Raw genomic sequence first — 280,085 nt, forward strand, 5'->3', positions numbered from 1 at the left:
GATGGTCATACTCTAGAGTCTGGACCATCTTCTTTGTGCTTTCTTGCACTTCCTTCTTCCCCGTGTGGAATATATACTTGGGAAGTTATTCTAGGGGGTGGAGGAGGTCAAGTTAGTGCTTGATCTGCTATCTTGGACTACTCTAGGTTTGTAATTCTATTGCTCATCTCATTTAGCCGCACAAGGATTTGTTGCAGTTGCCCTATTTCTGGATTGTCCATGGTGACGTGAAATTCTTAGAAGTTGTTGGAACCAATGGCTTTGATACCACTGATGCAAACCCAGGTTTAGGGCTAGCTTCTAGGATCTTCAAATAGAGTTATAGCAACTTACTAGGGTTTCTTGAGGTTTCAGCTAAGGTTTTTAAAGGGGCTATCCTGCTGGTTCTGAAGGTTATAGGTACTGTTGAAGGTAATTTGTAGTCCATAACAGAATGAGAAAGTAGACATGATGTTTGGGAAGTTTTGAGAAAATTTTGGAAAATTTTCTAAATTCTGCAACTTCTCAACGAAGGAGAAGTGCAGAAAATTTTAAACTCTAGAAACATGGCAGCTTTGGGGAATTAGAGACTAGGACTTTAGTCTAGGGTTAAGGGAGACCCAAAGGGTGTGAAAAGGAAGAGGAAAGGGGCTGGAGTTTTGAGTTCTGTAGGGTGGGGTAACCTGTTGTATCGTAGGGAGGCATGGGATGAGGGGGAAATGCCACAACAACTTAGGGTGTTCTAGGTTTGGGCTGTAATTGAAGGGGGAAGGCAGGGGAAGGATTTGCAATGGGGTTAGGGCTGTCTTTAGGCCTAAGGGTGAGGGGAGGGGACATTGAAGGTTGAAGATAGAGATGGGGAGGGTTCGGGTTTGGGTGGGGGTATTACATTTACTTGAAGTTGAAGAACTGCAAAAAACTCTGTGGACGAATGCTTGAAGCAGTGAGGGAAGTGTTCAAGTTGAAGAAACAATGCACAATACCCAGCTGCAGGGTGTCCCTTAGGATCCAACGACTTCTACAAGCCAAATTCTTGAATCTAGTTTATTTAATCAAAATTGTGTAACCCTTGAGATGTTCGACGGAGACCTCCTTGAGATCAAGACTTACAAGATTGGAACTCCAAAGGGGTTTTGGATTCAAGTGCAACTAAGCGTATAATCACAAGCAAAAAGTAGGCCAACAAATGTTTTCACAATTTGTTATTGAGTATCATTAAGACCCCTATTTATAGCTAAACGTTCGGTCCCAACAGATAGAAAACGGACATATCTTCAAGTCGTTGGTTGACCGGTACATCTTGTCCATTCACTAGTAGAAACTAGCCGTTGTAAATATAATCATTGGAGTTTATGTGTCCTGATAGTTGTTTGACGGTCAATTAGTACTTCAATTGTCAGTCTGTCGATTGATAGTAGCCTAGATGGACGAAACCCTGAGGCTACTATGATCTGGTGGCCGCTCAGGCTTACTTTTTCGACAGTTAATTAACACTTTGACTGTCAACTTTTTAGGTATTACCAAAAGAAAACATGTTAGTGTACTTGTCTATGTGTTTGTGATCATCAAAACTGATGAGTGGCAAAAGGGTCATTTCCCAAACAGGGAAACAACAATTCAAAGGTGCAAATGGATCCTTAATGATGTGTATATCAAAGAAGATGAATGCTCTTCTGCCCAGTAAATTTTTGGGTCTTGCCCTTTAATGTTCATGTGTGTTTCCTGCTGCTGCTAGTCATTTCATTTGAAAAGGTTAAAAGCACTAGTTTAGAAGTTCTAGCAAGTCACAAGACTCGTTCATGCCATGCAAACTTCATTAAACTTTCAAGTATCATTTATTACAACTAGAAACATTCAAACATTTCATTTATTATACCAAGAACTGCGTATCAACGTGTTAGTCTCCCCCACCCACATTCAAATTTCTATGTTGGTGATGGGACCTTTGAACCAATGCCTAGCACTAATGATCCAAGCAGAAACTGTGAGAATAAGGAGACCTCCAACCGCAACAGGAGTGTAGTTGAGAGTGTCCTTCGTAATGGGATATTCTACAGGCAAAGAGAAGAGAACGCTGATAGTTGATACCCATAGAACTGCAACCCAGCCCACAAGGATCCCATATCGACCCAAGTTGAAAGGTCCTGGAACAAAAGTTTTACGGGCCAATGTCACTCTAAAGAAGATTGGTAGTGCATAGGCTATATAGAGTCCGATTGTCGCAATTGAGACCATGGCTTGAAATGCCACAGTGCTTCCGAGAGACTGCAAGAGATGTACACAGCGCAAATAAGTTAATGTAGAGGGAGAGTTGCTTAGCGACTGTTTCGCAGAGGAAGCAATCGAAGTGGAGAAAATTTTAGTGGAAGCACTCCAGCATGCATCAGAATTATGACTCTGGTTCTAAGCATGAAAGGTCATACCGTCAGTGCCATGCAAAATGAGACAAATGCAGAGAGCCACACTGCATTTATTGGGACTTCATGCTTGTTCACTTTGTGCCACAATGATGAAAATGGCATAGCTCCATCTCTTGAGAATGCATATGCCATCCTGGGATTTTAACAACAGTGCTTACTGGCTCATAAAGAAATTAGAGATTGGAACTACAAATATAAGCACATTTTAGAGCATATAAAACTTTTAGAAGGGGGGTTTTTACCTGGAATTACTTGTCATAGAACTCATGCCACAGAAAAATACAGCAACAGAAACCATTCCCAAACATATAATTCCCCCAACTCCATTGCCATATCTGCTCTTGAAAGCTAGGTAGAACACTTCTGCTATGGCATAACCACCAGCATCATTGTCACTGCTCAAAAGGTAAGAAATGTCTGTTACTGCAAATGAGATTCCGAGTATGAAACCCCATCCAACAATAATAGATATGCCTATCGAGCTTATTATTCCCTTTGGTCCATTGATATCTGCATTTTTTGTCTCCTCTGTCTGTAGATAGATGAAAAGTGAAAAGCACATTCCGTTTCAGCAATGATGTTTGATTAGTCATAACTGGACTATAAGTCTTGGACTGGTCTTAAGCAATTTAAGGTACTTCTGACTGAACCAATGCCTTTGTACTGAGAGAAAGTTCTTTATATTGCATTAAAAACAAAAATTGGGCGCATGTCATGGTTTCAAACACTGATTCATACACTCTAGGGAAACGCAATGTGTCTTTGTAGCTCCTAATTTCAACTAGAACACTCATCATAATCTACCAAAAAGAACAAGAAGGTTCTAACGTCAAGTTTGGGGGAGTAACTTCATATTCTAAAGATGGTGAATTTATTCAAGAGCATGCCATAATCAGATAACTTACCATGTGTGCAGATGCGTCATACCCAGTTAAGGTATACTGGCTCATCAGGAGCCCAAGAACAAATATATAAGGCTTGCTGTGGATTCCAACTTCATTATCCATGTTGAAGTGAGTGAAAACAAATTTGGCACTTGCCTTCTCAGTTGCAACAGTTGGAATAAGAATCATAAGGACAAAAACACCTGGAAATGCAGGTTTAGAAGAAGGTTAGCATCCACTTACATCAACCAGAAATTAAGAGAGATAAATTTCCAGGAATTTCTTCCTACCTATGACATTCCATGCAGCAGCAAGTTGACTAAAAAAGGATAAAATAGTTATAGGAAGGCTATTTATGATGGCATGGATGAGTAGAATTCCACCGTGGAAGCAAATAACTACATACTTTGATGCCTCATATCCACCACCATTTCCTCCCCCTGTGCTAAGCAGAATGATAACTTGAATTAGTTGTGCCAGTGAGAAATCCACACTTGTTGTGACAGCCCACTGCAAAACAACGAGTTTGTTAAAAGATTATTGACCCGACTGTACTTGCCTTGGTAGCAAAAACTTCAGAACAAGCATTGCCACCATGAAGTATTGGAGATTCTGAAAATATATGCATTTTCAGAAGTACCTGACCAACAATGTTGAACCTGCATTAAGAAAAAAATGAGGAAAATGAAGATTACTTCAGAAGAGCATTAGCAAAGCTGAATGCGAAGCTGCAAAATTGGCATAATGAGAAATGCATCCCTTTACCACAAGAACCATAAAGAAAGTAAAATTCAAAGAGGGCTTCAGGTTTACATACGTATCTCATACATTAAAAGCCAAGAAGTTAACTACTTACAAGCTAATGTATGGAAAGACTTGAATGCAAGAAAAGTAAAAACTAGTGCAGAATCTATGGCGCGGTGATAGATTCTACATGGTGTCAACTGAAATTGGTTACCATATATGGTAGTTGCAACATGGTATCTGAAACATTATCCTTCTAATGAAAGTAGGCTGGAAAGGACAAAACTCCCTTTTTGCTAACTTGGGTCATGAGGCCTGAATAATTTCCCAGGTCCATCTGAGCCTCCAAAAAGTGTGGTCCAGGTCATGCAAGGATTTAACGGTAAGCCACTAAATCCAAGGTGAGTTGGCTTAAGTGGCTAACAGGGTTCAAATGCAGGCCGTCAGTCAGATTTAGACCAGGGTAACTCCTCTAACCCTATGAAGTTCCAACACAATTCGTAGGGACAATGTTCATGCAATAAATTGCGAGCAGGCTGAAGCAACATCTACATTCCATCACTCTGTAAGGAGCAGAACATTCTAATGCACATCCAATTTCATGATTGAAATGTCCAGCTTTCTGAGCCGACTGGCAATGGAACAGGAACCTAAAGCGAAGTATTTTACAATGAAAATAGGTATATCAGTATCTCAGGGATACATTACAATGACAACTTCAAGACATTACTTTAAACTTTTACTTTGATTTTATTCTACATGGATTCTGACAAATGAAATATCATTACAATCAGCTGCACAGGGAAAACAAATACTGTGGCACACCACTCCCCCTCCTGTCGCAGGGCAAAACCACAGACACGCACACAGAGGAAACCTCTCTAGAAAGCCCTATTCTCTTCAAAGAACCAGTTTGACATTCATCTCCACCTTATCATGGTTCAAGTACAGGAAGACTACAAGCTCCTTCTAGACACCCTTTTACAAGTGCATGAATCATGGAAGATTACATGCATGAGTCAACACTACCACTAAATTTTTACTTTAATACTCTCAGAAAGTAGAGCATAAGTCAAATTTTATTGTTAAGAGAACGGCTTTTATGGTTTTCTTTCCAGAAAGTAGAGCATAAGTCATATTAGAAACGTCAGTTCAACTTTTGCTTTCTGTGAAGAGAGAAGGTAGAAAGAAAAGGAAATACCAGCCCATGAGCCACGAGGCAAAGGGCGCCCAGTCCCTGCCAGCAAGCTTGGCGCTCCAGTAGTAGAGACCACCAGAGATTGGGTAAGAAGAGCATATCTCAGCCATCAACAGCCCAACAAACATGGTGAAGAAACAACGAAAAGCCACCCATAAATCATACAATGGTTTTGTTGAAATAAACGATTGTAGTAGAATGGCTTATTGATCCATGATCTCAAGCCCTCTATTTATAATTAAGTGGAAAGTAGACTATTACAAGGAATATAAGTTTACATGAATGCAAACTCTAATTTAACTCCTATACAAACTCTTATTAGACTACTAATAGAATCCAACACTCCCCTTCAAGTTGAGGCATGGATATCACACATGCCCAACTTGACCAAAAAAGTATAAAACATCTGTCCAGGTAAACATCTGCAATTTGATCTTCAAACTTATAGATTACGTCTGCCTTATAGACTTCCATTTGCTTTGTCTTCATCTTTATTGTAACTTTATGTCTCCAAGGAAGAACGCCCAAGAAAAAAGGTAGAATCTTCAAATGTTGAGAAGACTAAATTTCTGCGCAAATTTGAGGGAAAATATATTTTTGGGGTAACAATTGCTAGGGTAAAACAACCAAAGTGAAACTTTTGATTTGTAGCAATGTTAGATCTTTAAAGGGAAAGTTTGCCAAGGGACAAGCTCCAAAGGTAGGGACAAACTTTCAAAGGTAACAAAGATCAAATTCTACATAAAGAAGTCTACATGAAAGGCATTGAATTGTAGACATAGTCAATCTCCCCCTCACGTGGTAGCTTTACACGTGGGAAAACAATAACAAAGGAAATCCCAATGGGAAAACTTGGAAAGGAAGAAATTGTAATGGTAAGATGAAAGTATAATGAAAATAAATCTAGAGAAAATGACAAAATTTGAAAGGTGGATGATCGAGCCTACGGTGCCACTGATGAAGGTTTGATATTACCGAATGGACCGGATTAGAAAATGTAGTCAAAGCAGAAGTAGATCCTCCAATTGGCTCGAGCAAATAAAGTCCATTTACCACGACCAATCTCCTTCCCCGTGACCAGATCCGGAAGTAGCAAGGTAGGAGTTGGTAGGGGTAGTAGAGGAAGCAGTGGTTGAGGCTGTACCGGCAGTAGAAGACTGCAGAATATGTCGCAGAGTAGCGAACTCCTCCTGTGGAAAACCAACGTCTCTAGAGGGTGTGGTGGAAACTGTCTCAAAAAGATTAGCCTTTGGTTTTCCCTGTCTTTGTGCTCGTTTTTGCTCAAAATCAGCAGGCTTCCCATGCAGTTTCCAACAATTTTCCTTGGTATGATATGGTTTGTGACAGTGCTCACACTTGACAATCTCCTTAGCCGGATCAGATTTAGTGTGAACAGATTGTAAAGCTAATTTCTCCATAATAGGAGTATGAAGCATGACTAATCGACGACTTTCCTCACACTGAACAAGAGCATAAGACTGTTTTAGTGTAGGAAAGGGAGAACAACTTAAGACTTGCACTTTGATTTGATCGTACTCCATGTTCAAACCTACCAAGAAGCCATATACTCGAATCTCATCAATGTACTTACATGTGGCCACATCATCTGGATTAGTGGGGTGATAATCCCCATAATGATCCAACTCTTGCCAAAGAGATCGCAACTCAGCATAATAGTGGGCCACAGTTAGATCCTTTTGGGTAGTCTTATGAAGCTTCTTTCGTAGCTCATAAACTTGTGCATCATTCCCCAACTGTCCATATGTTTCAGTAGTAGCCTTCTAGATTTGGGTTGCAATATCAAGTAGTAGGTAACCCCGGGAAATATTTGGATGCATGGAATTCAAAAGGAATGACATAATAAGAGAGTCATTTGATATCCATTTATCCTGTAAAACACCTGCGGTAGTGGGTTTGATAGTGGTACCCGTAATGTATCCAACTAGTCCTCTTCCAGCAATAGTCAGGTAAGCAGTTCGAGACCAGATCAAGTAATTTGTGCCATCAAATCTTACCGAAAGAGAATGAAGAGTGGGAAAATATTCGGATCCAGTGGGAGCAATAGTATCATTTGTGGCTGCCATGTTGAAAGAATTGTCTTGCAATTCTTCAGTCTTCACCCCTTGAAAAAAAAACTAAAACGTCACAGAATGCAATAGCCAAACAATAATATGATCAAATCTCCTTTTTCCCTTCTTCTTTTCTTTCTTTTTTTTTTTTTTTTTTTCCTAACAGAATCGTAGATTAGAAGAAGAAGAGAAAGAAAAAAATAATAATATGGTTCGGTCAAAGAGAACCAAAATATGGTCTAAATTTGGTTTGGGAATTTGAAAAAGAGAAAAATCTGGTTTGGCCAAAGGACTGGTCTGGTTTATTGAAGCGATGGGCTTAAAGGGAATTCATCATCGTCCCTGGCTTAAAACAGATCGCAAATCAAAGAGAGGCAGAGGCGACGGTGAAAGCAAATTATGGAAAACAACTCACAGTCCCTGGAAGCTAGAAGCAGATCGATTATTTCTCTTCCTTTCTTTTTCCTTTTTTTTTTTTTTTCTTTGGTCAATGGCGGAAGCAGCGATGAGAGCAGCACCAATAGCAGCGATGGTAGCAGCAGGGTTCTTGACGATAGCAGCGGCTGTAGCAGCGGTGGTATCAGCAAGGTTCCTCTTCTCTTCTTCTTTCCTTTCCCTCCTTTTGGTTTTGGAAATCGATAAGTGCAGAAAATTTCAGAATTTGAGTTTCTGCGATAGTTGCAGAAAAAAACTTGCGATGGTTGTAGAAAAAATTCTGCAATTGTTGCAGAAGAAAGAACTCTACGACGGTATTACAATTGCAGAAAATTCCTGCGATGGGTTTTGATCCTTTTCTACGACAAAGACAGCAAGAGAGGCGAGGAGGTAAGTTCGACACTCTTCTCTCTTTTTTTTTTTCTTAATTCCCTAATCGAGATTAGGCTCTGATACCATGTTGAAATAAACGATTGTAGTAGAATGGCTTATTGATCCATGATCTCAAGCCCTCTATTTATAATTAAGTGGAAAGTAGACTATTACAAGGAATATAAGTTTACATGAATGCAAACTCTAATTTAACTCCTATACAAACTCTTATTAGACTCCTAATAGAATCCAACAAGTTCCCCCAAAAGTAATCCCAGTATTGAAAAGGGTGTTTAACCCCGTAATCACTGATACAACAGAAAAAGAGAACTCAAAATTTGGAAGGGCCCTGCAATTCCATATTCATCGTTTTAGAATGAGTTGGGTATCAAAACAGAAGCAGCAAGAGAAATGGTTATGAGAGATCGCGCTTTAGCTCCTGCTTGTAACCAAGCTGTTGCAGATGTATAGTGCCTGTATCAGAATAACCATTCCAATCCATTTCTGGAAACCAATATTAATGTCTTCCTTCTTCACTTTCTTCAGATATTTCAAGTATTTCCCTCCTCTCCTAAAACTCCCTGAATTCTTATATAAGGGTGGCATGTTACTGGTCGAACAAGGTTGCTGTATGAAACTAAAAATTCACAGAATTCATAGCAATATACAGAGTGAGGAGACCTGGAACAGTGAAGGTAGTTTTGCAAAATCCAGTTAGAACCATAAACTTAGAAAAGATTGTTATAACGGCCTATATGCCGATGTGTTATCATTGGACAGTTCAATAAAAAATAAAAAAAAGGGTAATGATCAATACCTCTTAGTGAAGAGGTCACAGATTTTGAATTTAGTATACGAGGTTCCATTTATATGGTGCTAGGGATTTTTTTGATTTAACCCTGTTCTACATTACCTGTATTTTTTTTTATGGTTTTTGTTTTCTTTTAATATTTTAACATACATGATCCTTTACCCGAAAGAAATCTTGATTTGGATGAGTCAATTAAAACCAAGTTAATGCATACTACTTTGCAAGAAACCTGATGTCTTAATCGTCAACAAAAGAAAGTCCTTTCTCGCAGTCCAGTTTGGCAATGTAAGTTGAATGATCTGATACATTATTAGAAGTATAATGAATGAACCAAAATCACAATTAGATACGTATAACAGATTTCTGAAATTAGGTAATGAGAGTGGAAAAGCATTTCAGTAGCTTTGTTCCATAGAAAGCATTAAAGTAGGTAGGGTTTTGTCTGTTTTAATGAGTGCGACATCATTTATTTAAACATGATGTAATGCTCACACTCAGATTGATTTTCAAGATGCCTAAAATTTGGAAACAGTCATTGGTCATGTGATAGAACTTCCGAAATTTCATCATGGCTTTAGACTTTTTCCCCATAATTTGTGTGAGCTATATTTTGCAATACAATACATACATTATCAAATTGGATCGGATTCAATAATCAGAATTGGAAAAGCTTGATCATATTCTGACCAAGATCAGTCCCAATTTCATGGCATTACAGTGAAGTATAGAGCATCATGACTACAACTCCCTCATACTTGGATTTTGCTAGTCACATTTATCCAAAAGCAAACTCATCTACTGGGCACAAAGTTATTTTCCCCCCTTCGCATGAACGTTGATCGTAGGTATATCTGCATGAGTGTTGTGGATCAAAGACTCTTAACAGTGCACCAACTAGTTTAATCACCAAACCTACTTAAATCTCCAGTCTCTAATCTTCTTGATTTCATAACTTTGCTTCAACAGTCCCATAACCCTCCAAACAAATAGACAAGGCAAAACCTTTCCTATACCCTTGGTGTAGAAAACAAGGTGTGATTGCCGAGCTAATAGAATTTGCAACGTACACTACAATGGCATATCTCATCATTATGCTTATTTTTTCCCTAGATTCTAAAGCTCTGATCCATAGACCTTTGTTAATCAATCATGTGTTGTTCACCCACCAATCTGGATTTGTGTTTACCCCAAACAAGTATATAAATAAACAAAACTCAGATCACCTAATAGTTATTCATCTAGCTATTCTGAAAGTGACTGAAATGCAATTTTATCATGAACATTGGCTGATTCTTATGGTAAGTAGGATCTGACATCTCCTTAACACGTATAGACTCATGAAAAAAGGAGTTCCCTGTGTTCAACGATTCTTTTACATGGATCTCAAACAGACAGGCTCTTAATGATTAACTCCCACAATCAAACATAATGTTATTTAACTATTTGTTGACTATATAAAACCATTTAAATGATATGGTATGGTAAACATAGTAATGTAATTAGAACCCAACAAAAAAAAACTTGCACCAACCAAATTGGATACAAAGCCACCAGATGAACATGCACTCAACACAACCTAATCGTAGTATCACATTCATTGACAAGTCCAATAACTGGTAAAGAATTTTTTACATAATTATTCTAACATTTTTTAACTTTTAATTGAGCAACCATGTTTGACTTAGATAAAGAAATTTAGGATACTAGACTTTGAATTGGTTGGTTGAAGACAGGGTGGGGAGAGGGGGGAAGAGAAGAATTTTTTTGGGTGTATTGTGGAAATGGAATATGAAGTGTAAGGATAGGAATAGTTTGACGCTGGAATCCACCCTTCAATTTTAAAATCTGAGAAGCTTAAATTTGATTCTAATCATTGAGATCTCTCTCATAGAGGAAATTTGTGGTTGGCATATTGTTTGCCTTCAAATATCCTGTAGGAAAGAAAATACACTAAGGAAGACAGATTAAAGGAATGAATTTGAATCTCCCTTAATTTGGAGTTAGTAGTGTGTATTTATAATGACTTTTAGAATTTGTCACCACAGAAAGGAATTGAGAACAAACAGCTTGGGTTTCTTGTCCAAGAGAGCCTAGCTTTATCATATGTAGGAGATAGAGATAACACTACAACTGGTGTATTCATGTGACAAGGTTGTTGAGAAAACCTGAGAATTGAACTTACCCTTGATACACCCCCTAAAATCATTTGGCCACCTGTGGACAGTAAGGCTGTCTCACAGTACAGTGGGGAGGGAAATCACATATTTGAACACATTTGACTTGAGGAGGTTTTGAGCCACCTGCTCTCACATGAAATGAAAATCACTGGTAGTGTTCTTTGATTATGCGTGGAAAACAACATTTGCAGCGAGAAAGTTGGCACTAATGTCATCAGAACAAAGAATTAGCATCTGGCCCAAGACACCAAGTTTGGTTAATAATCAGCAAAGCCAAGGTAATTCAGTAACAGAAGTTGGAATACTTTTCTTACAAGACTCAGCAGATGATCTGTTCTTGGAACTTCACAGGATGAGGTTTGGCCCAGAAAAACACAACATTGACCTGTTGAGCTGCAATAGTAAAGGCACCCAGCCAATTGGCATTGGTATAGGCACATAGCTATGTATTTGAAGAGGAAATATATAACCCAAGCTGAATACTATGTTTGAAATACAACAAAATGCATTTTACAGCCACCCAATCATCATTAACTAGTATATGCAACCAACGGAGAATGCAATGTCAGGCAGTGTCAGTGTGTGCTGAAGCACTACAAGGGTAGAGAGAGATTGTACAGGGTCATCATTTGCTTCGCAGCTTCTTGAATGCAATGTAAAAGGTCTAATGCATACTTGGTTTCAGTGAGGTAAAGGCCATGAGAGGTGCTTGTAGGCTTGAAGCCTCAACGCTAAGGAAAAAATAATGAGTTCCCAAGTTCTTAATAGCCAACCTGGAGGCGAAGTACTTTGAGGGTTTGATCTGCGATTGAATGGTTGCCTGTGATGATGATATCATCAACATTGGCCGAGACATAAAGGATAATACCCGAGGGTCTTGTAGGAGACTGTACAATGCCTTCCTAAGGGAACACATGGTGAGACTTGAGAGAACCAAAAGTCAGTAAAACTTTGAAATTGGGACATCAATACTTGGTCTGTGAGAACACCATGACCATGTAGGAACAAATTCAGAACATCTGATTCATCCAAAAAAATTAATAATTCAGAACATCTGGTTGAAAGATAATCCAATGAGAAGAGACAGAAATTGATAAAACAGTCTCAATTGTTGTCAGTTTGACAACAAGGCTGAATGTATCCAAATAGTCAACACTCTTTTTGTAGATTGATGTGTTTAGCTACTACTCTGCTTCTTAGTGTTCAATGGTGCCAACACAGCTGTTTTCGAACGGCCACCAAAAGAAGATGCAGATGAATCCAACGGTCGTGAAGGAAAGGTAAAAACTACATAAACAAGGCACCTACACACAGTGGAAGTATCTGAATCTTTTCCCCCCATTATTTTACTCAATTCAAGCTCTGCAACTGGTTAGAGCATTGTGATCAGCTCCATTACTAACTTAGCCTTCGGAGGTGGCCTCCTAACCCCACGGTCGGGCCACATCTAACATTGTTTTGCAGGTCATTCATCAAGGATCTAAAGGCTGATCAGATTTTGGACGCATCATTTGGCGCCGTCTGTGGGAAACGATTCAAAAAGTCATGGTTGACACAAGATCTGCCACATTGAGGAATCAAGGAGTTCCTCCTCCTCGAGGAGAAAACCCTCCTGAAACAAGTTGTGCTCATAACGAGGAATTTCATCAAGACGATGGATTGGTTGGAGGCGAACGCCAGAACAATTCGAATAACCTTCAAGAACAAATGAATCAGCTGTAGATTCAATTTCTGGAGATGCAGCAAATGCTTCGGACTGTGGCAAGACGTTTGGGAGCTCCCAAGAGATCCTAGTCATCATGATCGGGAGGAGGAACATAATTGAACGCGGAGAGCAGCGATACGACTTTCCCCAGTCCGAGGACATTCTCCTCGGAGAAATAGACAACAAACTGAAGGCCAAAACTTCAGACAGAATCCCCGAGGAGATCAGGAAGGACGACCAGGAGCAAGAACTGGAGGATTGTCCGAAAGAAACAAACATTATGATCGAGATCGGGCACAGCAGAGCTGGACTAGAACTCTCACCAGATTGGAGCGAGGGGTGCGCACGCATACGCCAACATCCCAGCGTTCGGGTAGAGATAGCGTTCGTTCAGATGGTACTCGGGCAGTACACATCGATCGAGAACTAGCAGACATAAATTAGAAATTGGGGAAACTTATGAGAGGAAGGAGGACTGATGACATATACTCTGTCATCAGAAAGACTCCACTTGTGAACCACATTGCCAGGTATGAGTTTCCCCATAATTTCAGACTCCCCACGTTTTCCCCATTTGATGGATCGGGAGATCCAATCGCACATATAGTTATACCAGCAGACCATGGTTGTTGCTAGTAATTCAGACAAAATAATGTGGAGTATTCGGATCATCACTCACCGAAGCAGCACAAAAGTGGTTCTCGAATCTACCATTGGGAAGAATTGGTGATTTTGAAGAATTGGCTCGAAAGTTCATCGGTCATTTCCAAAGTGGAATACAGACCAAGAAAACTAGGGAGACATTGTTCACCGTAAAGCAGGGAAAGAATGAGTCTATTCGGGACTAGTTGCAGAGGTTCAACAAAGCTACAATGGAGATCGAGAACTTGGATGAACAAGTAACCAAGACTGCTCTCTTCACAGGCCTCACCAACATAAAACTCCTAGAACTATTGCTTCAAGATATGCCTACCACCTACCCCGAACAAAGGTGTCAAAAGCAGGCTGAAGTGACTAAGATCCTTGACGCTCGGTAAGGAGAAATCAAGGCTTCTAACAAAGATCAGAAGATACTTGAAAAAGGCCAAGGATTGAAGGTGCCGAACAACGATCGAGGCAGGAAACAACTCTCAGGATGGAGGCAGAGATCACCCGATCATGCGGAGTATACACCATTGAATGCTCCACAGTCGGAAATCTTGATGCAAATCAAAGATCGAGATATACCTGAAATGACCACCAAAGATGATTCCCAAACTTCAAGAGAGAAATATGGAAAAATATTGTCGTTTCCACAAGGATTATGGACATTATACGAATGAATGTCATCATCTGAAAGCAAACATTGGAAGGCTAATATCTTAAGGGCATTTGTCAAATTTCGTGAAGGGCCAAGGTGACGATCGGGAAAGAAGAGCAACTGGAGAAAAAAGAAGGGAGCGTTCGGAAAGCGGGGATCGTCGAGTCGAAGCTCCTTAGTAAAAAAAGGGAAAGGAAATTATAGGAGTAGCTCGATCTCCAATCCTTACCATATTCGGGGGTTCGGAACCCAAATCTCTTAGAAAATTGAAAGCCAAATCCAAGTTTGTGGGTTCGGGATAAGCACAGAAGAAAAAAAGACCGAATGTGGAGGAGAGCATCACTTTTAGTGAAGAAGATGAAAGAGGTGTGTGTACACCTCATGACGACGCGATCATGATCAAGGTTGAGATCGGTCTTCAAGAGGTACACAGAGTATTGGTAGACACAGGGTCATCAGCAGATCTCTTGTCATATGAAGCATACCAGAAGCTGAGGATGGAGGAAGATTTGTTGAAGCCATCCTTAAACTCATTTATATGGGTTTACTGGATCATCAACAATTGTGGAAGGATTGGTACAACTGGACCTCACAGTGGGAAATTTCCTAAGGAAGTCACTATTTAGGTAAATTTCTTGGTCGTTCGGGAGGTTGCCATCATACAAAATCATACTCGGGAGGCCCTCCCTAACAAAGCTAGGAGCAGTGGTGTCGACTAAACACATGAAGATCAAGTTCCCGACTGATCAAGGGATTGGGGAGGTAACTTCTGATAAGAAAAACTCCAGATAGTGCTATGTTTCATACCTAAAGGATAAGGCTGGCCCCGGAAAGGCCACAACTCTATCAATAGAAGTTCGTGACGATCGGGACGAAGATGAAATGCAAAGGCTTGAACCCATAGAGAAGCTGGAACGAATCCAATTGGATTATGAGGACAAACGAAGGACAACATTCATCGGGTCCGAACAGACAGGAGACTTCAAAGAGGAATTGAAGAATTTTTTTCAAGAAAACATTGACCTGTTTGCATGGTCGGATGAGGATATGTCTAGCATTGACCGATCAGTTGCAGAACATAAACTTTGGATAGACCCGAAGGCCAAGCCTGTAATACAAAGAAGAAATTTTTTTTCGATCGAGAAGCATGAAGCTATCAGGGGAGAGGTCAAGAAGCTGAAGAGTTCGGGTTTCATCGAACCAGGTAAAAAGCCTTCAGCGCTTGAGACATATAACAGACTCAACAGAAGTATTTTCAATCTTAAGAAAATACCAGATGAAGTTAAACCCAAAAAAATGTGTGTTTGGGGTATCCTCAGGAAATTTCTAGGATTCATGGTCTCTCGAAGGGGAACATAAGCGAATCCAGTCAAGATATAGGCATTGATTGAAATGGAGTCTCCAAAGACCGTTCGGGACGTACAATGTTTAACGGATAGAGTTCCAGCCTTGAACTAGTTTATAGCACAATCAAGAGAAAAATGTCAACCATTCTTCAAAGCTTTGAAAGATTTAAAAGGAAGCAAGGAGGCACGATAGAAAGAGGAATGCCAGAAAGCTTTCGAGAATCTGAAAACCATGCTCAGGAAACCGCCTCTTCTATCCCGACTAGAGAAAGGTGAGACTTTACAAGTTTACTTAGCAACTTCCCTTTCAGCCGTTGGTGCAGTTCTTGTTCGGGAAAAGGAGAAAAAGCAGTGGCCAATCTACTATGCCAGCCATGTACTCTTAGATGCCGAAACCAGATATTCGAAGATCAAGAAGCAAGCATTAGCCCTAATGATTGCAGCTAGAAAGCTAAGGCCTTATTTTCAAGCACACCCGATCAATTGACCACTTTTCCTTTGAAAAAAGTCCTTTACAAGCCTGATTGGGAAAGATGGCCGCATGGTCGGTAGAACTTGGAGAGTTTCAGGTAGATTTCAAACCACGAACAACCATAAAGGCCCAAGCCTTGGTAGACTTTCTAGTGGAAACTACGACTCCAATGGAAGAAATTACCGAACCCAACATTTGGGACATCTATATAGATGGTTTGAGCAACAAACTAGGGGCTGGAGCTAGAGTTCTATTAAAAAGTCCAGATTGCTTTATCATATGGTATGCTCTAAGGTTCGGGTTCAAAGCCAGTAATAATAAAGTTAAATATGAAGCTTTCTTAGCTAGGCTTCGGTTAGCAAAGACTCTCAATTTCAAAAATGATTGTTTATAGTGATTCTCAGCTTACTAATAATCAAGTACAAGGAGAGTTCGGAACGAAGGAACCTCGGTTGCAAAAGTATTAGGAGATGGTGCAAGTTCTAAGAAAAGAATTTAAAGACGTCAAGGTTCTCCAAATCCCAAGTAAGGAAAATACTATGGCAGATGAGCTTTTGAGATTGGCCAATGCAAAGGAAAAGACTCTTGAGCCTTTGGTGTATATTGAAGAATTGAGTTCTCCGAGCACCAAGGTGGAAGAAATATTCTATGTAGAAGATGAACGATGCTGGATGGACCCGATCGTAGAATATATTCGAGACAACAAATTGCCTAAAGATAAAAGAGAGGCTAGACTCACCTGAGTTCAAGCGGAAAGGATCACCATGCAGAATGGAAGATTGTACCGAAGATCTTATGCTGGACCACTTCTCAAGTGTTTGGGACCCGAAGGATCGAAAAGTGCCCTAGGGAAATACATGAAGGAATCTGTGGAGCACATATGGTGGTTGGGCTTTGACACATAAAATCCTGAGGCTTGGGTTATACTAGCCGAAGATTCAAGGAGATGCTATGGAGTATGTACGTCATTGCAAAAATTGTCAAATCCATTTGACCATATCTAAGAAACCAGTAGTAACCCTAACGTCAATTCTTGACCTGATCCCGTTCACGATGTGGGGGATTGACATCATGGGAAAATTCACCAAAGCGTCTGGCGGTCGGGAGTACCTGATTGTGGCAATCGATTACTTCACCAAATGGGTCGAAGCAATTCCATTGGCAGCGATTACCGAAAAGAGGGTGGAGAAGTTCGTGCTTGAATGAATTATCTATAGATTCGGAATCCCAAAGATTCTTGTCACCAATCATGGAACACAATGCAACAACCCCCAATTCGGACTTTTCTGTAACACTTACATGATCAAGCATCGGATGTCCTTAGTAGCAAACCGTCAAAGCAATGGTCAAGTAGAGGTAACCAACCAAACTTTGCTAAAAGGAATGAAGAAGAGACTTGAATCAAACAAAGCTTTATGGTCAAGGAACTCTCGAATGTGCTTTGGGCTTACCAAACTACAGTTCGAACAACCACAGGAGAAACTCCATTCAAGTTAGCTTACAAGTCAGAAGCCTTAGCCCTAGTAGAAGTGTTGGCAAGAACTCTCAGAGATCGAGAATTTGAAGAGAAAGCGAATGAACAAGGGCTGTTAGACAGTCTAGATCTGTTGGACGAAGTCCGAACAAGATCCATCGCCTGAATACAACACTACCAAAGAAGCGTAGCCTTTCACTACAATGCCAGAGTAAAGCATCAACAATACTGGTCGGGAGACTTAGTCCTCAGAAGTACTCTGATCCATGTCACCAAAGGAAGTTGGATCCTTCCTGAGAAGGACCATACATGATCGTGAAACCAATTGGTTCGGGAGCTTATAAGTTAAATCCAGCAACTGATCGAGAGCTAGATCGATCGTGGAATCCAAGGCATCTTAAGAAGTTTTATCCTTAGAAGTTATTTCAGTTTTTGAAGATGTAATACACATCAAACTTCTAAATTCGCAATACGATTCATATTTTCGATCACCAAGTCTCTTTCGAATGGGGGAGTATGGAATTATAGCAGCTCTATTGAAGTTCTAATTCAAAAGGCTTCGATTTAGGAATTCTCAGGAATTCTCCAAGTAAGAGCCTTCGGTTTAAAACCCGAATGAGACCTCCAAAAGCTTAGGAGTTCTTAGGAATTCACTAAGTAAGAGGCTTCGGTTTAAAACCTGAATGAGACCTCCAAAAGCTTAGGAGTTCTCAGGAATTCACTAAGTAAAAAGCTTCGGTTTAAAACCCGAATGAGACCTCCAAAAACTTAGGAATTCTCGAGAATTCACTAAGTAAGAGACTTTGGTTTAAAACCCAAATGAGACCTCCAAAAGACTAGTACTCAAATCATGTTCGGTATTAAAAGCTAACGGACAATACGAACAAAAATATGTACAATTGAAGAAAGAAATATGATTCATTGATGTACAGGCCGAAAAGGGGGCAACCCTTACACCAAAAAAAAAAAAAGAGAAAGAAGTACAAAAGAACCAAACAAGGTCAAGTAAAAAAAAAAAAAAAAAAAAAGGAGATAATGTTTACTGATCTACGGGAAGATCTTGGTTCACTGGAATTTGTTTAGCATTCTCTGCAGGGGCAACATTTTCTTCTACGGTCTCACGCTCGGGAGTCAATGGGGGCTCATCGCTTAAGTAACCCTCTACATTTGGGTTCACCGGAGGATGATCGTCCTTTGTAAGAACCCATTCCGGGACCTCCATCTTCAAATCCAAGAATATCAATATTGATGAGATCTTCATACTGTTCGATCGAGAATGTGGGATCCTTTCTCAGAGTGGACTTCCAGACGTCATTAAGGCCATCTCGGTAAGCCATCGAATTGTAGCGGGCCAGCAATAGATCAAAAGGATTGTTGTCCAGGTACTTAGTGACGCAAGCTTTCCTAACTAGAGGTGCCAAGTCTTCAGGACCCGAAGGAGAGGCAGATATCAACTTTCTTTCCAGCTCCTATTTCTCCCGAGCTAAGCCCTCGATCCTTGTATCAGCAGAAGAAATGGAAGTCTTCATTTGACCCATCTCTTTTTCCATCTCCTCTATCTTGGCCTTCGCCACCATCAACTCCCCTGCAGCCTTATGAAGTCTGGAGTTTTCTTCTTTCAGTTTGGAGACTTCTTGTTGCTTGGTCTCCGCTATGTCATCACTGCACTTGGCCCGAGCGGTGAGACGACCCACCCTCATGAGAGCTTCCATATGGAAATTCTCAGTAAGAGCTGAATAAAAAAAATTAAAAAAAGAAGGTATCAAGAATGAAACAAACTTGATGGAAGAGTTCACTAGCTCTTCATCAGGCATGGAATCCAAGACCTCCCAATCGGCTGGCATTCGGGCATTGATGGCCCAATCAGTCGCCAAGTCTGAGTTTCGAGAGACAAGACCCCGAGTCCTTAACTTCCAAGGGGGCATGTAAACTCCTCCCTATTCGACCTTGCCTTTCTTCGAAGTAGCGTCATCGGCTAATTCTCGCTTCCTCTTAACTAGGTTAACGTTGTCCTGGGTAGATTCGGCGACGTCAACGGTTTATTTTCCTTTGGCAGTGGGGTCCTGCCTGATCTTTAAAAGCCCCTTAGGGGCAGTAGGGGAACCGACCCTCGGGCACTTTGTCTTTTCCTTTGGTTCGAGCTACCCGATCCTCAACAACCTTGAACCACTGTTTGGCCAATGCCTTAACAGCCTTGGGATTGTATTGGGGAGGCACTACAAAACAAAAGAAAAATCAGAATCATTACAAGGAAATAAAATAAAAGATACAGTGTTCAGTAGCTCACCAAGGGCTAGACCCCATAGACGAAGAACCGCCTCATATTCAATGGCATATCAATGGATCTCTTGATGCGATTGGATGGCTTTGATACTCGGAACAGCCTTGTCTTCAAAAAGGAGTGGGGGGTAAAGGGCAATTCACCCGAGTATAAGAGTTCGGGCGGCTCCAAGTGATCGGGAAGTTAAGTTTGAAAGGAGGCGCACAACAGAATAGATACCGATGACGCCATCCCTTATCATTTGATGGACAAGTGCCTTCGGCAAGAATTCCACCTGACCAACCTAACTCACTCTTGGAGCGCTTGGAAAGAAACACCCACCCAGGGGGGTTGGACTTGCTCAGGAAGTAAAATTGAGAAAACAAAGCGAGGGAAGGGGTTATTTGAAGATTGAGACAGAGCCCTATGAAGCTAATGATATGTCTCCAACTATTCGGGAGGAGCATACCAAGACAGATTTCCCAGTGGTTAAGGACTTCGGCAAAAAGAGGAGAATAAAAAGGAAACCGAACCCCACTCCTAACCAGTCAACGTAGATAAAGAATTCCTCGGGGAGACTGGAATTCACTCTCTTGTCAGGGTTCGGGACCCAAAGAAGGTAAGAAAAGAGAAGAGAAAAATTGAAGAATATCTCCTCGACCTAATTATGAAGGATATGAGAAACATAAAAGGAGGGACCAGTTGAAGGCCCTTTTCGACAGTCGGGAGCTCCCAGCAACTGTTTGTTGAGGAGCTTTTTGTTTCTTGGAGATTCCTTTATGGACCCTAGCTACATTCCCTGAAGGTTCCCTAGGGTTTACTTGAACTGAAGACAGCCAGCGGTCAGTGATTCTTTTGTCACGATCACCAAACAGCTCTATAGAGACTAAGGGGCTTTCTTGGCTAGCAGAATCCTCTCTGTCAATCAAACGATCAACGGAGTCATCATTAGAAGTCCTATCACTACCCATTGAAAAGGCAAAAAACAACTAGGGTTTGGACAAAGGGTTTCTAAGCGAAGAAGAAGACATACATGATTGACCTAGGAACCCGAAAAGAAAAGAAAAGGATTCGAAGAAAACAACAAAGGAAAAGTGCAGGAACTTACTTGTATGCTTTGTGGAAGAAGAAATTGACGCTTGAAGAACGAAGAACTTGGATTGCAAGACGGAAGCTGAAAATCTTCAAAGCAAGAGCAGGTTTGCAAAGCAGAGAAGTAGAAAATGAAAATGAAAGACGAGAGGTCTTTTATAGATTGGCTGACAAGGATGGACGAATGAGATTGAACTCGATCAACGAACAATAATGGGAGATGGTTCGAGTGGGATTAATCAACGGACTAGATCAATAACCATCAATGGCTGACGATCGCTGACTGTTCGAGCATGAAGGTAATGATGGTAACTCTTTCCAACAACCACGTGGCGTACGTTGCATGAATAACGAAGAGTCCAGGCGGCTCGAGAGCACACCATTGTGCAGAGGTGCAGGCAACAATAAATGCAATGTTTCAAGAATGAAAAGACGTTTCACCTTTATTCTCACAATCGAGATCGAAAAAAGCAAGCCAAGCATTTGGTCTGGGGGCTTCTCCCGATCACTCGGCTTGGGGGGCTCATGGTATGGAAAAGATAACACTGAACCCGGCTTAACCATGGCCGGGTCATAAAGCCCAGTCAGTAACGGTCCAAGTGTAGTCGGGCCCGGTTCGGGACTTGAACCCATCAATTACCTTAGGATGAACGATTCTATCGTTATATATATAAATGTGATCCCGAAGCTTTCGAGATACAAGGTCAAGTTATAACAGGTAACTTCCACTCATTCAAAATGGAAATCGTGCCAAGATTGGTAACTACCCTTAACTCTGAAAGGAGGGGTAAAACCCTAAGATCGAACGGCCACCAAAAGAAGATGCAAATGAATCCAACGGTCGGGAATGAAAGGTAAAACTATATAAATGAGGCACCTATACACAGTGGAGGTATCTAAATGTTTTCCCCCCATTATTTTACTCAATTCAAGCTCTACAACAAGTTAGAGCATTGTGATCAGCTCCATTACTAACTTAGCCTTCGGAGGTGGCCTCCCGACCCCACGGTCGGGCCACATCTAGCACTGTTTTGCAGGTCATTCATCAAGGATCTTGTTGAAGTATACGCACTTTGAGATATTTTACTATTCATGGTATTGTTCATATGAACAGTAAAATCTGTTTGTAATATTCACGTGAACAATATAATGTTAGTGATGCTACTGTACTTTCTATTTCTAATGTAGGAGTCTTGCTACAAAAGTTTGGGAGTTTTTAGAAAGCATAGTTTCTATTTTGGTGATAGTTTCTATTTTTAGAAATTTCCATTTTAGGAGCTAGGAAGTTACTAAAGCTGTAATTTTTTGTTTCCTTTTTCTAGAGGACAATTACTTGTCTCTTAAGTTGTATTAGATTCATTAGAAGCTATAAATAAAAGGGCTTTGTGGTTCTAGACACTAAAGCAAGAATCATAGGCCTCTTCTACTGGTTCTTCATCTCTCCTCTTCTTCTCTTCTTCTTCTTCTCTCTTTTCTTTGTTCTAGTTCAGTTGTTTTTTTGATTATTTAATGCTTGTTTTCTAACATGGTATTAGAGCAAGTTTAATCAACCTAGGGATTGTTTTCTCTCTCTTGGCTGCCCAGTTTTTTTTTCCTTTTTCTTATCTAAGGTAGCCCCAACCTTCGCTGCAGTAATTATGAATAGCTATACTTCTTCTTTGACTTTTGAAGCACCAAGTCTCTATGTATTAATACTACAAAAAGGCCCCAAGCTTTCTGGGGATATGTCTACCTATTTGATTCAACTGAGGCTACTACTACCCTGTTTTTTTGTGCAAATCTGAAGTTCAATCTGCACTATACTGATGTCTTGGGATTCCTCTTGATTCTTGTGAAGATATGCCCATAATTCGGATTGCAAGACCTAAGTATTGTCTTCCATTGTTTGCGCTATAACTTCTGCTGCAAGTCATATACTAGTACCCCTGTTTCATTGAATTTCTCTGTTCTGAAAAATTCTGCTGCTACCGTCTTGCTTTACTACTACTTCTGTTGTTTATTTCAGAATCAAGTTTAGCCTTCTTTTTATCTAATACTTCTACAAAGACCTAGAGGACTACTTTTCCGTCATATCAAGATCTGTTAGAGTTTCAAATCTAGCACAAGTTTGCTGCTATGGTCCGAGATCTGATATTATCTGCTACTGCAACAATTGTTATTGCACTTCTTCTGAGTGGATTGCTGCAGCGACTACTGCAATTCTGAGATTCCTAGTTGGTTCAGTAATTTTCTCCTGATCTAATTTGCTCCTACCCTATTTGAGGGCTAATGGTGGTCCAGAATTTGTTTTCTTCCCCTGGTGAACAAGACTTTGTGCTATGAAATGATTTACTACTACTTGATCAGCTTTATTGATAAATAATACATTGCTCTATGGCTGCTACTTTTCCTTTTTGGGTTTCTTTTGTGCTCATACTTTAGATGCTTGTCACTGGTCATCATTAATTGTCACGTGTAATGCTACACGTGAGGGGGAGAATGGTACCTTATTCTATATCTACTCAAGATGTGCTGATGGATATTATTTGTGAAAATCTTTGTCCTCATCTTATGGCATTCTACAACAATATCATTACCTATCTTTACCTATATTGTCCTTTACCTGACTACTTAGTCCGCAGTAACCCATACTACCTTACCTGCTTGGTCCGCAGTAACCTATATTGTCTTTTACCTTACCTACTTGGTCCGCAGTAACCCATACTGTCTTTTACCTTACCTACTTGGTCTGCATAACCCATACTGTCTTTTACCTTACCTACTTGGTCCATCGTAACTCATACTGTCTTTTACCTACCTACTTGGTCCATAGTAACCCATACTACCTTACCTACTTGGTCCGCAGTAACCTATATTGTCTTTTACCTACCTACTTGATCCACAGTAATCAATATTGCCTTTTACCTACCCATGCTTTACCTATTACTTGCCTTCTTGTGAAGCATTTATATGGACTATGAAGTTAAAATTTTGAAGATTTTAGTGTGGATATTTCTCCCTACTACCGGCGTTATGTGGATAGTGTCTTTGATCCTGCTATACTTATGGACTTTGTTCGTCTTCAACATCGTCGATTGTTCTCATTATTGGATGGTTCTTTCGACATGAAGAATTAAAGTTTTTTTAAGTTGATATTGATTATCTCCCGGGTGAAGTTTTCTCAGTGTTTATCGATGTCTACTATTGCTACACAACTCAAAATTGGTGCTACCTTTCAAGTTTATTCTTATTGTACAAGCTGAAGTTTTCTTTGTATACACTCCAGTTTGAGGGGGAGTGTTGAAGTATACGCACTTTGAGATATTTTACTGTTCATGGTACTATTCACGTGAATAGTAAAATATGGTTTTTACTGTACACATGAACAGTAAAATCTGTTTGTACTGTTCACGTGAACAGTAAATTATGTTTGTACTGTTCACGTGAACAGTATAATGCTAGTGATGCTATTGTACTTTCTATATCTAATGTAGGAGTCTTGCTACAAACGTTTGGGAGTTTTTATAAAGCATAGTTTCTATTTTTAGAATTTTCTATTTTAGGAGCTAGGAAGTTACTAAAGCTGTAATTTTTTGTTTCCTTTTTCTAGAGGACAATTACTTGTCTCTCAAGTTGTATTAGATTCATTAGAAACTATAAACAAAAGGACTTTGTGGTTTTAGACGCTTAAGCAAGAATCATAGGCCTCTTCTACTGGTTCTTCATCTCTCATCTTCTTCTCTCTTTTCTTTGTTCTAGTTCAGCTATTGTTTTGATTATTTAATGCTTGTTTTCTAACAGATCTAAAGGCTGATCAGATTTTGGACGCATCAGTATGCCATAAGTCTCAAGCCGTGAACTAAAACCATGGTTCCCAAAAGATCAAGGAAAAGTTAATTGTCAATTAAGTTGTCTACATTTAATATGAATCCCTCTATGCCCCTATCATTTTAAGTATCGACCAATCCTTATTAGTGTCATCACTGAGCAATTTTATATTACAATCCTAACATGTATCAATATATTGGGTATCAAGCAAAATGTGCCGTCTTTTTTCCCCTAATTTGCCGCCAATTCCAATCGATACAATCCAATACTCTAGTATAGGTGTCACAGTGGATCCCAAGCCTTTTAAAAAAAACATGCCAAGAGATACAAAAACTTTCATAATCTATTTTAATCAAATAAACAAGGGAAAATGAGAACAACATGAATGTAGATGGCACATAACGCTACCCTCTATCCTCCTCCACACCACATGAAAGTGGGGTAGATCCCACCTCAATAATCGCCTACTGCAGTTGGTAGTTAGTATGTGGGACTTTTTTTCTTCTGTAAGAATTACGTAGGACTGAAATCCACCAAACTAGGAGGTGACACAAATCACCGAAAAATCAATTAATCAATCCAGCCAGAAATATGGCCAAGCACAAACAAAACTGGGGCACCATGAGCTGTCAGTTACGCCATGGTAATGGACATTGTAAGCGCTTTTATAGACTGTACCGTGACACATCCGACATCAACGTCAATGCCTGGATTACCAGAAATACCCTTCAACGCAACGTAAGTCTCTTTGACGTGATCCCAAAGGGGCCCCAACGCCCAAAAAAAAAGGGGGGCCCCCGCAAAAAAAAAACCTGGAAAATACAAAAATAAAAAATGGCCCCACGTTTTGTGGGGCGGGGGGCGGGGGGGGGGGGCCGGGGGGGCCCGCGGGGGGGGGGAACACCGATTATTCTGGATATTGGTAAAGGAATAACGAACTTGAAAAGCTACAGAGATTTCTAGCATGAAGGCTGAAGGGTTGGTTTGGGATCTTTTGTAACAACAATATTATCGCGAAACGTTAAGATGTGAAAAGTGGAAAACGAAAGGCGTGTAGGGGTGGAATCAGTAAAATTGCGTACCAGCCAGTGAGCCAGGAAGCGAGAGGGCCCCATTCGTTGCCGCTGAGCTTTGCGCTCCAGTAGTAAAGGCCACCGGAAGTCGGGAAGGAAGAGCAGATCTCGGCCATGGAGAGACCTACAACAAGGGTGAAGAAGCCTGCAATTGGCCATCCATAGACCATTGTCACAGTTCCTCCGAACGTCAAGCCCGTGCTGAATGTAGTCGTCAGACCCGTGAGCACCGAAATTATGGAAAATGTCACACAAAAATTCGAAAGCGCGCTGTGGAGAGAAAGAACCTCCGATCAACCTCCATTTATTTTTAATTAAACAGAAAGAACACCTAAAATGAAACACTAGATTCTCCATCAAAAACGGAAACTTGAAAGAAAGAAAAGAAAAATGCAGAATCAGAAGAAGATAGCAAAAAGATGTACCTGAGTCGTCGACTGAGCTCTTGCTTGTATCCGAGCTGCTTCAACCGAGAATCGTCGTAGTCTATGATATCATCGTCTTGGAGAGGAAGATACGGAGATCCCTCAAGCACTTCTTCTGAAGCCCTAATTCCAGATTCCATCTTCTCCTCTGCAATAGCCTCTGCCTTTGCTTCCCGTTCCTTTTAAGTTTTTAAACACATTTCTAGTAACCAATAAGCGCCAAAGCACTTCAGAGTTTTGACCTGAAGGTCAAAATGTTGTTACATTGTCAATTCGAACGCCAGAGAAGGCAAAAGGTGAATTAATGGAGATTTGAACAGTAGGTGATGAGATATTGAAGGCAGTGACCGTGCAAACCTGTACATTTTGGGGTCCCCTATCGAGACATTGTCGTTTCCATTTCTGAGCTAATCCTTAAGGCTGCAGACCAGCCATTGTTGGTGAACGCCGGTGAGTTTTGAGTAACGCTATGACCGTCAGGTCGGCGCATGGAGAGTATTGACCGTTCAGTCGAAAGTCGTCAACCCTCTTGAATCGTCACACATCGCATCTTTGAAGAGCTCCCCCAATTTCCCTGGCAAAAATCCTTTTCTCATTTTCTTCTAAGAGAAAAATCTATTCATGAAAAAAAGTTGAAAGTCAGGGATTAACCATGACTGACTTACCGTAATAATGGAGAAGTATGGATAATATATTATGTGATGTAATGACTTTTCTTGGAAGATAGATGCAATGACAATTAATAATTATTATTACGTTCAAAATTGACTCTCAAGGTAGATTAGGGATTGCTCCAAATAATTAATTCTGTTTATGACCAAGAAGGGAAAAAAAATGAGAATAGGTCGACCGTATTGATAAGGTACCTATTATGATGATCAAATCCTTATGTGGAGTTGTGTAAAAAAATCGATTCACTATGCCGAAAGTTCTGGCTAGGAAATTCGACCAAGGAAAAACAGTTAACACTCATCTCGTAGGATCAATGCTACCAACCTAAAGAAAATGGAAGTCTAGGGTTTAAGAATCCAGAAACTTTATAGGTATAGATTTTGAAGGCAAAATACTTCCCAAACAGTTCTGTATTTAATCCAAAAGTCATGAAACAAAATGGATCATGGACATGGAAAAGCATTTGCGGAGCGTTACCAGAGCTTGAAAAAATGGTGTGGAGAAAGGTAGGAAACGGGAGGAACACATTCTTCTGGTTTGATTCGTGGATTAAAAATTCAGCTCACCGGGTTTATCAAGTTCCGGAAACTGACACGTGGGCAAGTAACTCAACAGTGGCTCAAGTGACAAGCTCACTTGATCCTATCAACAGGGAGTCACATCTACCTCATACTTTTCAATTGTTTTATCTTTCAAACATAAATCTCAATGATGAAAGTGATGCATGAATATCTCTTATATCAAGCAATGGAGATTTCACTGTCAAATTGGCAAGAAAATCTCTATCACAAATAAGAACGACATCTCAAACCAATTCACTCACCACATGGTGGAAGTTTTTTTGAAAACTACCCCTACACCCGAAATTCAAGACGTTCTTCTGGCGTCTTATAAATGCAGGACTTCCTGTCAAGGAAACACTTGCCCAATGGACATTAATGTCTCCAATGTGTGAGCTCTGTGGAAATTGTGTCGAAACCCTTTAACATGTTTTTGTATCTTGTGATTGGATAAAAAGAATTTGGGCGGTAGGCCCCTTAGGCCTCAGAACATAAAGATTGATACATACATCAATTAGTGAGCTGTGCAAATCTTTTATTTCTGAGCCTGGGCAGGATAAATCAATTAAAAAAAATAAGTAGTGTCTGTTTTTATTATCACTTGCTATTTTATTTGGAATGAACGAAACAACAAAGTCTTTCAGAAGCTTAACCCCAATCCCGAAAGGGTCTTGTTTAACATTTCAAGTTGGATCCAAGATTTAAAACTCAACACACATGAGCCTTCAGGGATCACACATACAGAAACAAATATAATGATTTTTAAACCAAACATTTGTTTATGCAAAACTATGAGTAACTTAAGTCAATTATCAATGTTGATGCAGGGGTACATAATGCAGCACTAGATAATATTGGATGGAGTGTGGGACTATTTTTGAAAGGATAGCTAAAGTATCTTAGTGCAGGAGGACTGAAGAAGGGAAAGATCGTTGAGGCTCTCCTAAGTGGATGGATGGAATATAAAAAGCACAAGCGTATAATATACAAGTAGAAGATATATGGTGCAATGAAAAGGAATTGATTGATATACTTTCATCACAAAACCACAACAAATGGTCAATAGATTATGTCTCAATTTTTGGTACATATAATTTGTAATAGTAAGGACCTTAATCTAAAACAATTTACTCAGACCACATTCTAGCAATGGCTCACATATATAGCATATATATCCTCCGTAGAGCATTAGGAAAAAGTAGATGTAATAGATGCTACTAATCTTTGTACTTGTTATATTAAGTAATACTAAGTTCTCTTTCAGTATTAAAAAAAAAAAACAAAAAGAGTCATTATGTGGAGCAACATTTTTCCCCAGCAATAAGATACTTATGGGCTTTGAACCAAAAGTTGCATAACCAAAGAAGAAGATAAACAATGTGTGAATGGAATGAAAGGAAATCAATTACCTTTGGTTGGTACTAACAGATGGTATATATAGATTAACCTATGAAGGGTTGTCTGTTGGATCTCTTTGTGGTTCATTCTTTGCTTGACACAGTTGGGTAAGGTTTGGCTTGATATTTGGTTCCCTCATATGATGTGTACTACCTTCAAATTCGTCATCCATACTGGCTTTATGTTCAGTTTCCCAATTGAATCATAATTCTCCTTAGTAGGTGCACGACCATTTGAATCTTATCCTGAAGATCTCAATCCATGGGGCCCGAAACGCGATCCTCGCCCATGTCCTTCTTATTATAGTGTTAATCAGTGGCGGAGCCACGTTGGGACCGGAGGGGGCCATGGCCCCCCTCCGGATTTTTTGAAATTGTATATATCCTTTTTTTTCCCCTTATTTCTCTATCTAAATGTGAAATACCAATGGCCCCCCAAAAAAAAATAAAAATGATAAAGAGATGGGACAAAGTCACATAATCTCATCTAATGGTTGTCAAAACCCAGTTAAGGAATAAAGGTTAAATAATAAAACATAAAACAACACGACCAATTCCAATATCTCCCATTTCATATACGCCCAGAACCCTTTATTCCTATTTTCCTTTTTTTCCACACACCCAAAAATTAAAAAGTAGCAAACTGAAATTTCCAAACCCACGATCATCTCTTTCAAATTATTCCTTTCACACTCACGAATTTTCTATTAATTTACCTAATTTAAGAGACTCTACATTAAAAATATAAAACGATCGATGGAACCTACAGTGGATCCCGCATTAGCCTAGATACATTCGGCCCCCCTCCATGTTCAGTCCTGGCTCCGCCCCTGGTGTTAATGCTTTGGGGTTTAGGGTATCGATCCATTAGGTTCTTACCTCTCTTCTCTTTCACTCTCTCTCTGCTCTCGTTCTCTGGTGTGCGAGTGTGGCTCTGGTTATGCCCTAGTGTGATTTCACTTCTTCTTCTTGGAATGTGCTCTCATGGTGGTGAATAGCTGTTGCTATTGGTGCGTTGAAGACACTACGGTGTTGTTGGTGTTCTTGGCTTGCGCAGGAAGGGAGTGATTGGTTCAATCTTAGTCTCAAGTATAGTCGTTTTTATACTTGATGTGTTTTACTCTCTTGGTCCATATATAGAGTTCTTATCTCAAGAAGCTTAGGACTGTAACATGGTTCTTGCTATTGGATTATTACATGACTTGATGAATTCACTACTCATCCTTGGATGTAGGTCTTAAGGACCGAACCAAGTGTATGTTGTATCTTGTCCTTTCTTTCATTTTTGTATCAATTCCACTGCATTTAGGTTATGTTTCTTAACATACATAAAACAATTCTTTTCCCACAGCGGACAAACAGCAAATGAGAAATCAAAAAGGGCACACGAATTAGTTTTAAAAAAAAGAAACCCCAAAACCAAAGAACTTGTCCAAGGATAGAGAGAACAACTCATGGAAGTTACAAAGCAAAGAAGAGAGGGAAAAAGTCAAACACTATACAACCATACTTTTTTTCTCCGTTTACTATCATTTTACAATTATCTGACACCAAACTATTTTCCATTTCATAATTTATTTGATAAATTCACCAAACCATTCATTGACCAAAATGAATTTGTACTTATTTATTTTAAATAGGCATAATAGAGAATGAGAATTGATACCAAAAAGAGCCTTAATCTATAGAAAGCGACTTTTTCTCCATTTTTCTATTAATGGGTCTCAAACCAACATTTTCTACTCTTTCCTCTCACGTTATCATGCTCTTACAGGAATTTGTTTTCCACCGGCGCTCTCTCTCTCCTTTTTTGCTTTTTCTTCTACATCTTGTTCTTCACTCATGTCAATCATCTATTAGGATTTTTCTCCCTACCTTTATTGTGTCATTCTTTGTCTTTGCTCTTATCTTTGGTCATTTATTATTCTTGATTTACTTAGCTTGAAATTTTGTTGAATGTCAAAGATAATAGATTACTCATCTTTCATGGCTTCCCTCCTTCATAATTAGATTGTTCAAAGTGATTCACTAAAATCTCCATTGATGTCTTTAGGTCTTTTTCACCAACTTGACTTCCCTCTTGTATCATTAGATGGTTCAAAGTGATTCACTAAATCTCTACTGATGTCTTTAGGGTTCTTCTTGAAGTTATAACTCACTAAAAAAAATATGAAAAATGTTTGGAAAATCAAAAAATCAAATATGGTGAAATTAAATCAAGTGTAAAACCTTGCGTCCAAATTTGGGAATAGAGGGTACTATAGTGTTGGTGACCAAAAGTGCTCCCACAAATTACAAAGGCTTATCACGTGTGACGCTTGTCATGGTCCTTAGTTGTATGTACTTTGTTACAAAATTGCTTCTATCGCGTGCATTAAATGCGAATGATGATCAAGCGAAATTTCGCACTGTCGGATCTGAAATTTCAATAAGATCTCGATCCGATGGATCAAGATATATAACTTAACCATTCTGCACAATTAATGTGCAAAGGCTGAAGTAAGGTCGCACTCAGGGGCGGACCCACTAAGGGGCCAGGGGCCCATGCCCCCCTCCGGATTTAAAATTTTCTTTTTATAATTCCTTTAGTTTTTCACTTTTTATATTAATTTTCTTCATTTTCTCAATGTTTTTCTCTTCTCACATGTGAAATATGGTAGAATGGTAGAGATCATGAGAATAGGTCATGGGTTTGATCATTGTGTCTCCCCCCTAATTTTTGAAAAAAAAATCTTATTAGATATTCAAAATGTCATTCCTAATTAGAAACTAACTCCTCAATACCTATTAATTCTTGGGTAATTTTTATCTGGACCCTGAAGTTTGGTTTAGGTCACTTTTAGTCTAATTTAAGTTTCATTTTGCATGTAGCTCCCCTATGGTTTCAAAAATGATTAAATAAGGACAAGCTTAACAAAAGATGTTAGGTGAATAAATTTTGTGATGGAAATACCCTTGTGTTCTTTGGATTTTTTTTTTTAAATTTAGTTTTAATCTATAGATATTATAAAATAAATAAATAAATAATAAATAGTCATTTGATTTGCCGTCAACGAGAAAGATCTGAGAGTGAGCCACCGTCTCCAGAACAACCACCGGGGCTGCCGCCACCTTAGCTTCCCTGACCGGTGATCAAACCCAAAACATGTAATGATGGTGGAATATATAAGGATAAAAGAAGGGAGAACTGTACTTTTGCTTTCTATTAACTTTTTAATGTAATTATCAACTCTGTGACTATGGCTTTCCTAAACGTGTGTTCCCATTTCTGCTCTAAATACGTCAATGACATGTTTTTGAACAATCTAAACAAATCAATAGTTGATAGATTATACTGAGTTGTGACCACAAGAGCGACACTCATAGATGCCGATGTTCAATACTGTGAACCGTTCTGCTAGATGACGCTTATTCGAATTTCTCCGTTTTTGGAAATGGAGTATCATCGGGGGTTACTGTTAAATCCGGTTCTCCATAAATGGGATTGTCTTCTTCAGAACATGGATGAAATGGGTTTGTCTTCTTTGGAGTCATCGACAGATCTTGGAGTGCATTGCAGCCTTGGGGACAGTGACAGTGAAGCAAAGAGTTTCTGTGAGTGGAGAGTGGGAATATTGATGAGGGTTTTTGGACTCCTGCGCGACGATTTAGTATGTGTAGAGTGGAGGTGGAACAAGAAAGCCAGTCTTATGCTCCTCCGATGCAACTTCTTCTGAGTTTGATCACCCGTGAGGGAGGCGGAGGTGGTGGTGGCGGCGCCGATGGATGTGCTGGAGATGGTGGCTTATTCTCAGATCTTCCTCGTTGATGGCGAATCCAATGACTATTTATTATTTATTTATTTTATAATATCTATTTTAGTAGATTAAAACTAAAATAATAAAAAAAAAATCCAAAGGACACAAGGGTATTTTTGTCACAAAATTTATTCACCTAACAATTTCTGTTAGTTTGTCTTTATTTAATCATTTCTTAAAACCACAGGAGCCATATGCAAAAAAAATTCTTAAATTGGACTAAAAGTGACTTGGACCAAACGTCAGGGGATCTAGATGAAAATTAACTTTTATTCTTTCATATCTCCTCTCTACTCTCTCCTCTTTTCTTCTTATTTATTCTCTTCTATTTCTTTCTTCCTATTTATTCTTCTTCCCTTTCTATATAAACGTGAATTAAGGAAAATTAGGGGGAAAATCTTCTCCACAATTAGGTATTCTTTCTCTTTCTCAATTTATTTATTGTTTATCCTTTTTTTCATTTTTCTTTGTTATTGTTTATTTGATTTTATATTATTTGTTTCTTTATTTCTTCTACAATTTTTGTTATTTGATTTTATATTATAAATAAAATGTCTATAGTTAATAAGATAACTAACTACCATTGATTTGCATTTCTTACCTAAAAAAAAGAATTTAGTTTGCAATGACTTTTTAGGGTTGAAGTCATGTATATATATATATATATATATATATATATATATTTTAACTGATCTTGAAAAAAAAATATCATTATTAATAATTTACCTATTTTTGTTAAATATGTATGGGTACCACAAAATATATGTGGACATATTCTTCAATATAACAAAATAATTCATAGGTGAACATTCAATGGTCTTATAAGGGCCCACACAATACATGTGGCGAAAAAGCATTGGTACTTTTTCAATCTAGACTTTCATTCTTCTCGCCCCGCCAATATTGAATCCTAGATCCGCCCCGATCATACTTTGTTGCAGCCTCCAAGGTCAGAGTCAAACTTTATTCATTTAGAGTCACAATAAGGATTGGACCAAGAATGCATAAAAATAACCCGATTTGAGCATAGAGCACTACATTGCTTTTTTTTTTTTTTTTTTTTTTTTTTTTTGTTTAATTTAATTTAAGATAAGTGATTAGGTTATAATAATAAGAAGATAATAGCATTTTAACCTCGAGGGATTGATTCAATTTCAATTGATACATACGAAGCCTCCTAAACGTGAAGTCAAAAGAAAGATATTTTGTTACAATGGGATTTTGTCAGTAATACACATTCCTTTATTTAAATTCAAAATTGAACTTAAAGTTCGAACCTAACCAGACCTTAAAAATCATCTCCCACCTCAATTACACTAACCTTGTTTTCACCGAAAAATATAAAAATAATTCTTACCTTGCTTTAACTCCACCACTTCTCTGCTAATTATAGTGATTTTCATCAAAAAAGATTTGGAGAATCTCTCCCTCTTGTGGTCCACAATACAAGTCAACCAAAACAGTGTTTTACATTTAAACCTATGAATCCGGATCATCACCCCCGATGGGGAGCACAGAGTGCTCCCCGACGGGTTTTCCACCACAAAAAAGGTGGGCCCCACCACTGAAAATGTAAAAAAAAAAAAGAGAAAACCCTCCCATCACCACCCTGGCCCCCCCTGTTTTTTGTGGTTTTAAGCCGTCGGGGGAGCACAAGCGGGTCGCAGATCTGGACTCTAAACCTACCACTAAAATTCATAATTCGATGTGATCAACTCAAAACCACACAATTCTTGGTTTTTTTTCTTCTTCAATTTCAATTAAAGGACTCTAATCAAAGCAGATGGTGACATTTTGTTGGAATATCTCCCTCCATAGGAGCAAATTTGTACTTTTTCCTAGGGGCGAAATCATAATTTAACATTAAGAAGGTCAAAGAATGAAAGTCCATTTAACTGCACTAATATTTTTTGCCACACATATTGTGTGGGTTCTTATAAGATTCATTAGAGGTCTCACTTCTAAATTATTTTATTATATTAAAAAATAGGTCCACACATATATTTGAAAGAAGAAAAAAAAGGAAACAAAACAAATTATTGATAATGATTTTTGTTAGGACAAAATATAGGTACATTAAAGCAACAATACAAAAAAAAAATAACATATGACTTCAACCCTAAAAAGTTAGATTGCAAACCAAAATTTTCTTTGGTAGGAGATGCAAACCAAATTTTCTTTTTTGTAAGAAAAAAAAAAAAAAAAAAAAAAAAAAAAAGAGAATAAATAAATTAAGAAAGAGAAAGAGTACCTTGGAGAAGATTTTTTATCCAAATTTTCCTTAATCCAAGTTTTAGAAATCTGACTTTTTAGTGGAGAGGTCATGGGTTCAACTCCTACCAACGGCATATGTAATATCCCTATCTCTATATATAAAAAGCGCCTTTGTAGTTTGTACCAAATAATAAAAAAAAAGTTTCAGAAAGGGAAGAGAATAGATAGGGAGAAAAGATGAGAGAGAAGAGAATAAATAAGGATTGAGGAGTTGGTTTCTAAGGATGACATTTTCAATACAAAATTTTCTTTTTCAAAAGTTTATTTGACCCACGTTTATAGAAAGCGAAGAGAGTGGAGAATCAATAGGGATTGAGAAATTAATTATTAATTAAGAGTGACATTTATACCCATTATTTTACCTTTAAAATTTCTTTTCAATATTGGGGGGGTCAAATAGTGATACTTTACATGTGAGAAGAGAAAAAAACTGAAAAAAATTAAAGAAATAAATCAAATTTTTCAAAAAATGGGGGGCATGGCCCCCTCCTGTTAAGGGTGTCAATTGTGTACTGAAACCGTTTAACTGTATCGAACCGCGCCGTCTAAAACCATACTATACCGAAACCGAAACTTTAGTATGATTCCGATTTCAGGTACTCATACCGTCGGTATGTACCGAATTTGTAGCGTATCAAATTAAATGATATAAAATGTAATTTTTACAATTAAAACACTTTACCTTTACCTTATCCCTAATTCCCTATTTCAATTTTTTGTTTGGCCCTTCGCTCCTTTTCTTAGATTTACCTGTTTTTTCTCTGTTAATATTAGATTCTATTGATTGTTTGATCACAATTTCATTAGGATCTTAATGAACTAATAACAAAAATGGCATGATTTTTTCTCTGTTAATATTAGATTCTATTGATAGCGTGTTTTAAACAGTTTTTCTGCACCGATTTAATACAAAAAACGTACCCAAACCGTTTTACAAATACAAAAACCGTACCGTACTATGTAAATTCAATACTGTACAATTATGATTTTCAGTATTCAAAGTTGGTACCGTACCGAATTACCGAAACCGTACCGATTGATACCCTTGCCTTCAGCCCCAACTCCCCCTTTCTCCTTTTATGAGGTTTACTAGTAATTTCTTGTAGTTTAGAGGGGCATTTCAGTCATTTCTATGTTGAATATTTAAAATTTTTTGAGATGTTGTAATTGATACTTGAGAGTTCATTTGCATCAACTTTACATTGATTTAGTTACGCATATCATTTTCCAAAATCATCCTTAGATGTAGGTGCATATTGTTTTCTTGACTCATCCTTAGATGTAGTCATTTGACTGAACAAGTAATTCGCTATCAGTTCATTTGACCGAGCTAAGTAAATCCTTGCTACTAATCTTTGATTTTATACTTGGTCGGTTCGGTTGGACTTTGAGGGTTTATTCCTAACACTTATCCAAACGTGGCTTGAGTATATGAACACAAAAGCCTAACATTACGGTTCAAAACCATGAAAAATAGGAAGATCGATGACCCTTCTCCATCGTCCCATTACATAAGAAGAACTGATCAAATCAAAACCACACAATTCATGATTTCCTTTCTCTTCCATTTCAACAAAAAAAGGAATCTAATCAAACTGACTTTTCCAAACATGGCTTGAGTATATGAACGGAAGAGCTTAGCATTACGGTTAAAAACTATGAGATCGATGAAACTTCTCCATCGTCCAGTACATAAGAACAACCAGAAACAACACAGAAATGATAAAACTTAACCAAACTCGTTTTTCAAGTCGGGGAAAAGATGAAAAAGCTAAAAAGTATAAAAATCTACTCGAAGTTAAAGATTTAAGCAGGAGTAACCAATTCACCAGAAGCAAGCAGTGAGTTGTAGATGTGAAAAAACAATCTACTCTCAAATTCTTTGGAACGATATTTGGAAATCTGCGAGATGGGTTTGCTTCTGGGAATCCTCTTTCCACCGAAAACACTGCTTTCTGAGAAGCCACCAACGTTGCCTGCAAAACCAAGCATCATATTTACGTACCCATCTCTAAACTTCTTCCAGAGATTCATGGGATTCTTTATCTTCAGCTGCAGCTTTGGAATAACTCTAATCTTCCATGAACGTTTTCTGCAACTACCGTTCCCTCCCAACCTCAACACCTTTGTGTTCTTCTTGCCATAATCAAGTCGATGATATTTTCTCATTCTCCAGTATCTCTTCAAGTTTCCATAAACTGGAATGGATGACATATCCATCATCATCATCTTCTTCTTCTTCACTTTATTCTCAGATTTTAAAGAGAGAGAACGATGGCTGAAGCAGCAGAAGAAGGAGTTTATATAGGAAAGGAGGGGGCGGATTTAATAATGCAATCGAGTCCCTAAGTCAACAAAGCCGGTCTTTCTAAGTGTGATATTTAATAATGGTATGATGAAATAATGCGCAATTTTTAATATTACCTAAATTTTGAGACTAATAAAAGATGCCAACATGTAATTTTGATTGAAAAAAAAATAAAAATGATACAATGACTAAGTTTCATCTATAATATTTATATCATTTGATTTCAAATTAGGATATGGTTTCTAGAATGCATATGCAGTCAAAGGGTATGGAATTAAATTAAGAATTAAGGTTTAAATTTAAATTTAAATATTAATATCATTCATCAGTGGAGGTTATTTAATGATGTTTGGTACGCTATCTTTGCTCGCTGAAGAATAGTCAATATATCTAAATTATAAACAATCAGAATCTCTAAATTAAATTATTAAATATATTTCTCCATGGCATTTTGTTAAAAAAATAAATAAACAAGGCCAAACATTTGTTACTTAGAATCCTATGAACACCCATAAGAGGCACATCACACATGGAGACAATTCTTAAGTTAACTCTTAACAATGTAAATGCTCTCACGTTACTTTTGAATTCTCACTCCCAATTTTTGACTTTGATTTGTATACTATATGATATTAATGTGAGGTGGTTCAATATTTCAATTTGCAACATTTTGATTAGTAATCCTTGAGAATAGCGTGAACTTTAAAATTCTCATTTTTAAGTTAATTAGTATGATGGTTAAGCTACTTTTTTCTATTATTTATTCAGGCCTTCAACCTCATTATTCCTTCAAATCAATTTGTTCTTTAATCTTTGGTAAGAATAAATCGAATTGCTGATTATCAATGAAGTACGTTTAGATTGATTGATATATAAACTCTATATGTGTTGATAATCCAACTCTTTAAGCCCTTACAAAGTCAAAATCCTAAGAGTTTGTAAGGTGAAGCATCTATCTCAATTTCATTATAAAAAATTGATGCTCTCCACTCTAAAGGTGAAATAGAATAGTTTTTGTTATAAAGGAGAAAATATTTTGTGTTGATAATTTTATAAAGGGAGAGACTTTAGCATGAAGATTATACTATCAAGTATATAACTAAAGATATCATTGCTCACATGGGATTAGGTGTGAGAATTAATTTAAGATGTATGTAGTATCTTGTATTTCTTTTTCTCTTGAGAATTAATTTTCATAAATTTAGACAGACACTGCAAAAGAAAAAGGACCCATGAGGCCACTTTGATTAGCTTAGTGAGGCAATAGTTGTTGTGAGTAACTGATATGGGAAAATTATCATCGAACTGGGTTTACTCTTGGCTCGATCCTTGACTCCGGTTGAAAAAACTACTTCGACTGCGGTCAAGTTTGAACGTCCAGTCAAATCACTATAGCGTGATGGAGAAGGAACCTTGCGACAAGCACGATCCCACGAAGTTCGAGATACAAAACTGAATTATAAACGGATTGCTACCACCATCAGGAGTGGGCAATCGTGCAAGATATGGCAACTACCACAATTACGGAATAAAGGATCGTGTGCTTAAAGGAAATTGCCCACAACTCCGAAAAAGGGGCTTAACCGCAATATCTGACGGTCACCAAGAAGAGGCACTAACGCATCTGACAATTGAGAACAGTAGGTAAACCCTATATAAACTAAAGGGTCGCATAAAGAAGAGGTCTCTGAATCATTTCCCTTACAATCATATTCAATTTTGTTCTGCAACTAGCTAGAGCCTTGTCATTAGTTTCTTAAATAACTTAATCTTCGGAGGTGGCCTTCCGACCTCACGGTCGGACCACGTCTAACATTGTTTTGTAAGTCATTCTTCAAGTATCTCAAGGCTAAACAGATTTTAGATACATTAATAACTTATTTAAGCAACTTGGAGCCACATAGAGTTTGGACTCCATGAACTTGGTAATAAAGAATTATGCAAGACTAGATCTTCTTGAATGGTTGAATGTTGATTGGTTCGGTTTTTCATTTGTTAAATCCCATGAATTATGAAATATTATTGTTAAGTGTATCTATCTATCTCTTGACGTACTGTAATTATCCTTTCATCTAGGCATCTAAATTTTGTAGATATTTAAGTAATTTCATTTCGTTTTCATTAAAGACAATTCCTCAAAGAGACTACCTTTAGTGGACTTACGTGTTTCTTTCTTATAAAATTGATAGTAAATACCTATTCTTATGAGATAAGGAACAGATATAGCTTACTTTATTTTTTTTTTAAAATAGATAGTGTGTATTTGCATAAGCGACTGGAAGTTCTACATTCTGTGTGCACTGACCAATGACTTTCATCCCTTTCAGACTTACCCAACTACTAAAATTTAAAATTCGGGGGTTCAGATGTAGTATTCAACCCTCTGAATGAGGTTTTTGACTTCAGTGCTGTGCATTAACTGTGCAATTAATGCGCAGCACTGAACTGTCAATGGTGAGAATCAATTTTGGCTGTCAATCTCGACCACCCGTTTTGGTTTTTCGTTTTCTTTTTCTTTTCTTTCTTTCTTTCTTGTTTTCTTTTTTAACTACACCGCTAAAACAAAAAAAGGGTGGTCGAGATCAAATTTCGACCGTAGGCAACTCAGTGCTACCCATTAATTGTACAGCACTGAAGCACAACCCTTGTATGAGGAAGCCATCCCTACTCTCGGGGGTTGGGACCAACTCAATATACCCATATCCAATCCAACTCAATCACTAGAATCATAGAGTACTGAAACTCTCTGACATGTTAGGAAATAACAATGATTTTTTTTTTGCAGGTAATTCTTGTTCAATTTTTGCTCTTTGAATTGTGAGACATGATATTTTTGAAATCGGATAACTATAGTCATTCCTACATTTAAAATCACAATCGTTGAATTTTTTAAATACCACATATCACAATCTAAGGACCATACAAGAAATGCAGGCACACAACTAAGATTCCATACCTAATGTATATGTTACAGTGGGTTCCCTTAGACTGGGCATAAATTTAATATCTAAGCTAACAGGAACCTTAAAGCCCACCAATAAACAAAATTTTAAGTTCCAGCGAAACAATTCCTCTTTCTTGTGGACTGTCAACAAGATATCCACCCAAATTTACCCTGTATATAATACTATAGTTTTGGTTCACAAGACAATGACAATCATTTTATTCTCTTAGAGAGCACATGATGAATTCTTCTTCTTCTTTCTTTCTTTCTTTCTTTCCTTTCTTTTCTTTTCTTTTCTTTTCTTTTCTTTTCTTTTCTTTCTTTCTTCTTTTTTTTTTTCTTTTTTTTTTTTTTTTTTTCATTCTTTTTTCTTTTTTTTTTTTTCTTTTTTTCCCCTGTAACCAAGCATGTCATTAATTCCGAGCAAAGGATGTGGCTGAGCAAAGCTCTAATAACCATTCATTGCCACATGACCATTCTTTCGAGCTCCCAATTGAAGGGCCTCCTGAGCTAGGATGTTTGCTAATACATTAGCTTTCTTAAGTACATAAGAAATCATAAAACCCAAAAACCTTTCCGCCAACTTACAAATGTCATCCCCCAAAGGCTTCACCATACGAGGGGGCAACTTGTTCTATGGTTCTTAATTAGATTGACTAGCAGTTGGTTGGCGGATTCCGCATGCCCATAGTCAATACCGTCCACCAAAGTGAAGAATAGTGCTTCACGAAGTGCTAAAGCATCTCCTTCCAAGACTAAAGAAAAATGTGATGGAATGGACCATGCAATCTTTGGCCTCTCGTCCCAACTTCGCCCCACAAATCCAAGACCACCTTTCCTCTCATTTTCCTTCCATGAAGCATCAACATAACCCAATTAGAGTTGTTACTTTTATGAGAACTTCTTGTCCTTGTTTCTTTAATATGAGTCCTCACATTCTCCCAAAACTCTTTATGGGCTCTCAATGCTCCATGTATGATCTTCATAAGTTATCCATATTTTGTCCCCTTTCACACGATCATTTCTTGCCCTCCAAAAAGTCCAAGCTATGAAGGAGCTAAAGCTATAAGATTCTTCACTTACCTTTCTTACCTCTCTCCATCATTTTATCCATTCGGCCATGCTTTCCAAATTTGTTGATGTACTTCTCCAAGATAGAGGGCTGCCAAACCATACTTGCTTAGCAAAGTTACATTGGTAAAGGATATATGAAATGTTCTCCTCTTGCTCCCCACACTCTCAACAAATAGTGTCTCCCTTAATACCCTTACTTTATAACCCTTCCAATGTTGTAAGGCTTTCATCACATATTCTCCATAAGAAAGATTTTATCTTGGGCAAGGTGGGCCACTTCCATACATAATTCCATTCCTCGGTTTGTAATTCCTCCCACCCATGTGATTTAGATGAAGATGGTCTACCTACCTCCTCCTCTTGATGTATTTTTTCTTGTAATTTATAAGCAATTTTCACCGAGAATTTACCATCATTGCTTCCACTCCATATTGGTTCATCCTCTTTTGGAAATAAAGATAAATGGATGGATAAGATTGCCTCGGCCTCTTCCCCCTTGAACCATTTTTTGACTTCCCTTTCATTCCATGTTCTACTCTCTTTATCAATAAGATCCTCAACCATTTTGATATTACATCCATTGGGTCTATATGAAGCAATTTTGAAGTCCTTCAAGTTAGGTACCCAAGGGTCCTTCCAAACATCTATCTTATTGCCTTTGCAAATACTCCAAATCCACCTAAGTTTAATAACTTCTCTCCCCTCCAATATGCTCCTCCATGCCTATGATTGTGTGAAACCCCTCGGATTTTTGACCCTTTAACCCTTTAGTTCCAGGACTGCGAACCCGGAGTACAACTAAGCAACAACTTTGGACCCTTTTTTTTTTTTTTGATAATAATAAGTACTTTATTGATTGAAAAGAAAACCTCGAGGAATCTTACACATAAGGGAAACAAATAGTAGGATCCAAGTTAAGAAAGGGGGTGGGGAATGTCGATACACAAACCAATCATGGGTTAATGCTGCAAATTTGGCAAGCTCGTCTATGGCAAAGTTCACCTCTTAGGGTACATGAGAGAAGGTGCATGTAGTGAGCGATTCAGCTAACTTGAAAATATCATTGACTAAGTGGTAGATTTTCCAATTGCGTCGGGATGTTGGATTGAGAATAGAGAGCACTAGCACCTAGTTATCGCTTTCCACATGGACATTCGAGAGCTAATAATCACGTGTAAGGGAGAGTCCTCGCTAAATGGCTTGTGCTTTTGAAATAAGAGAGTCTTGACATTTTGTTCCTTAGCCAAAAGCAAAAACTCTTGACCATATGAGTTGAGCCCAAGTGCTCGGAAATCGAACCAATGGAGGTGGATGACCATGATGAAGACCCGATCACTTTAATGGATTTCAAAAGAAGAGAGAAAATCAATCATGAAGGCATAAAAAGGAGGTTTTGGCATGTTCGTAAACCCATGCTAGAGGATTTGAAATTTAAGGTAAACTATACCAATGATCAGCCCTTGAAAGAACCTTTTTACCCTCCGAAGCCAGTCACAAATGGTCTTCTCATGAAGGAGATTTAGGACTAGTTGGTCGGAGACGGTTGATCGACTGGACCAACCGCCCCTGACCAATTTTGGGGCGGATTCGGGATTTTGGGTTTTTAAACCCTATTTTATAATTCTCTAACCCCACAAACGCATTCTTTATGCAAAAAGGAGGCTAAGAACGTGGGAGAAAAAAGGAGCTCGTGATCTTGAAGTTTCTTCACTCATTGGGTGGTGCCAAAGAGCGAGAAAAAAAAGCAATTGCGCAACAAGGTAAGGATTCCCAATAACCTTCGCAATCTCTCTTCGATAATGCAATTAGGATAGGATCTCTTGCACGATTGTGATGTTTTCATTGTTGGGATTCATTGAATGCTTCCTATTGTTCCTTTAATGCATCCCATTCTTTGTGAGAATTGGTTCATGCAATCCTTTACATTTGAAACCAATTTGAACCTCTCTAAGATGCCCACAGACATTCGCAAGAGCCAATTTTGGGGGTTTTCGTTTGAAAATCAATTGGGTCCTTTGAAAGGTAGTTTGGGGACCCTAATACCTGTCAAATTGAAGACCCCAAAGTTTTGTTTCAAGCTAAGATTGAATTGGAAATGAAATTAGGGTTTTTGGTCGGAGCCCTATACTAGGCGGTCAACCAGGGCCGGTCGATTGGCCTTGTATGGCCCAACCCCTCTACACATTGTTTGGGTGTGTGTTTTAGCCCATTTAATTCATAATGATTCTCAATTATTACTCATTAAGTTTCTATTGTTTCTAGGGTTATTTTATGTCAATTGGACTTTCTTTTTTGTGGATTACTTTTGGAATTTGGAGAGAGTTATAAGCTTAAAAGGTGAATAATATACTCAACCATCTCTTGTATGAATGATATGTTATTTAAATCTTCATTATTTTGATATCTTATAATCTCTTATAAAATTGTGTGTGATTTTGTGCGAATGGAAGGTAATGCTTGTTTGTACTTGTTTCTATTTCAAATATTGTAAATTATTGTATCTGAATGATGATATGAGAATGTGTGGGTTTGATTTTAGGACTATGTTCTCTTATACTTAAATGACAATTTGGGTTGTGGGGTACTCCCATTACCCTAGTGACTTTATATATATAAGCACTTAGACCTGAGCTCATGAATGTTAGGTATCTAGAAGCGTTTGGCTAATAACCTTGTGACTACTACTACCCTTTTAGTATGGCTATTGAAGCCGGTTAACCCGTGATATCAGTGGCTGGGTTCTATGAGCATCAAGCAGGCTCATTGCCATCATGAAATGGTAGGGTTGTATATAATAGATAATGGTTTATGGGCACTCAAGACCGGTAATCAACATGAGAGGACATGGAGAAAATCATGTCAATTATATGTGGATGACCATAGGGTTGAGAAATGGAGTCCAACAAATGCCTCCCGTTGAGAATCTCATTCCTAGGTGGATAAAGATATCGAACCAACAAATGCCTCCCATTGAGGAATAATATCCAGACCATATGTAGTATGAAGACTGTATGACTATGCATTGGGCCTAAATTAGTAATTGACATGCACCAATTTCTCATGCCAAACAATGATGTGAGAGAGTTGTGACTTATATTCCTAGCCACGGATTGATGTGACTTTACCCAATAGTCGCGGATAACCCAATAGACTTTTCTTGTTGATGGAGAGTGAATGAAACCGCCTAGAGAATATTGGTGTCTAACTTAATGCGTGTCTACCATAGAGACTTTATGATAGAATTAGGAGCATAACATCATATTCACTCATTAATTGTATTATCATCATTAATCATAGATGTGTGATGTGAGAATTTGTGGATGAATGTATGATATGTTGTTAAGTTTACCTCACTGAGTTTTGTTGAACTCATTCCTTTTATATGCATATGTCTTTTAAATTATACTACAACTTATAAAAAATTCATTTAATTGGAGGATCCGTCGCCAATAGATTATTATGAAGAAGCGACTAGAGAGGAAGTGGATTCGCATGAAGCTTCATGCCCATACAAAGACTATTCTTATGGAGCCGGTTTCTAGTAGAACACTAGTTTGGTTTAGTTCCGCTGCAAAACTATTCCTTTCCTTTAATATTTATTTTGATCAACATTAGTTAAATGGATGGTTGTAACCACTTGACAATTTAGATTTTATAATTTTCATAATTGAATTTATTCTTTTCTTGTTATTTGATTTACTAAATTATATCATTGTATGGATTTGTCATTCAACCAAGATATTGTAGTATATCACCTCCTGGGTATTAAGGTATGACCGGATCCAACTGGGTGGGGAGTGACCGATGGATTATTTCCCAATCTAGCCTCCAAGAAATCACATGAGGGGAAGTAGATTGCCTTTGTGAAATTGGCCCAACCTGAATCCAACTCTAACATCAATCTCCATATCACTTTACTTAGGAGTGCTTGATTGTGCAACCATAAGTCTCTTAATCCTAATCCTCCTTTAGATTTTTTTTTCTATGCTAATTTCTTCCAAGACATCCAATGTGTAGTGGATTTTTCCTCATTACCTCCCCCAAAAAAAGTTGACGCCATTGCTTGTACTCTCTTATGAATAGTCCTTTGAAATCTTGAAGTGTGAAGCAATATAGTTAAAGGAAAAAAGGGCCACCAACTTGAATAAGAGCAAATTAAACAATAGAGAATGGGCTGATTTTCTAAGAGCAAATTAAACAATATAAAAACATGCATTACTAGGTGAGGGACCCTATGATAAAATTGCTATTTCTTGTGTTCTTTATTTGCATTTTTGGAACCGAAAATATTCTAAATGTATAGACTCATTTTTCCTTTCATCAATCTCCTATGTACCGATTACCGAAAGAAAGAAAAAAATCCTATGTAATTGTAGCTGGACAGAACTTAAGGAGCAGGTCAAAAACCCCCCATGGTGCTTGAAAATGCCATTGCATCTAATAATAATGGTTCTTATAGTCATATTATATATATGACCTCATCACGGCGTCCAGTTGTGAGGAGAAATAATTTTGACCTATTCCCATCGAGGAAGGAAAAATCAGCGAAAATCAGGGAAACTTCACAAAACCTGACTTATTCCTCTCTTCAGTTCGAAATCTCAAGTTTTGGTTGGGTCGAAATTCGAATGCTCATCATCAAACTTCGAGAGCCATTCGAACATGGACGAATCCCGATACCAAATCTCATCTTCTCTGCATGGAACAACCACCGTAGGCCCTAAGGAGAAATTTATCAACATGCTTCTGCTTCTTCTAGGCGTTTCAGAACTTCTTCAGATCTCAATCGAGTAATACTTGCCTAAATCTTGACACACTAGCTTTTGTGTTCCCATCGGATTGCTACGGGCCCCATATCCGGGGGCCCAGGAAAAAAAAAAAAAAAAAAACACCCCCCCCCCCCCCCCCCCCCCTTTTTTTATTTTAGTAAAAACCCCCCGCAAAAAAAAAAAAGGAGGGCCTCTCATCACTGCTAAGCTGACAGAGTGATGTGATCACCAAAACTGCACCCAAAATGCTGCCAATGAGTGGGGGTTTCACTAGTCGCTGAAATAGGCTGTCCCGGCTATACGTCGTTCCTTGATTCCCATTAGCCTAGATAGAGCACCTCGGCAAATTTAACTAAAACAAACTATTTAGCTACATTTAAGTTTACAAAACCAGCCGTTCAATGTTTCCCTTAACAAGATTAACTAAAATCAACCTTGTGTTGATAAAACTAACCAAACTAATAATTATTCCTCCCCTTTAAATTTTTTTTCCTCCTAAGATTAATCATACCAACATTTGGCAATCAACATTTTTTCCAGCAATCCAAACCCACAAGCCCACCATTTCCCCTCCACATCAAAGGTGCCACCGGAATACGTTTAATTAATTTAAAATGAAAAAGAAAAGCAACCAAATCATGTAATTTTGCAGCCGTGACAACCAATTTTAAACATGAGCACACAATCACACACCCCTTAGCCGTGGCCAAACGGAACAGAGCATGAGAGATGAGTGAAAGACACTGCAAACGTAAAATAGAAAAGAAATCAGAAAAACAAGAGGAAAGAGGTTCGACCCATCCTTCCAGAATATCAACCAAATGCAGTCTACTACTACAGTCTTACCCTCCAGTAGGTTCTGTTTGAGGCCATACTTAGCAACCCATCTTCGTTCCTTCCTTACAGACAACATTTAGCCTCTTTCTCAACGGTGGATCCCAACTACTATCACTTCACTTTTCTATTAAAATATTAAACTTCAATTGGTAAGTAGAAGCACAAATGATCCTTTCACTAACAAACACAAACATCCTGTGCCTTCCTCATTTGAAGATTCTACCAACATAACAAATGCCAACACTTCTACCTAATCCAACCTCGAGATTTCTATGATCAAAGCATAAAGGGCAAACTTTTTTTTAAAGAAAATGATAACACTACACCAAAAATTCACAGCCTTCAATATTGATTAATTATAATAACTATAATATACATGGAATCATTCCTCAGACAGAGATAAGAAGTTGCAATATACTGATTTTTCCTAATAGATAATATATTACTTAAAAGACAAATATCTAGCCCTATTTATCAAGTGACATAAGCTATATGGCATTCGATCATTTCTAGAAATACAGTGAACACAATCCAGGTTGAGTACCATCATAGATTCATAGTCTATGACACAGACAGAAATCCTATATGATTGCAAGTATGCTCACAATAAATATACAGCCAACATCAGAACAGGACGATCAGGGTTCTCCACATGGCCCTGCATACACCAAGTCTGCATGACAAAGAATGGAGTGGAAACTAAGAAAGTCACCTACTAACAGTAACTAACAAACTCCCATCATGGAATCAAAAAGATTTCCCAAGATAAATTATCATTAGTGACATAGATATCTTACAAATAAAAAAGCTCAAATGAACCATATACCAACAGAAATCAACTCCTCAAAACATCATTAGCTTCTGCACATGAATTCTCTTGGAAGAGCAAGTTGAGATCAGAGGCAAATTCAAATTAATAATCAAGGATTTATGCAAGCCCCAGTCAGATGTGTGTACCTATGGTAGAACATGCATGTGAATGTAATAGGTACACATCTAATCAACCCAATCTAAGAGTCTTGAAGATTGAAGATCAAACAGGAAGGTGCTCACAAGAAAAATCTTAGAATATAATATTTCTGGCTCCTATAAGGTGTGCTCTTCAATCTACACTAGTCCATTTTCTAAGCTTACGTACAACAGCAGTAATAACAAGAAGCCTTATCCCAAGAAACCTAGTCCAATTTATAAGGTTTCATAACAGATGGAAATAGATGATTTCTCATGCCAGCCTAGGAACAATATATAATATAATACAATGTCCTTGTGGAACGTGGGAGGAAACATTCAAACCATACAATAGGGGTTTTCTAATGAACAGCCACACGCAGAGACACCTAAAAAATGATTTGTAAGGGGGATGCGGAGACGCGCACAGAGCATGATTCATAAGGAGCATGCAAAAGAATCACCATGGTATTTTGGTGCTTCTTTTCCCTGAATAGATTTAATGATCTGAAGCATAAACCCTAAAATTATGGCAGCATTTCCAGACGATCAGCCACAGATCTAATCTTACAAATATAATCAGGTTCTCTATCCAACTACGACAGAATCATTATAACTAATTGAAAAATACATTAGGCAAATGATACGTTCTAACTAAGTCAATAATACAAAACACCAAACCATTTCACATTAGTTACATTCACAGAACTTCTAATTGATAGGCCACAGAAGTATAGCATTCAATCCTTTAGTTCATGTTAAAAAATTCTGACCTCTACTGCCGCCTTGTAACATTTCCAAGACATGGTCTTGTAGCTTCACTACAATAAATTAAAACCACAAAAATGGAGTTACCCATGTCATTTATAAGCAAAAGAAACAAACATATGCAAAAGTTAAGACTTAGTGAATAGTTTAGTTAAAATGCTAATGAAAAATGTTATCCAGTACTTGACATGAACACAATGAAACCATTCCATTCTCGCAAGTAGTAAAAACGCAATAAGATATTAATAATCATCAAAATCCGAATTATGGTGAACTATAAGCATTCGTGCTCCCAAAATTGAAAAGATCAAAACCATTACACTATTTCCTAGACCACAGATCACTAAAAGCGTTCTTTTCAACAAAAATCTTAAAAAACGATGAGAAAAGTAAACCACGAGTCGGAGCAATCTAATCGATCTCTTGGAGAGAAGGTGCAGCGCCGGCGGCAACATCTTCAGCGGTGAACTTCCCCTTGGCTTTGTCGGCGGCGCGGCCCTTGGCCTTGCGATCGAGAAGAGCCTTGCGATCCTTATCAAGCTTGAGCTTGGTGACGATCACCTTAGAAGGGTTAATTCCAACATTAACGGTGGATCCGTTAACTTTCTCCCTAGTGATACGCTCTACATGAATGACCCATTTGCGACGGTAGACCTGAACCACCTTACCTTCTCTGCCTCTGTAGGTTCCCCTCACAACCTGCACCTCGTCGTCCTTTCTCACCGGAACGGACCTCACGTTATACTTGTTCCTCAGGTCCGATGAGAGAGGAGCGCTCATCAGCACCCGGCGGACGCTAGAAGGGGCGGTGAAGTGTGCCTTTCGGCACTTGCGCCTGGAGCTAGAGACTCTCGGATTGTACTTCATGGCTGATTTCCTTCTCTTCTCTACGGCAAACGGAGGAACACACCAAGACGCAGCGACGAGGCTCTCTCTCACACTCTCTCTCGAAACCCTAGTTGATCGAGAACATATATTGAGGCGTGGATATTCACCCAAAAAACTATAAAAAAAAAAATAAAAAATCACTGAGCATGATGCGAGTTAGGGTTTTGGGAGTTTTGTCCAAAATACCCCTTTAGTATTTCAATATTGCTATTTGCTACTTTCTTTTCAAACGGCTGATGCTTGAACCAGTTAAACCTGGTCTAGTCCAAGGCCCAACAGGCCGGTACTCAGTGAGCTTGAAACTGAAATATTTTTTTAGCAAGTGGTAGATTTTTTTTTTCTTTTTCCTTTTCTTTCCTTCTATTTTAGGGGTAACAATTCCATATATGGGACTTCACTGGTTTCAAATAAATTCAAACTCTTGCCCTCATGTTATGTAAATGAATTTTTAAAAGGTGAATAATCAAGTGCAGTCATAATATCTTCATTAATATGAGTGCATCTCTAATGGCTTCAAGCTCAATACTGTGTTCAAAGAACTCGTACACACAACTAACCGTGCCGCTGAATTTGATCACAAAAGATAAATCCTCTAGCTCCAAGATGAGAAGACTTATCCCATGACGCATCTACATACACGCAATGATGATTAGGTCATGAAGATAAATGATTCATATTATTTGTTGTACTCGCCACATTTGAAACCGTGAAGAAACATGCACCATAATCTCTCAGCAAGTAAGGGTGTCAAACTAAGTAACGGTAGCAAGTACTTTGGTATGGTATTTGGGACTCCCCTTGTAAATTTCAAAACCTCATACAGAAACATACTATACCAACTTTATGCAGTACAGTATAAAAATAGTATTTTTAAAAATTGTTCAATACAGTTTCGGTATAAAATCAATACGAGAAAAACCAACAATTTGTTCGTACCTTTATATTGCAAACGATATTATTTCGAGATGAAAAAACCCATTCTTCTAATCTTATAATTTGTAATATTACCACAATAAGTTAACGTATTGACATCCCTTTTCTTTCACCTTCTTGCCATTTCCCTAAAACTTTTTTTCATTCCCAAGAACCAACAACTACAAAATCTAGTAAGAGACCAAAGTGGTGGCCGGAAACATTCTTTCTTTTTGTTGGTAAGAAATAAAATTTTGTAGTTGAAATACAGTTTTCAGCTCATCTACACTAGATTTGTATTTTCAAGAATAATGTCAAGATGGATTGAGTTGTAAATTGGGACCAACCCAACCTAGATTAAGGGTGTCATTCGGTACAGTAATTTGGTATATGATACGGTTTCTATATATGGTAATTCAATACATATTGAAACTAAAGAAACTGTCACAACAGCAAGTAAGGTTGCAATTCCAATAAACATTTTCGGTACATAATGTACCAAATTTGAAACGAACCGAAACATATTAACATACTATGCGGTAAAACGGTATACGATAGCACAATTGACAATGGCTTAACGGCAAGGACTAAATTCCATGAAATAGTCTTGAGAAGTAGGACATAATGCCATACGCGGTCGGGGGCACTTCTTGACAGTCTCTAGAGTACTTGAGGACGCAAACTTTGATTCAATGAAACCAATCCATTCCTTAATTGAACTCCCATGGATTTCTGGTGTATCAACCAAAGTGCAGAAGCTTTCCAAAATGAAATGCAAAAGAGCAATGAAATAATGTATGGATAACTAATGCTCTTTTTTGTATCAATTATCATTCTCAATTATGAGATTTTTTTCATTACTTTAGATAGTTTGGCATCTATTATCAGTTTTATTTTTATTTAAAATAATAATAAATAAACAAAATCTTCCAAAATCCACAATAGACTTTTTGTCGATTATGGATTATGCTGAAAATTTCATTCTCTTCATTAGACAAGCTACTTAAAAACTAAAAAAAAGAGGAGGGAAAAAAAAAAAAAAAAAATTTTAAAAAAAAAACTCTTTTTCATTTGCATACTAGCAAGTTCTAACTTTTTTAAAAGACATCAAACTTATTTTTCATTTCATAATTTATTTTCAATAAAATTCACCAAACCATTTTTCATTCTTGACCAATAATGAATTCTTGTACTTATTTCTTTTAAATAGACATAATAGAGAATGAGAATTGATACCAAAAAGCCTAAGTCACTCGAGGATAAACACACGAGACACAAAGGGCTTAAAGGCTCCATTTCACCACAAACCCCCCGGGGGGGGGGGGGGGCCCCCCCCCCCACAACCCCCTTTTTTGGGGGGGGGGTGGGGCCCCAACAACCTCCCCCACCCCCCCGGGGGCCCCCCCCCCCCCCCCCCCCCGCGGGGGGGGGGGGGGGGGGGGGGGGGCGGCCCCCGGGGGGGGGGGGGGGGGGGGGGGGGGGGGGGGGGGGGGGGGGGGGGGCGGGCGGGGGGGGGGGGGGGGGGGGCCCCCCCCCCCCCCCCCCAAAATGGTTTACTAACCGGTTTACTTTAAATTTTATGGTTCGACCAAGTCATATACATTGGTTGAGATTTTGAGGGATTGATGTCTGATCGCTCTGTATTATGAGATACGCATCAATTTTGCTAGCGGTCAATCCCAATACCAAGTCAATAACATATGAGAGGTAAAACTTGGTCCATCAAGACTTAGATTCTTAAAGGATTCGTCAGCTCCTACTACCCCTGATTAGTTTTTGGGGTTTGTGAGAAATCTATTTCTTAGAAGTAATTCTTACTCTGTAAATGTATCAATGTATCATAGTGAGATGCGAAGGCAATACAATCTCTACCATGTGATAACGAATCCAGACTTCCAGAAAATTTTCTCTCTCAATTTGGAGCCTAATAACCCAGAAAAGTATTTCCCTGTTAAAAGTGTTGGGTCTAGGGCGACTAGAACCTATCATTAATTTAAGCTCTGGATACCATTCATTCTACAGTTTTCTCTCCCTTTCTGGTTTAGTTGTTTCATCCACTCGATTCCCCATATCACCGTCTAGATGAATTCATACCTCAGAAGAAAGAAAGAAAGAAAGAAAAACAAATATAGATGAATTTCTGGTATACCCACTACAAATTTACCATCTACTCATTAGTCAAATGAATAAATCCTCATCCCTACAAATCTTCTGGACACGTTTGAAACTAGTTAACATCTGAAACAGATTACCCAAATAAAATGTCTGCAGAAGCACTAGTAGAGCCACAGTACTACACATTCGATGTTTACAAAGATGCAAGTGTGAGATTCGAACTTTCTACAAAATGGAAGGGTACACAGCATCACGTTACCAAATCAAGATTAAAGTCTTCTTCCAGATTCCAAGCTGTCCAGCATTGGATTTGTACTATCAGATTGCATGTAAACAGTCTCCATCTCAGACTGTCGTACTCCAAGACAGTTAACACCAAGACAATTGTTTCTGTTGGATGAAGAATCATCATTCGGGGCAGAATTAGCCAACATATCAAAATATGCAAAAGGTCCCCATCCTGCAAGTTCGATAGAGCAGTAAGAAATTTATTTTCATAAACTGCACTAAAAATAGTAGGACTATTTACTATTAGTTTCAAACTTTCTCAGTTCAACAGGGAGCAAAGCTACCGTTAGCAGCTCACATCCGAAAACACCCCTCAACAAATGGACCAGAAGCAAAATAACACCAAAAGCAATCTTTTGTTTAGGAACGATCATGAATTCTAATGTGTGTGGACCCAACAAAAAATCTAGTTTGATCACAAGGAAAAATGAACCCCCAAGCATGTAAATAAAAACGAACTAGGGATAAGCAAGACGACTTTCTGGCATGTCAATGAAAGACCAATGACACTAATTTGGCCCATCTCAAGTCAAAGAACATAAAAAAGAGTAGAAGACTACCTCCACAGGACTCATTCTAAGTTTCTATAAGTAGTTCACCAGTGGAACCCACCAATTTAAACATGCCACCTCACAGGAGCAAAAAATGGAAAATCTCAATTATAAAAAAGCATGTCCCAATTAGCCGCAACCAGTGAACCTAGGTTCTGCTCAATCACCAGAGTAGCTATAAGGGCCTGCAGCACATTACTCAAAAAACCAGCCATCTGATAAAAACCATGTTTTTCATCTTCAAACAGTCAAATGCTTCACTGTAAATTGAATGGAACCAAGCATGCTAATTCTTCTGTTACTTAAAACAAGGTAGAAAAGCCAGGTTTATACTTTATACTCAAGTGAGTCACCCGAGTCGAGTCAAGTCAAAAACTTGCAAAACCTAGTCATCAGTTATGTAAACTAAGTCAGTATAAAAAATGACCAAACTTGGTCCGAGTAATTATAGAGTCAGTGATGTAACCATGACTCTAGGGTTAGGGTTTTGTGCTGGTTTCCCTAGAATAAGGGTTTGCTCAGAATCTTCATCTTGTGAACCAGCAAAGTAATTAACAAATCTGGGAATGGGAGATTTTAACAAACTTAGACCAGATGGTTAAGGATGGGAAAATTAAGGTTTTGAGTAAAGATTGGGGTTAACAAAATTTTATGGGCTGTAGAATTTGGTTAACAGGTGAATGTGCAATGGGTTTAAGGTTTTGTTGAGAGGTATGGGATGACCTAAGGTTGGAAGGAAAAGGAATAGGGTGAATTAGGGTCTATATGGATAATAGTTCGGGATGGGCAAATTTGGTATGGGTTGGGTTTGGGATATTTTGGGTTTTAACAAACCCCTATTGGATGGTTAAGGGATGGATAAAGAGATGGGCTGTTAGAGTGTTCTTGGGAAGGTTTCTTGGGATCTTGGTGAATTCTTGGGCACTCTCTTGATCCTTTCTTTCTTCTTTCTTTTCTTTTCTTTTCTTTTCTTTTCTTTTCTTTCTTCTCTCTTTGCTTTCTTTTTCTTTTACTTTTCTGGTTTTCAGATCTGCTGCAAGAAGTAGGAGGGGGAAGGGCGGGCCGATAATGTAACACTAGGTTTTGGGTTAGATTTCAGGATCTTCTAACTAGGTTCCAGCACTTAACTGAGGACTCTGGAGTCTTTGGATGATGGGTTTAGGGGTCTAAGAACCTGCTGGAATAGGTAAACAGATCTGGATTTTGTTGGATTTCAAGTTTAAATTTTGAAATTTGAGTTTTCAGGTTTCGGCTAAGGGTTGGGGAGGGGGATAAGGTTGCTGTTCCTGCAATTCAGAATCAGTAGTACTATTAATCTGAAAGTCAGAAACTGTTTCAGAGAAAGAAGGGTTAAGGTTGGAAAGGTTTAGGGTTTTCTGGAATTTAAAACTTCTGCAACTTTCCTCAAGGAAGCAGATGAAGTGCATAGATTCTGAGTTCTACAGGCTTAGGGCTGCTTTGGAAATTTTAAGATTTGGACTGGGTTCTACAGGCTTAGGCAATTCTAGAAAGGGTAGAATGATAGGTTTTGGGGCTGGGATTGAGGGAATCCTAGTGAGGCTAGGAGCTGGTATTGCTGGGAAGGAGACGGGGAAGAAGGCTTCGGTGGCTAGGGGTGGGGAAGGGGAACGGCTGCAACTGTAGGAGATGGGGTGGGGTGTCTTGACTTACTTGAATTTGTGGTAAGCTTGCTGCTCAAGTGAAAAGACTGGGAACTGCTGGCCATTCGCTACTCACAGCAAGGAAACTTGGAAGTGATGATTAAGTGGAAAAGACTTACCTCCTTGCAAACACACTTGGGAGACCTTTGCTGAAGTGCATCATCAGTTTCCTGAATTTCACCTTGAGAACAAGGTGAAACTGTTGGGGGGAAGTATTGATAAGCCCCTAGTTTCGAAGCTGTATACATGTACCAAACTGCACATGAACATGGAGAGGGCTGAATCATCTAGGCCTATGTGGAAAGGAGCAACAATATGGCCTACGTGTAAAGTGCAAGTTAGTTAGGTTTTCATTTGGAGTAAGAATTGGAGTGGGGAGGGGGGGGTGGAAGGAAAGGAATTGGTGACTAAAGGAAGAGAGAGCTTAGCTCTGGGGATAGGGAAACAGAAGGGAAGAATGTAGGTTTCTACTGCTGCAAATTCAGGGGAGAGCTACTGAAATTGAAGGCAACAGGTAAATTCTCCTAATCTGATCTTTCGATCTTCTATTAAGTGTGTTGTTTTGGTTCCCTGATACCAATTTGATAAGATCCCTCAACTCACTATGGAATTCACTAACAAAACAGAGAAATTACACAAGATTTTCTGATATTAATGGTGCCAGTCACCCCCCACACCCAATGGTGTCCTCAGCTTGAGGCTGCCCTAACTCACACTAAAAAAATGCCAACCCCTCCACTCAACTTCCCCCAATTTATACCCCCAGTTGTCGCCTATCTCTCTTTCTCTCTCCCCTGCACATGGCCTTATTCCAGGTCCTATCATATTCAATTCAATATCCCTTTACAATAAGGTAGGGTGGGGTATATATAGCCTTACAATCGGTGGGAAAAGACTTAGACTAAAATAAGGAAACCGATCTTGACTCAACTAGGGATCATTTATAGACTAGGATCCCCTTTACAACTCAATAAATAACAACCAAAAATAGAAGAAAAAAAATCATGTTAGAAAATAAAAACTAATTATCCAAAAAGAATCTTAATTTAAAATATATTTCAATTGGGACTCCAACTCCAACTAGGCCTCTCAATTCTAACTCAATCAAAGAAATAAAGTTAGATATGGACTTACAAAAATTAAACTAAATTTACTGGACTAAAATAAGAATCAAAGAAAAATAAGAAAATGACCAAAATACCCCTGGTAAGGTTTGGCCAGTCTGGTTTCGATGGTACCAGTCACCCCCACAGCATACAATGCTGCCCCTCAGCCAAAGGCTGCCCAAACACTTGGCATAAAACATTCCATGCCTTTCCTCAGATCTTTCCCCCCTTTTATAACCCACCAATCAGCAGTCGGTTCACTCTCTCTCCTTTATGCAGCATGATCCCAGCGCCCTAACAGTTTTCACACGGGGAAGTGTATAAATCAATCTTCCATAAATATGTAGTAACATTACATATTTTGATACTGTCTCCTATGCAAAGGTCCAAACGTATTCCCATTTTCCGGGGACCAAATTGTATATTAATGCATGTATTTCGATATTAATATACTAAGCTTTGATTATTTAGGGAAATGGTATTTTTAATGCCACTCAAACTATCTTACTTAGTTATGAAAAAATTCAAAGGTCTTGCCCGTTCTTAGTATTATCTATATCATAGTTATCAAGGCGACAAGGCAACCATGGCACTTAAAGGTCTGCCAAAATGCCTCAGCAGTAGACAGCTGTCAGGCATTGTCATGATGAATAAAGCATTCTGGTACTCATTTTTTAATATAACCATTTTATTTGGCGCAAATAGCATGGTAGAAACTATACAATTCTCTAATTATACACTAAATAAATATTAACGCATTATATTAATGCAAGATATTCATTAAAAAAAAAACTACACTTGTCATACTCTAGCATATAGCATATAAATATGTTCATCTCTAAGAAATTTGACTGGTCAAATTATTTTAAATCTTCGTGAAACTTTTATATATTAGATAGATAGAGCCCGAAAAAAGCTTCCCAACAAGTAAATTATTGCTGAACTCTGATTTACAATTAGAGAGCTTATGTTCCACTAAGAACTTGCTTGGTGTACGTGAATGGTGTCAACATTGCCCTAAATTAAAATAATATTTTAGATAAATGACAGTTACCCCCTCTTAGTTGGCTGAATAACACTTGGACCCCCTCTTAACATGCCAACAACACACTCACCATTGCAGTTAGAAACATCACAGTAAGGACCTCACTGTCAATTTTCCCAGTTAAGTAGTACATTTTCTGTTGAGATCTTTTTAAAACCCCAAAATGCCCTTAACTGACCCCATGTTTTAAAAACCAGACTTCGTGCGAGACAGGTCAAGATCTCAACCTATCTCGCATTCTCACCAACAACATACAAACCTCATTTTCTACCAGATTTTTATTGGATTGCTGCCAGATCTTGACCTGTAGCAAGGTTTAGCACATCAAGAAAGAAAGATCAAAGTCTCAAACAAGGCCATTTGAAGAAGTTCTTCAACCAAGGCCACAACAACTATTCATGAGCCTAAGCCCAAACTACAAAGGAAATCCTGAGGCCCAAAATGATATAAGGTCTCTACAGAATGTCAAGGAGAAGGTCACCGTCAACAGAATGTCACGCATAAGGCATACCCCACACTTTTGTTATGAATTTATGATTTATATTGAAATTATGACGGTCACATTATTGTATTATCTAGAGTCGACAATGTAATGTTCTATTGTACTTATATGGATGGAATTCTACTGGTACTTAAGTTCTTTGATTTGATGGATCTCATCACTTGCTTATCATTTATATGTCTTAATGGTTTTATATTTCATATTTTATAACCTTGCAAGACATGCTAGTTCTTTCTTCTAAAAAGTTTTTTTTTGTATAAAATATTATGAAATTGACTCATTCTTTTTCGTCTCTTTGCTCTTTAGATCGTTTTCTGTTAGAAATAGCGTTCATTCTGCAACACTTCAATTTCAAACTTACGGTTAGGTTAAAACTCATACTTAGGGTTGTCTTCTCACAAATCTAAGGCCAGCAGTGTGTTTAGAAGGCTGAAAATAGGCTAAATACCAACTTTGAGCCCAACATGACCCTTAAAACCCCACGAGATGGGCCTCGAATTACTTGATTTGGCCCAAGAAAAATACCAGATCTCAAACGAGATCTCAAGCGAGATCTCCCTTTTTCTCAAGGAGGAGATTGCCTTCGAGAGCGAAATCTTGAACCTTGGCAGAGATGTTGAGCAAGATTGGCATAAGTTATGGCTTATGGGCAACAATTTTCATTACCACCTCGATTTATAAAGCTCATCAAGAAACTGAAAGCAATCAAGAAAACAAAAACAAGAAAAGTTAAGCTCTGAATACTAGAACTTAAAGTCCTCGAACTCTAAGATCAATGTTGAAGTAGCTATTATGGTTACTAACCAAATAATCTCCAACATCTCATCAAATTGAAACCATGCAAACAAATGGGCCAAAACCAATCTTGTCCCTTGCAATCCAAAAACCAACACTAGAAGCCTCTTTGGCAGCAACGTAATCTTCAAGTAGACCATGAAAAGAAAACTTGGTTTGATCTCTATTGAGTAAAAAAAAATTATTTGTGGTGGGGGGGGGGGGTGTCAAAATACTTCAAGTAGAAAGGCTAAAGAAAACAATGACCCAAGAACAGCATAGGGCTATTAACTCATTTCTGGCTTTCTAAGGGTTGTACAAACTATGATTTCCATCTTAACTCATATCTTGCATTTTATCTCAAAGAAGGGTTGTGAGATGACAATAAGGTTTCAGAAGAATAAAGCAAGGGATGGCAATAGGATGGGCCAATTCTATTATTCAAATTGTCTCATTTCAATTCTTGTCTTTTGGTATCCTATAAATGGAGACGATGACCCAAGAACAGAGATGTTATTGATTTCTAATGCATATGGGGTAACTAAGGGTCTCAGACTCAGAATGGGATGAAATTCGTCATGTTGATCCGAAATGAGCTAGTGTAAAGGATTCACAGCTTTGCAGGGATGGACGTTGTTTTTTTTAGTTTCAGGACTGTTTAGAAGGCGTTTTGGGCATTTTACTGTTTTCAGTGGTATTTTCGGGAAAAAAAATTCATTTTAGGGTTTTTTGGCACTATAAAGTCGTGTTTTCTACGTCTTTTGAAAGCAACCGAATATTGTTGTTTCTAAAGAAACTTTTGAGAGACAAAGTTCTCCATTTTCAATCATTCTTCTGTTTGGCCTTGATTATTTGTCGTTTTGGCATCAATTTATGAGCACAACCTCTTTCTCTTCTTCATCCTCAGATGATGACCCAATTCCCATCAATGTTGAGAGATTTGGGGATAAGTGTTCAAAATATTACAATTTTAGCAAAGATCCCTTTGAAGAAGATGGGCATGACATTTGGTAACACTTAACAGAGAAAATTGATAGAAGGGAGGTTATTGCCAGTTTTTCCAGGTCAGAGGAGGTGTAAGTGTCATTAGCATATAAAGAGGGGCTCTAAGTGTCATTCAGCCAAATAAGAGGGGAGGTAACTATTGTGTACCCTAATATTTTAATATCAAAACAAATAAACATTTTAGCATACATTTGGTTTTCCAAGTCAGAGGAGGTGCAAGTGTCATTAGCATATTAAGAGGGGGTTTAAGTGTCATTGAGCCAACTAAGAGGGGAGGTAGCTATCATTTACCGTAATATTTAGATATACCAAAACAAATGAAAATTTTAGTCCACATTTGGTTTACTAGGTCAAAGGAGGTGCAAGTGTCATAAGCATACAAAGAGGGGATCTAAGTTTCATCCACAATTAAGAGGGGAGGTAACACTATCATCTACCCTAGTATTTTAGATATCGAAACAAATGAAAAATTTACCACATATCTGGTTTTTAGCAATGTATAACCAAAATAAAATTTATGAAGGCCTTAGCCCAATGGTCGACGGACCACAATTGTAGCCTGATGTCAAGTCATTGAAAGTTTAAACAGCTTCTAGCAAGAATTGTTGGGGCAAGGATGTGTATGAAAGTTGCCCCCCCCCCTCCCCAACCCTAGTGGACTCTGCTTGAGCGGAAGCCTTTGGCACCAGGTTTGCTCTTTTATCTTTAGGTAAATGATATAGATAATTTTCCAACAATGCTTCATACTTTGAGTTTACCACATAGTTCTCAGAGGCTCAGAGCCAAGGTGTTGGTTAGGAGTCCAGGCAAGGGTTCACTAGTCCAAGCATGAATTAACAAGAGTTTGGTTTAAGAACTTTTAGATTAGCTTAACCAAAGTTCAAAATCTCAGTTTCAAAGGACAGTTCCAACCAGCCAGGAAACCAAGATTTCCCAAGTTTCAGCTAAAACCAGATCGAAACCTGGTACTTTTCCAATCAAAACTTGATATGTCAAGTGGTGTCAAAATTGATCGAAACTGGTCGTAAAATACCAAAAATGAGTGAAATATGATTGAAACCAGACTAATACCAAGTTTCTTTAAGAAACCAATGTACCCCTGTGAAGTAGTTTTGGCCCATGGTTTACAACCGTGACATTGAGTTTCACTAGGCAAACCCTCGTTGGCTCTGAAAGTCAAGTTACACAGATCCTAAAAACTACAAAAGAAGAATTAACTAGTTTGTTACTTCAATTCTAATTATTAGAGGCAACAGGATCATTTATTTTCAATAGTTTTGATGTAACCAAACCATGGTTGTCAAGGCGACAAGGTGGGATAGAGGGCAATGAAAACCAACGCGACACTAGGACGCCTTGACCTTCCGCCTTGACCTTCCGCCTAGGCACCTAGGCAGACGCTTTGACAACCATGAACCAAACAGGCCCATAATTTGAGGTTCCTGCTTAGACAGTTTTCACTTCTTATTGTCAAAGAGTTCCCATGCTAGTGGGGTTCTATCTAGTTAGTTGCAAAGTGGTTTGAAGCCCCACAAAGAAAACTCTAGTTAGCTGATTAAGTGGTTCTCTAGTTGGTTAAATGGTTGGGTAACTAATTTCTTATTGAGCTTAGTAGTTAGTAGGCTGTAAAGTCTCATTACGACTCCCAAAGTCCTCTAATAAATTGTGGGCTTTGCTGCTTGTTTGAAGCTCCCTCAGGGGATGAATTAAGGGCAAAGCTTATTTGATATATTTTGTTGCAACTGCTCTGGTTTCTGTTCCTACAGAGAGAGCCCCCAGGTTCAAAGTCGATGCTTCTAGGTGGTTTAATCCCTCGACAAGCTAAGGTGCAGCCAAGCTTCTCCTCCTACTTAAGTGGAACCAATCTACATTTCTCCCAACCCTTTCCTTTCTCACCTTCATCTGTCCCCTTCTCTTGGCCTCCATTACACTACCATTAAAGCTGAAACTGCAACTACCCTTAAATCCTCATCTAATCTCAAGATTTAGATCCAGTTCTATCAAAAATAGCACTAAACCTTCCTCTCCATTCCCTTCAAGTTTCTGGCCCTAATTCAATTTCAAACCCCCTCGACCTCCTCTCCTTAGAAACCCTCAAATACCCCCTACTTTTTAGGAATGTTATCTTTCACTCCAAAGTTAGCAGTCTTAGTATTTCTGTGATCTAGTCCAGCCTGAAGTCCTAGTTTTATTTAACCACCACAGCCTTCCTAAGAACTTCTTCAACCTTGAGGTTCAAATCCTACCTTTCCTGACCCTGTTCAGGTCAGAATTTAGTGCTTTCGCCTTTTGATTGGATTCCCAATTCCAAGGCTACTTTATCATGTCAGCTACAGTGGCTAGAAATATAGATGTAATTGCTCAGTTGAGTCCAAGATTTAATGAATAAAATAGATATTTCGAGTATTGCTTTGTTTAAGAGACATTATTCCCCAACCAACCCTGCTGCCCATGCCCCCCCCCGGGGGGGGGCTCAGCCAAAGGTATTCAAACTCTTCAACTGTCCCATGCTGCGAGGTTTGATCTCCATTTTAGTCTATTCATAGTTGCTGGAATTTCCTGGAAATTCAAGGATATCGACCTTAAACTTGTTGTTCTTCGATTAGTAAGTTGAATTATTCATAATCCCTCTCTTCTTCTAATCATCTATAGTCACAACTCTAGCCTTCCCCTTTGTCAGTTTGTCTTCAATTTTCCCCATACCAAAAATCCCACACACCAACTCCTCATCAAAACAGATCAGGTTAAAAAAATTCCTTTCCGTCCCCCTTGATATTATATGCAAAGCTTGCCCAATTCTCTCCAATAAAATCCTATAATTCTAATTCCATTGCTTACCTTTGAATTCTGTGAATCCAACAGAACTTTGCATCCAGCCATCCATAAAATCTAAAACTTTGACCACAGCACCCCCTGCTCATGAGGAGAAATGATACCCCTTGCAGCTCACATCAAAACCCTAAAACTCACCTTCCAATTCGAACTTCAAATTTGGCGAATATCTAGATGAATTGTCCCATTCTACAGGTGGAAACTCAATTCAGTTTTTGAGTAGAAACTCTAGATTCTGGCCATCTTACCTTTAAATTGGCTGTATAAAGGGACTTATGTAAGATGATTAATCAACTCACTCATAAATTGAAATCCATATTTGCTTTTGCAAGTGATTTTTCTCACTAGGAAAAACCTTGTGTCTGATCAAGATAGGTGAGTGTTTGATCCAATTGATCTACCTTGCAGTGTGAAGTTTGAGTGCTACTTTATAGTTCTTATTGTTTTCTCATTTCCCTCGTCCATTAATACGTCAATTTTAGAGATCTTTTTTTTTTTGGAAGTTGTGAATTAGGTCTGGCCATCTGTTTGAGATCATAATTTCAAGGTATCTTGCTCACCTATTTGCAGATCTTCCCTTCAGCCTAATACAAATCTGATCTACAGTTTTGCCCCTACTGTGAATTTAAAAATCTGCCCCATTGTCATAATTTTATACTAAAGTTACCATTAAGATATCTCTTTAGGTCTTAGTTCTATTTCCCATCTCATTTTGTGCTATACATAACTTTCAAACACGGCTGTCAAAGTGTCCGCCTAGGTCCATCTTAGGGTCAAGGCGACCTAATGTCGCCTTGGTTTTCATCATAGTTGTCAAAGCATCCGCCTAGGCATGCCTTTGCGACCACCCATGCGCCTAGGCCCATTTTTGGGTCAAGGCAACCTGATGTCACCTTGTCACCTTGGTTGGTGTTGCCTTGGTTTTCATTGCCCTCTATCGCCTTGTCACCTTGACAACCATGGTTTTCATTGCCCTCTATCACCTTGCCCCGCCTTATTGCCTTAACAACCATGCTTTCAAATCTGGAATTCATTCTCAATGAAAATATCTTGTTTGACTAATGTTTTGATTACTCAAATACGTTAATACTTTACTACATTAAAAGTAGTGAATTTAAAAAAATAAAAATTGAGCTTTACTATGTGAGAGTATTATTGTGTGATCCCCTTCCTCTTCCCCAACAAAATTTCCCTTCACCCATCCAGCCCTCCAACCTTGGCAAATACGGTTCCAACCATGGAAGAAAATTCGATCGAAATGGTCGAAATTTCGACCGAAATGCCTACAAAAATCCAAATCGAAACGAAATGTAGTAGTAGGCACGAAATGTATCCATATCGTTTCATATCGACCATTTCGACCAAAATTTCGACATATCAGCATTCCAACTTGTTTTTCCTTAGCTTTTGTTGATTTCTATCCCATTTTCACCTAATTTTCAATACTCCTTTGCCTTCAAACACCACTTTTGCTCATTTTTTGCCTCCAAACACCTCCTAAGCCACAACAGCTACAAAGGAAACTCCAGCAACAATAGAATATGAAGCATGAGCCACACCCAACAGTTCCAAACTTCCCCTTTTTTTATTTTTGTTTTGTTCATGCCTTAAATGATCTTGTATTGCCTTGAAATTAATATATGTTTAGCCTAGGATTATGATCTATAATTGTGTTTTGTTAAACTTATCTTTTTATTATTTGCTACCATTTTTTCATTTTTTTATTTTAATAATTATTTTCTAAAATTATGTATTTTTATTTTATGTATATATGATATATAGGCTTTAGCTTAATATATTTGAAACACCATCACTTGATCTAGTCGGTCATTTTATTTTGTTGACTTGTTGTATATATAACCATTCTACCAAACAATCCATGTATGTTGTTGATTCTATGCATGTATGCAATACAGTTTGCACTTGTCGGAACCAGTCATTTGTTAGTATACTTGAATGATAAATTTTCAATAGTTTTGGTTTTTACAAAATACTAGTTCCATTGTATGTATTATGCTTGAAATAGGTAGTATACAAGAGTCCAAATCATTTTGAGTCCATATGAGGCCCGAAATTGAAGTTCCAATTTTCAGAAAAAGTGTCCAGTTTCGATCGAATTTCGACCGAAACATAGAAATTCGGCCTTTTGCAAGGTCAAAATTCCTGTTTCGGTCGAATTTTCTTCCTTGGTTCCAACAATATTTTGGAAATGTAAAAAGTCTTGACTGAATATTACCAAGTTTTGATCAATTTCAACCAACCCAATATGGTGCTCTGCACGAGTTTTGACCAGCTCATCGAATTTAGTGTTTCAACCCAAAAATACCAGGTTTCAACCAGCTTAGACCAAATTTCATTTTCTGTCTCATTATAAACTAGGTCAAAGCTGAAATGTTTCATCTTTGGCCACTAGAACTTATCTAAGCCAACCAACTATATTAGCAAATTATTGAGCATAAGCACCATGGTAACAAATGATTTTGCAATGCAAAACAAGTTATGCTTTCTATAGCCAAATGAAAAGCAAGTACGCACCTTCTGGATGATATGGGGGAGGAAAAAATTGCAGATAGCAAAAAGAAGACACAACCAGACCTGCTTACATGATACAAAATGAAAAAAAGAAAAGAAAAACAGAAGGTTATTGCTGGCATTTTACAACAAGCCTGCGCTAATAAGAAATAAATGATTGATCAGAAAAGAAACTACAACCATGACAATTCTCAAGATGCTTACCTAGAAGACCTCCTGCAAACACATCTTGCCAGTGATGCCAATAATCATCAACTCGAGATATTCCTACTAGTGCAGCCAGAAGCAAGGGAAGGAAAAGAAGGCAAAGTTTTGCAACATGTCCCTTACGATCAAACACCCTAATTTTCCCCGACAAATACCATGCAAGAAAACCAAGACCAGCAAAAGACCCTGCAAATTTTTGTATAATAGCTCTGAAAATATATTTTTATACAGAAAACAAATTCAAGAAGACTGATTCGAAATAAAATGAGCAATGAAATACAACTTGAAAAAGCCTCCAAAATAACACCTAAGCAGCCAAGTCCATGCTGTAATCTAGGTTGCTCAAGATAATAACATAATAAACCCCAAGAAATGTTAAAATCATTAAGGCTCATTTAATTGCACCACTTACGCATACAGTAATCTAGGTTGCTCAAGATAATAACATAATAAACCCCAAGAAATGTTAAAATCATTAAGGCTCATTTGATTGCACCACTTACACGAAGTATGCCCACTTGGAAAACTTTTGTAGCCTTCCTTTAGGACACTGGGAACTCCATGACACACAACACCCATTGTAACATTATCAATTTTCTGGACATGCAGAACGAAAGGAATATGTCATCAAATATAAGATAATGCACGACTTTGATAAACAAACACCAAATCAGGAGGGAAATCAGAAAACTATTAGCATCAGGAAAACATGGACAGACCTTCACTCCATCAGGGAAACAGCGCCAAAAGAAATCAGGCCGTGGCCGACCAACAGCATCTTTAATTGCATCCGTTAAAACTCCAGTCAATAATACAGAAAATAGAAGGCCTGGAATTCCATAATATAGTTATCTAAGTAGAGTAGATTAATATGGTAAGACGCCTATTTTAAGTGAAGTCCGAAAAGAGACAACAGTTACCCAATAATGCATGGTGCAAATCATACACATCCCTTCGCCAAAAGTAGTAAGCCAAGATGATAACAAACGGTAAAATTATTGCAAGCATCTGTAATGAAACAATAAGAAAGTTACTTTTCGTTCTTTACAATGATATAATTTATGTAATTTCTTGACAAATCAATTTTCAAAGTTTATAGCATATTGTTAAACATGGGAATTTGTCAGGATCGGTTACATACTGGAACAGCCCAAAAGGGTACAGTGTTGCTTTTCATTGGGTAGCTCAGGTCAGTCAACATGCCCTCCCCAACAAAGCGGTGAAACGGTTCTATAATGTTCAAAACTCCATCTATGACCGCAAGAAGTATAAGCATAATCCAATCATGCATATGCAACCTTGCCACTTTAATCCCATGGGATTTTACCGTGTGAGCCCCCAACTGAACCTCTGGCATTTTCACCAACTAGAAGACAAATGAAAGATATAGTTGTTAAATAGTCCAAGCAACTTCAAAGGTCAGGGAGAAAGTTGTAAAAGCAAACAGAAAATTACTAAAATAAAACAAAAATCATGACAGGATACACTTATCAAGATGACCATGACTATGCACATTCAACGTTAAACTAAATATTACTAAAAGGGACATAATTTTTTCATGGGAAACAGTGCTAGGAGACAGCTCATTTTATTTTCTTCTACAATCCTAGTTCTTTAAGTGGAGTATAGAAATGTAGGAACATCTATGCTACCAGTCTTAAGATGATGCAGGCCAGAGATAATGTTCAGCCAAGTGCATATAATTTTCAGCATGCTGGGCTAGCAGGTACTATACTTTGCTTCTTGTAATGCTTCTTTTATTGAGTCTCATTTAAGTGATTTAAGAATTCCTAGTTTGATTAAATTTAAAATTATTTTTGGTTATGTTTGCCCTAGTAAAAAATTGGAGTTAGTTAGACGCATGGGTATCAAGTCAGTGGCCTTGTTTTCCAAACCTGCTCCAACGTCTGGTCGCCTTGCTGCCTAGATTACCATGGTTAAAAATCAAAATAAGATCAGTCGTTCGGTTTGTCAATTAGATGTTTGATTCCTTGTGGAACTAAGAAAAAAGGGTTAGATTAAGAATGAATGCATTCAGTCTGGCATGGAACTATTAAACAGACTAGTAATCCTATATTCAGAGTATTACATGGTAAGGGCTATGCTTTTGTTAAGCCGTTAGAGATTGGATATGGTGGTTTATGGTTAAACCTTACCACTAGTTTCATAATTCTCAATAAAATTTACAATTGATAATTAAGGTACAGCCGAACCTTTTACAACAAATGGTTCCATTATATAAAAGAACTTTAAAATAAATCCCAGTGTCGGTTTTGTTGATAGTCTACCTTTGCTCCCTTTTCTTTATTTTTATTAATAATATTTTATAGGATAAATTCTTGGATTTAGGTAAATAGAAATAAAGCACAAATCAAAATAAAAGACGAGTCCTCGCACCAAGCAAGATTCATCAACAGCAATCTCAGCCATTCTATGTAATGACACCTACAACCAAGGAATAACTAGGTCATAACACCATTCTTCTTCGGCTAAACTGTAGCAAGTCAAAATGCATAATCCCTCCTCAGACAATCGAAAACATCAGGAAATCAAGAAAATATGCATCTGTTAGCAACAACCATCAGACGAAAAGCTTTTGCAGCCACTTGCCATGACCAAGATTATAAGCTAATGCTGATAAGAAGAAACAAACCAGATTCAAGTAGAACTCGATGCTTCTTAGCGAAAAAGAAGAATCCATCATTTAAAAATTAAAAAGATACATCTTGGTACCAGTACCAGGAATAAGAACCAGACTAATTACAGAGAACGGACTTACCTGCTGTGAAGATTCGGCAACGTAAAACAGAGATAAGGCGAAGAGATTGTTTCCTGTGTACCACTTCTTTCACCCTAAGAAATCAGACAAAATGAAGCAACAAATCGAGCAGAAGAAGAAGAACAAGAAAATAGATCTTTGAAGATTTATTATAACGAGACTTAGAGTGAGGGACTCGTTATCTTGATCTTCTTCTTAAGAAAATGAAGAAACTAAGAGAAAAACTTGAATTTGTTGGCAACCAACTCAGCTTCGACGATTTTGTGAACAAGAATCTGGCACATTGCGTCTGCAGATGGCGAGGGTCTTACCGGTCAACAGAAGGGGGTGGGAACAACCAACAAGGAAGAAAAACGACCTCGAAATTGCTTGGAGACTATCGAAGCGCCATTTTCCAGCAACGACGCTTCAGAATTCAATGATCAACCACACCAGATATGAAAATCTTTCTACTGGGAGAGTAAAGGTCAGACAGTTTCAACTTTTAACTTTTTGTTTTGGTCGGTTTTGAATTCCGTCTTGTTTGATCTGATTCTGTTGGTATTATCGGCTGATAATTGGGTTACCATCCAAGTTCAGACTTCAGATGTGCCCATTTTTGTAATTACCAACATTTGAAAGGGTGTCTTACCAAAAAAATTTCGAAGACATGTAGGGCAGTGATCAAAAGTAACAGTAGATATGAATGGATTAATTTGATCACCATGGAGCACCATTTATCTTCACAAAGGGTGATTTTTTTTTTTTTTTTTTTCTTTTTGATGCCAGTAAATAAGGATGGTCTAAAGTTGGGATTTTGCTTGCGTCTTGCATAATTAATGTCAGGATCCTCAAGCCAACCGTCGGATCGAAATTTCAATCAAAATTTCGATCTCGACCGATATTCAATTTCTACCGAGATTTTGGAATTGACGGTCCGAAATCTCAACTTGACGATCACGATCCTGCACATTTAATGTGCATGACCCAAGCAAAATTATAGGAGTTGCAGCTCTTTTCTTTTCTTTTTTTGAGCCAATGTATGCCAGTCATAGTAAGTGGGCCCCCACAAGCTAGTGGAGGGGCAACGGGGAGATTTTGAATACAGGACCCTTAGACTTAATGTCTCTATAAAGAGGTTGCGATCCATTATGCTAAAAGCACCCGCCTGGAGCTTCTTATTTAAGTATTTGACAGCTTGGAGATTTGATAAGCAAAAGTCAATAATGATGACTCTTAAGATCGAATCTATGAAAGATGAATTTTTCAAGGGCCCCACTTATGTGGATGATATGCATTAAAACAATGGTTAATTGCTAATGTCCCTTTCTATCAAAAAATAGAATAAAGTTACCAATGTCTCCTTTATACTATAGTTTAATTATCATCTAATCTTCATATATTTTGAAATTACAAACTTAACCTTTGCCTGCAACTATTAATACTCAAGGTTGCATCTTTGTTTGTTATACCCAAAAAAAATCTCAAAAGAAATTTACTATTTCTTATTCTTGTCATTATGATCCAACTCATTAAAATCCAAAATAACAATAATATAAGGGCAAAATTGGCATTCTATATGGTTTTTTGAATAAATATAATTTCTACTTTTGGCTTCTTTCATTCTAATAAAGAATAAAATGTACATTATACATTAAATCTTATAAACTTTTTTTACTTTTTGACAAAAGATCTTGAGTGTCTCTTAGAACCAAAGAAACCACGTCACGGACACGTCGAGTGAGCTTAACAATCATTTTAACAAGTTGAATCATAGACTTAAGCTTTTTTATGTCTTTGAATTGAATCATAACACTTTTAGAAGTTGGGGGGTTAATAATAATTTCATAATAGTAAGGGTTTAGTAGTTAATCTCTATATAAAGGGGAGTAGTTATTATTATTTAAAATAAACTTGCGGGGATTACCAGGGCCCGAGCGGAGATCAAAACAGACATTTCAAACATGGAGTCATAATTTTAAAATAAATGTTTGGTTGTGGAATGAAATTGAGATTCATCCCAAAAAACATTGATCGACGTGATTTTGTGAATGTGTAAATGATAGCTTTTGAAATCCGGTTTCCCCTAACCCATAATCTCGTTCACGTTTTAGTGTAAAAGTGAATTCAGATTTCATGAATCCGTAGACTTTTATAACCAAACGGATATAATTCTCAGATTCATGAATCCAGAGATTTCAAATCTCTAGATTCAAGTAACCAAACAGGCCTTTAATTAATTTTTTAAGTTTTTTCCTTTTGGAGGTAAATAACAAACTTTCTAAAGCTGTGGGATAGCCTGTTTTAAATTGCCGAACATGCTTCACTTTTTCAACACTTTATTTTTTTTATTATTATCATCGCAACAAAGAGTTATTTATTTCCAAAAAAAATTGATATTTTAACAAATATTTATTTATGTTATTATATTATAATTTTGATGTGTGAAAGGATAGATATTCTGAATATTATTAATATTTAATTGAGTAATCAAATTTATGAAGACTATTAGTAATATCCTATTTAGGGCTTATAATGCTGTTTTTGACATGTTGCTCAAGCATTAGTCATTCAACATTCAATCATGCATAAAGTTATGAAGATATGACTTTTTTATTTTTTGTGAAGCGACTTGATAAGGAAAGAATAAATAAGATTAAACCAATCCGGTTTGAGCCCAATCCGACCACATCGAAATCAAATCAGTTCGGTTTGAGCCTAATCCGACTAGCTCGGATCAAGTTAGACCGACCAAGTCAAGGTCGGTCGAATAAGTACAAATGCTGGATAGAACTATCACTATTTGAATTCTTATTGTTCATTATTTTCTTGCATTCCTTAGTCGGATCCCTAACTAGATCGTCGGAGGTGAAAACTCGACCTCCACGGTCGATCTCATTCTTGCAGGTTCAACCGGCTGAAGGAACGAACAGGATTGTGCAGTAACATGACTCTTTTTAGATATTCATAAGTATGGAAACCTTTAGCGTTGGGTGTGATAAACTTCATAAGCCATATAATATAGATTTAAACTTGTCGGAAATTCTGGAAGTCTAGGAGTGCCTTCATTTTTTATCAGGTTGTATCAAATATCCAAACTACTTTAAGTAGGATCTACTCAAATGTTACAGAATGTCAAGCATGACTTTTCACTCCATCAATGGTAACAGATACATGATCAAGTTATTAGGAGCCTAAAGTTGAGTGGTTCACTGCCTTTTAGGTTTATGTTGATGGGGCTTGGTGCCCAAACACCTTAATGTGAGGAAGCTATCTATACCTGAGTTTAATTAATGAAATTAAGTTCATTCCTTCTATAAAAAATCTTGTTCTTTTAGGGCCTCTTCGATTATTTGAATCTAGGGATTTCAAGATTCATAAATTGGGTTTTGACATCCATTTGGTTTCAAAACTTCCCTAGATTCATGAACTCTAGAGATCTCATTTTTTTGCCTAAAAGATGAGAATCAAGAGATTCTTGGAGATTGCGTGGATTCTTTGAATTCCACCCTAAGTATAAATATGACGAAATTTGCACTATTCACATGAACTCACTCGACAAAAATCTATGATTCAAAAAATTCAGGTTAACAACATAGTTAATTTTATAAACAATAACTTCATAGATTTGAAATTCATGAATTTTTCAACTAGATTCAGGTAACAACATAGGTCTATTTCATATTAGACCGATGTAGCCAAAACTAGTTAGATAAACTAATAAAGAATTCCATCTAAAATGATTTAAAAAAATTTCCAATATAAAATCTGCAATATCCGGTCTTTGAATATAAATAACTAATAATGAATGTATCCCTAAAATAATAATAATAATAATAATAATAATAATAATAATAATAATAATAATAATAATAATAATAATAATAATAATAATAATAATAATAATAATAATAATAATAATAATAATAATAATAATAATAATAATAATAATAATAATAATAATAATAATAATAATAATAATAATAATAATAATAATAATAATAATAATAATAATAATAATAATAATAATAATAATAATAATAATAATAATAATAATAATAATAATAATAATAATAATAATAATAATAATAATAATAAGGGTAAATATCACTTACCTCCCCTCTTAACTGGACAAATAGCACTTATACCCCCTCTTAGCTGGATAATATCACTTACCTCCCCTCTTACTTAGCAAATATATCAAACACCTCCCCTCTGTTTACTTTCTTGGTTAAATTTAAGTTTTACCGTTAATTATTTACTATCCTTGGCTAAAAATATTTTTTACTTTAAACCCTAAATTATCATAATCACCCTAACAGTTAAAATATTAAATTACCCTCAATTAAAATAATTATTAAAAACAAAACACCATAGTTGAAACCTAAACTATCTTTAATTATTAAAAGCCCAACATGCCTTTTTTTTTTTAATTATCAAACAATTAAAAAAACACATACTACTATCAAGTAAAATTAAAAATAAAATTAAAAAAAAAAGGGAACGTTGATAAAATTAAGCACGTACTACTATTTTGGGTTTTTTATTTTTTATCAACATACCTTTTTTTTTTAATTGGATTTTTAATTTTACTTGATAGTAGTATGTGTTTTTTTTTAATTGTTTGATAAATTAAAAAAAAAGGTATGTTGGGTTTTAAATAATTAAAGATAATTTAGGTTTTAACTATGATGTTTTAGTTTTTAACAATTATTTTAATTGATTAGTATGTTAACTAGTAGGGTGATTACGGTAATTTAAGGTTTAAAATAAAAAAGCTCATACTAACCACGTAAAAAGAATTGATAATTTGATGGATTCACATCCTCTGTAATTCCTTTCCCTACAATTCCCTGCAATTCCCTCATAGGATTGTGCCATGTGGCATTCAAGTGGAGTTTATGGGTGGGTTTAGAGCCTGTTTGGTTACATGAGTCTGGAGATTTCAAATATCTAGAAATTTCAAATCTATAGATTTCAAATCTTTGGAGTTATAATTTATAAAATTAGATGTTTGGTTGTGGAATGAAATCTGTGGATTCATCATAAAAAACTATTTGATCGACATGAGTTTTGTGAATGGCAAACGATAGCTTTTTTGAAATCTCGGATTTCACCCTTACCCATAAATCTCGATTCACGCTTAGTGTAAAAGGTGAATCTCAGATTTCATGAATCTAGAGATTTTTACAACCAAACGGGTATAATTCTCAGATTCATGAATCCAGAGATTTGAAATCTCTGGATTCATGTAACCAAACAGGCCCTTAAATAAAATTCAAAATTATTTTAAATTAGATAACCGTTGGATTACTTGAATGCCACATGGCACAATCCTATGAGGGAATTGCAGGGAATTGGAGGGAAGGGAATTACAGAGGATGTGAATCCCATTTAAGTAATCCAAAGGTCCAATTACCAAAAATATATATAAAAAAACAGAGGCAGGATTAACTATTCCTAGAAGGATATGCAAAGTATTACTCTAAAACAAATTCATGTTGGTATCTGTATCGCCTGAATTAGTTTGATCGTTTAAGAGATAGCTTTGAGACTGAGTTGCATGATAGTGCTCTTCAGGAATTGTGTGCGATATAGGGTGGGTTGTAATTTGTAAACCATGGCGATTCCAGAGTTCAATTCTATTTTTGGGTCAAAAGGAAAACAGCAATGTGTTTGTCATGCATAAGAATCAGTTACTGGAACTCCAATTACCAGGCATTGGGCACGGAAGCATTGCCCAGAATGTCATTGGCAGCATAGAATGGCTGGCCGATTAACAATAATTTTAATCACCTGTGACAGCTGATTGCCAGATCTATTATTATAATCGATTGAATCTAGCTATGATGGTTTGAATCTAGATCTCTCAGGATTTAGTGGATGTTTAAAAAAATATAAAACTCATCAGACATGAAGAGATGAACAGATGAAGTTCCATGATTCTTTTTCTGAACTTTTTCCTCTATTGTTTTGTTGATGTCCAAGCAGCAAAGAAAATTAGACTTTTCTATTGATTTGTAGATGTTTTCTACTAAAAATGCTATAAAAAATAATGACTAAAGACGTGTTAGGCTTCTAATGGTTTGCTTTTAATAAAAGAAAATTTTCTCAAATTGGATTGAGAAAGGTTGACGTGCGTCTCCAAGTAGTGCTGTTGTTTATTCTTTCACTATTCTTTCAGATTAGTTTTTTAATAAAAGAAAGGAAAGGGGAGAAAAGAGAAGCAATAATGGCAGAAAAAAGTGATGATATGTTTCATATGTCTCTCTCATTAAAGAGGGAGTGATGTCTTTGTGATGAAGTCCATTAAAGAGGGACTGATGTCTCTCTGATGATGTTCATATGTTACTGTTATATTTCATATTTTTCCATTACTGTTTTTTCTGCTAACTGCTCACACACACACATATATATATATATATTTGGACCAAACACAAAGAAATAAATGCATTAAGAAATAAGTCTGGGGAAATCCTCCCAGCAGGAATAGAGTACAACGGATTAAGTCTTCGAGGTGGTTGCATCCACCAAACTTTAGACAAACCCAAACATCGAGGCCCCCTAGCTAGAAGATCTGCTGCAGTATTTTCAGCTCTAGAAATATGAAATACAATATAGTTATCAAACCCCAACAAAGAGTGCTTAATAAATTGAAGTAAGTTGAAACAGTGCCAATCTAGAGCATTAGAATGATCATGTAAACTGGAGACCACTGCCTTACAATCAGAAAAGAGCTTGATATTCTTGATCCCTAAATTAGAAGCCACTAGAAAGATGCCATACATCGCTTCAGCTCCACTTGCTGGGCAAACAAAGCCCAACCTGCTTTCTTGCGAGCAACTATAAAAGACCCAGAGGATGTCTTGATAAGCCCTCCACGACCACTACAAGAAGTTATTAAATCCCAAGAACCATCTGAGAAAATATGAAAGAAAGTGGTGTCAGTAATATCGATAGTTTGCGTATGCAAAGGATTAAATAAAATATTTGAAGCATGCAACATATGAGAGTCAATCACTTCAGTTGTGGCCGATGTTGAAGTTGTCTCGAAAAAACGACTATGAATATCCTGCAACAAACTATTTAGGGACCATAGAAACGCACTTAAACTAGGTGCAAGCCCTTCAAACCAACAAGCGTTCTTTGCTTTCCAAATTAACCAAGCTACTACACTCCAAATAGTATGCACCCAATCTAAATTACCAGTAGTCCGATAGAAAGATTCAATGAAGTTCCACCAGTCCACAATGTCATGGCCTTGAAAAATATCTGTATTCAACCGAAGGGGAGAGACTTTCCAACAAAGTTTTGCAAAAGGACAGTGAAATAAAAGATGAACAAGCGATTCATGAGCACATTTGCAATAAAAACATAAAGGAGTATAGCAACCACCTCTTTGAAACAAATTTAAATTTGTAGGAAGGGCATTATGACCTAATTTCTAAATAAACATCTTAATCTTAGGCAGCGTATGAACTTTCCAAAAGGTAGTCCAAAAAGATAAAAAGTCAGAGGTGGTTCCTTTGGAAGATAAGCCCAAAAAATTTTGTAACTCCACAAAATAAGCAGATCTAACAGTAAAATTCCCTGATCGAGTATGTTTCCACACCCATCTATCCGGCAAAGTCTCAGATAAAATAGGAAGCTTAAGAGATGCACTAATCTCATGAGCGGAAAACCAGGAATGCCAGGAGATGGATCTCTCTAAATACGGTTCAAAGGGAAATCAAGAATCCAAGGGTCAGAGAATACCTTTGTTTGACGACCATTACTTATACTTCGAATCAAACCCTTTTAAGAACTTCTTTCCCCTTATGTAAACCCCACCATCCCTAACAGCACCCCCACGAACACCTGGCATCAAGAAAATCATCATTAGGAAAGTATTTGGATTTAATAACTCGGGCCCACAAAGAACCGGGATTATGTAGTAATCGCCAAGCTTGTTTGCCTAATAAGGCTTTGTTGAAAACGTAGAGATAATGAAACCCTAAACCACCATGCTTTTTTGATGTACATAACTTCTCCCATGAAACCCACGAAATACCCTTTTGAGATCCCCTTCCCCACCAAAAACTTTGAATTTGTTGAGATAACCCATCTGTTACTTGTTTCGGTAACAAAAAGATAGACATAGCATAGGTTGGGAGAGCTTGAGCAACTGCTTTAATTAAGATTTCTTTTCCAGCACTTGATAACAACTTAACCTTCCAACAAACCAACTTGTTAGCCATTCTATCACGAAAAGAAGCAAACACTTGACTTTTAGTTTTACCAAAAGTAGATGGTAAACCTAGATATGTCCCATGGGAACTTACCTCATCAATTTGAAGAATAGAAGTGATAGCTCTTCGAACAATCGAAATTGTACCTTTACTAAACACCAAAGATGATTTAGCAAAATTAATATGTTGCCCAGAAACATGCATATATTCCTGAAGAATAAAATTGATATGATGAGCATTTGATTCACTTGCAGGACAAAAAATCATACAATCATCAGTGAAAAAAAGAGGGTTAATAGTAGGACTATGTTGAGACATTCGCAATCCTGGCAACCTAAGGATACCCAGATTTGAACTTAATCTTCTAGACAGAGCCTCATGACAGAGAATGAAAATATATGGACTAAGTGGGCAGCCCTATCTAATACCCCTAGTGGGAACCACCTTCTCTAATAATTGACCATTCACTTTAATTTGAAAAGTAACAGTGGTAATACATTGCATGATCCACCTCACCCATTTTTCCCTGAAACCCCAAAAAATTTAAACATTCCTCAATAAAACCCCATTCTAACTTGTCATATTACACAGGTAGAGTTTCAAAGCAAAATAACTAGGCTTGGATGTAGATTTCTTCATGAAATGAACTGTAGGGATGTCAACAGTGCAGTTTGGAGCGGTTTCGGGTTGGGCTTAAAGGTTTCGGGCTCAAATACACCCAACCCAAACATGGCCCGTTAGCGAAATAACAGTTTCGGGCCGGTTTCGGTTTGGTGCGGTTTGGGTTCGGGCTAACTATCGGTTTAGGCTAACGGTCTATACTCGGGTTGACTAACGGTTTGGGCTAACAATTTATGATATGCAAGAAAAAGAACAAAAAGAAATTGTTGAGCATCTTGCAAAAAGAGCCAAAATTCTATGGAAAGCAAAATTATTATTGATCAATTCCCATTAAAAAAATGAAAAGTCATTCCACATTACTTAATTTAACTTGATATGCAAAGATACCTCTAGATTAGATAAATATTTGCTTAATTTAAACAAACTTGGTACATTCAATTGGGCACTCATACTTATCCCAGGCGGGGGCGCCCGGCGACCGGCGCCGGGAACGCCAAAAGCGGGCGACTGGAGGGGTGAGAAAACGAACCCGTGATGGGTTTTGGTCATTGACCGAAATTGATGTGTAGCCTAATTTGAGGCTAATAAACACATTGGTAGTGTTATTTTGATCTAAAACATACCTAAACAATGCTAACGACCCATGCTACTATACGCGGACGAAAGCCCCGAAACTAAAACCAAAACCAAAACCAAACATATAAAGTCTACAATCATTGACAAAAGAATACATAAAGTCACCAACCATATAAAAGAAACTCCGGCGACCAAGACCGTGCCAGGTGGATCGAATTCCTCGACTCGACGCTCCATTGATGCCCCCCAACAAATTCACATACTCATCCCACTCAACGATATTGAAAATTGTCTAAGTAATCATTCACGCGCTATAGCGGCATCTTCCGCCGGAGAACCCAATGAGGGAAGTGAGAATAGGGCCAAGGAACGACGCAGCCATCGGATGCCCTTGTTGGACGAATGACCGATGTGAAGAGAGAGAGGGACACAAGCTCCCATGATACGAAGAACGGAGGGGACACCATAGCTCCCATGATACGAAGAATTGAGGGGTTACTAATTCCCATATCATACTATCCACCGAAGGAGGGAGAGGGACACCATAATTACCCGTAGGCCAATAACCGGGTGGAGCCCAGACTCATCCAAGCTCATGGACCCCATTGACGCAACGCCGCATCCCAAGGATTAACATAGTCAGGCCGCCCCCCGATGGTGGCTCGGCCTCGACGGGATATTGACGACCACGCGATACTCACCACCATGATCATAACCCGAGTGGCATGATCAAATGACTCTCCCGGTGTATCCGGGTGGGGGCTCTGTCTCCGGTAGTGGAACATGTATACGCTCTCCAATTCCTCCACCACCACCACCACCACCACCACCACCACCACCACCACCACCACCACCACCACCACCACCACCACACCACCACCACCACCACACATCTCCACCGGCGACTAGGCGAGAGGGCATCGGGAGTGTTGTCCGCGGCTCCTCGTGCGGTGCCATCATCCAACCCACCAGCGGGGGCGCATGTGCCGACCCTCTTCGGGGCCATATACTCACCCACATTAACCCCGCAGCGAGCTGGGGTCGGGCCTCCCTCAGGTTGGTCCAATACCGGCTCACCCCTGTCCAACATCCACGAGTGAGGGGATCTTGGTCATCTTCGGCAACATCAAATATATCATCGAGATTGATGTATTGCCTTTCATCGAGCCGCCCGGCATATTGCAGCTTCAACCTCATATTATAGTGAATAAATACGAGGTCATTTAGAGCGGCTCCCAACCGGTTCCTCCTCCGGGAGTGGATCATGCTGAATGTACTCCAATCCTCTCACATCCAGAGGCGAGCAAGTCGAGACAGGATCCGACCGCCAATCTTCGTAAGTTTGATGAACTATTGCCATAGAGATACCACCATTCAGTGCATTATCACAAAAACATTAAGTTAGAAACTCAAAAGTCAAAAGACTCAAAACATTTATGCATCTAAGCCCTAAGGATCTAACTATATAAGTATCTAACCTGGATCCATGGTTTCTCCCGCCCGTCTGACACAGACTCCACTAAAAGACCCAAATGCATCTCTAAACAATTTGATCGCAATAATACAATCATTAGTATTGATTGGTTATCTAAATTATTTAAACAATTAATACAACTCACTAATCGTTGAAATTCCCAATGTCTCACCTCATTGTGGCAAAATGATTGGACCATCTCATCCGGCTCCAACCGTATCACCGTATCGGGGCATCCAATAGGTTTGTGTCCAACCCTAAATGTTGACTATATTGATACTTAGGGTTTAGAAAATATCTGCATAATTAAAAAAGCTTAAAATTAGTACCAACTACCAAAGTACCAATACCTACAATTCTACAAGCCCACAAGTCTACAACTACAAATCAACAACCCGAATATTTACTTACCGGCCCTATGAAGAGGATGCATCGGATGAGTGTCCATGTGCATCGACAATATCTAAGAAAGCCCGATGTCCTCTAGGGTTTGGCCTTTATAGCATCCTTCATACGCTCAAGGGATGCATACAAGTGTGGCATAGTGGGTCCCCTCAAGGAAGAGTCCACCATACGCAAAACCTTTACTATAGGATCTATGGTCGCAACACTACGAGAACACATCTCCGAAATCATCGGATGATATTGTGTCTTGTGCGGCGGCCCATTGGTCGTGTGAATTATCACAAACTCATTAAGTCAATAGACAATAAATATCATACAAGATAATCATAAACTCATAATATAAATATAATAATTTATAAGATGAAATAGTAGATAGTTATCTTACTTGGATCACCCAATCAAACCACCGCGATGCAAACATGGATGAGGCCGACTCTTATCTTGCATCCCGCTCAAGGCGACGAAATTTGTCGCAAATCTTGTCGGACCAGGTCGCACCAACTCACCTCCACATGATCTCCGCATCATTGCCAAAGCAACGTATGATTGTAGATGAAGTTGGTTACCGTCTTGCACTCTCAACGGTGTTGTGGACAATGCTGATTTTTCCAATGTCCTTCAGATTAGGTCAATTGAATGTGCAGCACAAGGTGTCCACATAAGGTTATAATCGGTGAAGCCATCAACACTTCACCGGCCTTCTTATAGTTGGAGCCATTGTCGGTGACAATTTGCACCACATTCTTCCTACCAACCGGTCGATCACATCCTGCGGAGACCCATGATATATCGTGGTCTTTCGTATGACCGTAGCATCCACCGATTTCAAGAAGACAGTTCTCCAATCACAGATACCATGAAGTTGATGATGGACTTTCTCGTCGGGCGGTCCATCCATCGGACATGATGGTGCATCCATAAGTATCCCAAAAGGGTTTCATACTATCAATATACTCCGCAGCTCTGCTTCTCCTCTTGAAGGAGGGTGGTCATCAACAGGGGGGACCACAACAGGGCCAAAGAAACAACGATAGAGGACCGGGGAGGAGAAAAACACGACAGACCAACCCCACACAACGGGGCCCCGAAGAGGACGCCCAGCGGCCGGACGGAAACGAGCGGGAGGAAACCGAACGAGAGAGGGGCCCGGACGATCCAAAAGCCAAAACACCACCCCCCCCACGAAGGCAGCCCCACCAGAGACACAGCAGCAAGGAGGGAAGCAGGAACGAGCCACACAAGACAACACCACAACAACACCACAAGAGAGCCCGACAACAGGAGACAACCCGAAACCCGAGAACGAAACGGAGGGAAGCAAAACAGAGACCAAAGAACGAGAAGACAAAAACACAGCCCAAAACAAAACAGGACGAGCGACAAAGACCCGACCCAAAGAAAGAACAAATAACAAACAAAAAAAAAAAAGATACAAACAATAAAAACAAAAAAAGAAAGAGAGAAAAATAAAAAAGCAACAAAACAAAGCACACAAACAACAAAAAAAAAAAAAACCAAACAAAAACCCATCCATCAAAATAGAATTATAAATCGGATATAAAAAAAAAAAAAAAAAAAACCAAACAAAAAACAAAAACCAAACAAAAAACAACAAAAAAAAAACAACCCACAAAAAAAAAATAAAACAAAAAAAAAAAAAAAAAAAAACACAACAAAAGAGATAAAAAACGGAAAAAACGAAAAAACAAAGACAAAAGATACAAAAGAACAAGAACCCAGAGAAAACAAAAAAGAAAACAAAAAGAGAGAGAAGCCGGAGAGAGAGAGAGAGAGAAAATAAAAAAGAAAAAAGCAAAGAAGGGATGAGACGGGGGGGGCGAGGAAATGGTGGGGATATGTGCGAATTGACATGCTTAATCCTTCTAATTGTCCTTTACAAATGGTAGAAGACTATTTGATCTTTGAATTCATACTTGATTTTTTTGATAGTCTATACCAACTACCTAGTGCCTAGTGGTAACACGATGATTCAAACAATATTTAATGTAAAACTATAAAACGGGTTGCGATTTGGGTTCGGATTGGTGCGGGCTCTACCACCCTCAGCCCAAACATAGCCCATTAAGGTTCGGTCCGGGCCGGTGCGGTTTGGTTTTAATAGTTCGGGCTGCAATTTGACACCCCTAAGTGAAGATATTCATGTGCCAAGTGCACATTACCAGAAATGGACCGACCAGCAACAAAAGCACTCTGGGTTTCACTAATAATAATAGGCAAAATGACTTTCAAACGGTTTGTTAAGCATTTAGCAATAACCCGATAAGGAACAGTACAAAGACTAATTGGCCTTAGATGGCCAACTTCTTGAGGGTGTTTCTTCTTGGGAATAAGAGAAATGATGGTGTTGTTTAAACTTCTTAATAGAAAACCCCTATCAAAAAGTGTTGAATGCCCTTAACTAAGTCCTCCCCTATAATATCCTAGTTTTTCTGATAAAACCGAGCTGGAAACCCATCCATCCGTGGAGACTTTTTCTCTTTCATTTGAAACAAAGCATATTTATTCTCTTCCCTAGAAAAGTCTCAACATAATCTAACATTTTCATCATAAGACACACAATGTGCAAAGCTTGATAAGAAATATAGAGGGGATTGGGGCTGAGAAGTGGTGAAGAGGTTACTGAAATAAGTCCATATCTCTGACATAATATCGGACTCCGCAGACAGCCATTGCCCAGTACTCGATTTCAGCTTGGAGATATGATTTCTTTGTCGTTTTTGTGAGGTAACTTGATGGAAAAAGAAGTATTGTGATCTCATGCCTTCAACCACTACACCCTCGCCCGTTGCTGCCAAAATCTCTCTTCTTCTCGTATCAAGGAAGCTATTCTTCGACAACTCAGCCTCTTGAACGGCTATATCTTTGGCTGAATTGGAAACTTGTAAATCAGCCAATTGTTGTTGAACTTTAAGAATTTCTCTGAAAGCCACTTTTGTATTTTCCTTGCTCCATAACCGTAAAGTCTTCGCACAATTATAGATCTTATATTGAAGTCTGTAAGCATTTGAACCCTGCTTTGGTGTGGTCCAACCCTTTAAAATGTTATCCCTGAGCTCCGCATATTCTTCCCATTGAACTTCATAATAAAACCTTTGTGGTTTCTTAACCCCTTTGAGCAGCTCTACATCCAGTGGAGTGTGGTTGGAGCCTAGTCTTACATGTTTGAAAGCATGAAGATTAGGAAAAAGATGTAACAAGTTAGAATTATAGAATACCAAGTCAATATCCTCCTGAATGTGAGCATTCCCTTTCTGTTTATTGGATCACGAAAAACGACTACCAGAACTAGGCAAAGCTACCAAACCACAACTTGTAATTGCAGAATTCAAAGCATCTAGATGAGATTGAGGTTTCCTTCTGCCACCCCTTTTATCCTGATGAGTGAGAATTTCATTAAAATCCCCTAAGACCAACCAAGAACCATGAACAGAGTAAGCTTGAGTTGATCCCTAATGATGGAGAAAGGAAACTCACCTTCAGCAGAAGAAAGAAGGGGATAATGAAGAAACTGCATGAACTTCGCACACTTTGTGATGTGCAAGTATGTGCTGTGGTTGACGATCCCTGGAAAGATGTGCCTGCGGTAGTCTAGCCTTCATTAGCAGAAGTGGGAAATATGATTAATATGTTCAAGAGCCTTCCTGAGATGCAACAGCGAAAGAAGAAGCTGACCCATGAGGAGTATCTCAAGTATAGGATTGGTAAGATGCAGGAGAAATTGAGGAAGGTTGAGGAAGGTTCGAAAGGAAAATCGAAGGCTTGAGATGACAAAGCTTATGAACGAATGCTTGAGAAACAAGGATTTCCATGATCAAAGCATGCTCAATTTAGAAGATTTACAGGATCTGTCAGCACTGGTTGATGAGAAAATGAAGCTCATAGACGACAAGATAGAAACTCTTATGCGTCGAAGGGCATTGCCACAGAGCGGAAGGTCTCCCTGAAGAATGCGACAAATATGTTGGTGTTCTTAGGACTATGTTCTTCGTTATAAATAAATCAGTCTGAACTAGTAATGTTTTTCAATTTTGTCATTCATTTTGTGCAAGTGTCAATTGCTATGGATCCAGTTTTGTTCCAAGCAATGGAAGTGAGATCCAAATCCATACCATGTCCTGGAGTGATTTTGAAATAAAAACTAAATCCGATCCTAGTCAAACCAGTTAAGATCCGGTTGCTCTTTTAACAGTTTTCGTATTCGGTTCTAATGTGGTTACTTCATTGGTTGTTGTATATATCCAATTTAAAGTTGATCATGCTATATACTTGTTCGTTTTTTTTAGATGAAATTGGTTATGAAAAGATCAAAATATGTAGTCTTTATTCACATTGGATGGAGGTTGATTCTTGAGTCCACAAGCATCGCTTGCCTTCTTAGTCTCTTCTCGGGCTTCTCAACACCTGCTGCTACTTTCAATGGCTTTCTGATGCATTTTTTGGAGTCTGAATCACCTCCCCGTCAGGGGAAAACAAAATGCTCTTCTTGAGTTTTTTCACCATACATATTGTGTAAGACCGACGTCTAAATATAATAAAATAATTCAGAGGTAAAAATTGCCTAGTAAGTCCCACATGGGCCTAACACAATATGTTTGATGATTCTAATGAAAAAGCATCTTATTGTAGCTCCCCAATGGGGAGGTGACCCCAACTTCATTTTTGCCTCTATTGCCACCTCCATCGGCCTCTTAGAACATTTCAAGCACCCTGATTTGCCGCTAGAGTTTGTGCCTAGATCCCCTCCCTGACGGATTTTGACCACAAAAATAAGAGTAAAGCACACTGATTTTCATTTTTTATTATTTTTTAATATTTACTCATTGAATGCTACTCTTTTTTTTTTTTTTTTTGGGTCAAAACCTATCAAGGGAGATAATCCTGACTCAGAATCCCCATCATCGCTCCAATAGCGTCCCTCATTTCCACCCCCCCCCCCCTTTTTTTCTCTAAGGGCTCTATTTCCACTTATGCTACTACCCAGGGCCCTAAGCCCTCTGATGCCCACCCCCTCCTCTCACCTTGTAGCCCTGTTTTTGCTGTTGTTTGGTCAACAGTTTCTCAGACATATCATCACTCAGCAAAAATTAAAAGAAAACATGAAAAACACCACTAATCAATCATCAATGAGAATAGACCATAGGGACTCGAAACTCCCTCGAAAGATCTCAACTGAGTCCAACTTCATTCATACACGAATAAATAAATAATTCACAAGAAGCTTCAGCAGCTTCTCGATGCATGCATTTTCAGCCACTACAGCCACCTTTGTGTACCCCTTCGGGCGTTTCAAACGCCCTTGATTTCCTGCCTAGGGTCCCCAGCCCCGTCATCAACAACGCTTGTTCATCGTTAGTCCCATTTGAGAAGTGGTAAGTATAGTTAGTTTATGTCTAGTGTATTTTTATGATTTTTATTATCAAATTCACATATGCTTAGGTTCGCAGAAAAGCACACTTCCACGAACACACAAATTTTCTCAAACTTTTCTCGGAACAGAATACCTAACTGCAAAATTTAAACAAGCATGGAACACTGATCCTGCCTGATCGATTGTCAATGGAGGGAGACTAAGCTAAGAGCAGAATAACTTATGAGTGCATAGAGTTTAATAACTTCAGCGCCAGCGCTTCTTGCTCTGCCAGAGATATGGAGGAGTCTTCACTGAATCCTACATTCTTTCTCTTCTTTTCATCATCATCACTCTCGCTCTCAAAGTATATCTTATTTCTCTTCCTAGCTTTGTTATCAATTCTTTCATCTGACCCAAAAATATCTTCTTCTTGCTCGCTAACATCCTCTTCTTCAGGCCTAATTTTTGCCAACTTCCTCTTCTCCTTGGTTCGTTTCTCTCGGAGACGCTGCCGGAGTAACTGTTTGTCCTCTTTGTCCCGCTGCTTCATCTCTTCCTTCAACTTTTCATATCTTTCTTTAACTGAAGTAGAACCAGAGGCCAGAAGACAACAGGGGCTCAGAAATTAATTATTAGACAATACAACAAAAAAAACAAGAGGCGAAGTATATGAGGTAGCTGGAACTACAGAACCCCATTGGGATGAGTGAGAACACTACATATCAATTTTGCAGTGTGTGTGTGGTGTGTATCAGATGAATCATTCATTATAAGAAAAAATCCAAAAACTCCACCCCCCCCCTCCTTCGTGTTTTGAATAAATCAACTCTTATACGCATCTGTCAAAATTTCAACAGTGGAACTCACCTTTGTCAAGCTGGAGCAAGCCATCTCCACTTGTTGTCTCAGCTAATGCTGCAAGAGGTGGAAGCGTATTGCCTTCCTCATCAAAAACAACTCTAGTACCTGCAGGTCTGTGGACGTTGATTTTCAGTTTCTTCTTCTTCAAAATCCTGGTGGCTAGGCTGTAAACAAAATAATGTTTGAAACCAATCAATCTCACATTGACAACCGACAAAGATACTAAGGGTAATAGAAATAGGTATGTTAGAGCTGGCAAAGCTTTCACAATCATCTGTCGATACTAGGTTTGTTAACTCCAGGTGTTCAGGAAGTATTAAGAATTCTTAAGAATATTAGACCTCTAAACCTTCAGTAGCTTCAGAGAGCAGAATTGCCATAGGGATCTGGCATAAGATCTAGAGCATCCAACATTCTTCTTGACCAAAATGCCTATAGAATAGGGAGTATGATGACCCATTTTGGGTCAATCTTAAAGTGGAGGATGAATCAATTCACCACAAACCAAAAATGTGGTTCACCTATACAAACCCCCACCCTCTTTTCCAGTCGTAGAATTTCTTAAAGATTTTAAGTTACGGAAATTACATAGGATCTTCATTTGCTTCTTCCGCAACTGCAGCCTCCTTTGCCGAAAGGAAATCATGTTCGACTTCTTCCTCTAGCTCACTAGCATGCGGTTGTTCTTTTCGTTTTTTCACCACCTTGACTATTGAAACAGCTCCATTTTGAAGAGGTGGGCCTTCTTTCTCTAACTTTTTACCCTTGATTTTCTGATTCAAGAAACGGACTTTGGGGGTCATGGGAAGCCCCAGGGATTCGGAGAAATCTTCCAGTGGCAGTTTCATCACGTCAAAGACTTCTTTATCCTGCTGCTTATATATAGACCTCAAGTATATTGCAAAAGCCCTTTGAGCCAGATATTGCATATCTTGATGCTTGACTAACAAGTCTGCCAATGCCTTAGAAACAGATAGTAGTCTTTTTGAGTTCGCCTGAAACATTCAAATTACGGCTGCTAGTATTAGAAAGAACGGGCAAGTATTGCATTGCAAAACATAGTTTAGACACAAAACTAGAAAACATTTAGGATCAACTCATGGTGTAGCTAGCTACACCTAAACTGATTATGATCAATAATGCAGAAAGGTCAAAGAAATATAAAATGTAGAAGAAACAATTAATTTTACCTTTATGGTCTTAATTGGAATCTTTGACTCTTCTAATTTTTTCAGCATTTCTGTTTCTGAAGGCAACAGAAACAAAACTGACTTTCCCCCAGAATGATAACGAGCAGTGCGACCAACCCTATGAATGTATGAAGCAACATTCTCTGGGCAGTCCACCTAGACAAACAAGATTTCAATTCTTAGAGAACATCTGCCTAGATGTATAATTTACTTAAAATCCTTATGTCAGTTCAAAATGAATACAAACCTGGACAACCCAGTCAACTGCATTATTGAAATTCAGTCCTCTTGATCCAACATCAGTTGTGAAGAGAACTGATCGTGTCTCACAGAACTGAGAATATATTCCCATTCTTCTATCCTGTTTCATCCGTCCGTGCAGGCACTTCAAAGGGATTCCTGGTCGCAACTTCTTGAATGCTTCAAAGACAAATTTCACCTGTTTGATGGAGCAATTCATTAATTAGAACAATATCTAACAAATCACAAATGGTCGAAGAGAGTAGATATAAAGAATATCATTACTATAATTACTAGTTCAGAAATTTAACTAACATACACAACCATGTTGGATATAAGACTTCTAAATAATGTCTAAAATGTCAGTTACCAATGCTTTCCTTTCCTTCCCTTCCCTTCTCTTCAATGTCATCTGAAAACCAAATAGCACCTTTTGTTTTTGTTCCATCCATTCAACAAAAAGTAATATTTGAGGGATAAACCTTTCCTCCGACCAGCTATTGAATATGGATTTCTTAACTTTTAGCAAACCTTCAATTCATTATTTCATTTCATTTTAGTCAACCTAGTCATGTGTGTTAGGTGTAGATGCTAATTCAAGTTGGTTATTTATATAGAAAGTTTTTTTTTTATTCTACTTACATTTTTTCTTCTACATTTATTTATTCAATTTTCTATTCAACAAATTCAGTTGATTGATACGACATATGTCCCATGGACATGGAAAGGGAAAAAGTTAAAACGGTAAGAACAAAACATTATTTTAGCATTTACCATAGTTTCAAATGAAAAAGTCAAATGAAAATGTAATATTATATAGCTTACTTATGTTTTACTTTTTTTTTTTTTGGATGAATGAATAATATATTAAAAACAGACGCAATTACAACAAGCCCGAAAATTCGCAAGCTAAAAGGCAAAAACAAAGCTAAAACAGAGGACCCAACGAAAAAGGGCCAAACAAAGGCCAACAAAAACTATTTTGCAGAATTTTTCTTTTTCTTCTTTTTCTTGGAAGAATTGACACCAATCAGGAAGTCATCACCGAAAGGGTTGTGGCCTTTGGAAGGACGATTACTCCTCCTACACTCAACACAATCAACATCATGCGTAGGAGAGGAGAGCGGAGAGTCAGGAGCGGGCTCAATAGGGGTTAGTTCACAAATCGAAAGTTTGGAAACGTGAGAGATGTCTAAAGAGGCGAAGGTTTGGGCTTCAGAAGTGAGAAAAGAGGGGTTGAGAGTTGGGCTAAGGGGAGAGCCACGATCAAAGGAGGACGATGGGTCAAGCAAGATGGAATTGGAGTGAGAAATAGGAGGGGGGCCCAAAATAGAAGATGGGCCAAGAGATATGGGCTTGGGGAGAGAATTAAGATGGGCCGTCATAGAGGGAGAGGGGGAGGGTTTGACGGGAGCGAGATCAACACAGTTCAACACCCCAATACCATCTTTAGAAGGGTCAGGCGTCTCTCGATCAGAGTGAAGCACAGTGATGGAAATGGGAGTAGGCGGGGCTCGATCCGAGTGTAGCAGCTCATCGGAGCAAGAATCGGGCAAATCGGCAGGGCCAAGCGATGCAATGTGAATCTTTAGAGGATCAGGGCGGTGTCGATCAGAGTGAAGCAGATCGATTGGGATGGAAGTAGGCAGAGCTCGATCCGAGAGCAGCAGCTCATTGGAACTAGAATCAGGCAAAACCGAGTGTAGTAGAGCGATGGAAATGGGAGCAGGCAAGGCTCGATCCGAGTGTAGCAGCTCATCGGAGCATGAATAAGGCAATTTGGCAGGGCCAAGAGCTGCATTTGGAATCTTTAGCGTGGCTACAGGGTCACCAGAGACCTATGGCAAGAATGGCTCAGGACCTCGGGAGAAGAGTCGGGCACCACCGGCAGCAGAGATTTGGTCTGTCTTCTTCTTCTATTGTAGGTGTTTGCAATCACAGGAGGAGAAGTAGTCGCCGGAGAAGAGACGGAATGCCTTGCAGCATCAACAACAGGGTCCTCAACAGAGTTTTTTTCCAGGGAGAAGACATCCATCGTATAGGGGTGACTCTATTGTTGAGGAGGAACAGCGACGAACGGATCAGCAGAAAGAAAACGATCGTTGGGCAGACCACCATCATCGGTCAAAAGGTCTTCCAGATTAGGCAGTGAAGGGGTTAAGCAGGGATAAACGGAAGCATTTGGGGAGCATGATTTATCTTCATGGCCGAAGGAGGAGCACTGAGTGCAGCGATGAGGAACCCACTCGTACACGATAAGCTGTTCATACCTCAGACCATGATCATCAATGATGGTGATAGTTGGCGGGAGGGGATTTGCAGCAGAAAATTCCACACACAGGCGTGCGTAGGAGAGCCTTTCCATCGTGAGAGTTTTGGCATCGGCTCTTAAAGGTTTGCCGATAGCAGAGCCAATAAGGCTCAAACATTCACTGTTCTAAAATTCGAGTGGAAGTCCGGGGAGGCAGATCCACAGGGGCAAGGTATTGAAGTCAACCCTGCGGAGAGGCAACGAGGGAGACCAAGGTTTAGTGAAGACTTGAGACCTTCCAACAGGCCAAGGCGATCCTTCTAAGGCGTGAGTTTGACATTCCAGAGAAGAAAAGTTGAAGAGAAAAGTTCCAGAGTCTATCAGGTAAGTCTCCAAGAGACCAGTGGCTTTCCATTGTTTAGCTAGAGAAGTTTTTAGGATACTAGGGGAGGGACAGTGCCAAGGAATTGGCCAATAATGGCCGATTGCCAGCGGAGGATACTAGAGGCAAGAGCAGAGGATGGGCAGTGAGCAAGCAGAGAAGAGTTTGAGATTTTAGGAGGGATGAAAGAGAGGTTTAGATTTTCAGCAGTGGAGGAGTGGGTAGAGAAGAGGGAGTTCCAAGGCCGAGGGGGATCATTAGAGGAAGGTGGGGGGGAGCAGAGGGCTTGAGGCGGGGAAGGAGAAGAAGAAGAAGACATTCGGCCATCCGACAGGTGGGAACAAGTTATGTTTTACTTATTGCTATTCATCATTAGTTAGATGTTAGGACTGCTTTTCTACATGGTGGAATTCAAGGAAGTTCATATGAAGCAACCTCCTCAGTTTGTCTTTCAAGGGAAGTACAAGCTTAAGATGAGAAGATGGATCTCTAAATCCCAATCCCGAGATTTGATTTGGAATGTCATCTATTTTTGTCTCTTCTAGGGTAACATCTTTCCCCCATCCCCCAGTTATTGACTCTCCAAGGAATAGGATGATTGTTAGTTCCTGGAGTCTAGCCACCTCTTTCCAGTCACCCTCTTGACTGGTTGCTGCCCCCCCCCTTTCTCTCTCTCCCCCCTGTTGTTTCTCCTTGTTTCTTGTTGGCTCCATTTTTAATATAATTATTTATTCATCCAACAAAAAAAAGGCTTAAGAAGTCTTCAAATGCGCTGAAACACTCTAGTCATGCATGATTTGGTTGGTTCCATAAGGTTATACTACATTTTAGGCTGACACAGTGATCTGGTGATCATTCAAGTGTGACCATACTAAAATGTTGATATCATGGTAAACAAGCGATGACACTTTGGGCATTGAGAATTTGAAGATGCATTCACACCAGAAATTTTGGACCAAGGACTTCTCAAGTATTAGAGTTGGCTCAGTCAAGAAAAGGGATTTCTCTTCCATACTGAAAATATGTGATTGATCTTATTTCCAAGAGAGGGTGTCAGACTCTAAACCTCTAGATGCACCAATGGTTCCCAGTGCAAAGTTACAGCAGATGACAGGATGATGTTCTAAATGATTCTTAGAAGAATCAACGACTTGTTAGGAAATTGAATCATTTAACTGTGACCAGACTTCATGCAGCCTTTCCAGTTTGTTGTCAGTTCCATCTGCTCCTTCGACATCTCACTAGGAGGCTGTCATGCATATATTGCACTACCTCAAGCAAGCCCTTGGACATAGTCTCCTTCATAGTGCTCATGGCCATAGGGGATTAGATGGTGTTAATAATGTTGGTTGGGCTAGATTGCCAATTGATAAGAGATCTCGCACACGGTCTTCTTTATAGAGATCGTGGCCGAGGGCAGTTAGATGGAGTTCATGATCTCTCTCTTTGCCTCTCCAACCCTTCCTCTCTCCCTCACTTATTACACCATTCATTGTCCACTATCCCCAGTCACTAAATTGAGCATGAAACCTGCTCACCATTATACTTCCCTCAAGGCCACACTGAGTCAACTCAATTTGAGATCACCATGCCACTGGGGAGATGGAATGGACTAAGATAAATTGTAAGTCAATGTTATTGGCTTTTAGCAGGTGAAAAGTTACCTATCAGCTCATAAATTTTCTAGAACCGGCTTGGCTATTAAAAAGTTGTGAGCAGCTTGGTTATTCTGGACCTAACACTATATACACCTTTGCCTACTATATGAATTCAAAAAATGAAAATCATTTCTCTCAGGATTTGCTGTGTGGATGCATATGTGACACTGTAATGACGGCATTGGTGGCCCTGACAAACCATGCCAATAACAAGCTTGACCCATTTTCAAGTCATGCTGAAACTCAAGATGCCAGCCCATGGCAAGTCTTCCGTGAAGCTAAAAATAAGGGTAATGGATTACATAATTAATTTAAAATTTAAAAAAAAAATACATATAATAACTGAAATAGTATAATTATATGGAAGGCAAAGTAAAAAAGGGAGAAGCAACAGTGTTGCCAGTCAAAACTAGCATTACGAAGTCCAAGCAACAGATATTTGGTATGTCAAGTCCATGTATGAAACCAAAAGTAACAGCATCAGATCCAAAAAAAGCCTACAGTAGGACCGATATAGGCATTCTAGGTGAGTAGGCCCTAGCCCAGATTGACTATTGGGACTGCTAAAGCAACTGCATAAATCTTACGTCACCCACTGGATATTTAAAATAGAAACCTGACCATAGAAGTGGCATGGGTTACCTGCTTGCAGCAAGAAAGAAAAACAAGGATCTTAGAATTAAGATGTGTCTTTATGAAACTCCACAGCATGTTTATCTTCTGATCAAGAGGAACAATCATTGCAGTCTGCTGCAAAAGACTAGGAGTAGCCGTTACAGACTCCTCATGCACACTGATATATTCTGGATCCTTCAAACTTAACCTTGCTAGATCCTGAACAGATTTTGTTTGAGTTGCTGAAAACAGCATAGTTTGCCGCTGTTTTGGAAACTGTGAAAGAATTGAATCTAATGCCTTTTTAAATCCCAAATCTAGTATCCGGTCTGCCTCATCAAGCACCAACACCTGTTTCCTCACAAGGAAAACACACCCAGCTCAGTAGCAGAGTAAAATAACACTGAGAGAAAGAGAAAGAGAAAGAATAAGAAGCAGCTATATCCTACCTGCGCACTTGCATCTATCATATATTTGACACATCCAGACCAACTCCCGAAATTGCCAATGAAGCTTGTCAATTCCGACTTTATTAAGTAGCAACAGTCTATGAACTCCTTTTCTGTAGCAATATACATATCTATTACAACCATTTATGGAAACATATGATCACCTGTCTCCATTAATCTGTATGATTGTCCTAGGTGAAACAGTCAAAATTATATGTTCTGGATGTGTGCCAAAAGTATGACAGAAACAAGTAGGATAACTGCCTCCCATCCTTTAAAATAATAATAATTAAAAAAAGGAGTAGAAATGAAGAAAATAATATTTTGACCTGGAGCTGTGAACAATCAAAATTCGGAGTCTCATCCATGTGCTGAAGAAGCCGACCAGGAGTGCAAACTATGATGTTAAGACTGTTGACACATTCTTTCTCTGTGCCGACATCTTTGCGACCACCAATTAGAAGGCCTGCACTAAAACTATGGTTCCTGCCTACATTTCTGAACACACCAAAAAGTTCAGCTGCTAATTCCCTTGTCGGGGAAATAATGATGCTGCCTACCCCATCCTCTGGACCCCACCTTGCTCTATACAATTTCTCTAACACCTGAAAAAACTAACATGATTAATTTCTCATTTTTCAAAAGAGATTTCTTTTGGCATCTAATAAAGCAATCATCATTTGATATAAGCACACACATCTTAGAAATTGAGAATGCAAGCAATGCCAATAAATAAACATATAAAGGCAGATAGCAAATAAAAAAATGACACGTGACTAGACAAATTTGTCAGTTATTCCCTCACTAAGATCCAGTTCGACAGTTTAGGTGTATTATAAATTTATAATTACCTAATTACTTGTTAAAAAAACTGATATTTCTTACCAGAGAGGGACAAAGATGTAATTTCAGGCTAATGAAATCCCGGATCATCTAGCTGCAGAGGGATCTTGGATCTTGGATCTTGAGGAAGTAGCAATTCCATAACTGGACTAGGTTGACCCAGACTAGAGACAAAGAAGAGAAGCACTGGATCCAAAGTTTTGGTCTCATAGGAATATCTTGCATATTTATTATTATTTATGTAAATTTGGTTTTGATGTAATTCAAAATTACAAGTGCAATATGAAACTGACAATGGACTAATATGTTTAATTTTGAGAGTCAAATGATTTATATGTGCCTTTGGCCAAATCAATAAGACTGTAAACTAGAGATTTCTACAGGATTAGTGTTTCTATTAGTAAGTTGCACTTTTTATTTTAGTAGTGTTTCTAGAAGGATTGACGACAGGGACCCTACCTTTCAATTCCTAGTTCTAACTTGCTAAATTTTAAGAATAGTTTTAGTTTGAAGAAGCTGCAGGTAGTTGGGGATTTTATATGGGAAACAGAGAGATTTCCTACTTTGCTAGCATAATTGAAGTTATTTATAGTAGGGGGTCACATTTGTTATTAAGAAGTGTGGTCATTGCCTCTTCGTGGAGTAGTGATGCCATTCATCAGATTGTCAATAACCAGCCCACACCAAACTGTAGTGACTCAACAGGTTGGGATTGGTCATGAACCCATTCCTGCAGGCCTCTGGTGACTCCAAGGTCATAGTCTCCCATCTCTTTCCATCTATTCTGGTTTTTTATTTTATTTTCCTACAAGTTAGTATAATCTTCTGTACATAATTAAGTTTTCCTGATGTACTCTGAGACTGAAACTTCAATTAAACTATTGTAGACCATCCAAAAAGCAACCTTTATTCTGGTTTGACTTTTCCCTGATAAGCCAAGCCTGCAATGAATATTTCTTTGATTTCTTTCAGTAAATCTCTGTCATAACAGCTATCCAACTACTTGATTGGGCAAATTTAGATGCTGAGTTCTCCTTCAAAGTATCCATGCTCAAGCAGAAATTGAGGCAGATCAACCATGCTGACCTTGAGATATTGTTCCATTTTAACTAGCTACTATGGGGATTTTCTAGGTTCTAAGTTGTTAACACTTTGTTCAGGCACCTAGACCAGTTTCCCCTTCTGGAATGTTTCAAGTTGACTCTTTCCAAATATTCTGGTCCTACATACTATTTCTTTACAGTCACTAATTCTGCTTTACAGAAGCTTCTATTCTGTACATTGAATGCATGAGCATTGTGCAATGGATACAGTGCTCTTCTATGGAGGTTTATGTTTTTTGATCACTGTTGCATTGCCTGATCAATCAGGTGGATCTTGGCCAAATTTTGGAGCATTATTCCTGTCCATAGCAGTGTTATTCAAGCTTTTCTAGGCCATCAGATTAGTCAAACTCAAATTATTAAAAATCTCAGTATACGCCATTATGTATTTTGTGATCCTTATCTATGGTTCGCATCTGAACCTGATTTTAGGTTAATAAAACTGCATTTTATTTTGACAATAAAATAGGAGTTGGATAACAATGGAATTATAGGAGGTAGGCGATAACAGTTACTTTCAGTCATGGAGATTAATTAGGAGCTGCCCCCGTCCTCTTAGGGCGCGTTTGGTAACGTTATTAGAAAACGTTTTTTGTGTTCTTCTGTTCTTTCGGAACGGAAGAACAGGTTAAAAGGCGTTTGTTAAAACGGTTTGTTCTTCTATTCTTTAAGAAAGGACCGGTCTAAAAGTGGTCTAAAAAATGTCTTTTGCAGAACATCAAAAAGATGTTTTTACCAAAGAACAAAAAAGGAGGTGATAAAATTGGTCCCAATTGAAACCTTAGAACGAGTTTATCAAACACCAACTTATTCTAATTGCATTTTGGAAATATTTTCAGAACGGATTTATCAAACACCCATTTCCTAGCAAAAAACGATCTTTTAGCACATAAACATTAAAAATCGTTTTGCATAAGAACTGGTCTCGCAGAATAGAAACGTTACCAAACGCCTACTTAGGGTTTTTTGTTAAGAGGGGGGATGTTGGGGGTGGTTGGGGTTCAGTTGATATCAATTTATATGAATGCAGCTGTAATACCAATTTTCAGATTGAAATAAACTAAAAAGAATGTTGAGTACCTTTACAGCTTTACTGCATGCACTGAGGTAAAGTGATTGTTTTTTCTCCTACACATCTCACTTGAACACCTACCGAAAGCATTCTTCTCACCATCCACCTTTCCCAAAGTATTTTAGATTCAAGTAAACTTGAAGCTAAATGCCATCAAAAGTGGGGATTAAACTCAGATGTAAACTGTCCAAGACCAACTAACATATCCACCCATACTTATGAAATTTTCGAATATCAAAATTCGAAAATTTCTCACTGAACACCAATCAAGTTGTCACTAGACTCAAATCCAGACCATCCAATATCAACAATTATCAGATTAGGATCAGACATTTTCTCTCATATTTTACCACCTCCCTAAGTGAAGAGCACATAATATTGGAACTGGGACAAAATCTACAGGTGGCAGTAAAAGCTTATCACTCACAACTGGTGAGCTACCACAAGAGACACAACACGCAAACAGATAATGAACTGGGACTAAGCAAAATCAAAGAACAATTAGTCAAGAAGATTTCATGTGCTTCCATCTATATACTTTTAGATCACCAATTAGATCCCTAACAGGAAAGCAAAATGCATTCTCTATTCACCATCCAGTTTTCAAAGAGTTCATTGTAAGAATGGTTCAACCACTTAAACTTAAAATAAAGAACCCACTCAGCACCCAGTCACCTCCTCACCAACCCAACCCCCCCCAAAAAAAAAAAAAAAAAAAGGAACACCCAGAAATAAATACATAATTAAAAAACTAACAGGACACATAAACTAAAACTCACCGGAATGAGAAATGCAAGCGTCTTGCCCGACCCTGTTTTGGCAGCACCAAGAATATCACGCCCACACAAAGAATGAGGCAGTGAAGCCCTCTGGATCTCAGTCATTTCAGTGTAATTTGAATCATTCAATCCATCTTTGGTCTTCTTAGACAGAGGCACCTGATAGAACCTTGCGCATTCAGCATACTTAGAGAAGGAGCCCTCGCTGAGCTGACCAATCGGGCAGTCTTTTGGCAATGGTGATAACGACAAAGGGTTCAAACCAGAATCAGGTTTCCCTGATTCAATCCATGACTCTAGGAGATTGATTTCCTGCACCTCACACAACCGTTGTTGGTTCCGGAAAATTTTCGGTCTGTGTTTCTTCATGGTGAGTTCTGATGAAAGTTAACAAATTCAGATTAGGGGATGGAAAAGATGTGCGATTCACAATAACATATCATCTCAATTAAGGATGCAATGGAAAACTAAGTCAAACAAGCATACAATAAAAGATTCAGATTCAAGTTCAACAAGGAGTCATTTTCATTTTAAAATACTTGGGCCAAAAGTTCTAACTTCTATAATGCATGCTGCAACTATTCTCACCTTTATCAACCAACTACATCATCTTTGAGTTGTTAGACATCATATATGCGGGAAATTTTTTTTGAGAAGAGACGTATCAGACTGATAAATATCCATTAAAAAAAAACTAATGGAACTTATTATTAAGGGTGCATTTGATAGTGTTTCTATGCCAGAAGCATTGTTTTTTGCCAAAAAAGATATATTTTTTGGCGTTTCTATGCTTAAAAAAATGTTTTTTGGAGCAATTTTGAGTGTTTGATAAAATGTACCAAAAATGTTCTCTAAACATTTTCAAAACAAAAACATGTTTGATAAAGACATTCTTAAAACTCTGCTCAAAACAACCCCAGATTTAGAACCTTCAAACTATATTTGCTAAAATAAATCAATTGCTCTACCCATTTTGAACAGAACCTGACATCATAGCATCCAAGTAATGTTGTTCTTCTTACAGATTTCTTTGAACAACTGAGCTGATAGCCCCAACTCACCGCACTTGGGGTGTAAAATTATCAGAGAAGTTTGTAAAACTACATCAATTAAACCAGATTTCAATGCATAACCACGTACTCTCTTTTTTTTCCACCCAGAGTGAGATTAGCCGACTTGGCTAAGGCTGAGGTAACCAAAGTAAAGGTTTCAAGGCCAGGGACAGCTTCATAATGCAGTCTGTCAAAGTTCTCAGCATAGAATTTCCTATCAAGAGATAACCAGAAATCATGACATTCCATCAGATAGCATCCCTTTATCATGACATTCCATCAGATAGCATCCCTTTTGCCCATCTTATCAAAAAGAATATCTGCATCTTTAAGGTTCCCTATGTAACCATGAAGGTGTGACTGGATTATTTTCAAACCTTCCTTTGAAAATAACCATGAAGGTGTGACTGAATTATTTTCATATATATACAGATTATTTTCAAACCTTCCATTGATTAGATAACCATGAAGGTGTGACTGGATTTCCATATGCAGAACATGCTTGTTTCATGATCAACACTGTCATTGAATTCCTATGTTTACATGTCATCAAATAACCCAAAAGCAACAGAATAATTTCTACTCCAAACATGTCCAGAAACCATAGATGTTCAAGAAACCAAACCTCTATGAGGCATTTCATAAAACACTTGACAAGCATGTCCAATACAACATTCCTCGGGTACAACCCAATCATTGTGTAACAGGCTCTCTCGCCATCATAGTTGTCACGGCGACGAGGCGATGCGAGGCAGTTTTAGCTAGTTGGTCGAGGCGTTTTAAGTGAAATTTTTACCTCTTAGGTACATCTCATACACTAATTCATTATAAACATATCTTATATATAATAAAAACTAATATCAGCCAAAAAAAATTGTTGTACATGGTGATGAAGCCGATCAATCGATGCAGATGTTAATAGAAGGATCCATCACAAGCAAATCAGAAATTCAGAATGCAAGATATTGAGTGAATCAGGGGAGCCTGTTGCAGAGGTTAGTTTCTATTGTGATCATCAAATTATATATGTTTAGAAACGTTGGTATGAATTAATTTGGAAGTTAATTTGTGTTTTTGTTTTGGGTTTCAGGTAAAGCCGAAGCAATCATGCAAGGGTGTCTCACTGGGAAATGATGTATTAACTCTGGTGGTAGAACCTCACGTAGATCACTCCCTGGTAATGGGTATTGTTACTGTTTGTGGCATAATCAGTCATAAACTGTGATTTTTGAATCCATGAGAAGATCTCACAGAAGAAGTTTTACTGATCGAAGCAAAGCTGATGGAAACAAAGCATCAATCTCAACTGTTTGATGCTGAAAACAAATGGTTTGGTGCATCAACCAAGCTTCTGAAAAATTCATGCTTGGGAGCAAATCGCAGGAAAAAAAAAAGAAGGAACATTCAGTGATAATACAGTCATACACCAAGCAGTATGCAACAACCAAACCAAAAAAAAAAAAAAAAAAAAAGAAGAAGAAGCAAGTTGTAACAATCGCAGGGAAAAAAAACAAATCCGGCAAAATACCGTCGCCTGAGATGGTGACCGACGCCCGCTGCAACTTGATCGCTGCAACTACGGTGGCCTTCGTATGAGCCTATGAGGGGGGAAAAAGCAGAAGTAAGAGAGTAGAGTGACCAGAAGTAAGAAAAAAAAAGTATTCTGGCAACTTACCGTCGCCTGAGATGGAGACCAGAGTGACCGGAAGTGACTCGCTGCAAGCCTGCAACCGCCGGAGGAGTTGCAGAAGAAAGAAGAAGGCAGAGATACGGTGGAGTTGCAGAATAATAAAGCCACGCACTAGACAAAAACAAGAAAAGAAGGGCAAAACATAGCTAAGAAAAAAACCTAAAGAAGCTACCACAATAACCAAGCAACCAGACAAGGGAAGAAAATATATGAAACAAGAGTAGCCATACGAGCATACTAGTAAGCAATTGCAGACGCAAAAACAGTAAAAGTGTAAATAAAATACACTCACTGGCTATAGCAAACAAACCAAGAGCGAAGTCTTACGAAACATACCGCGGCACTCGGCGACCAATAACTGTAAGAGAATGCCTCCAACAGAAAAAAGAGCAGAATGCAAGAAGAAAAAGAAAAAAGGAAACCCAAAGCGCAGGGAACAGTCGGAACCCCTTTCCGATGATAAACAAACCATACACATGAGATATGACACAGTTTAGTGGGAAATTACGTGATTAGGCATTATTAGTTTTTTTTTTTTTTTGAAATAATCACTCAATATTTCACTTAATAAAACTAACTTAAACAAAACTAGCCAAAATAGTAATTTTTCATTCCTTTGACATTTTTAGCCCCTAAAACTAATCACATTAAAAAGGAAAAATCACTAATTTTTCATTCCCTTTGGACATTTTTACCCTCATATAGTATGTTTAATTTTAGGGGTAAAAATGTCCAAATTGATGAAAAATCACAATTTTAGTTAGTTTTGAAAACCCAAACTTAATTTTAGCTAGTTTTGTTATGTGAAAATTTGAGTGGTTACTTTTATAAATAAAAACTTAAAACTAGCTAATTAAGTAATTTTCCCTAATTTAGTTGATGTCTCGGTCAATATCAAATTAGCAGGGTTCATGAAGGAGATTTCAAATATCAGAGATTTCATCTTGGAGTCATAAAAAATAAAGGGGGGAGAAGGGCACCAAAAACGAGGGCAAGCAAGCCCCACCGATCATTTAGGGGATCGAAGGAGTTTTATAACCGCGGTCCGACTGAATCGAGAGATTTGAAATCGATCCCAAAAAAAAAAAAAAAGAAACAAAAACCGGGTCCATTCAGTTGAATACAAATAAGAAAGATAAGATGAGTTCAATCAGAACGGGTCCATTCAGTTGAGTGCATTACATATTTATAGTAGAAGGAACATCTATTCTGATATGGAAATATCAGAGTCTACAAAGAAATACAATATATGATTCTTACACACAATAAGATGTTATTGATTTTGAAAGATAGATTGCCACCCAAGATAGAAGGTGCATAGAATGAAAATATTGATTGCCAACATTGTGTGTTGAGATCACTATAATATTCAATTAAGATGGAAATATGAATCACCAAGATTGTATGTGGAGGTGGTTGAGATCTTCAATTGGAATTACAATCTTTTTTGGGTAATAAACATTCATAATAAATATTATTTATAACAAAATTCAAATTTTTTAAAGAAAATCAGAGGTAAAACTTTTAATAGAGAAGACAAGTAACGCTATTTCGCCCCCAATTTCGGGGGTATTTTTTGTTAATAATTTTGGTAAATTTGATGTTTATCCTAATTTGATGCAAATATGTGATAAATTTGAATTATTTCCTATAAATTATTCTATTTAAATTCTCCTACCTAATGATATTTAACATGTTACCTTCTGCATCATTCCAACATAATTGGAATGATTATCCATTCACTCTGAATATTCTATTACAAAATTCATTCAAAATTTAAATTGTTTGCATAAATTATTTCATCTATATACTCTTTCCTAACCACATTTGGCATGATAACTTTTGAAGACTAAATCACTAAAATATAATTAGTAGAATTGCTCGTTAATTTTGAAGATTTTATATAAAATGTATTCCTAATTTGAATTATTTCAAAAAATTATTCTATGTAGATTCTCTCCCTAATTACATTTAGCACATTACCTTTTTGAGTCTTAAATCATGGGATAGAATTGATAAGATTGTCCATTGATTCTAAAGATTTTGCTATAGAATCGCAAGAGAAATCGCATATAAATTGCAAGAATAGCATAAAAATTGAAAATATAAAAATAAAATATTGATATATATGACAATATATGGCAAAATATGACAATATATCGCTGATTTCTCGGTAATATCTTCGCATATTTTGTTTCAAGAGGGGGTTTCGTTTGCCCCCTCCCGATATCACCGAATTTCGACGATATTTCCTTCCTTGAGAGAAGAACAACTTGAGACAAGTGAAGGAAAATTTTCCGTAAATTTTATTATTCTTTTCCTTGCTACCTTTTTCAGAAAAAATCTACAAAGCGATCAGCTTCTTCCTTCGAATTCTATTAAATGCATCGTGTTTTCAAACATGGATAACTTCAATATCAAATCATATCAACTAATTCCATAAATTACAAACTTAAAAGTGTTTCCTTCGTCGTCACCCATTACGAAAACCTTTTCCCCCACTTTTCCTTTGGCTGAAAGCGTAAATGGAAATCCATATCCATCCACAAGGATTTAATTAAACAAATAATATTCTTAATTTTAGATTTAACTGAATATTGATAAAGAAATGATAACACACATAAATAGGTGATTTTGTAGAACAATGTGAAAAACAACAAACTAAGACCTACATTTATAACTTTTTCACAAAATATTTTTTTTTCTTTTTCCCCCAACCCATTCATTACATGTAGATCCCACATATTTATTTTTTTCACCCATTTTGTTCCATCCCACCTTTACAACCAAAGGGTGCTTAAGTTAATAACTAAACTATAAAAAAATTCAAAGTATACATAATTATATGGAATTACAAATATCTCAATTAAGCTGATATATTCCCTCAATGATGCTAATAAAGACAAAAAGCTAAAATTATATGGAATTACAAATATCTTTTTTTTTAATCCTTTAAGCAAGCAAGGGATTTGAATCCTTTATTAGTCACACTCTCACACACACACTTTGATTTTGACTTTAATTATTTTTTATTCATGTTAAAAATAAGATATATCAACGGAGTTGGTCCAAGTGATAAGCAGTTTGGTCCATTTAAGCAAGGTTCCAGTATTGAAACCTTGTGGATGTAAAAAATCCCCGCTGGGAGACTCACCCACCACAATCAAGTGCGCGACCCGGTCGAACACCGTATTAGTTAGGGCAAAGCCTTGAAAACCAGGGTTGGCAACCAAAAAAAACAAAAATCTATTTAAATCGAATTAAACTCAAATTACCCACCCAGGATGATTGAAGATGAACCCTTCTTTGAATTTTCATATAACTTATTTATCTTCTTTGCTTGCAGAGGAAAAAGATCTCTCTCATGCTGTGCTAGTAAGTAGTAACTACTGTTACTTCTTTACACGGGGAAGGTCAAAAAGTAAGAGGTGGACAAGAGTATAAAAATTTTCCTTCCTTTTCCTTTCATTCCCCTTGAAATCAAACAAACAAAGCCTACATAAATAAGTTCTTGCCCAACTCCCAAGTACAGATGAAACAAATCGAGTACACATGGCTGATTGGTAGGTGAAATTTTCATATTTACATAATAACAAGTCATGTATTCTGAGAATGAAAAGCAGAATCTCAGGCTCAAACAAATTGCAATACATGAAAGATTACCTGTTACCAGATTCCATTTCATCTAATGTCCTTGATTCCATTACAACTGACCGAGGCCTAGAATCATGTATAACAGATGATCTTGGTGTTCCCTCTTGGTGAACATCCTCTACCTCCATACCCAGCAGCACATTGGATGCATTTGCAACATTATTCGGTTGTGGACTGGAACATGATTCTTCCAACACCAGAACATATTTATGTGGCTCCCAACCTGCAACCCAGAAAATCAAGTGATTAACAACCCAATTAAGAAGAAACACGAAATATAGGCTACCAGGATTATTGTTAAGACTTCAAAATAACAAACCAGACAAGGCAAACGTGCTAAGGAGGGCCTTAGAGCAATGCTCCTTTGTTTTGTTTTTTTTAAAAGGAGATTGTAGTATCTCACAATGCATTTTCTGGCACTAGGGAAATGTATCATTTTTCCCATTAAAAAGAAACAGAAGAGGTAGAGGAGGCCTTATCAATGCACACAAAGGAGAAGACAGTAGTATTCTAAACGAATATATAGAATAAACTGATAAAAATAATGTCAAAACTGTATTTATGGAGGAGCAGGGGACTTCCTCCTACCCCTCATCAAAAATTTTGTTACTCACATTTGAAGTTTAAGAGGGTTGGTTAGCCCACCCCAGCCACCTACCACAACTCAACTAAAATAAGAAATAGAGAAGATAGACAATGATTATCTCAATCTATTGCTCGGTAATGAGCATGTATTAAAAAGAAGAATAACACATATCATATCATACTATCATACTACTATATAAAAGTAAAACCTCAATTCAGTTATGGTATGTTTTTTCACTAAAACAAAATACCCTTTCCTAACCAAAGACACCCCTTCCCAAAGTATACATACTGTTCCAAACATCACATATTGCTTCTCAAAAGTTACACTATTACAAATAAATATTATCATTCCAATAGCATGATGAGAAATTCAAAAGAAGAATTTGAACCATTTGATTTATGGTTGATGTCATGAAATCAAATTCCCATAAATACCCCTACTTATTACTCTTAAGAGGCATAACCCTTTAGAATACTCCCCCTTCAACCAATACATCTCCCCTCCACTATAAAATCATCTTGTGGGAGGTAGTGGTTCACAATTGTATCATGTGTTATGAGGCAAGTTTACCTTTCCTAATTAAATAAATACAATTCACTCGACATGCCTAAGCCCCTACTTGCTCTCAAACGTCACAGCTTTAAATTACCTACCAAGATAGATAATATCGCTTTTCAAAAGTTACACTACTACAAATAAATATTATCATTCCAATAGCATGACAAAAGAAATTCAAAAAGAATTTGAACTATTTGATTTACAGTCCATGTCATGAAATCAAATTCCCATAAATACCCCTACTTATTACTCTTAAGAGGCACAACCCTTCAACGTACTCCCCCTTCAACGATACATCTCCCCTCCACTATAAAATCATCACATAGGAGGCAGTGGTTGGCGATTGTATCAAGTGCTATAAGGCATTTTTACCTTTCCTTATTAAATAAATACAATTCACTCGACACCCGTATGTTGACCATATATATATATATCTAGAGCTGCTAAACACACAAAAGTATGTGCTCTTTGAATTTTCTTAACATAGAAGCCCATAGCTGGTGTCTCTTACCGAGCAGACCCAGCCACAACAACTGTTGGTATGCTTTGGTTAATCTCCAAAATCTGGTGACTTCTCTACGAAATTTTGTCTTGCTGATTTCTCATGTTATAGATTTATGTTCAACTCATTGTTTCCTTCAAGTTTTATGCTGCTTCACCCCCCTACTTCCATTTTGCCAAATGGAGTGGTTTATTTGCTTATGTACACTAATGATGTTTCATTGTGCACCTCATCATTGAATTTGACACCATAAATTATTGAGCAAATTGCATTGACACCCCTTTTTAGAGGCTTTAAAGCACTGACACCCCTTTTTAGAGGCTTTAAAGCACTGACACCCCATTCATTAAACACACTAGTCTATTCTGTTAGTAAAACCATTAATCCATAGTTTATTTTTTTTAATTCCAAAAATGCCCTAAGCAACACTTAAAACCCTAATCCCAATTTGTTCTCTCTCCTCAACGTCTCCAGCTCTGGTCCGATATCTGGTAGCGGAACTCGTGAAGTTATTCTTTGTTAATTCTCGTTAGCTTTCGTCCTTCTCCTTGTTTAACTTCTCCAAGACCAAAGAAGTCTCTACAACTTTGGATTCCAATTCTTCTATTACTTTCTGGAGCTGAAGAATTCTTGCATCTTTTCCCCAGATGGTAGATCCTAACTCCTGTTCACGCTTGCTTCCCTCATCGATCCTTTCCAACAGAGAAGCCTTCTCCTTCTCAAGCTCTTCGACCTTTGCCTCCTTCTTGAGATTGCTCTGTTTAAGCTCTTCAAGTGCATCGTTCAACTTCTGCAACTCTCCCATCCTTTCGTCGTTCTCCGTCATCGTGGACACCAAATCGTGTTGTAAGCGAGAAATATCAGTGCTGAAATGCGTTTCTGAACTCTAAAGTTGGTAACGGAGGGGGGAATATGGGATTAGAGCTCTCTCAATTATCATCCATGTCTCCTTGTACAAAGAAAAAATGGAATTGAAATGAAAAAGAAACATAACAAAAAAAGATCTGAGAAATTTAATGTGCAGAAAAAGATCTGCTATTCAAAATTGAATTCATAGTTGTGCGCATGGAGGAAGAGAAGAGAAATCAGAAGTTTAGAGATGAAATCGGGGCTTACTTGCGACAAGGGAAGGCCATCGAGCTCGAGATGCCGGTGTGCACAGAGAAGCTGCCAGGTATAGTCCACCGCACGGGTGATAACTCCTGCCTGGAGCGACACCGGAATGAGGTGGACATTTGCCAGGTCGAATTTGGCGCTACTAACGGCGAGTTTGAGGCGTACGAATGGATATTTGTAGAGGACGGGGAAAAAGCAGCCGAATGTGACGGTGGCCACATGCCGATAACTCCTGCCTGGAGCGACACCGGAATGAGGTGGACATTTGCCAGGTCGAATTTGGCGCTACTAACGGCAAGTTTGAGGCGTACGAATGGCCGTTTGTAGAGGACGGGGAAAAGCAGCCGAATGTGACGGTGGCCACATGCCGATAATGATGGTGGTGGCGTTGCTGCCGGAGCCGAAGGTGGAGAGCCGAGTGAAGAGAGAGAACATATTTGGTCATTTTTTTGTTCATAAGGGCATTTTTGGAATTTAAGAAAATAAACAGTGGACTAATGGTTACGATAACAGACTGGACTACCATGTTTAATGAATTGGGTGTCTGTGTTTTTCAAACATAAAGTGGGGTGTCAGTGCTTTAAAGCCTTCATTTTGGGGTGTCAATGCAATTTGCTCTAAATTATTTTACAATGAACTCTTAAACGGATCTTAAATTATTTCTAGAAAATAAAAAAAAAAAAAAAAACAAAATTTGTTAGAAAACAAGTTTTAAACAATCAAAATAACAGTTGAACTTGAACAAAGAAAAGAGAGAAGAAGAAGAAGAGAAGAGAGATGAAGAACCAATAGAAAAGACCTGTGATTCTTAGCTAAAGAGTCTAGAATCACAGAACACTTTTATTTATAGTTTCTAATGAATCTAATACAACTTGAGAGACAAGTAATTGTTTTCTAGAAGAAGGAAACAAAATATTACAGCTTTAGTAACTTCCTAACTCCTAAAATAGAAAGTTCTGAAAATAGAAACTACCACAAAAATAGAAACTATGCTTTCTAAAAAACTCCCAAAACTTATGTAGCAAGATTCCCACATTAGAAATAGAAAATATAATCAAAACAACAGCAAAATACTGTTCACGTGAACAGTAACGTGAACAGTAAACTCCAAATTTACGTATACTTTAACACTCCCCCTCAAGCTAGAGCATACAAATCTCCCATGCCCAAACTTGCAAACAGATAGACCGAAACTTGGGTCGAACAGAGCTTTAGTGAACAAATCAGCTAGTTGGTCAGTAGAGCTCACAAAAGGAGTTGTTATAAGCTTCTTCTTCACTGCATCATGCACAAAATGACAATCTACCTCTATATGCTTCGTTCTCTCATGAACACTGGATTACTAGCAATGTAAGTGGCTGCCTGATTATCACAAAACATTTTCATAGGGGCAAAAACTGGAAATCCTATTTCCTTTAACAATGAACGAAGCCACATCAATTCAGCAGCGGTGTGGGCCATAGCCCTATACTCCGCTTTAGCACTAGATCGAGCAATGGTGGATTGTTTCTTACTCTTCCAAGTCACAAGATTTCCACCAAGAAAAGTACAATAACCTGTGGTTGATCGGCGATCAATGACGGATCCAGCCCAATCTACATCAAAAAAGGCAACCAAGTCCATACTCCGATTTGGTCGATAGATGAGCCCTTTTCTAGGCGCACTCTTGAGGTACCCAAGCACTCTTATCGCGGCATCCCAATGAGCCTTCCTAGGAGACTGCATAAACTGACTCAACACACCAACAGAATAAGAAATATCAGGACGAGTAACAGTAAGATAAATAAGTTTCCCAATAAGACTCCTGTAACGATGGACATCATCTAACAAGTCACCATCATCACATCCTAACTTCAACTAAGGATCCATGGGAATGTCAATAGGTTTAGAAGCAAGCATGCCAGTCTCAGTCAAAAGATCTAACACATACTTTCTTTGTGACAAACTTACTCCTTTTTTATTGCGGATCACTTCAATCCCCAAGAAATATTGTAGATCACCTAAATCTTTGGTTTGGAAAGATTTTTGTAAGTGTGCCTTAACTGTATGGATTGCATCAACATCATTGCCTGAAAGGACAATATCATCAACATAAACTGCCATAATGACAACACAATTACCCTGCCGTCTAACAAACATAGAGTGATCAGAATAACACTGTACAAAACCAAAAGACTCCACAGTCTTGCTAAATTTCTCAAACCAAGCCCGTGGAGACTGTTTGAGTCCATAAATCGCTTTATGAAGCCTGCAAACACGAACATTGTCCTCCCCCTGAGCAACCTACCATGGAGGTTGCTCCATGTAAACTTCTTCATGAAGATCACCATATAAGAATGCATTTTCTATATCAAGCTGAAAAAGAGGCCAATCATAATTCACAGCCAAAGATATCAAGACACGGACATAATTAAGACTTGCCACAGGAGAAAAAGTCTCAAACTAATCTACACTATATGTTTGTGTATAGCCCTTAGCCACCAAGCGGGCCTTAAGCCTTTCAACCGTACCATCAGAATGGTACTTAATTGTATACACCCACCGACAACGCACCACATCTTTCCTAAGAGGTAAGTTGACTAAAGACCATGTATGACGAGAATGTAAAGCATCCATTTCCACATCCATAGCAGCTTTCCAGCCAGGAATTTTAAGAGCTTCGTTATGATGGGTAGGAATATGAACGGCAGACATAGACAAAGCAAGGCAACGAAAGCTAGGAGGGAGATGAGAGGTAGAAACAAAATTGGAAACAGGATAAACAATGTTAGAGTGCAAAGTGCAAGTACGAGTACCTTTCCTTAAAGCAATTGGTAAGTCATCTGAAGGCAGAGTGGGATCTCCACTAGAAGAATCCGCCGGTGGAGAGGATGAAGAAGGAACATCCGTAGGGCCAGCTTCAGGCTCCACTAAAGGAGAGCCGCTATTATTGTTAGGAGGAACTCTACTATCCACAATATGTTCTGGCAACTTATGTCTTCGCTGATAAACCTGTAGAGGAACATTGCTAGTGGAAGGAACTAAAGAAGGAATAGGAGGAATATCATCCAAAACATTTTCAAATGCATACGATTGACTTAGATAATAAGGAGTGTCTTCAAAAAAGGTCACATCCGCACTTGTAAATTGTTTGCGAAGAACCGGATCATAACAACGAAAACCTTTTTGAGTGCGTGAGTACCCAAGAAAAATACACTTAATAGAACGGGGGGAAAGTTTATCCAAAGGATGTGGTATGTGAACAAAACACACAACCAAAAATTTTGGGTGGAACTGAAAACGGTTCTCTATTGGGAAAAACAATTGAAAAAGGAGATTTTTCGTAAAGCAAAGGCATAGGCATGCGGTTAATTAAATAACCAAAGTCATCAAAATTGCATCACACCAAGAACTCTTTGGAACATTCATCTCGAATCAAAATAGCGCGTGCAACCTCCAAGAGGTGACGATTTTTGCGTTCAGCCACTCCATTTTGTTGGGGAGTGAATGAACAACTGGTTTGATGAATCATTCCTAGAGAATCACACAAGTTAGATATATCATGTTGCACATATTCTAAAGCATTATCAGACCGAAAATTTTTAATAGGAAGAGAAAATTGAGTCCGAATTTCATGAATAAAACTTTTAAATGTAGTTAAGAACTCTGTCCGATCCTTTAAAAGATACAACCGGGTAAGACAGGAGAAATCGTCCACAAAAGTAACAAAATATCGAAAACCATGCCTATTACTAATTCTACAAGGGCCCCAAATATCGGAATGAACAAGAGAAAATAAGGACTCACTATGAGAGATAGAACGTGGAGGATAGGTGGCACGGTGATGCTTCCCTAACTCACATGTTTCACAATTTAATCTGGACACTGATTTAAAAGAAGGAAATAAATTTTTTAATCTAAGTAAAGACAGATGGCCTAAACGACAGTGCCATTGGAGAGCATCTACACAATCATCAGAAAGAGCCGCAATAGGGGTAGCATAGTCCAGATAGTAGAGTCCGTTCTTTTCACACCCTCCACCAATCGTCTTCCTCGTGTGAAGGTCCTGGAAAACACAATAAGTGTGAGTAAAAGTCACAGAAGAGCGTTTAGTGCTTTAGTTAATTGACTAACGAGATAATAAGTTAAAAGGAAAGTTAGCAACATGAAGTACGGATGATAAAGTAAGAGAAGGTGTAGGAGAAACACTTCCAGAGCCTAGAATAGGTGTGGAAGTCCCATTAGCTATGACAACAGAATTTTTAATGGTAGATTTAAAAAAAGATCTAAAAAGTGATGACTTACCACCATATAGGAAGAGGCCCCCTGAATCGATGATCCAAGGGGTGGGAGTAGAAGTGAGAAGTGCTATGTTACCTACATGAGAAAGTGTGGCAGCAGAAGTACTAGTGGATGTGGAAGCGCCAGTTTCAATATTTTGCAATCGGCGAAGGATTTGGCTTACATCATCTCTTAGAGTCTTAGACAAGTCCCCTGAAGAAGATCCAGAACCACTATCGTTGTTTGCTACAGTATCGCACCACCATCGAAACGGCATGATTGGCAAGGTGCTTGGCCCACTCTGGTTTTCCATGTTTGGCCCAACAAGCTTCCACTAAGTGCCCTGTTTTACCGCAATGAATACAAAGTCGAGATGTCTGATCAAACAGTTGAACACCACGACCTCCAAAAGACCTACTAACTCCCCTTGAACCACAACCACGTCCCCTTCCATAAGAGGTAATGAAGGCTGAATTTTCTCCTTTAGAACTTTTGTTTGGAGAACTCCCTTCAGACAAGGCAATACGTTGAAGTCTAGAATATGCTTCACTAAGATTAGGGACATGCTCACCCAAGAAGAAGATGTCCTTTGACAGATTTCAGTTCAGGGTTCAATCCTGCAAGAAACTTAGACACAAAAAATCCATTCCGTTGGGCCTTTAGCTTCTCTATATCAGTGGTGAGAGGTTGAAAGACATTCAACTCCTCCATCATGCCTTTAAAGGAGTTGTAATAATCCTCAGAGACTTGTCAGCTTGCTGAAATTGAAATAGCTTTTCATAAATACTAAAAATCCGAGTCATATTTTTAGCTTGGGAATAAGTCTCTTGCAAATCATCCCATATTCCCTTTGCAGTCTTATGGAACATAACATTCGCTGCAATATCAGGTGCCATACTATTCCACATCCAAATTTTGATAATTGCATCATCTTGGATCCAACTAAAATAGGATTTGTCAGTCTCAGCAGGAGGTTCATCCTCAATGAACTTAAGCTTACCTTTTGCAAGTATATACACCCGAACCGCTTGTGACCACAACAAGTAATTAGAACTACCTTTGAGCTTGATAGATGTAATTTGAACGTTTACATGATCTCCTTGAGATCTTTTTGATTCAGCTCTACTCATGATTGAGTCACGTGTAAATGAAGACATTAAACTGAGGTAGATGGCACTCAAATCAGTTTTCCAAAACTTGAAGTAGAATGAGCAGAAAAAAAAATTTCTACAACCTTAGGACAAAGTAGGAGAAAAAAAAAGAGAGAGGTAACAAAGGTATCCAAGTTCTGGAACGTGTAAGAGTAAGGTAATAGGTAGAGAAGATCAGTTCACATGAATATCTGATCTAACAGTCTATAATATACAGCATTAGGTGGCTGCTCACCAAGGAAACTAAAGAAAAAAAAAAAAAAAAAAAAAAATTTTAGAAGAGAATATTGAGAACAACACTATTTTGATTCAAAAAAGCTCTGATGCAATGTTAGAAAACAAGCTTTAAACAATCAAAATAGCAGTTGAACTTGAACAAAGAAAAGAGAGAAGAAGAAGAAGAGAAGAGAGATGAAGAACTAGTAGAAGAGACCTGTGATTCTTAGCTAAAGAGTCTAGAATCACAGAACACTTTTATTTATAGCTTCTAATGAATCTAATACAACTTGAGAGAAAAGTAATTGTCCTCTAGAAGAAGGAAACAAAATATTACAGCTTTAGTAATTTCCTAACTCCTAAAATAGAAAGTTCTGAAAATAGAAACTACCACAAAAATAGAAACTATGCTTTCTAAAAAACTCCCAAAACTTATGTAGCAAGATTCCCACATTAGAAATAGAAAATATAATCTAAACAACAGCAAAATACTGTTCACGTGAACAGTAAAAACACTGTTCACGTGAACAGTAACGTGAACAATAAACTCCAAATTTACGTATACTTTAACACCATGCTTATGGTATAGTTTAAATTTGTGTGATTGTTGTTTGGCTGCACAATACCTTGAGTTTGTTAAGGAGCATGCAAATTTGGCCCAAGGAGTCTCTAAATTGGGCAATGATCCATATTCCAATACCTACAACCCATGATGGCGAAACCACCCCAATTTTTCATGGCGAAACTCAATGCCCAATCCCTCTAATCAAATACCTTATAGGCCACCTCCATTTAATATGCACCAAAATGCTTATAGGAATGAGCAACCATCATCTTCATAACCCTCACATAATTCATCATTTGAGGATAAGGTACTAAAAGCACTTAGTGGATTAGAGCAAAACACTCAATTGTTGCATTCCCATTCTCAGTCCATTAACAAATTGAAAACTCAACTTGGTCAACTAGCTGATGCCATCAGTAGGAGGGAGGTTGGTCAGTTACCTAGTCAACCAATAGGTAACCCTAATCATCAAATTGGGTTTAGGAAAGAACAAGTCCAAGCAGTCTCGGTTGTGATACGTAGTGGGAAGGAATATTATACACCTTTGCCTACTCCCAAGCCATTGCCCATTGATCTTGAGAGTCGAGAGGAGGTTGATTTAACCCATGAGACTGGCGATGATGCACACAAGCCTAGTAAAGAAACACCACTTGTGAGTATTCCCCATCAATTTCCTTGTAATGGGTTGCACATTCCGATTGTAGAGGGTCCTACTCCTAAATCTTACACTCCCAAAGCCCCCTTCCCTGAAGCTTTTGAGTCCTCAATTCCATATTTCTAGAAAGAATGCTAAGATGCTGGAGATGATTGATTTATTCCAACAAGTTCGTATCAATCTCCCACTATTAGATGCTATCAAGCAAGTCTCAGCTTATGCTAAGTTTCTAAAAGATTTGTGCAACCAAAAGCGTAAGTTGAAGACTCAAACACCTAAAACGTGCACCTAATCGAATCGTCACTCGGTAATTTCCAACCAACTGCCTCATAAACTTAAAGATCCAGGTACACCTTTAATTTCACGTGTCATTGGAGATTTATACATAAATAAAGCATTGCTTGATTTGGGAGCCAGTGTGAATATTTTACCCGGTTCAGTTTATGATAGGTTTGGTCTAGGAGATTTGAAATCTACTGATGTGATTCTACAATTGGCAGACCGTTCAATCAAACAACCCCATAGGCTACTTGAAAACGTTTTGGTAAAGGTTGAGGATCTATATTTTCCTGTTGATTTTTTAATCCTAGATATGGACAATACAACTACCAATAAGTTACCACCAGTCATTCTTGGACGACCCTTTTTAGCCACTGCAAATGCTTGCATCAATTGTAGATCGGGTGTCATGGACATATCATTTGGCAATAAGAAACTTAGAGTCAACATCTTCAATGCATCCTTAAGCTCAAATAAGGATGAAGAGTGCTTTGCGATTAACCTTATTGATGAGGTAGTGGCTGATTATACTCCAAACATGTTTATTGATGATCCCCTACAGTATTACTTGCCATTTGGGGAATCTAAACTAAATATTGAGGAAGTCAACACATTGCTGGACTCTTCCACTTCTTTGGAGCAGTCACCATTCACATTTAGATTTGAGCCTCCACCTCCATTGGCTGCATCTCACTGAGTCTGGCTGAAGACACTAAACTTAGCGCTTAATGGGAGGCAACCCATTTGTATAGATGTTATTTCTTGTTATTTTTCTTCTGTTTTCTTTGTTTGTTGTTAGGTTTTACTGTTGCGTGCTCTATCATGATTTCAAACATCGGGTAAACTCTTTCCTCTATTTGCTTCTATCATTTTTTTTATATATCTTGCATGCACTGAGGTCATTGCATAATTTAAGTGTGTGGGGGGGGGGTGTCAACTCGAGTAAGACTTGTTGATAGTTGGTAGAGCATTGTCACAAAGATAAAAGTGCCCAATTTTTTTCTGGCTTTGGTAAGATAAATGTTTTAATTCCTTGCTTAGATACAAAATGAGAGTTTAAGTGTTTTAGAAATCCCATCTGATGTAATGAACACCCTCTTGAGAGAATAGTAATGGGTTTTACATTTTGAGACCGAGGTTGAATCGGAAAATAGGAATTCCAGGTAGTCCAAAAGTTTTGACCATCTAGTTATCTTGTATTGCCTTGTGCTTATGGTGACAAGTTGAGACCGATTTTAGACTATTTAAATATGAAGTGAATTGAAGTAAAATGTGAAAAGAAAAAAAAAATGCTGAAGTTTAAAGGTTAGACCTCCTTCTTAGTAAACGGGTCTCGGTGTCACCAACATCGTGCCTCGCGTCAAACAGTTGGGGTGTCTTTGGTCCAGTCTTGGCATGTAGCCTAGTTGGCTTGAGTAAGTAAGTTCGAGGGGTATTCTACACCTAGTCCCTTAAGGCCATCCGGGCTTCGAGAGCGGCCGACCCAACACTCGTTACATAGGCCATTTAGAAAGCTTAAGAGGCAAGACATTGCACGGACTAGAACTGTGACCATTAAAGAAAGAAGTGAATTAATGTGCTTATAAAGGTGAAATGTCTAAGAAGGTCAATATTGCTTAGATCTTGAGTTCTTGGTATTATTTGGTATCTAGTTTAGTCTTATCTGAGGGTGAACTGGTAGACTGAAGATAAGAAGAGACTTATCGATTGAATTGTTTGCCTAGAGCTAGACTCAAGAAAGGGTGTAAAGAGCTTAAGTGTGGGGGTGCCTATATTCCCTTCAATCTTTAATGGAGTGTCTTTGTCTTGGAATCTGTCTTTTTAATCTTACTATTGCCAGAATAATTAGAAGAGCACTTATGAATTTTGTGTGTATATTCTCTGCAAACACTCATGAGACACAACTCGTCCACTAGGGTAACCTAGGGGTTTAAAGGCTTGTTGCACATGCTAAGTGCAACCGTGATTCCTACGAAAGTGAGTTAGGTTTTTCTTTCTTTATTTTCTGTATTACTTTTATTGTTTTGTTTTGCTCGAGGACTAGCAAACACTCAAGTGTGGGGGTATTTGATAAGCATGCATTTACCATTATTTATTTGATTTAATTCCCCATACTTATTTAATTAAAGAGAGCTAATTGAGTATTTTAGTGTATTTTTCAGGAATAAGGTGATTTTGGTTATTAGAGATAATATGGAGTAAAGTTGGCAAATATTTTAGATATTGGTGGATTTTAAATCATGGCATTCAATCTTGCTGCTTAAGAAATCATGAAAAGTCAGATCTTAGCCAAATTGGAAATAGGTGGAGGTCTAAGGAACCAAATTGGTAATAAATCTGAAAATCGGGTAAACAGACCTACCTTCAGTATTTTGGGCATATCTCAATCGTATGAGCTTGGATTTCGATGATTCAAGATGCTATGGAACGATATTGAAAATATTTACAACTTTCCAGTTTTGAGTTTTTCCAAATTCCGAAAGAATAAAGGTCGAATCGACGGGTAAAGAGAGGGGATTCATTGTGTGCGGGAGACATAAAAGAGAAGCCAGCCACAAAGAAGAAAAGAAGACGGCGAATGCGGCTCTCATCTCTCATTGCTGAAGAAGAAGACCACATCTTTATTTTTCTTATCAACTTTGTGATAATGAGTAGCTAGTTCCTTTTCTTTGGGATGTAGATGAACCATGCTTATTTCATTAATTTGATTGTTCTATCTCTTCTAATTGATTGTGTTTGAGTTTGACCAAAGATGTTTTATAGCTCAGCGAACTAAGCGTGCCAAGCTTCCGCGAAGGATGATAGTCTTGCGAAGATAGGGCATATCTAGGAAAGACCATCCCTAATTTACTTTGAAGTGTAGAGTTATATTAGTTAAGAAAAGCATTGGGGATTCGAAACCCCAAAGATCTTCACATATTCATAGTTTAAGTTTTTGCATTGATTAATAGATTTAGTTTAAATTTAGTTTTGTTGAATTCAATCTTAGTAACTTAGCCTTTCAGTTCCCCATAGTTCGACCCCGTACTTTCTGCTTGCTAGATTAGTATAGGATTTTATTTTTGATTGATTAGAGACACGATCAAATTTTGGCGCCGTTGCCGGGGATCGAACCCGGGTCACCCGCGTGACAGGAAGGAATACTTACCACTATACTACAAGCATGGTGGATTTGTTAAGGAGCATGTAACTCAAATAAAGTGCAACTCAAACTCTTAACTCTTCTGCCGAAAAAAAAGAGAAAGAAACTGTTAACTCTATTCCTTCATAGGTAACCCAAATAAAATGTAAGACTAAATAAATAAAACTAAGTTTTTTACACAGCACCCACTATTATTAGGGTGAAACTAATGACCACCCACTATTATGCTTTAAATTACACGGCACCCATTATCAAAATTACAAGTTACCCACAATTAAGATTTTCTATTAAGTGATGGATAAAATGAACTAAATGCCCTTACCCTCCTTTAACTCATTTAAATACATTACCCAAATGCCTTTTGGGCAGTAAAATGACATCATTGCCCCCAATTTGACTCACTAAATGACTTAAAGGCCCTTACCCCCATTTTACTCATTCAGTGGGTGAAGCGATTCTCCCTTCCCCAAATTTCTCTAGTTCACTCATCGTCTCCTTCGTCGTTTTTCCCATCTTTTTTATCAGTTTTAAAACCATTTTGTTGATTGAAATGTACGAATTTGTAGAATTAGGAAAAATGACTTACCTTTACTAGTGACCGAGATTTATAGAATAGACTACAGAGCGAGAGAGAGGGAGGGAGGGAAATGGAGATGAAACAAGTTTTGGACATGGGCTTCCCATCTAGAGCTGGCAACTCAAGCTTTAGCAGCTACCAGAGGCAAATCCACTGTTAGAGCCATGTAATGGATCCTCAGCCATAAACCTACTTCTTCTAACCCTGATCTTAATCCCACATCAAAACCCTAACCTTAATCCTAGTCCTTCCTCTTCCCAATCCCCTTCTCCTTCCCCTTTCCAACCCAAACTTGATCGTTTCTTACAGCTTAAAACTTCATCCCCTCAAATCCAACACAATGAAGCCATGGAAAAGGAAACTGAGTGCGAAGAAAGTAGGATTGTTATTCGACTTGTTCGATCTTGCTGTTTGAACACATATCCTTCACTATTTGGGCTATACCTAGTTTGTAGAATTTTATAACTGTCTTAGAAAGAGGAATGATTTGCAGGGTTCCTTCTATGGTTAATTAGGATTTTTATCACCATGTGCTTTGTAGACAAACAGATATTAGTAGCCCTCATGGGTACCTGTTGATTTGTTTGGCCGTTTGATTATTGTATGAACGAAAAAATGTGGACCTTCTGACATGATACAGGTTCACATTATATAATTCTTCATCTGTGATTCTGTATACATGGAACTTATTTGCAAATTTGGAAGATGGGAAGAACTGAAGAAGAAGAAGATGATTGAACTGCCCACTAAATGAGTTAAATGAGTAAAATTGGGGGCAATAATGTCATTTTACTGCCCAAAGGGCATTTGCGTAATTTGCATTTAAAATTCTAAATGATTTAAATGAGGGTAAGGGCATTTAGGTCATTTTACCCATCACTTAATGGGAAATCTTAACTGTGGATAACTTGTAATTTTGACAATGGGTGCCATGTAAAAAACTCTAAAACTAATTATTTCCCACCCTTGTTGGACCAGAAAACATTGAGCCCATTCTTTTTGAAGGTCTGTTCTGTCAATAAATTTGAAGAATCAATCCTAGGAAGGTTGTAAGTGAAGGCCAACTTAGATCCTTAATAGTGGTTGTAGGAGACAGCCTTTGACCACCATCAACAGCAGCATTCTAGCTTCATCTAGGCCCATTCCAAGGTCCACAATCCCCTTCCCTTTTCACATATTTTCTATTTTTTCTTGATTTTTCGGACTTCTCTAGAGAGTCAGAGACCCCAAAATTAAAGGATAGATCTATACAATTCTAACCATTAGATCTGTCCCAAACTATAGGAACATCATCCCCCCCAACACTAGCAACCTTCGAACCCAATTCAGCCCTAATGGACCAACCACACCCTGTATTTGTCCATCCTTGTTAGTATCACCCAATTTTCCCTCCGAAATCAAGAAACCAATTTCCAATCCACCCATTCAAAATGACTGACACTTAAAGAAATTATCCTAAGGAAAAAATTCAAATTTCCTTTCAAGTTTCAACCCTTTTTGATACCTATAGACCAACACTTTCCCATCTTAAGGAATTTATCAACCTCCCATGGGATGAGATAATATATCCTTGATACCCTAAATATCATTTAAATATGTATGATCTTTAACCACGGAACTCTAACTTAACCCTTTTCCCTAAAAACCAAAAAAACCAAATCCATCCTAACTAGCAAAATCATCCCACACAGCCCATATCACAAATAATCCCCCATATCCCATAACCAACATTTCAAAACCCTTTCGTGGTCCCTTATGAGTTAGCTGATGCAACCTAGGTCCTGGGCCAGCCTTCAGGGTCCCTGTTAAGTAGAACCAGCTATCAATTTAGGGTTTTATCTATATCCAAGATGGGATGGTTTTGGTGAAGAAAATGGGGAAATTTTAGGTTAATAAAATTTGGATGTGCCAGGGAAAATTGTATCTTGGTTATGGGAGGATTAGGAAGCTAAGGTTTTAACAAAACCTATTTGTGGAAGGGTTTTGGGAAACTTTGGGTGTTAACCCAATAGGATGGGAACACTTAAGCAGATTAGGGTTTCACCCAACTAAGATGGAATAGCTTTGGAAAGGTTAGGGTGTTAACTAACTCCAAAGTGGGAAGGTGGATTGTGGTGGAAAGGATTTTGGAATATCCTGTCACACCCCAAGTAGGATGGGACGGGAGTGGGAAGCCTGTGGTTAGAGGAAAGGACAATCTTGGGAATTCTTGATTTTTCATTCTTCTTCTTGATCTTTTCTCTTCTTCCTTTCTTTCTTTCTTTCTTTCTTTCTTTTCTTCTTTTCTTCTCTCTTTTTTTTTTTTTCCCTTTTCCCAAGCTGCCGCAAGATCAAGAAAGAAGGTAGGATGAGGGGGAGGGCTGGGAAAGGGCTTCCGCAAGGGTTAGAAGAAGAGCAGGGGCTTGCACAAAGGTTATGGGAGGGGCTGGGATTGGTCTTACTTGATGGAGGTGGACTCATACACACTCTTAGCTGCTGTAGGTTCTTGAGGTTGAAGAAGCTTTAGAACACGATGCAAAAAGTTTACACTCAGCTGTTGGGATCCTTCTGGGAACTCATGATTCCAATTCCTTCAATGCTCTTCAATTTTTATTAATCCAGTCTAAATTGTAATGTGGGGTATGGGGCCTTTAAGTAGCCAATCACAAAGAAGGAAAGACACTTGGACTCAAAACTACTTGACTAACAAACTTGGAACTCTAATTGGGAATCGAATTTGGATTGGAAGTCCCCTAACAACTCACAACTAGTTAACAACTTAATAACTAACCAATGACTTTAAAAAGGGGGTCTCTTAAGGCCCACAAAAATTAAAAAATAAAAGATTAATTATTTAGAAGAAAAATAATTTCCAAATAGGATTCCCACTTGGACTAAAACTCTTTAATAACTTAACCATGACTTAAGCAACTAAAAAAAGAAAAGTAGATCTTGACTCCTGACAGGATACAAAATTTAAGTGTACTCATGAGACCCTAGGACGGGTGTAAAAATGACCAAAATACCCCTGGTTAGATTCTGCCATCCCTAGGTGCCACATGATTTGTGGGCAGTTTTGGGCTTAAAATATGAAGTGCCCAATGCTTATTGATTCTGGTTGCATCATTGGTTTTCTCAAAGGAAGTGGTCCTCATTAAATTGAGGTTGCCTCAAACTAGGGCTTATTTACTCGTTACTAATTTTATATTGTTAGAAAACAAGCATTAAATAATCAAAACAGCAGCTGAACTTGAACAAAGAAAAGAGAGAAAAAGAAGAAGAGAAGAGAGATGAAGAACTAGTAGAAGAGGCTTGTGATTCTTGCTTAAGAGTCTAGAATCACAGAGCCCTTTTACTTATAGCTTCTAATGAATCTAATACAACTTGAGAGACAAGTAATTGTCCTCTAGAAAAAGGAAACAAAAAATTACAACTTTAGTAACTTCCTAGCTCCTAAAATAGAAAATTCTGAAAATAAAAACTACCACCAAAATAGAAACTATGCTTTCTAAAAACTCCCAAAACTTATGTAGCAAGACTCCTACATTAGAAATAGAAACTATGCAGTTTTTACTGTTCACGTGAATAGTAACACAATTTTTACTGTTCACGTGAACAGTAACATGAACAGTAAAATAGTCCAGACTTGCATATACTTCAACATATATCATGTTTAGTCTGCACATTTATTGGCCTATGTGCTGCTGCCCACCTTATTTCATAGACTTTCCTTAGGACACTACCCCAAATAGAACATACCTAACCAGGCTTGTAGGACCCGTAGTCCCTAGGGTTCCCCTTGTGTTTATTCAATTCTTGACTTCTGCATTAAGAAACTCTCCCTAGACAACCAAGGGGAGGAGATCTGAAGAGACTACTTCTCTTTTTCCACCAGGGGACATTGTGAATGTCAGATTAGAGCCTTGTTCAAATGTTAGAAAGCTTGTTTCTACAATCGAAAACCAGAGATATTCCCATTTCCTAGAAAGGTTCATGACTTCAACATCCCAAAGCTTCCTGGAATAAGAGGGGGTGGGGGTGGGGGGTGGACAGGCCTAGTCTGGGCATGAAGACAGACGGGAAAAAGAAACTTGAGCCAACCAGTAAAACAGATGACAATTTTCGGTGTTAATAATCACTTATCTAGGCTCTAGCAAAAGGAAGTGGAATGCATATACACCTTACGATAAAATAGACTCAGCAAATTTTAAAGTAAGAATAAGGAGCACAAAAAAATGACTGCAAAAATTATTGAGTTTTTCATAAAATATGAATGACATCTAGAACCTTCATTGTTGATCAGAAAAAAGGAAAACAGTAATAATGTTACCATCAATGTGATATGGGGGTGGAAAGAACTGTAAGTAGCAAAATGTAGCCACTATGAAGCCTGCAAAATTGCAATCCAGACAAGATTAATTAAGCACCAAAAAGAATTCCAACCAGTTTCATTGACAAAACATACTAAGACAAACCTAAGAGGCCTCCGGCAAAAACATCCTCCCAATGGTGTCGATAGTCATCCACTCGAGATATGCCAACAAGACATGCCACAAGTAGAGGAACAAAAAGAATGCATAGTTTTGCCACATGACCCCTACGATCAAAGGCTTTTATCTTTCCAGATAAGTATAATGACAAAAACCCCAAACCTGCAAATGACCCTGCATTGGACATAAGAGGATTTCAGAAGTTGTATCCCAACAATTGAAAGCAATGCAATATGGATACGTAGGAAAAATGTTGCACATCATATTAATTATACTTTTTTTTTTGGGGTAAAGGAACTAATTATACTTCATGGAAACATATTTCAATGGGGATAATAATTGTCTCATTTTCACCGTTAGGACAAACTATTAGCCTCTATGAATTTCTCTATCATTACATTCACAGTGAATCGAAGAGCAAATCATCCTCTAACATTATATTCACAGTGAAATGAAGAGCAAATTATCTAGGATTAAAGTGAAGATATCTGCGGAAGATTGAATGAATGCACCCAGTAATTTCATTCCTTCTTAAGATAGTTTTTAATACTTAGACAAAAGGATACTTGATCAAAGAAATATTCGATCTCTGCTATGCTTCACTAGTAAAGCTATAATCAAGAATTAGTAGATCTAATGTCGTTGGGTGACTGCCATTAACATATCCAAATTTTCCAAGGATCTAGATGGCCAAAGCCAATGCAGTCAAACAACAGGGAAGGGAGAGCAGATTAACAACAACAAACTAAAGGTGAGTTCCTCCAAAGGAATGCAACACATGGAGATGAAGCCTGCAATTTTATATTGTACTATGCAATAATTAAGTTTCAGTCTTAGCCTTTTATAATAAAGCTAACAATGATTATTACAATCTAGTAGTGTGTTTTCATTGGGTTTTCTTCCCCCCATCCCTAAGCCCACCAGAAACACACAAACACAACCAACATTCATAATGGACAATGCGAGCCTAGAATAGAATAGCAGCCATGAACCATAATCCATTGTACATTATTACTGGGGCATCATGACAGGTGACTAGACCCAAAAAAGATATGGAACCGCTTTTCAAATAATACTAGATTAATATAATAATAATATCCTGTTTTGCAAACACTTAAAAGAACACATGCCAAGCTTCGGATTTTGACTAGTCACTGTTATAGTGTTATATGAGTTAGTCACCTGGGTGTTCTATCTATAAGGCTAGTTGTAACCATGGAACAGATTTCAATCAAAACAATCAAAATTTCGACCAAAATCACTGCATTTTCGGAAATCAAAACGAAACATGCCATTTTTCGTCAAAATTGTAGGAATCGACTAAAACAGTACCAAACTTCAATCAATATGACACAAAATTTCATACAGATCCAAAATGTTACATTCTCAAGTGATTAAATGACCCATTTAAAGTGGAACTTGTGAAATCATTTATTCCGCCAGGTTTTGCCCCTCTTGGTTTCGACCCTAAATCAATTTTTTTCTCATTTCTTTTGGATTCTACCCCCATTTCACCTCATTTTAGCAACTGCTTTGCATTCGTACTCCACTCTTGCTCCTTCATTGTTAGGTTTTTGAGAATCAAACAAGGTGAGTTAACAAAGTTCTCCATTCTTTATTTTTGTTTTGTTTATGCCTTAAATCAACTTAGATTGCTTTCAAATCAAAGTATGTTTAGTCCAGAGTGTTGATTTATGATTATGTGAAGTTAAAATTATTTTTTGAATATCACTACTATTTTTTTATTTTTTTGTATCTAAAAACTATTTTCTAAAATATGTATATTCTTAATATATACATGTATACACTCATGTCTAAGCTTCAAATTGATGAATGTGAGACAACATCACTTCATCTATGTTTTGATGGTATTGAATCATATTTTTTTGTTGCTAATGTTGGGTTTGGGTGTCTTGTATTCTGTGGGCAGAGAGACATCATCAACGGTTTTCTTCAAGGTGGTTTGTAGAATTCAAGCCAAGGTGGAGATTGTTGGGTTCGGGCGTCTTGTATCTGTGGGTCCATGTAAATATGGTTTTGGTTGTATTTGTAATTGAAACAGAGTTTGGGTTAATTACTAGTACTGGGATAAAACTGTAATTACACTAGGATTAGGATTTTAGGTTTCCCTATAAATAGTCTCTGTGGGATAACCTATAGGCATCAATCCCTATAGGGGATTGGGGAACCCATCCTGAGTATAAGGATTGGGGGCAAGCAAAGCGTAATACTTTGTGGGTGTGAGAGTGGTATGTTGTTTCCTGGAAATAGTGGAACTCCTTTTCTCTTTGGTGGACATAGGCAGGGTTTTGCCGAACTACATTAAATCCCTCTTGCGTGCTTTGCTTGTGTTCTTCTCTATTTGTGGTTGTGCATCCATTATCCCTATAAATAGTCTCTGTGGGATAACCTATAGGCATCAATCCTTGTAGGGGATTGGGGAACCCATCCTGAGTATAAGGATTGGGGGCAAGCAAAGCGTAATACTTTGTGGGTGTGAGAGTGGTATGTTGTTTCCTGGAAATAGTGGAACTCCTTTTCTCTTTGGTGGACATAGGCAGGGTTTTGCCAAACCACGTTAAATCCCTCTTGCGTGCTTTGCTTGTGTTCTTCTCTGTTCGTGATTGTGCATCCATTATCCCTAACATCTAATTATTTTTTTTAATTGTTTGAAAAATAATAAAAAATATTTTCAAAAATTATTTAAATATTTTAAAAATGCTAATTAATTTATGTTATACATGAGAAGGGCAATGATGATGAACAGGGAGTAGGTGATGATTGATGACATAAGGAGGCAGCAGAGGGCTAGGTTGTGGGTCCTCTAGAGAGCCAGCGGGTATGGGAGGCAAACGCAGCTCCTTAGTCCCTATGAGGAGTTAGAGTGTGAGGGAGGAGATTCCTATTCTACAGGCCCCAACACAGGGTCGAGCTTAATTAGCACATGCTACAGATCCGAATATTAAGATTTTTTGTAATGATCCGGCCCTATTTAAGAGGCCAAAGCAAAAGCATAGAAAGTTGAAGCACTTGTGGGGAAGTGTGAAGGAGAAAGTGGGGAAGCCTTTCTCCAAATAGGCTATGTACCATAGTATTCCAGCACACATAGCCTAAGGGCCCTACTACAAGGATATAATTGAGGAGATAGCCAGGGTTGAGAATTGTGTACAGGGGCCCACCCCACATAAGATATATAATTTGTATTTGCCTAGGTATAAAGAGAACTTGAATGAGTAAATTAATGGAATGAAGCCTATGTGGGCTAATTATGGAGTGACTGTGATGGCTGATGGTTGGACTTGTCCCACTAGACAGTCCATCATCGATTTCATATTGAATTGTGATAGGACGACACTGTTCCTTAAGTTAGTAGATGTATCTAGTGAAAAAAAAGATGCAAAATATATCTACAAATTATTGAAGCAAGTGGTGAAGGAGGTTGGAGTGGAGAATGTAATCCAAATTGTGATTGATAATGGCTCCAACTACAAGAAAGCCGGGTTGAAGATGATGGAAAACTTTAGGTATCAAAAGTCAAAACATGCTTCTACTTCTAATACTAATTTTAACTTTTGAATATATACTACTTTACATATACACTTATATGAATTTATTTTGATGCCTCGATGGTTCAGTAAATCATTTATTGGACATTTTTATCGGACAAATATAGGTTTTTTTTGGACTCTATGTGATGCTCACTGCATTGACCTAATGCTAAAGGACATGGTGAAGGTCAAGATTGTAAAAAAGACCGTGAAGCAAGCCCGACAAGTTAACACCTTCATCTATAACCACACCTATGCACTAAAAATGATGAGGGACAAGTGTTAAGGTGACTTAGTGATGCCAAGCATAGCCATATTTGCTACCAATTAGATAGCATTGCAGAGATTTGAGAGTAGGAAAACTGGCCTTAAGAGCATGTTTGAATCAGAGCAGTGGTTAAACTGGGAGGGTTTTTCATCCGTAGGAAGAAGGAGAGTACAATTGACCATACTCGATGAGACATTCTGGAATAATGTGAGGATAGTGGTGAAAATGCTTGAGCTTATCGTACCTGTGTTAAGGATGGTATATCAACAAAGAAGACCTACTATACCACACATATGGTTGTAATAGATAGGATAAAGCAGCAAGTTGCCCAGGTCTACCCACAAGGCAACAAGAAAATCTTCGACATCATTCAACATAGATGGGAGAAGCAGCTGCAACATCCCCTACATAAGGCTGGTGAGTTGTTAAGTCTAATAATCAATTTAATTTTCATTATATTATCACACTATTGACTATTCCTTCTTATTTTTCTTTTTCTTACACAACATACTATTTAAATCCCAAGTACCATTACAAAGATATGCTTGGGATGAGGCAGGATTTGATAGATGCCATCCAAGTTGTAGTGGAGAGGTTGGAACTGGATCCATCATCCATCTAAACAAACAATCAATCCTTATGAAGGTGAGATTGTGATTTGATATTCACAATTCATAGTTTTATACTAAGTTATTAAGTATTAACTTAGTTATTGTTTTTTTCTTTATACATTAGATGAATACATTTAGGGATGCCACTGGGAGTTTCGGTCGTTCCGTGGCCATATCAGACAGGAATCTGCCCTTAGGGGTAAGTTAATTTATTATATATTTAATTACTTATATTCTATCTTTCAGTTAGTTACTTAAGTATTGAAATGACTTGGAGTCTATGTTTGTTGCAGCTGAATGGTGGTTACAATTTGACCGTGACTCACCCCCACTTGAGTATGTTTGCATGCAAAGTGCTCTCCAAGACATGTTCTACCATTGATTGTGAGCAAAATTTGAGCACCTTCAGCCTCATCCACTCAAAGACACGCAATCGATTAGGTGTGAAGCGTCTAAAGGAACTTGTTTACTTACACTATAATATGAGACTGAGGGATGATCATATTAGACAAATGATGGATAGATAGAGTAACATAATCGAGTTGGCCAACATATTTGAGATGGATGATGATGATACCCAGCAATTGAGTGGATCAACAATAGTGGAAAGCCCTTGCTGGATGAGGAGGGATGTCGTCCCAGTAGACAAATTGCAAAGCAAATGGGGGCTGATGTGGATGACTTCTTGGCTCAGGATGGGAGTGCACATGCAGCGTCGGCCCATCCCTTCTTGCCACACCTTAATGCGTCCACCCAAAGTGAGGATTTGATTGCCTGATCCAACACCAAGGATGATGCGACTCAGGCATCCCCTGATGACAAACAACGATAATGATGATGGAGTGGACGATGAGGATGTTGGACCACATGATCAGGAATCAGCTGATCTTAGGGACAGACCACCACCAACAACAACAATAGTAAGTGAAAGTCAAGGAGGGGGTGGACGATCACAAAGATTCACAGATGAGAGTCAGTTCACCCATGTGACACAGAATTCAGACTATGGTGGAGCTGCATCTTGAGGCAAAAATATTTCATCGACATATTTGAGGAAGGGGAAGGAGAAACAACATAGATATGGCACGGAGGACAAGCCATCATATGGGTCTTACCGTTCAGCGATGCAGAGAGCTTGGTGGGCCATATGAGATTGATGAGCATAGATGATTCCAGAGACTTCAACTCTAGAAGATCCAGATGGCATAGGCCCATAGAGTCCCAGTCATATAATAGTGCTATGGAGAGTGTTGGTTCTACTAGGTCTACTTATGAACCCTATGGTGTCCCTCCTAGCTATCAAATTCCGAGTCAGCCACCAATGGAACCTTATGGTCATGGAGCTTATGGTGTCCTTGCCCCTGCCAACAACCAGGGTGGTTCTTTGTTTGTTGAGCAGGTCTTCCACTCTATACCATAGCCACCACCAGCCCTTCCATTAGTAGTTGAATTAGTATATTATCCGAAGATTCCCAACTTCCCACCATCAAGATATCTTAAGCATGTGGATGAGGCCACCTATAGAGTAGCACTTGTCAACGACTATATGGAGCATACATCATGGTACATGTATTGTACATGGTATGGGGTGCAAAGGGAAGAGGGAGACATGTATTAGGCAGACTTATATTTGGTAACATTCTAAGTTCTTCTGATATATATTATACACTTGAATGTTAACTTTTCAATGGTTTTTTTGGTAAATTAGCAATTCCATTGTGTTTATTATACTTGAATTAGGTAGAAGGCACGAATCCAGATCATTTAGAGCCATATACAGCTGGAAACTAAAGTTCAAAACTTCAAAACAACAATCCTATGTTTCAACCAAAATTTCTGTCGAAACTTGAAAATTTCAGCCTTTTCTTGGGTCAAAATCCAGGTTTTGACCGAAATTTGTTCCTTGGTTGTAACCATATTAAGTGTCACCACATTCACATTCATACCCTACATGCCAAGTGGTCCAAAATTTAGTTATCTTGTTGGTGGACATCAACCATTGACACAATACAAAAAACCCCCTCATAATGCAACAGTAAGTGCCTCTCAAGTAAAGGATGAAAATAACTACTAGAGATTCTTGTGTCCGAATACAGTTGATGCCTTGATGGTGAACAATCCAGGAATCTTGATGAATCAGTGACCAACAAATATACCCACATTTATATTTCCATGCCAATCACCACCAGGAAGTTATATGCGTGGCAACCTTAGACCAAAGTGCCAAATATGTTCATAGTTGTGGGACAACAAATGGTAACTTTTGGGCTGTTGCACCAAGATGATAATCCATGACAAGCATATAACGAGAAGTGGGTTTGAGGGAGACACATCAGATGCTACTAAATCAAACATAAAGTTCTTACACACTATAGATCCTAATTCGAAAGTTTCTTTCATTGGACATTTGATAATCTTTTTCTTATCTTCATGATAAACTAAAAGCCAAGTAATGCAGATGAACATCAGAACCCATTGCTACTTACATGAAGTATGACCACTAGGGAAACTCTTGTATCCATTATTTATGATATTGGCCTTTCCATGACAAATTACATTACCCAAATTATCATAAACCTAGCAATCAAATACCAAAAAAAGTTATCAAATATTAAAAGTATGATGCATAATTAAAATTTCTATGGATTTAAATTGACAAGATTTAATGAATTATCTTAGGAGACTTTGAAGAATCAGTAGAAAATACTTCCTTCCCATCGGGGAAACAACGCCAAAAGAAATCAGGTCGAGGCCAACCAAGTGCATTTTTTGTTACATCTGTGATGACCATCGTTAGCAGTAGGGAGAACAAAATGCCTGGTTTCACATATAGATTAACATCATCAGATGAGTCTTGAAAAGTAGTTCTGGTGTAAATAAATTAATAAAACACTTAACAGGGCTTAATTCCTGAGTTATATTTGTGTCAGGGCATTGGTCGAATGGGTATTCATTGTATATGGACCACCTTATGGCGCCTAAAATGTGGTAGGAGGTTGCATACAGGATAGACTTCATCAGTTTAATTAGTCCCTATTTTGGTTAATTTTAATTAGTCCCTATTTTGGTTAATTCCCTTTATTATTTCGATTTCCTACTCTGGTTACGTTACATTATCAGTTAAAGGTTGGTTTAGGCCTAAACTTTTTAAGTCTGTTTCTGAATCTTTCAAGATCATAGCCCTTGCAACAATTGTGATGAATAGTATATGGTTTTTACCTCATCTTTCTGTGAGACTCAGAAAATGCTGTGAGAGGCAACAAATATTGGAGTGGCAACAGTTGCTGATAGGATTCCAACCGAGGACTAGATGGGATGCTTAGTTCATATATTTCTTGATACAGATCAAGCTCCAGTTTCAGAAAAATAAGCCTAGGGTGGACATTTATAGGTTATGCGCCTTTAATCCACAGGTCCAAATGTTAACAGGCCTCATCCCACAGTCCAGAACAGGGGATCAAATTTGAGTATGAAAATAACTTAGTGCATAGTTTAAATTTTATTCCAACTGAATGTAGTTCTGCCCAACTAAAGTTATAAAGGCATGACAGTCTTTTCTTGTGTTTCTATTTCAATTTTAGGTGTCCAATTCATAGGTCTGTCAGGAGTCCAGAGTCTTATTTGATTTTCAAGATCTATTTCTTTTAGGAACTTCTTTTATATCTTTTTTTTATGAGTAATAAGGCTGATTTGCCATCTACATATACCCATCAAGGGAAGAATAGTGGATAGGATTTTAGCAGAGGATTGATTTGTTCTGTGTGATTAGATGTAGGTCAGGGACCTCTTCTTCTTTTTTGAGACTTCTCACTTCTGGGCCGTGCTCGTCATTGACTACCAACCAAGTCAGGGACCTAGGTAGGAGTCCACACTAGGTCTGGGACTTAGCCACCGCTGCAAGTAGCTGCTGGGCAGTGTTCTACAGATTTACCAAGCAAGTCAAAAACCTAGGCAGGGAATCCCCAGCCCCCATCCCTCCCAGTCAGGGACCTTTCCTCTACCACTTCTTTAAGCTCTATTTCAGATTCAGAAGAACTTCATGAAACCTACAAATTTTCCTTTTAAATATAAGCAAGTTGTTTTCTGAGAGTTTTTTTGCCCATCCCCATCTAACTCTTAGATCACTTTGATCTTTTACTGTATCACCCCTCCATTACTACAGCATCCCGTCACGTCAGATTTACTAAAACCCTAGATTCATCCCTGTTTATTTAAATTTTTAGATTCCAAGAGATCCAAAAGTCAAATTTAGATTTGCACCCCATCTAGCCATCAGATTATGTCCAAAACTTGGCGGATCAGCCCTAGATACCATTTGCTACATTTTTTTCCAAGTTGCAGCTCATTATCTCACCCAAAACCCTGTTGACCATAGAGTCCTACTTGAACTCAAATACCTCCTGAATTTTAGGAGTACTCCAAATCAGCTGAAACTTACATCAGTCCTTTTGCCCATATCAGTCCTTCCATTGTTCACACATCCACTGGGGCCCTAGAGCTAGAAGATCCTAAACAGCCACCCTCAGCCTTGCTTGAACATCTGCTGTTATGGTTCTGTTTTATAATGTTTCTGGCAGCAACAGTCCTTATTTGAACCCATAATTCAAGGGTACATCATTCCTCCTCCTATGGTTCACTAATCCTTACATCAATTCTAAGTGACAGAACAATTCTTTTATTAATATATTCTACTTTCTGAATCTCTTATTGGTTAAGATCTGAAATTGCTATCCTCTTGTTTAAATTTCAATTCATGTTTTTGGCTTTGATCTACCCAGGTTTTCTTTAAGAATCTTGAATTCCTATTCCAACAAGGAATTCCATGAAGCTCAATTTTAACCATTGGAATTCAAATACAATTTCACAGTGCTTATAATTCTGGTCTAAATTACTTGACAGTTTCAAATTCTCATCTTTGAATGAATTTTAAGCATAGCATGAAATTTCGCAAAAAAATTCCCATCTCGGTAAGTACCGAAACAAAATAGACCCCAAAATGAAAAAGTTCAATATCTTGGTGTAACTTTGAAAATTCCAAAGGGTTGTATGCTGTAGGGTTTATGGCTATGGATATGACAATAGTGGAGCATATGGTTGTTCATCTGCTAATTCCAATAGCATATTTGCATATGGGTATGGAGATGGATCAGGTGTAGCATTCGTGGACCCCATCTTTGGATATCCATTAGGACTAGCACAGACAATTATGCCAGTTCCGCAGCCGGGTTATTGTCCATGGCCGTACAACACATTCCTAGGATAGGATATCAACTTAATGTTATGATGCTACCTATAGAAGGCCAGTGACAGACTATGGATAATTTTATCTGCACCATGTCATGGCCTGCTTATATCCAGTATTCAGAGTGCTCCTCCATGACCCACGGGATGAATCTAGCCTGACACATGTATATTGAATCCTAGTTGTTGTATTTGTAGTTGCATTTTAACAAAAAATTTAGTGTTGTCTAGTAAAATATCCATATTTGCATCTATGAAAATGCATGTTCCAAACTTTGAGTTTTGTTTGCATACAGCCAGGCATGTGCCAGTCAAGAATACGACTTTGGGTTAAGTTTTAGGCAAAAATAACACTTCCATTGAGTTTATTGGCCTCAAATAAGGTTGGACACCAAAAACTCACTGAAATATTGAATCAGCATAAAACTAATAAAAAATAAAAAAATTTCAGTCATCTCGCCAAAGGGCTAGATGGCGAGATGGACCAAAATTTCAAAGCTTGCTTTTAAGAATCCTATTCGATTTTTACCCAAAAAATAATCCCATTTGATGTAAGCTTCCACTCATCTAGTTTCTTAACCCTCTTTTACAGGTATCATTTGTTGTCGTTCATGTATCAAACTAGTTTTGTTAATTCTGCCTGAGATATCCTGAAGATACAGGTTTCTGTCACTTTTTTGTACTTTGTTTCTAGAATCCTACTCCTTGTAAGATCAATCTAAAGCTTCAGATCTGTCTATCAGCTTTATACCAACTTTGGGAGACTATTCTTCTCTACAGCCAGCTTGTGAATTAAATCAGTACTTACATTATGTATTATTATAAATTTTTTTGAATTCTGGTTCCTTAAACCTTTCATTGTGATTCTGGTTTCAGGCTTATAGGAACACAGTGAGTTCCTGTAGCTGATTGTGCACAAAAAGGGTTCCTCAGTTATCCCAACTCCCAAGTCATAATAATAAAAATAAAATATAGTACACGTACCTAGTACACCATGATGGAGATCATAGACATCTCTCCTATGAAAATAGAAAGCAAGGAAAATGGCAATGGGCAGCAAACCTGCATAAATCTGGTTATAATAAAACAGAAGGTTCATCAATTGAGGTAGCTTACAACAAGAAGACATAGGTATGGTATTGCAAAATTTCTACTCAAAAAGGAAATATCAGCACCATATAAGACATATACTTACAGGCACAGCCCACACAGGCACTGTATTATTATCTTTCAGGGGATATTTGAGGCCAGTCATCATACCCTTCTCCACAAAATGGTGAAATGGATGAATGCTAGATAGACCAATCTTTATCGCTAGAAGCAGCATCAGTGTAAGCCAATCATACTTGTGTGAGTTAGCAACCATAAATCCATGGGATCTTACAGTGTGTGTACCACGTTGGACCTTCCTCATTTTCTTCCTGGTAGAACTAAAGGTCAGAAACATAACATCTTGTGAAAGTCATGTTGGCAACACCATAATTTTATCAAAAACAAACTGCCACCCAGACAGCAAATAAAACTGCACCTGTAGTTTTAGGTACCAGAAACATAAAGTGCCTTCCATTGTTAACTATTAATGGCAGTGATGAAACCCTTATAATACCTTGGAAAATTATTACAAAGTTGCAAGAATTAACAAGATAACACTGGCTTTTATAGTGCCAGTCACCCCCACACGCCCACACCCCAAAGGTGTCCCGCCCAAAATCTCTCATAAAACATTCCCCCCCTCTCTTCACTCTTTCCCTCTATTTATTATCTCAAATAACCCTAACTAACCCTCATTCTCTCTCTCTCTCCTCCACCTGGCCTCATCCTAGGGTCCTAACAACTACCGGCCCCTCGAAAATCACCTTGTCCTCAAGGTGATGGAAAATTTGAGGATGAGTCTCGACATGTGTGTCAACCAACTTGGACGAACCTCCTCTTCGGATCTACAAATCAAGTCGCTCATCCGCCATATCTGCAGAGTTCCACCCCCACCAGTACTCGCACAATTATTGGACACACGAACAATAGTCCACGGATCACAAGCATTCCCATGAAAGTCAACAACTTTATCCCTGTGCCCAGCATGTTGGAAGAATAGGCCTAGAGAAGAATTTGGCATTCTTGTTCCAACACGTTCCTTCCTTTCACCAACCTTCTCATGATCCCAAATGTGTAAGAAACCATCCTCCATAGAGCTGCCAAAAACAGATGACTTGTCCTTTCCTCCCGAAAGCACACAAGGCTCAATTGGACACATCGCAAGTGTGAATTCAGTATGATTGTGGTGTCCAGTCCATATCAGATCTAGTCTCGAGTTTGAAGCTCCCAGGACAACATGACGAGTAGGTTGAGCCTCAACATCCCAACTGAGAACATCAGGACTCTCAATATGAGTTGCCACGATCCTACTATATGGAGGCAATTCCCCGATTCGGTTCACCGGTGTCGACCGCCGCGTCTCTGCCTTGGGGTTTTGCATCGGATGCAAAGTCTTTCTCAAGAGGGAGGTAAAAATCAATGTTTTCCCCTGTTGGTGATGTCGTACCTCAATCGCCGCAGTCCCGATGTCACCATCTCCCTCTCCGTCGTGATTTGCAGGGGTTGGAGCCGCCTCCCTTGTCGTTTTGATTTCCTGAGGTTGAAGACGATGAGTTCTTGGATTGGTTCGGTAAGTGCTTGGTTCGGGTTGGTTTGGGTTTGGTTTGTTGGTTGTAATAGTCATGAGAGGCAATGGGTTGTGGTGTAACGAATTGGGCCAGGCCCATATTTGATTTTTGACATGGGTGGGGTCCAAATATTTAAATCCACGGGTTGAAAGAGTTTGGCTCGGTATGGAATAAAATAAATGGGTTGGGCCTGAGATTAATGGAATGGACCATGTCCATAGTGGTGCTTTAAAATCGATGAATCCTAACCATTTAAATCATGGGCTAAAGATGTTGGGGTAATGCAATAGGATAGGCTTGGGTTTAATGAGATAGGTAGGGCCCAAGGAGAGTCTTTTAAATGGGTTAGACCTAAGCACTTAAAAGTGTGGATGAAGGGGTGTGGGTTGGGTATTGGGCCATCGGAATTATTTGGGTTTAATTTAAGGCTGTGGAAGCTTGGGTTATGGGTAAACAAAATGGGCTAGGCCCAAGATATGTGTGTGATTGAGCTAATGAGGTAGACTAGGCTTGGGGTTAACGAAATGGGCTTGACCCAAGGGGGTTTCTTTGGAGATCTAGCAGCCCAGTTTTTGTAATCGGTCCACCTGGGCTTAAGAGGTTCTAGGTTTTTTGAGTTCAAACCGAACCAGAACTGGTTGAGATGCCGTTCGAATGAAAGAGCCTCCTTCGACAATTTGCTGCAACCCTAGCTGCCGCCTAAGGTTTTCTGCCGGCAGCGACTGAGCTCTTCTTTTTCTATTCAGCGGCAAGAGTCCTCGCTGCCCCGACGTTAATCCGGTAGGCATCGACACCCGAAACTCTCATTCGCTTCTTCTCTCTCCTCCCAGGTTGACATGGAAGCACCGTGGTAATCAACCGATTGTTTCCAGCGATTTCACTTGGCGATCTTCCAATCGTTTTTACCTGGTCTCCCATTTCCACCACTGTATTAGCACCGATATCCCTTTCCTGGTTGTTTTTCAAAGTTATACTCACTTCCGCGGCGTGGCCATCGCCGAACGCAGTCTGCAAGGCATCTCTGAAACTTACCCAATCCAACTTCTGCCAAAACCTTGCGTATACCCAATCCAATGGGACCCCTTTCAAATGCTGGAGAGCTATACCCAATCGTTGGTCATCATCGATGTGGTGTTCCCAGCAAAACAAGAAGATCTGCAATAGCCAACTTTGCACATCCTCTTCGCCTGAAAACATGGGCAATACCATCGCTTCTTTCCCTGGAATCGAACTGCTCTGATGCCAATTGATGAAACCCTTATAATACCTTGGAAAATTATTACAAAGTTGCAAGAACTAACAAGATAACACTAGCTTCTATGGTGCCAGTCACCCCCACACGCCCACACCCCAAAGGTGTCCTGCCCAAAATCTCTTATAAAACATTCCCCCCTCTCTTCACTCTTTCCCTCTATTTATTATCTCAAATAACCCTAACTAACCCTCATTCTCTCTCTCTCTCCTCCCCACCTGGCCTCATCCTACGGTCCTAACAGGCAGCCACTCTAATATTAAAATTATAAATAAATTAAAAAATAAAAAGAAATAAAAAAAAAAAAAAAGAAACCCATCATTTTCCTCTGCTGCTTAAAGACTGCTTGTTTGGGTATTTTAATTGTTCCAAATGTTGGTCCATCTAAAGAATTTAATGCAAGAACTCTATTCCTTTCCATTTAAACCCTCATTGCAATAGCTATCAAGGGGGCAAGGTGACAATGACATTGAAGAGGTCAGAGAAGCAAGGTAATACCAATCAGCCAGCATTACCCACCTAAGCATTCAAGGCAACCAAGGATCTTTGATGCCTATGCTGCTACGCATCACTATGCTCGTCATACTAATGAAAATTAAAGATAATAAAACTACCAACTTAGTTTTACAATCTTCAAACAAATACATAATCAAGTTCAATAATCCATGAATCAAATATGTCATGTTGAAGACAACCACTTGTTCAGTTGGTTGATGACTTGCATAACAGGAAAATCACCAATTACGAGAACCATGTAAACAAGTTGTATGTTCTGATTGTTTGAAAACTTCCAACAGCTTTCCACTTCAAGTTCTACTATCTTACAAGTTTTTCTTTATTTTTGATGACTTGATGTGGTTCAATACTGATTTTGATGACCTGAGGACTTGATGTTGACTCTTTGATGTAACCAGCCCCCAGGCAGCCCCAAAAGAGCCTAGAAGGGGCCAAGCCCATCACTAATTGGGCCCAAACTGGGTGGCCGAGTCTGACCTTGGATCGACTCTATGTCAGGAGGGTTGACTCCAGAATAATTTCTGATTTTTAGTTCTGTTTTTATTTTTCAGTTTGGAGTCTTAGATGTTGAGTTATGTTGGTATTTAGTTATTAGTCGGAGTTGTTAGTAGGTGAAGATATGGTTCCTAGTTTTCAGGAGTTTTATCTTAAAAGGAGTTTTATTTTAGTTAAGTTTGATTTAAGTGGGTAGTTGGATCCCAATTTAGGAAGGATTCATTAGTTGAGTTTAGGAAGGTCAGTGGAGGCTGTAAATAGCCTAGTTATTCATGTAATTTTAGAGTTTTGAGTTAATAAATTATGAATTGAAGAAAGACTTGAGATAAGTCATGGGATCCCTGGAAGGGTGACCTATGGCTGGGTTTTGCGCTATTGTTTCTGCAACTTTCAAGTTGTTTCTTCTTCTTCTAGCACTTGGGCAACAATCACAGCCATCCTTCTCAACATACAAGTACCGCCGCTTTCCCCCATCATTCCAGCCCCTTTCCCAAACCCTAGAAGCTATCCCCATCTCCTTCTTCTTTCCACGTTTCAGATCCTACCCCAACTAGGACTTCCTCATTCCAGCCCCAAAACATCCCATTATAACACCTAGAGTCACGAAAGCCTGCTGAACAAGGATCTAATCTTATTTTCTGCAAACCTGCCTTGGTTAGAGACCCCTAAAAATTCTGCATTTCATCTTCAACCTTGGGAATTGCAGAAATTTCAGTATTGCAGAATTTGGAATTTCTGAGTTCTTAACCCTATAAACTGGTTCAGGTTGTTGAAGTATCATTAGGAAACAGGCTGAAGCTTAATTGCAACCACTCCATTCCATCCCCAACCGAATTTAAAATTTGAATTCTGAATTTTGAATTCCTTTAAGTTTCAGACCTATTTCAGCACTCCAGCAGCCTTGTAGACCTCTTCAAATCCTAGCCAAAACACCAAGAAACCCTAGTTGAGTGCTAGTTCTACTTTAGAAGATCCTGGAAGCCAACCCTAAATCCTGAGTTACATCGTTCTTAATGACTTGATGCGACTAAATGTTGAGTCTTAATGACTTGATATAAATAAGTGTTGATTTTTTATGATATAAGGTACATACTGTAGCATGGTAAATAATGCTAGAAAAGAAGGGAAATAAAAAACAATATTTGGACGGCGTAGGTTCCTACATGGCTCAAAATGTCATTTCGTTTCACTGTTTCAACAAAAATTTTGGAATTTTGGGGAAACATGGTGAAGGATTGTACCATGTTTCCATGCCCTATTTTGACGGGTTTTAGGTGTTTCTTTGGCCTGATTTTCAATGTATAGCCTAATTTGAGGCCGATAAACACAATGGAAATGTTATTTTTGCCTAAAACTTTAAACCAAAGTGATGTTCTTGCTTTGCACATGCCCAACTAAATGCAGACGAAACTAGAAGTCTAGAACATGCGGTTTCACAAATGTAAATATGGATATTATGCAAGAGATACTAAACTTTTTATTAAAATGCAACAACGAATACAAGAACAATTAGAATTCAATATACAAGTAGAAGTGTAGAACTCAATACTCGGTTTGAAAATTACAATGAATAAACTACATAACGGTAACCCACGGTGTTCAAAATATACTATTTTCATGCCCATTGAACAATGATCTAACATGCATTTTCAAAAAATTTAGTTTAGAGAGAAGAATGGTATACCTCAAGGATGAAAAACTCCTAAATCAACTGAAATGAGGCTCAAGCTAGGCACACATTTGCCGGCAAAACAATTCAAGACAACCAACATGGAGCCAAAACCAGGTGAACCAACAATGGACCAGGCTAGCTTCAGCCAACCCATTCAATTTAAAGGGTCTTTTAGAAGGCCAAAAATATGCCCAAAACACTGTTCATGTGAACAGTATCACAGCTCATTATTTGTCCTATTAGGAAAGTTCCATAGAGGATTTGTGGGCCCAAAATCATATTGCCTGAAAATTTTATTCTTGGGAGATTTAGGACCTTATCTTAGTTTCGATTTGGTAATTTATAATTTTAATTAGTTTATATTTTCATAAGATTCTATTATCATAGTTACTATGATATTAGTTTCTATTTTTAGTCAAGAAGTTTCTATTTCTTGAAAAGCTATAACTAGGCTCTCACATTGCAATAAAAAGGAGATCCTGAAGAAAGAAGACGACAACTTGAAGCTTTAGCATTGGGTGTTTGTAGCCCCCCTTCCTCTCTCTCTCCTATGAGTGTTCATCTCTTTCTTCCCTTCTTCAGATCTAATTCTTCTCAGATTTTCCTTTCTTTCCCTTATCTTCTTTATCCTTCTTTCTTCTCTATTCCATCCTTCATTACAAGATCCACACAAGAATAATAAGATCCATCCAAGAAAGCAAGAGATTTGAGGTAAAAATGATTAGAATCCAAATTTGAGGTCAAATTCCGCCCTTCCCCTCTCTCGTCCAAAATAATTTCATCGAAATGTACTTTTTAAAAGCAAATTTATAGAGCCTGCCCCCAAGATTTTCAATTTATCTTCGCAAAATGTTGTTCATTTCAATTTCTCTTTGGAATTTCATATCACCAAGGTCAAGATTTCTGAAATTTGGTGAAATTTCGCAAGATTCTGTACCATGGTTGCCTGTAGGAAAGCCCTTGGCCATTACCGACCGCTTTAGGCTGTCATGCCATGGAGCTGCTATATGTATCATCGCCTTCCAATCGGCTCTATCCAAGGGCATACTTGATACAAGACCTAGTTATGCATGTCTTTCCACACCACTTTCCCTAGGTTCATTTTAGGTCTACCCATGGCTCTATTAGTACCTTTAATCTAAATCAAATCAATCATTGGATCATCCAAAGGTATCCATTGAACATGACCATGCCACCTCAAACACTTTTTCATATATTGTCATGTATTAGAGCTATTCCCAAATCAGCAACAATGCAATCATTCCTTACTTTTTCCTCGATAGTTTTGTCACACTTAAATCCTCTTCTATTCTACATTCTGTTTATATGTATGATGCTCCTTATTTCCCAACGTTCTGTACCATACATGTTGAAGTTAAAATAAACTGTGCAACAAATCCAAAAATATTATATTAAATCCACATCAATCCTAATCGTAATTATCATGGCATCAAAGTGACCTAAGGGGTTGGAACTTGGAAGGACTGACCCCAAATGCAATGCAGCCGAAGCAACTTAAGTTATCAAGGAGCCTGGACATCAGATGGGTCAACAATTGTGACCCTAACCTACAAATTAAGAATCATATCCTTTCAGGGGTTTTACCCTAAGCAGAAAAATATAACATATGAGACATGTGAAGAAACTCTACCAAGAAATTCTAGCCACCAAATACTCACGCCTTTGACCCTTCACATTTCATAGATCATAAGTGAATATGAGAACACTAATTAGGCAGCGTATTCATTGCCAAATTACATTAGCAAACGTCTGAAGGGCTAAATAAATATAAAAATTGGAAGATTTTGAAGTTGAAGAAAAGTAGTAGTAGTGAGTGCAAAATAGGTAAATTACCAACTTAAATGCAGAGCCACTTGAGAATTCAGTGTCCCAAGATCAGTCAAATACAAACAAGCAGCCGAATAGTGACATGCAGCCAGAACCATAAGCAAAGAACATATTAAAAGGGCAGAGAGGGTTGTAGCTATTTTTCAGAACAAAGCAGAATAGCGTGAGAGAAACACTGAAAATTAAATGGAAGGCACAAGGACCCAGCAATTGAGAAGAAGCTCATGTACAATAAAGAAAGAAAAATCCATACCCTTCTGGAGTAAACCCCGGAAATTGAAGTCTACTAAAGAAAGAACAGAAAACTCGAAACGGTCAACAAGGGAATCAAGAAAGAAAAGGCAAAGTGCAAACGTCCTATTACCTAAAATGTTTTCTCAGGGGAGATGGAAATGCAACAGTCAGAGCTCGATTCAGAGCCAAAGCTGATGGAATGTCAAGAGGGCAACGAGCAAGCCACTAAGACTGAGGGGATCGACACATTAGAGACCAGATAGACGCTTTGGACCGAACGCAGTCGGTTTCTTAAAATTGGCGCCAGGCTTTGTTCCTCGATAATGAGTAAATGAAATCCCGGATTTGTTTCTTGCCTGCCCGGATTTGGACTCATAGGTACGGATTCTGTACTCCCCTGGCCCACTACCATCATAATAAGCCCCCAATTTAGAGTCCCAGACCACTCTTGACCGCGAAGAATTACAGGGTCTATAGGGTTAGTGTGAAGAATCCGGATCATCTCCCCGTCGGGAGAGCACAAGACCACAAAAACCAGTTGGTGAAATTTTTTTTTTTCTTTTTTCCAAAAAGTGTTTTTCACCGTGAGCCCCACTGATCTTTGTGGTCAGGAAGCATCAGGGGATGATCTTTGTGGCATGACAAAGTGCTCTCCGTCAGGGTCATTGATCCAGATTCAGTGTGATGAAGTTTTTATTTTATATATTTTATTACTTTTAACTTATAGGCCCCATATAATTTATGGTTGTAATGCCATCAGACCGTTAGGGGAAATAATCCACACTCTCACCAATTCGCTCTACCTGGAATTGTTTGAAAGTCATAGGAGGGCAACCAAGTGTAAACATTGCACCCACAAACCATCACAAGATTCTTTATTGGCATAACCAACATCTCCTACACATGGAGCTAAATGCAATATCATGTAGGCTACAAAGGGCAACATATCATGGGTACCCACAAATACATGTCCAATTTGATTCACATCTTGCAATTCAAATCATCATTGGGAGCATGCAATGCCCATGGCAGCAAGAGGTATTGTTGAAGATATTTTTGATATCAAACTAGGATTTCATCCGTTTATATTTATACATCATGTAAGAAAATCCAACTCACTTGTGCCTTACCAATCTTCCCCTAGATCTAGCTCGACTTGTTCACCAGGATGCTAGTTGGAAACGCTAACAACGCTTGTAATTTTTTTTTCTATTTTTTCCCAGTTTAATATAAAGCACCTTTCACAAAAAAAAAAAAAAAAAAAAAAAAAAAACAACAACAACAACAACTCCTAATAGAGAGGTTATGGCACATGTGAAACCCGCAAAAAAAAATTATAATAATAATAATAATAATTTGAGTCTGCCTTCCGAATCATCACTATTGTCACCCTTCCATGCCTGTGTGTGGGAAGAGATCGTGTTAGGCTAAAGGATCAAAGCCATTTGGTTGGAATTCCTTGGGTCAGTGGCCATACCGCGAGTTGTCTCATGCCATAAATAAACCCGGCCAAGAATTACTGGGACACATCCCCCCACAACCGCGGGGGACCGCCCAGGTCACACAGGCGCACAGGCCCAACATGTACATAACGGGACATGGGTCTATAAATTTTCGCAAATTGACAGTAAAAATAAACTAGAAACTAAATAAACTAAAGTAGTAAATGTTATAGATACCGACGAATCAAGATTTAAATTTTTTAATACACTACCGGATCTGTGATGAGAGGGCCAAGATACTTGGATTTCTTACCTTTTAGCAAACCTTCTATTCATTGTATGGAATTTTATCTAGTCCATTTCATTGTCAAAAATGGACCATCCATTTCTTTGTAGATATATGGACATGTGTCTCAACATTACATCAAATGGTTGAAATCTATTATAAATTACATCAAAGAGTTGTGATTAAATTAAAAAAAAAAAAAAATGATGTGACTTGTAAATGAACCTCAACCTTTTGATGTGAAGTTGAGACACATCACACATCTACAAGGAAATAACGATTATTAATCCGCAATTGTAGATTCATGAGCTGAGAATACACATCCACTACAATATATTCATGAGCTGAGAATACAACCGTTGAATCTATCTTTTGTCATAGCGTCTTCTGAAAATAACCACGTAAATATCTGCATGACAACAAACAAAAATATTCTTTATATTACCATACAAAAAAAAATAATGACTCACATTTAATCATGGAAAGAAATTTCGGCAATTCACCGAAATTTCGGCGAAATTCGCCAGTTTCGCCCCTGGCGAAACGAAACCAGGGGGCGAAACGAGATATGTAGAATATCTGCGATATTTCAGAAACTTTATTTTTTTTAATTTTTTTATTTGTGATTTTATGTTATTTCTTGCACTTTTTAGGCGATTTCTCTCGCGATTCTATCACAATCTTACCAATTCTATCCCAATGATTCAATACTCAAAATTTAATGTGCTAATAATTAGGAGGACAATCTACATACAATAATTTATAAATAGGAAGACATTCTATAGCAAAATCTTCAAGATTAATGAGCAATCTTACCAACTATATTCAATTAATCTAGTCCTCAAAAGTCAACATGCCAAATGTGGTTAGGAAATAGTATATACATGAAATAATTTATGGAAACAATTTAAATTATGAAGGGATTTTGTAATAGAATCGTCGGTTAATCATTCCAACAATCCAACTATATCCGAATGATTCAGGCCTTAGAAGGTAACACGTTAAATGTGGTTAGGCAGGAGATTTAAATGAAAATATTTATAGAAAATAATTTAAATTTACCACATATTTGCATCAAATTTGGGTTCAAAATGATCAAAAATACCCTTGAAACTCGTGGGCAAAAATTACCGAAAGTAAACATGCCAAATGTGATTAGGGAAGAATGTATTCATGAAATAATTTATGGAAACAATTTAAATTATTAATGAATTGTAATATAATCTTCAGAGTGAATGGATAATCATTCCAATTATGTCTGAATGATATAGGCCTCAAAAAGTAACATGTTAAATGTGGCTAGGTAGGAGAATTTAAATAGAATAATTTTTAGGAAATAATTCAAATTTACCACATATTTGCATTAGATTAGGATAAGCATCAAATTTACCAAAATTATTGAATAAAAATACCCAAAAATAATAGGTGAAATTTTCTATATGGGGGTGAAAAATCTCGACGAGATTTCGTCAGTTCGCCCGGTTAGCCGGGTAGTGAACCGGGCGATATTTCCGAACTTCCGTTCCCTGCTTTTAATCTCATGATGGGAACCGATTGGAAACATGTTCACTAGTTGAAAGCGTAAGACCATGATGACTTTTCGTACCATCTTATATCCATACCCAACAACCATGCTCTTTAAACATTTTTTTGTCTCTTACACATATAGTTGATTATATAAGTGAGAGAAAACGTTGCTTGCTCGCGCGGAGCAGACTTCAGAATCAAAATTTCCCCTATGTGATTATATGGAAAAAGAAATTTTTTGGGTGTAAACCTACAAATCATGACTGCTCAAAGTCTCTCCTCAAGGCTGTGGGCCTACATCTCCATCCCCTCTGCCATGCCTGTATCTCCCCATCCTCACTGTGTGAACAAATAGAATTGACAGAGAATGCATCCTTTGTATGGGAAGTTGTGATCTCATATTTACATAAGAAAAAGGTAGGTAAGAGCATGAGAAACAGAAGTTAAGGCTGAAACAAGTTAGTAAGTTACAACATATATAAGGTTTACCTCCTACCAGATTCCATTTCATCTAATGTCCTTGATTCCAACACAGCCGATGGTGAGCAAGAATCATGTACACCAAGTGATGCTGGTAATTCATTGTTTCTTTGATTTCCCTGTTGATGAGCAGCCTCTCCCTCCATTCCCTGCACATGGTCTGCATTTGCAACATTATAACAGGAATCTGATTGCTCCAACCTCTGAAAATGTTCACATGGCCCCCAGCCTGCAACCCAGAAGATGAACAACCAAGTCAAGATAAGCAGAATTTAGAGACAGATTGTTGTCAAGACTTAGGATGAGCAAGACAGACAAGCCACATCTTCATGGAGGGCTTCTCCCCGATGCTGCTAATTCTATTTGTTATTGTTCAAGTCATCTAGAATCAGCACTACATTACAACCATTTTCACTTCGACAGAACCAGCAGTGTGATCATTGGATGGAAAAGAGTGCGGTTGCCTGACAGGAAGACACATTGCAGGAATGGAGAGAGAGACAGGTATAGAAATTTTTTTATTTTTTATTTTTATTTTTGTAGGGGGGGGGGGTGTATAATAAAGAGAAGGCTTTGTGATGCCAAAGGGAAGTGATTTTCTTTAACATTGGTAATCTAATAGGAAAGAATACTAAAACAAAGTATGGTAAAAGAGTAGGTTAAATTTTGGTACCTGAAAACATCCAAAAGTAAGTGAGTGTCTGTGTGTATGTGCGTCTCTGTGTTAAGTAAAAGCTTGTAAATCTTTTTTTATTTATTTATTTTTTATTTTTCCCTTCAAAGATAAAACCTTTGTTTCCAGTTAGGAGAATCCTACCATTCCACATAAATGCTGCATTGAATATTGCACTAACTGTCAACTTTTTGGAAATCCTTTTAAACCTACAATAACTTTTAAGAATAAAACAACCGGACACACCCAAAATGACATTAGAAGAAGTGGTGAGAAAGGATATGCAAAGCTAGGCCTCGTATCTAGCATGGTCTCAAAATAAAACTGATTGGAAGGCAAGAGTCCATGTAACCAACCCCATTTAATTGAGATAAGGCTTCTTCTTGTTGTTGAATTAGACAATAGGGAATTAAAAAAGTTTACAACTTCTTAGTCCAACAATTTGGTGACAAGAAGATGCACCTTATAATTACTTTATTTTATCTTAATTAGCCTGTCAAACTGGATGGCAAGACCATTAAACAACGACATGCAAGGCTAGGAGGCTAGGACAACCAGAACACCAATCTGTTCTAAAAGTATCGCTTCTATTAAAGCAGAGGGGTAAAAGATCCAACTTCAGCAGTAGTGGGCATTCTCCAAAAAGCAACTAAGGTGATGCTATTTATAAATATTAAAGTTGAAGAAGTGGATAAACAATCTAATGGTTTTTTTTTTTTCCTTTTCCTTTTTGGCAAAGTATCATCAGAACTACTAATTAACTCACTTCCCTACGTTCTAGAAGATTAATTGCAAGAAATTCTTTAAACTACAAGCTCGTTTGTGGACTGAAGGCACTTATAACAGTGGCCATCTACGATTAGAATGGCATGAAAAGAATGGCATGAAAAATGTGTAAACTGTGACTTGGATTTTTTTTTAATGCTTCTTAAGACAGATAGAATGGATATAATAATAATTATCTATGGATTTGGGACGATATGAAATGCTTCTACATTCTAGAAATAAGTGAATAGACCCCCCCCCCACCCCCAAAGAAAAAAAATTTACAGTGAAAATAAATACTATAGGAAAACTAAACATAAAACTAGTGAATTCTTTTTAAAATATGGATAGAACTCTAGAACATAAACTACTGACAGGAAAACAGAAACACAGCAAGAATGTTACCTTCATTACGAGATGGTGGTGGGAAGAGCTGTAGGTAGCAAACTGTTGCCACTATGAGGCCTGTAGGAATAAAGTACACAAGATGATAAGTCAAGTTCAAAGATAGTCTAGCCAGCTTCAGCAACAACCAAGTGATAAACCCTACTAGGACAAACCTAAAAGGGCTCCAGCAAAAACATCCTGCCACCTGTGCTGATAATCATTCATTAGAGAAATACCCACAAGAGATGCCACAAGTAGAGGAAGAAAAACAATGCATATTTTTGCCACCTGACCCAAACAATCAAAATTCTTTATCTTTCCTGATAGGTACAATGACAAAAACCCTAAACCTGCAAAAGACCCTGCATTAGACATTAGAGGTATTCATGAGTCATTATATCCTGGAAATTGAATAGGCCAAAAACAATGATGGATTTTAGAAAAAGTAGTATATCCCAGTCCAATTATACTCCATAAGCTTCTCTTTCTCTTTTTCTTTTTCTTCTTTTTTTTTTTCTTTCTTTCTTTCTTTTTTTTGGTGTGTTGGGGGGTTTAGGATTTGGGATGGGGATGGGGGGGTGGGGTAACTGAGGAGCAATATTAGTCACCTATTTAATGCTTAGTAAATCCCATTAACCTAATATGAATTTCTCTAAACATTATATGCATGACGAACAATGTGAATGAAGAAAGAATCAGCAAGTACTAAACTTCCTTATATGCTTGCTCCCACTCAAAAGTTCCCTTCAGTGCACAATTTATTATGTTCATCCCAAACCAAAAAAAAAAACAAGAACAGATACAACTAAATGCTACTTACATGAAGTATGGCCACTAGGGAAACTCTTGTGTCCTTCCCTTACATCTTTGGTCTTCCCATGACAAACTACAGCACCCAAACTATCATAAACCTAGCAATCAAATACCAAAACATTTGTTCAACAAGTATAAGAGTGAGAACTAAAATGAAAAACTACCATGAAGTTAAAACAATGATAGCTTGAAGAACTTGAAGAATCAGCTGAGCATACTTCCTTCCCATCAGGAAAGCAACGCCAAAAGAAATCAGGTCGTGGCCAACCAACTGCATTTTTTATTGCCTCGGTGATAACTGCCACCAACAATATGGAGAATAGAAGTCCTGGTCTTGCACAAAACATTACACAATCAGATCAATCTTAAAGTGTATTTTCTTTAGATTATAATATGTAAAAATAAAAGTATACATACCTAGTATGCCATGATGGAGATCATACACATCTCTCCTATAAAAGTAGAAGACGAGGAAAATGGCTATGGGCAAAAAAACTGCGTAAATCTGGTTATAATGAAACAAAAGGCTCATCAACTTAGGTAGCTTACATATCAGAAGGCATAGTTATACTACATTCTTCTACTTAGAAGGACATACAGCACCATATAGAATATGTAACTTACAGGCACAACCCATACAGGCACAGTAACATCTTTCAGTGGATATTTGAGGCCAGAAATCATATCCTTGCCCACGAAACGGTTAAATGGATGAATGATATAGAGAACAATCTCTATCACTCCAAGAAGTATCAGTATAAGCCAATCACATTTGTGTGACTTGGCAACCAGAACTCCATGGGGTCTGACAGAGTGACCACCAGCTTGGACCTCCATTTTTTTTCTGCCAAGACAAAAATAACATCGTGGAAAAATTTGATTGGCCAGAATTAAAATAATAAGCACAAACTGCTACCCTCATACCAAGTAAAACTGCACCAATAATATTGGGCACTAAAAAATATAAGATATGTATTAGTTGTATTCCAAATTAGAGCTTAATTGAAATCAATTTGATTATAAAATACCAAATATCTGAGAACTAAAACTGGCTGAAGCCCACCTACCTTAAAATTCAAGCTACAAGCATGAATTGAGAAAGCTTTGCAGGGTTTGGTGGTTGGATCTAAGGAACAGACCTGGACCAATCCAATATATTACGGAAATTTGTATTTGCAGGTTTGCAGCGGCAAGCCAAAAAAAGGAGATGACAATCATAATGGCAATAGCACAATTGTCACCTAGGGGCACCAAAACACACTTTGCCAGTTTGGGACATTGCATTCAGCTAAATTTCTCTTACAAGGTTGTAGTGTTTCCTCAGAAACAGATTGGCAGCATTATTCTATGTTCTGAGCAAGGCTGCTCAGGAGCAGCTTGACCATTTTATGCTTGCAAATCATTTAGCTGTGACCCATTGCCAGCAATATCACGTCATGGTCCAACTTCAACAGCACACCTTTCGGAATTCTCTGTGATAATTGGTCTTGAACTTCAAGACCAAAAAACAGCTTTGTAGCCACCTGGTTCCAAGATGACTGAGCCAGTCAGAGCTCGTGAATACCCAAGCAACTGCTTGTTGGAGATGTTCCTAACAGACAACATGAATATTATCTTTGTCCTTAGGATACAAATGACGTAGGGATATTATCTATCTCTTTCCAGGAAGTTAATTAGCTCAAATCAGTCAAGCATTATTCCAACTAATTGGTGTCAACAATTAGAATCCTGTTGTTCAATTCAATCCAGGAAGAAGCCATATTTGTTGATAATCCTAATGTGTCCTGTGTCCATCTTTCTTTTCTCCAGTTCTGCAGAAGTTGCGTAACAAAATTCACAAGATATTCCAATTGTAGATAACAGAGCAGAACAGGGGAAAGCCAAACTCAAAATACTTAAAAATGAGACGGTTTATAACACATAAAGAAGGATCATATCCCTTAAGGATTAAAACCCAGAAACAGAAATTATGAAGAAGGAACAGAAAAGTAAAAGAGCATATGAAAACAACGAATAACAGGAAAAAAAAGCAAGTAAAACACGGATCCTGTTACCTGAAGCTTTCCGAGGGAGATTGGGAATCGCTGCTTTCAAAGTTCAAATCCAAGAGAGTACAGTAGCTCAAATGGGCCCAATAGCAAGGTGTCAAGAACTGCAATGCAACAAACAACCCAGAGAGACGAGGTGAGGGAACAGGTGGGGAAGACGGGCCGCGGGAGAGGGCGACACGACTTCCACATTTGAAAGCCAAATACGGTTGTCAGTTCAAATTTGGCGCCAGGTGGTACCTGGATCTTCGGTCAACTTCAACTCCAGGTCCCAAGGGGCCAAGAGCCCAAGACCCACCATCTGAGTGCTGATGGTGAGAGAATATGAATGAAAGGTGAGGCACCGAGACCCATCGGGCATGGGGTAGGATTCTATACTTTTTCCCATTTGATGCAGTCGGTGGGCTTTCTGTTAATCAAATACTTCAATGCTTTGCGTCGTTATCCAGTAATGAAAGCTACAGAGACTTGCCCTAGAAATTAAAAAGGAAAAGAATTAGCTACAGAGGATATCGTCTTTGTCTTTAGTGAAAATATGAATGAAAGGGGACGCACGCCCATGGCCCATGAGGCAGGAATCTACCTTTGCCCATGTAAATGCAGTCGTTGGGCTTTTGTAAATCAAATGATTCAAATGCCTTGCGCCGATATACATTTTAATGAAAGCTACAGAAACTTGCCCCGAAGGAAAAAATAAAAAGGGTAAGGAGAAAATCTATACTGGATAATTGGAGACCTGTAAACAGATCAGGTTTGGCTCGAATTTACTAGTATTCGAATTCAAATGTAATTAGCAAAACAACTATTCGAATCCCATGCAAATTTAGAAAGGGCATCTAAATTTGAATTCAAAACTTTATCAGATGTTTGATAATAATCTAATCCAATTATTGATTTGTGATTGTCATTTTTTTATTTTTTATTTTCAATTTCGAATTTCCATTTACTGACTGGTTTCCGAATCCAATTATCAGTCTTTTTTTAGAGAAAATAATGTTTAATAATTCGCTCCAACCGGATAATTTTCAAATCCGATTATAATCCTCTTCAAGGGGAAAAAAATGCTGAATATTTTGCTCTATCCATAAATTATCCGATAAGCAATTATCTAAATTTGAATCGGTTGGTCACCCGACAAATATGGATATTTTTTTGTAGAAAAATTTTGGATACGGACGTCCTTAAACGAATACGAATGCAAATTTTAAGGCTAATTTCGGCTATCTATTTACAGGTCTAGATAATCGTCTTCATCAATCTTTCTCAATGTCAGATATAAAAGAAAATATGTGGTCCACCAGAACCGCATGAAAGGTATTTTTAGTATTCCATCCATTCTAGTTGTAGGTTTCTATGATCAGGGCTACAACAGGGTGGATTGGGTCAAACTTCTTGAAACCCTTAACTTGAATACTTTAGTCTAGCCTTGATCATGATCTTCATCTTGTAGGATCAGGCTAGGTTGGGCCAAATTAGACATTTAACATTGACCTTGTTATTAAATGGTATCCCTCATTTTGATCCTCATCTTCATCCAATCTTGATCCTAATTTGGGTTTACGAAATAAAAGGGTTTAGAGTCGGGTGGAACTGTGGAAGCAAGTGCTTTATTTGTAAATTTATAAAATCTTAAACCTTTGAATATAAATATAAAAATATATAAAATTATAAAATTTTTTTTTTTTAAACTACAAGTTTTTGTTCAACTTGTCCTTATTAAATCATTTTTTGAAATCACAGGGAGTCATATGCAAGAGAAAACTTACTTAAATCCGATTAAAAGTGACATGAACCAAACTTCAAGGATAAATGAAAATTACCCTTTATTATAAAACTACTCCTCTTGAAAAGATAGAAGTGCTAGAAGGAACATAGGGTTGTGGTTGTGTTTGTGTTTGTGTTTGTTCTATTCATCTTCTTTATTGTGAAAACCATATAACATTAACAGTATCCACCTTGAGTGTGTTTAGCTATAAGTATCAGGCAAGCTTACCTCCACCACATATGGTGCTAGTGATTCCAGGCTTAAAAAGAAAATTCCTTAAACGAGTCTCTCAAACACTTGTTGTGGAGACATAAAAAATATTCGAAATATAACCATTTATTTTTTATTATCCTTTTCGGATAGAGATAAGAAAGCATTATGCTTGTCAATACATTAGATGACGTATCCAACTCATGTTTTGTACCTGGTCGATGAAGCCAAACAACTTGTGAGTAAGAGCAGGGCAAGCATTTGGTTTGGTCAGGAGAGCTCAAATCAATGTTCGCAGTAAATTTCTTTTAAGTTTTTGATATATTTTTATACATTTTTGGTGTGCCAAATAAATTTATAATTTTTTTTCCCTTTAACTTTCACTTTGTAGGAGAAAAAAAATTTATATTTAGATTTCAATTGAATTGTAAATTTGATAAAGCTTATAGGGTAGGGATACGGGAGGTTTTATACCCAACCAACGTTAGACCCGAGTGGGGTTAAACGCGATAATCAGTTGGGACCTTCACCGACTAACTTAGGAAGAGCGTCACTTATGCTGGTAGATAGAAAATCAACTACAAGGATGATTAAGCGGGATAGACAACAAGGGAGCGTAGTCAAGGGAGATATGACGGCTTTCATCGGAAAAATCTGTCCAACACTGAAAAGGTAACACATACACTATTTAAACAATGACTCACTCCTCCGGTAAGCAACCAATACACTCTGAATATAATCTTGTGTAACTATTGCACAAGATCTTAAGTTGTTCACTATCGGACTTAGCCATTGGAGGAGGCTGCTCGGCATACTAGCCGGCCCGCGTCTAACCTTTCTTGCATGACTCATCATCTCTGGAACTCGAAGGAGCTTAGTCGGCATTTGAATAATAACTAAGACGCATCCAGGTTGATTCGGACTAAGAATAAAGAATCGTATAATGAGATCAATAGGCCAATGTCCCATAATTATGAGGTTAAGAGTTCGAATTTCCTAGTGAGTTAGTGGTAAAGCGCTGTATATATGATATATATCATTTTGTATACTTAGGCTCTATTTACTAAAACTCTCGACTCAAACTTTCAAATCTAATACCCAAAAATTCCAAACTTTCACCATTGCTTCTCCCTCGATAGTTTTAAATTTCAAGATATCCCTTGATTTTTTTCAGCCCAACTGATTTATTTCTTTCGGGTTGAGCCGGTTCAACCTTTATTCCAACTTTGTCAAAGATGATAGAACATAAACTTTAAAGGGTTTGTTTTTTTACATGAATCCAGAGATTTCAAATCTCTAGATTCATGAACGTGTCTTCTTGATTTAAAAGAGTTAATTCAACCATCATCTTCATTTAAAGCACGTGAATCTGTAGATTTATGGGTGGGAATTCGAAAATGGGGTTCTTTTGAAATCTAATGGTAGATTTGGGGTGGGAAAGGGGAAGCTAATATACATTTACACATTCCCACCCCAGCATTTTAAAATCACGTTGATCAAATAGTTGGGTTTAGGTTGAATCCATGATTTCACTTCCACAACCAAACATCCTCCCCCCCCCCCCCCTTACCCACCGCAACAAATAAATTTTATAAATTATGACTCAATAGATTTGAAGTCTATAAATTTGAAATCTTTAGATATTTGAAATCTCCAGACTCATGTAACCAAACAGGCCCTTAAACAGTTTGAATTTTTTTATTGATCAGTCCAAGCTCATCTACTCGCTGAATTGTGTCTTCTTGTTTTAAAAGAGTTAATTTAACCATCATCTTCATTTAAATTGCACCAAGTCTGCTCTATCAAGTTTGGTAATCCCCTGTACAAAAACTAAGGTTAGGTCTAATTGGGATCTTCACTGAGATGTCTAACTTGGTCTCGACCGATCTACATAATGGTAGCCAGCATTCCTATATGATGTATACACCCTCGTAATTTTTCAAGAGAAAAAACAATTCGAACTTAAAGCAAAATAAAATCAAGAACATTTAACTTTGAATGGCGAAGGATAGAACTTTAATTTAAATCCAATTTGCCAACAAGATATAAGACCTCTCAAGCATGAAAGAAGGCTAGATAGTCAGAGAGAGTATTATTTTATTTTATTTTCTGTGGTAGAGAAATAGACGCGTATTTGAGAAAATACGGTGGTTCAACTAAATAATTTGAACCAATTGATATTAACCGTCTTAACTCAAAAGAAATAAACCAGTTCCATTAACAATTAAGAAATAGCTTAGGAGTTTAAAAATACCAAAAAATAAGGAGAGATGAAAATTAAGATTACTATGAGAATTAGACGTGAAAGTTTGAATAAGAAAATTTTAATACATACTGCTTATGTATATGATAGGAAATTTGAACATATAATAATTATACAGAGGTTGGTATCAATACCTTTTTTTTCTTTCAAAATTGGTATCAATTACATCACCTACATAGAAACAAACAAATGCCTGTGGAAATTTGAGGGTATGGTATGATTTTAAGTGGGGAATATGTGGATCAAGTAATAGATTAGAATATATTCTATTATATTTTTTTGAGTATAAATTCTTAAAACATAAATTATAAACAAGAAGGAGGATACAAAGAGGGGTACCTAATTGGTCACTGCTTATATTCTCAATTCCCATGGAATATTTATGAACTAAATAATCATTGATTTTCTTAAAAAATTATAAGCAATCGGTTCACATGAATTATTTACTTTTTAAGCAAGTGGATACAAAAGAATGAGTCCGGATCCTCTACTCATATGGAGAAGAATTAATTATAATCCATAAATGTGAATGTTTGACAAGTGTCTTATTTAAAAAACATGATATTGATTTTTAGAAAATTAACAGAAATATAAAGTACATCTAATAACAAAAATGCATGTTTAACAATGGTAGTGAAATGGAATCATATTTTTGAAAGAAAAATTAATGTGGAGCATTCACTCATGTAAATTAAAATTAATTCATTTCTATATGAATGGAAGATTCAAAGTCCAAAAAAATTTACTAAGAAAATGTGAAAAGCAATATGATTCTTTTTTTATTTTTATTTTTTGTAAAATATGATTCCATCTCAGAAGAGAAGAGACGAAGTATCTTACACTCGTAGCCTATGACTTCAAAAAGATTCTTGATGCTATCACTGTAGGGAACAATCTAACATGTCATAATTCAATTTTTTTTTTGGTTAGGTTCTTAAAAAAGAATTCATGAAAATAATGATTTTGTATATTTTCTTCTTGTTTAGCACAATGGATTAAAAAATGAAGCGAAGATGTCAAATGATCTTTTGTAGACCCTATGATATCTTTGTGTCCTTTGTAGATTTGCTTCAGGGACAAGTGATATGATTTGAAAATTTTGTCAAAACCAAAAAAAAAAAAAAAAAAACTTAAAATTTCAAAGTGTAAATTCTTTTTTTCTTTTTCAAGAATTAAAAAATAATTCCATTAAACAAAGTAGTTTAAGCCAGAGATTCGGACCAATAAGGAAACATCAACCATAAATAAAAATGAGACATTCCACTATGATTTAGAAAAAGAAAAATGGCGAGTTTTCAGTGTTAGGAATAAAATTAAAATAAACATAAGTGAAGTCCAAAAACTAAACTTTGACTCATCCAATCAAGCGATAAGTAATATCCCTGTGGTGCTTAGGCAATCCGAATGTATTTGGTTGTTTGAAACACCAAAAGATTTGCTAAGATGAAGACCATCCCTAATTGCAAAAAACTCCATGATTGTAATTGAACTCCCTAACCCTAAGCCATCATTGCATTAGGCAACAACAAAGCCTCCTACAACATCCCATAATATGCCAAAGCTCCCGGGGGCCGGGAGGTTTTCGGCTCCTACCCTTGTGCAGAGTGTTCGCGACCTCCAGTGCACATTGGGAGCTCCACCATTGCACGCCCTTCATCACCATCATAGAGTTGAAAATAATCAACACCCTCCATTGGAGAAATCATGATAGATGGTTGTTGGTTTTCCACATACAAGGGTCTAAAAGAGGTGTGAAATATATCTATACAAATAAAAGCAAAGTGATTCATGGTGTAAAGCACTAAAGCATCAATATCACGAAATAAGGATTTGTTTATAATATTCCATATATACCAAGTCAAAGCACTCCATATTTGATTTCTTCTATTCATATCATCATAACCCTTAAATTTTACTTGAATGAATTCCATCAAATCATGAAAGATGTGAGCCACAAAAATTTGTTGTATCAATCCTTAATGGCGAAAGTTCTCTACATCTTTTTGCATGGGGACACCCAAAAACAAAACAAAGCATGATAAACAGTTTCTAAATCATCACCACAAATTAAATAAATTGGAGCAAGAGATACTTGTATACCTATTGCAATTGCCCCATGAGAAGTTCTCCAAAAAAAATGTTCAATTTTTGGAAGAATAAGAATATTGCCAAATTTTACTCCAAAAAATAAAAGAGAAAGATAAGGAAGCAATGTTATCTTGATTGTCAGCCATAGTAAGACATTGATAATATGTTGATCTAACAATGAAATTGCCATTTTTTGTCTTGTCCCATATTCAAGAGTCATGAGTCTCTATAGAGTGGAAAGGGATACCTAAGATGGCATCCACTTCTAGAGGAGTGAAAAGAGACCTAAGTAGAGGAATATCCCATCGTAAATTCTTCCAATAAATCAAATCCTGAACCCAAGACAACCCTTGGATGTAGGGGAAGGGGAAGGGGGGGGGGGGCTACTAATTCCATTGAAAGAGAGATTTGGCAACCAAGGGTCCCTATAAATGTTTGTTTGAGCCCCATTTCCCACCTGTCAAATTAGCCTTTGTCTAAAAATATCCCTATCAGTTAGACTACTTCGCCAACCCCAAAAACAATAAGATGGTGTCCTACATTCAAGGAAAGGTGTATTTTTTATATACTTTGCATGTATGATTTGGTCCATAATGAATTAGGGTTTGTTAGAAGTCTCCAACTTTGCTTAGCCAAAAAAGCTTTATTAAAGCAATGAGTATCTTTGAAACCTAGGCCACCCATCCATTTTTTATTTGCAAAAGTTTCTCACTTAACCTAAAAAATAATAAAGCAATGAGTATCTCTGAAACCTAGGCCACCCTCCCTTTTTTTCTTTGCACAAAGTTTCACTTAACCTAAAAAATAAATTTTCCATTATTAGCCTTCCACCAAAATTGACAATTTTTTTGATTAATCTGTTTACACAATTCATTTGAGATTTAGAAGCAAGACATGACATATATAGGAGAGCAAAAAGCAACAGCCTTTATAAGTATTTTTATTTTTTGTATTGATGCTTTTTCAATACTGGAAATGCAATGCGATCCACAAAGGTTGAATCCAAGACCTCTCCATTGAAAAATATAGATCTTGTACCACTTAACCAACACTGCATTGACACTTATAAGTACTTTCTTACCCGTAGGGAATAGAAGCTTACCTATCCAATCAACTAATCTAAAAACAAGTCTCAGAAGGACGAAAGAAAATGCTTGAATTTTAGATTTGTCTAATAGATGAAGGAAGACTCAAAAAGATTAGAATAATTCTCCACATTTTTTCACAAGAAAAAAATTGTATTTATAATTGTACATCAAGGTGCAAGAAGTACAATTTGTATTACCTACACTCTCTTTCAATCTCGGAAAATATTTTAACTCATAAACAAAAATTAAAATTCGAAATATTAATTATCAATTCTAATTTGAAAATTAGATTTGAAAACAACTTTAAGAGATAATGTATATTATTGATTTATTTTGAAAATAAAAATTCACAAACAATAGATAAGAGATAAGGTTTCTCATCAATCATTAAAAAAAAAAAAACGATATAAGGTTTATTATCGATTTTGAATTAAAATAGATAATTCTAATGGCCAGGATAGAATTCTAGACAATCAAAAGTCAAAACCCTTGTTTGTGTTTTTGCTCTGATCTTACCTTTTCTTGGAGACAAGAAATGATTTCGTGACATCTACTACAACTTGAAATGCTTAGTGTGTGCATAACCAATGAGAGTTGAATCTGTTAATCTCTTCATTAAAAAGTGTTAGTCATTAACAAAAGTCAAAAGCCCTTGTTTGTGTTTTTGCTTCGATCTTAGCTTATCTTGGAGACGAGAAATGATTTCATGACATCTGCTACAACTTGAAATGCCTAGCATGTAAGTAACCAATGAGAGTTGAATCTGTTAATCTCTTTTTCATGAAAAGGTGTTGGTCATTAACAACAGTCAATTCAGTTTTTTTTTCATTTTTTTTTGGAGCAAGTGAGTTGATATTACGGGGAAAAATATTACTATTTATGTACACCAGATGGGTGCAAATCCAAGACCTCTCCATGGGAATTTGAGTTGTTAACTACTTAACTAACCTATCATTGGTAGTTTTCTTCCATTTTACGTAGATGCACCCGTATACGAAGGAAAAGATCCATATTCCATCTCAACAATCCAATGGATCTGGTCTGCTGGTCCTGAATGGACACTCCAAACTGCTATGGGTAGTATCGTAAATCCAATCCAAATAAGTGAAGAACTAAAATCTAAAACCCTCATTCCTGTTTCTATGTTTCCACTTTCCACTTGACAGTTGTGGAAACTGGAAACCCATTTGCCGTTCCCAACCATTCCGCTCTTGGTTTCCGTCACGATCTTACAGGTTACAGCTAGCTAAGCCTGTTGGAAGCGAAGCTAAGCTGGGAGCCTGTGAAAGAATTAATTAATTAATCGAAAACGGTATGAGATTAAGATCTTAAGGGCTATAAGATCCTAGAGTGAGCTTCCAACTTCCGTCTATCTCCGCCGTTGTTTCTCCATTTCAGAAGCCAGCAACTCCCGCTCCCTCCCTCATGGACCCACCGGCTGCTTCACTACCGGCGGTGGCGTCCGCCACCCATCTAGCCTACCCTGACTCGGTGGAATCGTCTCCACGGTCTCGTAATATTGACTCCTGGGACGATTCTCTACCTCAGATCCCCGGCGGCGCTAAACTCCGTCTCATGTGTAGCTATGGAGGTCACATCGTTCCTCGACCCCACGACAAGTCCCTCTGCTACCTCGGCGGCGAAACCCGTATCGTGGTGGTGGAACGCCACTCCAGCCTTGTAGAACTCTCCGATCGGCTCTCTCGCAGTCTCCTCAATGGACGCCCCTTTACCCTCAAGTACCAACTCCCTAATGAGGATCTCGACTCTCTCATCTCCGTCACCACAGACGAAGATCTCGAGAACATGATTGAAGAATACGATCGCACCACCGCTTCCTCTCTGAAATCCTCTCGCCTCCGCGTCTTTCTCTTCCTTACCAAGCCCGAAACGGCCGCCTCGGTCGGATCTCTCCTTACCGATGCCAAAGCGGAAAACTGGTTCTTGGATGCTCTAAACGGCGCTGGTATTCTCCCAAGAGGGATTTCTGCTGAAGCTTCCATTAATTGCTTATTAGGTCTGAACCATGTCATCGATCCTTCTACTGATGGAGAGGCTCAATCTGATTCTCTTGGTAGCAATAACAAGCAGGTCAATAAATCTGGGCAAGATGTTCAATCGGTTTCGGATTCTCCGATGATGGAGACCAATTCATCTTTTGGTTCAACATCGTCTTCGCCTTCGATGTCCAATTTGCCACCGATTCGAGTTCATGTTGAGGATGGTGGTCGCTTGCACGATCACAAGGTTGGACTAGAGGAACATTTCTCGCATCTGAACGTCGCTGCTCCACACAAGCAAGAGGAGGGTGTTGTTCCCATGGCTTCTCCTCAACCAGTTCCAACCACGGGCACCCCTGCTGCTAAGGTTAACCCTACCACTGTTGCTAGTGAAAACTACAGCCGGGTTTTCTCGGACGATGAGCGATCGGACCATGGAGCCCCTACTGGTTTTCAGAAGCCGCCGCAGCCGCAATTGCAACAGAGGACTATGGGGGTTGATTTACCTTCACCAGATGCGGCTGCAAGGTATCTTCAATCTTTCTGAATCTTCTATTGTTAGTTCTTATGATTACCAATTTTCTTTTCACCATTATAGGGGATTGGGGTGTCAGATTAGAAAATTGAGACTAGTTTCAGTTGATTAGTACACTCTGAATTGTTTAAGAAATATTGCAGAGATGCCAATTCTAGGCTGAAACCAGTGTTCTATCAAGACCCAGTGGCACCTGCAGCTGCCGCTAGAGACAACAGGGTCCCTGCTATCCCTGTTGATCCGAAAGCTAACATGGCTGATCCAAGCTATCGGATCCAGATGCAACAACACCAACAACTTCAAGATGCTGGGTACGTCTTACCTTCACAATTAGATACACACCAGCAGCAGCAATTCATTCCCGCAGGTACACATTACATCCACCATCACGCCACAGGACCAGTGCCCATCTCTTCATACTATGCAATGTATCCTTCAGCCCAGCACCCGCAGCAAATCCCTCATCAACTGGATCAGCAATACCAAATGTATTTCCTACCAGTTAGGCAAACACAAGCTTACAACATGCCTGTTCAATCCCATGTAGGCGACACTCCAACCGTTCCATCTAGTCGACCCCCAACAATGCCCAACCCTGCCATCATCACTTCTGCTGCAGCAGCTTTCAAAGAACCCAGTGGGCCTGTTTATCCCCCTAGGACCGCAACTCCTCCTGCCATACCTGAATCGGCAGCCAATGTCTACAGAACGGCTGCCACAGCAGCTCCATCGCTTATTCACATGCCTTCCGATCAGCATCAGCAGCAGATTTTTGGGTACCAGCCAATGCATCATCATTCGTCACAGTCGATGGCTGTTCCGCCTAACTATGCATATGAGTATGCTGATCCGGCACTCTCGCAGATATACTATACTCAGCCTTCAGCTTCTCCATTGGCTTCTCAGTATCAAACTATGACTGGAGCCGCGGCTGCAGTGGTATCTGAGGCTTCTACACAATTGCCAACAGACAACTCTAAGCAGCAGCTACAGCAGCAGCAACAGCAGCAGCAACAACAGAAGATCAGAACTTCACAACCATTATGAGTCATCCATCACTGATCATCAATGAACGAAAGAAACAATTTGATCAGGTGATGGATAAATTTCTTGGGGTTAAGTGTTGGTTTAATTGTGTTAGAAACTCTTTATCTATCTGGTATAGGAACTTTTTTTTTTTGGTAAACACCTGGTATAGGAACTTAGCACAATAGCACAGGTGACAGGGAATAAGTGGGTCATCAAATTTTTATTTATAGTGTGTTAAGAAACATGAGTGTGATGCTAGACTTGGGAAGAAGCCCTTTTTTTTGTGTGGTTAAAAGCCAGAAAACAGAAGTTGGTCAGATAGGAAATATCAAGATTACATTTCCCCATTAATATATGTATAACAGAGGAGGCTTTGAATCAGATAATTTTGTGTCAGTCTTGGACGAGTTTTTATCTTTTATGTTAGTTTTTGTTTTTTTTAAGAGAATTTCATTGAAACAGGCAAGAAGTTCAGGCTTTGAAGGGGCTTTTATAAATCATCAGGTTTCTGCATAGTTAACTATGCAGAAAAACTCTAGTACTAACCAGGATTCAAAGAGGATTTCAGAAATAGGATGGGGTTCAATGGTGCTGAGTTGAATTTGAACCAAACAATTAATGGGAAACAATAGAAATAGAGGAGCAGGGGGGATTGAATCCTGGGACATAAGGGCTATCAAACCACTTGAGAGTGAGTTTGTTACCACTAGTCACTAGACCACCACTTTGGTGGTTGTGAATCCAAGTTTTTTACATGAAAGAGAGGTCTGGGAATGGATAGCGTGCCCTACCAAATTTAGAAGCCATCGATGCCTCGTTAGAAATGAGAAGATATTACAATGGATTGCATGAGCAGCTAAGGCCGTACCAGCAGAGGAAGTTCTATTGCCAAGTGACAATAATTATAGGTAGTGTATGTTTATGAATATGAATGGCTTCTCCACACCAATGAGCATTGGGAGTGTCTGAATCAGCATCTTAAATGTTGTTTTTATTGTTTTGGTATGAGTACACAACTAGTAAGTCGTAATAGTGTGTACAAAAAATATCTTTTTCTTAGATAGAGATCATGAAGGCATAGAATGAACTGTGACCATCTGTCTCTTAACACCAAACACAAATCCATATCTTTTTCTTGCATAGAAATCATGAAGCCATAGAATGAACTGGGACATATTTGTCTTAAACACTAAAGACAGAGGTTTACGTAGGTAGGGTATGCTGTCCATTCAACAGATTGGATTTATAGACTTGGTTTACGTAGGTAGGGTATGCTGTCCATTCAAATTTTATGTGACATATGCCAGAGATGGTTATTGACAGCGTATGCCTTGATGTGGTTTTTCGAAGATTCACATGTTGTTTTCCAATGGTTGGAGTTAGGTCATTTTTGCAAAATCTTGCGGCAGCAACATCTCTTGGCGTTGTAGTTTGATTTTGGTGAAGTATACATTATTGGAACAATCTTTTGGAAAAATATTTCTATCAAAGATCGCATAGATTGATTAAAAAACATCTTAATATGATAACAATATAAGATAATGATGAACATATCTTCTTTAGGATTTTAGAGACAAGGCGTAGTGGAATCTCATAGATTGATTAAAAACATCTTAATATGATAACAATATAAGATAATGATGAACATATCTTCTTTAGGATTTTAGAGACAAGGCGTAGTGGAATCTCTTATTTAGTTTCCCAAAAAGAACGGACTTGAAATTGATTCTATAATTAACTTAATACTAGATATTCTCATCTAGTTTCCTCCTTATTCACTGGCTTGATGGAATAACTTCTTTAAACAATTGAGAGAATAATGTGCTAATTATTTAGGTTTAGAAGAGAGACCAACATTCTTTATATAGACAAACCTTTTGGATCATCCATCAAGATCTAACGGTCCCTAAAAAAACTTAGCCACATAAAGTCTTTAACCAAAGAGTGGAAATGGGCTAGCTAGTTGAGCACATCACCGATTTGGCCCTCCTTGCTAGGAGATCCACTACAACATTAATCTTCCTAGGAACATGAATGAAAGTACATTCCTCAAAGTAATTACTCATGTGCAATACATCAGAAATCGAAGCACTAATGTCCAAGGGGTGGGGGTGGGGTGGGGGTTTCAGGATGGTGAGGGAAATGTATCGAGTACTGGCAATCTGATTCAACAATGACGCGTTCCACACCCTCTGCATTGCATGTAGTATAGCCTCCTTAAGTGCTTGAGTCTCTGTCATCAATGCTGAAGTAGCACGGCCTGATTGGGAGATTGCCCATATGAGTTCTCCTTTATCGTTCTTCATAAGAAAACCAATGCCCTCTACTTCATATTGAGCATCAAATGTTGCATCTACATTAATCTTAGAGCAGCCAGGGGGTGGTGGGGTCCAAACCTGTTGTTCTAGCCCGGTTTGACTTGCAAAATTAGCTGAATCCATTGATTGATGTTGTGCTTCTAACAACTCCTCTGCAACCCTATATGCATGTTGTGAAATTTGAATGGGGCTCCACTCTTTGTGCTGAAAGATCCACTCGTAACGAGCTGTCCGAAGATTCCACCAAAGGTACATGCATCTACTAATTAATTTCCTCTTTTCTATTCTTGGACCTACCTGGGGTTGCATTAGCATTTGAAGTCAATTGACAATGGATATGGGTTCCATAGTTGTTCTTCCGTAGCCCATAGGACTGCTCAGCCATGCTGCCGGCCGGGCAATATCACATTCAAAGAGGAAGTGTGCAGCATCTTCTTCATCTTTCCCACATCTAATACATGTTGTATCAACTTTAAAATTTTGTCTCCTCATTGCAGCCCCTGTGGGTAGGCGAGTAGTTTCCAAGTAAAACATTTGATTTTTGGGGCTGTTGGGATGGTCCACAAAAATCTCCTGATTGACTCTGGAATGCTCTACCATGGTGCATGGTGTGAAGAAGAAGCTCTATTTACCTGTTGGGCATTTCTTTCATTGGTCAACATGTGATATGCTGCCTTCACCGTCACTTTACCAGTTTTCTCCCCTCTCCAAATTAATTGATCCTCTTGAGAAAACAATTTTAAGGGTATTCTAATAATCGTTGCAAGTTGCAACATCGTTTGTAAGGAATAATTCCTTAATAATATCCTTCTTCTAGGTGCTTGACACGTCAATTAATTGATTAACCCATCGTAGGTTGCAACCAATTGGTTTGGGTGTTTGAATTTTGTATCCAGGATGATCAGGAACCCATTTATTAGACCAAATATCTACTTGCTACCCAGTCTCAATACACAAGTAAGATTGCTTGGAAAGTTGATTCTTACCTTCAGTGAGACCTCTCCATGCCCATGAGTCACTAGGTTTAGCCACTGCTTCTAAGAATTGAATGGGGTAATAAATTGCCTTACATATATAAAATAAAAAATTATTATTATTCTTATTATTATTATTATTCTTTTTTAATTTTCATGTATAAAAATAAAAAAAAAAAAAAGAGAAGAAGAGAAGGTAACTAGAAAAAACTAGACTTACGGAGAGCCGGAAGGAACAAGGAAAGGCAACGCCGCAAAGCGCTGTAGGTCTAAAATTCCAAATTTGTCCTACAAACTCCATTACGTTGAAGCTGATGGAATTTGCAACAGAAAAGCAACTGTGATTCTGTGAAGCTGCAAGTTCTAAAACATAAACTAAGAAGAAGAAGAAGAAGAATAGAGAAGGATACTATGAGTGTAATCCAATCGGATCTTCGATCGGCGCTGCAACTGGCGGCTGCCTATTGTTATCTGCACCCGATTCCGCAGCGGACGAGGTCAGATAACCGCATCGCTGCGTCTGGACTCGCCGGACGTGTGGAATCGCCGGTATTGAGGTTGAGGTCGAGCTTTAGTACGAGTGTGGGCGCGAGAGCCGTTTCTTCTTCCACCTCTTCTTCCTTCGCGGCCGAAGCAACGGCTGTCGAGAAGAAACCCGACACAAAGCCTTCGGTTTGTACGGCCGATGAGCTTCACTATGTGTCTGTTGCCAACGGCGATTGGAGGCTTGCCCTTTGGCGCTACAACCCTCCTCCAAATGTAAATTTTAATTCTGGAAATGATTTCCTACACACTTTCTCTTTCTTTCTCTTTTTTTTTTCCCATCCCTTTCCCTGTTTCTGCTTCTAAAATTTCCATTTTTTACTTGCTATGTGAGTGCAATTTCAGGCTCCTCCAAGGAATCATCCGCTGTTGCTTTTGTCCGGGGTGGGGACCAATGCAATTGGATATGATCTCTCCCCTGGGGTGAGCTACTTCTTTCATGATTTTCTTCGTTCTTTGTGATTCTTCATTTACTTCCCAATTTTTATTTGCACATCAGTTTGTTATTTCACTTGGTTCAACAGAAACAAGAAGAGGTGAGGAAGAAAATGGGGTGGACGAGCTTGTTTGTCCTTATTGCCTTGCTATGATATTTGAAACTCCACATGGACACACTCAGCAATGCTGGGTTGTCTGTTGCCAATAGTCTCCTTTCTAATGACCGCTTGGGTTGTCTGGTTCATTTTATTGTCAGTCTTGATGTTATTATTATCTGTATAATTCCAAGTTTAGCAGTAGATAACAACACATAAATACCCTGCCTTGCTGGATGCTAAGTCAATTTTAGAGGAATCTAGCTACTTCCCATCATGGTCTTTAGTTGCATTTAAGGTCACGCAATGGTATTTCTTTATCCTGAATGCAACTTACCAAATGAAGTGTATTGCGCATTCGAACATGTCGCTTGAATATATCTTTATTTACTTGCATTCATGGTTGGAGAATTCGGATTCAACCCAGGCCCAAACCAAAATATTTCGGATTTCAATTGGTGGTCTGATGACTCTAATCATCATTTTGGACATCAACTTCAAGGAACTTTAATTAAGCACCTAGAAGCATATATAAACCTTTAGATTGTAAAATGCATGCACAAAATTGTAGTTTGCATTCAGACTTTGGACCTTAGGAGGGTACTATATGCTCTTTGTTTTGGTATCCTTTCTCTTATATGATGTATTCTACATACACTTTATTAATATAGAACACAATATTCTATAGAAGTAACTGTAACACATAATTAGAATGAAGAAAAACCATTAATATTAGACCAGCGTTAAGGTGTCATCATAGATGATTAACAGGAAATTCTATTTTGAAGCATTAGATTGCGAGGGGAAAAAATTGTGCATATTGGTGGTGTAGCTTTCAAACCTATTACATACGGTGGCCATCACATCCTTTGCCTGAAGAATCTACAGGCATATAGGTGAAAATTTGAAAAAAATTTAGCTAAAAAATGTTTCAAATCTACCAAAATGTTGAAGTGGCTGCTTCATAGTTGACCTCCAAATCTGATTCATTGCCAAGTAAAGTCTTTTGCCAAATATTGATGTCCTATATGTAGTTTTGGAGTTCTCAGCTGAAGACGCAGAATGGGACAGAAGCTTGAAATTATACCAAAATTAATTTCACTGAAATTCTGCTGGAACGACCAAATCACAAATTTTGGAAATTTTTTTTGGTCGAAATCAGTAAGCTTTTCAAATCTTGTTAATACCAAGGCTTTTCAAAAATGAAATGTTATGCGAACTCCTAGTCCTTTCAACCAAAATATGGCATCGTGCTTCTATTTCTGCTATTCCCCAACACTTCATGGTCCCCTTGCAACCACCAGAGAAATGCATGCCAATATATTCTCCCCTTGTGTGATCTGAATGCAAACAAGGTGACCTGGTCTCACTTTAAGTACTAGAACATGTGAAAAATAAATGCACGAATGTTGGTTTCAGATGTTCAGCTAGTTCGGGATAAAGGATAGCTGTGCCATTAATTGAGAGCTACCTCACAAGTGACTCAACCCCAGAATAGGATCTTAGATACAACTAGATCAGTCACAACTATCAATCTCAGCAACAGTATATGTAACAGCTACCAGCAGTGAGTAAACAATAGGGGTAGCTACCTGAGACATTGCATAACAATATTTTGACAAAGTTTTAAAAATACCCTAGCCCCAGAAGAAACAGACAGAAGCCTAACAAGGCCTGTCACAGGGCATAAACTGGGATTGAACCCAGAATTTTGGAGTATAGACATTGTAACAACAGTTAAGCACTTGGTGGGCAAACTCCTATCGACTTGAGGTCCTCTTGAGGTGATTGAGTACTCCAGATATCAGGTAAAACTGCTGGCCTTGGTAAGTTATTGGTGGTTGGTCTTACAGAATGCTGTGTATATCTTTATTGGAGCCACTCCATGGTCAGCAGTAGATCTTTGTTGGATTCATGATATGGAGGCTTCTCCATTTTGTGAAATACCTTGATAGTCATAAACTTATCTTGTTTACTAGGTAGTTTCTTATTACTCATTTAACTTTCCTAATTCCTATTATATCATTAGCCAGCAGTAGTACTTACAGGTCTATTGCTGGCTCTGTCTCATTCTCAACTTTCTCCTTCTCCCTCTCACAGTTTGATCTTCCTTCGTCCTGTTCTGGTTTGCTGAGTGTTAGTTGCTCTGAGTTACAGACCTGGTATGGTGAGCACAAAACCAAAGTAGAAACAAGAGAACAGAATTGGTAACAATCTCGAGTATTATGCATCAGATGACTCAATGGCCTTGAAATCTCTGGTACAGGGAATGTCTGGATGATGTTTGGTCCTTCAAAACATGGGCAGCAACTGATGGCCGGACAGCGAGATCGATGGCCATAAAATCTGAGTGCAAGAGGAATATTGTTCTTTTCTATCACTAATGTTGCAGCAGTAGAAATAGGCACTCAGTTGAATGATAGAATCTTGGCAGCAACTCGTAGATATTGGTTGTCTCAGATGTGCAAAGGACTAATTCAGAACATGTAAACCAGAAAGAGTGTCAGTTGGGAGATGATGGGGGTGAAGGCTATAGTCTTTCTCAGACTAGCGTATCCCACCCAATGCCTCTCACCTTACTGCATCTCATAGGGATCTCTTGCACAAAGCAGAACTCACAAAGCAGAACTCCCTACATTCACTAACTTTAAATTTGAGCCTTAAAGTCTGTGGGCCTTATAATTAGATAACTTTCTGAATTGCACAAAATATTATTAAGTTAGAAAAAGAGTAAGGAATCTATGAGTTCCTTGTTTAATAGCATAGATGAAAACAGAAACAAATCCCTACCTTACTAGTATTTGCCTGAATCAAAATCAGTAGAAAATGACTGACAAAATATAAACTAGATGAACCCCCCCCACCCACCCACCCAAAAAAAAAAAAAAAAAAAAAAAAAAAGAAAGAAAAAAAGAAACTTATTGACAAATTGGGCAATATAGGATAGAAATTCACTACTTGATATCTCCAATGGGAACTTCAAGATTTTCTAAAAAGCATTCCCACGCTAACAATACCACTGTGACACTATTCATGCGAACAATACCATGTAAATATCAAATGAACAGTTTTTCTTGATTTCCTTTTTTTGTCCTCCCCTCTCCGTGCTTCTATCTGCATCAGCCACTGGTTCATAACTAAGATCTATGCTTTTGACCCGAATAGAAGGTACTAAAGGTAAATAAAGTTCAACTTGATACTACCAAGTAGAAGCTTCACCTTAGCGCATGTTACAAAATAGAAATTTAACAATATAGACTAATTAAATCAGTAAAGAAATATCCTTTCTCTCTCTATCTTCAGTAGGTCCCACAGAATCTCAAAGTTTTCTTGGACTTCCTTCTTTTTGTAGGGTCTATTGGCCCATGCCACTGTTCTACATAAACAGTAACATGGTCAATATTTTGGTCCTTCTCTTCTTCATGGTTCAATCTACATCAACTTGCACCTTTTCTTTCAAAAAAGGCTGACCCAAGCTTGTTATAGTTAAGGGCAACTTGTGCTTGGTACACATCCAGTTTCAGACTGAATAAATATTCTGGTAGCTCATAGATTTTTGGAATGTAGTCTTTGAGGTGTGGAGCTTTCTCTTCAAAGAACTAAGCTGGCATGATGAACTTGACTTGATCACTTTTGTGTTCATAATCTTCTTTTGCACTATATTTTCTACACCCTTTTCAACCTTCTCCGTGGTGCTAACTCCTTGGAGTCTTCTTCCTTGCGGTCCACAGAAGTTGTTGCTTCAACTGTTTTATCAAGTACTTTAGTCTCACTTCATTGTCCATCATTACAACCTTGTTGTTTTCAAAGTTTTCAGCAGAAGTCTTGACTGTAGGTAAATCAAGGATTGGCTTTTCTTCGTTGTGACTAGTGGCTAGAATACTTCCAACATTGACCTTGACTTTGGTTCTGGTGGTTTGAGAACAGGTCTCTTCTCCAAAGAAGGGGCTATATATGATAATGGAAGGCCCCAAGGTTGCTGCATTATTGCCATCATTTATCCAGTTGATCCATTTGCTCATTCAGTCGCATCAACACCCTACAAACATAATCATAACCCTCAGGACTTAATTCAGAGCTTGCCTTGTTTGGCTCACCTTGTTTGGCTCAAATAATACAAAGTTCAATAAACTATCCTACTGGAAGCATTAATATAGTGCCGAAAAGCATTAGGTCTAAGCAGTAGTTCGAACAGATATAGGAAGCTAATTCTGATGGCTGGTTATGGAATTACAAAAACTTCTTATTTAAAAAGTATAGCCATTGGATCAGGCTATACTCAGAGTCAGAGGCTGGACAATGGACAACAGATTACCAGATGATAGCCTGAAGAATACTCCCATATAACTCCAAAAACTAGGTGCTGCAGGGAGTTTGGAGCCTTCTAATCACCAGCTTCTTAGAGAAATGGATGGACCAGGCCTTAGCGTATAAACCAAGGAAGAAAATTTGACTGAAATAGGAATTTTGACCTTGCAAAAGGCCAAAATTTTGATGTTTCGGTCGAAACTGGACATTTTTTTTGGGAAATTGAAACTTCAATTTCGGGCCTCATATGGACTCAAAATGATTTGGATTCTTGCATACTACCTATTTCAAGTATAGTAAACACAATGGAACTAGTATTTTGCCCAAAAAAAAAAACATTGAAAATTTATTATTCAAGTATACTAACAAATGACTGGTTCCGACAAGTGTAAACTGTATTGCATACAGGCATAGAATCATCAGCATATATGAATTATTTGGTAGAATGATACATACACAACAAGTCAACAAAATAAAATGACTGACTAGATCAAGTGATGGTGTCTCACATATATTAAGTTGAAGCCTATATATCATATATACATAAAATAAAAATATATAATTTTAGAAAATAATTATTAAAATTATAAAATAAAAAAATGGTAGAAAATAATAAAAATATAAGTTTAACAAAACACAATCATAGATCATAGTCCTGGGCTAAACATATATTAATTTCAAGGCAATACAAGATCATTTAAAGCATGAACAAAACAAAAATAAAAAAAGGGGAAGTTTGGAACTGTTGGGTATGGCTCATGCTTCACATTCTATTGTTGTCAGAGTTTCCTTTGTAGCTGTTGTAGCTTAGGAGGTGTTTGGAGACGAAAAATGAGCAAAAGAGGTGTTTGAAGGCAAAGGAGTCATGGAAATTAGGTGAAAATGGAATAGAAATCAACAAAAACTAAGGAAAAACTCGAAATGGTCGAAATTTCAGTTGAAACCTCCAAAATGGTCGAAATCTCTGAAATTTCGGTCGAAATTTGACACTTTTCCGAAATAAATGGAATTTCGTTTTTTGAAAAATGCAGACATTTCGACAGAAATTTCGACAATTTCAGTTGAATTTTCTTCTATGGTATAAACAACAACTCAAATATCACACAGGGACATATGATTATCTGTCATAGGTCGCGACAGCACAGGTTGCAGGTTTATAGAGAATAAACCAAAGAAGAAATGAAAAATATAGCAACAGCCAACAGGTAAGAAGGGACAGGGAAGAGAAGGTTCTCTGACCCATGGTTTTTGTACCATAACTCTTTCCGAGAGCAACTGATTCTCTCAGAAAGCTGAATCACTCAACAGCCAACAGGTAAGAACGGACAGGGAAGAGAAGGTTCTCTGACCCATGGTTTTGTACCATAACTCTTTCCGAGGGCAACTAATTCTCTCAGAAAGCTGAATCACTCAAGCATAAACCTCTTCTCTTTCTTCAAATTGTTAGGAAGAGACTATAATGTCTCGATTGCATATAGCTACTGCTGCTACTCAGAAAAATAGCAAGTGTCCTATGAAACATTATTGAGACTTGTACAAAAAGCCAACTAAAATATCAGAATTTAACCAAAACAGAAGGTTCTAAGATAAATAAAACCCTTGCTAGTAAGTAATAACTACTAATATAGTCTCCAGTTCGGTAATCAAGCATGATTATGAAAATAGAAACTTAAATAAATCAGCCATAGAATCTCACTTCTCTTACTATCTTCAGTGAACCTACAGAATCTCAGTATTTCTTGGACTTCTTTCTCCATGCAACATCCATGATCGGCACCTCTGTTCACAAGAACAGTATCATGAACATAGTTTTGGTCATTTTCTTCTTTAATCTACAACTTACTTCACCTGGATACGAGAAGAATCTGTCGATGAATGATGAACCACCATGTGACCCACCCTATGATAATGTTGGGAAATGAATTAGAATATCATCACAGCCATCCTCATAGTCACCGTATTTCCAAATGCTGAACTGATGAAGGATGGTCCACCACCATATCCAACAGCTGACTGATGCTTTTGAAGCAATTATCAATGTGATGTGCTGGTGGGCTTCTATCCTTTGAAGGACGGTGCCTGGTGATCTCCAGATCCTTCACTTTCACCCAGGCTTTCTGTGTACTGGACTAGCTCGATATGTACATCCCCTGCCCAGCTGCCTCCTCAGGTCTGAACTGCATGTGTGGATCTCATGTGTAACCCCTATGTATGGGCCTCATGATCCTCATCCTGCATTACATGACTAAACTGAGTCCTTCCAAGGCCCTAGAATTTGAATTCTGGTAGGACTGGTTGATGCTTGAATTGTGTTGGGTACGACATTTGGAGGCCTATTCTAGTTTCATCTTTTCCTCTGTTTTCCTTTTTTATTTGTAGTCTCACCAATATGCAGTCATTCATTATGTGTAGTGACTTAACTGTTTTGTACTAGCTGTTTTTGGGGTTTGCCACAGGACTGGATTGACAGAGAATGTTCGAATTTTGTCATGTATGCATTTCTAGGTCTAGTCAAAATTTCAACTGAGAAAAAAATTTTCAATCCAAAAAAAAAAAAAAATCGGCTGATTCAATTTTTATATTTAACTTAGCATCATCTGATCCTTGTCATTTCCAGCATTATTATTCTTCAAACATCTTTTGTAATGGGTGCTGACTGCTTGCAGTGTTCGTTTGCACGATACATGTCAAGTCAAGGATATGATACTTGGATTCTTGAAGTTCGAGGTGCTGGATTGAGCAGAAGAGCTGAAGAGTCCAACACAGTAGGGGATTCTTTCAGTAATGGTGCCATAACAGAGCAGATGGAACGTGTTGCCGGAGGCCTTATAAATGGTGCTGTTTCAACAGAGCAGCAGTCAATTCTTAGCACCAGTGCTTTGCCAGAATCTGAAACCTCAGCTGACAAAGGAAACAGGACAAGTTGGGATAAATCACAAGTGGTGACAGAGTTGACAGAAACATTTATGCGTTTGTCAGAGCGACTTTCTGGCTTTCTTAGCGAAGGTCAATCTAAGATTATGTCTGCTAAATTATTTGATCAAATATCAAAACTTTTGGAAGAGTATCAATTATCTGAACGCTTTAGTGAGGTCAGGGGAAAACTTTCAGGTTTATTAGAAGCAAGGGAGAACTCTGCTATCACTGGCCAAATTAGGGATTTGAGTCAAAGGCTTGTAAACATTATTGAAGAAGGACAACGATCTGTTTCACCACAATTGTTTGACTTGCGCGAGCGTTTCACTACTACCATAGAGGATTTCCAGAAACAACTTGATTTGATTGTGAAGTATGATTGGGACTTTGATAACTATCTGGAGGAGGATATTCCTGCTGTGGTGAGGTGACTTTCTCTGGCTTAAAGGATTTGAACTTGATAAAGTCATTTCAGTTTTTCATTTGATACCTCTTGATGTGAATCTCCTGTTTGCTCTGTAAACAGCGCGTATATTATATGAAAATTTTTTTCTTCTTAATACCATCTGTTGTGGGGAATGTAACAGTCCTGAGTTTGACAATGTAGATGGAATACATAAGGAGTCAAGGAAAGCCAAAGGATGGTAAGTTGCTTGCAATTGGACACTCTATGGGTGGCATCTTGCTGTATGCCGTGCTCTCACGTTGTGGTAGGTTGCTGACCTGTGTCCTATTTGTCTCAATAATATGTTTGTGCAGTGGTAATAAAGTAATCATCTTGTTGACCTTTAGAGTAGAAATTGTTTTCTGAGCTTTTCGTCTCACAGAGGTGAAGCCATTATCATGGCTATGTTGATTTGGCGCTTTTGTAGTTTGTCTGTCTGCCGATCAGTTGCTTTTCTTTTTCTTTCATTTTATCATTTGTATACTTCATTCATGATCCTTCTACTTGTGATGCTGACATAGGATAAGAACCCTACTATCTCATAAAAATAGAAAAATGGAAAAATAAATTAGAAAATGATTTTGAGGTAAGATGAAAGCCAAATAGGATCAGTAAGTAAGGTCATATCACCAATGTGGTTGCTTAGGGTTCAAATAGTTCAAGGGTAAAACTAAAAAAATTAGTTGTGGGGCTTATATGTTGAAGAAAGGTGAATGAACCATTATGAGGGAGGAACCGATCAAGAAAGATGGTATTGTGCCTAAAGTTTTATTTTGTTGCAGGAAAATTCTGCTTCTTGAGTCAAAGAACTGTCTCAATTATGAACTCAGGACTCTGTGGTAGGAGAAAGTGGGATAAGAATATCAGGTGATTTGTTAGGAAAAACATCAGTTAAATCATTTGGAGTAGAATAAAAGGGGGTGTCTTCGGATAAGGTAACATCAACTCACAAAATGACAATTTGAAATTGGGTCAGGACAATGGTACCCCTTCTGAGTACGAGAATATCCAGGAAAAACACATTTCAGTGCACGTGGAGATAAATTGTCGATTCCCGGCTTAAAGTAATGAAAAAAATACAGACATCCAAAAACACGGGGTGGAATGGGAAATGGGGTGCATTAGGGTGCAAAAGTTGAAAAGGGATTTTATGTCTGTCACAGAAGAAGGCATATGATTTATGAGAAAACAAGTTGTAAAAATAGCATTATACCAAAAATGTTTGGGAACCTTCAATTAAAACATAATAGAACGAGCAATATCCAACAAGTGTTGATTCTTACATTCAGCCACCCCATTTTATTGGGGGGGGGGGGGGGGGGGGTGTAAAGGCAACTTGTTTGATGTATCATCCCTTTTGACAAACAAAATTCAGAAATATCCTTTTGAACTTACTTGAGCATTATCAGACCAAGAAATTTTAATACCAGCATCAAACTGAGTTCTTATTTTATTCTAGATGTTCTTAAAAACTGAACAAATTGGTACTGATCTTTTACAAGTCAAACAGGAATAATCATCAACAAAGCTGACAAGATAACTAAGCCCTAATCTATTACGGACGTGAAAAGGACCCCAAATGTTAGAAAGGACTAAAGAAAATAAAGAGGTACTGCTACGTGTATTACTACTAACAAGAAAAGAAGACTGGTGATGTTTTCCCAATTCACACGCTTCACACTGGAGGTGAGAAGTAGACCAAAAACCAGGAACCATAGGTGGAGTTTTGCCATAGAGGGATCATCAAGTCGATAATGCCACTGGAGAGAAGTAGCAGTGGATGCAACAACAGCAGCAGAAGGTCCAGTGCCATTTAAGCAGTACAAGCCCAGTTACTCAAGCTCTCCACCAATCGTTGTCCGTGTCTGTAGATAACTAGATCCTGAAAGACACAATAAGAAGGAATGAAAGCAATAGAACAGTTAAAATTCTTGGTTAATTGACTAACAGAAAACAAACTTAAAGGAAGTTTGCGAGCAAATAGAACAGGGTAAAAGTCCATGTCGGTTGTGGGGAAGACCACTCCATGTCTGGCTACCTTGGTAGTAGAACCATCATTAGAAAAACAGGTGAAGAGTTAGTATGACTATTCAAGGATCAAACAAATCAGAGTTACCAATCGTATGGCAGGAAACACCAGAATCGATGATCCATGGTGTGGAAGTAGATTTGAGGAAAGCATAGTTACTTGAATGAGCCAAGATAGCAGTTGATGTGGAGGCAGTGGCAGCTTCAAGCTGCTGTAGATGTTTGAGAAGCATACTATAGTCATCACCAGAAATATTAGGTCCAGTGGAAGAAACTCCAGAAGTAGATGCTAGAGATTTATTGCCATGGTTAGGATCCCTATCGGTGTGAATAAGATCCAGCATTAGCTAATTCATGAGCCAATCCAGCTAACATGTGTCAATGTATGGTTAGGCTTTTCATAAAAGGTGCACTGGCGAGAGGGCTTGTCAAATTGCTTTCCATCAGTCCCTCGTCCACGGGAACCATGACTACATGCTGACCACAGCTTTTTGTGGTCCTTTAAAAGATCCTCTTCCTCTATCAGCTATAAAAAGCAGATTTTTCTTTGGTAGGGGCAGCAGCAGAATACTTGGATTGAATAGTGACAAGATGATTAAATCGAGAGAAGACCTCATTGAAGGACGGCACCTTCTCTCCAGTAAGTAACTGGCTTTTTCGCTGCCTTGGTTATTAGGATGCAAAACCGGCCAAAAATTTAGCCTCATGAAATTCTTCTCTGTTGTTTTAAATTTGTAATTGGTCAAGGTTAGCTGTCAAAGGCTGGTGATGGGAAACCCAATTTTAGGGTTAGGGTACCTAGGATGGTTTCCCTAAAATTAAGGTTTTGCCCAGCATATTCTTTTTTGAACCAACAAAATTACTATCAAATCTGGATAGGATGGATAATATTGTTACATATGGCAGGATAGACTAGGAGACCAAATTGGGACCTAAATAGGTAGGGTTTGGGAAAGAATTTGTTTAACAAAACTAAATGGGATGGTTTTGAGATATCCAGAATCAATATGGAATGTAACAAAGAGAGACAGGGTGTATCAAGGATTCCTAGGAAGCCTGCAGTTGATTATGGAGAAGTTTAGGGATGATTTTTGGGATGCCTATGGGTTGTAGGATTTTGGTAACAGAGAGTGTAGGGATTGTTAGGGAAATCTTAGGGTTTCAACAAATCAAAATAGAAGTGAATTTGATAATAGATCTTGGGCAATCTTTCTTGGATCTTTCCCTTTGTTTCTTTTCTTCTTTTCTTTCTTTTTTCTGTTCTTTTCTGTTCTCAGACTTGCCACAAGTCAGTAGAGAAGAAAGAGCTGGCCTAAAGGGTTAGAAAAGGGGAGGGGGTGTCGTAGGGTAGGGGAGAGGGGAGGAGGGGTTGGGCAGTGTTGCCGGGGTAGGGGAGGGTTTTAGGGTGTCCTAGGGGCTGGGAAGGTGCTGCCAATGGTGCCGCAGCAAGGGGAGTGAAATTTTAGGGTTGCTCAGAACAGGGGAGGGGTAGTGAGGGTTATGGATGGGCTTCGGAGGAGAGAGAGGGGGCTGGGGAGGCTTGCTAACTTACTTGGGTGCTGAATTAGAAGAAGGAAGATTGCTGAACTTGCTGGAATTGCAGGACTGGGCTGATGAAGATAAGAAATCTCCAGATAACTGCAAGGCCCCCATCAGAAGAACCCTGCCGCACCTTCTTGGCTCAATTCTTTAAATAAATGTTTTAATTCAAACTTGAGAAAATTACAAAGAAAGAACATGTGTTTTATAGTCTACTAAAAGACTCCATCCTAAGTGGGCTTCCTTTATAGATTAGGATCCCCTTACAATTAATCTCAACCATCAAAATTAAGACTTAAAGATCTGATGGAATTTCCTTGAAAATGGATTCCCTCTAAGACTTAAATGAACTCTTCTTGTAAATAAAGACTTGCAAAGTCTATCTTTAAAGAAGACTCCTAAGGATTCAAAAACTTATCTTTAACTCAAGCTAGACTTCTAACCAACCAAGACTCTTCTGAAAATTAAAGTTTGCAATTAATCAGGGCTGGGATGGACCAAACTACCCCTCTTGGAGGGCTCGGCCAGCCCTAGGTGAGCCACTTTGGAGGGGCCTTGGGGCCCACTATGGGGTATTGGATAGGAGGTGGATTCTAGTTCACATTAGGCTGGTATATTTGTAATTTCTCAAGATGCCCTTTATAAGTACTGAAACAATCACTAAGTGATTTGTCCCCTTGTGAAAACTGAAATATTTTTCTTTAGAGCTCATAAGCGCAGAAGATGTGTTTGGTCTGTGAATAACTTTCATAAAGATCATCCCATACACCTTTAGCTAATGTGTGAAACATTACATTAGCCACAATGTTAGGTTTAACACTGTTCCACAACTGGATCTTAACAATCGAATTTCCGCGCATCCAGTTATCATGGGAAGCAACAGATGTGGGATCCTTGAGGTCAGGTTTGGGGAGGGTCTTCTTTTATATATATGATCTTTTCCCTTTGCATGAATATGGGCTTCAACAGTCTGGGCCTATTGGTAATTAGACACACCATTGAGTTCAATAGATGTAACTTGTACATTCAGCATATCAGTAGAAATTCAAACAGCCAAGCTAGGTGCACAGCAGCAACAGTTGAGGAATAAGCTTCAAATAACTAAAGTAGATTGAGTCAGAGTAATGGCACCTGAGAAGCAAAATTCTGAGTGAAAAAGGACCCTCAACAGTGGAGTTGTCTTCCATAGAAGAGCATACTTGTTGACAGAAATCAGAATAGGCTTTGAGATCTTCCATCAAGTAGTAGATCGTAGTGCAGTATAAGTCTTAAAACAGCAGTCAGATTTCAGTGTCGCAGGCAAAGTACATGTCCTGACCTTGAAGCCATTCATAGGGTAGAATCAGGCCGCCTTAAAGAAACACTGCTCTACATTATTCTGTGGTTGGTTCTCAATTAAACACAGAGTGCAGCAAAGGCTGGATTGCCAAGAGGAAACCTAGAAAACTCTCAAAACTGCTTTTCCAACACCAGGTCGGACTCTTACTGTTCTGATACCATGTTACGCAGAAGTAATTAAAAAAAAAAAAAAAAAAATTGAGAAATAGAAGGAAAATGGTGAGAACAAGAAAGAGGGAAGAATGGAGAAGTGAGAAGAGAGGGTGCCATAGAAGTTGCAGCCCTCCCCCTCACATAGAGAATAAATAGCCATTCCACAATCTTCAGTTTAGGAAACTTTTCCTAAAATAAATGTAAGAATTTTGACCAATATAAGACTGAGTCTAAACTGCGAAACCTAGACTGACCCAGTAAAAACATAATTGTAAAGGGCAAACTAAAATTTACTTCATTACCTAACACTGTTTAATTTGATCTCCATTGAAGAAGCTTCAAGTATGCTGAAAATTCTGCAAGTTCTATAGTTAATTTAAGCATTCTGGTAGCTGTTCTTCAACAACTCAGTTAGTCTATTCTGAAATTCTGCAGTTCTTCTAGTTCTCTAATATCCCTGACCCTAATTCTCCCTTTTTTTCTATTATCGTTTTCAGAAACCATAGTTCACCAGAATCGCTCCGCATTTCAAATCACCATCATTTACATTGAAATTCAACCCAAAGCCCCCATATGTCTGTTATCATCCCCTTTATTCTATTTTAGCCATCACTCCACTCTAGAATAAAAAACCGCTAGTTTCTATTGTTGTAATACTTTCCACTTCTTTGCATTAAACATCATAAATTTTCCGTATTTGAACCACACATGTTACAACACAAGCCCCTAACTTGATCCAAGTTGCATTCCTACCGTTGAACCCTAGAATTTCACCTTACTGGTTTTTTATGGGAAGGCCTAATTTCAGATCTCCCAAATCAACCATCCTATTTAACTCCAGTTCAATCGATCACTTCCATGCTCTCCTAACAAAATTATTCAAGTTTGTTTGTACTCTGACCGTATGAAGCCCTAGAATTTATTTCACTTCAATACCCAGGAAGAAAACCTTAATTTATCTGAACTACATAGTCAGCATTCAAATCATATGTGCAATACCCAATTGATTGTAGGATTTGTGTGATCCTAATCCTACCATCAAACCCTGGCTTTGACCTAGCCCAACCTACAAGTGGATTCCACAACCTATTTTGCCTACCCAGCTTACTAGTTTGTCCCAGATCCTGGAAATTGGATGAATACTTGGTCTCCTTCCAGTCTTGGATCACATCATTATCCTTCCTGCTTGTGACAGCCTTTTCATTAAGCTATATGGTGATCACATCACTATTATTATTGTTTATGTTATGTTGTCCTTATTGGGAGCGACACAACCGAAAGAGAAAAGTTGAAATCATACTTGAGCCGGGAATTTGAGGTCAGAGATTTGGGACAGTTGTAGTACTTATGCAGAATCAAAGTTGCTCGGTCTTCTAATGCTGTCTCTCTCATGGGAATTACACTTTAGATCTTCTATTGGAAATGCTTGGGTGTCCCCTTGTTGATACTCCTCCAGTCCTCTTGAGACCATGGTGGGAGATCTCGCTCTCGCCACTCCAAAATAGCGAGATCTCGACCGAGATGGCGAGATCTACCAAAATTTTGGCGTAATCTCGGTGGGTTTTAGGGCCCCGGTTGGGCTGAAATTTGGTATTTAGCCTATTTAAGGCCTTTTGAACACATTGGTGGCCTTAAATTTGTGAGAAAATAACCCTAAGTATGTCTTCTAAGTTGACCCTATGTGTAAAATCAAAGTGCTATGAAATGCAAGGTTAGACAACATGTAATGTAGAGAATCAAGTAATTCATGTTATCAACTATAAAGTATCAAATACATTACACATCAAACTATCAAAGAACTTAAATGTCTTCAAAAATTTTACAACCATAAGAAGTTTTAGACTTTTAGTAAGTCATAAATCATAATCCATAAGTTCACAATCACAAGAGTATGTGAGTAATAAGATTACAAGACTACAAGACAGCAAGAGTATCACTCAGCATTTTGCATCAACTGATTCTAAACGATGGCCACATATGACTCCCAAGTCAACTCATCACTGTAGTACATATCGGTTTAAATATCACATTAAATTGGTTTCCATGAAAGTGTAGATTAAAGCTTGTGGGTCAACATATATTTACATTAGACTTACACAACCATTTTAGAACATTCTATTTGAAAAAAATTCAAATTTGGGGGAAAATCTTACCTTTGTTGAAAATCTAGTTGAAATAAGCTTGAATGATGATAATTTGATGTTGTAGATGTCTTAAAGATGTTTAGAAGTTGAATCCCCAACAAATTCCGGCCAAAAATCAAGTTTCTGGCAAGTTTTTATGGTTGCAGCGAGAGAGAGGCGAGATCTCGGCGAGATATGGCGAGATCTCCCATCTCGCAGATCTCACCTCTCCTCTCGTCTCGCTATCTCAAAATAGCGAGATATCTCGCCGAGATCTCGGCGGATCTCAAGATCTCCCACCATGCTTGAGACAAACCCGCATTTGAAGAGCACACTTGAGATTATAAATGCCTTGTGGGGAGATAGAAAGGTCCTTCTATAATCGACCAGATGTCTCTCATATTGTGACTTTGATGAGTTGGTATTTTACATGATCCATGCTCCACTCTTTTAGTTTTTGTTGTACGTTGATTTTGCAGTAGTCAAAGTCAGCCCTAGGAAAAATGGTTCTTATCCCTCCTCGCAGCCACCTATAAGCAGAGGCATCATAGTTCAGACGAGCAGGCTCTCCAGAGGACTTCAGATATACATCTGGCTATTGTTTTTCCTTTGGTGGAGAAAATCTTGTGACTTGACATAGGAAGAAACATGCTGTGATTGCTAGTTCCAGCTTTGAAGCTGTGTTTTATACCATGGCACATGGTACCATGAGCTGTTATGGAAAAGACCTTTATTTTAGCTCCAATTTTCCCACAATGCTGTAAGATGATAGGACAAAAACAGAACAAAAGCATGTGCTAATAGACCTTCATTTCATCAAGGAGAAGCTTGACCAAGGTCCTTTTTTTTTTAATTTTTTTATTCTTATATGTTCTGTATACCATTTGTTCAATCTAGTGATTAGTTGGCTGATGTTTTCACCTAAGGACTTAGAAGTAAGGTTTTTCATTCTATTTTGTCAAGCTGGGCATGTGTGACATCTATGCCCCTACTTGAGGTGGAGTGCTATAATGTGAATTCTATGGTTTTGGGGAATATTTGTAATTTTATAGTGTTTTGGTGTTCTACTTGTAAAACCTCTTTCTCTTATAAAAATAACATGGCTGTTCTCTATTGAGATTTAAGTCATTAGTTTCCCAAACTCTCTTTCATCGGGATTGCAATCTAACATTCAACTTGCTAAGAGCTAAGAACCTTTTTCAAGGCGTATGTTTTGCCAATCTTTATGTATTCCATTTTTAAAGTGTCGGACAGCTTTTCCGTATACTGTCTTGTCTTGATTGTTGGGTAAATTGTGGTGAAATGAGTTTTGGGTCCACTTCGTTTATTTTTTGGCTTGTATGTTATTATTGTTTGATTTTGTGTTTGAATTTCACTATAAACTATATAATGTAATGTGCATTCATCGTATAAGGTTTCGAAGTTAGAGATTCTGGATTGGCTGCAGTTGTTACGTTGGCATCATCACTCGATTACACTACTTCAAATTCATCACTAAAGTTGCTATTACCCCTTGTAAGTTTTAATGAAACATCAGATTCTAGATCCTTGCTCCTTTTCATTCATAGTTGCAAGGTGTCACCTAGGTGTCCAGGCATCCTTTGCTGGAAGGATACCTTCGTATCCTAGATGTGGCAACAACCATGTACCTTGGATCATCATGACGCTGTGACAACTTTGCTTTCATTCAAATGTGACAACTTTACACCTGTAAACCGAATGAGATTTGACTGGAGAATGATGGTAGTTAACTTGTCCTGTAGGCAGATCCTGCACAAGCTCTTAGTGTTCCTGTTGTTCCCTTGGGGGCATTATTATCTGCTGCTTACCCACTCTCACGTCGCCCTCCTTATGTCTTGTCGTGGCTTGATCCTCTGATTTCAGCAGAAGACATGATGCATCCTGAGCTATATGAAAAGCTTGTGCTGAACAACTTTTGTAAGCTTATTCATCCTTTTTCTCCATTCATTATTTCTGTGATATGTGCACTTTAGTGTTACTGTTGACTGTTGAGAGGTAAATTCAGAATATAATCTGACATCTGCAACATGAATTAAGGGCATGCAATCAAGTTTTTATTTATTTATTTATTTTTTAATATAGTTTTGGTATTGAATATAGTATTGGAAGGTTCTAAGAGACGTGTTGTATCATATAGGAGATAAGTATTGTTTGCTATAGATGTGCATGGAAATGGTCAATATACACTTGGAAATACATTTTTGAAGCAAAAGCAATATGATAATTGTTATGTTTTGACCCGAATTCTTGTACCTAATTCGGAATATGGACCCGCACTGACATATTTTAGTGGACTACCTGAATGACCCGTTTGCGGAGATCTGTGGTGGAAGCGGAGGTATGGTACGACTTGGGTGGGGTCGACCTGTTTACCCGATAGGAGTCATATATATATATGGATCTTATGTTCGCCTACCACATTATTAAGAGATTTGAGATTTTCGATTAGGGTTTGGGTGAGAGTTCTTGTAACGCCATTCTTGGCGATTGGTCGTGAGATCTCCTTCTATTCTTCTTCTATATGGTGGAGAACTCTTCTTCTTTGCCCGTGGACGTAGTATACCATATTAGTGTGTGAACCACGTTAAATGTGTTTTCGTTTTTGTTTCTTTTTTGATTCGTTATTTTGTGGTGTTTGTTATGACAATAATCAATGCATAGGATTTATCATGCATAAATAATATAAGTGGAGAACAACACTCGAGTGAGATTAAAATAAATAAATTAAAAAAAACCCTTCATTAATTTGAGTGCACATCCTTGCCAATAATCTTATTTGATTCATCAGCTTACGTAGTTTTATCTAATCTATTGATTTATAGCACAAAGTTGGATTTAAAACCATGATTTAAATACGAAGATTAAGTTTTTTGGTAAAATCTCCTTTGGTATCTGATCTAAAAATTATAATCTTAGTCTGATAGTCCCATAGGTTTTGATACTCATATGGGACTTTAATGACCATATCAACATGTATGGGTTGGTACGAATCATGTTGGAATGTATCTGTCTGTATTCCCTGATACAATCCAATACCAAGACACCATTTTCCTTTGAAAAAGAATAAATGTATTGGTATGGGTACGACACCATTCTTGGCATTGTAGTAAGCATATACAGCTAATGTATATTGATCAAATGTAGGCTTAGATAGTAACAGTTCTATCTGAATTTGTTGTACACGAATGTTAACATGTTATAATACAACTTGCTAGTTTATAGTTTTAGAGGGCCTTGGAGCAATGGTTGGGGTTGTATTATTGCAGCCAATTGCTTGTGGGTCCAAAACTTGAAAACAGCCGATTCTGCAAAGCAGCGTGTAAGGCTGCGTATGTTTGTTCCTCCCAGATGCACGGCAGTAGTGGAAGCCTCATGCACTGAGTACGTCTTTTTTAACATATAGTTCTATTTATATCAAAGTTGTTAGAGATCTAAAAGGGCTGGGGCAGGGAGGCAAGAAGGTCCATAGATGGATAGTGTGGGAGATATGCTTCTCTTTTATTTTATTTTTTTCCTGGGGGGAGGGGGGGGGGTTGAATAATGGGAGGTATGTTGATCAATTCCCCCACCATGTATAAGACCAATTCCATTTTCTTTGTCCATGAGTTCCTGTTCTTCAAACAGATTTGACTCTTTCAAACTGTTCCCTAGACCTTTTGTTAACAAATGGACTAAATAATGCAATGCATATGGAGCTATGCCCCACTTAACAGTTCTGCATTGCCCAAAGTGCCAAACAAGTGTGATGCAATCTGGGGTTTGAAAACCTGCTGAGATGGCTTACAGACCTCCCCAAACTTACAATAGCCAATAGGATGTTAATGTGAATTGCACTCCTCTTTCAGAGTTTGTAAGGGGGAAAGGCATAGCTGTAAGTAATCAGAATACTAAGGACGCTAGCTGATCTACAAGCTCCATTGCCTTGATTCTGTTAGGAGCGAAGTAGTTTGATTGCTAATTGTGCTACCACACTTTACCTACTCTAAAGTATGGGCTAGCCGGTGGTTTTGATCCTGGCATGCCATCAATCAGCAATTCCTTCTTTGCTAAAGGCCTGGATTCCTTGCTCCCATGCCTTTCTTGGTTGGAACAACCCAAATGGCAATTTCAGACAAACCTTTCCGAGTTCTGGAGAATGAAGCAGCACTACAGGGCTTAAATAAAGTGTTTCTTATGAGTACGTCCTTCAGCTCACTTGAGCAGTTTTGCCAACTAGTTGGGTTGGATAAGAAGGGAATTAGGATTTTGGGTCATATTCATAACCCAATTGGGCTTCTTTTCTTAGTAATTAGTGTTGGATTGGGTTGTATATTTATTGGGCCTTTGATCCCATGGCTTTATTTTCTAATATGCATTGAACTGGTTCAATTCTGGTTCAAATTAAGTTAGATTCGGTTCGGTTTATCTAGAGGTCATGTAATCACTCAAGTTGTCACATGACTTAGTAATCAGAATGTAATTATGATCCCTACACCCCAACACTGCAACACATAAGGCTGGAGATAGTGTTTTGTTCTATTACAATTCAGATTTCTTTTGTAATCACGATTATTTCCTAGGGCTGTCGAGCCACTACCACCCGCCCACCCACAGAAGAAAAAAAAAAAAAAAAAACCCTCCATCATGAAAGAGCAAAGGTAGACTTTAAATAAGTTCTGCTCTTGCAAACTGCTGCTGTTGTCTTCTTCTCCATACTTGAGAAATTTCTTACCTAGTGTCAGAGTCTTAAGCTGGTGGTGGGATTGGTTGCAACAAATGCCTCCTTGTTGGTAAAAATCTTTGGAGTTCTCAATTTAGCTTCCCCTTCAACTCGGTTGAATTTCGACCTTCTCCATCAAGATTTTCTTCAAGTTTCAGTCTTAAGAAAGCTCCTGCCGCTGAAGACGGCATCTCCACGACAGAATCTGCTGGAAGACGCAAGGCGTTCTTTTGTCAATTTTCAGCCTAGCCAAATCCAACAATGAGATCACCTCCATATTTGGACCACATCACCATCTCCATCATTCTTGCATTTGATCCAAGTTTCATCCACAGCAGATCCCCAAAACCGTAGATCCAACCCCATCCTTGAAATTTAAAATTTCCTAAGAAGCCAGATTTCATACCTGGATCCTGCCAATTCTGACCAGAACTGTCCAAAATTAGGACCATATACATCCCAGACCAAAGCCTAAAGCCATCCAAGTTATAGCTCCATCCCACCATTACGGTCTTGATTGTTGATAATCCCATCTCCTACCCCAAAAACCCCAGTCCCCACAATCCTATCATTTCAAGATTCCTAGTTCTAGCCGTTAGAATTGTTTGAAAGTTGAAACTATCCATGTTTACCCCATTCAATTCACCCCCCCAAATCTCTAATCAAACAGACCATCTAATTTCCTATTTGAGAAACTAATTATGCTCTTCACAACTATAATCATGTCCCAACTGTTTACAGCTGTACCTAGAAATCATTAAAGTTGAATTTGAAAGCTTTCACGAGGCTGTTTACCATGGGTTGAGGCATTGGTATTACCTCACCTGTATAAAATAATATGTATCTATGTTGTAGGTCTCGATCCTGTCAAGGTTTTAGTAACTAGTATTGGTCATACCAATCCCAGCCGGTCAAGTTTGCCCTTTTTTGTTAACTGAAATTAAGTTATTCTTATTTGTATTTTTATCCTCTTTCATGGCTATCCACTAATCCCCATCTAAAACCCTAACCATCCATCAAGAATGTTGAAGTTATGGTTTGAGATCTCACAAGGTCTTGCTGTTTTGAGATGGTGAGTGGAGATCTCATGTGAGATCTCCTTGTAGTAAATCTTCACCAAGATCTCAGTTGAATCGAGATCTCGGTTTGGACGGAGATCTTGGTCCACTTAGCCACTTTAAATGTCATCTCTCAAGCGAGACAGGTTTAGATTTCTCTCGCCTCCCACCTCGCCAAGACCTTCCAAACCTTCATTTTTGCCTATATTTTGTTGGATTGGTACTGGATCTTTATCTGCAACAAGGTTTAGCACATCTACATCAAGAAAGGGAGATCAAATGAGGCCATTTGAAGATTTTTTTTCAACCATGGCCACAACAGGTATTCATGGGCCCAAGCCCAAATTGCCAAGGAAATCCCGAGGCCCAAAATCATATAAGGCCTCTACAGGCCCGTGTGTGTCGGGGGGAAGGTCTTTGGCAACCAAATGTGAAGCATGGGCCACACCCAACACTTCTATTAGGAACTTATGATTTATATTCAACTTATGATGGTTGTATTATGTACTCTCAAGAGTCGAGAATGTGATATTCATATGGATGGAATCCTATTGCTATTTAAGTTATTTAATGTATCTTATCACTTGCTTTTCATTTACATGTCCTAATGGTTCTATATTTCATGTTTTATAACATTGCATGCTCATTCCTACAATATTTTAGTTTCAAACTTAGGATCGAGTTAAAACTCATACTTAGGTTGTCTTCTCATAAGTCTAAAGGCTACCAGTGTGTTTAGAAGGCCTAAAATAGGCTAAATACCAACTTTGAGCCTAACTTGACCCTTTAAAACCCTAAAGATGGGTGCTCAAGTTCACTCAAATTGGCCGAGAAAAAAATACCAGATCTCTCTTATTTTAGGGGGTGAGATGGGTGTCAGAGTGAGATCCTTTTTTTTTTTTTGGTGGGATGAATAAGTAAATTCACTAACCAAACAAGAGAAAAGGAAAGGAAGAAGTCAAAGTGAAACAGGCTCGATAAAACAAGTGCAAAACACAAGCACAAGTGCCTTACAATTAGACCATAAAGTACAACCACAAGCAAAATGGACCAAGAAGGTAGAAGACCCAGCTAGACCGACTTGGTCTCCTGATCGGTCAATGACATGAAAAGCCTTCATTGCAACAATGTGCTGGACATGCAACAGGGACCGACGTGGCAGCACCACTGACGCTAGGGTTGGTAGCATCACAAGATTGATGTGAAGAATTATGAAACCGAATTTGAGTTTGAACTTGAATCGGAGAATTCAACAATGATGGCCCTTATGGCTTTCCCCCGATGCTAGAGAGGCCATCAAAGGCTGGAACACTCGACGATCTGAAGCTAAACCCTGAAGCAGAAAAAAGTGGGGGGGGGGGGGGGGGGGGGGGAGAAAGAGAGGAAGAGCAAAAGAAAGGGGAGAGGGTGAGAGAAGAAGAAACAGAGGGAGGAGATGAATCTGGATTTGAGATCAAACCTGATTGGAGAGAACAACAATGATGACCCTCACGGCTTCCTCCAACGCCTGAGAAGCCATCAAGGACTAAAAGTCTCGACGATGACGCTGAACCCAGAAACAGAAAGGGGAGAGAGAGAGGAGAGATTGAGGGAGCAGATGAGTCCAGATCAGGGATCGAAACTGAATCAGAGAGATCAGCAGCAAAGGCCCTCATGGCTTTCCCCAAATGCCAGAGAGACCTTTGAAGACAGGGACCCTCGACAACCTTAATAGAACCCTGAAATGGCCTCAAATATTTTTCTTAGGAAGAGGAGATGAGAAGCAGAGAGAAGATGAGAACAAGGGCCAAGAAAAGAGAGAGAGAGAGAGAGAGAGAGAGAGAGAGAGAGAGAGAGAGAGAGAGAGAGAGAGAGAGAGAGAGAGAGAGAGAGGTGCAAGTGCGGCCCTGACCCGCCCTGAGCCCAAATAGGGCTTGGGCTAAAGATTTTGGCCCTAAGGGCGGGTTAGGGCCAAAATATGCTAGCCCTGAACTAGGGCCAAGGGCGGGCATGGGATTACTCCCTGGCCCGCCCAACCCATCCCGGCCCGTCCCTGATTTTGGCCCTAATCTTAGCCCCTGATTCTGGCCCTGATTTTGGCCCTAATCTTGGCCCTAATCTTGGCGATTGGCCTTAATTCTGACCCTGATCTTGGCCCTGATCCTAGCCTTGATCTTGGCCCTGATATTGGCCCTAATCTTGGCCTTGATCTAGGCCCATGATTTTGGCCCTGATTTGAGTCTGGACCCTCCACCCATGTGGAGAGGAATTAATTATAATCCACATGGGTGAATATTTGACACTTGTCAAATTTTAAAAACATGATCATGTTTTGTAAAAAAATAAATAAAAATAAATTATATGTTCATTACCAATGTAGTAAGCATCCACCTAATTTTGGCCCGATCCTGACCCTAATTTTGGCTCTAGTCTTAATGTTAATTTGACCTTGATCATGTATTAGATTCACATTAACATTGATATAACTATAAGTCTCGACTTTGACCTTTAGTCATTTTGATAATATCAGACTATGCGTTCACTTTTTATATTATTTTTAAGATAATTTTTATTTTTCGAATTGAGTCATTTTTAGTTCCAAAAAATCATTATCTTTTTTTGGACTAAGGCGAGATAATATATTATAAATAATAAAAGCTAGTATATAGAGAATTTATATCTAACAAATCTACACCCCAACTTCTCATCATGAATATTGACATCTTTCTTTTGCCTCCAATGTGATATTTCAGAGAAAAAAAAAAAAAAACTTATTAAGGACGTATAGCTATGTTTGTAACTAAAATATAATTTTCTTTAACTACGAAAAAAATATCAATACTAAATTATCGTTGATTTACTTGTTAACAAAGTTTTGAATATGATTTTTTTTATTGAATGAGGATATCAATGGGAGGGGTTTTCAATTTCCATCACCAAAATAATGGGAGAGGTTTTCAATTTCCATCATCAAAGCAATGAGAGACTTTCAGAGATCAATATAGAATTATGGAGTATGAATTTATTTATGTTTAAAGCAACACTATCAACTTATTGACTATTTTATCATTTTGTATGAGCTTGAATCATCTTATATTTCTATGAATTTTATTTTTAGTAATACTTATGATACTTTTATTTGTTATTATTAATACATTTTTTTTAATGAATTTACATTTTTTATTTTAGGTCCAATAATATGACCAATTAAGGCTAGGGCCAAGATAGGGTCAATCAGGGCCAAACCATCCCGACCTGGCCCAATTAGGGCCAATTAGGGCAGGAATGGGCTTGGCTCTTTAGGGCTTAGGGCCAAGGACAATAATCCTTGGCCCTAAACTAGGGTCAGGACGGGAATGGGCTCAGATTAGAACATATAGGGTTGGGCTTGGGATTGCAAAAGCCCGACCCAGCCCGGCCCAGTTGCAGCCCTAGAGAGGAGATGAGGAAAATCAGAAAGAGATAGGCGGAGAGACACAGAGGCCATTGCACCATAAACTCAACCACCCATAACTGTACCTTGAGATCAAAAGGATGACTCCCTGATCAACTTTGGGCTTACTCAACCCATGTACCTCCAAATGTTTTGGCCTTTTGTTTTACTAAGGCTACATCAGATTTATTGTAAGAGGATAAATTTGGAAGAGTAAAATGGTTAAGGAAGAAAGGTGATGTTATTAAAACCCCATCACCACCCATAACTGTACCTTGCTGGTTCTGCCCAAATGTTTTGGCCTTTTGTTTTACTAAGGCTACATCAGATTTATTGTAAGAGGATAAATTTGGAAGAGTAAAATGGTTAAGGAAGAAAGGTGATGTTATTTAAAACCCCATCACCACTTCATCTCCTATCTCACAACATTCAACCAATATGGACAAGCAGCCTTGAACTGAATGAGATAATTCTCTCAGAGGACCTCAATTCAAAATGAAATTTCCAAAAGTAGATTTGCAGCAATGAACCCCTTGAATATGATCAACTGCAGGACCTAAGGGAAAGGAAGTAAATAATTTTTAGTTCTGCAGCTTGGTTTGGTGGAAGAACTCAGATCTGAATCTGTTTGCTTTTTTATTGCTCACAGTTTAGCTGGAAGTGGGGGATGAAACCTAGGTTTTAGATTGCTCTGGGAAGATGATCTAACATTCAAAATCTCAGTCCCAACTAGTTGGATATCAGAGAGTTGAACTCTAATCTCAGGTTCTACCCAGAAAAAAAAAATTTCCTCAGGGCTGCCAGTACCATTATACAGCACAGGGAGTGGAAGAAGAAAAAGAGAGTAGAAGAATACAAGATACGGTGGATATCAGGTAGTTTTTTCTTTAAAAGGGGGGGGGGGGTTGGAGGGGAGAGGAAAAGAGAGGTCACGTGACCTTGCGGCTGTGCCACATAGAAAACATCAAACAAATCCATAATTCTAATAGAAAAAACTGTCTTAATTATCACTGGGTAGTGGGTACACATAAATAATAAAAGAAAAATAAAATGAAATAGTACTCTTACCTTAAATTCTAAGGGGCATTTCTGTTTCAATCTCAAGGGGTGATTTCTATTTCTAAAGTTTTATAGTTTGATTTTTGGACCTTGTTGATGAAATAGAAATCAAGTGGAATAGAAATTCTGAAGTAGCAATGCTTCAGATTGTTTTAGTTCATTTTATTTCACTCTTGCTTTCCAATGAAAATGATCAATTAGATCGGTGACGCAGTAATTTCATGTTGAAGATATTAGACTATGTTCTCCTGTTGGTCTCACCACCTGTGTCACCATTGTGAACAATCTGAAAATTGGCCACCCCCCACAGCGATGATGAAAAAGGGAACACGGGTGGATGCCAACTTCTTTTTCGGACATGGGCCCCAGAACTGGACAGACCTAGACAAATCCCAAAAATTTCAAACTGCTCCTACCTCCATAACCAAAAGCAGGTCTAGATATAGTCCATGGCGCCATGGAATCCTCTTATGGTGCTATGGGGATTTTCACAAGGCCATGGTTTATAACCAATATGGCTTGCCACTTCACCATAGTAGCATGTGACCAACATAAAGGTCTCTCCAGATGTCTATCTACTATTTGCTACAACACTAAGTATATTCCAATGGTCCCTAATATGGAGCTCCCACTTTTTTTCCCCTTCCCCTTTTCAGCCTTTGGCTAACCCTGTTGAAGTTCTCTGAGTTTTTTGACCAAGAATCCTTCAATCCCGAACCCCTTTTTGGCCCATCTGGGCTCGCCCCATTCCATCATTCAATTGCGGTCATTATGCCATTTTGGGATTGAGCAACTCTCATCAAAGCCTGGATATGTTGTTAACCTGCCTGATTTTCCAAAAGTCCAAGTCATAAGTGCAGTTGTTATTTTGTCCAAAGGTTGAGCCCTTTCTTGTCAAAGCCTTGTGACGCCATTACTGTACCTAATTTTCTTGAAGTTTGGATCCCAGTAGCACTCATTATTCTGTCCAAGGGTTGAGCCTAGTTTCATCAAAGCCTCTTGACACCATTACTCTGCCGGACTTCCCTAAAGTGCAGGTCCGTTTATAGCCATTACTCTGTCCAACAAGACAGAAAGAAAGGTGACCATCCATCTTCACCTAAGCCAGAGGACCCTCGACGACCTGCTTTAATCCTTGTTAGTTTGTAGGTATATGTTTTGTAGTCATTTCATTTATCAAAATGTAATTTATTAAACCACTTTGTATCCATCCATGTTGGTTTAGGACATATCAAGAGAGAGTATACTATTTCTTACATCTATTTGGAAGACAGCAATGTTGAGCGAGACTAAAGGCTAATACCTTCCCATACTTGTAACCTGTCTACTTATTCAAATCTTTGGACCAGACTAAATGGAATCTTGCAGGCCTGCCTCTTTCGAGGATCAGGCTACCATGATGGATCGTAGTAATCCTAGGTGCTGACTTCAAAGCATGACCCCACCCCCTTAGGGCCTGTTTGGTTACTTGAGTCTGTAGATTTCAAAAATTTAGAGATTTCAAATCTACAGACTTCAAATCTCTAGAGTCATGGTTCGTAAAATTAATTGTTTGGTTAGTTTGAATTTTTGGAATGAAATTTCTAGATTTAACCTAAAAAAATATTTATTGAATTATGGTTCAAATCTTTAACGCTTTGATAGTATGGGTGAAATCTCTGGATTTCACCTCATACCCATAAATCTACAGATTCACGTTTTTAGTGTAAAAATGTGAATCTCTAGATTTCATGAATCTAGGGATTCACACAACCAAACAGGTAAAAATCTCCCATTTGTGAATCCAGAGATTTGAAATCTCTGGATTCGCTTAACCAAACAGGCCCTTAAGTCATCAACAGAAACTGTATAGAGAACAAAAGACTGACGGGCATCTAGAAAACCCTTGAGGTCATCCCTCCCTTCACAAAGGAAGTAAATTCTCACACTGGCAACTTTCTGGGGATGGTCAAACTTTTATATACTAGACTAGATGTTACCCATAAATTAAAGAAGAGTGGAAGATTCTGAGATCAGTATTTAGGTTAGCAACATATACCACCTTCAAATTAGCCTAATGAAGATAGGCCTGAGTATTGTAGGAGCTAAAATTGAACAGGTTTATAGGAACAATATTGACAGATCTTAACAGAGACAGGAATAAGAGAACTACTACCCAGGCTTCCCATCAAGAAGTGTTCACTGGGTTCACCACCAGTCACATCTTCATTCTCACAAGGAAGAAGCACTCCGCGCAGAGAAACACAAGAAGTTTCTTTTTTCTAAGCATCAAGATCATGGCTAACCATGGGTCTTTTAAAAAAAAATAAAAATAAACACTATCGAACTAGGGTTTGAATCTGGACATGAATCTCCCTAGCTACTTTTTCTTTTCTGAAGTCTTAAGCCAGATTTGGAATGATTTCTATTTTAAATTCGAATTGATTTCATGAAGTAATCAACAAATAGGTTTCAAGAATAATAAATATGTTAGACTGGTTCTCTAGAATTCTTTAGAAGAAAGCGTTGGAGGTGGTGGCAAGGTTGGGAAGGATAGTGGTTGGCATGGTGTTAGTGGCAGTGCTGGTGTGACCATTAGGAGGGTTTAACACGAAATTACTGCTTTAAATTAACCACATGCTTGCTAAAGTGCAATAAGAACTAATTTTAATTTCAAAATGAAGTAGCCATTTCAAGATTTGTACTCCATTTGATTTATGTAAGGTGCAAGTGATCATAGGCAAGGTTGTGAAGAATGACATGCATAACATGGGTCTTGTTACGAGTATGACTTAGATAATGCCTCTCAAAGGGCGAGGGTGCACGTTGTTGACCCCGTGTAGCTGACCTTTTCCTAATGTTGGAGCTGCCCTCACTGTTTCTTAATCCATTTGAATTGGAATTGCTGAATTGGAAGAACCTGAATTTGATAGCCAATTCTGAATTTTAGAATGTTTGTTATTGGAAATTCTTTTGTGTTTTCTCTTGCGGGCGGAATCATCTTTTTGTTTCTAGTTGGACAGTTGTCCTCCTCAGTAGAAGCACCTCATCATTTTTCAGTTATTAACAGTTGATCAAAATTCTCAGGTACAATACCAGCTAAGCTTCTATTGCAGCTAACCACAGCCTTCAGAGAAGGTGGACTGCGTGACAGGAGTGGTACTTTTCTCTACAAAGATCATCTACACAAAAACACTGTCCCTGTATTGGCACTTGCTGGAGACCAGGACTTGATATGCCCACCAGAAGCTGTGTATGGTAGGTTGCAAACTCAAATAACATAAAAAACTCCTAAATATGGTCAAACTAAATATCTTTACTGCCATCTAATCTGATATCGTTAATGGAGCAGAAACTGTCAAAATAATTCCTCAGCATTTGGTCACCTATAAAATCTTTGGAGAACCTGGTGGCGCTCACTATGCGCACTATGATTTGGTTGGAGGGCGCTTGGTATGTACTTCTTCCCCATTTCTTCCACGAACCTTTGTCCTTTTTCATTCTAGCATGGTAGGGATGATGAATGATAATCTGAAACATTTTGTTTCAACCTAGATTTTATTGAGGTGGTCATGTTCAAAATTTCCTATGTTACTAATTTCCCCCCCCCCCTCCATGCAGGCTTCGGATCATATCTATCCTTGTATAGTTCAGTTCCTCAATCGCCATGATGTGGCATGAATTTTCCTGGGCAAATGTTGTTAGCTGTTTCTACTTAAATTTGTGTATAAAATGCCACTGACCTGCGATGGTCTGTTATCTTTGCTATGCTGAAGAGTGTTGGATTTGTACATTATGAGAAAAGAGAAAGTAAACATGATACTAGGAGGATGTACCAGCTCAACTTTGATCTTGAATAGACATTTGTATCAATAAATTGTCTAATTCCTATGTGTTGCCAGAGAGAAGACAGTGTACTGCTGCTTGCCAGTACTGATTTAGTGATTATTTTTCAAATTCCTTTCATTGCTTATGGTTGCACTTGTTGCTCATCAGGAGCCGTGATCTGATTATCATTCTTGAAATCTCTTTCATCCCTTTGGATAACAAGGGAAAGGGGATTGGCTCTCAAGATTTCCTGTGTGTTGGATTTCGGGAATCAGTGGTGTAACGTACCACTGATCTTATTGTTGAAATGCAAGATCTTATTCAGGGTTTTACAAATTCCTTTCTAAACCGACTCTTGAAGGAATTATTGGATTGTGGCATGAAAGTAGGCTCCCACGGTTGGAACTATTAGCTTCCGATACAGGATTGACCTTAATGTCTAAGGGAATATAGATTTTCATGTTCCCGTTATGATGAAACACTGAGAAGCACAATAGAGCTTACAGTGTAAAGACCTAGGTCACTACAATGTTGGCAATGCCCGACTACAACTATGCTCGTAAACTACAGTGACCTGATCGAAGAACTCAGGCCCTACCAAAGACGCCCGAAGTCCTACATCTTAGAAAAAGGAAGGCGAATTACAAACCAAAGAATATATAGCCTTGCTTATTTTGTGAGTTCTATTTATACACAAAGCAATAGACGGCATCAAAGATGCTAATGACCCCAAAACACGAAATCAATGAAAACCAGGTCCTCCAATATCAATGTTGAACTGCTGCAACAGACTTGCAGACGGGGCATGCATTTTTACGTAAAAGCCACTGCTTAATGCAACATAGGTGAAAACCATGGCCACAATTGAGCTTCCCCACATCATCATTAGCTGTGTAATCCTCCTACAAAATCCAAAACAACGTCTCAAATCACAGGATATATATGGCTGGGGGAGGAGGCTGAAAACTGAAATGGGAGGGGGGGGGTGTGCAAGTGATAGACCCACTTGACAAATGCTGCATTTCCAATCTGATTCAGTTGGAAGAGATGATGGTGGGAAATTGTCCATCATCAAGTATTTACTTCTCCTAAGGCAGTGGAGTATCTCATCTTCTCTCAACCCAGTGCTTACATAACCAATTCTATCACCCAGCTCAAGCAATTCCTGTTAAAAAATACCAGAAATACCAGAATCACACAAGTTTTAGTAAATGGAAATGCAAGAGTAACAACAACGAATATAAAGTGTTACAAATGCAAAATCCAGGCTAGACAGCCATCAGTTTAAATGGAGGACAGCAATGAGCAAACCTCATATGACATATCATCAACATCAAGCCGCCAGTCCCTATATTGGTCACGATGATATGATCTCTCTCCGAGCAGCATGCTGTTTTGGAACATTGCAATCTGCAGCAACTAACAGGGTTCAGAAAATGCGGCATCAAACCATACAATGATTATGCAAGTCAAACAATAATCAAACGTTTTAATAAAAATTTTCAATCTTGCATCAAATCTTGACATGGATTACTAGGATGCTGAGAGTGACAGACTCATTATGTGATGCCTTTGCCTTAAAACTTTCTAACCAACCTCAAATTATTATTATCCATATGGAAATGCTGAATGAGAAAACTTTTAAGAAGTCTACTCTCAACTACTTTCAGGTCATCCATGAATTGTGAATGACATTATCTGAAAAGAGGAATTATGAAAACCTAAGATTACTATGTTAGACATGTTTTTTATATTCAGTTTGAGAATCATTTCTGGAAGTCTTGCACCAAATACTCTTCACTAATTTTGCAAACAAAGGAAAAATTACACCCAAGTTCCATGTTCAATATGAAGATTATAAGACATAAAATTTGAGAAAATTGTTGTTAAACAATTTGAGTAAAATTGTTGAGCAACGTCTCTGATCACTCCACCTAAACAAGTTCTGTTACTTTTATTCAAGTAGGGTCCTGCACCCATTGCTTCTCCGAGTTCTTGTTAGTTTTTTTTCACCATGTCATTAAACTGCAGTCATGCCACTAGTTTTGCACATAAATACCTCACAAGCAGCATCTGTTATTTGAGATTTTAAAATCTTTTCAGCTCCCGTTTCAATGGATTTCTTAAGTCATAGAATTGCTTTCCTTTCTTAAGTTACATTTCAAGGACAGTTGGATTTTACAAGACTGAAAGCAGATTTTCATCATAAGATTCAGTTTGAGAAAATGTACTGCCCAACGAGGAGAGTCTCTCTAACTTGGAATACATCCATGTAAGTCATAAAGGATAGCGAATTTCTAATTACAGTTACACCAAGGATCAGCATTGAGCCCTTATTTATTTGTGCTTATCATGAGGTTCTTTGGAGCATGCGTTTTGCAGATGACACTGTTTTGGTGGATAAGATAAAGGCTGGAATTAATACCAAATTTGCAATGGAGATCAACCTCAGAATCAAAAGGTTTTAATATAAACAGAACAAAGATGGAGTGGATGCCTTGTAATCTTAGAAACTCTGGGACAGATGAAGGGGTAATAGTAGTTGAGATGAAGGTTCACCAAAGTGAGCATTTCAGGTGTCTAGGATCCATCATTGAGTAAGAAGTTGATATAGAACACTTTCAGAGGATTAGAGTAGGTTGGATGAAGGGAAAAAGTGCTTCAGCAGTAAATGTGATCAATGGATCTCTTTCAAGCTTAAAGGGAAAATTTCCAAGGCAGCCATAAGACCCACTACGAAGTGTGGGGCTGTCAAGAAATGTCATAAAGATAAGCTAAGTGTCATGGAAATGAGGATGTGAAGATGGATAAGTGTTGAAATATGGGAGGATAGAATAAGGTATGTTAAAATCAGCTGAGGTGGCATGGAATGTTCGATGGAGGCCTTCAGATGTTTCAGAGGAGAGACACGATTGTGATTAAGGTTCCAAAGGAGCTAGGGACAGGCCTAAAATGATCCTAAGAGAAATGGTGAAAAAATACATGCATAGTTTAGGTCTGACTCCAAGTATGATGTTGACTAGAGCTGTTTTGAGGGAAAAGATCTGGGAATGGATCCACATTGCTGACTCCAGTTACCGTGTTTAAGACTGGTTTCTTATTATTGCATTCCTTTTCATTTGCTTTGTCTTTTCACTGTTTGCTTCTTTACTTAGATTCATTTTAGTAGGGATAAGACTGAGCAGTAGTAGTAGTTGTTGTTGTTATTATCCTTATCCCTCCCAACAGTGCCAGATTTAAAATTACATGGTAAGTTCAAATAAATCTAGTGTTAAGTTATCAATAGAAGCACAAAACATAGAAACCTGTAGTAAGACCAAACTGATCTAGGACCAGCCTCATGCTGCATGAATCAACCTGATCATAAGATTCAAATACTGCGGATCTACTCGGGACCGATCGCCCGGCCCCCAACCAACAAAAAACAAACAAACGAAAACTCGGGTCTATCTTCCCTCCCTCTTTCCCCCACCGAAAAGTCATTAATTACTAGTTAACAGTCATACCTCCATTTGGTTTTTAAAAAAAAATGTTGCGGAGACAGGATTTGAACCCGTGACCTCAAGGTTACTTTCCCTTTGCAACTAACCTCCGGACGTCAACTTGGCCAAACCAAAGAAAAAAAGCAAGGCCGGGGGGCCGGCCCCCCCCCACAAAACATGGTAAAGGCAGTCAAATGGAAATCTAGTGTGTAAGTTGGGATGCAACGGATTTTTAGCACGTACAACCATCAAACCAGAGACCAAAGCAGGGCTAGACAAAACAAGGCAATGCTGTTTCACTATCCATTCTTAAGTGGAAATATTTAAAAGCCAACCAAGTAGACAAATTGACATTGTACTGTAGAGGTTCCATTAAGAACTCTAGTAGGACCAACAAGAAGTTACAGAAAACTATACAAATGACAACAAAACCAGCTTTAGTAAATTAGGAGATAGAGATCAAACCAGCCAAAGATGGCTGCAAAGCTTAAGTTGAGTGGTGGTCATGCTGACCAGGTACTTTACTTCAAACTACAGCCATTTCTGATGGCTGCATGTTCAGTTAGGATTTGGACATGAAATTACAAAGTAGCTTTGAAAATAGAAGTTTACTGGAGAAACCGATCTGGCCAGCAGTTGGGGAAACCAAATAGAGTTGATTGATAAGCAGGTTGTACTCTCCAGATGTTTTGGATAAGTAGTTGGAAAAATCTGAAGCCTAGAAATTGCACCAGAAATCAGCAAAGAAATGAAGTCTTCCACTCGATTGTGTTGAAGCAGCAACAAGACTTGGTGTTGATGTGAATTGATGTGGTCCTCAAAAAGTTATCCAGCAACAGTTTGTTGCAGTAGTAGAGATCCAGTAAGGGAGTGAGAAGATAGAAGAGGAGAAGAGCGGTAGGGGTGTGTGAATGGCTATCTCAGCCGGGGTCTCTCACCCATTCCTATTCCAGCTGTTGAAACAAAGATCCACATAATTGGGCACTTACAGCCAAAACTCTAATCTTCATTTATCTGTTCCTTCCTTACAATTGGGACCTAATGATAGCTTAGGCAAGCTTTACCAGGAATTTCTAGAAGAAAAAAAATAGAAACTACTAAAACAGATTATAGAAACTACTTACCTAGCACCTTGAGACAATGAAATAAAAGGTAACCAAAAATTAGATGCTACAAAGGCTTTATAATCCAGCTTTCTAAAACAAAACTCTGATAACATCTGCTGTGCACTCCTATAATTTGTGCCTTTGAAAGTTTGGGTTCCACCTCCAAAGGCCCATTAAGCATTGAATGTTCATCCTAGTTTCAGCCATTAAACAATCAAACTCAAATTTATTTTTTCCTTCTTCCAATTTTTCATATTACCATATGGGGAACAAACTTAGGCTGGAAAAAACCACATGAATACATGGTGGTGTGGACATGTTCAAACTTTAAGGCATGCGGACAGGTATCCAAAAGTACAAAATCTATCAACTCAGTTGCCACATGAGGCACGACACCTATAGTAGGTACCAATTGCCTGCATAAAAGAATGGTATGTACTCTGGAATAGGATCATCTTCAGAGTGAGAGCAAACAAAACACCATGTATGTCATATTAAAGATTCAGGATCAATGAAAGGATTGGCCCACTACTGCATAAAGGTGAGTGCAGGGGAAAGGGGTGCATGTACATAGATAGAGTGCCAAATAGAGGAGCTAAAAGAACAAGAGGATGGCTGAAAATGAACTGGGGATATGGATGGCCTTCTGATGACAACAAACATAATATAAAATAGAATGAAATGAAAAGATAAACCCATTTAGTTGGGATAGGTCTTAGTCTCTTAGATGAATGGATTATATATGCCTTTTCTAGTTCTAGGGAAATAGGTGTTCATAAAAACAACCATGGGGTTTGAAAAAGACATGCCAGCTGAACCTATCAAATATAAGCATCAATTTGGAAAAAATAAAATTTTAAAGCTCTGAGGGAAAAGGCATGCCAGCTCAATCTACCAAATATACCCATCCCTTTGAAATTCACCTCCTAAAGCTCTAAGGGGATGTCATTGACCATGAAATATGGTTGTTGAAAAGTTAACGTAAAGGGAACTTATTAGACCCACTTGTGTGCTGTAGATCTTTTTGATCCCTGATATCAAAGCAAAGCAAACAAAATCTTCTGAAATACAAACTCAGCAGAGGGAAAAGAGTGAGCATGCATTGGCTTACCTCCCCAAGTCCTCCTGGCGATCGGTGGTGGAAATGACGGTAATACCTATCTTCAAATATATCAGCTCCTGAGTGAAATGAGTCAAAGGCAGATGGAGATTCCAAGATTGAGACATGTTCAAGGTTGGGAGTTCTCCTTGTGGAATAAGAACGCTGTCAAAGCAACCAAGAAGAACGTCTCAGAACCTTCTCTTCATGTGGTGTACACACACAAATTCAATACAGCTGCATTGATATTTAGAAATTGGGAAGGGAAAAACTATCACAGAAGGTGCAAATAAAGAAAAAAGAACCTGCAAAAAATTATGTTTATATTTCCTGACAAAATATGGAAATGAATCCACAGCCCACAGGAGCACCTCCTGAACAAGAACAGCGGCAATCACCGGTGTGATGTCAATCTTAAATCAATAGAAAGCTGAATTTTACTGAATATTTAATCATCATCCTATGCATTAGACAGATAACTAAAGAACAAACTGAAAGTATTTAATGTTTTACGCTTTTGGGTAGCTAATGGCTAATGCACCAAACCCAGAGAGCACAGAGCCTCAAACCCGGAATTATACTACTGAAATTTCAGAGTTCGGGAATAAGGGACCTAATGGACCTAATTCAGAAAATTTTGACATAAAGCAAAATTTGGAATACCAATTCGAACCAATCACCAACAATACCCAGAAAGAGATAAGCAGCAGGAGAAAAGGAAGGATAGTTAGACTCGTCCACTAACAAGTGATAGAAGGAAACGTTCAGAAAACTTTAAACCCCAAAAAAAAAAGAAATATCCGGTCAATATGGACGAAAAGAAAAACCCAAAATGGCAATACTGATGAAGCAAAAACTCAATATAAACGAAACCCCAATAGCAGAAGGGAAAATAGAAGTCAAAAAACTGAAGCAGCAAACCTCTCTGTGGTTCATCCTCTCTCCATCGATTCTCCCTCTTCCCGTCACAGGCCTCCTCGTTACAACACAATCAACAGGATCAGCATCAGCAACGAAAGCGATACCTGGAGAGCACCAAACATCAGGAACAACAGCAACAGAAGTTGGGTTCGCCGGAGCTTTTGGGTTCGTCAATTCCTGCTCGTTCTTCTTCTTGTGTGGGTTCCTCTGCTTCTTCTGCCTCACTTTCTTAGCTTGCCAATCTGCAGAAGACCGAATAGCCTCAGGTGCCGACACATGTGAAGACGAAGCACATCCAAGCCCTCTGAATGTTCCCGATGTAAAGTTCTTCTTTTTGTGCTGCAATGTCAAAGAAACATCAGAAATTTTGCCACGGTTGCTGATTCTAGTGTTGTTCATGGTCGTGTTATTGTTGTTATTAGTGAAAGTAGACAACAACAAAGAAGATATGGTGGATTTACGACGAGTAGATTGAATGATAGAGGGGATTTGTGGGTCTGGAGCTAAATCTGTAATGGATTGGTTCCTGGGTCTCCTAAATCTAATCTCTTCTTCCGCCGTTGTGCCCTCCACAACCGCAGCCATGATTGTAGAGCGAGGTACAGAGGGAACCAGAGGAGGATGGAAGGTTGGAATATCTAAATCACTGTTTAAGAGTCAATGAGAGGAGATGTAGGGAGTGAGCAGAGATTTATCAGGTCTGAAATGAGTAAGAACCGAGTCCATTTAGCTTTGAATTGTTTGATTTCACTTTGTTGTTTTCTTTTTTTTGGGTGGTAAACAGATTTTTGACTGGTTTTGTTCCTCAAAAAAAAAAAAAAAAAAGTTTTGTTTTCTCCCAAACAAAATAAAAGCAGTTAAAAGTTTTGTTCTTTTGTTAAAGTAAATGGAATAACTTGTGGAGTCCTGGAATGCTTTCTCTCTCTTTAATTTTTGGAAGTTATGCTATTTAAGTTTGGTATATTTGTTGTGTGGTTATTAGTACTTTAGGAGGACGCCGTAATTTGCCTAGTATATATATATATATATATATATTTGGTTAATCTTTTAATTTGATTATATGTGAAAATATTTTTCTTTATTTTTGATGAAAAATAAATTTATGAACATTTTATCTTTGCGGTCATTAAATGTTTGTTCACTATCGACAAATTGATTTTTTTTGTCTTTGTCCAAACATTGATTGATTGATTAAGGTTCTAGAAACAAGAAGTTCATTGTATATAAATATCTGACTCTCTTTGAATTCTGTTTTTTTTGGGGAAAAATACCCATCAATCAACTTTGCAGCACTAAGGAAATTTATCAAGTCCATTTCGTTGTCAGAAAAGAACTTTTCATTTTTTATAGATATGTGACATGTATTCCAACATCACATCAAATAGTTGAAATCTATTTATAAGTCATATCAAAGAGTTGTGATTAAGTTTAAAAAAATGATATGACTTGTAAATACACATCAACCTTTTGATTTGATTTTGGGAGAATTTTTATCCGCTCCAGTACTGACACCCTCCCACCCTCCCATTTCCTCCAGTTCACCATTGGATGTTACACACTGGATCTATTCCAATCGGATGAACCAAAATTCATTAGAAAACACACTTTTCTAAATTCCCAATTCTCTCTCCTCTATTTTAACGTCTCCAGGTCGGCCAACCGCGACGGGAAATGTTTGGAGGTAGACTACCACGTTCGTCACCGTCTGGATAAAAGAATGAATAATCCTTCTTGGATCTTTTCTACCAACCTTCAATGTGGTTCTCCATACCTTTTGAAAATCTTCTCATCTTCTCAATCAGAAACCTCCACGCTTGCTTGTTTTGCAGACATAGTAGCTTCATAGGGAACCCAAAACCAACTTGCATTTTTCCTTTGCCTTTTTTTTTTGGTTTTTTTCCCTTTAGTAACTGGGAAACTCCATTTGAGATAGTGGGTATATATCTCTGTTAGCAGAGAGTTCTTTGAGCTCTAATTAAGTTTCGTTCTGTCGTGGGTTTAATCTGAGACTCTATTTCATGTCCTAGGTGTTAATGACTAAAATGGTCATTCAATACCCTTGTCTAAACCAGGGAAGGAGGAGAAGCAAAGAATGAAGTTCGACCGGCCATGGAAGGACCGACCGATGGCATTACCCTAACGGATAAGATCTTATAAGGTTAGAGTCCCACCGACCAACGACCCTGGAGGAGTCCCTGTTAGGCAAAAGAACTCACCCAAAGAGTTACTCTCCTAAGGGAACTCTCATTAAAGTTATATTCCGAATATAACTCTATTACCATACTCTATATAAGCACCCGGGTAAACACATGAGGTAATCATACTCTGTGATCAATTACTTGAATTTCTATTGAGTAGTTGAGATCATATTATTGGTATCGACTTGTCGTCGGAGACGACCTGACCCTCTAAGGCGAGCCCGATCTGCGGTTCTGGACGGGGAAGGACGAGCGAGATTCCGTATCAACACTAGGTATGTATTAAATGTATCAAACTTGTTTGCAGGGAAGGAGGAGAAGAAAGACGAGAAGCTGAAAAGAGGAGATGGAGAAGAACTCGAAACTCTAAAAAGATAATGCCACGAATCCATTACCGCTGACGTATTTCCGAGGTTTCACCCGAAAGAACAACGCCATTGTCTACCACATAAGCCATCATCATAGACATATGGCCAGACAGAAGATCATTTGGGATGACCGTTAAAGAACGCAAGCCATGGACCTCCCCGACAAGATGTTGAGCCGCCATTCCACTTGTCCGATGATAAATCCGCGATCCCATCCCTCCTCCACCCCGATGTTCTCCGGATCTATAATCCCACCTCGAAAGCCCGATGTGAGGACGCTGGAAGACGTTACAACGAACCTTCCCCGTTGAGGTCTCCGTTGGCCAGCCCGAAGATGGAGACGGTAAAGGAGAGGAGAGAGAATTGGGAATTAGGAATGTGTATTTTTTTGATGAATTTTGGTTCATCCGATTGGAATGGATCCAGGTGTGTAACATCTAACGGTGAACTGGAGAAAATGGGAGGGTGTCAGTACTGGAGCGGATAAAAATCCGATTTTGAGATGCATGTCACGCATTTACGGGTCAGAAATAGACAGGACTAATGAATGGCATAAAAAGCATTTAACCCTGAAGTAGAAGAAGCTGATCAGGAAGGAGAAAAAGGTTTAACTATCCTAATACTTCAACGAACTGACATAATAAAGTTGAAAAGAACAATAGAGAAAAAATGGGGTTTAAATCAATTGGGTATGGAAACATAAATTGAATTTTCTATACCTGGAAACCTAGTTCTAATATGCCAAGAACTTTGGTGGTCCTGTGAAGTTAAAAGAGCAGTTGTGTTTATATTTTAAAAGAATATTTTAAAGCTAACCATCAATTCTTAGTAGAGGTTACGCTCCAAAGCAGTACTGGACCATTTCTCTAATTGTTGTTGAGAAGTGATAAGAATCATTGTTAAAATAAGACACCTTAAGCCATTGTTTAATTGGTTATTGACTTCTGATCAAGGACTTTTTAAATGCAAAAATACAAAGGATATCATGGCAGCTGATAAGGATGAGATTCTGTATAATAGCTGACAAAAAGGTTGCTTGTAATTCAATTTTCTGGGATTGGGGGTGGGGAAGAGGTCTCTCAAATAGTAACACCATCAAAATTATAGAAAACTTAATCATGAATCATGTAGACTCGACAAAGACAACTAGATTCCATCATTAATCATCTAAGACAAGTAAGCTCAACCTTTTATTATTATTTTTTGGGACTCACCATTCTCACCGAGTATAACTATTTATTAAAGTATCATTAAAGTTCGAATTATTTAGGTTAGTACTTGATGCGTCTAAAATCTGCTCAATCTTTAGTTCTTTGAGGAATAACTTGCAAAATAGTATTAGACGTGGCCCGTCCGTAGGGTCAAGAGGCCACCTTCGAAGGCTAAGTCAGTTATGGAACTGATTACAAGGCTTTGACGAATTGCAAAGCATGAATTGAATATAATAATGAAGGGAAATGATTCAGATACCTTTATTGTGTGTTGATCCTTGCTTATATAGATTTTACCTCTCATGCCCGATCGTTGGATTCGTTTGCATTTTCCCTTGATGACCGTTCGATCTTAGGGTTTTATCTTTTCTTTCGGAATTGTGGGTAGTTACTAATCTTAGCACGATCCCCACTATATATCAATGAAAGTTACCTACTATGACTCGATTACGTATCCTGAAATCGTCGGGATCACATTTATATCTATAATTGTAGTCTTCAGCTTCACATGACCAATGGGTTTAAACTCTGAACTGGTCCCGACCATGCCAAGGCCGTTACTAGCCAGGTTCAATGACTTGATCATGGTTCAACCAGGTTCGGTACTATTTTGTCCATATCATGAGCCCCCCAAGCCGAGTGATCGGAAGAAGCCCCTAGATTGAACGCTTGGCTTGCTTTCTCGATCTCGATCAGACAAAATGTCTTTCTATTCTTGAAATATCGCATTTATTGCTACCTGCGTCTCTACTCAACGGTGTGATCTCGAGCCGCCTGGACTCCTCGTTGTCTGCGTGCCGTATGCCACATAGTCATTGGGAAGCGTTACCATCATTACCTTCAGGTTCGAACTGTCAACGATCGTTAGCCATTGATGGGTATGGATATGGTTCATTGATTATTTCCACTCGAACCATCATCTATTCACATTCGTTGATCGAGTTCAATCTTGTTTGTCCATTTTTGTCCACAAATCTATAAAAGACCTCCAGCTTTCATTTTCATTTTCTACTTCTTCTGCTTTGCAAACCTGCTCTTGCTTTGAAAATTTCCAGCCTTCGTCTTTGCAATCCAAGGTTTTTGTTTCTTAAGCATCAAATTCCTTCCAGAACAAAACACAAGTAAGTCTTTTCACCTTTTCTCTGCTGTTTTTCTCCAAATCCTTTCTTTTCTTTTCAGGTGGTTAGTTCACTCTTGTCTGTCCTTAATCTTCCGTTCAAAAAACCCTTAGTTCAGTCCTTAGTTGTTTCTCCTTTCTCCAATGGGTAGTGATAGGACTTCTAATGAGGACTCCATTGATCGCTTTATTGACGGAGAGGATTCTTCTGACCAAGCAAGTCCTTTCGCCTCTGTTGAGTTCTCTGGTGATCGGGATGATCACCGATCGTTGGTTGTCTTCATCTTGAGTAAACCCTAGGGAACCTTCAGGAAATGTAGCTGAGGTTCAAAAAATTACCTCCAAGAAATGAAAAGCCCCTTAGCAAACAATTGTTGGAAGCTCCCGACTATCGAAGAGGCCTTCCACTAGTCCTTTTTATATTTCTCATGTCCGTCCCAATGAGGTCGAAGAGATATCTTCCAATTCCTGTCTTCCTTTATCTTATCTTCTTCGGGTCTCGAATCTTGATGAGAGAGTAAATCCAATCCCCCTGAAGAATTTTCTATCTATGTTGACAGATTCAAGAGTGGGGTTTAGTTTCCTTTTTATTCTCCACTTTTTGCTAAAGTCCTCAACCATTGGGAAATCTACTCTGGTATGCTCCTCTCGAATAGTTGGAGGCATATCATTGCCTTCATAGGTCTCTGTCTCGATCTCCAAATAACCCCTTCTCTTGCTTTGTTTTCTTAGTTTTACTTCTTTAGTAAGTCTAACCCCCCCTGGGTGGGTATTTCTTTCCAAATGCTCCAAGAGTGAGTTAGGTTGGTTTGGTGGAATTCTGGCTGAAGGCACTTGTCCATTGTCATTGGTATCTATTCTACCGTGCGCCCCCATCTGAACTGAACTTCCCGATCACTTGGAGTCATCCGAACTCTTAGACTCGGGTCAGTCTTCCTTTACCCCTTTCTCATGTCGAAGACGAGGCTGTTTGGGCTATCAAAGCCATTCAACCGCATCAAGGGATCCATGGTCATGTCATCGAATATGAGGCGGTCCTTTGTTTGTGGGGTCTAGCCCATGGTGAGCTCCCAAACATTGTATCTTTTCTTTTATTTCCTTTTAATGATTTTGATTTTTCTCTTGTTTTGTAGTGCCTCCCCGATACAATCCCAAGGTAGTGAAGGCGTTGGCCAAACAGGGGTTTGAGGCTGCCGAGGAGCGAGTACCCCGAACCAAAGGAAAAGATAAAGTGCCCGAAGGGTCTCCTATCCCGAGGGTCGGTTCTCCTATTGCCCTTAAGGGGCTCTTAAGAATCAAGCAATAGTGCTGCCAAAGGAAAAAAAAAGGTGGACGTTGCCGAATCTACACAGGACGACGTCAATCTCGTTAAGAGGAAGTGAGAATTAGTTGATGATGCTGCTTCGAAGAAAGGCAGAGTCGAACAGGGAGGAGTTTATATTCCCCCTTGGAAGTTGAGGACTCGGGACCTTGTCTCTCGAAGCTCGGAGTTGGCAACTGATTGGGCCATCAATGCCCGAATGCCAGCTGATCGGGAGGTCTTGGATTCCATGCCCAATGAAGAGCTTGTGAACTCTTCTATCAGGTTTGTTTCGTTCCTAATACTTCATTCTTTTTGTTTCATTCAAACCTTACTGATCAGTTCCCTAACGCTTCATGCTTGCAAGGTCCTTACTGAGAATTTCCATCGCCATATGGAAGCTCTATGAGGGTGGGTCGTCTCAATGTGCGGGCTAAGCGTCGTGATGACCTAGTGAAGACCAAGCAACAAGAGGTCTCCAAGCTGAAAGAAGAAAACTCCCAACTTCGGAAGGTTGCAGGGGAGTTGATGGTGGCGAAAGCCAAAATAGAAGAGATGGAGAAGGAGATGGGCCAAATGAAGACTACTATTTTCTCTGCTGATACCAGGATCAAGGGTCTCACTTCGGAGAAAGAGGAGTTGGAAAGCAAGCTGATATCCACCTCTCCTTCGGGTCCCAAAGATTTGGCTCCTTCAGTTGGGAAGGCTTGCGTCGCTAAGTACTTGGACAACAAGCCTTTTAAATGTCTTATTTGGTTAATTTGTTTAGGTTCTTAGTCTCTTGAAATACTTGAGGAGCTCTTTCCACCTACATCATAGTTCCACATTGATTGTTCAGGCCCTTCTTGTCTTCAACACCTTATGAGTTCTCTTCAACAGCTTGAAGGTTTGCATATGGAGGCAGTTGGCCTCAAAAACTATTTTCATTATGCCACCAACAACTCTTCTCTAATTATATCTTAAAGGTCAACAAGCCCTTGAGTTCATTTTAGGATCTGGGAGTAGAAACTTCTGTATGTTTGTTTTGTACCAACTAGTCTTCCATATTTCAGAAGCAAATTTGAACCTATATAGCTGAAACTCTGGTAGCAAAGCATATTCATGTTCAGCATTTCAGGTCTCATTTGATAGTTTCACAGAGCATTTGCATCTTTTATGGGCCCGCCTTGAGCTCGAACAGGGCCTCCGTTGGGCCAACCTAGCCTGGCCCAGTTTAATCAGGATCAATCAAGGCGGGTCTGGCTGGGCTAAACCGGACATGGGTTGGACCTGGGTTGAGATATGTTAACACCGGGCGAGTCTCGGCTGAACCTGTTTCACCATAGACATCTCTGACTGGTCCAGAACATAACCAGCTGATTTGTACATCAGATCTGGCTAGCACCAATGCGTATCGGTTGGCATAAAGATGTTTGAAATAAAAGACTTCCTCCCTCCATGCAAATTGCAGCCTAGGGTGCAACAGACAGGTTCTGTATTTTATTTCTAGCAACAGGCATGCTCTGTTGCAGAAACCCTGATTCTGAATTGGTTTAAATTAAATTAAACGAAATCATTTGTGGGATCCAGAACAGCAACCTTTACAACCATCAGAAATCAGAATTGCTCCCCAAAAAATTCAATCTTATGATGATGGAACAAAAAAGAAAACTGGGAATTGCAGCTTAGCCTCTAAAGTCTACAGATCCCCAGAAACTTACCTGTTTGTCTTCTTTGAAGGGTAGACCACTAAACTGTGAAGCATTAAATTGGCTTTTTGCGCCATTATAAAGCTGCATGCTTATGGATTCATGGGCGGACTGTAAAATCCGTGAATCCTCCATTGTTAGGATCTATTAATACAGATGTGAGAGTATTGATAGCAAGGGGACCCCCTGATGATAAAGGGTCAAGACAAACAAGCAGGTAAGAAACAAAGATTTGGTTTGTCTCAATGTGAGAAGATATATACAAAAGAAACATACAGGTCACATGTGAACTTTGTAAAAAGAAATCTATGATCCATCATTGAAGAGTCAAAAGCATGGCTTGGGCCGTGAGGTATCAGTAGAAAACAAAGATGACATCTGCACCAACATGGCAGAACTACTTTCACAAGGAGCAGAACTGCAGAACGATCAATTTACCCCCATGCTTTGGTGAGAGAATTGGAGAAAAGCATTATATGCTCCATAGGTAGTTTCCTTTTTACCTCTTACGTTGGAAACCAAGTAATAACTGTGGGATCACGTTCAATCCTTGTGCTGTCTGTTTCAGAAAAACAAGCATAAATGCAAGTAATATGATTGATGAACTTAGGAGCCCACATTGGATGATTAAATTGCTCAAAATGAAGACGTGGGGGCCTTTGATTTGTGACCGTTGGTAGGGAAGTGGCTATGTAAGTTAAGTGAAAATAATCACAAATAATCACATGTTCATAGGAGGTTGGAGGGTTTGACCTAAAATCAAGCAGGAGGAAATCATTGCAGGACTGTAACTATAATTCCCTGATATCTTTCATTTTTTCTCAGGATGCATTTGATAATAGTCTTGGAGAATAATTTTGGTGTCCTTTTTTTCAGAGAAGAAAAGAACAAGTGATGTTAAATGTATCAAAGTGCCAAGAAAGATTTCAATTTCTAGCCAGAAGAAAAACATAACTTTCAATCAGAGTTCAGCAAACATCTTTACAATAAGAGATGCTCAGGCCAAGTTCCACCCTGAATACAAGAGATGCACAAGGTACCTCACATTTTAACCATCAAGAGAATAAAATTTTCATTTCAATAAACCAATCGCAGTTCATCACAGTAAACTTTAAATAAAAATTCAACCCCCCCCCCCCCCCCCCCGTTCCCCTCCCCAAACGTGATAAATAAATGTCAACTAATAGATTATTTAACATATTCATGAGCAGAGTTGCTTGATCTTCACCGGGAAGAGAAATCCTAGTTTTCATGAGCAGAAAGGCTTGATCTTCATCTTCTTCTCTCTCTTCCAAATCCTTTCTCCCCAGATATTCTAACTGAAATGGACGGTCATGTTTTCTCCAAATCACAAGGCATTTCCCTGCTAAAAACCCCTGTTCCTGAATAACAAATTGTGTATCTATGGGCCAAATGGGTTTTCTCAATCCGTAGAGGTGATCAATTTATCCAAAGCATCTGAAACATATCTCATTGAAGGTCTCTTCTCAGGACTGGACTGAACGCAAGCCAGAGCAATTTTCAGTACTGCAACTATCTCCTCTTCCCTGCCTGATTCTCCAGCCAAATAAGGATCCAAAACATCTGAAACTGGCTTCTTTTCGTCAATGCAAAGCTGTATCCATCGAACCAGATCCATTTCTGATGTACCCACTTGAACCGTGGGTGATCTTCCAGAAATAATTTCAAGTAAAATCACCCCATATGAGTAAATATCCCACTTCTGTGATGGCTTCACAACTTTCAGAGCTTCAGGAGCTTGATAACAAGAAGCTGAAGCTGCGACTGGATTAACTGTGGTAACTTCAGATGATGCACTCTGTTGTGGCCATGGTTTCTCTGAGGTTATACGATTGGAGTGTTGCGTCAGGGAAGCTCCAGCTATATTTGCCAAGCGCCCAAGTCCAAAATCAGTAATACGAGGCTCAAGGTTCTGTCCAAGTAATATGTTGTTTGGTTTTAGATCACCATGGACATACTTTTTGGGGCTAAATTCATGTAGATAAGTTAGACCCTTCGCAATCCCTCTCATGATTCTGAGTCTAACAGACCACTTCAGAGGTGTAAACGATAGCATTCCAGCCTTACCTGAAAATATAAAGAACCCAATACATCAATACAAGAAGAGTTAACCATTACTAGCAAACTGAATTCCATGAAATGACACAGCTTAATTTGAGATTTTGTTAGCTTACCATGAACAGCAGTGGCAAGGTTGCCATTTGGTATGAAATCATAGATGAGTAATTTCTCATCCACAGACCAGTAATAGGCTTTGAGAGTCACAATGTTGGGATGCTTGAGCTTCCCTATCGCTTCCACTTCACTTTGAAACTCCTTAAACCTCTGAGAACCTCCCTCACCTAGTCTTCTCACAGCTAGGGTAAGTCCATCTTCAAGCACAACTTTATACACAATCCCTATTCCACTCTTACCCAGAACAAAAGCAGATGCTTTCAGAAGCTCATCCAGATTAAATCCCACCTGGGTATCTAACGGCACAAGATCATGCTGCTCCATAGTTTCTGATAGTGTCTCGGACTCATCCTTCCTAAAACACATACAGTCCTTTCTCCTCTTTGATCCCTTCTCAAAATTACCACCAGCTTCATCCTTACCATTCTTATAATTGCAGATTTTCCGGTAACAGTATGAGAACAACACCCCAATGAAGCAAATGCCAACTATATTACTCACAACAATAGCAACCACAGCACTCTTACTTAGCCCACTGCTCTTAACGTTCTTAACAGAGTCATCTTCTGGAGTCAAAGAGGGGAAGTTATCAGGCATGAAGGGCAACGAGGATGAACGATTGGCACCAGCAGAGTCTGAACAGAGGCTCTTTAATGGTGGTCCACAGAGACCTGGATTCCCAATGAATGCTGTTGGTCCTCTGTTCAGGAGAGCACCATTCTGAGGGATCGTCCCGCTTAGATTGTTGTAAGAAAGATCAATGTACACCTTCTCAGGAAGATTTCCAAGGCTAGGTGGGATTGAACCACTGAACAAATTATGAGACAGGTCAACAGTGCCTTGCAAACTCGAAAGATCACCCATGTCGCTAGGAATAGAACCGTTGATTCTATTGAAAGAGAGGTCAAGTTTTTGCAGAGAAATCAAAGCAGCTCCAAACCCAGATGGCAAAGAACCAGTGAAATTGTTTTTGCTGAGATCGAGAAGCCTCAGTCTCTTGCACTTAATTAATGAAGTGGGTAACGATCCATTTAAGAAGTTGTAAGATAAATCTAAGGTCTGAAGGTAACCAAGCTTGCCAACATCGGGAGGAACTGATCCAGAAATGGCATTCCCTGCAAAAACTAAACTTTGTAGTGCCTGCGCATCAAACAGGCCAGTGGGCAAGCTCCCATAGAATTTATTGTTCCTCAGATTGACATGCCGAAGCGCAGTGAGGGATCCTAGAGCAGAAGGAAGAAACCCAAGAAGTTCCTTCTTAGGAATGCTAATAGCAACGACTTTACCTTCTGTGCATGTAACCCCATTCCATGAACAAGGGTCGTTATCAGAAGAGTTCCAGTTATCCAGAGACCTTTGGGGGTCATACTGAACGGACTGTTTGAGTGATAAAAGAGCGACACCTTCATCGTTCAAGGAGCCCAGAAGAAGAGACGAGTTACAGAGAAAAAGAAGCAACCAAACAAGAACCTGTACCATTACTTCAAAATCCAAAACCTGGAAGTTGCAGAGAGATATATCCGTTGCAGATATCCCAAGCACGAGAGATGGGTTCCTCACACAAGCTTTACCTTCCGGGAAGAAGAACTACGAGTGGAAATGAACGTGCAGAGAGGTGTTGAAAAGACGAACTACTGTGGAAGAAAACAGACAGAAAAGGAAAGAAGTTTAGGGTTTCGGATTTTAATTTATCCAGAAGCTATGACAGGCTTGGCAACGACAATAGCAGGCAAGAAGTGTCGAAGAATGGGAAAGCGTTTAAGCTTTTTTCGCATTGAGCATTGGGAAGATAGACGCCAAGGCCATTTGTCAATAATTATTAGCAATTTAGCAATTTCGAGGTGTGTTAAATTTTTTCTTCAAAAAAGAAAATTAAAATCTGTGATGACAGAAAGACGCATAAAAATAGCTATTATTATAAATTTCGCCTTATTTTATTTTTTTCTATTACTCAACAAAAAAACTATTTTATTTTTTCTCCCTCCTTTTATCGTGGAATACAAATAGACATGTAAATGGATAGCTGAAATCTACCTCTAAATTCGCATTCATATTTGTTTAAGGGTGTCATTATCCAAAATTTTCTTACCGAAAATATTTGTATCTATCCAGTAAGCAACTGGATTCGGATTCAGATAATTGCTTATCGGATTGGATAATATCTAGATAGAAATTTATCTGGATAGAGTAAAGTATTTAATATTTTTTCACTGAAAATGGATGATAATTAGATTCAGAAATTCTTAATCGGAAATTGAAAATAAAAAAATAAAAAAATGACAATCACAATCAATAATTGGATAGTTTATCGGATTGATTATTATCGAATATCCGATAAAATTCCAGATTCAAATTTGGATATGTTCTCTAAATTTTTGCCAGATTTGGATTTGGATAACGGTTTTGCTAATTGAATTCGAATTTGAATACTGGTGTATCCGAGCCGAATCCAATCCGTTTACAAATCTAAATACAAACACAAGTCCTGTATTTTATATTTTGTGTTTCTTTTTTCCTTCTTTCTGGAAATATCTATTTTTTGACATACATACCAAAACACATTAATCGACTCTTCTCCTTAATCTTGCAGCAACCGTTAGATATGAGCCTTACTACAAGATTCGTATTACTTGGATTTTTATAATTATTATACCACCTTGAATAAAAATATATATTAACTACAAAATCCTACTAAATTAAGGTTGAAATCATAATAAAAAACCAAAATTAAATTGAATTTGAAAAATAAATAGATAGTGAAAGCAACCAAAGAATGGGAGTAACCATTATATTGAGACATGTGGCCATTGTATTCTTACGATCATATTTTTTGGGTGATGGTAAAGATATAGGATCTTACTTCAGTCTTGTGAGATAATTCAAACCGTCGGATCGAGATCTTGACAGAAATTTCAGATTCGATAGTCTGAAATTTAGCTTTGATGTAAATGCTCATAACTGAGGTCAAAATCAAAAGATATGTTACTGACACTTATCAGGAAAACAAAATTTTATAACATAGGTATGAACTCTTGTTATTTCCTAACCTAACTCCACTATTTTATTCTTTTATGTGCACTCTACATTTTAAGAAAGAGCCTGAGCATATATTTTCCATTAAAATAAAGGCATTTAATAATTTAAAATTAAATGATTCATTTTTTTTAATTTTATCTCTGTTTTATTAATGTAAGGCTACTTAGAAGTTTTGACCGCTGCCCATGATTTGTCGTTTCCTGCGGATTAGCCAAGAACTTGACTGCATGAGCGTGAGGATCCGGATCGGACCTACTGAAACCCGAATGGATCGAAATTACGATTAAGATCCAGATTCGACCCGCATCCACTGATACGAAAAGCCTAAACCCACTCCCCACTCCCCGCGCGACCCGTCCACATCAAGAAAAGTTTATCCAGAAAGGTACTTCAGAGTTCACACGCCTCACAAGTCAAAACTTCACGTTCCGTAACTAAAAGTTTTAACTGTTTACCAAAAAAAACTAAAAGTTTTAACTTTTCATCTTTACCAAACATGAGAATAGGCAGAATCACAGAACTTGGTCTGCAATTTAAAAGGGAAAGAGAAACCATGAAATATCTAATTTTATTTTATTTTTTTTGGTTTGAAATTATCCCAAAAAATTGAGGCAATAGAGGAAGGTTTTGTTTCAACTTCCAAGATTGTTAAGCGAGTCATTTTCGTCCATAAATGCCAATTGTCTTCTTCTATTTGGTAATAGTCTCAAATGGGAATCTTGTCATTCCAACCGTTGGATGTTTATTGATCACTCGTTGGTATGGGTGCTGCCTAACAAAAGCCTCAACCTCATACTTGATATTTCCAAGTACAAGCGTCCAACGTCACTGAGCTGAATGAAAATGATAGACATGACCAACTACGAAAATTACACGATTAGCTTTTTATAGGTTTTTGTTTTTCAGAAAAGTAACCCTAATGTTTAATTAACAAAAATTTGAATTTACAAAACTAACCCATATATATAGTGACTTTTCATCCATTTTGGACATTTTTTACCCATAAAAATAAACCACACTTAAGAAAAAAAATCACCATTTCAGTCATAAGAATCTTCGATCCTACTTACCCAAGCTACCCAGTGAAGAACTGAAACTTTCTCCAGCACTGTTTCTCTCCTCAATTTTCTATTTGTCATTTTCAGCTTCAACGTGATTGGCGGTGTTTGGTAGGATGAGAGGAATTCTATGGAGTTGGCAGAGAAATACGTTTGATAGAAGATCATCTGGAAGCAAGATTGACCAGCGTATGTTGATCAACATTAAAAAGGAATAAGTTTTTCTCACCCTTGGAGAAAGATCTATGATGTGATGTGGTTGACTTTATACATTAACTAATGTTGACTTCTAGTTACCTTTTTCTGGTCAAAATTATCATTACGCACGTGCTAGCCAACATGTTCTTCCATCAATTCCACCGTGATATAAGGAAAGAATGGGATAAGGTCTTTCATTTAGTTTGGTCACAGATGGATGGGAATATGGGATAGATTATCATACTCTCCCACACCACACGTTACACTAATACACTTATCTCACTGACGTTGACGTGGTTAGGTCTAGTGGGCCTGGGCCTTTAACGAGATCCTTGACTAGGGATTACGATTTTTCTTTTGATCCATGAACGAGCCCACGGGACCTCAGGCAAAATCATTGATAGTATGCCAAGGGTCCCATGATGGTTGCAGGGAGGCCACGCAAGAAAGATGATATACTTGATCCAGTGAAACTCATGAAAGGCCATCTGGAGACGGGAGAAGACTATAATAATATAACAAACAAAAAAAGTGAATCCGATCAATGAATTTGAGAAGGCATCCCTAGTGATAAGGTCGAATCGAGATTGGATACCGATAATAATCCGCCGAAAATATCCGTTATTGATTGTAATTCACTTTTACATTTTTATTAAAATTATAATCCGATTATCGAAGTCAATGAATCCGAATCCAATTACACATTTTTAAAGAACAATGTTAAATACTTTACTCTATGACACCGGGTGAAACTATTGGACCACTCACTATTAGTATCCATTTACATGTCTAGATGAAACTAGTGGACAAATCACTATTATGCCTTAAATTATATGGCACCTACTTGAAAAATTACAAATTATCCACAGTTAAGTTTTTTGTTAAAAAACGGGTAAAATTACCTAAATTCCATTACCTTTATTTAATTCATTTAAATTATAAAATTTAAATACCCAAATGCCCTCTAGGCATTGCAATGACATTATTATTATCCATTTAATACCATCTCATAACCAACCCTTAGGTGGGTGAACCCATCATCTACCTACACCTCGTCGAAAATTGCACACTGCCGCCATCGGAAACCAATTTTGGGGGTTGAATAATCAAACAAATTGAATTTAAAAGAAAAACGAAAAAGCATAACACTCACCAGGCATTGGGGATCAAACGTTCAAAACCAGGATTTTATCAGTGGAAGACAAAGAAAAATGAGGATGCATGTCACTTACATTCAAGCATATATATTTGAAGTGATTTCGAGCAAGTGAGAAGAAGAGGAAGAGGAAGACGAAGTCCCACTTGAATAATCTAGCAAGCCATTTGAAGTTACATTGACACCACAAATATAATCCAAGTCAAGATGAACTTCAGTTGCACTGACAAAAGAAAATTTCAAAATTCATAAAGAAACAGTAGAAATAGAGCTCATGTTGTAACCAGTGCTGATAAAACATGGATTATGCAAAAGATTAGAAGAAAACACACAGGAATTTGATGACGGAGTTCGGTCAAACGACCTAAGTTTTCGAGGCTCAAGAGAGGAGCTCACTCCACCATAACAGAGGGCAGAGGAACCTTTCAAATCTTGTATACAATGATTACAATCGAAGAACGCCCTCATCTAGGAGATCCCAATAGCATAAACCATGCCTGAATCCATTGATCATACACTGAAAGCCATCACGTTCAAGGAGTGGTGGTAGCAGCGATTCTTAGAGAACCCTAGGTCGCGAGGAAGAAGAAGATCAAACAGAGCAAATGAACCCAACAATTACATTAACTCCAAAAATGAGCCGAACTAGAAATATACAGAACAAAGCCTAAACCGAGTCATATGGCATCAGTTCAATGTGGTTCAAACAATTCCTTAAGTCATGCTTCAGGCAAACCAAATAGGCTAAATTACAGATTTGCCCTTAATAATATTCTCCTTTAATATGTAAGGTAGTCCCTCCATCATAGTTGACTAGACTTCAAGTGTCATCGTCCAAGTGTACCTGCAAGACAACAATAGTACCATGCAACACAACGTGCAAAGTACCTAAAAAACAACTAAATGTGTAAAAAAAAGCGTAAAATTTGCAGGCACATAATGCAAACAAATGCAACAAGTAGAGAAGTCTTAAACTACAACTCAAGTGTTCATTACTCTGACAAAAAATTTCATGGACAACAAGAGAAAATTAGACAGCATCTCCCCTAAAAATGTAATATACGGAAAACCTATATTTAATATACAACTCCAAATTGCAGAAAATACATAATTTAGAAAACAACATCACCAATTTCCAACAAGTCAAGATAATCCAAGAACTTGGAGAGAGGCAATGCTTTTGTACTACAATCTACAGGATTATGATTAGTACTTACTTTTTTCAATCAAAAGTACACCATAAATTATTTTCTCTCAAAAGAAGTAATGAATATCAATATGGTTGATTCTATTATGATAAATTGGGTTCTTACACAAGAAAATAACACTTTGATTATCAACAAATACAATAGGTTTTTCTTCAAAACATTCAATTTACATAATAAGCCATGTAACTAGACGCATTCATTCCTTCACACACTCAAATGCAACAACAAGCTCAACCTCAGTAGTAGACAAGGCAACCATAGACTGTTGTTGCACCTTCCAATTGATGCAATTTCCAGATAACATAAAAAAAAAAAAAGAAGATAATGATTTTCAGTTATTCTTATTACTAGCATAATTAGAGTCAGTATATCCTTCAAGAACAAAATTATTAGGCGAGCTTTTGAACACATTATCTTTATTAATAGTACCCCTCAAATACCTCAAGAGCCACTTGAGAGCAAGTCAGTGTTCTTTACTAGGATTGAACATAAACCTACTAAGCAAACTCATAGCATAAGCAATATTATGTCTAGTACATATCATAAGATACATAAGAAACCCCAAATAATTAACCTACTAAGCAAACTCATAGCATAAGCAATACCCTTTCTGCACCTTCACAAGCTTATCTCAACCCAACTTATGATCAATGGATGTGTCGAGATTAAGTACTCATGTGTTTTATCATTGGATCCTTTATTGAATCTATTCATGCTCAAGTAGTTGGATGTTATACGGGGATATCTCAATGCAATTGGAGCAACTTTACTCCACCTCTTCCACTAACCATGCAACTAGTCTCCCACTTGCAAATTATTAAGGAAGGAGGGAGTTGAATTCGTTATTACTTACTACGAATTAAAGGTATAGCAAATTGACTTGCACCCATTGGTGAACCTGTTTCAAATGAAGACCTATGTGTATGTATTTTATATAGCCTAGGTCCAAACTATGCTACTTTTATAACTTCAGCTTTTACTCGAAGTGTACCTATTACATATGCTAAATTACATGGTCTGCTCTTGTAAAGGATAAGCCTCTGAATTCAAATTCAAAATAAAAAATCTACGATAATGAATTTTATCATTAATTGATTCTTATCTCCAACCAATTAGGAAGAATTTTAGTTATACTTAAGCTGTTATAAGTCGTAGAACTTACCAAAAAATAAAAAAATTAAGTCGTAGAAATTATAAACAAGTTGCAAATCAAATTCAAATATTCAAAGAAGGATTCTCTCTTCCTGTGACTGGTCGTTTATTTTTCAGATATCTCGAAAATCAAACTTCTCAGGAAATTGAAGGAGAAAACTTCTCAGTTGCAATCCTAAGAAGATCTTCTACAATAACTACCGTTCACTTTACGTCAGCTAATCCTTTTCTGTTGTCTTCGTCCATTCCAATTCCCACCACTCACGTTCCCTGTCTCTCTCTTGGCAACAAGTCAATAACCCAAAATTCATGTATCTCAATTCTCAAGTTTCTTTCTGTCAGCCTGGACAGAAATATCTATCTCCCAAATCAACCAAAATCCTCTTTGTTCATCGTTTCTCGAGCTCCTCTGTTATTAGATTCGATTCCAAAGTTCACCTAATTCCTAAGACAGAAGTACAGATTAACAGTATCACAGCGACTGAGAAATTTTCCTTTTAAGGTCTCTGTTCTTCTTCTCAATATCTGAAGGCTTAAGGATTCAAAGCTGCAGTCTTTTTCTATTCCTTACTTCTTTCTAATTCTTCATTTCAGTAGAATGTCTGCTTCAACATCTGGGGAGAAACTCCATATCCTTGCTGTAGATGATAGTGTTGTTGACAGGAAGTTGGTTGAGAAGTTGTTTAGAAGCTCTTCTTTCAGAGGTAATTAACAACCCATGTTATGGATCCTTCTCTGCATCTGGGTTTTTGGAATATAGAGTGAAATGCCACACAACCTTAGGAACTCATCTGATACCCTGTTTTTCTGGGTTATTGTTTTTTGGGTTCAGTGACAACTGCAGAGAGTGGGAAAAGAGCACTGGAGTTGCTGGGTTTGGGCAAAGATAGTTCACATTGTCAGGTCAGCTACTCTTTATCTTCCTTTTGTTTAAAGATGACAGCTTGGAGATGATCTTGAAAGCAAAATTTTTCATACGAGAGTTGCAGGTGAATATGATAATCACTGACTACTGCATGCCAGAGATGACAGGATATGATCTTCTAAAGATTGTTAAGGTTAAATTAATAGATGTTTTTTCTCATGTTAATAAGATTTGGCGTTTCTTTGTTTGGGTTTTAAGATTATTAATGGTGGTTTTCTGGGTTTCCTTCTAGGAATCATCAAATCTGAGAGGAATTCCAGTCGTTATCATGTCCTCTGAAAATGTCCCGACCAGAATTAACAGGTAAAAGTTGATTTAGGCTGATAATGAAATAGTTATAAAGGTAAATGTAACTTACATGTCTTCTTAATTGACCAAATGTCACTAGGATCCCCTCTTAGTTGAATAATATCACTTACCTCCCCTTTTACTTAGAAAAATTATCAAATGTCATATCTTCTTCTATTAAGTTCTAATTTTAGTGTTTGTTAGTTTTCAAAAACTCTAAATTACCCTTAAAATTAAAATTACTCTCAATTAGTAAGTGAAGTAGTTGAAATTTGAAATATAAATTACCATCCATTAATGTTATAGTTGAAACTCCAAAATACCCTTTATTACTTTAATAATTAAAATATTAAATGACCTTCAATTAGTTTTATTCAAAAAGCCTAAAATTCCCATATGTTCTTTTCGTTAGAGAGATAAGGGGAAAAAACCTTATCTTTTTAATTCTATGAAAAAGAAATATATGAATATTTTGAAAATTTAATAATAAAACTAAATGAGGGTAATTTATGATTTTAATTATTAAAATAATTGAAAATACTTTAAATTTTAATGATAGTATAAATTGAGGATAATTTATGATTTTAAGTATTATAGTAAAATAATTTGAATTTTATATTAAAACATAATTTTAATTAAGGACAATTTGGAATGTTAATAAATATTTAACAGTAAAACTAGAACTTAACAAAAATAGTTAATGATTGAACTTTAAATTACAAGGTTGCCCTTCATTTTGTCTTTGAGTATTTATTATTGGGTCCTGTATCCTTTTAATCTTATTTATTTATTTGTTTAAAAAAATTTATAATTAGATGTTTAGATGGAGGAGCAGAGGAGTTCTTGCAGAAGCCTCTTCAACAATCTGATGTATTACGTTTGCATAACTACATTATGCGGGTGAATCAGGTCAGCCATTAATGAAGAAAGTTGATTTTAAAATCTAAGAAGATTAATGGATCAGGTCAGCCATTAACTACACGAGTTTGGAGATTTCAAATATCTAGAGATTTCAAATTTATAGATTTCAAATCTATGAATCATAATTATAAAATTAGATGTTTGGTTGTGGAATGAAATCGATTCATCCTAAAAAACAGATCACAGATTTGTAAGCAAAAACTTTTTTAAACTCGGACACCCCACCCATAAACTCGATTCACGTAGCGAAAGGTGAACAGAATTACAACCAAACGGATAATCCGATTCATGAATCCGAGATTGAAACTGGATTCATGTAACCAAACAGGCCCTTTTAAGGAATTTTGTAAAATTTATTCTCAGATTTTTAGTGCTGTTATACAAATAAAGAAGGGAATACAATTTTACTTTGTTACCTATGTTTGATTTATAATCTAAAGAGATTTTGTTTATTTCTATAAACAAGAAAATTTTATCCTTTTTCTCAAAGTACCAGCAATAGAAAATATACCATGAAACCAGTCCACCAATTTTCGCATCAAACCCCCAATTCCCCAAAGATAGGAGAAACCCGATTATTTCTTTTAATGATGTGTCAATCTTTCTCCGAATAAGATTAAGATGATATTTGTCTATAATTAATAATGATCAGAAGAATAGAAGAAGTATAGATATGCTAAAACACACCTAAATATGAAGCTGTTACTTTCAGGTTTTTTGGGAGAAAAATTCTATTTTCTAGTGGAGGAAGCAATATTAGAATTTTTACAACTAAAAGAATTATCTTGAGAGCTGAAAAGCTATAATTGATATTCAGATCTTTTTAAAAAGATTTTCAACTTGATAAGAGATGATCACCTACAATAAGCGTGAAACCTAAGTTTTAACTTCTCATACAATTAGGCCATTTTAAGAAGATTTTCAGCCAATTTAGTATTACCATAAGGTTTTAACATATTTTGCAAAATACAATGGTTCATAGAGAACTCAATCCAAACAAAAATAAATTAATATCGATTACCACTTTAGATGATTCTTAAGCTGCACAATTCTCATGATAATGAACCATGCAATAAAACTATGATCCACACCACCTTAATGTTCAAAAACATGTTTGGTATTTTTCACCAAACTACTTTTCATACATTTTTGTATCTTCCTTTTGGTGTTTTGTCAATCCATATTTTATTGTTTTCTTAACCAATTAATTATTTATTGTTTATTTGAACTCCAAATTTAGGTTCTATGACTAAATTTCAGCACATTCATCTTTCAGATTCATATCCCTTAACATAAGGTATTGGAGAGAATCAAATACTAATCTGAAAAAGAATGCATTAGGTTGACCCTTCCCAGAATTCACAATGGAAAAAGCTCATTCATGAGTTGCCGAAGATGCTCTACAATTCCTGACTTGAGAAATGATATTAATAAACAAGAATTGCAAGTTGAAGTTGAGAACAAATCATTAACACTTCGGCATTTGGCTTAACTGGAAGAAGAATGTGGAAGCTGAGAACTGAGAAAGTCAGGCATGACAATGCCAAGACAGAGTGGTACATGCAGTAGAGAACCCCACAAGTGACACAAATAGTTGAACTACTAACTATTAAACTCGAAAATTGAACTATGACGTTGTGGAACACGAATCAGCAAAAGAATGAAGAATGCTTTCTTGTATGTCATCTATCCTAGTCCACCTCCTTCGCTCTCTCTGTCTCTACTCTCTATCTTGCCCTCAGTTCAGTTCTTAACAGCCTTAATGATCAAAGATCAAACTACAGACAAAACGAATTGTGATATTCAGATGGTAGGGTAAGAATCCACCAAAGGAAATGAAAAACCTATCTCAGAATAGTACCACAAATACACTGTCAGCACAGAAACATCAACAATTTTGTGACCTTATACCTGATTGTGAATGCACAAAAGAAACCACTGGCGAGGGCTCTCTAGTTTCCAAAATAGAAAGGTAAAACTAGAAACCCAAGTAAATAAACTGAGAAAAGTAGGAAGACTGCTGACTAGAGAACGAAAAGAGATGCTACAGCTTCAAGAAACAACAGCACTACCAGTCCAATAACCTAGCTGGAATATGTTATTTATTAATACAGCACTCCCCTTATTAATTTATCAAATGTCACTTAGATCCCTCTAGTTGGATAAAATCATTTACCTTCGCTCTTACTTATCAAATGCCATATCTTCTTCCATTTAGTTCTAATTTTATTGTTTATTATTTTTCAAAAACTACACATTACCTTTAATTAAAAAATATTTTAATTTAAAATTCAAAATTACACTCAATTAGTGAATAAGTTGAAAGTTGAAACATAAATTACCATCAATATTGTTAAAATTCTAAAATACCCTTCATTACTTTAATAATTAAAATCTTAAATTACCTTCAATTAGTTTTATTCAAAAAGCCTAACATACCCCATATGTTCTTTTGTTAGAGAGATAAACGGGAAAAAAAACCATAGAAAGACGTTTAATTTTTTTTTAATCTTTTTAATTCTATAAAAAATAAATATATGGATATTTTGAAATTTTAATAATAAAACTAATTGTTGGTAGTTTAAGGTTTTAACTACTCAAACTATTGAGAATACTTTAAATTTAAAATTTTAAAATTTATATTAAAACATAATTTTAATAAAGGGCAATTCGGGATTTTAATAAATATTTAACAGTAAAACTAGAACTTAACAAAAAAAAAGTTAACGATTGAACTTTAAATAGATGTTTAGAAGGAGGAGCAGAGGAGTCTGCAGAAGCCCTCGACAATCTGATGTATCACGTCAAACACAATGCGGGTGAATCAAGTCAGCGCCAGCTATTAATGAAGAAAGTTAAATTTAAAATCGAAGAAATGATTTTTGGGCCTGTTTGGTTACATGAGTTTGAAATTTTCAAATATCCATAGATAAACTAAGATTTCAAACATAGAGATAATATAAAATAGATGGGTGTGGAATGAAACGGATTCAATCAAAAACAGATCGGATGTGAATGTGCAAAGATAGTGAAACCGGACACCCCACCCACAATCTAAGATCACGTAGTGTAAGAAGTGAATCAGATTTCAAAACAGATATTACAACCAAACAGGAAACTAGATTCAGAATCCAGAGATTTCAAGGATTCATGCAACCAAACAGGCCCTTAGGGAATTTTGTAAAATTTATAATCAGATTTTTAGCGCTAATATACAAATAAAGAAGGGAAACAAACGACCCATGTTTGGTGTATAATCAAAGAGATTTGTTATATATAAACAGAAAAACCCTTTTTAACCCAATTTGTTTCATTCATGGTTGACATGTCGACCGAATTTATACTGAAACTAATCAAATTCTTTGTTTCCCTCTCCAAATGATAAAGAGGATAAAATTTTTCAATTGGCTGAAAATCCCCTCTGAATTGATATTTCTTTTAATGATGATAAATCTATCATATAAGCAAACCCAGTCCAAGCCTGAATCTCTATCCTCTACTCATTCCATTGGACCGGATATGCCAGATCATGAAGAAGATTTTCAGTCAATTTAATATTATCATAAAGTTTTAGCATATTATGCAAAATACTTCCTAAAATTTTCTCACATACATTTAAAGTGAACACTGGTGTTTGAATTAACATTTAAAATGGCTCATGGAGAACTCAACCCAAACAAAAATAAATTAATATCTCATTCAAAGGTACGACAACCAGTTAATGAACCATGCAACAGAACCAGCAAAAAACAGATCACAGCATCACACCATCTAAGTTCAAAAACATGTTTGGTATTTTTCACCCAACTACTTTTCATACATTTTTGTATCTTCCTTTCGGTGTCAGTAGAAAACCAATCAAGAGATATAAAAAGAAGCGGGGATCAAATCCCATGCAGGCCAACAACTGCAGTCCATATTTTATTATTTTCTTAACCAATTAACTATCTATCGTTTATGAATTTCAAATTTAGAAGCTGGGTTCTAAATGCTCACCATGACTAAATTTCAGCACATTCATCTTTCAGATTCATATCCCTTAACATAAGGTATTGGAGAGAATCAAATACTAATCTCAAAAAATAAAGCATTAGGTTGACCCTTCCCAAACCTCACAATGGAAAAAGCTAATCCAGTAGTTGCTGAATATGTCCCTTTTGGTGTTACAATTCCTGAAATGAAAAATCATACTAATAAACAAGAATTTCAAGTTGAAGTTGAGAACAAATCATTTAACACTTGGCATTTGGGATGGAGAATGTGTGGAAGCTGAGAAAGTCAGGCATGACCAAGGTAAAGTACACAAGTAGTATAGAACCCACAAGTGGCACAACTAGTTGAACTAAGAACTGTTAACTGGAAAATTGAACTATGACACTGTAATATGAGTCTTCAATAAATGAAGAATTCCTTCTTGTCTCTCATCTAGTCCTCCTTTCCTCTCTCTCTCTCTTCTCTCTCTTGCCCTCAGTTCTATTCTTAACAGCCTTAGTGATCAAAGATCAAACAACAGACAAAACGAGTTGTGATATTCAGATGGTAGGGTAGAAATCCACCAAAGGAAATGAAAAACCTATCTCAGAATACTACCACGAATACACTGTCAGCAGAGAAACATCAACAATTTTGTGACCTTCTAATAAGCTGATTGTGAATGCACAAAAGAAACCACTGGCTAGGGCTCTCTAGCTTCAAAAATAGAAAGGTAAATCTAGAAACCCAAGTAAATAAACTGAGAAAAGTTGGAAGATTGTTGACTAGAGAATGAAAAGAGATGCTACAGCTTCTAGAAACAACAGCACTACTAGTCCATTTTCAATGTCTATTCCTGTCTAACAATCTTCTTCAGTACTTCCACAAGATATTGCCTTTCTAGGATTTTTAGGATGTTAACTTAATACATAAACTAACCTAGTAAGTCATTTGCTGGTGAATGAAAACAATTACATAACAACAGCCCTCATCATCCTTCTGGACTTCAACTTAAGAAATTCAAACTTATTCTGAAAATTTTCAGAACGAATCCCAAGTATCCATTGGTCATTCAGCTGTCCCAAGATGTCTATAGTTCGTGAAAAGAATGATATTTTCTTCTCCCAGAATAACCACTCTCATAAAAATTTAAAAATAAATAAATAAATAAGTAAATAAATAAAAAGCCTAAGCTAAGCATGTCTTTCCACATTTCTCCCATCGCTATGTAAGCCTTGTGCCTTATTTTTTCAGTTTCTAACATAGCCTTTGTGTGCATGTGTGTATGTATCTATATATAAATATGCTCCAACTAGAAGAATTGCTGATGTAGCATCACTCAACATTTGCCCTGCACCCAACATACCTTTCTATATGAAGAACTTGCAATATATCAACTTTAAGTTCTTACTCCCAAAAAATAATATTAAAGCAATGGTTGGTTAAATATGTAATATATAACTGGTGTCTTGTAGGGCCAAGTTTGTCCTTTTCAACTTCAGAGAGAGAGACAGAAAAGAGGCAATGACGACTGTGAAGGCAGACAGATGCCAAAAAAAGAAAAAAGGGCATGCTCCCAGCCACCTTACCATCCTCTGGCTCTCACTGACAACCCTAATTTTGCCTCCTCTTCTCTCCTAGCCTCTGCAAACCTGAACCACCTCCTCTTCGTGGCCACCCGGTTCTCACCCTACCTCCTATGTCTTATTCTCAACTTGATTCCTTAACTCCCTCTGCTGTTCTCCTGCTTCATTTTTCTGTTTCTTTTCACTCGAGGAACATGACAACAAGTCTGAAGCACAATAATGGCTGTACCCATGCCCCCATGTCTGGAACATGATATAAAGGATGGGAAGCCAAGTCAAGGTAATAAAGCATCAATGTGAAAGAATACAAATAAGATTTGGAAAGACAAATCTTGGTCCCCTCAACAAATCTCATCCTCATAAAGCCTCAAATCCAACTGCAAATCAAGTAGCAGCTACAAAAATATCAGTTAAGATTATGGCATCTCCTACTTCACCCCAATTTTTGAACTAAGAGAAAGCTGGTTAACATTCAACAGCAAAATCTATTACACCACTCAGCTTCCTCTATACAATTCCAGTACCTCAACAAAGATTTCATCATCACACTTAATTTACACCCAAGAGAAATTAATACTGTAGATTCAACTGCCTCTCCTACAGTTATATCACCCTTCCATCCACTTACACAACTTAATTTCAATTATTGTCCAAATTAGAATAACAATGATTTATCAAGCCAACAATGCCTCTCATATCAATTGAAGTTGAAGATCCTTGCTCTTATCAGCTTTTGTGGCAAAAAAAAATTCACTCATTGGCAATGACTAAACTAACTGTTTCTATACTGGAGGTATAATCAATGGAAATTGATAAGACAGGCTACTTAACAACCATATTAAACTAATTATAAAGGTACTAGATAACAATCAACCATGTGAACTTACGGGCAGAAAAGATTTCCTAATCTAACTCAAGAAAGGAAAAGAAAATTTCACCCAGATAACAGCCATCACTTGGGGGCTAAATACATCTCTCTAAGAAGGCATAAGAACACCCTTTGCATTGCATTACACTAACTCTCAGTGATTGGCATTAATTACATAGGACTATTGTAATTGACATCTAATATCTTAAATTATGTACACGACATTCATCGAAAGTGAAACCAACACATTTGCTTTAAGAATCAAGAAGAAATTAAGAACACGGCCAAATCAACACAGAGTTTCACATATAGAATTGTATCATGAGAAATTAGAAATCCAGAGCCACAGACAGCTTCAGCAGAGTAATATATTCCACAATTCCACATACGGGAAAGGTCAAATACAAACAAGATTATATAACATTTTCATAAAACCCTAATATTTCCACCCCTCATACCACCTGTTTAACAGGAACAGCAGCAACTGTATCATCAGGGATCTTGACATATCCGATTTTCTTCATATCATCGTCACCGAAATCCTCGCCATCGTAATCATCTTCACCTTCATGGTCAGAATTATACCTGTTAGTAATGAGAGACCAAGCCAAGTACATAGTAGCAGAAGTCAAAGCACCACAGCCGACACCGAACAGCAAGGCAACAACAACACTGAGAATGTCCTTGGTTCGATCACGAATTGAACCAAAACCAAAAGGGTATGCTGGACGAACGATGTCAGACTTAACAACATCATCGCCCTGGAAATGCCTAATTGGACGGCGGAGATCAGGGCGACCATCTTCGGCCATGAGCTCCATCGAGGGGAGGACGATTCGTGGATGGAATTCCCTGATTTCACTGAAAATAGTGAAGAATCGAGAAGGATTTGGGTCGTTAGGGTTTTCAGAGTTTGGGGATTTCATGGAAGAGATTGTGTAAGAGATGAATACGGTTCTGCATGGGTGGAAATGAAAGCCAGGTCTAGCGTTGGCTCCAATTGCTATGAGACCCAGAAGGATGAAAGCGATCAGAAAGTGACGAGACGCCATGATCGAGATTTGCAGGACTGGGGAAGGAAGAACCAGAGTTTTTGAAGGAGAAAAAGATTCTGAAGAAACCTATAAAAGCAAGGGAACGGTAGACGCACGCTCACGTCTTATTCGATCTCGGAAAAGACAAAAAAATGGGACTCACAGGAGTCTGTCTACCGACCTTTGAATTTAAAGATTGATTGTCTGTCACGCTCTGGCATGACTTTAGGTGTCTGTATCGGTATCGGATATATTTTTACGGATCAATTTTATCGGGAATAACTGTAACGTTCTTGTTGGTAACCAAATATCGTATCAACTATCAATAAATATTAGTTCAAAGCAAGAGAATAATCTTGGTTTTTATAAAAGCCCAATCTTGCCTTAGTTCAAAGCAAGAGAATAATCTTGGTTTTTATAAAAGCCCAATCTTTCCTTAGGTTGCGTTTGTTTGCAAAAGTGGGGTGTGAAAAAAAAAAAAAGGGTGGGAAAAGAATATCTGAGTCTCATGTGTAGTGGAGTGAGGGAAAAGAAAATGAAAAGTGATAGTGATGGATCTCACTTTTTTTTTCCAACTTTTCCACAAAGTCCCACCAAATATGTGGGGTTTTAAAATGGTTTGGAGTGGGAAAGTTGAGTTGCCACATCACCAAACAAGTTTTATTAATTCAAAGAAACTTGTTTTTCACTTTTCCACCCCAAGCAACCAAACAATCTTCCATTTTGGGATTTAAGGAAAAAGTAAGAAACCTACATTTTTTTCAAGAATTTTCCCACCCCACTTTTATTCCAGCAAACAAACGCAGCCTTACCATCAAGGAAAGAGCCTTCCTGTGGAGGGAATCAACTACATGGATGCCCAATCTAATATAGTGTATTGAAATAAAAGTGACAAAAATATTAAAAATATGTTGAATCCAAAGATTGGCACAAGACTGAATTGTTGGGAACTCTATCTATAAGACTAGTTTGGACTAGGAATCAAGCACCACATTTGGTATTCTTTGGAACAAACTGAGAAAAAGAAGAAAAACTCAACCAGTTTGCTCTATTCTCGTAAAGAAGAAACTGAAAAATACTATAGAAACTTCTGGTTTCACTCTTATAAGTGGTAGAATTCAGAAGGCTTAGATACTTGAGTTCCCTCTCTGACAATTCTAGGCATTTGCAGAAGGATTTCAAGTCTGTATTCCCATGTAAAGCAATAGGCAGACGAACACTCTACTAATGTGTTAAGCCTGACATTCTTTCCATGTTAAGCATCCGACTGTAAACATGTGATGTCATACAAAATGAAATGCACATGAGGAATTAGATATAAACATTCTCTTTCAGAATATGAGGAATAAGAAGGATGAAGAACAGAAACAGAATTCAACCTGAAAAAGGGGGAAAGAAAATTAACTCAAAAGAATAATGTCAATCTGTATTCCATGTCAAATCCTGCAATAAAAGATCTTTAGGCAATGATTAGTGGAGTTTTTGAGTTTTTTTCCTAGCAAAAATCTTCACTAAGTTAGGCATTATCAGCCTCCTTTTCCTAATAGTAATGGAAGTGGAAGTGGATCGGGTTAGAAGGGGGGTTCCAAGAGAGCTAGGCCTCCTTGATCTTGCTCGAGCTGTCAGTGTCAAGCCGCCATTGTTTTTAATGGACTTTCTTGATAATGGTTTTTCAAGCTTCATGTTTTTAGCATCTGGGTTCTTCTCATGATGTTCCCAAATCTGTGGCTCTTCCTCAATTTCTCTCTTCACTTTCATTGACTTCTCTCTTCTATACACCTCTTGTTCTTCCACCAGTCTTAGCTCTCTGATCTCTTTCTTGATTGTTTCAGAGTTCACCAATATCTCCTTCTCAGAGGCCTTTAATGCTTCTATCCATGCCTGAGCTGCAGCTACCTTCTTGTCTGCAATTTCTTTAGCACCTTTGGCACAGCTAGTCAAATACTGGTATTCAAAATTTGTGATGGTAATTGAAGAGTTATGTCGAGATGCTAAAGCTCTTGCCGTCATGATTTTCTCAGTAACAACTTTTAAGCTCTTAAGAGCTGTAGCTTCTGATGCTGTAACCACTTCAAGCTCCTTCATAGCTGCTTCAAAGATGACCTCTGCTGATTCACTATCGTACTCGGCCTTTTGAATTTCTGTTCTCATGCTTTCAGCTTCTTCACTAAGAAGTTCCCTCTTTCTGTTTGCAGCCTCTGTTTCTGTGTGTAACCTTTGTAGTATTTCTGAAAAATTGGACATTATTGTTTTTTGCTTATCTTCAGCTCTATATGCATCTTCCAACTTGGTTTTGCCCTTGGAGAGCTTGGATTTCAGGTTCTGAACTAGCAAGTCTTCTTTATCTTCTAAAGTCTTCAGGTGAGCACTTTCCTCAGAGATTTGTTTGAGTTCATCTCTTATGATATCCATGGAGACCATTAATTGATAACCAACGTCTTTGATGCGAGATAGTTCTTTCTTTGCTCTATCCGTTTCTTCAGTAATTGACTGTAACAATGAAGCTTGTGATTCCTCCTCTCTTCCCTCATGTATTCCAAAATAACCTGACTTTTCAGTATTCTCATCCCTTTGAGCCATTGCTTTAACTAGTTGCAGTTGATATTGTAAGACTTCAACATCTGAAATTGTAGCGGCCAGTCTGCTCTCCCTTTCCTTTACATGTTCTAGTTCTAGGTTTATGTCCTTGATTCTATTTTTAGTTCTTCCCAATTTCTCTGAGAACAGAGAGGCCTCCATTTTTCTTTGGGCTTCAATTGCTCCAAGTTCTTTAACTGCTTCAATCCTAGCCAAATGAACAAGCACTTGCTCTTCATTTATTTCCTCAAGCTCTTTCGTCAGTCTTTCCACAATGCTCGAATGGGACATCAGTCTAGAAACAGATGCTTCAAATTCCTTCTCCGCCCGCAGTTTTTCTTCTAGAATGGATTCCTTTTCGAGCTTAAGCTTACTCAATTCTCCTTTTACAAAATTCAATCCCTCCATGACTTGTGCCAGTTGGTGACTATCTGCTTTCCGGCTCCAATGCTTCTGCAACTTTTCAAGCTCGTATTTCTGTGCATTGCCCTTCAAGTTTGATTCCTCGATTCGAGAAGTGAGTTCTACTACCCTCATTCTTGCTGCAAATAGCTCAGATTCTGCTTGGGCTTTCACAGACTCAGCAACCTCTCTGTTCTCATTGAGTAAACCAATGTCTCTCGTCGCTAAATGGAGATCTTTTGCTTTCGAAGGCGGTCTCTTCTGTGGAAAAGTAATTTTTATTATCCCAAAAGACTAAAAACTGACAAGAAAGAAATATGGAGAATATCATCTGGGTTTTCTGAATGACTAATTTAAACCTGTAAATCCGAGAATGTCATTTGGGTTTTTCTTGATTGAGGTTTTTCTTCATTGATTCGCTCCCCAAACAAGGTAATCGCTGCTTTGACAGCCCCAATTTGGGTTCTATCGGCGACATTATCTACGCCCTCCATTTCTGTACCTGTTGTCAACAAAATAAACTGCTTCTTTGATTCAAACGAGTTCTTCTTCAAACTATAAACCCATAAAATCAACAGAATAAAGAATTAAAATCTTGAGTTCAATTCTTTGTTCAATGTGGAGCCCTACAACTACCCACCAAAAATATTAGTCAAGAAGACACGATGGTTTCTGCTGCATTTCTTCAATGGAAGAGGAAGTGGAGAACTTGAGGGTGGAGAGATGCTTTTACCTGAGAGGGATTCCTTAGTCGAGTAAGTGAAATACTTCAAAGTGTGAAGTTAGTGCTGCCTTCGTTTCGTTATCTTCGACTGGAAGAGAAGTCCTTCGCTGGAGGGAGGAGGATAACATTAGAACAGAGAGAAAGACAGATCTGTGGACGAAACTTTGAAAGATTACCTCCACAAGCTTTCAGTTTCGTCCACACTCCGCCATTGATTTTTTTTTCTGGTAATACACTCCAAAATAAATGATCAGACAAAGACAATCGTCATGTTGAATGACTGACACGTGATGGAATGGACTAAAAATTCTCATTATCATTTTCCAATTAATTGGCTTTTTGCAGTGTTTCCATTCTACCACCTCCATGGATTATAAAACAGTGAGGTTTTCATCGAGCTGTCCGCCCTGGGAATGTTTTTCTTTTAGCCAATCCCTTGGAATGTTTGGTAAGCGGGAATAAGACTCGTTGCAATTTGCAATCCCAAGGGTAGGATCTTAAAAAATATTAGAGCAAATTGTAGTAGCACCAAAATAGACACCTAAAAGCATTGACAATTCATTTCATGTTTAGAGATCATAAAATTAAATTTTTATTGGATATATTTATCAAAATTTTCATAGAAAAAAGTTAAATCACTCTTTATTTTCAAAAATATCCTTATAACAATCAATGTAAAGGTTTTAATGACAAATTGGACAAATATATCGAATGAAAATCCAATTTTAAAGTATCTATGCTTTTTAAATATAAAGGGAGGTGCCAGTGCTTTAAAGCCTCCATTTTAATGTACTAGTACAATTTGCTCAGAAATATTATTATTGGTTAAAGTCTAACTGTTAAATTTAATTTATAAAAATGTCAATTATACCTTTAGTATTGTGTAAAAACAAGGTTATTCTTTCACTCATTTAAATGATCCAACTCTAGGTGGATGAACGGATTCTCCCTTTCTTCACCCATTTTTTTTCCATACTAACTTCTTAAACCCCACCTAGCCAGCAACCACCACCACCTTCCCCACATAGACAGGATTTCCTTTTGCGTCTCATTTGAAATGAAAGTTTCCATCTCTTGAATATATTATATCTCAATATTTTTAAAGAAAACAAATTTCTTTTGCACCATCGCATTTACTATCAACTCTTTTTAAGAGTACATGGGGGAGATACGAGCCTCAGACTCTAAAAATACAGACTTTGGTTTCTTTCTTTCCACCGTAGGACCATAAACTACTCCCTGGAGCAGAATATTGCAGAAAATGTCAAATTAATCACAGATCCGACAACCAAAACTAGCATCTTCATTCAAGGAAAACCAAGAGTGACCGTCAGTGTTGAAACGCCACAACAATAATTAGCAATATAATGCAAGGAAAACTGAGACAGCCCGTCACCAGAACCACTTAACAGAGAAAAAGGGCAAACATCCATCCACAGGTGTACCAAAAACGACAGAGGAAGAAGAAAAAAAAAAGTTCCAATGACAGGTATATAAACTGAGCTTGTAATCAAATACGTACCTTATATATATATATGTGGTTAATATGTACTCCGTTCATCTAGAAGAGGGATGAAAAAATAGAGGGTCAAGATGATGAGCAATACCCACTTCTACGTCCTGTTAATCTCATTAATTTGTCTAATCTTTTACACTGATGTTCATCGTCTAACTTTAAATCGGATAATGCACTCCTGCAGAGGGTCGCAAGGCAGAGCGTGAGGAGCAAGACTTGTACCCACGACATCAAACTAAGCTTCAACGGAAGACGCATAGCATGATAGAAAGCAGAAATCAGTTGATACTAGCAACTAACCTCAAAAAGAACCAAGACGTACATCAATGTAAGCATTAAACAGGTATTTTGTCTTCCCCTTCTGAGTACTATGAATGTGTGATTTACGGTCTAGATTAGAAATCTGCTTCAGTAAATGAAAATTTTTCTTCTGGTAAAAGAGGAAAAGAAGACTAGAAACCAGGAGAAGAAAGTAATCTAAATTGCGCTCAGAGATGCGGAGTAGAGCAGCAGGGAAGGGGAAGGCGAAAAGCCGCCAAACAGTCAAGACTCAAGATTAGTTGGCTTTGAAGATGGTGAGTTCAATGATGCGATTGGTTTTGGAATCACATTCGACATCATACCAGGCGCAACAATTGATTGGTGTTGGGAACCCATGAAGCTAAGTGATAAAAGGTTGCTTTGATCTTCATCAAGGCTGTGTAGTTGTGTTTGTTGCAACAAACAGAATTGGAGAGAGATTGTCACATCCCAATCGGTACCCATTACCCAAATACTCGAAGGTGTTATCCACAGTCTTAAAGATCAAGTCTTAAACAATCATCAATCATTTTACACAATAGTCCAACATGAGCAAGAATAAATCAGTGTATTAATATTAGTAAAGAATAAAATCAAATGTTAAGGATCTCAAAACTATAATCTGAGTGCAGTAGTGATATCAAATAATCAGAGTGCGGAAGTAATATCAAGTCTAATGTATGCAACTGAAAAGAATAGAGAAATATCACAATTATCCCAAGTATTCTAGTGTTTCGCTTTCTTCTTGTTTCGTCTTCTTCTCCAATGGCTTGTACTCTTGCAACTCAGGATTGATTCCAGCTCGTAGTCCCACCAACGTATGAGGCGTCTTCTATCGTTGTTAATCGGAGTCGTAATAGTGCTCCATACCGATACACGGATCCTACCACAAGCTACCATCAACTCTCATTGCTTCCTCAGCTGTATGTTATATGGGAAAGATCTCCAAACCGTAACTCATGATCTCTTCTTCACCTACAAAGTCATCTAAAATAACATTGTCCCCAAAAAGTGTGCTAAAAAAAACCCAACGAGTAATTCATAAACAAATAACCAATTACAATATAAATCAATACATTACATAACGCAATATTAAATGAGACAAAATGCAAAAATGCAACTATACTCTAACAAATGCTACTCTCTAATGACGGACACGCATTAAGATGAAACACCATCCTCCTCTGGGAAGGTATCGTCACTCTGATCTCTCACAGGTTGATTACTAGTCTTGAGATCCTGGGTAAGGGGTCAAGGCATCCCTCTAGGACTATCAGTATGGCTAGGGTTTAGGTCACCGCTCTCTCACTACCATTGGTATAAGTATTGGCGCTTGTCAGGGTTATACCTAGCCTAATGCAAGTCAACTACTTAGTCACATCAACCTAAGTTCAGATACTTCCCCTCATGCATCTCATAATCTTTGTTCAATATCCTTCCTTAATAGAGTTATTATATCCCATACTCTTAACCCTATTGATCATTCACATATAATAGACGAGAAGCTCTCATGTCCTCTCATGAGTTGGTTACCAATCTTGAGCTCCCATGAGCCCAACTTTATTATATGCAACCCTACCAATGAATGATCCCCACAATATGGTTGTGTCATCTCATGAGTTGGTTACTGATCTTGAGCACCCACCATTTCACACTGTTGCACGAGTTACTCGACATCAATACCCACTCTGATAGGGTGTGATATGACGGGGTTTTTAACCAAACACAACTAGACTTCCTAGTTATGACATCTAGTGATCATGAAAAGCGCCAAGGGGCTTCATAGGATTGTGTCCGATACACCTCCACTAATGTCCCAAGACAAAAACAGCTGAGTGGTGTTCCCCAGTTCACAATCACAATCTACATTCGCATTACAAGATGTTTTCAATCACATTCTCAAGTCACAAGTCATTCCAAGTCCGAATAGTCACATATTGATCATATATGAGTAACATCATAAATCATTTATATTATGAATTTTAGAGTCATAATAATCATGTCTAAATCCTAAAACACCAATATGTAATCATATATTCAAGTTCCATAACAAACAAGAATGTAACTATGGTTACGTGCAAGTGAACGTCATCACCTTGTTATCGATTCGCAACCTTTGTAAATTAGGTTAAAGAGTGAGTTTACGCTTTTCCTAAGTCCAAATAACATGTTGGTTCAAAGTTAGAAACAACCATAGAGTTGAAAAGAGAACAAACAACCAACTTGGCAGTGGGTGGGTTGTTTGGTGAGGCAACTAGGCCAATCAACCCACCCATGAAATTGCCAGATCATGGGTGGGTAGCCTGGGGCAACCAGAGTAGGCGGCCAAAGCTCTTGTGTACAGACAAAATTTGCTCATATCAACAGGATACTTCTCGTTTAGGTTTTAAACTTCTCTGAAATTATTTAGAAAATTCTGAAATCATAGTAGGACATTATCTAACATAGTTTAAATATCAGTCATAGCAAAACTAATGAAATCCTAACGAATCCTCTATTAGGTTCTCTTAGAATTCTTATCGCAAGATTCACATATGAGCTAGAGTGAATGGAGATTCACTTTAGAGTAAATAGGATGGAAGATTTAGGTCTAAAATCATACTAGATCATGGTCGAACATAGTTTAGAGATCAAACAAAGCAAAAAGGATGAAAACCTAACGAATCCTATATTAGGTCTTCTCCAACATCTTACTGCGAAATTCACGGCTCCATTCGCTCTAGAGTAAGGAGGATATAAGAGATAGGTCATTACAACAATTATAAACCTTCTTCTAGGTCTTAACAGTAGGTAGAATCAATCAAAAGAGGAGAACTAGAACGAAGAAGATGAATACTAACCTTTTAGAAAGAAAAACGACGATAGAAAACATTGATGGACACTTTCCACACCTTACTTCACCTTGCAGAGGGTTCTCTTGAGAAGCTCTGACATTCTTTGACTGCTTCAGAACATAATGACATGTTTTATAACAAAAAATCATTAAATAGGGCTTCAAAAACATCAAATACCCAAAATGCCCTTTTCCCCCGAAGCTGCGTGTGTCGCCTAGGGCAACCAGGGCAGGCAACCCACCCTTGGTACTTTTGCTCCAGGAGTGGTATTGATGCTCCAAAAGCCCTAGCTCAATCTTGGGTCCTTTTCTAAGTTATAGAAAGGTCTTACCTAGTTTTCGAGGACCTTCTACTTGTGTCATCACTGTACACTTGATCCATCTACCAAGTCCATCAACGTCCGAGTTAGATCTTCTTCCAAATTCTAACAAAACTCCCATCTTGGCATCATCTGCATCTACTTCCATTGGTTCATAATTTAATCAAATGGTTTCAATTTGGATGGTCCACAGTTGTCTTCTACCCGCACTCAGGGTTTTCGGACCTACAATATGGATTTTCGGGTTAGGATTTTGCAGGATTTCATAAAGATGGTGTTGGGAGAGAGGAAGGAGAGAAGGGTGGGGTGGGTGTTGCCAGCAAGGGAGGGGTGGTGGTTGCCTAGCGATGTGGGGTTTCCGAAGAGGTGGAAGAAGATGGGTGAAGGGAAGGGAGAATTCATTCACCTAGGGTTGGGTTGCTTGAGTGAGTGAAAGGATAGTTTCGTCTTTATATAGTACCAGAGGTATATTGGACAAAAAATAATATATATATATATATATATATATATATATATATATATATATATATATATATATATATATATATATATATATATATATATATATATATATATATATATATATATATATATATATATATATAGTATATATATATAAATATAAAAAAAAAAAAAAAAAGGTTTGGACTACCATTCCTTAACCCTATGATGGTTATCTACATATGCTAGAGCAGATGCCTCTTATATCTCCTTACGACACTCAAGCTGTCTTTTGGATACGCCATGAGCTCAAACCCTAGCATATGCAACCTAACCACTACATAATAATAGTCAGTGTAAAATCTCCTAAAATCCTAACTTGATAACCCATTGTTTTAGGTCCGCAAACCTGGAGAGCGAGTAGAAGGCAAGTTTGGACCATTTGAGTTGAGACCGGGAGTTTGGGAATTGAACCTATGCACTTAGATGAATTAGAAGAAGACACAATCAGCTTAATTGATTTCAAGAGGAGAGAGAAAATCAGTTCAGATGGCATAAAAATAGATTTTGGCATGCACAGAAACCTATTCTAGATGACTCCAATGCCAAGGTAAAGTATGCCCTTAATTCAGAAATGTTTAGAGGATTCTACCCTCCGAAGTCCATCGAAAACAGTTTTCGTATGTGAAAGATATAAGGCCAGTTATTGGGGTGAGCGATCAGTTTGACCAACCACCCCTTGCCCAAAAAGGGTAGTTTCGGGTTTTCAGACTTTAAAACCCCATTTTTTTCGCTTTCTAACCTCATAAGCGAATTGTTTATGTTGCTTGGAGGTTGAGAATGTGAGAGAGGAGAAGAGCTTGGAGTTTGGAGAGATTCACGTGAGGCGGTGCCAAAGCACATATTACCGAGGTAAATAGCGTGTTGAGGTATTTACCTCGGTAAGAAGACCTAAAAAAAAAACTCTACTTTTAGGGCCTGTTTGGTTACATGAGTTTGGAGATTTCAAATATCTAGAGACTTCAAATCTATAGATTTTAAATCTATGGAGTTATAATTTATAAAATTAGATGTTTGGTTGTGGAATGAAATCTGTGGATTCATCCTAAAAAACTATTTGATCGACGTGATTTTTGTGAATGTGCAAATGTATAGCTTTTTTGAAATCTCTGGATTTCACCCCTTACCCATAAATCTACAGATTCATGTTTTTAGTGTAAAAAGGTGAATCTCTAGATTTCATGAATCTAGAGATTTTTACAACCAAACGGGTATAATTCTCAGATTCATGAATCCAGAGATTTCAAATCTCTGGATTCATGTAACCAAACAGGCCCTTAGCCATTCTTTCATGGTATTTATGGTAGTTGTTTGCAATAATGATGAGAGTGAGTTGGTATAAGTTGAATGCTTATTCTTGTATCCCATTGTGTTTCCCAATCTCTTTAAATATTTGTTGGTTTCATTGCACCCATTTGAGACCGATCGACCTTCTTTGAAAACCAAATTGGGCCTTTTTTATTTGGAAATGTTCCATTAGGATCTCCTTATAGCTATTTTAGAGATTCTTCAGGCAGAGTCTCGACAAGGCATAGGGCCTCCTAGTGTAGTTGTTTAGTGCTTTCTTCCCCCTTGGGCCATAGGCCCCATTTATATTCCAAAAGGGGGGAAATCAATGTAAAAATGCATTTTTGATTAAAATTTGGAAAAGTTGGTTGAAAACTTTTGATCAAAGTGGTTACAGAATAGAAAATAAGTTTGATATGTCAAAATGAAAATTGTAACCACAATCTTAGAAATAAATACCATGATTTTCCTTATCCCAATCTATCAATCTTGAACCCTAGCCTTAGAAATCTCTAGCAACGTTTGAAGTATTCATTCCCTCTACTACGTAAAAGCTATCTTTTAGGTTGTAGTCAAGGTGTGTGTAAGCTGGTTTGATGAACCTTAGTTTTAGGGGGAGAAAGAAGAAGAAGAAGAAGAAAACTATCGTTATGAGACCCTAATCGATATCCTACTTAAAGAGTCAAATATTAACATAATTCCACACTAGACCATGGATCCAAGTCTCTAAATCAAAGTTTTAATTATACCTGAACCTCTTCCATAATTTTAGATCTTGGATTAGAGAACTTTGAGCAGTAAAGAGATTGTTTAGAGTAGTTTGTGACCAAGCAACAGATTTTTCCTACAAATAGTTTTACCAATATCAATGTAGATGGAGCAGCGATAAGGGTTGATAGGAATATGCTTAAGGCAGGTTATAGTGGAGTAGCTCGTGAAGGCAAAAGTCATCTTTTGCTTTGTTCACAGTGGAGGAAATATTTCTCCCTTACAAGCAGAAGCTAAAGCCATAAAAAAAACACTAATTCACGCAGAATTTTTCCACTTGCAGAATCTCAATATTGAAAGTGATAACCTAGTTTGATTCATTTGCTAAAAGATCCAGGAAAACCCCCTATGTGGAAGATCAAAAACACACTGTTACGCCTAATTTGAATAAGGCCAGCGAACTGGGGTGAACCGTTTGGTACGAATGATTTTGGTACTGGTCTAATCAGGGAGACAATAATGAACCGCTTGGGTCCATTCCCAAAAGTGGCATTTTGAGGAGGCCAACTTTACATAAGGGCCACGTAGGCAGTGTCACTTTCGGAGTGGGGGTTCAAGTGATGTCATCAGAGATTTACTTCTTAGGGAGGAATTGATGTGGGAAGAACTAGATGTGTTAAAGCATTAAATGCGTCATTTAATGTGCAACTCCCTTGTGTCGAGAACTTAACGTTAGCTGCCAAGACATCAATCCACATTAATTGCACGTCAAATCAAAGGATTATGTAAATGGATATTTTGGATAATATCTTAAGCTAGGTGTATTACACCAAAAGCTTCTTGAAGAAAATTCAGGCCTTGGCTTCTCTAGCAAGCCAAATGTCATATTCCATCTGGACTCTTCAATGAGCGTATGCCAATCTAAGGGATCAGGAGAATCTTCTCTATGAGGACATCATGGATTCTAAGTATAAAGGTACTGGATGAAAGGTAGAACAGAGAGGCAAGTGAGAAAACAACAACATTTATTCTCTTGCAATAACTCTTAGTATTGAATGTTCTTTGAGTTTTAAGCTCCTCACTACGAGGTTTTATGTTATCCGGAATCTGACTAAATTGTCTAAGGTGGCTTCCCGTCCACAAAGGCGGCCCACTCTCACGGTTCATTTTTATGCAAACATCTGGTTTAAGATTAGCTCATGTTGTCATTGAACCAACTCAAGTCTAGTGCAGATTCAGGAGCAACACACACTACATGACATTCTCCATCTTTCACAGAAATTTGACTCTGTTGTTTTCCAACACACTCTTAGGGAAGGGAACTTTGTTGCAGACCACTTAGCATCGTATGCAACAAGTCACCAAGTGAATTTCACCTCTACTTGCCATCCCCCTTTTCTGAGTTGGTCTCCGTACTTTGAGAGTATGTTTCTTCATGGTTCTAAACTTTCTAATAAATAATTCCCTTCTTTAACCCCCCCCCCCCCAAAAAAAAATAGCGGATTTTGTGGCGTCTGCAAAGCAACAAGTATGAAATCTAAATCTGGACTTTAACAGGAATAGGAAATCCGTTGGATTGGTTAGAGGTCATCAAAGAAATGAAGCTACATATTGACCAATCCAGATATATCTGAATTCAGATTAGTCTTGACTTAGTTTAATCTTAACCATTTATGTCAGGGGTTATATGTCAATGTTTTTGTTCCTTTATCTATGTTTACTTAAGAAATAGTTTTTCTAGTTTTTGTATATTTATTTGTTTCTCATTATTTTTGGGTGTTAAAATCATGTAAGGTTACACAAGAAAGAAACCCCCCCCCCCAAAAAAAAATTTCCATAAAGAAGAAAAAATGCATGAAATAAAAAAATAATTTTGAGCTTTTACGGTTTCAAAATAAGAGGTTATGTTTTGATATAAAAAGATAAGAATGCCCCTCCACCTTTTGAAGAGAAGCTTTTTTCATTAGTTTCTGCTTTTTTTCAAAAAAAAAATAGAAGAAACAAACCGGAATACACATTGATTCACTAATACAAGATTGAATAAAGCAGAAACTAATGCAACATGATATTTTTAACAACTGATGCTTGTGAGGGGCAAAGTAACCCTTCCGTAAGGGTCACGAGTGAACTCGTTGATTGGGCTCTAGCCCTGGGTAATGATTTGAACTGTTTCTATTCTTATTAAAAAACAAAAAAAGTAATAGTTGATGCTTGTGAGGAGTGAAGTAACCCTTTGGTAAGGGTCGTGAGTGAACTCATTGATTGGGCTCTAGTCCTGAGTAATGATTTGATCTATTTCTATTATTAAAAAAAATAATAATAATAATAATTTAAATATGCCACCGTCATATCTCTAAGGTATTGGTGAGGATCTAGAATTTCAGGTCCTCTCCATCTAGGGGTCCAACTCAGATGCCATGCGCATCGTACAAGGGGGTTTTTGAGTACCACAGGCAGGGCATCCGGCGGTGAGATGCCCAAACGGACATCATTCCTAGAAACACAAGAATCTACATGTGTATGATGCCAAACCAAAGTTGACATCTTATAAATCATCCATATGAATCACGTGTCTTGCCTAAACCCCTAAACGGCCTACCTTCGTGACATTGGATGATTAAAAATCATGACCATTATTGCAAAAAAAGTTAGGAATAAATCATAAGGTTGGAATGAAAAACTATTCTCTTCCCATAAGAAGAGAGATTCGTGTCAATTTTTTTTTTTTTTTTTTTAAGAAAAAACATAAAGAACTAGATTAACAAGCATATTGAGAATTACAACTACTCTTGGGAGAAGTAGTACAAAAAGTCCTCTTTATCAGAGATCCTATATTAGTTTTAATATGACTATTATCCTTGTGTACTTCCATATCTGTCCATTCAACAAAAAAATTTAAAAAAGAGTGGGGAATTGAAATTTAGAGCAAATAATCTTTTCCATTTTTGAGGTTATTTCTAGCAGGATTCTCAGATATGGAAGAGGCCATGGTGTTTTCAAGGGTTTTGGCACCAAATATGTGATATAGATATGCTTTCATTTTGTGGTAAGTCAAGGCCGGTGTTAATTGCAACTAGAAGGCCACTAACCCGATCAATATCATCCACACATCTTGTCTTTATTGTTCATTTTACCATTTATGCTTATCCCCGAACTCCATCCAGCTTTCTTTAGGGATTCATTAGTTACCCTTTACAAAATAAGACCGGTAAGTGAGTCATAGTGAAGTCATTGAGTATAATATATACAATAATGATAGGGCTCATCTGGTGGGTGGAAATTTGGGTTCTATAATTTGAAAGACGTGTCAAATTTGTTGTTTCCACCATTTTTTTTAATTTTTTTTTACCAAGGCGAGAATATTCTAATAATAAAACATTAAGCTAATACAAAGCTAATAATGGAAGAACCGTTTACCCTCCATTTCTTCACAAACCATTCTGTGAAGTTTGTCGGGCAAACTATTCGTATCCAACAGAAAAAGCAAGCCTGGGGGGGGGGGGGGGCCCCCGCCCCCGCCTTCCAAGGGGGGGGGCCCCATAAAAAAAAGAACAACAAAGGGGGGGGGGGGGGGGGGGGGGGGGGGGGGCGGCTTCTCCCCCCGGGCGGGGCCACGCGGCCTCGCGGGGGGGGGGGGGGGGGCGCGCCGCTGGGGGGGGGGGGGTGGGGGGGGGGGTTTGGTTTGGTATATAAGGGTCTCCACCGAAATCGAAATCAAGCTTGCCAAATAATCAGCACACCGATTGGTCTCACAAACCCAATGAACCACCCGAAGATGGGTCAACTCATCTCTCAACCTCCAAATATCCTCCACAATTCCCATAATATTCCAAAGAAGGTCGATCTCTCCATTCACAGTTTGAACAGCATTGAGAGAATAACATCAAACCCCACCATGCTAAAGCCACACCTCACAGCCTCTAACAAGCCTGCTCTCATCCCTTACAGCTCACATATAAGAATGTTGTCTTCCAATGAACCAGTTGCAAATGCAAAGATGACTTTCTATCATTCTTAACTATTAAGTGTCCGAAGGTATGGTCATTTTTCAATCCCTAGTTATTAGGTATTCTACTGGCTGAATGCTTCACATGGCAATATATTTACTTCTTTACCCAGGAAAAAAAGAAGTCATCCTTGACTATTTGACCTGTTGTTTAATTCCTCTCCCAAAATACATTTCAAGTGAAATTAATTGCATTTAAAGGAAATCTTCGTGGGATCAAATTAAAAATGAAAATAAATTGGTTGAATTAGTTGGGATTTCATGCCTAAGAGTAAGGAGGATTATCTCTTAGAAACTTCATGAATTCAATCTAACTTTTATTATAAAGTAAGTTCAAATTCACTCTTTATACAGAATGCATTGTATTGAAATTAATGAATCTTTTACCACAAAAATAAAATTATGGATCTTTGATTAGTTTTTAAGTTAGATATCAAAAAATTGTTAATACATAGTTGGTAGAGTGATAAAAATTTATACTTCTTAGTGAAGAAGTTATGGGTTCAACCCTTACGGCAGATGTAATACCCCTATCTTAAAATAGATGTAAAAAACATAATTCATAGAACTATATTACATTTCTAACAAAAAAATTTTATTTTAATTACATCGAAGAAATGCATCTTATGTTTTTGCTGTTGCGAAAAAAGAAGGAAAAAAAAAAAAAAAGACGAAATGCATCTTATGCCAAATTGTAACTTATGCTCACGACATTTTGATTTCTCTGTATAAACTCCAATCTTGCATTAATAATCATGTTTCAGGTACTTTAAACACCTATACACGTTTCGTAGCTCCCTTTGTAATTATTTTCCAACTTCATTTAAGTGGGATCCTATACCTTAAAATTTATTTGGGCCAAGATATTTGCCGACAGACTCAAAGGTGCCCTATCGATACTCCCCTCCCGCTAGCCTTGTTCCGATAGGCTCATTTCAGATAATATATTTATGGCTCATGAGATTTTCCATTATGTGAAACATCGAAAAAAAAGGGAAAAAGAGGTTCTTGGCTATGAAATTGGATATGCGGAAAGCCTACGATCGTCTCGAATGGCCGATCAAAGCGCTCTCCAAATGGGCCTCCCGAAGTGGGTGATATGGCATGAAGTGACTACCTGGCTCAACACATGCTAGTTAATGGTGTGGAGAAGGGCGCCCCTCCCGCGGATTAGACAAGGTGACCCCTCTCCCCATTATCCTGGGTCTCGGATCCTAAGCTCTATTATAGCTACGCTGAAGATCAAGGCCTAATCAAAGGCATCAACGTCAAAACAGGACTCCCGAGTCTCATCTCCTGCGATGATTGTCCGATGCAAAAGTGAACGCATCAGGCAACCATCTTAAGAGTTGTATGGAGCTATCGCCGCTAGTGGTCAAGCCATCAATGAAGGTAAATTCATTTACAGCCCCAAACACCGCCGGTTAGAAGATGGTCTCCAGGATTCTAAAAATCAAGATGGGGAGGGCCCTTCCAAATAGGTTTGCCGCGACTTGGTGTCAAAAAGTCATCATCTCAAAGATGTTGAGAGAAAGTGGGAAGCGTACCTCGGTTGGAAATCAAAACTCTATCTCAAGCGGGTCGTGAAACTCTCATAAACGGGCCTCGGCCATCCCCCCGGGTCCCACCCTACCAATGAACCTTCATAATGATATAAGGAAGGCGATATCAAACATGGGGTCGAAGGAAGATGAACAAATCCACCGGATGTCTGGCCAGACCGGCAAGTCAAAGGAGAAAGGAGGGCGGTTGTGATCCGCCCTCCACAATCATGCATATTGGCCAAAGTGGCGGCGCTGGGCCCCGGATTCATCCCGGGCAAGTTATTAAAGCAATCACTACCCCCATTGTAGCTTCTGGAAGCTAGGAAAGGCCGTGCATCTTGGGCATGGCAGAGCATCATCAAAGGAGGAATCTAAGATGGGTCTCATATCATTGATTGGTAATGGAGTCAAACCCCTACCGGAATTCAAACCGGATCCCAAACACCAACCGGGTCTTGTGCAAACCTAGGGTGTCACAGGTGGGTCTCCGATCATTGAGCCCACTTCGAGATCTTGAATACAAGTTACATCAAAACAACTCAAGAAGTGAATGCAAAAAAATCAGCTCAATAGACAGTGGAGGATTCAAACCGCAAGGGCGAAGAGTGAATCTACAATGCAACGCAGGGACTTCCAACCACCAGCACCACAAATCTCGCGCCGTTTGGGAAGCGAAACGGACCGGGGTGCCCAATGCTACCCAAAAACGATCCTTGGAGAGCCTGAACAAGCACGGAGACAACTACAGATCACATAAACATAGACCCTACGCTGAGATGTGGTAAAGAGATGGAGCGATCGACACCACCAAGGATCTACAGCAGCAAAGCCGAGCCGAACAAAGAAACCAGCACACAACGATGGGACAAATGAGCCCCGAGCAAACGAGTAAAGAAGCACTCCTCACATGCGGTTTTAAAGAAAGAAAGGGGGAGAAGGGAGCCGACGGGGAGAGAGTGGCAGCAGGGAGGAGCACCGCCAACCAAAAAGACGAGAGCGATGGGCCCAAGAAAACAAACCGAGGCCACAACGGGGAGGGGGAGAGATTGGAGGAGCACGACCCGACGCCAAAGGGAAGAGAAGACAAAGAAGGAAAAAGGGGAGAGGACGAACGAAAGATCCCCACAACGAATGCACGGGAGACAAGGGAACTGGAGCCAGGACAAAAAGAGCCACGTGAAGCGACGAAGTCTTTTGCCGTGATAATTAAAATCTATAAAAAAAAAAAAAAATTTATTTGGGCCTGTACTTTGGTAGTTGCTTAATGTTTTTCTTCAAGTAGGGACTTAGAATGAAAACTGTCCCTCTTAATAAGAAAAGTGTTCGCTTGAGATGTTATTCTCTTCTTTTTCTTACCTTTGCTTAGAGTAGAACCCATCTATTTTTCTTCCACTCTCGACCTTCTTTAAGAGACCATTAAAAGTTACAAATGAAAAACCCTACTTCAAAGAAAAAAGATGAACTTTCAAACAATCTGGGGGCCACAACTAATTATTTCAAAGAATTGAAGATTCTTAACAAGATCCAGAACCACCCAACTAAGTTAGAAAACGGTCATTTGGGTTTGTTTAGGCCGAAAATGTCCAAGTATATTTCACATGGTAAAAATTAGTCTTCATCACAATAAAATAACGGAATAGTGAGTAGTCACTCTGACTTTTAAGAATAGTGTCACATGTTTGATCGGGGTTTTTGATGCGCTACCAAAAAGTCCTTTGCCAGCAAATGTGGTCTGTTGGGCAACTTTTCAAGTTGTCTTTCTTGATCAAAAGATTTTTCTTTGACAAATTGAGCAAAAGATTATCTTCATACAAATATGCGAGGGTAGGGAATCTCAATTCAATTCTAGATTGCTAAAAGTTGACCCAATTCAGTATTAGTGGTGTAGGAGTCGTTGTCAAATTGGGTAGAAGATACCATTACCCTAATACCCTATCCAAGGGTCGACTCCTTAGTCCTTTCACCATATGTTCAAAAGAAAAATCCATGGCGAATACGGAAAAAATGAACCCCTTCGAATATATGATGAAGGGACCGGGTTCTAATTTCTACCGAAAACACAAAGGAAAAATTCCATTTTTCCTTCCTTTATTTTTTTTTGTGGGTCAAAACTCAAAAGAAAAGAAAAATTCCAGTTCTCCACTGAATATTTTTCTCTGTTTTTTTGGTAATAATTCTCCACTGACGTTTATGAGAAGGTGCTTGCTTACCTAAGAAACCATACATGGAACATGGAAGGGCAGCGAAAAGGTTGGAAGCAAAGCTAAAGAAAAGAAAACACTTTAAAGTGGGATTTGGACGGCAGCTTTATGACGTTATCAGCCTAAGCGGAATAAACAATCTGCTTTACAATATTTTTTATTTCTTGGGTAAATGCTTTACAAACTTAAGTGTGCGCATTAAATGTGCAGGATTGTCATATAAAATTTCAAATTATCGAATTCAAAATTTTGATCTTGATCGTTAAATATCAATGGTTAAGATTGACTTCAATCCAACGGCCAAAAGTGTTTGGCTTGACAGAAATGTGCAGGACTGAAGCAAGGTCCATGTTTCTCTTACCCAAAAATATTAGGCATGAATGTAGCTGAACGGCTGTGTAAATAAATCCTACCATTAAATATATTGGATTAAATCTGAACCGTTTATGATGGACGATTCAGGTTTAATTCCACCAAATTTAATGGTAGGATTTCTATAACCGTTCAACCAAGCAATTTACAGCCGTTCAACCACTACCTTCCCAAAAAATAAATAAAAACTAGTCATGATTCTAGCGATGATTTCTTATACGCTGGAATGTCAGCCATTGGATGCAGTGGCGGACCCAGGATGCAATAGTGGGGGGCCGAAGAATGAAAGCCAATAACTTTCCTATTTGGGGTCCCACCGCTAAATTATTTTATTAAATTAAAGAATAGACCCACATATATTTTGTGGGACCCACACATATTTGAAAAAAATGATAAATTATTGATAATGGTATTTTTTTTTTCGACAAAATATAGGTAAAATTAAAGCAACAATATAAAAAAAAATATACACATGACTTCAACCCTAAAAAGTTAAATGCAAATCAAAATTTTAGGTAAGAGATCAAACAAAGAACACTAATATAACATTACACAAACAAAATCAAATAACAAAAAAAAAATAAAAAACATAAAATAAAATCAAATAAAAAAAACAAAAGAAAAGACAAAAGAAAGAAACAAGAATAAAAGAAAAAAAGAAACTAAGAAGATTTTCAAATTTCAAGCCACGAATAAAGGGAAGAGAATAAATAGAAAAAAGAGGATAAGAAAGAGAAAAGAATAAATAGGGATAAGATTATTTAATTAGAAATAACATTTATAATACCAAAAATTTTTCAAAAATCAACCACGAAGAAACATAAGAGAATAAATAAAAAAAGAGAGAGAGAAGAGAAGGGAGAATAAATAGGGATTGATGGATTAGTTTTTTATTAGGAATGACATTTATACCCATCATTTACTTTAAAATGTCACAATATGGGGGCAAATAGTGACATTCACAAGTGGGAAGAGAAAAACCGGAAAAATTAAAGGAATTAGGGAATATGGATAAAATTTTAAAATCCGAGGGGCCATGGCCCCCTCCGGCCCCTTCATAGGTCCGCCCCTGATTGGATGTGTTGACAAAACGAGTCACCTCTCATCATTTCATCTTTTTTTTTCTTGGTAGAAGAATTTAACTTAAAAAGTCAACACAATTGATAAAGGTGTAAATATGCTATGGGGTATTGGCTACCATAGAAAAACATTTCACCGAATATTGGCCATAATATGCTCGGCCGGTTTGACACTTATAGACTTGTTAAGAGCAAACCAAAGGTACAAAAAATTGTTGAAATCATGAGATATCTCCTAAAGTAGGGATAGTTTCAACAATAAAAACCGACTCCCGCTGAATTTTTCATGATTTTTCAACTTATTTTTCTTAAATTTATCCCTATTCTCCATAGTTCTCATACCTTCTCTTTCTTACTTCTTACGTTCTTGCAATATTTTCTTTCAATCTTCAACATATAACAGTAGGTCTTGTTTCATTCTTAACGGATATAGCAATGTTTGTGACGATCAAATGAAATTTCACACATATTTGAGAATTTTGTAAAGTTTTTCATCTGAGAGATAACAATTGTTCTCTAAATTGTTTTTTTTTTTCAAAATAAATGTCATAATATTGTTGGATATGTATAGAATTAAAGAATGGATGAAAAACTAATAATTGTCGTCTTCGAACCTTCTAGCATGAGACATGAGTCACATGACTCATAGTAGATGAATCCATCGAGGCATAGTACTTAATATTGACATGATACAGGTGGTGCCAATACAAGTATATTATACTTAGTTATATTTGTATACTAATATTTTATAATGATATTTATTATTCTTGTGTATATTTATTTTGGTTTAATTTTTTAAAATAATGTTAAATAGAATTCTAGTTTTGTTTTTATACAGTTGAGCATGTGCCAATTAAAAATACCAATGTATGTCAGTTTTTAGGCAAAACCAGCAATTCTAGTGTGTTTGGCATCAAATTAGGGTAGACACTAGATGAGCCCAAAATGACCAGGCGGCAAAACAAACAACAACAGCCAAACAGGAAAAAAAAAAAAGGGGGGAAGGACCAAATAGAGACAGATTTGAGCAAGAGTTTGGGTTCCACGCCCCAACGGCGGGCAGTTCCACGGGTTATTCCGATCATGAATCGAGTTTGAAACTCTAGTCATGAACCAGCCCTAAAATACCCTCGAAATTGGGGGATCAAAATCTGGCTGAAATTTTGCACTATGTTGGCTACTAGATATTGATATGATGCGAACACTATCAATTGTGGATTTTTTTCTTCTAGAGAATATCAATTGGTCATTCTTAAATCACTATGTTTTTGTTTTTGGAAAATTATGTGATTAATTGCTTTTAGTTTTCCTTTACAAAAGTAGTCATTCAATGTTTTACTTAACAAAAATAATTAAAATTGACTTTACCTATTTGGACAAAAGAGTAATTTTTTTTAAAAGTGTGGTGGTTTAGGGGTAAGAAATGTTTAAGGGGGGCGGGTTCAAACGAATTCAAACGCTCAAACGGGTAATTATAAAATTAAGGTTTGGGGGAGAAAGTCATCCAAAATATTGCGACAGATTTTGGGCATGTATGCTTTATCCGGTTTCCCCCCTATCCGTTCACCCCTAAGGTCGGATTTCTGAATCTAGTTTTCCCGCGGGATAATTTGTTCTGATCCAGATTTGATCTCGTTCTGTACCACGGCCCTAAAGGAATGAAAAATTACGGTTTTTTTTATTAGTATTAAAAATCTAAACTTAATTGTAAGTTGTAACCAAAGTAAATAACTACCTTTGCAAAAGAAAATCTAATCATGTAATTTACCCTTTTGTTTACTGATTAAAAAAAAGGAAAACAATCACTGTGTTTTCAAACCTAAAAGCTGCTTCCTCTGCTTTTAAGATTTCTGGGGTTGGATTAACAAGGACAGATCCAATTTGTTACGGATCTTTGCTAATACAGTGATTATATTTATTATTATAATGATAGTTTTAGTGAAAATAACTTTTTATCAACTCAACTCAATTAGGTGATGAGTCATGTCAAAATTATGAAAGCTTATTCTAGATGACTTAATGGGGCCCCAAATTACTAAAAGACTTTTTTGATCTTTTATAGATGCTCTTCATGACAAAGGTATCTTTTTTGTTTTGAGACGAAGGCAAAAAAATATATTCTATGTTTTCTTGCATAATTTAACTAATAATATGTGGTTTTCTCATCTCACTTAAAGAAAATTTTAAAAAAATAAAAAATTAAAATGATTTGTTCTCATGTATAATTGTCATTTACATATATTTAGAGTAAATTACAGATTACACACTCTCAAAATTATATGTTGCATGTTCATCACTTTCTGTTGTGGTCGAACCCAAAGATACGATAGTCAACCGTAATGGTTCGACTAGGCCATCACAACTTAATCTGAGCATGGGAAAACCTGAGTAAAATCGGTAGACCACACGCCAAGTATTTTAATCACAAATCAACTCTTGTTTAAAGATAAGGACAAGAGATCACAAAGAGTCCATGACCAACTTCATCAACATTGTCCAATAAGAGTTTAACTACCCTCATAGAGGTAGAATTCTAGTACAATTCTAACCACACCAGTCGAGAGCGTTTTTTGCAGGTTCGTACGTTCAAGCTCAGATGATAGAATTCTACAACAACATCAAGCTCAAAGGACGGAATTCTACAACAACACTTTCTATCCAAAATTCTATTAAGTTATGAGTGAAATGTCTATATTACCCTCATTATGGTATAATGACCAATCTACCTCCATTTAAACTCTCTCACATCCAATCCTTAAATGGGTGAAAGAATTCTTCCTTCACCCATCTTTTACTTACACCTCATCGAACTACCACTGTTGAAAACTACCCCAACTCTCCCCTGCCGGCGACTATTGCCTCACTGTCCCTGCCGGAAAACCCCCTGTCTCTCTCTAATCAAATAAAGGAGAGAGAGAGAGAGGGGATTTGAATTTTGAAATAGAGGCATTAATCAAATAGATAATAATAGGTTTAGAGGCATTAATCAAATAGATAATAATTGTTGTTGCTTCCAATCCATCACTAGGCTTATAATCCTTTTTTTGAAAGGACACCTGGCCTATAATAATCACATATCTAGGTGTATGGACCATATCATACGTTACACCCGAGTCACATATTAAATATATTATATATATATCATAAAGAAAGAAAAACGAAACGCAATATTCTTCCTTTGTCACCAGCTCTGGCGATTGCAGACCTCCTTAATCATCAAAACCCCAAAGACTGAGAGATGAAAACAAGGAAACCTTGTTACAGGGACAATGGTGCCTCTGATGGACCAGCTTTTACAGAAACGAGGTGCTGTGATAGAGCCGTGGAGTCTGCGGTGAGTGCCGGTGTGTTGTGCGTGTGCTGCCCATTGGCGTTGCTTTGGTGCTGCGTTAAGCTGCCATGCAAGATTGGTTGGCACTCGGCACGTCGTGCGGTCGACAAAGCCAATTGCTGTGGATCGGATATGAAAGTTCTCTCTTCTTCGTCTTCTTTTTCAGATATTGATTTCGATTGCCCTACCAAAGAACAACTCAATAGATGCCCTAACAAGACAGACAAAGCGTCGAACACAAGAACGACGAAGATGAATATGAAGGATAGAACTGCTGGAATTCGTCCAAATTGAATTCAGTTAGTGTCCATTTGGAATCCAGTGAGTTCAATTTCTCAATTCGAAACTCAGATTATTAGCCCCCAGCGATCGAATTCCTTTCTGAAGTCATCGCTCTTCTTTTTGACTGTAAATTGTTTTTCTTTGAGGGAGGGGGTGTTCATCTTTGATTAAGTGATCAGAGTTTGAAAGGGGTTTGAATTCCCAAATCCAAAAGATGATTGATTTCTTGTGTGTGAGGATTCTCTCAGCGGATTTTCAGAACAGAGAGTGTTCTACGTTTGTATTCAAATCCCAATTAGGGGTTAAAAGCTGTCATTGATGAATTGGAATTAGTTCGTTCTGATCTTTCGAATCCGAAACCCAACAATCTAATCGCAAAAGCATAAAATTGATCCTCACTCCAGAATAACTTACAATTTCAGAGCGTTTCGAATTGGATAATCATGGCAGATTTCAATCCGAATCGATTCCAACTTTCGAAACAGTGTTAACAACCAGAAGGCAATCCGATCACTGTTCATGGATAATTAAATTTTACAATCAATTAAACCCGAATTCTTTTTATTATTTTTTTAAATACAGTCAAAATTCAGGTCTAAGCTTACGATAGTCTAGATTTGGTGTGTGTGTTTTTTTCTCTTTGTTAGCTTAAAGTTCTTGTGATTATGAATTAATGACTGCTCGCATTAAATTGCTGACTTAGATTAATGATGAGGCTCCTGATCGATATTATATTCTTGATTTTTTTTTTTATTCAAGATGAATCCTCCAAGTTCTGAGAATATCGCATCCTCTCTTATTCCTTTCGATCAATCCTTTCCCCTTGGCTGCATAAAGATTGTGAGTTCTCAAACAATTGCAATCAGTCGAAGTTAAGAGTTAGGAGTTCGAGATTGATCATCTGCGGATATGATTCTGTGAAAGAATTTGACAGATTTCTTCTCAGCATGAATGTCGTCCATCCTCTGTATCTTTTAACTTCTAACAAGAAAACAATGGAACTCGGCTCAGATTTTAGTTTAAAACCCTAAATGAAACCCTAGTTACAAAAAGCCCTCCCCCTCCATGGTCCAAAGTCCGGGTCACCTCCCGGTCCTGGGAGCACATATTGCAAATTTGAGTGAGGCCGACATCTAAATAATAATAAAGAAGAAAAAAAATTAAAATGAGCCCCACTTGGTCCCACATGGGCCCCACCAAACTTTGTGGCGGGAAACGTGGGGAAGCAGTATGTGAATTGTGGTCACCCTGACGAAAAGCGATCATACTTTATTTTGCTTTATTCCCAAATACTCCAACTTCAAAGTTTCTTCATTACTAAAAAAATCACAAAAAAGGTCACGATGACCTTGTGTTGTAAAATAATACTTTCTCAAGGGTATTGTGGTGATAAAAATGTTGAAAATTTTGGTTATGTTTTACTATTTTGTTCACATGCAAAAAAATGTTGAAAAATATCTCTTCTAAGCTAAGGGTGTCAATTGCGTACCGAACCGCGCCGTCTAAAACCGCACCGTACTGTACTGTACGGTTCAAAATTCGGTACGATACGTACCGAAACCGAATTTCTTCGGTACAATTCGGTTTTAGGTACTCATACGTTGGTACGTACCGAAACCGTACCGAATTGGTACCGTACCAAACTAAGAGATATAAATTGTAATTTTACAATTAAAACACTTTACCTTTTCCCTATCCCTAATTCCCTATTTCAATTTTTTGTTTCATTATTTACTTCTCTTCCTAGATTTACTTATTTTGTCTCTATTAATTAGATTTATTTGTTTTATCTATGTTAATTTCAAATTATATCAATTGGTTGATCACAATTTTATTAGGATCTTAACGAACTAATAACAAAAGTGGCATAAGTTTATTCGTACCAAAACTGTACCGCACTAGATACCGTGTTTAAACCGTTTTCCCGTACCAATTTAATACCGAAACCGTACCAAACCGTTTTTGTAAGTACCGAAACCGTACAATACCGTTTAAATTTGATACGGTACGGTTCTGGTTTTCAGTATTCAAAGTTGGTACCGCACCGAAACCGTACCGAATTACCGAAACCGTACTGATTGACACCCTTACTCTAGGCTAGATGTTTCAGATTTTCATGGTGAATCCCTGCATGATTGGGTATGTTTTATATTTGATAAATTTAAAGAATATCAGAATTTGAATTATTTAGATCATGTGTGGAGCTCTCTCTTATGTGGTGTATTTGAAAATCTAGGAATTTCATTCTTTTTAATGGAAGTGATCCTTCTATAAGACACACATTCACATCTTTTCATGTTTTATGTACAAAAATTCAATATTTTTCTACTAATGCTTCTCAAGGAAAAACTAAGGCAACATATCCTTTGCATAGAGTGGAAAGAGTGGGTGATGATTCAGAGTTATTTATAAATCTTATGATTGGTATGGATTTTTTTTATCAAGATTGTGAAATGTCTCATACTTGCATGCTAGGAATAAATTATATAACTTTTTAGTATGGTAGGTATTTGGACCAAGTATAAAAATTAATACTAGAACATCTTGACTGCTGAGGCAATTCCCTTATGGCTGCTTAATTGTATAAGTACCTTGGAAGACCCTCAAACGCCTTGGTTACCTTGGCGTTATGACAACTCTGATTAGAATGTAAACTAACTAAAGTCTTCAGTTTAGCAAAGGTACAAATGCAAGTGCATCCTGTCAAATCTTCTAACATTATTTTTGTCAAGATTCAATGAAGGGAACAGTGAGATTGTTCATGCGAATAGTATTTGGGACTTCGTTCGGCCCTTTTAGATGACTAGGGGTGTCAATGGGTCGGGTTGGTTCCGACAAGACTAAACTTAACCCTACCCTAGAGATTTGGAGAAGTTTACAGTTGGGGATTTGGAAGAGGAGGTCGGCTTGGACACCCTGACTTTGATATCCATTGGTAATTGAAAATATCCTACAGAATGTCAGCTTGGGATATGCCACTTTTACTAATCAAATTTGTTGGGTAAAGGCTAGTCTTTCTTTTGGTTTTTTTTTTTTTTTTGTCTTTTGCAGTAATTTTAATGTTTAATTTTCTTCAAAATTTTATGATATGACATGGTTATTGTTCCTGAATGCCTTCCTGTCTTATTCATAAAGTTTCTTTGTATTATACAAAATGTAGTTCTTTTTGGCAGATAAAGGTAACAAAAATGGAACAGCAACATCCAGAGACTGCCTATCCAAAACTATTGAGTTATACAAAGGTTTGTAGTAGTTTACTTCAAAGTTAACCGAGGTAGCAGTTCTTTAGTTTGAAAATGCTAATAATAGTTCTTTTCATACGTACACAGAAATTTATGCGTGAAGCCGGGATCAACGAATACTTTTGCTGCCCACCATCCTTTGTCTCTCCCCAAAAATACAAAAGGCGTAATCAATTTTGCCAGCACCTCAGAGTGGATCATCCAGACCAATTCAGAAAATTGAGGCAGCATCAACTGGAGCTGGAAGATATGCAAAAGAAGTTTGAAGCATCCATATTTTAGGGCTATCTTATAAGACATTATATTGTATATCAGTGTAAGCATTGCCCATTTCAAGCAGCCGATATCAAAGTTTTTCAGACCCACTTCAGAGAAGACGCACAACATGGGGAGGATATCAATCTTAATATGAGTTTGAATATCCAATACATCAAACTTAATTACATGACCTTTTCTTCTTATAGATTAGTAGTACTTCAATTGCCTCCAGTATATCAATCTTATTATTCGAAAATAGATAAGTTGAAAATCATTATGTTAAATTATACTAAATACATAAAATAATTTGAGACAATAGCCACAAACATTAATCATCCATGTGAATTTTGTATCATTATTTATTATCCTCAATCATGCATAATGTATATCTAAATGAAAAAGAAAAAATTTCAAAGATAACCCAAGACAATTGGCAAAAAGCACAGACACCCTAAAATGTCTCTTAATTCTGCAACGATACATTTCATTAGCAAAAAAGTTAAGTCATTGTTAGATAATTTCATAATTCTTATATTATACTTACTCTCTTGTGACTATACAATTTTGTCTCTAAAAATTTGAATCTTAAATTTCATCTTATTTCTTCCTCCATGAATTCCTTCTTCTTTTTTAATTTACCATTTTATATTATATGGTTACAACTAAGGGTATATTCATCATTTTTTTAATTAATTAATATTTTTAATGAAAAAAGGGGGTGATTGCCAATTTGGTACGAGCTTTGGGGCATTAATGCTTTTTGTCAATTATTTTGGGCTTTCCCTGAAAATTTTTAAATAAAAAAGCATGCATAATTTATGAACAAAATAGTTTTAAATCACCAAGAAAAATTAAAAAAAGAAACAAAGTACTCTTAAAATGTCTCACGTGATTAGCATTTTTAATAAACATCACAATTTAAGCATTTGTTTATGTTCACTTAATTCAATACTTCCATTATATGGTAAATTATTTATTTGTTTTCGTAATATATCCGACAATTTTATAACTAATGATCACCTACAAGTGTTACTTGGGATGAGTTTGTCTTGCTGAGAGTTGGCCCAACTTAATGTTGACAAGTTTTACCAAATGTTTGAATTCTATAAACAAAATATTATTCATAAATTGATCATAAACATAAATATAAACTATGCAACAGAGAGCCAAACTAAAACTTTAATATTTCTCCTTTACTTTTTATCTGATAGTTGGTTCTTTAAAAAAAAAAGAGTAGAAAATAAAACAAATCACAAGTGATGAAAAAACACAAAAAGAGAGAAAAACAAAAGGAAAGACCTCAATATTCACAATTCATGGACTCCTAAAAAAGGATAAAAAGAAATAACAGAGTGGGAAGAACTATATAATTGTGAGTTTTAAGAGGGAGGGGGGAGAACTATATAATTATGAGTTTTTTATATGGCATCCATTATTATTGGGTTAAAATTGGTATGCTCTAAATTACATGGTACTCACTGTCAAATTACAAGTTACCCACAATTAGGATGCATTGTGTGGGATGCTCAACAGGCTTTCGTGGCAGCCCAATGCATTGGAAATGAAGGCTCATCAGCGGCCTTGATAGAATTGGAGGCAATTAGGGATGGTCTCCTATTGGCAAAAAACTTAGGAATCTCGAAGGTGCATCTTAGCTCGGATTTCAAACCGGCTATTCAAGCTCTTCAAGGTCTTCATACCTCTCTTGATTGGAGGTCTTCAAGCCTTATTTTTTAAATTAGAACAACGGTGTTGGATTTCACATATATTAGATTTGTTTACATATCTAAGAATAAAAATAGCTTTGCTAATTATTTTGCTTAGGGAACTAAGCTTTTTAAATTGTTTAGACATTGGTGAGGGTATACCACTTCGTTTTGTTGTTTCACCAAATTTATTCCTCTCCAAGACTTTGTCTTTAGATGCTTTTAATTAATGAAAACTTCATACTGTTGACAAAAACAGAGGGGCATTTTGCTCTTTATGCGTGGCCAAATTCAGCGGTCTTATGTATTTATTTTAAAGGCTTTATTGTCCTTTTTGGACTTTGTATAAATATCGTGTTTTAGGTTTAGGGTTCAATTAGTTCAATCGTTTTCTGATTTTTGGCTCTGGGGTTTCTTCTCTTTGGTGCTTTGATTCTTTAGGGTTTCAACCCTTAATCTCTTGTTTGATGGTGGATTTGCCTTTGGTTTAACATGGAAGAAGCTTAGATTATAGAGGTTCTTCGTGCTAGGTAAGGTTGCAATGTTCTTGAGTGTTTGGTGGTATAAATGCTCGGTTGATTTATTTGATCTTGGTGTATCTTTGTATGTAAGAGCTTGCATGTGAGTGCAGAGAGTCTTGTAAATTTTTTCATTGATATTGCCAGTGCATAGTCCGATGAGTTGCAAGACTCATCCTTTGATTTGGTTTGAACCAAGTAATTCTCGGTGTCTCTAGTGCTTGTGTTCTATTCCCACTGCATAGATTACAATATTTATACACCTTGGGCCAAGGGATGGGCGGGGGGGGAGAGGAAGAGAATGTGTGGAAGGATGAAGATTCAAATTCAAGACCTTCTTTGACTTACCTCCACCATCATATTGAAAACACATCCACAAGCTTCAAAAGTTCAAACCTTATGATTGATATCGTTTGTCCTAAACCAAGGAAACCTACATGACTCATTCCTCTCTATCCATATCTCATGTTTGAGAATTAATTTAAATGATTTAGGGCCTTGGGTCAGAGGAGATTTCAAACCCGGATTCAGCATCAAATTACCCCGTTTGGTTGTAAAATCCTAGATTCAGAAATCTGAGATTTCCCCACAAAGGAGCGATTTATGGGAGGGGTGAACCGGAGATTTCAAAAGCTTACATGCACATCACAAAAAACCGCGATCAATAGGTTTTTAGGATGAATCCACAGATTTCATTCCACAACCAAACATCTAAATAAATTATAACTCCATAGATTTGAAATCTATAAATTTGAAATCTATAGATTTGAAATCTCTAGACTCATGTAACCAAACAGGCCCTTAGAGGGTTTTTATTTAAGGGTATGTGTGTATATATTTCAAATTTTTGTTGTCGCTCATCATAAATATTTTTTCTTTGGTAAGTCATCATAAATATCTTCATAGCAACAACAAATATTTTTCTTGACACTTTGGTATCAATCAAGCTGATGATGGGCTTGGTGTAGTATTTTGGATGGATTGGCAAAAGTTTAATTGACACTTAGGTGTTGAAGATGTGTTAACGTATAATTTTTATATATAGACTTAGAACATAGGATTCCAAATTAATTGTATTGTAATAACTAGTGTTCTGAATTTTGGTTGATCTATATACAATATCTAACATGGTTAATTTATGTTTATCCTATTTACACGTATAAGCCATCGTACAAGCTTCTTCTAATTTGAAGTTAGTTTCGTTGCTAGACATTAACCATTAAACCACCATGATTACATAAATATGAATATAACAAATAAATACTTCTCAAATATGAAAATGTATTTATTATGAATTCAGTGCACTAATGTTCCACACAATTAGGTGTTGCTTATATTTTCACATTAAATATGAAATCTGAGTCTTAAAACAAAATGAAAATGGAACCTGACACGTCTCAGTTATTATTTAGATGCCGACTAAGCCCCTTCGGGTTCGAGAGACGATGAGTCTTGCAAGAAAGGGGTTAGACGCGGGCCAGCTCGTATGTGGGCAGCCGCCTCCGATGGTTAATTCAGGCAGTGAACAACTTAAGATCTCGTGTAAGAGCAACACAAGATTATGTTTAGAATGTATTGGATGCTTACCGGAGGGGTGAGTCCTTGTTTGAATAGTGTATGTGTTACTTTTTTAGGGTTCGACTGGTTCCCCGAACGAAAGCTGTTGTATCTTCTTTGACTACGCTCCCTTGTGGTCTAACCCACTTTATCATCCTTGTGGTTGACCTTCTATCTGGGGCGTTGTTGCCATATAGGTCCAGCGTAAATAACGTTCTTCCTAAGTTAGTCGGTGAAGGGCCTAACTTGATAGCGGGTTTAGCCCCACTCGAGTCTGACGGCGGTCAGGTATAAAAATCTTGGTTGGGTACACAACCTCCCGTATCATGAACCAACAACCCAAACCTATTCAACACCTGAACTCTACTTGAGTTCAATCATTTAGTGTTCTCTTCAAACCCTATATATGTTTAGGAAAGAGTTTCATCTCTGAACATTTATAAGGTGGATCAAAAATGAATTTCACTTCTAAAATTAATGTAAAGAGGTATGTGCGAAACACAATCATTTAACATCTTTCTGTGTTTTGTTTGGGTGCTGCGTAATTAATGTGTAGCACCTGCAGTGTATGACCAAGATCGAACTCTTGGGACCGTCTGTTTTGCAAAGTATTGAAAATCACTTTTGTAAAATGAACCGTCCATATTATATAAGATTTCGATCTCGGCCGCAAATTGTACAACACTGGAGCAGGACCCCTCTTTCAACGCAGAGGAAGGTAGAGGTTCCAACTCCACTTGTGGTGTCAACATAGGCAACGTGCCTTCACCACCCGACACTCTACGACAACATACGGCCTCGTCTGCGGCTTTAAAGCTTTATGCATTCGAGACGCTCGTGCCGACTTCATAAGTTGATTGGAGTGGGACCATTGCAGACGTGGACAAACAGAACCTGCGAGCCAGTATGGGATGCGATACACCCGATTATACGAAATATCTACCTTTGTGTCGTCTCGCAAACAATTGCGACTTCGCGATATTACCATATAAGTGACAACGAGGATCTATCTACTGTGTCCTAGAAATTAGAATTTCACTGTTAGGCTTTGAAGTAATCTCCCGTTCTCTTCACGTACATCTCAGAGACTTTCTTTTCTTTCTTTCGAATCGCAATTTCGTTGTAATGAATCTATAGACGATGCATTGATCCGCTGATTGAGATCGGCGAATCGCCGTTGACTAAGATGGATGTGGAGAAATCATCACTCTGCAACTGCGTCGTCAATTTCCTACTCGAAGAGAACTATATTCTTACAGCATTTGAGTTATTTCACGAGCTTCTTGATGATGGTCGAGATGCGCAGGCAATTAGGCTTAAGGAGTTTTTTGCTGATACCTCTCAGTTCCCGCCAGATCAGATCTCTCGTTTCAATACTCTCCGAGGTACTAGCGCCTTTCCTCAATTCTTCCATCCTTCTTTTGTCTATCAAAACTAATGAGCTAGCAATTCAATGTTAAAGTTCTCTGATTCGATCTGGTAAATTCTGGTTTTCTCTTTTCTAATTCTTTTAACTATCAAAATTGTCGGATCTTAAATATTCTTTCTCCGTGTGTTCCTCTTTTCAATTTTTGCCAAGTGAACCTTTTATACAACATTCAGTAATTAAGGTCTATCAACTGATCGAGAAAATGCGCTGGACGTTAGCGTACAAGATCTCATTATTAGGATATTACGTGGAGTGAATTTTTGAAGGAACACTTTGGTATTCATTTTGGGCCTCGGCTGCCACTCTGCAGAATTTTTTTCTGTTTCTTTTTTGGGTATATTGAATTATACATTAGAATCAGATATAGTGCACCTCACAGGTCATTTGGGCAGTTAGAATTTGATAGACTGGAAATGGTGCTCCGCACAGGGAAATTGGGCTGATAGAATCTGATCTCTTATAATCTTTTTGAACCGTTTCAAGTTATCTGTATTTTTACCTTACTGATGCTAATTGCCAAATCATACTGGACTGCGATTTTTTTTTGGTTGGGGGGGGGGGGTTAATAGTAACCCAGGTTTCTGTTGTATAAACATAATTGGCGAACGAAGAATTATGTCTCTGGAGAATAGACCTTCTTTTCATACCAAGAAATCTATTAGATAGTGATTTATGTGAGAAATTCTGAGAGTCCAGTTGCATGTACTCATGGATGCATATAAAAAGTCACCTGTCATCTTTAAACTAAGGCAATGACTCCAAAAATATGAATGGAAATTCATTTGATAGGTTGATGGGCAGAAATCTTAAGTCTGAAGTACGAGAGAATCAACTAGGATGGAGTGGTAATAGTTGGTGAAATGAGACAGTGTTTTTTGTGAAAAAGCCTATGTATAGCTAATGGTATATGCACAAGAAAGATTTGGTGAAAAGCATGGGTATATTTTACAGCCATCAGTGCTGCAACAATCTTAAATGGGTTTTAGTTAGTTTAAGTTTCTGGATGTTAACAAACACATGAACATCAGATTGTGTAGTAATTCTATGAAAACATGGAGAAAATTACAGGCACCTTCCCTGAGGTTAGGTGTAATTTCACTTTCACCTCTAGGTTTCACTATTTATATGTACTCCCCTGCTTTCTGAACCATTGATTACAGGGGAGGGGAGTTTTTAATTATATGTTAGTTTTTCCAGCCTTCACAAATCTTCCCTATTCCACCCTGGAATTTAAAGCTGCAGGCTCTTTTAGGTTTTATTATAAATACAGGAAAACGCGTGGGAAGCGAGAGCACCTCTGATTTTTTAATTTTTTTTTTGGGTGCAAGCTGCTGCTGCCTTCTTCCTTGTTTGGGAGCTCAGTTTAGTGTGTGAACTAAACTCTAGTGAAACTGTTTTTCAGTCAGTTGACTCCTTGATGTTGTGATGCACTGACGCACGAGATTGTAGTTTAAGCTTCTCTTGGATTAGATCATTATAATCACTGTTCAAGGTTCAGTTTGATTCCAAGCATTCCCATCCATTAATCGACTGGTGTCCAGTTTCAGAAACACAGCAGCAATTGAGTATTGATCTCTATCCGAAATTTCTTCTCCTAATCCTCTAATTCCCCAAGCCCCAACGTTCCCCTTTTGAAATTTTGACTTTTACCAAACAATAATTGATTTCATGAGCTCTGAATTCCCATTCTACCATCAGAATCCATTCAAACTGAAATTAATTTGCATTATGGGTGCAAGTTTGGCTTTGTGGCCTGAACCTACCTTGGCCCACCCTAGGCCCGAGTAGGGTTGCACGTGAAATTCTGGCCCTAAATTACGGTCTGGGTTGAGTGTCTGGCCTAGCCCGACTTGGCACTCCACCCAGGTAGGATGTATTTAGTAAATTTAGGGTAACAATATGGAATCATGGAATGTTTTATTTTTTTTATGGTCAAGCTCAAGGTTAGGGTTAGGGTCAGTATCAGGTCCAACCCCTTCCAGCCCGTTCTGGCCTGGCCAGGCAGGTAAGTCGAGGCCAATGTCAGGGTAGAGTATTCAAGATAGAGTCAAGGTTTTAAATATACTGGCCCAATGACACCCTGTTGCAGCCCTACTTTTCATCCAGCCATCAAAATCCTTCTATATCTTGAACATTCAACCTACTCCAGCCCTTTGACTTTTGGTTCAGATCTGGTCAAATTCTCTCTTGCAAAAACCCCAGTTTCAGAATCCATCCCTAAAATTCTAATTCTATAAAACAAAATTACTTTCAATCTGGCATCCAAATTTCATCACACTTGGACCAAACCTGGATTATTAGCTCAATAACTTTGTGTATAGACTTGTATCATTTCAATTGTCACTTCTTTAAACTCAAACCAAACCCTAGTTTACTAGGAATGTCCAGTCAGCATTGAAACCTCTTCCTTGAAACCCTAAACCTTCACTGTTATGTTACCTATACTCTACTTGACTAAATGCAGCATCAAACCCTAACCCATAGGAGGATCCCACACCCAAGTCTGACCCACTTGAATTTGTTGGTTCATACAAGATGATGTGAAATCGGTTTCTAGTTGATTCTATTCAACCTAGGGCAACATCACCTAGCTTTTCTGCAGGTCTGTCTTAATATCCTCATCTTTGCTACATGTAGCTTCTCAATATGACACTTCTTAATGTGCAACATTCTGCCCACACATTGTTGCTGGTTGGTCGCTAGTCCTATAGAACTTTCCTTGTAAGTTTTAAAGGAATAAGTTGGTCACACAACACTCTACATGCACCTCTTTACTTCACATCCTACTTCAATTCTAGGGAAATTTTGAGTGCCCCCCTGTGCCACCCCTTGAGCTACCCCTTGATATCAATGCCACCGCCTTAGTTATTCAAGTTATCAGACAAACCCCCTATTACTAACACTGTTAGTCTCAGTTAGTTTTTACTTATCTATTTCCAATATTACTCCCACATCCTAAGTTTAAAAACATTATTTGTGATGATTTATGATTGGGAGAGGAAGTAGTCACAGGTAATAGAGGGAGACGGAAAAATGAGTCAAGCGTGGGTTTTTCATGCAAGATTTTTCTTGTCCTTTTGAAATATTTAACTTGCTTTCATCAGCACTAAACTATGATTTCCTAACAGCAAGATGTGCCTTTGATATATTTTTACCTTCTAGGGGGTCTCATTGATAAATTGGATAACTCAAGGAGTGGCACTGAATATTTCCCTTAATTCTATGTGAAACATCATCCTTTATCACTGATGTACAATTCACAACTAGACAGATAAGAGTAAGCAACAAGGCCATTGAACCAGACCCATATGGACCGGCACTGGACCAAGCCAGATTGGGCCAGCTCGGCAGGTCTTTTAGAAGGGCCAGCCCAAGAAAAGAAGCTTTCCAGCCAAAGAAAAAGAAGCTTAAAAGATGTTCCTTCATTTGACTTAGGACGATTCCTATAAGATCTTTGAGGCCTAAGATTGGATTAGAAGGAGGCTTTATTTTAGTTTAGTTTCTATTTTCATGATTGCAGCCTTTAGTAGTTGTTAACCAAATTCATTGGTTTCTAATTTTGTTCTTTGCATGTTGGCTGGAATATAAAGCCTATTAGTTTCTAATTTTAGTCCTTCTATCTAAAAGCCATTTGTTGTTAGGTTTTGTAGTTTCTATTATCAGATGACCTTTTATCTTTTAACACTTCCATTTTTTTTTCCTAAAGCTTGCTTAAGTTAAGGAATAGATTTTGAAGATGTAGTTTGTCTGGTCATTTCTACATGATCTATCTCCATTTAGTAGATCACAAATATACTCATCTCAGCTCTTCACAATGGCCTCACCCGTTGGCAACTCTCTTCCACATTACCAATGATCTGCCTCACCTGATAAAAAATTTCCTTTTTCTTTTCTTTTTCCCTTTCTGTTGTCTTAGGCTCTTAGCAATCTTAAACGTAGCTTTCCCGCCCTTCTTTTGTGTTGAGGTCAATGTAGAGATCCTCATATTTCTTTGTCCTAGCCAATTCCACAATCTTTCTAGCTTCATTTCTTGCATCATTTTTCCTTACTAATGTTTCCTTTGGTATGCTATTTCCAGTTGCAGACCCTCAGAGTTTACTAGAAGAGAAAGAAGCTCTAGAAGAAAAATTGGCACTCAGTGAATATGAGCTACGTTTAGCAGAAGAGGATATTGCGAAGTTGAAGACAGAATTAATAAAGAATGCAGAATCATCTCCAGATGATTTGAGTGGTATGCTTTACCTTTCAGTCACTTACGTAGTCATTTTTCTACCTTCTCGTGTTACAATTGTCTTAAATATTAAGTGTTCTTGCATATCTTGTTCAGTTTCATGTAATATTGCTCCGTGGAACATGAGAATTTCTGATGCATCTGGATTACTGTTGCAAGACTGTTAACATTTTTCTGTATTTCTTGAGGCTTATAATCATAATTCCTATTTGTTGCCTTTTGGAGTCTGATTTTCAGCAAATTTTCTAGGAGATTGATATGAAGTACCACTGGATAGAAGTTTATGCTTTTTTGTTTTTTTTTTCACAATAGAACAAGTTCTGGATTTTATTTTAATTTGGTTAGGATAAAAGTTTTATCTCTTTGACAAGGTTTGAGACTGTTGGACCATATAAGCAACATAAGAAGAGGAGGTGAATTGGGGTGTTTCAATAGAAACTCAATAAAAGTTGCTTCCGACGCTCATCAATAGGCCATACTAAAATTAAAAAAATCCTAGTAACACATAATATACTGAATAATGGCTTCAAAGAGAAAGAGACAGCACACATTGATATATAGTTGTTCAACACAGCTTCAGTACCATCCTGCATACACTTTCAAATCCCTCACCAGATTGGAATTTCACTATTATGGTCTCCTTTCAGCGTAGAGAACTACCCATGTAGAAATCTTCCTAAGACTGGCAGCTAACAATCTTTGTTCACAAGAGGGGTAGGAGCAGAGTGTTACCCATACACACTCCTTGCAGAGTATGAGACAGACACAAATAGTCTGGAGGTCTGAATGTCAGCACTTTTCACTGATGCAATCACTAGTAGCTCATAGCTCAAAGGCCAAAAACGAAGTTACCTATTTGTTTGGTAGAATCATAAAGAGCTATTGCATTCAAGTAATCCCTTACCACAGCAGCTAATAGCTCAATAGCAGAATTATTTGCAAGTTTCAGCACTAGGATGGTATGATTGTTCATGATTTTAACCTGGCAATGTTCTACATATTTTGCCCAAAGGACCTTGGTGATAACTTGCAAAATTACTATTTGGTGCATTTTTCTACAGTACACTAGCTATTTTGTTCTCTGACAGATCCTTTTTATTGACCCTCCAATCAATCGCTATTTAAAGTTAGACTGCTAGTCACTGTTACTATGTAAAGAGAGGAACATCTCTCATACATCCTTTGCATGATGCACCAATTGAGTGATCTTGTATCTGTTTGCAGACTGCTCACAGTAATCAGTGGACCATGTTCTGGTTGTTCTTCATCACATACAGTGCTTATCAGCTCTGGCTAGTCTCTTTTGGCCACCAGCAGCAGCACTGACCTTTTCTATTTAACGGCATCATTTTGACATAATTTCTAGTAAGCTCTCATGCCATCCCAAGTGAACCTGAATAAGGTCCATTTGGGTCACCAAAGGCCCATGTCAATGATCATGATAGATTTATATTACTTAGGTCTGGTTTGATACTCTATGATAAGAGCAACATTGCATAAGTTCTTGAGTTTAGGTCCATAATTGATAATTGAGCAATCAGGGTCATTGCATCTTAGGGCCATCCAGATATTACAAGATGAAGCATAAACCTAGGATACATTCAAGCAAACTAAAAAAGATCTTGGCTCTTGTTGCCTGAATACATATGGTGGCTTGACTTGATTCTCCAGTTTAAGCTCCACAATCCATGAAAAAGTCTCTTGAGCAGCTTGATATCTTCTGGTATGATGCTTGGGCTCAAGGAGTCAAGGGCACTATTGTTGAAGCTTGGAACTTGTATACCTACTGATGTACTAGGAAGAACTTTATGGCTTTTTCATATACTAATAGAATGTAATCACCTAGATATTAAATCCATATATATATACAAGATTTTGCATCTAGCACGGTTTGTTTCAGCATTCTCCAATCAAACATTGGGCTTTGCTTTAATACATGCAGGGAATCAAACATGAAAGAACAACTTTATGTTATCTTATGTATAAAAACATATATTATGCAAAATTTCTCCCTCTTTTGTACTTGACGAAGAGCAATTGTAGCTACATGCTAAGACCCTAAAGTTGAGGGTGTAGGGGTAGGGGAGCTATAGGGTATCAAAACAAAAACATAGGGGACATAATCAGCTACAGGGACAGGTGGCGAAATCTCATTTGAGAGCAGCCACTCCAATACTGTCCTACATGGAAGGGGGTTTGTTAGTTGTTATGATTTGCTTTTGGCTATATTAGGGTAGAGGGGTAGAGAGAGAGAGAGGAGAGAAGAATTTTGTGAAGCGAAGGGACTAGCAGTGCTCATAGGTGAGGGGAAGACCCTAGGTTGGGGGCTTGTAGGGGACTGCAGTTGGGTATCCTGTATCTCAAACTCTCAGTTGAGTTGAATCCAGAAGTCTGTTGCAATTTCACTGAGTTAATGTGATTTTCCATTTTTAGCCTCCCCTAAGCTGTCTGTTTGTGGATTGAATCAGTTTTTTTTTTTTTTTTTTTTTTTTTTGGGGGGGGGGGTTGACTGGTATTTTAGGGGCAATTGCTTCTGGAATTTTTGGGGAATACAGGGTCATTAAAATGTGGTATTAGAGCACGATCCCAGGGAATGGCCAAAAGCCGAATGGAGTCCAGGGTTGATGAACTCAAGTTGGCAGTGAAGGAATTGCAAGGTCAGATGTCTTCTATCGATTTGAAATTGGTTTCCTTAACCCAACACATGGAGAAAGGAGAAAAACGGTAGGACTTTAGGGATGAGTTTCGAACTTAACTCTTGCGCAGAAAGGCAATCGAAATGGAGCCCCAGTCACTAGACATCACCATAGAAAGGGCACAGGGGAATTGCAGACTGGTGGTTACTACTTGCAGAGAGGGCTTTGGGAGTTCTACCATAGCGGTGATGCTGGTGGGTGCTGGAAATTTTTACGTAGGCATCTGGAGATGCCAGTGTTCTCAGGTGATGACCTGATTGGGTGGATTACGAGGGCTGAAAGGTATGGTATTTCAGCCTCTATGGTATTGATGGCAATGAGAAACTCAGAGTGGCGACCATATGCTTTGATGGGGCGGTGCTAGGGTGGATGGTGTTCCGCGAGTTCTAGGAGCCGATTGCCTCTTGGGCTGAAAGAGGCTTTGGTTGGCCACAATCAAGGGCAGTGTAGGAAGCCTTGATCCATCTCTGGTAGATTGCAGGAGCAGCAGAGTATGTGGAGGCCTCCGAGTCACTCGCAGCAGCCATCGGAGTGAAGGAGGACTACTGGCTGAAAGGGGCTTTTATGGCTGGTTTAGCAGAGGACCTCAGGGCTGAGGTTCGATAATTTGACCCATCAAACTTGGACCAGATGATGGAAGTGGCCTATTCAGTAGAAGCAAAAAATTGGGCCCTCAAAGACCTGTGACTACTCTACCTGGCTTGATAACCCAAGCAGCAGCCCAGAAGTCAATAAACGTTAACACAATTACTTCGGGTGGGCCAAGGCCCATCCCAGTGCCAGGCCACTTGAATGGCTCAGGATTTGACCTAGGTGGTTTGTTTAAGTTGGCCAGTTCAACCACATGCTGCAACAACCAACCCATGGGCCATGCCTTCATCTTCTCAAGCAGTGACAGCCCCTACTGGAAGGACTAATTGCTCTTATTGGTTAACGCCAAAGGAAATAAAAACAAAAATGGATAAAGGGGTATGATTTCCTTTGTGAAGCACCCTACTCCAAGACCCACCAGTGCCCTTACAAGCGACTCAAGGTCCTATTACTATATGAGGAAGAGAGTTGAGAATTAGGCTGCGAGAGAGCTCTCTCAGTGTGAGAAACTCCAGAAATAAAAATCTTATTTGTAGAATAAAAATACATGCTAAGGAAACTTCTATACGAAAGTCCTACATGGACTCAATTCTTCTTGCTTATATTGTGCCTAAATCCTCAGATACTTTCTTCTTCCTTTTTTCTGTTTGAACGGGATACAAGTAGGGTCACTGGGTATAAAATAAAAAAGAGAAAGGGGGGGGGGAATTGTAGGGGGTTGGGGGAAGTAACGAGGTTTGCAGTTTGGAAGTGAACCCTTATGCATGACATTGACCCTGCAATTGAGATTTATGATATAGGTTGTTTTCTCTGATCAATCCGTCATACTTCATGGATATTTCCTGTCTCTTTGCAACATTTGGGTTGTAACACTCTTCTCATCCTGCTTATGTTTGGCAGGGACCAGTATAGATGTTTCTGTGGAAGATAGGCTTACTTTGTTACAGGGAAAGAGGCACACTTCTTTTTCTGATTTAGGCCCTTTGAAGGATAATGAACGCAAAGATCTTAATTGTGCTATAAAGGAATATTTGCTTCTAGCTGGATATAGGCTGACTGCCATGACATTCTATGAAGAGGTTTGCTAAGATTTTCTTCTCTCTCTCTCCCTTTCTCCCTCATTCACCCTCCTCCAAACCCCCCCCCCCCCCAAAAAAAAAAAAAAAATTACTACCTTCCTTACTGTATATCTTTATATATCGTTTAGGTATAGCATGCAACCATTTACTAGTGCATGTGTGTATTATTCAAGTTCATTTTGTAGAATCTCTAATCCTGGTCTACCTCCTCAGTAGTTAAGTATTTTTAGTATCAATCAGTGCCTCATAAAAACCAGCGGACTGCTATCACTGCCAGTTCCTTATATTTCTCTATGTATTTGGGTTAAAGACATCAAGAAGGTATGTGGAGAAAATTATCAAATCAATGTAATTGGCATTTAACAAAACTATATTTTATATGTTGGTAGTATTATTTTTGTAAGTCGCAACTCCCAGGGGAACCAAATACCATGGCACATATTTCAAACATGAGAGCTGGCACTGACAACACATGTAATAACTAACTACTAAAGCCCCTGGCATATAAAAGACTACCACCTTAAACTTTCTTTTTTTAATTACTTTCCATGCTCTTTCATGATTTATTTTGTTTACAGATATGTTTTTTGTATTTGTGCAGAATATTATGACTTCATTATAACCTATTGATACCTTTCATGCAGGTTACAGACCAAAATCTTGATGTGTGGCAGAACACGCCTGCTTGCATAGCAGATGCTTTACGCCGTTATTATTATCAGTATCTTTCATCCACCGCAGAGGCTGCTGAGGTATTTGTTGAAAAACAAGCAAGTATGGCCATTGCTCTTCAATGGTCTATTAGATTAAATGTCACATGATATTTCTTGGAATTATTGCTCTATAGTTTTTAATCTTTGCATGCATATTCAGTCAAAGCTATCTCAACCCTTAGCCTTTTATATTGGCACTTATTGAGTTCCATTAATCCAAGGTTCTTGATGTCAACTCTACAGTTTATTGCCTTTTGAACTTTTTACTATTCCATCTCACACAATTTGATATGATTAGTTGTGACACTTTCCAAAACTGCGATGACCTAAGATTTGGAAATCCACAACGTGGTCTGAAACTTCGTACATGGCTGTCATATTCAATATCAAGTAGTCCATCTTTTATCTTGATTTTTGTTTTTTGGGGAATTTTTTTCTCTTAGTGGAGCCATTGAATGCTCTAGGATGGGATATATGATCCAAGATTGGAGGAGCAAAAAGAGTTTATGATAACTGGGTAGTCCTAAAATGATTTCAAGAGAATAAGTGAGGAATTCCATGTGTGGCTTAGGATTTGTACAAAGTATGGCTTCGAATACAATTGATTGGAAAAAAAGACTCATTTAGCTGACCCTATTTAGTTTGGATAAGGTTGAGAGTTGAGTTGAAAAAGTTTCCATCAACATGCGTTTTTGCAAAAACAGTATGACAGGAACACCTAATTGTATATGTGGAAGGTGATGGGCATTTGTAAATTTCTATACCCAAATCATTTACCCTTCTATGTATGTCCATGCATCCCCTCATTCATCCAATTATTTGTGTAAACCTTTTCGGTAGTCATTTAACTTTTCAATGTAGAACTTTGCAATGAGGCCAACTATTTTTGAAAAGAAACTTGACATGTAAGAGAAGTTCTTAAAGCTCAGTTCTGAGGCCAGTTTTGACCACACCATATCCCAGGTTTTGATTGATTACTTGGGTGAAACCTGGGATATTTCTTGGCTAACTTTGAACCATAGATTCTTAGGCCCAGAAACTGTTATCTTTTGCCTAGATTTATATGCAATGGTTATTTTTATCATTTGACACCTACTCTTAACCAAATTAAAAAAAAACATCCAAATGGAACTTCTTGTTGGAAGTTTGAACCCACCCAAGTTTGCTACTTTGGTTGAATGCTGCTGTACACTAGCCCTATTATGAACATTTACCACATTAGTATAACTGCTGGATATGTAGATATGCAACTAAATGAATAAAAATTTACATTAGGTTAGAGAAATACAAATAGACCACACTTACTACTCACTGTTTTTATTGCAGTGCTCTCTGCTTTATGTTGGTGATATCCACCATACGTGCTGTCTGTACTTGATTAGGATAACTTTTTGAATGTATAGATCAAATAAAAGTTTGAGCTTGCTTTTCTTGCAGGAGAAAATCTCTCTTACTAGAGAAAATGAGTCATTGCTCAAAACAAATGAAAAACTGAATTCTGAAAAGGAATCCTTGCTGAAAAGCAAGGATGTGGCCAATGGTCAAATAATAACATTGACAAAGTCATTGGAAGCTCTCCAGAAGGACCTAAAGGAGAGGGAGATTCTGGTATCTTCAGTCTGAACTGTTCTCTTGCAGATTTATGTCATTCTTATCGAAGCAAATGATTTTGTAACATATTGTTTGCAGATTCATGACTTAAAGCAATCTCTGGAGCTTCAAAGAAAGGAACTTAATGACTGCAGAGCTGAAATTACTTCTCTGAAAATGCACATTGAAGGATCTCGGTCTAATAGTCATTGGGTATCTGGAGATTTTAACGACTTACAATCCCAGTCAGAGAACTATCAGGCAGAAATAAAATCCTTGCAGATGGAAATGGAGAGCTTAAAATCTAAGTATTCTGTTGCTGATAATTCTAAGTCTATCAATTCTGAAAAAGAGAGTATGCTGATGGAAGAGAAGGTTGTTGAGATTCATGAAGATAGAGCTGTGTCATCTCATCCTGTACACTTGGCATCTGGTGTCTCAGATGTTGAAGATGATGAACATCAACGAATTCAAACTCCTCAAGAGAAAGCAGCTCAGCCTCAAGAGATTTCACATGAGACACCAAAAGTTTCTTCAAATGGTAATTGTTCAGCTGAAAATGATAAGAATACTTTCGAACATGACTCTGAATCGCCGCCAGAAGATGGTACAATCAGCATTAAACTAAATAACCAAACAAGGGAGGCTGTTTCTGAAAATATGGTAAGCTTTTAAGGGAATAAAATAACTTCATCTAGAGAATTTTGGGCCTCATCTTTGGTGATTCTATGCACCCCATTGAGTTCCCTAATATTTTTTTTTTCTTGACAGGGTTTGGAAACTATTCAGATCCTTTCCAGTGCCTTACCAAAAATTGTACCTTATGTTTTGATCAACCATCGTGAGGTTTTCTTCTGAATCTGGTTGTCATATTCCTTTCACCTAACCATGGTTATGGTACTTCACTGATGATGCTATCCATATTCAGGAACTCCTTCCTCTAATAATGTGTGCAATTGAGCGTCACCCTGACAGCAGCACGCGTGATTCCTTGACGCATACTCTTTTTAATTTAATTAAACGACCAGATGAACAGCAGAGACGAATTATAATGGATGTAAGTTAAAATCTGTTTGCCCTAGTTATTCTTTTGCCATCTTTATATTTTGTGAAACCTGATCTGTCCATCTTTTAAACGTCATTATTATCTGGATATAATGCTGAAATTTGCTTAAATATTATGGCAGGCTTGTGTGAGCCTGGCTAAGAATGTAGGAGAGATGAGAACCGAATCAGAATTGCTTCCACAGTGTTGGGAACAAGTAAGCTAAATCCATCTTGTGTAAACTACCTTTTGTTTTTCCCATTCTTCTCTGTTTGGGTATCATTATCTTATACTCTACTTTTTCTTGATTGTAGATAAACCACATGTATGAGGAGCGCAGGATCCTAGTTGCTCAATCATGTGGGGAGCTTGCAGAATTTGTTCGACCTGAAATCCGTGATTCTCTCATATTGTCCATTGTGCAACAACTGGTTGAGGATTCTGCAACAGTTGTCCGGGAGGCTGCGGCACATAATCTGTCATTGCTGCTTCCACTGTTTCCGAATATGGACAAATATTTCAAGGTCAGCCTCACTAAATATGCTGAGAGGCATGGAGCAGAAAACTGAGTTGCCAGGATTGGTTGCAATGTAAGCTCTAGAACAGGTTTAAAACGTGATTCAGGGAATGGCGGAGGAGCTTTTCCCTAAAGAAAATGATAACACTTGTTAAATATAAGAAAATCTAAGAAAGAAGTTTCTCCAAAATTCTTTTTCTTTGTTGAATAGGTTGAGGAGTTGATGTTCCAACTGGTCTGCGATCCATCGGGTGTGGTTGTTGAAACTGCACTCAAAGAATTAGTTCCGGCAGTAATAACTTGGGGAAACAAAGTGGACAACATCCTACGAGTTTTACTTTCTCATATTGTTAGCTGTGCCCAGGTGTGTTTCTTACGGCCAAATGCTTATGAACCTCTTTCTTTCTTGTGGGGAGGGGGTAGGGGGGAAGAATGCTTCCCCACCACAGGGATTTTTAAGCTGTTTCAACTTGGAATTCTGATACTGTCTTTCTAACTTGACAGCGTTGTCCTCCTGTTTCGGGGGTCGAAGGTTCTATGGAGTCCTTTCTGCGTGTTTTAGGTGAACGCGAGCGCTGGAATGTTGATGTTTTATTGCGTATGCTGACAGAGGTGCTTCCATTTGTGCACCAGAAATCAATCGATACATGCCCCTTTCCTTCTGTAATGGATCCTGTTGCAACTTCGGAATCAAGGAGTGCATTTTTCTCCACTTCTTTGCTTGAACAGTACGCAAGGTGTGCTCAGCTTTCCCAACCCTTTCTTTTATTGTTTTTGTGCTGAGTGGAAGAGAACCTTATATAACAAGTTGGGAGTTGGGTTGATGAATTGGAATGGAAGTGCAACTGATCCTATTTGATTCCATCTTTTTCTTTTTGAATCTGGTCAGGGAATATGTAGAATGGCCTGCATTTGATTGGCTGCATGTTGATTGTTTGCCAGTTCTGATACAACTTGCCTGCTTATTACCCCAAAAGGAAGATAATCTAAGAAATCGGATGACAAAGGTACCAGACCTGTTCAGTATTGATTCTTAATGAGTCCCTACCTTACTTATATTCTCTGTTTGTTCTTGTAATTGACCAAGATTTTCATCATATTCTATTGCAGAAGCTATTAAGTATTGTTGAAATTTTAACTTTGGTTTATTTCAGGGTGACAAAGTCTAATATTTCTGAAATTTGGATTATTTTTATGGAAATATTTAGGGATTGTTTTAGGGTGAAGTGACATTTGTTTAGGCTGGTGTAATGAAACAATCATTCTTTCCCTCCAATTTGATACTATGCTGTTCTGAGTTATTGCTAATGTTGATATTGCAAATGCAGTTCTTATTGGCTGTATCCAAACGGTTTGGGGATCACTATTTGACACATGTGATGTTGCCTGTTTTCTCGGTAGCTGTTGGGGACATCAATGACTTAAAAAGTTTGCCCATTGCTATCCAGTCCAGAACTAAAGGTAGAATAATTTTAACTGACTATGAAGTTTCCAAATTTATCAGACTGAATGGATTCCAATGTGTAACATAACTTCCACTTACATTGGTGCATGACATATCATGAAGGATTTAGGGCTGATGCCAGACTGAAATACAAATCTTTTATAAAATTCAGGAGGATTCTTTATTCCATTATATTAGTACAACACCATTTTCAACCTAGCATTCTTTTGTGTCATGCCTATTGAGTATCTATTCCACATTATATTGCATTCTTCACTATTACAATCACTGTGATTTTCGTTTATAGGTTAAGGTACAATTTTCACATCCAATCCATGTTGTCTTTACTAATACATAGTTGTATGGTGTTGCTGAACTGCAGCTTTACGACCTAAAACTGTGGTGGCTGATAGGCTTGCGATAATGTGTGTCCTTCCACTTCTCTTGGCTGGTATTCTGGGTGCTCCTGGTAGGCATGAGCAATTAGCAGAATACCTAAGGAAACTTTTATTACAAGGCATAATGAAGGAAGACCAGCCCATAAATTCTAGTGCTGAGGTCATTAATGCAGTTCGCTTCCTATGGTTGGCACTTCAATCTAGCATTTATTTTATTTGATTATTTGTTTTTTCATTGCAATTATATCTGTTCGTTTGGTTGATTGTTCATTTCCTCGCAGCACATTTGAAGAACATAACGGCATCATTTTCAATATTTTATGGGAAATGGTTGTCAATGCCAATGTAAATATGAAGATCAGTGCTGCCAATCTGTTGAAAGTCCTTGTATGTGCTATATATATATCTCATGAACATTAAATTGTTGAATTTCTTTGGGGAGAATTAAATTGTTTGTTTTTAGCATAACACTAAATTATCAATTTCTAAGACAACTTTTTTTCCTTATGCATAGGTTCCATATATTGATGCAAAACTTGCATCAACTCATGTTTTGCCTGCCCTTATCACTCTTGGGTCTGATCAGAATCTCAATGTGAAGTATGCAAGTATAGATGCTTTTGGAGCTGTAGCCCAGCATTTCAAAAGTGACATGGTAACCAATTTATTCGCCCCTACTTTTAATTATGTGACTTATTGAGTAGCTTGACTTTCCTGATCAAAACTTTTTCATTTTTCAGATCATTGACAAGATACGTGTTCAGATGGATTCATTTTTGGAGGATGGGTCCCACGAAGCTACAATTGCTGTTGTTCGTTCATTGGCAGTGGCTGTACCTCATACAACTGACAGACTACGTGAATATATCCTCAACTTTGATCAATTCAAATAATAACTAGTTTCATCCTTTTGATCATTTTTTTTTAATTTTGGTAAATATTATAAGAAAAGTTGGTAAGAAAGTTGTTACCTTACCTTTTTGCCCTTTCATTATATAATCATAATACTTCTTCCAGTAATGATAAATCCTGTCTTCTACCCCAAAAAAAATGATAAAATCCTGTCATTCAACGTATGTACTTGAAAAATGTGGAAAACAATGGCAGCTTTTGAGAAGAACATAATGGTAACTCAATTTCAAATTATTATGAAGCCATCATTAGTTCATTACTCATGACTTAGAACTTGTAGTACAATAGATCTTTGGGGATGACAAAATCTTATTATTTGATGGGTACAAGAAACACGTGCGAGACAATCGCAACTTTTGGGAATGAGATAATGGTAAGTTAGTTTCAAATTATTATGGAACCTTTTCTACCCATGATTTACAACTCTATGGGAATAAGACTTGGGACAATTAAAAGAAGTTTACAACTTCCCAATTTGGAACTTTGGTTGCAACGAGTTTTTTTTTTTTGTGTTCTTATTTGTTCCTTTGACTTTGCACACATCTTTTATCTAAGATATTTCAACTTTCAACCTTGCCAACACCTGGAAGTGATGTGATGCGCCGTCGTGAAAGGGCTAATGTTCTCTGTGAATGTATCCGTGCTCTAGATGCTACAGGTTTGTGGTTAGCGAAGTTTAACACTATGCTTTTGTTCCCCCCCCCCCCCTTCTCCCACTTCTTCTGCCAAAGCTGTTCCAAGTATCTGTATCATCTGATGATCATTTTTGAGCTATACATGTCCATGTCCATTGTACCTTCCCCTTTGTGCCCTTCTGTCCGAGCAGGCAGGGAGCATACAACATATTGTATGCCTTTCTTGTAAAACTTGTTCCCTATTTATATATGGGTAAATCTACATTCTAATACATAAGCTACAAAATTGCCCCATGTCTTTTCCCTTTTTTCCCCTTGGTGGTTGTGTTGGGGGAGCACAAATGATGCATCTTGATTATAGTATTTGGATGCTAAGCATCCCTGGAGAAGATCAAAAGATGTGTTTCTGAAGCTTAGGCACTGGTCACTGCTCAATCTTTGGATATTCTGCACTATTTGTTCAGTCTTTCTTGACCACTCTTATCTGTAAAGATAAAATTAGATTTCATCCATTATTGGGTCACATTGATTTCAGCACTGAGACCTTGTGAGGTGGATCTATTCTCAGTGTGTTGCTGGTACTTCACTCAGGGCTGAACCATGTGGTGAGGGGACCCTTCACCTGTGAAATGCCCCTCCAAAAGAAAATAATAATAATAAATTTTTTTATAATAATGATTCAGAAGGGAAGAAACGGATGGTCACTGGTTAAGCTTGCTTGAGATACAGCAGGTAACCTTTTGTCTTGCTTGATGTTTAACAATGTCCCTACCCAAAGTGACAATGGCCTTTCCTGCCAACAGCATTGGTGAACTCTTCAAAGAGTCAACTTTCATTCTATACAGGGTGGTGGGTTTTTATTCTTGTTACTTTTCTTTTTGAAGCTTATCAACCTTGTTCATGTATTTCAATATTTGATTGCATGTGTTTTGATTTAACCAGCCCTAGTTATCTATGTGAATATTTGATTGCATGCCTTTATGTTTATGAGGTATCTATGATGTTAACTTCCATTTCTACTGGTCCAGATCTTTCTGCAACTAGTGTTCGGGATTTCCTCCTTCCAGCAATACAAAACCTGTTTAAAGACCCAGATTCGCTTGATCCAGCACATAAAGAAGCCCTTGAAATTATAGTGAGGGACAGATCAGGAGGAACTTTTGAAACATTCAGTAAGGTGATGGGTGCTCATCTTGGCATTGCTTCGTCGGTGACAAGTTTATTTGGTGAAGGAGGGTTGCTTGGTAAAAAAGAAAGTGGAGATCCACCAGAACCAGTTGAATCCCCAAAGGCTGCTCAACTATCATCAGTAGAGGATACGAGGTTTAGACGAATCATGAGGGGAAGTTTCTCTGACATGATCATGGGAAAGGCCAAGAGTAGTGAAGAAACTCCCAACAGGCAGTCAAACTAGAATTTTCCTTAATGTGCAATGTTTTCTTTATTAAATTGGTCCTGATGTTACATGTAGATGGTTCTTTTGATTCTTTTTTCTTTTTGGAGGTAGGGAAATAGTTCTTTTGATTACATGTTTCAATGTGAGAACTATGAGGGCGAAGAAAGCAATGTTTTGTCATATTCATATTCTTCTCAGGAACAGCAAATTAATAATTTTGAACAACTATGCTTTGCTTCTTGTGCACTAGATTTTCAATTATTTGCCTAATCTAGTTTTCATGTCTTGCTTCTTTCTTCTTTCTCCTTTTTTTTCCTTTCATTTTGGCTTCTGTTCTCTACTTTTGGTCCTTGGGGAAATGGAAATCTTTCCTCGGGATATGTTTAGGCATTTATTGCTCAAAATTAGTATATGAAGGCAGCAGGATAGAACAAGACCCCCGCCGGGGGGAGCGAGGCGGGCCGCGCGCCCCGCCCCCCCCCCCCGCCCCAGCGGGCCGGGCGAGGGGCGCCAGACAAAGGGCGAGAAGAGCCGAGGGGCCGGAGCGGCGCCCCGCGCCAAACGGACCCGAGGCCCCAAGCACGCAGGCGCCCGGAGGGGCGCGGCCAAGACCAGGGGCCGGAAGGGCACCCCCGGCCAAACGGCCCCGCGCCAAGAGAGCGAGGGGCAAGAGCGGCCGGCCCCAGCGGGAACACCCCGGCAACCAGGGGAGCAACGGAGAGGGAGGCCGGAGGCCACGGGGAAAGGCCGGGCCCGCGGGGCAGAGCCAGAGCGCCCGACCCGCCCCCGCGCCGGAGACACCCAAACCCCGCGCCCCCAAACCCCACCCAGGGGGGCCCCCAAAAACGGAAAGGGGGGGGGGGAATGTGAGGGAGGGCGGTGTGGGGATTCGTGGGGGTTGATTTTTGGAATGTCCAAAAAAAAAAAAAGGATTAGAACAAGATGCATGTGAGACTTGACCCTTCTGCTCTCAATGTCTTACAAAAATATGAGGCTAAGGGGGAGAAAGCTCCTTAATTATATGAAGATAGAATAGTTAACTCTCTGTCTCCAACATCTGAACAAAGGCTAGTATAGCTAATTATTTCATTCGCTTGATTAGAGGAGAGACTACGAGGGAGGCATAGTCCTGATGGGGGTGGGATTTGCCTTAACATGGCAACTTAAGTGCGTGGAAATGGATAAGAATTATACAATGGTGGCTCGACACCATAACGATGGCCCTTGTACGTGATGGCATGTTATGTTGTCTCGACACCATGACGATGGCCCATGTACAGCTTAAGAGCCACCAAGTACGTTCACTCACAATTGACATTATTGCATTCTATATGTTAGATTTGTATGCACATGTTAGCTACTGTTTTAGAACTTCTTGTATATTGTTATATTTTTGCAATTACAGTATATTATCCATGATGCGAATTACATGCTTGTATTGAATGTGAATGATTGGATTGTGAATTGGACTTAGTTATGATATTTATGGAATCATGATGTGATGTGATTGCTTAAGTTGTGATTGGGGAATGGGGAATGCCCTTTTGGCGTTTTTGACTTGAGACACTAGTGGAGGTGGTATGGGACAATTTCCTATGGTCCCCTTGGCGCTTTCCTTGATTACTGGTTGACATACTTAGGGCATGTTTAGCAGTGTTTGGCTAGGAAACCCTATCATATCTAACTCTATAGGAAGGGGTATTGAGATCGAGTGACCCATGGTAGCAATGGGGATTGGTGAGCGCTCAAGACCAGTAACCAACCCATGAGAGGACACAATCACATTGTGGGGGCCATTCATTGGCAGGGTTGCACATAATAAGCTTGGGCTCGTGGGTGTTCAAGAAGGTGAGAAGCATGAGGGGACATGAGAGCTTCCCATTTATTAAATGTGGATGACCAATAGGGTTAAGAATCTATGTAGACGGGAAGGAGACGGTGACTCTAGGGGGAAGGATACTAGAAAGGATCGCGGGAAGCAAGGAATGAATCCCTAAAGTAGATGTGATTCAGTAGATGACTTGCATTAGGCTAAGTTTAACCTTGACACGCACAAATACTCATACTAATGGTGGTGAGCAATAGAGTTGACCTAAACCCTAGCAATGGAATGTCCGGGAAGGAGGCCTTGACCCAACTAACAACAACAACAACAACAACAACAATAAGCCTTGTCCCAACTAAATGGGGTCGGCTACATGGATTCTTGCCCTCCAATCATTTCCCCGGGGGGGCCGCGGAAGAAAAAGGGCGGCGCAAAAAACCCCCCCCCCCCCCCCCCCCCCCGGGGGGGGGTTGGGGCCGCCCCCCCCCCCCCTCCCTCCCCCCTTAAGGAATATCCCCCCCCCCCCCCGGGGGGGGGATTTATAGGTCTCCGTTGAACGTGGCCGTGCCACCTCAAATGACTTCTCTAAGCTTATCACTTATGGGAGCAACTCCTAGACCAACCCTAAGGGTATGATCGTTTCTTATCTTATCCATCCTAGTTTTGCCACTCATCCATCTTAGCATCCTCATTTCGCTACACCGAGTTTATCTATATGATTCTTTTAACAGCCCAACACTCGCACCATACATCATAGCTGGTCGAACAACGGTCCTATAAAATTTTCCTTTAAGCTTTAATGGAATACGCCGATCACATAAAACCCCGGACGACCTCTCCACTTCATCCACCCTATTTTAATTCTTTGGGAAACCTCATCTTCTAAATCACCTCTTTTACTTATGATTGAACCTAGGTACCTAAAACAATCACTCCGAGGAATCTCTTTATCGTCAAGTATCACCACCTCATCATCCGCCCGATCATGACTAAAGTTACAAACTAAATATTCTGCTTTGATCTACTAAGTTTAAAGCCTTTTGATTCCAAAGCCAATCTCCATGATTCTAATTTGGTATTAATCCCCACTTGGGTCTCATCAATCAACACAATATCATCCGCAAAAGCATACACCAGGGGACCTCATCTTGAATGTCTTTGGTTAATTCATCCATTACCGGTGCAAATAGATATGGGCTTAAAGTTGACCCTTGATGCCTAGCCCAACCGTTATCGGAATTCATTACTTTGTCCCCCCACTGTTCTAACACTAGTCACCGAACCATCATACATATCCTTAACTATATCTATATATTTACTTGCAACACTTCTTTTCTCTAGTACTTGCCAAATTAACGCTCTAGGGACTCTATCATAAGCTTTTTCTAGGTCAATAAATACCATATGAAGATCTTTCCTACATTCTCTATACCTTTCCATAAGTCTCCTAATTAAGTAAATAGCCTCCGTTGTAGATCTTCCCGGCATAAACCCAAATTGGTTCTCCGTAATCGTAGTTAAGTATCTCAAACGGGTTTCAATTATTCTCTCCCATAATTTCATCGTATGGCTCATCAATTTAATGCCTCTATAGTTATTACAACTTTGAATATCTCCTTTATTTTTGTAAATTGGAACCACAACACTCTCCTCCAATCATCGGCATTTTCCCCGTGCTCATAATCTTATTAAACAACTTAGTCAACCAAACTAGTCCATGGGTTCCTAAGCTCTTCCATACTTCAATTGGGATTTCATCAGGACCTTGTGTCTTGCCGAGTTTCATCCTCCTTAAAGCTTCTTTTACTTCGGACATCGAAATTCTACGTATATAAGTTCGGACATTGGTGCCTTGGTGAAAAGTGTAATCGTCCGAAACATAAGTGCTTGAAGAATGCTCATTTAGTAAACTAGAGAAATAGGTTTCCCATCTTTTCTTAATATCCTCCTCACAAACTAAAACTTTACCATCTCCATTTTTAATACATCTAACATGGTCAAGATCTCTACTCTTCCTATCCCTCATCTTAGCTATCTTATAAATAGATTTTTCCCCTTCCTTTGTGCCCAACTTATTGTATAACTCCTCATACTTCCTTTCCTTTGCTTTTCCCGCAATTTTCTTAGCTTTGTTTCTATCCAACCTATACCTTTGAAGATCCTCAACATCCTTAGTTCTTTGCCATGTCTTAAAACTAGCTTTTTTATTCCTAATGGCAGCTTGAACCTCACTATCCCACCACCACGTCTCTCTATAAGAATGGATCTTTCCTTTTGATTCACCTAGAACATCTTTAGCCACCTTCTTAATACACATAGCCATCTCATTCCACATTGCATTGGTATCCCCTTTAAAATCCCATTTTCCTTGTTTGACTACTTCATTAATGAAGGATTTAGAGTACTCTCCTTTCAAATTCCACCATCTTATCCTGGGATAGTTTACCCTGGACCTTTTATGTGTTCTTGGGACTAAGCACATATCCAAGACCACAAGTCTATGTTGTGAGTTAAGCTTTCCCCGGTATCACCTTGCAATCCTTGCACAACAATCTATCAGTCCTTCTAGTTAGGAAGAAATCTATTTGGCTTCTATGCTGTCCACTTTTGAAAGTAATTAAATGTTCATCTCTCTTTTTGAAGTAAGTATTTATAATAGATAGATCAAAAGCAATAGCAAAATCCAAAATTGAAATCCCTCCTCATTCCTTTCTCCAAAACCATATCCTCCATGAACACTCTCATATCCCCTTTGATCTTTTCCAATATGTCCATTTAAATCACCTCCTATGATAATCTTTTCTCCTTGACGAATTCCTTGCATTAATCCATCCATACTTTCCCAAAATTCTAGCTTTAAACTTTCATCTAATCCTACTTGAGGTGATATGCACAAATTATATTTATGAACTCTTTCTCCATTACAAGCTTGATAGCAATAATCCTATCACCCACTCTTTTAACATCCACCACATCATTTTTTAAATCTTTATCCACTATTATACCCACTCCATTTTTATTGTTTTATCCCCAGATACCAAAGTTTAAAGTCAT

At 38.0% G+C, this 280,085-nt stretch overlaps 15 protein-coding genes and 1 pseudogene across 29 annotated transcripts; 4 read left to right on the plus strand and 12 right to left on the minus strand.

Moving 5' to 3' along the window:
* Positions 1 to 1,188: 1,188 nt before the first annotated feature.
* LOC149024646 (amino-acid permease BAT1 homolog) lies at positions 1,189 to 26,689 on the minus strand. 2 transcript variants are annotated; one of them, XM_089144864.1, is made up of 9 exons: positions 26,401 to 26,689; positions 26,044 to 26,285; positions 25,628 to 25,888; positions 3,924 to 3,942; positions 3,574 to 3,793; positions 3,305 to 3,486; positions 2,642 to 2,931; positions 2,403 to 2,532; positions 1,189 to 2,244 (listed from the first exon to the last, which is right to left on the minus strand). In XM_089144864.1, the coding sequence occupies exons 2-9, from the start codon at positions 26,181 to 26,183 to the stop codon at positions 1,897 to 1,899; spliced, it is 1,590 nt and encodes a 529-aa protein (XP_089000990.1). In that variant the 5' UTR covers positions 26,184 to 26,285; positions 26,401 to 26,689; the 3' UTR covers positions 1,189 to 1,896. The 2 variants fall into 2 exon arrangements, with proteins under 2 accessions (XP_089000990.1, XP_089000989.1); XM_089144863.1 differs by having other exon boundaries at positions 26,044 to 26,689.
* Positions 26,690 to 36,549: 9,860 nt separating this feature from the next.
* Positions 36,550 to 36,963, minus strand: LOC149024647 (uncharacterized). The gene has a single exon (XM_089143510.1). It carries the CDS (start codon positions 36,961 to 36,963, stop codon positions 36,550 to 36,552), a length of 414 nt encoding a protein of 137 aa, XP_088999636.1.
* An 11,668-nt stretch (positions 36,964 to 48,631) lies between these two features.
* On the minus strand, positions 48,632 to 49,359 carry LOC149024648 (large ribosomal subunit protein uL24z pseudogene; annotated as a pseudogene).
* Positions 49,360 to 52,307: 2,948 nt separating this feature from the next.
* LOC149024649 (lipid phosphate phosphatase 2-like) lies at positions 52,308 to 68,125 on the minus strand. 3 transcript variants are annotated; one of them, XM_089144866.1, is made up of 9 exons: positions 67,389 to 67,547; positions 67,207 to 67,303; positions 65,951 to 66,175; positions 65,730 to 65,817; positions 65,529 to 65,638; positions 65,313 to 65,406; positions 64,807 to 64,995; positions 64,606 to 64,665; positions 52,308 to 52,766 (listed from the first exon to the last, which is right to left on the minus strand). In XM_089144866.1, the coding sequence occupies exons 2-9, from the start codon at positions 67,237 to 67,239 to the stop codon at positions 52,576 to 52,578; spliced, it is 990 nt and encodes a 329-aa protein (XP_089000992.1). In that variant the 5' UTR covers positions 67,240 to 67,303; positions 67,389 to 67,547; the 3' UTR covers positions 52,308 to 52,575. The 3 variants fall into 3 exon arrangements, with proteins under 3 accessions (XP_089000992.1, XP_089000993.1, XP_089000991.1); XM_089144867.1 differs by lacking the exons at positions 67,207 to 67,303; positions 67,389 to 67,547 and adding an exon at positions 67,589 to 68,125; XM_089144865.1 differs by having other exon boundaries at positions 67,207 to 67,547.
* Positions 68,126 to 84,153: 16,028 nt separating this feature from the next.
* LOC149024650 (DEAD-box ATP-dependent RNA helicase 32-like) lies at positions 84,154 to 98,743 on the minus strand. 3 transcript variants are annotated; one of them, XM_089144870.1, is made up of 11 exons: positions 98,720 to 98,743; positions 98,413 to 98,538; positions 98,266 to 98,335; positions 95,686 to 96,062; positions 92,218 to 92,493; positions 91,467 to 91,790; positions 86,541 to 86,732; positions 86,294 to 86,449; positions 85,692 to 86,098; positions 85,110 to 85,267; positions 84,154 to 84,824 (listed from the first exon to the last, which is right to left on the minus strand). In XM_089144870.1, the coding sequence occupies exons 4-11, from the start codon at positions 96,052 to 96,054 to the stop codon at positions 84,481 to 84,483; spliced, it is 2,226 nt and encodes a 741-aa protein (XP_089000996.1). In that variant the 5' UTR covers positions 96,055 to 96,062; positions 98,266 to 98,335; positions 98,413 to 98,538; positions 98,720 to 98,743; the 3' UTR covers positions 84,154 to 84,480. The 3 variants fall into 3 exon arrangements, with proteins under 3 accessions (XP_089000996.1, XP_089000995.1, XP_089000994.1); XM_089144869.1 differs by lacking the exon at positions 98,720 to 98,743 and having other exon boundaries at positions 98,413 to 98,708; XM_089144868.1 differs by lacking the exons at positions 98,266 to 98,335; positions 98,413 to 98,538; positions 98,720 to 98,743 and having other exon boundaries at positions 84,155 to 84,824; positions 95,686 to 97,493.
* A 2,987-nt stretch (positions 98,744 to 101,730) lies between these two features.
* LOC149024651 (putative lipid phosphate phosphatase 3, chloroplastic) lies at positions 101,731 to 138,881 on the minus strand. Of its 7 annotated transcripts, none has more exons than XM_089144874.1 (9): positions 138,636 to 138,881; positions 138,278 to 138,296; positions 131,024 to 131,249; positions 130,813 to 130,900; positions 127,295 to 127,404; positions 127,074 to 127,164; positions 120,146 to 120,334; positions 120,001 to 120,060; positions 101,731 to 102,304 (listed from the first exon to the last, which is right to left on the minus strand). In XM_089144874.1, exons 3-9 carry the CDS (start codon positions 131,240 to 131,242, stop codon positions 102,087 to 102,089), a joined length of 975 nt encoding a protein of 324 aa, XP_089001000.1. In that variant the 5' UTR covers positions 131,243 to 131,249; positions 138,278 to 138,296; positions 138,636 to 138,881; the 3' UTR covers positions 101,731 to 102,086. The 7 variants fall into 7 exon arrangements, with proteins under 7 accessions (XP_089001000.1, XP_089001002.1, XP_089000999.1 ...); XM_089144876.1 differs by having other exon boundaries at positions 131,024 to 131,258; XM_089144873.1 differs by having other exon boundaries at positions 138,525 to 138,881.
* Positions 138,882 to 142,183: 3,302 nt separating this feature from the next.
* Positions 142,184 to 145,718, minus strand: LOC149024652 (lipid phosphate phosphatase 2-like). Its single transcript, XM_089142975.1, has 7 exons — positions 145,503 to 145,718; positions 145,296 to 145,383; positions 145,097 to 145,206; positions 144,886 to 144,976; positions 144,239 to 144,427; positions 144,084 to 144,143; positions 142,184 to 142,469 (listed from the first exon to the last, which is right to left on the minus strand). The coding sequence occupies exons 1-7, from the start codon at positions 145,713 to 145,715 to the stop codon at positions 142,246 to 142,248; spliced, it is 975 nt and encodes a 324-aa protein (XP_088999101.1). The 5' UTR covers positions 145,716 to 145,718; the 3' UTR covers positions 142,184 to 142,245.
* Positions 145,719 to 155,496: 9,778 nt separating this feature from the next.
* Positions 155,497 to 158,300, plus strand: LOC149024653 (uncharacterized). The gene is made up of 2 exons (XM_089144878.1): positions 155,497 to 156,868; positions 157,019 to 158,300. Exons 1-2 carry the CDS (start codon positions 155,766 to 155,768, stop codon positions 157,920 to 157,922), a joined length of 2,007 nt encoding a protein of 668 aa, XP_089001004.1. The 5' UTR covers positions 155,497 to 155,765; the 3' UTR covers positions 157,923 to 158,300.
* Positions 158,301 to 159,859: 1,559 nt separating this feature from the next.
* Positions 159,860 to 160,607, minus strand: LOC149024654 (uncharacterized). The gene is made up of 2 exons (XM_089143511.1): positions 160,520 to 160,607; positions 159,860 to 160,449 (listed from the first exon to the last, which is right to left on the minus strand). The coding sequence occupies exons 1-2, from the start codon at positions 160,605 to 160,607 to the stop codon at positions 159,860 to 159,862; spliced, it is 678 nt and encodes a 225-aa protein (XP_088999637.1).
* A 798-nt stretch (positions 160,608 to 161,405) lies between these two features.
* On the plus strand, positions 161,406 to 191,276 carry LOC149024655 (alpha/beta hydrolase family protein). 2 transcript variants are annotated; one of them, XM_089144880.1, is made up of 10 exons: positions 161,406 to 161,955; positions 162,085 to 162,162; positions 169,247 to 169,586; positions 169,692 to 169,918; positions 170,104 to 170,206; positions 178,537 to 178,637; positions 178,886 to 179,060; positions 190,438 to 190,608; positions 190,703 to 190,803; positions 190,972 to 191,276. In XM_089144880.1, exons 1-10 carry the CDS (start codon positions 161,608 to 161,610, stop codon positions 191,029 to 191,031), a joined length of 1,704 nt encoding a protein of 567 aa, XP_089001006.1. In that variant the 5' UTR covers positions 161,406 to 161,607; the 3' UTR covers positions 191,032 to 191,276. The 2 variants fall into 2 exon arrangements, with proteins under 2 accessions (XP_089001006.1, XP_089001005.1); XM_089144879.1 differs by having other exon boundaries at positions 169,247 to 169,918; positions 190,972 to 191,275.
* A 410-nt stretch (positions 191,277 to 191,686) lies between these two features.
* On the minus strand, positions 191,687 to 198,556 carry LOC149024656 (uncharacterized). The gene is made up of 5 exons (XM_089144881.1): positions 197,787 to 198,556; positions 196,878 to 197,030; positions 192,490 to 192,588; positions 192,185 to 192,343; positions 191,687 to 192,080 (listed from the first exon to the last, which is right to left on the minus strand). Exons 1-5 carry the CDS (start codon positions 198,369 to 198,371, stop codon positions 191,946 to 191,948), a joined length of 1,131 nt encoding a protein of 376 aa, XP_089001007.1. The 5' UTR covers positions 198,372 to 198,556; the 3' UTR covers positions 191,687 to 191,945.
* Positions 198,557 to 206,826: 8,270 nt separating this feature from the next.
* LOC149024657 (receptor protein kinase-like protein ZAR1) lies at positions 206,827 to 209,649 on the minus strand. Its single transcript, XM_089144882.1, has 2 exons — positions 207,864 to 209,649; positions 206,827 to 207,756 (listed from the first exon to the last, which is right to left on the minus strand). The coding sequence occupies exons 1-2, from the start codon at positions 209,341 to 209,343 to the stop codon at positions 207,092 to 207,094; spliced, it is 2,145 nt and encodes a 714-aa protein (XP_089001008.1). The 5' UTR covers positions 209,344 to 209,649; the 3' UTR covers positions 206,827 to 207,091.
* A 6,404-nt stretch (positions 209,650 to 216,053) lies between these two features.
* Positions 216,054 to 217,848, plus strand: LOC149024658 (two-component response regulator ORR3-like). Its single transcript, XM_089142976.1, has 6 exons — positions 216,054 to 216,174; positions 216,267 to 216,376; positions 216,505 to 216,570; positions 216,609 to 216,730; positions 216,830 to 216,900; positions 217,701 to 217,848. Exons 2-6 carry the CDS (start codon positions 216,271 to 216,273, stop codon positions 217,804 to 217,806), a joined length of 471 nt encoding a protein of 156 aa, XP_088999102.1. The 5' UTR covers positions 216,054 to 216,174; positions 216,267 to 216,270; the 3' UTR covers positions 217,807 to 217,848.
* Positions 217,849 to 224,684: 6,836 nt separating this feature from the next.
* On the minus strand, positions 224,685 to 225,284 carry LOC149024659 (uncharacterized). The gene has a single exon (XM_089143512.1). It carries the CDS (start codon positions 225,282 to 225,284, stop codon positions 224,685 to 224,687), a length of 600 nt encoding a protein of 199 aa, XP_088999638.1.
* Positions 225,285 to 226,128: 844 nt separating this feature from the next.
* On the minus strand, positions 226,129 to 229,285 carry PMI2 (PLASTID MOVEMENT IMPAIRED protein (DUF827)). Of its 3 annotated transcripts, XM_089144885.1 has the most exons (4): positions 229,146 to 229,285; positions 228,979 to 229,076; positions 228,605 to 228,747; positions 226,129 to 228,506 (listed from the first exon to the last, which is right to left on the minus strand). In XM_089144885.1, the coding sequence occupies exons 3-4, from the start codon at positions 228,737 to 228,739 to the stop codon at positions 226,737 to 226,739; spliced, it is 1,905 nt and encodes a 634-aa protein (XP_089001011.1). In that variant the 5' UTR covers positions 228,740 to 228,747; positions 228,979 to 229,076; positions 229,146 to 229,285; the 3' UTR covers positions 226,129 to 226,736. The 3 variants fall into 3 exon arrangements, with proteins under 3 accessions (XP_089001011.1, XP_089001009.1, XP_089001010.1); XM_089144883.1 differs by having other exon boundaries at positions 228,979 to 229,285; XM_089144884.1 differs by having other exon boundaries at positions 228,605 to 229,285.
* A 28,262-nt stretch (positions 229,286 to 257,547) lies between these two features.
* LOC149024661 (HEAT repeat-containing protein) lies at positions 257,548 to 275,484 on the plus strand. The gene is made up of 20 exons (XM_089144886.1): positions 257,548 to 257,915; positions 262,038 to 262,190; positions 266,378 to 266,556; positions 267,201 to 267,308; positions 268,707 to 268,877; positions 268,959 to 269,522; positions 269,631 to 269,705; positions 269,788 to 269,916; positions 270,047 to 270,121; positions 270,219 to 270,428; positions 270,633 to 270,785; positions 270,926 to 271,158; positions 271,311 to 271,428; positions 271,750 to 271,882; positions 272,248 to 272,449; positions 272,545 to 272,650; positions 272,778 to 272,918; positions 273,004 to 273,127; positions 273,717 to 273,833; positions 274,839 to 275,484. Exons 1-20 carry the CDS (start codon positions 257,717 to 257,719, stop codon positions 275,222 to 275,224), a joined length of 3,576 nt encoding a protein of 1,191 aa, XP_089001012.1. The 5' UTR covers positions 257,548 to 257,716; the 3' UTR covers positions 275,225 to 275,484.
* Positions 275,485 to 280,085: the final 4,601 nt, after the last annotated feature.

The sequence above is a fragment of the Hakea prostrata genome, chromosome 2, assembly GCF_041222555.1.
Source record: "Hakea prostrata isolate BN-2017 chromosome 2, UWA_Hpros_2, whole genome shotgun sequence".
Classification (NCBI taxonomy): Eukaryota; Viridiplantae; Streptophyta; class Magnoliopsida; order Proteales; family Proteaceae; genus Hakea; species Hakea prostrata.

What these genes read in the sequence shown, in the direction of transcription:
- LOC149024646 (XM_089144864.1), bottom strand. Translation starts at nt 26,183, where the DNA reads ATGGAATCTGGAATTAGGGCTTCAGAAGAAGTGCTTGAGGGATCTCCG. An exon ending in GAGCTCAGTCGACGACTCAG is followed by an intron (nt 25,889 to 26,043) that starts GTACATCTTTTT and finishes TTCTCTCCACAG; the next exon opens with CGCGCTTTCGAATTTTTGTG. An exon ending in CATTTTGCATGGCACTGACG is followed by an intron (nt 2,245 to 2,402) that starts GTATGACCTTTC and finishes CATCTCTTGCAG; the next exon opens with TCTCTCGGAAGCACTGTGGC.
- LOC149024647 (XM_089143510.1), bottom strand. Translation starts at nt 36,963, where the DNA reads ATGGATATGTCATCCATTCCAGTTTATGGAAACTTGAAGAGATACTGG.
- LOC149024649 (XM_089144866.1), bottom strand. Translation starts at nt 67,239, where the DNA reads ATGGCTGAGATTGCTGTTGATGAATCTTGCTTG. An exon ending in CTGTTGATGAATCTTGCTTG is followed by an intron (nt 66,176 to 67,206) that starts GTGCGAGGACTC and finishes TTTGTCTTCTAG; the next exon opens with TTGGTGAAAATGCCAGAGGT. An exon ending in TCCCCCATATCATCCAGAAG is followed by an intron (nt 52,767 to 64,605) that starts GTGCGTACTTGC and finishes TCGAACTTGCAG; the next exon opens with GATGGGGACCTTTTGCATAT.
- LOC149024650 (XM_089144870.1), bottom strand. Translation starts at nt 96,054, where the DNA reads ATGAAGAAACACAGACCGAAAATTTTCCGGAACCAACAACGGTTGTGT. An exon ending in TTCCAATTAAGACCATAAAG is followed by an intron (nt 86,099 to 86,293) that starts GTAAAATTAATT and finishes TGAATGTTTCAG; the next exon opens with GCGAACTCAAAAAGACTACT. An exon ending in CTTGCTCCAGCTTGACAAAG is followed by an intron (nt 84,825 to 85,109) that starts GTGAGTTCCACT and finishes GTTCTACTTCAG; the next exon opens with TTAAAGAAAGATATGAAAAG.
- LOC149024651 (XM_089144875.1), bottom strand. Translation starts at nt 131,242, where the DNA reads ATGAGGAAGGTCCAACGTGGTACACACACTGTAAGATCCCATGGATTT. An exon ending in TGCCTGTGTGGGCTGTGCCT is followed by an intron (nt 130,901 to 131,023) that starts GTAAGTATATGT and finishes TATTATAACCAG; the next exon opens with ATTTATGCAGGTTTGCTGCC. An exon ending in GTTTCCCCGATGGGAAGGAA is followed by an intron (nt 127,165 to 127,294) that starts GTATTTTCTACT and finishes TTTGATTGCTAG; the next exon opens with GTTTATGATAATTTGGGTAA.
- LOC149024652 (XM_089142975.1), bottom strand. Translation starts at nt 145,715, where the DNA reads ATGGAGGTCCAAGCTGGTGGTCACTCTGTCAGACCCCATGGAGTTCTG. An exon ending in TGCCTGTATGGGTTGTGCCT is followed by an intron (nt 145,384 to 145,502) that starts GTAAGTTACATA and finishes CATTATAACCAG; the next exon opens with ATTTACGCAGTTTTTTTGCC. An exon ending in GCTTTCCTGATGGGAAGGAA is followed by an intron (nt 144,977 to 145,096) that starts GTATGCTCAGCT and finishes TTTGATTGCTAG; the next exon opens with GTTTATGATAGTTTGGGTGC.
- LOC149024653 (XM_089144878.1), top strand. Translation starts at nt 155,766, where the DNA reads ATGGACCCACCGGCTGCTTCACTACCGGCGGTGGCGTCCGCCACCCAT. An exon ending in TCACCAGATGCGGCTGCAAG is followed by an intron (nt 156,869 to 157,018) that starts GTATCTTCAATC and finishes GAAATATTGCAG; the next exon opens with AGATGCCAATTCTAGGCTGA.
- LOC149024654 (XM_089143511.1), bottom strand. Translation starts at nt 160,607, where the DNA reads ATGGCTGAGCAGTCCTATGGGCTACGGAAGAACAACTATGGAACCCAT. An exon ending in AAATGCTAATGCAACCCCAG is followed by an intron (nt 160,450 to 160,519) that starts GTAGGTCCAAGA and finishes ATCTTCGGACAG; the next exon opens with CTCGTTACGAGTGGATCTTT.
- LOC149024655 (XM_089144879.1), top strand. Translation starts at nt 161,608, where the DNA reads ATGAGTGTAATCCAATCGGATCTTCGATCGGCGCTGCAACTGGCGGCT. An exon ending in GCTACAACCCTCCTCCAAAT is followed by an intron (nt 161,956 to 162,084) that starts GTAAATTTTAAT and finishes GTGCAATTTCAG; the next exon opens with GCTCCTCCAAGGAATCATCC. An exon ending in CCCACCAGAAGCTGTGTATG is followed by an intron (nt 190,609 to 190,702) that starts GTAGGTTGCAAA and finishes TTAATGGAGCAG; the next exon opens with AAACTGTCAAAATAATTCCT.
- LOC149024656 (XM_089144881.1), bottom strand. Translation starts at nt 198,371, where the DNA reads ATGGCTGCGGTTGTGGAGGGCACAACGGCGGAAGAAGAGATTAGATTT. An exon ending in AGAGGATGAACCACAGAGAG is followed by an intron (nt 197,031 to 197,786) that starts GTTTGCTGCTTC and finishes TTGCTTTGACAG; the next exon opens with CGTTCTTATTCCACAAGGAG. An exon ending in GGAAATGCAGCATTTGTCAA is followed by an intron (nt 192,081 to 192,184) that starts GTGGGTCTATCA and finishes TGGATTTTGTAG; the next exon opens with GAGGATTACACAGCTAATGA.
- LOC149024657 (XM_089144882.1), bottom strand. Translation starts at nt 209,343, where the DNA reads ATGGTACAGGTTCTTGTTTGGTTGCTTCTTTTTCTCTGTAACTCGTCT. An exon ending in CCTTGCCACTGCTGTTCATG is followed by an intron (nt 207,757 to 207,863) that starts GTAAGCTAACAA and finishes TTATATTTTCAG; the next exon opens with GTAAGGCTGGAATGCTATCG.
- LOC149024658 (XM_089142976.1), top strand. Translation starts at nt 216,271, where the DNA reads ATGTCTGCTTCAACATCTGGGGAGAAACTCCATATCCTTGCTGTAGAT. An exon ending in TAGAAGCTCTTCTTTCAGAG is followed by an intron (nt 216,377 to 216,504) that starts GTAATTAACAAC and finishes TTTTGGGTTCAG; the next exon opens with TGACAACTGCAGAGAGTGGG. An exon ending in GTCCCGACCAGAATTAACAG is followed by an intron (nt 216,901 to 217,700) that starts GTAAAAGTTGAT and finishes ATTTATAATTAG; the next exon opens with ATGTTTAGATGGAGGAGCAG.
- LOC149024659 (XM_089143512.1), bottom strand. Translation starts at nt 225,284, where the DNA reads ATGGCGTCTCGTCACTTTCTGATCGCTTTCATCCTTCTGGGTCTCATA.
- PMI2 (XM_089144885.1), bottom strand. Translation starts at nt 228,739, where the DNA reads ATGGAGGGCGTAGATAATGTCGCCGATAGAACCCAAATTGGGGCTGTC. An exon ending in TGACATTCTCGGATTTACAG is followed by an intron (nt 228,507 to 228,604) that starts GTTTAAATTAGT and finishes ACTTTTCCACAG; the next exon opens with AAGAGACCGCCTTCGAAAGC.
- LOC149024661 (XM_089144886.1), top strand. Translation starts at nt 257,717, where the DNA reads ATGGATGTGGAGAAATCATCACTCTGCAACTGCGTCGTCAATTTCCTA. An exon ending in CCATGACATTCTATGAAGAG is followed by an intron (nt 266,557 to 267,200) that starts GTTTGCTAAGAT and finishes CCTTTCATGCAG; the next exon opens with GTTACAGACCAAAATCTTGA. An exon ending in ATATTGTTAGCTGTGCCCAG is followed by an intron (nt 270,786 to 270,925) that starts GTGTGTTTCTTA and finishes CTAACTTGACAG; the next exon opens with CGTTGTCCTCCTGTTTCGGG.